Source organism: Amyelois transitella, chromosome 2, assembly GCF_032362555.1.
Source record: "Amyelois transitella isolate CPQ chromosome 2, ilAmyTran1.1, whole genome shotgun sequence".
NCBI lineage: Eukaryota > Metazoa > Arthropoda > Insecta > Lepidoptera > Pyralidae > Amyelois > Amyelois transitella.
The window spans coordinates 10,403,640-10,691,997 of NC_083505.1; the positions used below are offsets into that span (position 1 = coordinate 10,403,640).

A 288,358-nucleotide genomic window follows, 5' to 3' on the forward strand; every position below is an offset into this window, starting at 1 on the left:
TTGAGATTCAAATAGTGATATAGGTTGCTAGCCCATCGCCTAAAAGAAGAATCCCAAGTTTAAAAACCTATCCCTTAGTCGCCTATTACGACATCCATGGGAAAGAGATGGAGTGGTCCTATTCTTTTTTTCTATTGGTGCCGGGAACCACACGGCACTATTACGGCAAAATCTTCTAAGACGACCCACTTACATTCCATGTGCCCATCTGCGTTCTAAAATGAGCAAAAAATAAAACTTTTTACCTTTGAGCTTTTTGCCATATCCTACGTAAATTACGAGGGGGAGCGAGACGGCGCTAAAGCAGCAGTATAGCTCGCTCGCCCTCCACGAAAGCCTCCTGAAAATATCTATTGATTATCGTATACATGTTGGTTGGTAGTCTGCCACCTCGCCCTGTATTATGCCGGTTGCTGTGGAGTGCCAATTTATTTGAAGATCGTCGTGTTAGAAGAGCCACTACTCCCCTGTAGTGACTGCAAGCCGACCCCGCCCACTACCAAGCATTGCAAAACAAATATTACCAGTACTTTATGAATACGCGTCGCAATGTAAAAATAGTTGGGCCAGGACAAGTAGGTACCTTGCGTATTGAGAACGAATGGGTATTTTTATACGCTGAAAGATATGTTTATCTACTTTAAGAAAATGTGGGAGTCTCGAATAACTATATTTAAACCGGAAATTACTAAATTGTTGGACGATTATCTCCAACTCTATTCTTCGGTCAGTGGCCTTATTTAGTTTTGATTTAGATACGCAAGGCAATACCGATACTATGTGTAATGAGACATAATATAGATAAAACAGTATCAGAACTATGTATAGAACTGTGGGCTGTGACGTCGTCATACAGTTTATGTTGATCGAGACCAGCCGATTTGGCCCAAGAGCTAAAGGCTGTGGAGCGATGTTGCCTGCTGCAAATTTCCTGAACTTAGGGGTGAAATAACGCAAGTTTTGTGATATGATACGTAAATTACGAAACTCTGTGATCCATATAAGTCTGAATAATACTTATTTAGTACTTATTACTCCGCCCGCGTAAAATGTATATTTTTGTAATTCTGTTATGTATCTACAATAAAGTATTTACTTAATAAACGAAAATTTCCCTTCGTTCCCTTTAATTCCCTTGGAAATTTTGGTATACCCTCTAAGTTAAACCCTAGACTATAAGAAACCTCCATACCCAATTTCAAGTCTCAAGACCAAGCGCAGCGGTTTGGGCTGTGCGTTGTCTGTCAGACAGTCAATCACTAAGTAACGGAAAATTTTTATATGTATAATAAGTTAGTTTTCTACTACTGGCTAAATACCTAACAGACTGAACTAGACGAGTATAGAAGTTTTCTATAAGAATGATAGTGACTGGCAAAACAGAAAATATTTTTTTAAATATAAATGCAGTGCCATTTCAATAAAAATAATTTATAAAAGACGGGAATTCTGTTACCAGGCTGTGGTATTATTACATTCGCAAGAAAAGGAACGCGCTTGCGCGAATGCGGTGGGTGAGCGCGGAGAGGGGGAGCAAGGACGGGGCAGGGCGGTCGGGGGGAGGGCAACGTCACGTCGAACAACGCAGGCAAACCTGACTAAATTCAGTAGACCCTGCTCGGCATTCTAAAGTAACACATTTGATGACTATTACATTTAGTCAGATTAAAACTTGCCTGCGTCGCTCGAGTCGTCCAACGCGATTACTCGAGGTGAGAACTGCGAGATTCGTGTAGTAAAAGTGGCCTCTCAGAGCGAGTGTATTTATGTTAAATAATTACAAATATTGTGACCAACTTACAAAGTGACACTAAAGGAAATTACTGTTTTATCCATAAATAAATATAATGAAAAGGACATAAAGAATGACGCTGTCAAAATAAAGAGGAAAATAAATAAATAGGGCTAAAATACAACGGCATATTTAGGCCTGTCGTGCAAAAATGAACCTTTAATTGTGTGCAGTAAAAGTGACATTGTTTTATATATTTTGGGTTTGATGACCGAATTGTGGAATATTGAAATTATGATTATATTTCAATGTGTCTGATGATGAGAGCGCAAAAGTTGGTGTTCACCTGCTAATTCATTATGGACTGGAGAATTCGAAGAGAAGTTTGTAGTCAGCGGTGAAGACGTCGAGGCCACGGCCTTTTTGAATAGGTAGGTACCGGTTTTTGACTATCATTTTGTTTGATTTACAATGCTGGCGCTCGGGCGGTGCAGGTGCCTTGCACTCCTTCATGTAGGTAGGTCTCACTGCCCAACCCATATAATGATGCATTTAAAATTGTTCGTTGAGATGTGGCTATAAACATTTATCAGGTTCCAACATGTCATTATCAATGCTATGAATCGCATATAACAGCTGTTCGTTACAAAGATTACTATTGGTGGGTTTCTACATGCATTATAATTGTGTCGTTTTATACTGACGGTTAATAAAACAAAAGGAGCAGGTTCTTATTCAGGCTTTTAATAGATATGTCATTATCAAATATGTCGATTGATTGTTTTGGTGAAAGTTCAAGTTAAGAAAAGATTTGCATGTAAAGACTGATGAATGTGGATGGAAGGAAAATGTAGTCTCTCTTTATCTCTCCGTAAAAGATGAGTATGGAATGTGATTACAGTGCAAAACCTTTAGCTGATAGGTAAAGATCACCTTAGTCATAACTAATAAACTATAGGTTTTTGCTTTGTCACATACTATTTAATTATTACTAGACTTGAGTTAAAGAAGACCTATCTGACCAACTAAAGTAAGATGGATTTTGGGGATTATGAATAAATCATGAGATCATTTTATAAAATATTAAGGTAAAACTGATCATGTGAAATATTATCAACTTTGACCATAATGAGATGAGATAATATTAAAATAATTTGTTAATATTAAAATAATTGGTAACCTTATTTAATTTATCATTACAGATAAACATGGAAGGCCCGAGTAATGAATTGTCTGAGCGCATTCCAGAACTAGAACCAAATTGCAATAATGAAAATATTCCAGAAGCAGAAGAAGTGAAAAATGAACAAGAAACATTTTCTGTGAAAGAAGAAAAAGTTAGTGATAGTGACACTAATAGTGATGATCTAAATTCTAACGATGAACAAAGCAATGTAAATAGCAATAGCAACTCTCAGTTTTATGAGAGCAGTGATAGTAAACTAGATTATGCTGTTAAGATGGACGATAGTGATACTTTAAGTGATATAGAAGATATTAAAACAGATACTGCATCTGCGGATAGTGAAGACTCAGCACTAGGCAGTTTACCTCCGGATGGAAATCCAAACGATAGAGAAGAGGATGCTCAGGATCGGTTGGATGGCAGTGACTCAGGTCTTGGATCGGAAACAAATGATGATTCCAAATTACCTAGTTTCAATCTTGCTCTACCATGTGCAAGTACTAGTGAAGATAGCTCTTCTTACAGTATAGATCAGAATAAAGAAAGCCTAAATGAGATTAATTTAGATAACAATCCAGAATGTAGTAGCAAAGAATGTACGAACTCCGAACTTAAGAAACCCATTAGAAGTAGTCTTAAAAGAAAAAGAGAAGATGATAGTGCTGAAGAACCACAAGTTAAGAGAAAAAAGGGAAGTATAAAATTTGATAATGTAACTGTCTACTATTTTCCCCGAGCCCAAGGTTTTTCTTGCGTTCCATCTCAAGGTGGCTCTACTTTAGGAATGGAATGGGTACATACACATTCTCAGAATTTCACGCTATCAGAACATGCTTTAGAACAGAGAAGACTTCACAGACAGATTTTACAACAGCTTAAAAGTGAACGGCACTCCATCCAAGGAACGTCTCTTTCGTCAAGTGAAGATAGTGATTCTGAAGAAGAAGCTAGCGATATATCTGAATCAGAGCTAGATTTGGATAGCTACTACTTTTTACAACCTATTCCTACTCGACAGAGGAGAGCGCTTTTACGAGGGGCAGGGGTTCGTAAAATAGAAGCTTATGAGAAAGATGAATGTAGAGATATTAGAACTTCTCGAGAATTCTGCGGATGTGCCTGCAAAGGAGTATGCAATCCTGACAATTGCTCTTGTAGTTTGGGCGGTATAAAATGTCAAGTTGATAGATTAAACTTTCCTTGTGGATGCACAAGAGATGGATGTGGGAATACAACTGGACGAATAGAATTCAATCCTGTAAGAGTACGAACCCATTTCATTCATACGCTTATGAGAATTGGTCTTGAAAAGCAAAAAGAAGAAAGTGAAGCAGCTGCTAAAAAGCAATGGGCTGAATCGCAAAATGCTAGTACCAGTTCTTGCGGGGCAAATAATTCATATGAAAGGGAGCGTTGTATGAGTCATGAGGATGGAATGTTGCGAGATGTTAATCTCACGCCAAGAGTGGAAGTCGAATCCTGCGTTAATTCAGGGAGTTTTAATAATGTTCATTGTGATATGAATAATATAGCACCACGGGGTAACATGCAGGAAAATGTTGCGTATGGTTATTCTAATGATAATTTAAACCATAGGAATGTACATGATAATAATGTAATGCACTATGACAACGGCAACAATCATCACGGCCACGGTGTTCCTTACACGTCTAGCATGCTACAAGGGAAAGGACCACCCTATTCTAACACGATGGGCTTTAACACTTTATCAAACAATATGCAAAGATATCCCTGTGAAATGAATTACTCGTATGATCAACACACAGATAATCACCATTTCAAGGGGTCACAAAGTTATTCCGCTTCAAGTTTTGAGGAATTCGCTCACAATTCTCAAATGTCTATGTTCAGTCATTACGGCCATATGTATGTTCCGGATTATTTACACAAACCGAACTCGAGCGGGAACGAGCATAACTCACTACAACAATATCACACGATGCCGCAGAATCACTACGAATCCTACAAGAATCCTGAATGTGTGACTGCGGAAAACAAAGACGCTCAATATACTACGCTGATGACATTGCCATATCAAAATAGCAATAAGTTACAAACAGTGGAAAACGATCAGAACTGGTTCAGTCACAACACGTTGCTGAACCTGGACCATTCCGACCATGCGACGCAGGACGCCACTGAGCTGCCGGCTCAGCCCGCCGCCCCGGCAGAGCCCACGACCTCGGAACCTACCGAAAACTTCGGGGAGCTAATTAAAAAAACTATGGTAGAGTCTGTTACTGTGTAGATGAATTACTTGTTGTCTTTTAATTGTAATATTGAATTATCATGTTATTAAATTTTTAATTATAACAATAGGGAATTCGATGCATCAGTTTATTGCAACCCCAAATTCCCAAATTCATCAATTATTTGTAATGACATGTAGGTATTTTGTGTAATAGTCACATCGATTATCATCCAAAATCATTACCCTATCTAAAACATTTACTACAAAATCAACTGATTCTATGTTGTAATATGAGGAAATAAAATGAGACTGTTATGAAATATATCCGACGCGATAGCATAATCGCAGTCTTACTTTCGTTACGGAATCGAAGCTTTGAAATCGTTTGCTAAAAAGACGCTTTATTTTATAAATCTAATAAATTGTTATAGAAAACGTTGTATCTATTAAAATTTGACTAGAAACAAATTGATTTAATAGCTTAAGCACATGGAAAGCGCAGAAAATGAATGCAGGGAAATGCGGCATGAACTTTATTTAGGCATACTTAAATTATGTCTATGATCCTATCAGTATATACTATCCATCGGACTTATAACACAGATTGAACTTACCCCTAAAGAAACGTCGAGATATGTGTTATGGTTACTCAACGATACCATATTTTAAATTAGAGACATACATATATAATATAATAATAATAAATATATAGGTATAATAATCATAGACAATCACAAAACTCAGCTTTTCATAATGCTCTGAGCGTTACGGAGAACCCGGTCCGTGGGTCTCAGGTAAACAATACCACGACGCTTAACAGGCATGATAGAAAAAAAGATCATAAATTCAGTTTAGGTTCCCTCAGCTTAACCCTTTGTATTTTTTATTCTTTCAAACGATTTAAACGCGCTATTTCGATGCGTTACCACACACTATTGAATTGACATTGGACTACCAAAGTGCTCTGATACACAATTTACCTTCTTCATTCTAATAATTTTACTTATAATGCCAATTTTTATGAAAGAGCACACAAACATAAACAGCACCCAAAACAAAAGCAACACTTACTGCAGGAGTAACAACAAGCAAGGTTAAAAACTATCGCTGTTTCTTTTATTTCACGTCATGATAAAGAGCGAAACAGTGATAGTTTTTCGCGCGATATAAACGGCATTGCGGTCGCCATGCTATGGGGGCTGGCCGTTGACGTTATCTACTTAATAGTTCTCCAAATAGGTTTTGTTAAGTTCTAGAAATTTGCGCTTTCAAATAATAAAATTATCATGTAAGTTTATTTCTTTCGTGATGTTTGAGGAATTAAATCATTACTGATACCCACCTACTACTACCTACTGATATCTATTTACTTTATGCTGTTGGCATCACGAAATTAAATTCTATTTTGTGATTGTGACAGGCAGACCTCCGTTTCATAAATCATGAGGATAAAAGGCCTCAAAAACAGCAACAGTTCAGTCAAACGCCTGAAACATATATTATTTGATAATTTTACAGCAGTTACTAATAAAAAAATAAATTATACGGACAAATTACACAGATTGAGTTTACCTCGAAGTAATAGTACGAAACTATTTTATAATAAAAACTTATATAGATAAACATCCAACACTCAGACCAATCAGAAAAAAATCGTTTCTCATCATGACCACCTGACCGGAATTCAAACCCAGGATCTCTAGTCAAGCGTACTACCGCTGCGCCACAGAGGTCAATACATTAAAATCGGAATTCGTACGAAAAATAATAAGTATTCACATTCAAAAGCCTACACCCAACCTAAACCTAAACCTCTACCAAATTTAATCAAATCTACCTATTCAAGGGCACTTTCTTTACTTAGCCACATATAAAGAAATATCAATGTTATATGGAACACAGCATAGATCGAAAGTAATGAAGGGCGCGGTGGGCGGCGCCGCCCGCCTATGTATTTGTACGAGCAGAACGTAGAACCTACGTAAATATATGAAACCGCGTCGCGTACGATAACGTACTGTGTGTTGTGTGTGTGAGTACAAACCACTATATATGATTTACCGTAACGTTTTTTTTACTTGCTGCGACTGGTTATATTGAATTGAGTATCCAACTCTACAAAAACTTTGAAAGCATTAGTGAGTTAAAAAGTATAGAACAAAATAAAATATAGTTTAGTAAAAGTATGTGTAGATTACAAAAATTACGAGAAGCTTAAAATCAAGAATTGGTTTTGAAATTAATTACTAAAATTTGGGGATAAATCCCCAAGTTGGAAACATTCGGGTGGAGGGGTGGGGGCGGGGAAGAAGGTCGGAAGACACAAGACACTTTGTTACTGCATTTCATACAAACTACGTGTATATAATCTATTTACGTAAGGGTGACTGACTGATCATCCCATGCACAGCCCAGATTACGTATGTACTGTACCGATCGGGCTTAAATTGGGTATTAGTAAATGATCGAGGAATCCGCGAAGAAAAGATTTCCCGAACTTGTCTTGAGAACGGGATTTTTCATTTAACACTGACTAAGAAGTATAAATTCATACTCAACTTCCCATTCACTATATATACACTATGTATCTTCTTCGCTTGTTTAAGCTGTGCCACGAATTATATAAATCATGTGCGTGTTCGTTATCAATTTAATACGGGGAGTTATTAAAATGATAAAAGTCGTTCTTCCTGATAGCATATTGGGCAAAACAAAGGCTATATATACTTAACTAGCCGTGCCAGCGACTTCGACCGCGTGGAATAGTTATTTTAGGCATCATTGAAGCCCTCAAGGATGAATAATTTTCCCCGTTTTTTTCACATACTTATTCCATTATTTCATTGCTACTTACAGTTGCAGCGTGATGTTATATAGCCTAAAGTCTTCCTCGATAAATGGTCTATTCAACGCAAAAATATTTTTTCAATTCGAACCACTAGTTCTTGAGATTAACGCGTTCAAACAAACAAGCAAACAAATAAACAAACTTATACAGCTTAATAATATTTATTAAAATTTAATTTTTAAAATGTTAAAATTGAAATTAGGGGGTGAAGGAAAATTTTAAACCATAGGTTGAAGCAGTAAGATTTTACTTTCAACATCTAGTGTCTATTCCTTATTTTACTTTAACTAAAAAAAATATTTATTTAAGGCTCTATAAGTAAACATTATTTTTTACATACTATGGGACAAAACAAGGCCCCAACGTGCCATTTTAGTGTCTAGGAAAAGGGTGGTGGTACAAATTACACAAGAGCTAGTTATTTATACGTACTTACTTAAACGTACAACTACGTCTGTCTAGTAATAATTTTTCTGTATCATACATACATACCTTCTTGAGGTAGGTACCTAACTATTTAATATTAACTGGGAGACAGAAGCCAAAAATATTTTCATCTTGTATATTTCAATCTCTTATTTATATTGTGACCTCTAGACGTCAGTACGTCACCGTCCTCACCTTGATGATATGAACATTTCTTAGGAGGAAATTATATTGAATTCTCTACATATTTTCTTTTTGACAGCAATTTACATTTTGTGTAATATTTAAAGCATAAATCAAATTAGGTATATGATGTAAACCTTATATATAATCCCCCCAAGAGTGAGATGATGACCCTGATAGGGTCCTGTGACTAACTCTTGAGTCGGTACGTAGAAACCTGAATAACTGGTACTTTCTTTTTGGATTATTTCTAGTGCCGTGTGGTTCCCGACACCAACAGAAAAAAAATTAGACCTGTCCACAGGTAATTTTTTTTCAGAGGTCCTTTTTTATATATAACTATTCTCCCTTTCCCATTGTTGTCGTAAAAGAAGACTATGGGATATGCTTATAAACCTGGAATTCTGCTAGGCGACGAGCTAAAAATTTGCCACTATATGAATCTCAAGCCAAACAGCGAGTCAGTCTTTTCGAGACCTTTGACTCTGTCTTTCCCGTGGGGTATATAGATATGATTGTATGTGTGTATGTATTCGAATTTCTACAAGTGGGCAAGTCAGGTTTTTACATAAAGCGAATAGTTTTTACCTCCGGTGGTCCGCTACATTTCGGGGGCGCCTAACTTAGCTCGGATCATGGTTACACACACAACCAGTAGCATGAATGTACAATAAAACTGAAAACATAAACTTAGGAAAAGTCTTAGTCTCGAATAATGGCCACAGTAAAATTTGCACCTGCGCGCACCTTGTAACCTGGGTATGTAGGTTGTTACATATATATATATACATATGGTCAAGTCTATATCCCCTGCTGGGTAGACAGAGCCAACAGTCTTGAAAAGACTGAATCGCCACGTTCAGCTGTGTGGCTTAATGATAGAATTGAGATTCAAATAGTGACAGGTTGCTAGCCCAGCGCCTAAAAAAGAATCCCAAGTTTGTAAGCCTATTCCTTAGTCGCCTTTTACGACATCCATGGGAAAGAGATGTAGGTTGTTCTTTAGTGAAAATTGCATATTAAGAACCAAATAAGAACTTTCATCAGTATCCAACTACCTAGTATGATAAACGTGGCATTCGCTTGTGACTATTGGCTCTTTCTAACCCATAAAGAATAGACCTGCAATATAAAATGTGTGCGAGCATTAATATTAAACGTAAATCCCTTGATGAAAAGCAAAAACCATGATATTAAAGGCACCACAAATAAAAGAAAATGTATTATAAATAAACTATATTCCTTTAACAGATTTCATAATAAATTCTTTAAGGTGTGTAAAATATCACAAATTCGAAATGCTACATCGCCATCACGAAGACAACCGCATGCCCGATAAGCACAGAGCCCGGAACGCTTGTGTCTGCCTTCAGTGCTCTGCGCGGGTAATACTGATGGCGCCGTCATTGTTTTCGTCAGGACGGCCGCGACAACTGCCAAATCTTTATAGACTTGTCTTTGCTGGCTGTGATCAAAGTTTGTGAGATCTCGTCGAAGTAGATACTGTTGATGGTGTCTGTAACAATCATTTGATATTGGTGCCGAGAACCACACGGCACATTCATACAACATACATAAAATCACGCCTTTTCCCAGAGGAGTAGGCAGAGACTTCATTTTTCTACTTGCCACGATCTCTGCATACTTCCTTCGCTTCATCCACATTAATAACTCTCTTCATGCAAGCTCGGCGGTTTCGGGTACTCTTGACCTGACTCTTTGCTAGGACGTCCTTAATTTACAATACAATATCAAGAAAAGTTCGCCTAGGCCTGCCCACTCCGACCTTTCCCTCCACACTCTCCTTATATATCTGCTTAGTCAACCTGCTTTCATTCATCGTCTCCTCATGACCAAACCATTTTAACATACCCTTTTTTATTCCTGAAACTACATCTTCTTTCACATCACAACATTCCCTTATCACGCTGTTCCTTATCCGGTCACTCAATTTCACACTGATCATATTCCTTAACGCTCTCATTTCCACCGCATTTATTCTGCTTTCATGCTTCTTTTGCCACACCCAACTTTCACTCCTTACATACATTAATGTTGGGACCAACACGCCCTTATGAACAGCCAGACGAGCGATTTTATCATCAATTTCATTCCTGACTTTATTAATCAATACCTTAGCATACATTTTACACGGCACTTCCTTACATTTATGTTCTAAAATCTTCCAAATTACCTGTGTGCGCGACTGTATCGCCAGCGACGGCCACACACAGGAGGTGCCACTGCGTGAGGCCGCCCGCAGCGTCGCCCAGCCACAGAACATCGCCGCCGTCCCAACACAGAGACCGCACTGCTGATACCAAATGCTTTTGGTACACCTGTTAAATAATAAAAAAAAAATTAATGAATTAATAAACTGGACCATTTTTTTCAAAATAAAGTCACTTCTAAAGAGCAACACAAAATATATAAAATTATACAACACTGAAGCGGGCTGTTCTCTTCCACCTCTGCAACCCTTATACCCAGAGATGTTTTTCTTATTTATGTAAAAAATTTTATGGAACATAAAACAAAAAGCTCACCGAGGTCAGTGTCCCTCTTAACCCTCTCCTCTCCTACCGTGACCATTCGACCAGCAGAAAGTACTACACATGCGCAAATTGGTATGAAGTTTTCGAGAGGCGATTAGATTAGGTATTTAAAAAAAAAAAACAACTTACCGAGCACAAGACGCCCAGGTCAGTGACTCTCATATCTCCCTCCTCCCCCACCGTGACTATTCTATCAGCAGAAGGCACTACACACGCACAGATCACCGCTGATTGGTGGACGGAGATCTTGGTGAGGAGCTTCCGAGAGCCGAGGTCCCAGATGTACACGTCGCCATCGCTACAACCTGTTATGATGTCGATCTCGTGCCGGCGACGCCTGGAGGCAAAACATAACTAGTTGAACACAGCACTTTTAATTCGCATACTTGAAATTACTCTGCTTGAAAAAAAAATATTGTTTGACAGAATGTCTTAACTAAACTAATAGGTATACATTAATTTAACTAAACTGGCATAGTCTTTGAAAATCATCAATCACGTCGTTATATGTATTCAAAAATTATTGAAGAATAATAGGCATAATAGAACTTTATTAAATTTTAATTTATGCAAAAGACATTCAGAGCAAAGTTCGAGGTATCATGGATACGAGTATATTTAGGTCATAGCATAAGTTAAAGGCTGAGTAATGATGACAACTACGAAATGAACAATAGCTATTATGTTTAAAGATGTTTTTAACTGGCTGATTGGCATATCAAAGCAAAAACTGTTAGTTCAAAAAAAAATTGTTCATATAAGTACATAAAAAATGAACCCATTTTGTTTCAAATCTGTGTAATATAAAAGACAGAGGACCTATACTTTTTTTTCTCTGTACCTTGGGAACCACACTTTTATAGTGGATTGATTTAATTGAAACTTAAGTAATAAAATTGTAACCGTGTACCGAATTTTGATTTATATGATGATTACGACATATTATACCTATAGGCCAGTGCAGTGACCCCCACGTCGTGGTCCAGCTCGGCGCGCAGCCCGCGCAGCGCCCGGCCCGCGCGCCCCAGCTGCCCCCACACGCGGCCCACGCCGTCACTGCCGCCCGATATCAGCAGCCGTTCTACAATCATGCAACGTATAGTCATAAATAAATATATACGGGACAAATTACACAGATTGAGTTAGCCTCGAAGTAAGTTCGATACTTGTGTTACGAGATACTAACTCGACAATACTATATTTTATAATAAATACTTATATAGATAAACATCCAATACCCAGGCAAATCAGAAAAAGTTCTTTTCTCATCAAGCCCTGGCAGAGATGGGTCATGGCAATTAAGTCCATGTCATGTGTGTGTCATGGATAGTGGATTATGATTAACTTTGTATATAAGATTTCTCTTTCTACGTTCGATGTTTTATTCAATTGTGTTATTATAAATAGGTACAAGAAACCCTCATCCCAATGGATATTATAAATGCGAAATTAGGTTTATTAGTTTGTTATCTCTTCACGCGTTATCTAATGAACCTATCGTCTTGTAATTGCGTACATATAATTAAGTCAGGAGAAGGACATAGGGTACTTTTAATCCCGGTGAAAACTAAAGTTCACGTGAGTTTTGCGAAAAGCCTGTATTCTTTTGTAGGAAGCGCTAAATTCGCTCGAGCGAAGCTGCAGATAATAGCTAGTGTGTTTATAAATTTATTGATTTTATTTTAATGTATAATGGAAAAATAAATACTCACCCTTTTGTAACCACATCAAGCAACTGACAGAATCATCATGGGCCCGAAAACTATCAACTATCCTTCCATATTCTACATCATATAAGTAGCTGAAAAGAAACAGCATGAATTATTGAAATAAAATCGATTTTATGATCATAACTAACTCTATCCTGCGATTTCGCATATGATACCCATTAGATTTCTGGCGAAAAGCAGCCTTTTGTCGTTATTACCAAGTTTCATCATATTTATTTTTAACGTTAGATAAAGAGCAAAAATACTCACATTTCATTATCCCACGAACCCACAGCGACTACATTCTCATCCACCATGACACATGAGCTCAAGGGCGTCGAGCACATGATAACGCTTCGGATCTGCTTCCTACTTTGTGTGTCGTACACTTTGAGCGTCCCGTCTTTGCCCACAGATATAACCCTGTTCCCTCGTCTGACGACGCAAGTCACAGCTTCTTTGTGTAATCTTATGGTGTCTATACATTCCATTGTATATGGTGTTGGGCTGAGATCTTGATCGTTTCTGAAAACAGTGCTAGGCTAGATGAAGGGATTTCCGTTAATAAGTTCATAACCCAAGGAACATTTGATTGGCAAATTTTATATGCACTTTTAAAGACGCGGCAACAAGATTGCGCCTATTAAAATTAAGGTATTTTGTGTGTCTTTTCCGGCTAAATACCTCAGTCCTACCGCCATCTCAGACCTCTATGTTTGCATGAAAACGTGCACTGCGCTTCAGCGCAGAACTCTCAATAAAAACTGTAAATTTTTTCTTCCTCCTTATTTGAGAAATCAACTAATCAATTCTTCTATAAAACTGCATCGCAATTACTCTTACCTGGACAAAGCAGACTGTATTCGATGGCTGATTCTTCTGACGTGAGGTTTGGTGAACAACTGCTTTGGCACTTGTCCAAACTCCATGATTTGCACCTCCAGCGCGTGTCGGTCGTTCATGTCGCATATACGTTCTAAGTCTACAGAGCCTTCGTAGCAAACGTGATGGAAGACTGCAATATACCAAGAAAATTGTATAAAACTCTTCCGTTGCTGAGTGATAATGAATGTGTAGTCCTCTAACTATTGCCGTCCCGTTTCACGTTATAATAATATGCGAAACAGCAATACTTTTTCGCGCGATGAAAACGGCGTCGCTCGTACTACTCTACAGGGCCTAAAGCTGATATTTAACATGTGTGTTTTAGGGAGTGTAAGTGAGAGGATTTCCTGAATTTCCAAAACAAAAACAGTAATAAATTAGCATATAAGCGTACTATTATTAAAGCATAAGCTACTATTTAATCCATCAGTTCGCATTATTTTCAATTTTCAAGAACAAATCTAAGACTTTATTATTATTACTTATTATTATAGATCGTACTAACTGTACCTGTCATATTTTTTTTATATACCTACCATTATATGCCTTTACAGCCTCCTCGCCCCTTTGTTTATAGCCAAAAATGAGATCAATCCACATATTCAGATGTCTAGACACATAGTCAGATTCCAGGGCTTCCCTGAGCTTCACGACGAAGTCCTCAGGCGAAGAAGCCCAAGGTGGTAAAGCGACATTATTCACTTTAGAGCCGTCGTGACGCTCTCCAAAGTCAATCTCATACATGTTCAATAGGAAATCCCCTTTCGCGTCAATATCGTAGAATTCGGGTACCAGTTCCTGAAATTACATGTGTCATGTTATATATCCATTGCCTAGTACATTGAGCTAAAACAGCGAAATTCACGTTCTTGAAAATTTGCATACATAAATTGTATTTTATTTCTAATAGGTACATTTCCACTAAGTATAACACAGACTGCCAATTCTTCACTCCCAGGTGTCAGTTATGTTATTACTAAAGGTCGTCTTAAGGTAAATATTGCCTAGCTCAGCTTGACATGATAAAAAAATATTGTTAATAATTACTATGGTATAATTATAAATCGTATAGTAACATAACTTTAGTGTAAAAAATTGACTACGTTATAATACTTTTTATTTTACCTTGAAGTCCGACATATTCCTCAAACAATTATTATAAACATCTTTCACTGAATTGAACATCCTGTCGGGATGATCGAACCGCCCATTTTGGAGACACAGCATGTATTGTGGATATTTCCGAACCTAAAATAAAATAACTTACAGATAAAATGGTCGCATCTAACTATATCAAATACTTACAATGAGAGAGCGTTAGAATCAATTTGAGACAATCATGATAATTATCAGTAGGTACTTATTAATTATTAATAAATAAAATAAATAAATATATATGGGACAAATTACACAGATTGAGTTAGCCTCGAAGTAAGTTAGAAACTTGTGTTACGAGATACTTACCCAACGATACTATATTTTAAATAAATACTTATATAGATAAACATCCAAGAACCAAGCCAATTAGAAAAAGTTCTTTTCTCATCATGCCCTAGCCGGGATTTGAACCCGGGACCTCCGGTGTCACAGACAAGCGCACTACCGCTGCGCCACAGAGGCCGTCAAATAGAACAAGCAAAGTATATATAAATCGAAATATCCCCTTAATGTTCTGTTCCCGTCAGCCAGTCAATCGCTACACAGAGGGAACAGCTTGGGTAAAGTAGTTGCGAAACGACATGCTCTCTGTGCATGAACCGGCTATTAAGGTCATCCAACCACTTAATTATTAATAGTCTCTCAACAACTCCAACTGGTTTTCCTATGCCGCGCTCGCCATTAAATGGAATAACTTATCACATACTTACCAAATAAAACAAGACGAGCCCTGGAGCAGAATAGTGTGATCCATACATAAACTTTGGCTCGCACATCTCATCATATCTTTCTTTAAGCTTCTCAAAACGATCGGGATTCAGAGCTCCCATCGGTTTGGACAGATCTCTAAATGTGTCCGTTTTATTTAGGTCTAACACCTCGGACACATAGTCTGATATCACCCATGGGAAGACTGGGTATTGGGTGAGATCATTCTTACTTCTGTCTGCAAGACTGCCAAAAAATTTAAATCTTAAAAACAACGTCATACTTATTTCGAAATTAACCCAAAACTTGAATGGATTCATGGAAACTAGCAAATTATTATCTAGTTTTTTAATAAAATTTCTATGAACGATTTAAATAATTCTTGCATTAAAACCAGTACAGATGAGACATTTAAATGCAAAACTTTGCTCTAATACAATAAGGCCGCTTTTTGTACATTCACCTTATTACCTTATCATAAGTTTAGAAAAAGTTTGTCATAATATATTATGAACAATAAAGGGCATTGTATCTATCTATTACAACTCAAAATTTTTAAATTACTCACCAATTTAAATACATTAAATAATCATAGTTGGACACTATGCCATTTTGCCACTGCAAAGTCATTTCATCTGTTTGTACACTCTGTAGCTTGACATGTGGTGAGTCCTCTAATATTGTGTACACTCTGTCCCTGTCATTCTCAGACTGGAATGTCAGGTAGATGTGAGGAAGGGAACTCGCCTCCGCGCTGTATATCTCTAGACCCTAAAATTGTTTGGGATGGAAAATTATCACTTTTCAATTGGAATTTTCATGTACGTTATTAATTTGTAAAGTGCCACCTATGTGGTTTTCCGACACTTTAGAATAGAACTATTTCCGTGGATGTCGCAAAAGGCGACTGAGGGGCATGGCTTATAAACTAAGGATTTCTCTTGTAGGCGATGGGCTAGCATCCTAGCTGAACGTGCTTCAAGTCAAATCAGTCTTTTCAAGACTGTTGGCTCTGTCTGCCCCGCAACGGATATAGACGTGACTACATGTATGTACTAGTAAAGTATTATCTTATCAAGAGCCACTTTACACAATGAAATGTATTTAGGAACTTGTACAAAAGCATAATAAACATCAAATTGTCCAAAAATATCACTTAAGTATATTTATTTTACACAAGTTGAGTCTTCATTTGTCCCTACATGGACAATAGTTTTCTGGAATTAAAAAGACTGCTGTAAGGTACTCTCATCACTACTTGGATAAATGAGAAATTTTAAGAAGATTGGTAGATTTTATAATTTATGAAAGGTACACACACCATGCCGTGTGGTTCCCGGCACCAATACAAAAAAGAATAGGACCACTCCATCTCTTTCCCATGGATGTCGTAAAAGGCGACTAAGGGATAGGCTTACAAACTTGAGATTCTTTTTTTAGGCGATAGGCTAGCAACTTGTCACTATTCGAATCTCAATTCTATCTTAAAGCCAAATAGCTGAACGTGGCCTATCAGTCCGCTCAGGACTGTTGGCTCTGTCTACCCCGTAAGGGATATAGACGTGATTATATGTATGTATGTATGTATGTACACACACCAACATTTATCTTAACACAGCCTGCCATAGTAGATTTGCTAATACAAAGATTATATACCTGTCAGTCACTGGTGACTGACATGGCAGTCTATGTGTTAATAGTTGATGTTTATTAATAAGGTTGGGAATTAGTCTAGATTATATCTAAACAGTTCAAAAATTTATAAAATTTTTACCCTTACATAAATACAAACATATGTAATGTATATAAAACTATGAAAGGAAACAATATCAGTCATCTGTGTGTTGGGTGGGTTGTTATTAATGTTAGATGGGTGTTATTATTACGTTACTCACAATAAATTTGCTATGTTTTGCTAAATAATTATGAACCGTAAACGAGGTTAGTATGATAAGACTGCTTTATCAGTTAACTACAATCAGAATATGGCTAGTATGTTAGTTATGGTTAAATCTATGTATGGAAATGTTCTTAACAATGATACATACAACTTGCCTTAATAAAAATCTCCTTTTGTACAATCTCCGCAAATCACTGAGCTTCAGTTTTAAAATAGGACTCTGAAATAGATAATAAAATAATAAATTTATTTGATTAATTTCCTCTTTTATGATGAAATTAGTTTTATGATATTTATTTGTCCAACTTTATTTGAAATTATAAACATAATAAATGTCTGAAAATAGGAATATGATTATCAGCTGTAAAGTAAAGCAGCTGAGTGTGCAATTGTGAACATGCAAAGATGATTGTTGATAAAAGACTGCATTCTGATATTTATTACTAAAAATTTCAGATTTCACTTACACTTTCAACATTGCTGAAGGGTTGAAAATAAATAGTTGTAGGTGTGAGTGCCAGTTTACCCTGATGTCTAACAAGAGGTGATATTTTTTCGGCTTGTAACTCACAAACAATTTCCTCTGTGAAGTCATCCATCATTACCGGGTCAAATACCATTCTCATGTACCGAGAATGAAGAATTGTAGCAACCATACTATTGTGCTCTGGAGCGTGTAACGTCGACGCCCTTTGTAACTGCTCCATTTGATATAGGCACTCCTCAGCAGATGCAAAATCAAAGTAAATATAAAAATCCTTCTTCTCATAAACAAATTTGTATGGTGCCAAAATATTCTCCTCAAGCATTTCAGCATATTGCTTCATTGTCACTTTGATAACATTGTGTGATTCATGAGATCTCGGCTTAACAATAGACAATTTATCACAATCTTTGAATTGAAGTTTAACAAGGGGATAAGTCCAATCTCTTGGTTCAAATACCAACGATTTGGAACAAAGCTTCAGACGACCTTGTCGCGCATTTCCCTCGGTAACAGAATCTTTATCATTCAAAGTACATGAGAAGTCTTCAAAATATATTTCGCCAGGCTCTAAGAGAAGCATCGAAAACCTAAACAAAACACCAATGTTATAGTTACTTTAGAAACAGATTTAATAATACAAGTACATCAATCTGTGACTCATTTGTTGTAAATTATTTAAATATTTACCTCGACTTATCCATTGTGACGAAACTTTCACCGACAGACTGAATGTTTTCCTTAATTTATTATAAAAGGGGCACGGATCTAGATTCTGTTAACCATTCTCAAAGATATTATTTAACAGGTTTACTCATTAAACGAATCAGAATACAAATTCTAACAACTTATATCCGTATTTTCCTAATTTCACGGCTCACGGCAGGCAGACTAAAAGCTAAACAAACAAAATACTAGCAAAAACCAAAGACATAAAAACTGACTAAGTTACTGCAAGCAAGACTGAAGACATGACGTTGACATTAGAAGTATATTTTACCAATACTTGATCCATCGTTCCATAGAACAAAAACAAATCTTGCCTATATCACAAACCTTTGTCAAATTTGAAGTGAAAGTGAACCTCACAAAAATTTATCGTATAATTTCTTTAAAGCCAACAAGCTAAAATCAATTTGTTATCTTTTAGTCGCCTTGATTAAAGTGAGTGATTCACTTTTTTCAGATCAAAACTTGATCGAAAACAAAAACTCGCTCTTAGACGTTAGACGTCACTGACGAGCAGTCAGTTAACATCAGTAGTCAGTGTCAAGTGTCAAAATAGTTCAGCTGATTTATGTTTATTTTATTTATGTAAAAATTGTTTTATTGCAGTTTATTTAGCTAAAAAAGATACTTTGAAATGAACACCTTACTGAAAATACAAATGCTTCGTAATAGCATCTACAATGAGCGTATTACTCGCCGTATCCTTCGTGATACTTGTGATTGTAAAAATTTGTCTGATTCATACCTGCTGAGACATTGCCGAGTGAACAGAACGGTTTTTCATCAAATATTAAGAATACTAGAACCAGTCGTCCCTAAAACACAGCGTTCTACTGGAATACCATTCCCGTTAAAGGTATGTTTTTAAAGCTAGAAACAAATAATATACTTATGTTCATCTATATTTTATTCATTCTATCTTTCCCATTAAATTGAATCATATAATTATTGTAAAAGGTTTTGGTCACATTGTCATTCCTCGCCAGCGGATCCCATCAGAAGTCAGTCGGAAATGACTTCAATGTGAACATATCCCAGAAATCTGTCAGCAGAGTCATAAAAATTATCATAGAAGGACTCAATATTGTGCTGGATAACTGGGTTTTGTTTCCTAGCACTATGATTCAAAGAGAAAAGATTAAAGAAGGGTGAGTTTTAACTTGCACTACACATTAAATATGCTTTTTAATTTGTTACATTAGTATTGCAAAAATTAAAGTATGCTGTACTGACCTTACAATAACTGATCCTGAGGAGAAGATGCTGACCACTGAAAAAGGATATTTGTGTTGTATCAAAATTTTCCTATGTGTGATTTAAAGTATTAATATAATATTTTTATATAGGGATAAGCTTATAAACTTGGGATATGGGCTACTAACCTGTCATTATTTAAATCTCAATACTATCATTAAGCCAAACAGCTGAATGTAGCCTATCTGTCTCAAAACTGGTGGCTCTGTCTACGCTGCAAGGGATACAGACATGATTATATGTATATATTTTTCCTAGGTTTTATCAAAAATACAACTTTCCTGAAACTATTGGATGCCTTGATGGAACTTGTGTACAAATTGTATGTCCAAGAGATGATGAAGAAGCTTTCTATGACAGAAAAGGACAATATTCTATTCATGCACAAATTGTAAGTTCAAAAAAATACAGACACATTATTCTCTTATGTTTCCTCATACCTAAGACAAAGTGATAGTTGCTTTAGTTTTGGTTAAACACAGACAGAGTTGCGGTCAAAGTTAGTAAGCAATATATATTTTTTCATTAGTACTGTACTGTTGGTTGTAGGTTTGCAAGCAAGGCTTTATAAGGATACATCTAATTGAAACTTCATTTCAGATTTGTGATGCTGACACAAAGATCATAGCCATATGCTGCAGGTTTGGTGGAGCAGCGAGTAAAGCTTACATTTGGAATAAAATGAACATCAGGCCCTTCATTGAAAATATAAGTAGGCAAGGGGAACCAGGATGGCTTATAGGTCAGATATATTTTATACATACATACATAAAAACACACCTTTTTCCCGGAGGGGTAGGCAGAGACTACATCTTTCCACTAATCTATACAAATAATATAGAGCTGAAGAGTTTGTTTGTTTGAACGCGCTTATCTCGGGAACTACTGGTTCGAATTGAAAAAATATTTTTGCGTCGAATAGCCCATTTATCAAGGAAGGCTTTAGGCCATATAACATCACGCTTCAACTATAAAGAGCAAAGAAATAATGTAAAATGTGAAAAAAACGGGGAGAATTATTCATCCTAGAGGGCTTCAATGATGCTCATAATATATAATACTAATTAAATATCCATAGAACACAGTATTTCTCCTGAAAAAACTATGTTGTTACCATTAGATGAGACAGGACAAGAAACAGAGGAATAACTTAAAGATTTTTGATTAATAGGCAGATTTCATTCTAGTATAAAGACAAGTCTTATTTGAATGTTTTAATTTTGTCTTGTCATATTTCAGCGGATTCAAAATACCCGCAGCGTCCATGGTTAATGACGCCTATAGTGCACGCCCCTCAGGGTTCCCCAGAGGCGCAATACAATAACTTCCATGGCCGCACTAAGATATGCATAGACAGGTACATTTTCAGTTTTTTTGGCTACAACCTCTCTTTGTTATTGTTCTGAGGATCATTGTTATCGCCAGGGTTGGTTATATAAGTGGGAAGAATGAACACGGCTTGTGCGCTGTGAATGCAAAAAACGGTGAGTTTTGATTCGGAAGATACCGGTTGCGCTAAACCAATCAAGGCTGAAAGAACAACAACACAATTCTTTCTGACGAAATATCTTGTCTAAGAACCTGCTCTGAGACTGCTAAAATAAGCTAAAACCGTTTTAAGATAAATATATACATAACCATTTCTCTTTTGTTAAAGATGCATCGGCAAGCTAAAAGGCAGATGGAAATGCCTTCAGAAAAGACCCCTACACTATACTCCCCAAAGGGCCGCTAAAATCATAAACGCTTGCGCGGTCCTACACAACCTTTGCATAAAAGCCGGCTTACATGACCCAATACTTTATACAGATCCTGGACCAATGCAACCATTGGATGACATCATTGAAATGCCTAATGACAATGTCAATGACTTTTACATGGGATTGGAAGTAAGAAGACAGCTCGCCGAGCGAATCTATTTCAGTGTTTGAGGCCGTACTGCATGGTAAAGGAACCTTTTTATTAATGTGTGAAGTGAAAGGACCGCACGTCTGCCCGGCCTGCTACGGAAAATGACGGGGCTTGAAATCTGTAAGAATTCAGTGGTAAATTGTGCCATGCCACTCTAGCTCGTGGCCCGAGCGCTGTTGAAGAAAGGACCTACATATACGAATATGAACTAGTAAACATGTGTTCTTAAATCACAATGTAACTAATCAAAAGACTAATACGTAATAAAACAGAATTATTTCATAAACAATTTTTTCTCAAAACATTTATTGGGATTTGTGCCGATCTGCATTTTGTCCTACACGGTATCACCGCGAACGTGTAGTCACTGTGATACAAGTAATAAAATCCAGACTCATTTCATAACAATATTTTATTCTTAACTCATAATTTATTGGTATTTTAGTCTAGGATTTAGTGCATCAGTATCTGCATTTGCGCGAGTTGGCTGTAGGTGTCGCCGGGCATTCTGTACGCGATGTTACCGGCAAACGTGTTGAGGACCTCCGCTTGTTCCCGCAGCCATTCCACTTGCTGAAATGATTTATCTTGTTAAAAAACAAATTGTCACTAAAGATGCCTAAAGGTTTGGGTTATATACCGTTTTGCCTTTGCATATTAAAAGATAAGATCAATACAAGTGTTCAATGACATGGGGGCCTTTGGTAGAATTCATACTGCTATGTAGTTATTACGTAGGTATTTATACTTCATAGCACTGGACATGTTTGATAAAATAAGTAAATTCACCTTAAAATGTAAGGTACATTTCATACAAAAATTAATTGAAACAAAGAACAAAATATCTATGATAATAACTAAATAAGTTTGAAAAAAGAACAACAAAACTGACCTTATTGTTAGCGTGCGCCATCTGCGTATGATCTGCGGCGCGTAGCTTTTGCCTTTGCGCAAGGAGTATAGTGCATAGAGCGCGCAGCACGGCGGGCAGGCTGCGCAGGAGTTCGCCGCGGGCCGCGCGCGCTCCCGATACTCGCGCCTCTAACTCGCTGGCGCTAAGTGGCACGAGCGAACATTCGCGAAGCGTCTGTGGAGAAAGAGTATTGAAAATTTTAATTTATTTGTGTGGTATTCGTATTTTGGTCAAGACAATGCTGATGAGACCTGAAACGCCTTGAACTTGGAGTTTGTCCTGGCTGCATGCTTCATGGGGAGACCCGAGGGTTCACTTTAGCTAACCAATCGGCTGCCTTCACTTTTCATCAAATTTTACTTTTCTACATTTTGTCACTTAGTTTGGAACATAGAATTACTATGAATATCAGAAACACAGTATATGGTAATTTATAAAAAAAAAATATTATACCTCAAGCGCCGCGTCATAGTTCTCGCTATGGAACTGATCGAAGAAGGTCATCAGTTTGCAGAGTTTCGTGTAAGCGTCGACCAAATCCGCAGGCAGAGAGACATCCGCCGAGCGCAGCCGTCGGGACACGTGGTCGGCCAGCGCCGAGAGCCGCTCCCGAAGCCCGCCGACGCCGCCGCCGCTATTCACCACTTGGGCTAGCAGCACGCAGAATAGTTCTAGAACTTTCTCTAGTTTCTGGAAATCGGGGGTATATTTAAAGTCATTAGAAAAGTTAAAATCGTGATATAGAATCTTTAAAAAATAGGTACTTTATACAGCAATAGCGACCCGCCCCGGCTTCGCAATAAACCTTCCTTGTGAATCACTTCATCTTTTAAACCACCTGCATCAAAATCCATTGTGTAGTGTTTAAAGAAGATCTAATATACATACATACTAACGCGGGAGACGACTTTGCTTAATACATTTCGATAGTTCTGGCGTCCAATCCTATTCGCAATTATAATAAGTACGTCCGCGGCTCCAGTTTATATTACATTACGTTCATATTACAGGTTGTTATCTTTTTTCCATTTTTTACATCTGTATAGTTTTAAAGAAGTGTTTCATTAAATTAATGCAGAAAATACTAAATAGAACTTACCCCAGCAATGTCGTACATCGTTATGGCATCTTCAAATAGGCCCTTGTTTACTAATTGTTCCGCTACATTGAGAGCAATCACCTAAAAACAAAAAATATTTATAAAGAAAATATATATGGATCATCGACCAAATTAACCTTATTGTTAAGCATAAAAGCAAACATTCATTTTCAATGAAACTTCGAAGGGTCGGTGAACGGGCCGAGGTTTTGTTGTCTGTCTGTCTGTGTGTGTGTCTGAATAAAAAAGAATATTTCCCGTTCAAGATACGTCTTGTCGTCTTAGTCTCGATGTCGATTGTCCTTTTTTTCACAGTCTGTCAGTCGGTTTTAGTCATCTAATTTGTCAAGTCAAAGAGTGTTTGTCCATGGAGGCTGAACGGTACTACCAATAAATATTTACCTTGCTGTCAATCTGAGTGTTGTTGAACTCGTCTAACAACCCTGGACTGCGCAGTGCGGTGACGGGCTCCATCCGGCCGAACAACAAGTCGTAGTCGCGACTCTCAAGCGCAAGGTCGGTGCAACAGCACATGAATAAATTCTTGCCGCTGGGGTCTTTGAGGTTTCTGTAAAATATGTAAAGAACTCAAGACTGGATTAAAATAAGAGAAACTAACTGACATATTGAGACGTCGTGCAAAGGCGATCTCCCCTGCGCCCTCTTCACAGCGCGGGAGCCCTATACAAGCGCGTGCACGCCCCGGGCCTTCGCCTTTGGACTGCTACAGCGCTCTTCTAGTTATGTAGCTGGTTATCCTCTGACGGCTACTAGCTGAATGTAGTGCCTATAGCTAAACCCACACTCTCTTATATAAATGTTGTATAAGTAATCAATTAATTATCTAATAATAATATTGTAAAACTATCAATGCAAATTTGGCATACCTTGTGATCTAATGAGATTTCACGAAATTCCTACTAAAACGGAATAAACGGGATTTGAAAGCAAATGGAACGGCAAATGAAACAAAAGAAGTAAGCTTAGTTCATGATAAGTGGAAAAAATTATTGTTGTGCCTTTTTCTCCACTATAGCGGCTTATATATTAATAAGAGATTATAATAATAAGAGATTATATACATAATAAAATTTATACAAACCTCAAAAAGAAGTAATAATGTAACGCGTCAGAAGGGTCGGTGAGCTCGAACTTCCTCACGTACAACAGCAGCAGGCGCGCCAAATTGAGGCGCCGCAGAGGAGACGGGTCGTCGGTGTCCACCGACACTGTAAATAAATCCACACGAATAATAAAGAGAAAAGATTAGTATGTAGGTAACGAAGGTATTTGTTTGTATCGAATAACTCAAAAAATACTAAACCGATTTCGATTAAATTTTGTACTCACACAAATAGAATATATCTTTAGGAATAACATAAGCTTCTTTTTTTCTATAAATTCCCATAGGGGCGAAGCTAATTATTTATATAAATCGATAGATACGTAGATCAACTAGGTATTTTCTAAATTCACAAACAAAAACCAAAACGAACCTCCACCATAAAAATTAAAACAGACATGATAAAGCTATTTTACATTGTACTTCACAACCTTGACCAGTAATAAAAAGACTTACATAGAGGAGCTTGGACATTCCGCGGAGTGCCCAGCATGTAGACGTCGTGAAGCGCGAGGGCCATGTGGACGCCGTGCACTTGATACCTGCAAAATATGTGCGTCAGCATCTTCCATTTTTAAAACTATTCCTGCCCCATAATGGCACGCGCGACGCTGTTTTATCGCAAGTAAAGCTTTCGCTGTTTAGCTTTTTATTATGACGAGAAACGAGACGGCAACGCACGATAAAAAAGGCGTCGCGCGTACCATGCTACGGGGGCTGGCTTAAAGAAAACTGGGTATTGTAAATTATTTCGAAGTTTATTTTTTGTCAATTTATTGAAAATGCACTTAGATTTTGAAAATAAAAGTATTGTCTCAAAAGTAGAAACACCTGGAAATAGTGCAGTTTACCTTTTTAACACGCATTCATTAAGCGGTCACTAATTTCACTAGAGTTTTAATCTTATGACTTAGTTATGAAGATTTAAAAGCGGTTTACAAAGAAGCAATATACCTGGGTATTCTTGATAAGAATTCGATGGCGGGTTCAAATTGCCCAGTCAGGGTCAGCACTTGAAAGTAAACGAGGGGTTTCTCATACGCGTGATAGTGAGTCTCACCTGAAACAACAGGATCGTCATAGTATCTAAATCAAATGCAAAATTCAATCATTTGACTGCCCCACACTAAACAAAAAACTGGATTAAAAAGATTATTCATTGGCTGGCCCAATGTTAATGAACAGTTTGACAGAGCCATAAGAAGTGCCATTGGCCGGACAAAACTTTATGATCAATAGGAATGATGACAAGGTCTTAAAACAACATAAATTGTATAATAAAATGATAATATTGAATACACGTTATTTAATACAGTGCGGGAATTTTCATTATGATTTTAACGCCATAAATGTTTTATATTCATTCAAAATATCAATTTTAAAAATTCAACATTAAAAATATCTATGCTATGTGTTATACGATATAACTTATATTATATCTACACAGTCATACATCGTTATATCTCAATCAGTTTATTGATGCGATTATTTCAAAAATATATTTTTTTAATTTGTCGTCATGACTATTTGTGCCGTTGGATAGCTACAAAAGACACGTGAGGAGGTGAGTTCACAAACCATATTCCTCTAAGATCAATTTCTGCAGATCGGAATACGAGAAAGACTCCGTGTCGTTGGGCGGGCGAGTCTTGATGATGGAGAGTTTGAGCCACAGGTAGTCGTCGGCGGTGCGCGCCACCTCCGAATGCTCGTCGCTCACGTCGCAACAACCGATTACGCAGTATACCTGAAAGAGGACGAAGGTATAAATATCTATTTAATTAATTATTATAACGTTACTAGCTAATAACCGCGCAGTTTCGCCCGCGCAAATTTAGCGCCATCTACACGCGCGAATTTAGCGCACATACAAAATAAAACAGGTTTTTTGCACGGAATCTACAGTTTTTACAGGTATAAAAAGCACTATGTCCTTCTCCAGACTCCTAATTATACGCAAAATTTTACGAAAATTGATTCAGAACATAACATGTGAAGAGACATCAAACAAATAAATTTACTTTCGCATGTATACAATTAGTATGGATACCTAGAAAAGAGTTGGATTTTTAGGCACTGTGTTACTTGGGTCCCCAGACAAAGTGAAAAATAGAATTGACACCTCGCTTTTTTAATTGAATAGTTTAAAGATTCTAGTGCCTGTGTAATTGATAAAAAGTATTCAGCTCTTACCATAGCTCTCAAGCAGCAATATTAGGAATCATACTTACAGCCAAAAGAGGCTTAACGATATTTTAATAAAACAAATGACACTTACAGCTCTTTTGTACGGATCCGTGGAGTTTCGAACTTGTATGCGGTACTGGAAGTTGATAGCGGTCTGCAACTTGTCGCTCAGAGGCTTCTCGGGGGTTCTAATGTGTTCCTCTAAAGCTGATATGAATTCCTCGTGATCGCGTCTGAAAATCATCAAGCTAAATTACCTAAACTGAAATATAAAGAATTCACCCAGTATATATAATGCTGATTTTACTGAAAGTTTATCTTCGGAAATCCCCTTCCACCTAGAAGTTTCCCCTAGTACTGACAGCCTGAAAAGAATTGTAAATTCTATCATATTTTTCTGACAAAAAAAAACCACATACCCAGCTTTCCGCAAACAATGTAAGGCAGCGTTTGCGTCGCCGCTTCTCAGACAGTAGTACACCATCGGCCAGAGCGGACGGTCATCTATGACGCCGTCGGTCAGCCCCTGCATGCTCTGACCTTGTAACCGCAGGCCTACGAAGCCCCGCACCAAAGGGTAGGTACCGGGCTCGCCGCCGCGCATTGCCGCTGAAGGGTTCGAGCGTACAACGTCGCTCATGTATTGTTTGTATCTGAAAAGTTGTTGGGCATTACAATCCGGTATGAAGGTCAAATATGACTGCAATGACAGTGCTTTCCGTTCTATGCTAACATCGTACCATCCTTTTAAATGTATATCCTCCGTCCGTCCCGTCCGTCCGTTTAAGAGGTGTTCAGAATCATAATTTTACAAGTAAAATAGAAGTCACATTTATTACAGAAATAATTAAACAAATTGAGATTAAGATTAAAATAGTGACGGGTTGCTAGAAAATTTTTACAGAATCATATTCATTATATATGTAGATACTCAATATAGAACCTCATGAACCATACAGCTATCCATAAAAATAGTAATTTCAAACATCATAGTGTATGGTCATACCTCTTTTCCAAATACTTCTTCCCCTGTGCAATGAGACACTGCTGTATGGTTTGATTGCCTCTAGCTTTTAGTGGATCTTCATCTCTGACCAAAGCTGGTATATTTGCCATTGTCTTTATAATCTCCCACATTTCCTTTACTTTCTGAAATATAACACATAAATGAAAGAAATAAGATTTTAAACTTTAGCTTTGCATAATACTATTTATACATAATACAGGGTTGTTTGGAGACCACAGAGACGTCTGAGATAAAATATAAAGGTATGTTAGATGCACCTTTAACTCCTGATTTATTAAAAAAATAGTATAGTACAATACTTAAAAGCAAAATCAATTTTAAAAAGGTATTTAACCTTTTTTTTTGTATGAACAGACTGACAACGTAAACTTCTCTCTGGCAAAAATATTTTTCATAATTATTCAACCTTCGAATAGCCTGACGAAAGAGTTCCATGCACAAGCATTTGTATATGTATATAAAACGGAAATATTGTCTATTTGTTCCTTAGTTATTATTATTTTTGTGTTACTATAATGGTTCACAATGTGTTCCTAAATAAGTTCAAACTCATAAATTCAAACACTCAAAACAAGTTATACTTACTGGATCATTGAATTCCTCGGCCACTTGTGAAAACTTCTGATGCAATGCTGTCCTTGACTTAGACCCTTGAAACACCAGCTTATTGTACTGTCTCACTTGCCTTGCATATGCTGCTTCAATATTATCTAACATAGAGTGACCAAATTTCTTTGGTGCATCAGCAATGCTTGGGGGTTCAGGCGCCCGTTTTAGGTCCAACCAATTCTGGGATGGACCTATCATGGCATTCATTAGTTTTATCTTCTCTCTATTCCATTCGGAAAGCATGTGCTCCCATTTTTGGTCTTCAGTAGTTTGCAGAGACTAAAAACATTTTATTTGTTGCATAAATATTTATAATCTATAAGCTAGGGTGGGCTTTCCTTTTGGAAGTAAAAGTCCAAGATATGGAAGAGTTAATGTATTAGTTGTTTGATAGTGAATGCACTTACATGATTGCAAGTGGTACTATGGAATAGGATCATTCTATCTCTTTTTCATGGATGTCATAAAGTGCGACTTAGGGATAGACCAATAAACTTGTAATAGTTCTTTTAGGTCAGATTACCTAGCAACCTGTTACTATTTCAATCTCAATTCTATTAATCTTGCACGGACGGTAATGCATGCTCAAATATAAGCTTGGCAATTCATACTTTGCAAGACTGCTCTAGCTCATGATCATATGTATGTATGTACTTACATTTTTGTTAACTTCATCAATAAGGGACAAAATTGCATTTTCTCTTTCATTCCTCAAAAAGCTTTCAATATCTGAATCTGCTATAGGTTGTAGAGGTTCGAATGTACGTTTTGAACTTAGTGTTTCTAGTTTCTGTGAAATTTGCTGTAAATCTATGCCTTTAGATCCAAATAGAAGATGTCTGTAATGAAACAGGAAACAAATTGTATTCAATAGAGTAAAATTAAATATTTATAATATGTAAATTTATACGGTAATATTCATTTGATGCTTAATAATAAGGTTAAATTGATCAAATACATACGCTTGAATGTCGTTGGCGCCAGATTGTATCACTCTTGAGTAAAGTTCTTGGGATGCTTCCAACACTTGCCCCAACGATCTCTCGACTCTAGGTAGTTCCTCATTTCCTTCGATTTCAGTCGTCAGCTGCTCTGCTTGTTGTAATAACTTACTAAAATCCTCATCTGCCATGGCGTAAACGTATAGGTTAAGTTCAAGAAGTTTTATGAAAAACCTAATACTACTGCAAATCGAAGAACGGGTAAATACTGAAGATGAGTTTAACTTAAAATAAACTTCAATAATTGGATCAAAACTAATTTTTATAATTTTATAAACAAAAAACCGGTAGAAAAACGCGACGCCTGTTTACAAATTGACATTGACTGACCGACCTGAGTCCTGACTTTGACATCTTATCTTACTAGTATTGCCAGTGTAAAATAAAGTTAGAAGCCCTTTAAATTATAACCCAATCGATTTTGATATTCTATCAGTTTTGCAAAACCATTTAGTTTTTTTTTCAATATACTTATATCTTTTTGTTAAAATAAAAGAGAGCAAGGAGTCTTTCGATAGATCTTCGTGAATCTTTTCCATCCTGTCCCTGGATTGGGTAAATCTTGGGCAAAATTGGGAGACCCTACCAAAATTTGATCATGATAAAAAACGCTTTCTATAATACGACATAAATAATAGGAAAGAGTCTGGGTGGTATTCTATGTATAGAACTGAGAATAATAAAAAATAGAAATAAATTAATATTTTTTATTATGGAGGTGCCTGCTATGTGTAAAATAACCAAGGATCTTACATTCAATTCTTAGGAATAACAAAATGAACATTATGAAATATCAAACAGCTAAACAAATTCTATTCAGTGTGCAAAATTAATTAATCATATAATTATGAATCAACAACTTGTTAAAATATGGAAGACAAACATTTTTAACTATTACTCTCTTGACAATGAGTTCTACTTAGCAAATTCTGGTTCAAATTAGAGCTATTACTGCGTCTTTGCAACTAGGTGCAAATGTCAATTTATCAATATTTTTAATCAATGTAATAATAACTAACGAATACAATATAAATCTGATTATCCATATACCCCTCCCATTTTCCGGCGCCTTAAGTGTAAACGAATGATGTTAATAGGTATTTCAACTCTATTATCTTGTCGACTGACAGTCTTTCTGAAGTACCGCAGTCGCTATCAAAAAGCCGCCTTTTCCAAAAAAGTAGTTTATGCATTGTTCCGTTCCTCATTTAAATTTCTTAGGTCCAAAAATGAGGTCGGCGTCCGGAGCACCTTTCGGATGTTGATACTTCTGTCGCACGTGTAATCCCCTATTAGGGTTGCCGCTTCCACCCGACCCGCCGCCACTTTCAGCGCTGTATTCTTCCTCTTCTTGCCTCTCTGATATGTTCAGTGTCAATCTGCAATAAAATATACTTCATCAATAGTAAACATAATATATATGCACAAAATAGTGATTGTTTATAGAAGAAAAAACCTAAAATGAAATTTCCCCTCATAGTAAGAGCATCAAGGTTATTATTCAAATTAATGTACGTCAATCAAAAGTCATTAATGTAGAATTTGAACCAGAATACTTTGAATCAGGTATTTACGAGTCAAATGATTAAGGCAAAATAAATCCCAAAAAAATACCTTTTAACTCTCTCCATCTCTTGTTTATCAGCCAAGGCTTGTTGCTGCAGGTTGCTCGCCAATTCAGGCGGGGCGCTGAAAGACTTGTACTGCGGCTTAGTCCCTTTCCTGACCATCAGCACAAACTCCACGCCCTGCTCCCCTTGCTATGACAAAAGTTAATCATCTATTGAAACAAGAAATTATAATAAAAGGAAAGAAAGTATTTAAGTACAAATTTAAAACACGTAACACAAGTTTGTCATAGTGTATAGTGTTTACGCAAGCCCTTCATTGAAAAATTTACCAGCAACTGTTCGTAGGTCTTCTTAGTGGCCTGCCTGCATGTGACCGGCACGGCTATATCTCTCTGCTGGGGCCTGCTTTCACGTTGCCTCTCTGCTATGTTCTCCATCACCATTTTCTCGAAGGCAGTTTCAAATTCTGTATCTTCTACCTGAAAAGTAAAATATGTTTATATGTTGTTTTAATACAACAAGTGAATATTACTTTTTTATCTGGAACTAGCTTTACCAGTGAATGAGAAATATTTTTACTACTGACAACCCACTCTCTTATAAATACGGGGATGTATCAAAAGGAGTGCAATATACTAGATGCCTATGTTACTCTTAACGATTTATCTCTGTGTCAAATATCATTAAAATGTGTAGAGCAGTTACTTGTTTGTTCGTTACAAACAAAAGCACAATTTTATTTCTCGTAATAATATTAGTAACATAATTATACTTACAGGTTTAGGATTCGGTCTTCTAGGTTCAATAGCCAAATCCTCAGGTTGCAAATCATTATCGTCATTTGCCGTGTTCTCCGTTATGGGTTCATCTTCAGAGCTTTCTTCAGGCAGGTTAGGGTTGTCAGTTTCATCATCCGTCTCCATTATAGTGTCAAGTCCATCGTTAGCACTATCATCGCCCTGGTCTTCATCATATTGTTCTTCTTCACCCAACTCAGGGTACAAAGTCTGTCGCAGCTCCTCAATGGCATCTTTACATTGCTGCCAACTCGTAAATAGCACCAGCTTCGGCCTAAGCGTCGACAAACACTCTTGATAAATATATTTCACGTAAATAGGAAACTTATTTTCTTCAGTCCAATGGGGATCCGAATATTTGAACCAGTAATAGTTTTGGAAGAATACTAGGAAATAATCCAGTTTCTTCTTACTAGAGCCGCTATTAAAATACGCTCCGCAAGTCTCGAGCAACGCGCATACCAGTCTTATCCTAAACACATTGTCAGGCGGGTCTAATGGAGACACATTGCTATGGTCATTGGTCACTCCAAAAGTGATAAAGGAGTACAAGACTGTGAAAACGTCGCGGGAATCCAGTAATTTGTAATTGTACAGTTCTCCAAGGTATCTGACGGTGGCGATTCTTCTCTGGTTGTATTTGGGATGGGGATCTTCCATTGTTACTCGTATTTCCTCTATGATGGTGTCCACCACAGCAGGTGCCACTACTTCTTGCCAAACCGCTAGTTCAGCTGTGAGCCGAGCTAAGGCCCTTCTGGCACTAGCCCGAACCCTCCAACCACCGGCCAAGTGCTGAATAGCAACAGCTGATATTTCAGGGTCATCCCAATTCAACTTGCGCATTAATCTTAGAATCTTCTCCTCATTACTTTTCTGTAGGTCTTCGTGAAGTGTCTTTCTGATGAACTGGTGCATTGGTGGCTCTTCTTCTTTAGGCTGAGCAGGCGCTTCAGGTGGACAGACATAGTAAAACGCATTTTCTATCTGTGTCACGTAACGGGAATCTAGAGCTGACACGGTCTAAAAAAATCATATAACTGAAGTATAGATATATATATGGATAAGTTTCTTACTAAGAATAGTCATAAGATATAAAAAAACTTTCAAAATTGTTATACAGAATGTACATTGCAAAAAAAATCTGCTTGGTGAAGCAAAATGGACCATCCTCAAAAGGAGCAAATATAGATACATAGGATAGGAGTTAATAATTTTACCATACCTTTTTCCTCATCATTTGTTGTAAATAGATCATGGTCCGTTGATGTGTGTCAGGATTGCAGTACAGGAACCTCCCGCAGGTTTCCAGCAAATTGCAAGCCATCTCGATGTGGTGGTGCTTGAAGTCGTGTAGCAACACTTTTACACAGTATAACGCTTCCATCTTCGAGTACAACCCAAATTTCACTAGTTCTCCTATAAATCTGACTACTTTTATCTGTAAAAGAAATGTTCCAGTCTCTTATCTCAAGTGGTATAGAATATGTACATAAGAACGAACTTGGCTGATCCCGAGAACATTTTTAGGAATACCTTTCTTTCTTTTCTATGTTATGGCTTCCACCGGACTTTCGGGGATTCTGCCACTGTCATCATGGTTTGAAGAGATACAAAGTTACGAAATTGGGCGATGGATGGTTATAGCAGTAAAAACACACAAACCTTTGATTCAATGTTGATTTGATCCTTTTTCCTCACATGGTACTTGAAATCTTGTTTCAGCATTTGGCATAAATCTACACAGACATCTGGCAACACCGGATACAATATAGCTGCGAATCTTGAGTAAAATGGTAACAAATCAAGTCTAGTCCTGGCAACGCTGAACAAGACTCTTGTTAGCTTTTTACGATTGTTCTTAGTGTTGAGGTTTAGCACAAAATCTACGGCAGCGTTATCTATCAGTTCTCTATTTATACAATTTGGTAATTCATTTAGGAAAGCATCAAGGGCATACCTATAACAAGCAATTAAAAATTAAATTCATTAATCAATATTGACATTGTATTGTTTTTATTTATACCAACCAGCCACGGCTTCGCCCATGGTACAAACATAGCCTATACATACATCGTGGTTCATACACCCGCAGATAATGAATCTTTATAAAAAGTGAAGGTGAAATTTTTTTAATGATCTTCAGTATATCCGAAGTTTATCCATTACAAACAATAATCCAAGCTCTCGTTCTACCTCTTTATAATATTATAGAAAGAAGTTTATGTATAAGTATGGGTTGATGAATACATACTTATTAGAAATGTTAGATGGTTGGCTCTCCTCCTGTTCCACATCCGTCACAGTGGGAGGATCCTCGCTGTCACTGAGTTCGTCCTCTTTCAAGTCTTCATCCAACATCTCTTCTGTTACTTCCGTTTTATTCTTTACAGTCTAAAACATAATAACTGTAAGGTTAAACGATGTTTTCTTCCTCCTGGCTTTATTATATATTCTGGGTTGCATCCTCACCACTTTGAAGTGGAGCCCGGGGTATGCCTTTGTCCATGGATTGTGATTGAGTCAGGTTTTCACACATCAACTCCCATCTGACTTTAGCAACCATTGTAGGTAAACCTAACCCATATTGGATCAATCATGATTACATATCCTGTTGACAGATGTTGAATCCAGCCATCCCGTTTATGCAGGTGTTCTCATAATATAAGAGCATCAAATCGGTTACTATTGAAAAAAGTCATTGGTACACAGCCTAAAGTGAGATTGGAACCTATGTTGAATGTGGCCTATCCATCTTTTCAAGACTGTTGGCTCTATCTACCCTGCAAAGGATGATGTAGATGTGATTATTTGTATGAAAAATGAGTATGATGGTCTTACCTCCTTAGGTTGATAGTTAGGCATGAACACTTTCAAGTCAGGCAAGCACGTATAGAATGTTCTAGTATCTTCGTCTTGCCAAGGATCTGTGCCAGCTTGCATATTGAACTCCTCAGTCCCGCCAATGCTGACCGTGCCTTGGGTCTCTGTCACCACCAGAGACAGAGTGGGGGGTTCACCAGCCTCTCCCAATTCCTCCCCTAAGACTTCAGCAAAACTTTGGGCACCACCCAACAATTTGTCATAGGTTGCCTTAAAAAAATACATTAATCATTGTATGTAATCTCAAAGCTGTATCATTTTCAACCCTGACATATAAAGTACTACCTTTTGTAGGGCTTCAGTTTCATAGAAGTTTTCAGAAAAAGTAACCTTCTTGCTTTATATACCTATTTCTGAAGGTTCTACCTGTCTCTGTATGAAATATCATGCAGATTGGTGCAGTTGAATTTTATTTAATGCCCTACAAACAAACACAACCCTTTTTCTCTAAATAGGTGTTGTTAATGTTTATTTATTTATGGTGGGGTGGTAATAAATTATTTAAAACAAACATACAAATACAAAAAAGATAAACCTACAATATTAAACTATTATTGAGAATACCTGATGCAATTCTAATTGATCTTTCCTCTCTTGTGACAGCTCTCCCCTGGTATGTAACGTGCGCTGATTGGCTGCATGCAGAGCCTGTAGTTGTGCTTTCACGGCCAACAGGTGTTTGGTTAAAGACATAAAATAATCCTTCAATAATGTTCGCACAACAGTCTGTTTCTCTGCTGGCAAAAATGTGTTCCTTGGCACTGTTATACTGAGTTTCTGTAAGATTTTAAGACTTATTACAATCTTAAAAATTGTAACTAGAGCAATTAGAATTAAAAAGAAAAGTTAAGAAAGTAAAAGAACAATGAATAATTACCTCTGCAGTTTCTCTGATTTTCTTTGGCATAAGACCAGCATAATCTTCACCACAATGTTTGCAGAAAGACAGTAATATTGGGATATTGTTGTGCTCTTCCTTGTCCATATTAATAAGAACAGTGAGAACATTACCCAACAGTGGCAAACCAGTTTTGTTTGCAAATATTCCCACTGCAACAAGCTCTGCATAGAATCGTATGTCAACACGCAATTTTGAGGAATTTGTGATTTTATCTGTAGCTTTGAAAGTCAGTATCTTTTGCCAATTTTCAAAAAAGTTTGATGAGAAATCTGTGTAAGTGCGATGAAGAACAGAACATATATTTATAGCAGCCGGAATATCAGACATCTTTAATTTTGCTTCGGCAATTGCTGCTGCTACTTCAGATATATATTTTGTCAAATTTAATACACTAAAGTCTTTCAAAAGAGTATCCATTTGAGTTGCACTAAAAGATTTCAGTTTCTTTACAAATGTGGTATTTTTCTTCAGACCAGAATCCAACTTAGAGAAATGATTTTCAGGTGGCCGAACACAGGTTAAATTCAGATTTCGCATTTCAGTTTTTTGTTTGATTCGCGCCTCTAGATTACTAATATATTCCATGAGAACAGCTTTTTCATTATCTTCGGTGTTTGCGGTAGCATCTTCCTCAGTTTTTTCTGTACTAATACCTTGCTCTGTCGAAGTCATGTTTATTTTTGTTAAGTATAAATCTTTCTACAAAATTTGATGCATTAATTTATCTGTAAAAGGGTATGAACTGAAATTCGTTTGCATTAACTATAAGAAAAATAACACAGTCACAAACAAACCACGAGCACTTCAAAGTAAACTTAACACCTGACAGAGAATATACCACTGTGATGAGACGGTAGTATAGAAATGTCTCAGAATAGCATTACCCGTATTGACAATGACAGTGACCAATAATAAAAAAAAAATGACACTAGCAAATGACACTGACACAAAAAAATAGGCTAGTTCAGTCTTTTTGACTTTTAACTTATTTCATATTAAATGAGTATTTCCTACAATATTTGGCTTACTTATATAAAACACATCATTTTTAATAATTAATAGCGAAGGATTACATAATATTAAAGTCCAATTAATTTTTATTTCGAAATGTTGTCGGCGTTGATATGATATGATATGGCGGACACCGTTTTTTCTCGTTTATGAAAAGCAAATTTTAAATTACAGTTTTATGGTTTCGTAGGTGTCAAGAAAATATAGTAATAATTTCCTTAGTTTATTTGCTACAACTGACTCGAACTTATAAATGCGATGGTCATTTAGTCAATTTTATTGATTCCGATGTTTTTCATAATCGACTACTTGAATTACAAAATATTTATTTGTTCAATACGTCGGTACTTCACTCACTTGTCACTTCACAAACGAATTCACATAATTAATACCTACACATGATACACATGACATGTTTATGACATATGGCTTAGTTAATTTTGCTATCATGATCTAAATATATTTTATTATTTATTGCTGAAATAAGAAATCTAGGTTTAATCATGTGTGGAATCATCTGTGAAGTGTGTTATTCAGGCAAAAGGATAGTCCATGTACGTTACATAAATATAACCCTATAAGTATTAAATGTTTTGGAACACAAATTAATTTTAATTAATTTTTCAATACAGAATGATGTAAAATTATTAGAAAGAATCAAAAATAGAGGACCAGACTGGATAAACTCCACTGAATTCAAGTTAGGTGATGGAATAACCATATATTTTTATGGATCTGTTTTATGGATGCAAGGACATGAGCCAACAAAGCAACCTGTTGAAACAGAGTTAGGGATACTTTTGTATAATGGTGATGTTTTTGATGAAAGCTGGGTTAGTCAAGAAAGTGACACTAAGCTTATTATGGATAAACTCTATAATGCAACAGTAAGTTTATGCACATACCAGATTGCTAAATTCTTTTAAAATTATGTGTGCCCTCTAATAGAAGAAACATATTTTATAACATGTACTAAACTTTTCCAGAACATATCTTCAGAACAAATACTTAAGGAAATTAAATCAATTAAAGGACCTTTCAGTCTGATCTATTACAATAAGTTGACTCAAGATCTGTTTTTTGCCAGAGATAAACTGGGAAGAAACAGCATGCTACTTCATAAAAACAATGGTTCTTTAATAATAAGCAGTGTTTTGGGTATTTATTAAAATAACATTATTTTACCAATATTTATTATGATTTATAGTATTGTAATTGATACATAATAATTCCAGGTAGAAATTATGAATGCATAGAAGTTCCTGCTTCACATATCTGTATATTAAATATAAATAATAATATTATGAAGTTAGTTTCATGGAATTGTGGATTAAGTTATGAAAAGACTTGTGATGACTGGATTTTATCAGTAAAAGAACAACAGAATTTACCAGATGATGAATTTGTTATCTCATTTGATGAGATATTAGAACTGAATGATGAGGTAATGTTTATACTTTTAAAAAGTTACTTAGTTACATACATATAATCACATCTTTTTACCCTGCAGGGCAGACAGAGCCAACAGTCTTGCAAAGACATTGCTCACATTCAGCGGTATGGCTTTATGACATATTTAGATTAAAAAATTTAAAATGTCTTACAGTGAAAGTCCTTCAGAGTTGAGACTTTGGAGTCCATAAAGCCCTGATGCTCACACCTTCATTCTTGTGCTTATAAAATGCCTACCATAGCTTATGCACAACATTATTGCAATATACAGATACCTTAGATTATTTTTGTGTTTTTGAGTAATAGACTAATTAACAATGAAAAAAAGTTGTGAGTAAAATATTTTAAAATTTTTAGGAAAACCTAGTGAAATACATTGAAAATGTTGTTGAAAATGCTACTGGGAAATTAAATATTATGAAGAGACTAATTAATCATCAAACAATTAATGAAACAGTATCAAAAATAATAGATCTACTTCAAAAAAGTGTTGAGATACGATTGAGACAACAGCCTAATAAATGCAAGCAATGTTTGCATGATAATAATTTAATTTGTAGTCATTGTGCTGTAGGTATTTTATTTTCAGGGGGGTTAGATTGCTCTATACTAGCTTTAATGGCTGATAAATATCTGCCAGAAGATCAAGAAATTGACCTTATTAATGTAGCATTTAAAAAAGAAAATAGCTCCTCCTATGAAGTACCAGACCGTCAGACAGGCAAGCAATCTTTACAAGAATTACAAAAATTATGTCCTTCACGGTAAATAAGTTAATTTTAAGCATAAAAGAATAATGGTAATTAATTTATCATCATTGGTACTTATGAGATAATTGAATATTTACAGAAAATGGGTATTTAAAGAAGTAAACATATCTAGAGAAGAACTTGAAAAAATGCAAAAATCTGTTATAGCAGATTTAGTTTATCCTAGACTAACCATTTTAGATGAAAGTCTAGGGTCTGCATTATGGTTTGCTGCAAAAGGTGAAGATGAAAAGGGAAGGTCCCTGAGTAGGGTAAATATATTTTCAAAGCTTATAAACATAAAACAAATTTACCATAGTAATACATTTTTTTTGTTTATAGGTACTGCTTTTAGGATCTGGAGCAGATGAATTATTTGGAGGATACATTAGACATAGAAATGCGTATAAAAGAAAAGGCTGGTCTGGATTAAGTAAAGAATTATTATTAGACTGGTCAAGAATATCGTTAAGAAATTTGGCTCGTGATAACAGAGTGATTTGTGATCACGGTAGACAACCTAGGATGCCCTATTTAGATGAAGAATTCTCAAAGTTTGTTCTAGGTTTAAAACCGTGGTTAAGGTACAGATTTGCAGTTGTAACTACATTTACTGATGGAATTAGTTTACCTACTTCATACATATATACACTTTACCTTTCACAGATGTTTTCCTGCTGAAAATTTAGAAAATGGGATTGGTGACAAGCTTATCTTAAGACTAGTTGCTTACAAGTTGGGATTGATAGAAGCTGCTATTCTACCGAAACGTGCTCTACAATTTGGATCTCGAATCGCAAATAAAAAGGAGAAAGGAAGTGACTTTTCAAAAACTTTCTTCAATAAACCACTTCCTTAATAAATGGGTTGTTTCATTGTATGGACGCCGCTTTACGTTCTCGGACGTATTTCAGAAAACCGTCCCTTAGTGCAATCCTAGACCACGTCAGGAACTTCTTTGTCGAATTTCAAATCTCTAGATCTAGCGGTTTGGACTGAACGTTGTCATATGTAATTTATTTCTAATCCAAAATAAATGTCCTTAATAAACTTTGTTTTAAAACACATTTTATTGATAATTATATACCTAGTTGGTAATTTTTATCAAAAATGTCTTAATCAATTTCTCAGAACGTGCATTCTCGTTACTTAATTAAAACCATTTGCAGTCCTTGGAAATAGACATCTGTTAATAGAAATAAATGCAGGCAAGCAAGCCATAGGACAAGACAAGTGGCGTGTGGTTCATGATATGAGGCATCTTATATAATTTAATTTACTTATTCGTCCACTTTAGTAGGTATGTATGTTTACTTAACAGTTTTAGGACCAGGACTTAATTACCGTTAAAAAATTGGTATCGTTATTACTATCAAAAAGGGTACCCGACATAAATTAAGTACCGTTATGCTGGTAACCTTTACCCGTTATTAACGGCAAAAGAAATCGTTAAGAATTTTTTTGTATTTACCGGTAAATTCATATAACTTATATCATCACCAGTAACGACTGATGATGATATAAGTTAATAGTAAAAGGTATCGATTGTTACATAACCACTGTTTTCGTTGATTTAATGACGGATTCGCCATGAACACTTTCAATCGCGTCCCGTATCGTACAGTTGTGTTGCGATGGACAAACTTTAGGTACCTTTATTTTATAAGTCAGAAAAGATTTTCATTTGATATAACGGTAAGTATATTTATGACGCAAATTGGTACCTAATTTTATTTATTAAAATTGGTATCGCTATTCTAAACGTTAATTGGTAACGATATATAACGAAATTTAATATCGTTATAAAACTTTATAAGATCACATTACCGATATCACGCTTATGACGATTTCAGTCGTAACTTTTTGTATAATTTGGTAACGTTAACAACTCAACAGCCTAACACTAGACTTCTAGAAGTCTAGATCAGTTTTTGTTTACCATAGCGATCATCTAAAATAAAATTTGATTTACAACATGGTTAATTAATGTATACTTTATCAATCATTCTCATCAATATAAAAATAATGAATTATTAACTTCTAGAAGATCAGTTTTTCGCTTCATTGGCGAAAAATGACATAAAAATAAAATGTCGTACTATGGTCATAGTCTATGGTCATTACACTTTTGTTGTTATCATTCATTCAACATTCCAATCATTCTCCTCATTCATCAACAAACAAATAGAACAAATCAATCATTCTCAGGCAACAACCAATCCAAGCAGAACTGCACACAAACATTCAAAAATGGCTGCAAATCGTCGGAAGCAGGACGACAAAAATTTAGAAATTTTACGTGAACTCATTTCATTGAATGGTAACAAATATTGTTTGGACTGTAACCAAAGAGGGCCTACGTACGTTAACACGACAATCGGTTCTTTCGTTTGTTCAAAATGTTCAGGAATGTTGTAAGTGGTGTTTTTTTATTTCTCTACGATTATTATCATTACCTTTGAGTACGAAAAATTTAAATAATTATTTTATTTCAGACGTGGGCTCACGCCGCCTCATCGAGTAAAGTCAATATCCATGGCCACCTTTACTCCAGAGGAGATAGAATTCATAAAGGCGAGGGGTAACGATTATTGCAGGCGCGTGTGGTTAGGTCTATACCAGGGTGAAAGTGTAAACTTTAACGATGAACAAAGCGTAAAAGATTTTATGTCCGATAAGTATGAGAAGAAACGATACTACTTGGATTCCCAGGTTAACAACACTATTGTTAATGGCAATTCATCACTGAAGAATAAAACAAAAGTTAAAGTGAATAATACAGTAAGCCCCACTCCATTGATATCAATTTCAACAACTTTGCAACAACCGACGAAAGCTACAGTTAATAACAATACAATGAGTCAGGCGAAAGTAGGGAACAATATACATCCTGCAGTAAATGACACCAATCACAGAGTGGCTAGGCCTGTAAATAACTACCAACAGCCACTGCTAAACAACATTGCTATGCCCACATCCTCGTCCGTCACTGCTTCTGTACCTGAGTAAGTTATTATTTTAAATATTTGCTTTGAAAATATATGTTGTGTCTGCAACAACAGAAATGCACCATAAATTCTGTTTTGTTAACTGTGACAATTGTGTTTATTTCACTAATTAAAATAAAAATGATTTGACAATGTTTTTGGGAAATCTGAATCCTTTTAATGCCAACATAAATATACTTTCTTTTCAGTTTTCCTGTTGATTTTTCAACTGCCAACATTTATAACAGCAGCCAACATAATAACACAAACAACAATGTAACAACACAATCTTCTAATGCTATGTTCAATGCTTTCAATACTCCCACATCATCATCAAGTAAGTGTCAAGAAAATAAATTAATTTAATGTTCTTCGCATCATGTTATAGTTCATTTTTATTTATATTGATGAGAATGATTGGTCTAATAAGTATACATTAATTAATCATGTTTTAAATCAAATGTTCTTTTAGATGATCGCTATGCTGCCCTTGCAGATTTGGACATGGCATTGAGACAACAAAATTTAAAAATCTTGGGTAAGTTCAATATTAATGAATCTTTATAATTGTTGGGAAATCTGCACATGTTGTTTTTGATTTCACCTCATAGACATGTAGTTGAAAATTGAGAGAAGCTTTTGTTTCACTATAGATAGAAAGATTATTTAGTATGTATACAAATAAAGTAAATCAAACTTTTTGCAAATTTGTTCACAATTTAAAAGTAAATTTTCTTTCAGAGGAAGGCAGTAATATAAGCAATAAAAACCCATTCCAAAGCACGAGTACCAATGACCTGTTTGCTAACAGTAAGAATCCGTTCAATGGCGGATGGAGTGTGGCAACCCATACGGTCCCAGTGAATCCATTTATGGTGAGAATTCTTTCATCTTTTTAATTAGGGCAACTAGTAACTTTTTCATTTTCTTTTCATGTGGTGTTTGTCAAAATATAACAAATATGTTCCTCTGAATTTTGGATTATCCTAAGTGCTCTAAATTTTCGAAGTTCATTTTCTATGCCCAGTTTCAGTTGACATACAGTCAAAGTAATTAGAGGTTTGTAAAATTATTATGTGTCTATTTATTGGTTGAACTTATACTAAATAAAGAAGTCATTTTTGGTTGAGTTTGAAACATTGGTGGTACTAGGTCAATTCATTGTTACCCAATTAGTAACTTTAACAGGAAATTTTAGTGTGCAAATTAAAATGTTTATAAATAACTGCTAAATTGGGGTGATGCTATATGTATTTACTAACAAGCATTTTTGTAATGATGACTCATTTCATATCATATGTTGCTGTAGACTGAGTATATAAAATAAAAATACCAACTTTATCAGCCAGCATATAAACTATTATCTTTTGTAAGAATCTGCTTAGAAAAGCTTTATATATGTATATATGTTTACAATAACTTATCCATAGAAAAAACTACATGTGACTCTTATAATTTCTTGAGAATAGCATGTTTAAAAAAAAACTATATGTATGGCTTGACATTGTCAGGGTTGTCACCTTCACATTTCTATCTACAAATAAATAATTTTTCATAATTAACTTTGCGTTCTCGCCATTGATGAAATTAAGTTGTTTTGTAAACAATAAAGACCACCGAATTGAAAGAATTTATAGAATTCTTTGACGTAAACATTAAGATTTTTGGTTACGCTCCATAGAGCGAAGCTCAAGTTATATGCATACAGGCCTTGAATAACAATTTATTTAATCAATTAATTCTAAATTATTGGTAAATGGCGTGACGTTCATAATTATAATATGCGTATCGCATGTAATGACTCGAGATCGCGAAGCGCATGTCGATGAGACGTGATAATCGACTTGTTTCAATTAGCGATCGTTCGAGATGACATTTGGCACCATGTCAGCACCTACTAACCTTTTGATCTGCTCTAAATCTGCAGCCATTCGTGAACTGTAGTATAGACGACTACGTACAGCGATCTGTAGGAATTGAACGCAATTTAGCTACTATACACCTCGACATAAGGGTCCAAACAGGATAGTTAGATATAATGTTGACTGTATTTGTATTCTGGGATGTTGTGATATTCTTCCGAACGTGATAATTTGATCTCAGTTTCTTGTGGTGTTAATTTGAAGCGTGACGTCATGAGAAATCGCATATTTCAATCCCGATAATGCACCATTACGCCACGGCAAATGAATATTTCATAATGATAATGAGAATAATGCAATTAAATAAGTAGTTATTTAATGTTATTTTATTTTGTAATATTTTTTAATGACGTTATTAATAAGACATTAAAATTATTTACCCTTTCGTAGGATGTTTTGAGTTATACTTACACCCCAACCCGATTTTAAACAGCGAAAGTAAAAAAAAGTTATTTTATCTATTATTTAATTTTTCACACGTATAATGAGGATGTCTGCTGAGTTATCAATGGCAGTAATAAAAAAAAACAGCGCATTCTACATCAAAACGCGAATTTATACCACAGAACATCCCGGATGATATTATCTTCTGTGGTAAAACTCCATAATAAATTGCGTAGTTAAAGAACACGGCAGTTGAACAAAGCGTATAAGATAAGCTTGATAAGTCCTAAGGTCCTATATTATATCGCCTATGAAGCAGACATACAGATTATGCTTATGCTTCTTATCTAGTGGGTGTCATATTCACAGATACCGCTCGTGTCGTCCTAATCTGTACCTCCAGGCATATTGTCTTGATTACATCTGGCGAATCTTTTATAGACTTTCGTTTATAAAAGACTAGAGGCCGCCCGCGACTTCGTCCGCATGGAAACCCTATCAATCCCGCGGGAACTCTGGGATAAAAAGTAGCCTATGTGTTATTCTGGGTCTTCAGCTACCTACATACCAAATTTCATGATAATCGGTTCAGTAGTTTTTGCGTGAAAGAGTAACAAACATCCATACAAACTTTCGCCTTTATAATAGTAGTAGGATATTCTCCAGGCGGCGACTTCGACCTACGGTTTGATATACCGAAGCTCAGAATATTTTTATTAGAGGATTTCAAGCCTGAAGATTCCCACTCTCTTATTTGAACCCACGACCTCCGCGTAATTGGGCAAAAAGCATTTAACCGTTGGACCTCGACGGCAGATTATGCTTATCACTTGTAATTTTAACCAGACACTAAAATATTATTATATTAACAATATTTTAATAGTTCATACATATACCAGTGAATGAAGTATGCTTATCTTTTGCATAAGTCACAGGAAACGATAATTTTATTATTGCTTTTTGTTTCCCAACCGTTTTTGCAACAGTTCATAGAACTCCGTATCAGCTGTGTTTTAATACAACTCCTTCTTGTACAACTCAAGATGATTCATAGGTATTTCACGTATTTCCAAATTGATAAGTCTATCATTACGAATTAAATATTTGCAATTGTTACTAAAAGATCTGAATTTAAAGTTTAGATGAGAACATATGAGATATAGCAACATATGTATGAGATCACAGATGATGCACCAAGATTATCGCTTTTTGGCTGTCTTCTTATATGTATAGTATATACATATATGTGTCCATAGCAGATGTCTACTACGTCATTTTATCTATGTATTCGAAATTGATTTAATGGTTTTTTAAAATATCTTAAAATTTCATTAACAAGTGTGAATTTACAAATTCTTTTTCTCAAATTTCAGCCTTCTACAAATAGCGCGGGTTTTGTGAACTCCAAGAATCCATTCCTCTGATAGGCTCTCGAAAACATCGAGAGTGAACTCAGACCGAGAACAAATGAATGCAACAATAGCACAAACCAAGCTACAAAGTTTATTTAAAACGTATAATTACGATTAATTTATAAAATGTTTTGCTGTTGATGGTTAATCTTAGTGGAAAACTGACCCAATGTGCTTATTATGGTTGTAAACTTATGTGCCTCAATCTGCCTTAAATATTTACAAAGAAATTATTAATGTAGTAGAGTTGTCGATATTTGAAATTACTAAAGTATTTTGATCGATTTTTAAGAGATTATTGTATGGATGAATTATGAATGCGCTGGTCCTAGCTATATTCTAAATTATTTTAATTAGTAGTTAGTACGGAAACAAATGTAAAGAGTCAAAGCTAATATTTTAGTGATAAAATTGTGACTAAACTGTATACTTTCTATAGGTACCTATAATGCAAAGCACGATGACATAATGGCCAGCCTGTGCCTTGAAAGATGATTAGGGTATCTCTTATAAGTCCATTAGACGATACGAATTAGATTGGATGTTAACGTCATTGTATTGCAGTCTGTTTATATTCTGCACTATGTGTTATGACACTATAGAGATACATTATTTGTTGCTCTCGTCCACAGTCATAGGGAGAAAGCAACTTGCCATAGTTTGGCAACACAAAGTGTATACAAATAATCTTAATTTGTTACAAAGTTGGCAACAGCTTATCTAGTGAACATTGTCAATAAATATTTTTAGATTGAGTTTATAATGTACCTGGTAATTTTGCTTAAGAATATTTGACTAATAAATGGTTTGCGTATCAAATAATCGTAGTAGACATGAACAAATTGAAGCAGGTATTTTCTCTACTTGATCAACTGCCAAATGATATTTTTAAGTTTTTCCTTCCGAAGACTCCAGTAAAAGAGATTGTTAACAACCAATTGTAAAATAATTGTGATGCATTAATACACATTTTATGGAATTTTTCCGAAAAGACATTTAATTGCCTGAAAATTGAGGTAGGTATCCATCATTTAGTATAAACATAAATGATATTTTAATAAGCAAGATACTTCGATATTGCGGCTGTTGTGTGCACGACGATAAATAAGGTCAGCAAGGAACCTGACCTATATTATCTTATTATCTGTTATCAATCCCGTAGTTGTACTACGTTTGTAGCGGAAGTAGCGTAGTATATTATGGCATAAACCGCCCCCAACTTACAATTGGACAAGCGCGCGGTAGATTCATCTTTAAAAAGATCCCTTTTGGCAGTTGATCTTGGTTTTAATATGCTGCCTTTCGCTTGTCGACGCTTTCTAACGCGAATTATTTTTTATATTATAATTAAGTTATACAACACGTTTATTCCTTTTTTTACTGTAATGACATTTTCTTCATATTTTCAACGTTAGCTTTAATTCTTTTCGTTTTAAGCTTTTAATTTTTATACTTTCTAATTCGACAAGTAAATATTTTACTGTATTGAAATTCAACGAGTGTCTCACGAATTAAACATTTTGTAATGATGGCTCTCAAATGTATTTCATCTGTGATTGTAATCAGTAATTTTATATTTTTACTCACAATGAGCTCACTTGAACAATTTTATTTTCTAATCAATGCACATTGCTATTTATTTAGTTCTTAATATAATTGTTTTTTACTATTTGAGCACTAAGATCTGTTAATTTATAATAAAGTTGTAAAAAATTAATCACTATTAAATTTTTTATTAAAAATTATTAATTGTTATTTCTAAAGGTCATATTGATACGAATATGAAGTACCTTTGCATGACAATATCATAAGTGCCCAGCTATCCTGAGTTATATATACTTATAGGTATTATGAGTCATAGTTGCCCATTTAAAAATATTAAGTTTGAATTTCCCTCCTAGAACTGAAAAAATTATACAATAAACAACATTATGTATGTAATGCTTACACGGTTTATTGTAACTTACATATATTTACATTTTATTTTTGGTTTTTGGAATTACATTTTGAATTTGTTATTTTTCCTAGCGAATAAAGGTGTAGAATAGCTGTCGGGGGTGTCATTAGGGCTTGCCAGTGGAGTTTTGGGTGTCTCATGCGGCAATATCCCGGACACATTTTTGCCAGGCTCAGAAGGATCTTCAGGCATACTTATTTGCTGAGAAGAAGATGAAGACACAGCTAGTCGCTTCTCGGATATAGTTTTGAGAATATTTTTACCAGCTTCTTTGGTCTGTAACAAGAGAAAGGAAATTTTCAATACATGGACTTCTTTCTTTTTCTACTTTCTTCAAGATATATTTATACAAGACTAGAGGCCGCCCGCGACTTCGTCCGCATGGAAAGCCTATCAATCCCGCGGGAACTCTGGGATAAAAAGTAGCCTATGTGTTATTCTGGGTCTTCAGCTACCTACATACCAAATTTCATGGTAATCGGTTCAGTAGTTTTTGCGTGAAAGAGTAACAAACATCCATACATCCATACAAACTTTCGCCTTTATAATAGTAGTAGGATTAGCCCAAATTCAATCAATTTTTTTTTATAATAACGTAAGCTGAACGTGGCCTTCCAGTCTTTTCAATACTGTTGGCTCTGTTTACCCTGCAAGGGATATAGACGTGACTATATGTACGTAAGTATATGCTTCATTTAAAATTGAGGCACCCGAGTCCTCACAAAAAAGCAGCACTTACGTTCTCGTGTTCCAAGCACTTGTAAGCGTAGTGAGCCGCGTGGTCCAGCAGTGAGAACCGGAGGTAGTACTGCGCGAGGTACCGCTGCGCTGAAGGCAGTTCTTTGCTGCCGGAGTTCGCGGGGTCCTGGCACGCCGCCGTGTACGCCGCCGCAGCGCTGTTCGGCATGTTGGATTTCTCGTAGAGCCTGTTCGAATTGATATAAATTAAGCAAACTTGGACAAAAAATACACAGATTGAGTTAACCTCAAACTAAGTTCAAGACTTGTTTTATGGGATACTAACTCTAAAACAGAAAAAAATTCCAAGACTCAGGTCAATCAGAAAATAAACATTTTCCATTATGCCCCTGACCAAGGATGGAACCCGAAACCTTTTGGAAATCCTACAACTGAGTATTTTTGGCGCATTTGTTGGTTTACAGTGAATACTATAAGTCATTTAAACTGAGAAGAACATAAAATATATTTTTTTAAATATCTGTCCATCCAAATGTAGGATAGTATATCTAAGGTCATGCATAAACCATTCATCATTGGGAGTTAAACCAAAAAATTCTTATCACTACTTACTTAGCCAATTTGAATAAAGCCATGCCCTCTATATCGCCTGTGCTATGCGCCTTATAATAACATTTCAGTGCATTGGGTATCTTGTCCATCTTCTCGTAAGCTTCTCCAAGAGACACCAACATCCTTGAGTCGTCAGGCTTAAGTTGTGCGGCCCGCGAGTAATAGTATATGCAGTAGCCATTCAGACCAAGAATTTCATATGCCTGGCCTAGGCCGTTCCAAGCCCTGTAATCGTTCCTGTTCACATCTGTAAAATAAAATTGGATCATTGATATATATGTACAAAGAAGTTTGAGATGTTATACAAACTCCTTCTTGTTATTGTTTATCTGTTGTGAGGCTTCCCATACGCGCGCACCATTAAAATACATTGCATTTGTGTCCAAGTTATCCTGTGGTTTTATTGTATGAATTTTTGTAAATATCTATAAATACATCAATAATGTTTCAAGATTTTAAGTTGTAGGTATCAATATTTTTCGGTATTTTAGATATATTATTTACTAGCTTTTTCGTAGAGCTTCACTCCCATGGGAATTTTCAGAAAAAAGTATGTTAAACTATGTTATTCCTAAAGGTCTATTCTAGCTGTTTACGAAATTTCATCAAAATCGGTTCACTTATTTTTGAGTTTAGTCAAACATACAAATATTTTCTCTTTATTTTAGTGTGGAAATGTACGAATTCTATACTCTTATCAATAAAAAAACAACTTCTCCTTGTTGAACTGAACTCGTTTTTGTTAATTCATTTAAATTCATTTCGCGATAGGTAAACAATCACGTCGTGCGTCTTCGTAGCATCATCAACCTATAAAAATAAATTAGTTTGTGTAATAGCTTCAAGCAGCTATCAGAGACTTCAGTTTTGTATCTTTAATATTATATTATATATCTTTCCAAGGCAAGATGAATTTGTTTATAGTAAAAACATACAAATAATCACAGCTTTATCCCTTACGAGGTAGACAGAGCTAGCAGTCTCCAAAAGACTGAAAGGTCATGTTTAGTTGTATGGTTTAATGATGGAGTAGTAATTCCAACAGTGAGGGGTTGCTAGCCCATCGTTCAAAGCAGAATCTCAAATTTATTAAATTAGTTGTATTTAAAATTAGTTTGTAATGTATTAGTATGATTGTTGCACTTACCTATTGCATGTCTGTAACACTGAATGGCTGCATTAGAATTCTGTAATTCTATAAATTCGTGCCCCATGAGGATCCAAGCTGACAAATATTGAGGATCTAATGACAGAGCTCTTTGAAAGTAGATCACCGCCTTCTGATGTTCACTTCTCAAACTGTAGTAATTACCTAGAATAAAAAATTTAAGCAACAATTAGTACGAATTGTACCATAACTTTGGTTATAGATAAGTCCAATTTGACGTTAGCAGAAACAACAATAGTAAACATAGTATTAAAATTCAGTTTCATTAATTTTGCTATACTGAAGATTTTACAGGTTCCTAATATTATATATCCGATAGTAACTTTGTCTGCTTGTTCCGCTTTCATGCCTAAATCACTGAACCGATTTTGATGAAATTTGGTATAGAGACAGCATTCACCCTAAAACAGAACAGTTGTCAGTGAACTTTTACGTCGAAAGTCGTGGGAAAAATGCATGAGATTTTGTCTATCATGAGACTTGGGCAGGCTTAAGTTCTTGTAATTGTAACCATATGAGGCTGGCTGGCTGGCGAAGTGATAGTCCAAAAGTAATATTAATCTTCTTTCACTTGGCTTAAATTTCAGTTACATCTTCAGATCCAAGATTGAGTACATCAGGTTTCGAAGCGGCTTTTTTATCCTCTGCAACCTTTGCAGGGGAACCCGAACACCCGAACTTAACTAACTTACTTGTTAAAATGTCTAAACTAACCTATGACACAGCAAGTCTCAACTCTGTATTTGTCTATGGCCACAGCCTTCTGAGCGAGATCAGCCAGCTCCATTCTCTTTTCCTTAAGGTACAGGAGGTGGGAGTAAACATCCCAGTTGTCCAGTCTGTACGGGTCACTCTGGTACAGCTCGCGGAACAGCATTAGTGATGAATCCACATCTGAAATAAGTTTTGAAATATGTAGTGAAACTTTTTACAGATTGTGTTAGAGAGTGACGTGGAAAGTAGGTAGATGTAGTCTCTTGCTTGTCTCTCTGCCTTTGCTGGGAAACCTTATCCATATTGAAGCATGGTAAAAACTAGATGACTGTTCCTATTCCTGTAATGATATCCAATGGGAAAGAGCGGGAGTGGTCATATTCTAAAGTGCTAGGAATCACACAGCACAAAACATATGCACTTTTCTAATACAATGTCTCTTTTTCAAACAAAGATTCCTTTAGCTTACTGTAACCAGTTATTTGTCCCTCAATCAGAAGCATTATTTAGCTAAAAAACCTTTTAATACCTCTTCTGTCATGATGAGCAATAGCCATTTGTGCAGTTATGTATGTGCTTTTCTCAAATCCAGCTGCTGCCAGCATTGTGTATGCCTCCAAAGCTTGGTCTGATAACTTCAGCTCAATAAACGCATGTGCAGCAAAGAAGTATGTCATCCAATGCTTGGGCAATTGCAGAGAATCCAAAGCCTCATACTCATTGGCAAGGCCAGCCAGTTCAACCCAAGCAGCCCATAATGTAGGGGCTGCCGCTAAGGAAGCCTGCAGTACAGTTACAGCTTGACTGCGGAGATCTAGCTTCTTCAAAACAACTCCTTCTAAGTACAACAGGTACCCGTCCAAATTGTTACGGTTAGCCTAAAAATTTAAAAGGGCTTTTTGATAAAAACATTTTGCTGAGATAAAGGATACAACTGAACAATGTGTTGGAATAAAGTTAATAATTTTCATACCTTGAAGAAAGAAAGCAGATCTAACAATACTTGGGTTGATTCTGTGTTTTCAGTGACTGAATCCCATGTACCAACCAATCGTTTCTTTTCACTTGACATGTACTGAGAATACTTGTGAAGAAAGACGCATTTCGGACTTGTACAGCTTTCCAAGAAGTGAGCAGCTCTGTCAAACTCTTCACAGTCAAAGTAACTTTTCGCCAGTGTGTACGATTCTTTTTCTTCTGTAGCAATACCATCATCATAAACAATAGGTTCATCAGGAGTTTTATGTTCTCTTAAAGCGTAATTTAACTCGGCAAGCCATTTAGTAGTTTGCGTAAGACCTCTATCTACACACTCTCGTAATCCTCGTTGAATATCTTTTTTAACTTGTACTAAATCAATTTGAATATCTCCCTTTGAATTCATCATGGTGTCGTTTTGTGTATATAGTTTTTTTATTTATTGATATATATACTTTCCCTTAAATTTCAAACTAACAATTTATGGGATTATTCTATTCAATTAGATAACACATGAACCATTCATATTAAATTAAATTTACAACATGTATCACTGGACTGCTGGAATTTCATTTCAGTTGCTGCTGCAGGCTGCTGTTTGTTGCTGCTGTTGTACTTTACATTCCGCTTTCCGCCAACGTCAAAATAACACTGACATTTGGTTGGTTTGTCTTTTTTTCTTTATATAGAAGTCTAGAAAATATACCACTACATACAAAAGTATTTGCCCAATAAATGTTACATGTGATAGGCTAGGGCACGCAGTATGGCAAAGTTAAGACTCAGGAGTCTGGAACTGGATAAAGTAAACTTGCCCATAAATAGATACGTAATGTCTATTGGGCATGGGCGTCTAGGCTATCATTATTTTTAAATTATCCTTCGTCATACGTTCCATTTTTGTACACAAAGCTACAAAATGTTAAATTGTATGTTGGATTTGTCAACAGAATTTTTTAATTCGTGGGGCAACAACTCAGTTTATTACTTTTTGAGAGACTGTTTTGTAAAAAATAAAAGTGTTCGCGTGGTTCAAGTACGCGGAGAACGTTTTTGTAAGTGTATTGGCATACCCATTGTATTATTACTTTAATCCGTGGTTTTTCATCAGACATTCAACGTAGACTTGGTGTCTGTGACGTGGTGTTGCATAGACGCGTAGGTAGACAGACTGTTGTTACAATTGTCATTGTCAAACTAATATCAACTTTGAACTTGTGCGTCGTTGTGCGTTTTGTATATAACACAACGAAACGTTGCTAACGTTGTCACGAATTTGTCAGAATTATTTTTCAAAGCGATTTATTTTTCAACTAAGGCGACTAATGGATAGGCTTACAAACTTGGGATTATTTTTTAGGCAATGGGTTAGCAACCTGTCACTATTTGAATCTCAATTCGTCATTAAGTTAAATAACTGAACGTGTGGCCTTAAACTTAGAATTCCTCTTGTAGGCGATGGGCTAGCATCCTAGCTGAACGTAACCTATCAGTCTTTTCAAGACTGTTGGCTCTGTCTACCTCGCAAGGGATATAGACGTGACCATATGTATGTATGTATGTAATTGTCAACCAACGTCCATAACAAATAGGTTTTATCTCACAACGATTTCAATTTACAGTTGTAATGAGGTAGATATACTAGTTCGTTGATCGAACTCGGAACTCGGAAATAAAATACCGTGTAGTTTCTGGTACTTAAGAATAGGACCACTTTCTCTTTCCCAAGGACGTGTGTCATAAAAGGAGGTTAAGGGATAGGCTAATATACTTGAGATTCTTCTTTAAGACGTGGTCTTTCAGCATCTTAAAACTGTTGGCTCTGTCTACCCCATAAGGGATAAAGATTATCATATTTATGTATGAAAATAAAATAAACTTTCCTTTATACTTTACCCACGCTCGGCGAGCGGCAGAGAGAGAGAGGTATTTATCCGTTCCTTCCGTTGTCGTCGTTTATATTTTTACTTCTCCGTCAACAATGCCACGACACGACGGAAGACAACATTGAATATGACGTTGTAGAAATAGATTGTTGTCAAAGTCGGCTACAACGTTTGCGTTGTCGAATAGGCACAACGTTGTGTAAACGATATAATTGTAATAGAACGCCACTCTTATTGTATTGGTTTGGTGTATCCAAGAAAAATATGTACAGCAACCTAGCGACGAAATAAACGCCTCTTTTTAGTTTTCATTTATCGTTCATTGTCGGTCCTTGCGGTCTTGTATTACATAAGCTATTTTAAAAGTAGTAAAAAATTCAAGCAATGGCAGAACCAAAGATAGAACCACCAACGAGTGAAGTCGAAGGAACTTACTCGACCCCAGCTAATGATCCTAAAAACATGCAGGAGGTAACGCAGTATGTAAGTTTTAACCAAGATTTTAATTATTCTAGTTACATGCATGCATTACAACTTGATTAAATCTTTGTTTTTCAAGTAGTTTTTCTTTGCATATGGGTTCTATTTGTATTGTTTTGTTTACATATTACATACAAAAGAAATGCATAGGTAAGTACTTATTACTATAATCACGCCTATATCCCTTGCGGGTTAGACAGTGCCAACAGTCTGGCAAAGACTCGAAAGGTAATCTTATTATTTCTATTAATCAATTAATATATCTGTGTAACTACACTTTAAATTACAATAAGTATTAAATAAATTTCAATAATTTGGAATTATATGACAACATTTTTTCTCATCTTTATCCAGCTGAGTGTGGCTTTAGTCTTTTCAAGACTGTTGGCTTTGTCAACTCCATAAAAGATAAAGATATGTTTGTATGTTTTATGGTAAAAAAAGAAATAAAAATAATATATGGTATATTTCATGCATACATTATTATGTTGTAAGAATAAACATTTGCAAGTACTTCTCATTAGGTACTCTCCTTTTGTATCATTAGGGTATTTAAACACCTCCAAGAAGAAAGAAGTTAAATATTTGTTTATGTAATTTATTTCAGGTACAATCTCTTTTGCAAAATATGCAAGACAAGTTCCAGAGTATGTCAGATCAGATCATCAACAGAATAGACGAGATGGGAACACGAGTTGATGAACTTGAGAAAAATATTACAGATCTTATGACACAAGCTGGAGTTGAAAATGAAAAATAGAATAGAACCCTATAGTTTATTTAATTTAAAGAAATTTTTCCACTTTCATAGAGTATAAGAGCTGTCACATACCTGTTTAGGAAAACATTTGTATGCAATTTTGTATTAGACAATGAAAACAGGAAAAGCAGGAGGTTTGTTTTGAAATGTGCCTTTAATGTTTAAATGTTTTAATTTATCAATGGTAATTTTGGTTTTACAAAGCGCTAGCACATTAGTAAGCTTTATATGTAGAGGACAATGTTAGAAAATATCAATTTTTGATGTTTAGTAATGGTGACAAGAAGTATTGGAAGCTAAAGTTACTGGCACCAAACACATGTTTTAATGATTGCAAAAAAAGATGCAACCTGATCAATATCATGATTTGTCTTTACTGGGTTCAATAATTTTTAATTTATAAAAAAGTGACAATACAAAACATCATTTATTTTGTAAGTGCCACATTAAGTTTTGTAAATTTGTGAAGATACCCTTACATATATATGTAATATTTCATTTACTATAAGTTAACCTTCTTTCACTGATACAAATATATAAAAATATGTATATATTTTTATGTATAAAATATGTATATATTTTTATGTATAAAATATGTATATATTTTTATGGTATTACTAATTTAAACGATATTTTCAATCTTAGATTTTTCATCAATTGCACATAATGTAAAGGAAGATACTAAAGACAAGTTCACAGAAGTATTTATTCAAGGTTAAGTACTGTAATAAACGAATTCAGTTTTCTTTATAGATTGGATTGGTATATGATTTTATTTGTCAAAAACATACTAATTTATCCATTAAATAAATTAGAAAGGCTGAGGAAAGAACAAAATCTGGCACTGCCATTGGAATGTGATTTCTGCTTACATGCACTGGTATAGGTCAATTGAAATTAGGAAACCTACAAGTAAATTTGATCTAATCTACAAATAGTTGAAAAAGATACTGCATATAAATAAGCCAAATACATCCTCTCAATGACAATTTTATTGAAAGTCTCACCATGTTACATGTACATAAAAGGCCAAACTTATTTTAACCTTTGTTTTTAATTGTTTGTTATTTTATGAATAAAGGCTATCCTAATTATTTTTTTGATCTTATTTCCCAGTACCACATTGTACCAGGTAGTGCTTATTGATTTATTGCAGGTACCTGGTACTGTATGGCGCAAAAAGATAGGGTAACTCTGCATAGTAATGAAGTAAACTCTAGTTATATTCTAAATATGTTTAAATCAAATGGTTGATAAGGAAAAACATGGTTTTGTGTTTTGGCTAATCTGTATAAAATTAAAAAAATATTGAACATGATCAATCTGATTTAGACGATACAATTTTCTTGTACATTCAAGTGCAATTATTGAATGCAATAAATTACGTGCATTAATTGCCCTTCAAGAATTGTACGCAACTGTTTACATGTGGATACAAGTAAAAAAATTAACGCAATTATTGAATGCAAGTCTTGACAAAAAATAGTTGCAAATGTCTTTTGTTTAGACCAATACAATAATGTTTAGGAGATATTTGCTTTCAAGTTTTGACTTGTCTAAACAGAGAGTTGTATGTGCGTGTACCATTTATTGGCGGGTTGCTTCAAGTATTGCACGTATTGGCGTTGTCAAATTTTTCATTCAAGTGTTGGAAGGTTTTGTAAAGAATATTTATTAAAAAATAGAGTAGAAAAGTGTTTTTACGACGATTTCTCAATATTTCTTGTCTCAGAAGAGCAGCAACGATTAACACACCTTCACTTACTGCACTCATGTTGACAAATGAAAAGAAAACTAATTGAATGCAAGAATCGCCTAAGAAATTTTTATAAGTGCTGTTTACACAAAGAAAATTTTGGTAAGCAAAACTTGCGCAAAAGATCAAAATGTTACGTACTGTTTAGACCATGCAGGTAATTTATTGCTTCAATTTTATTGTATGCAACAGGCAAGAAACTTGCATCATGTAAATGGCGCTTTATTAATCAAAGATCGAATCGGAGGTAATGTTTATTGAAGTATGAATTTAGGTATTGTTATATATATTTTATTCATTCATTTATATTCATATAAGATGTTTATATCCGTTGCGGGGTAGACAGGGCTTCTTGGCCCTAGTCTTTCCTATATTGGTTCCGGTAACCACACGGCACATTTATGTAGGTATATTTCATTTCTCGTGGAAAACCATATTACCTAATATCATAAAAAAGTTAAGACTTCTAAACTGATTTGGATAAAATTTGTTATGGATATATTGTTTGAGACCGGAATGTGCAAAGGCTACTTTTTACCACGGGAAAACAACCCATTCCTATGGGAAAAAATACTTTTCGGGAAAAAAATAAACCTTATCAAAATGGTTCCAGCAGTTGAAAGCCTAACAGGTAAATAAGAACACGCATTCATTATATTAGTAAAAATCGTATGGGATTCCTTTTGTAGGCGATGGCCTAGCAACCTGTCACTATTTGAATCTCAACACCACCAGAACCGCTGAACGTGACCGAAAGGTCTTTGCAAGACTGTTGGCACTGTCTTCACCCTAATGGATATAGACGTGACTATTGTATGTATTGTATCTACAGATATGGTTGAAACAAGTTAGTATGGAGTGGTATGAAAAAATGATTTCAATTAGTTTTAATTCTTTATTAGATAATAATCTTACATCTAAATATTTCATCTACATCAGTCCAGTGCCTACAAATTGACACGGTTTGGTAGACTGCCAAGGGCTTCTAACGCGATTCGCTATCTTCCGTAGTATCGTCTTCGTCAGAATCTCCAGATTCCTAGAATAACAGGTTCTTTTTAAAACTTTGTGACATATTGGACTTGTAATTTTTGCCTGCCTTGTCCTTGCGACTCACTCCCTTCCCACAACCGGAATGTTTTTAAATTCAACAGGTTAGTCCCCGTTATATTGTGTTCGTGCACCTTGTGACTCAATAGGACCACCCCGGTCCTGGGTGGCAAGGGCGGCCAGCAACTAAGGGAGCCAGAAAGCATCATGATAGAATGCAGTGTCGATCCCATGATATGTTCAAAATGGCAGGAAGGCAGCGCCTGAGCAGTTTTAGTGCGGTAGGCTGGCACACTCGGTGCCGGGTGACCCACCCTCTTCCTGGTGAAAACCAGGGGCCGGCGGGTAGTCCGTAAAAAGGATTTCCCCTTCGTTTAAAAAAGGGTTTGTCCTCAATTTAGGAAACAAAAATTTCAAAAAGGACATCTGGATCCATTAAAAAAGTCGCCAGTATTTTTACTCGTAAGTACTATACGTATCTAAAATGGTAAAATTTGCTAGCATTCTTGTCTTTTAAAGGCACTGAAATAAACAATTCTTTTACCGTTGTCTCCTCCTCCTCTTTGGATGATGAATGATTCATGAGCGCCGCTAGGGAACTAGATCTCGTTATAGTTGATCCTTTTTCCGGCGATCTCATCTTCCTCATATTCTGCGCAAAAAAACATGAATTAAAACTACCTATCCTCGCTTTTTGGTCACTATCGCTATAGGAGGCTGAATCTGTTAGGTATATGGGTTTTGGGTGTTGTATTTGGATTCTCAATACGTAATCAGTTCTTCTTATAATTCTCATCTCTGAAGTTTAATAAGTACTTAGATATAACAGTCTTTGGAGTTAACAAGAAGTGGTCTCGCATTTGATTGTCGATATGGGTACGTAGACGCTCCCTGAGTTCTTCTTTGGCAGGACCCAACCGGCGGAATGAACGCGGGATTATGCTCTAGGCTAATTGGGACTAATGGGTTATCACCCATTAGTCCCAATTAGCGCGGTTGCGAGATATTATATGTATCTTATACCTAAGTAAGTTTGCATCTAAATACCTAGTTTTAGATATTTGTGTTGCTTGTTAAACAGGTAAATGATATCTACGATTAAACAGGTAAATGTTAAAACTCATCAATTATCTTTAGATATTTCTCTTTTATTTCATCACCGCGGAACGTATCGGTGTAGGTAGGTACATGTGCCGGCAACCTTCTCTATCTGATTAGTACTTCTCGGCACCCTCGCCCTCATCCTCGGCTCTTTGTGTTGTTTGTTAAGAAGTTACTACTTTTGCTACGATTTAACAGGTGACTTTTAACACTCATTAATTACCATATCTTCTTCATCTTTACTAGGCGACTGTAAATTCATGAGCGACGCCAACGACGAGGATCTCGCTGAAATGCCCGTGCTCACTTGTTTCTCAGGAGAGCGAAGTTTTCTTCTAAAGTTCTGCATAAAATTGAATAAGTCAAACTCTATGAAAGTCCTATTGTAATAGGTTGATTCTTTAATAACTGTGTTTGTATGCATGTCTTGTCTGTTTGTTTATAAGTAGATCATGAAAAGAGTAATAGCGCTACGTGAGCACCTACTAGGCATATAAATTTTAAAGGAGTCTGCAGATATTTTTTGTTTCATTTTTAGTGCTTTAAATAAGATTTATATTAAGTATTTACCGGTTGTTCCTCTCCTTCTGGAAGACCTAAACGCTTTGCAAAAAATATATAAATTTAGTTTAAGTTTATCTTAATCTTTGTACCTACCTACGTACATATAAGTATGTATTCATCTCAGTACGAAATATTATAATTAATGACCTAATTTAATTAAAGCTATTTAAATCCATGAAAACACTCATTAACGTCATAATACGCTAAGTCTACTAGGTAAACATAAAATCACGCCTTTTTCCTGGAGGGCTAGGAAGAGACTACTTCTTTCCACGTGCCACGATCTTTGCAAACATCTTTCGCTTTATCCACATTCATTCTTTTCATGCTAGCTCGGCGGTTTCGGGTATCGGTGCCTAACTAAGTAGGTATGTTTCGCTTTCTGTCACTTCGAAAAATCAAAAGATTAGAAAGAGAGAGTACACAAGCTTCATAAATGGACCCCAGGTAGACACACCTCGAGATCGGCTTTATCATTGATATCGTTGATTTGCTGATGGGCCACGGTCATCAGCTCCAAGGCCCTCGCGTGGAAGGTCAGCTCGACCATGACGAAGTCAGTCAGCAGCGTCTTCAGTTGCTGCAGTTTGCGCCGCTCGAAGAATTCCGTCTGCTCGCTTAGACTTTTCGCAGTACGGGACATTTCTGCAGAGGCCTTCAATAGTTCTGACTCTGCATACGTCTAGATATAATTAAGTTTATAAATGTAAAGTAAAATAATTATAATGCAAAACGTGACGTGTGTGGTTACCAGCACCAACAGAAAAAAGAATAGGACCACTTCATTTCTTTCCCATAGATGTCGGTAAATAACTTGCGTAACGTAAAATGGTTATAAGTCTATCCCTTTTACGACATCCATAGGAAAAAGATGGAGTGGTCCTGTTTTTTCTTATTGGTACCGGAAACACACGGCACAACATGAACATAATTTAAAAATATTTGAATACGTACAACTTGTTGCCGATTAAAAGGTTGCCTCTCCCGCGCCTTGTCTAGTACCTTTTTTCTTGCCAACTCCTTTTCCCTCACGTTCATTGTATGCTTTAACTCTTCTCTTGCGTGTTTACATATTTGCTCATATTGGCACAGCTCTCCGATCACCTGGTAAATTTAGTAATGACAAATTGCTAAAAAAAATACAGCATACATGTGGACAGTAAAGTTCAGGATGCCGATAATCGGTCAAAGTAGAGTGTGATCGATGACTGTTACACTGTAACTTTGTTACCTTTTTAATACTGATGAGTAGATGTAGGTACAAAAGGTGAAATAAATTAAGTACCTTTGCTTCTAACCGTTGAACTTCACAATTTCTATATTCTTCTATGGCAGTCAGTGTAACAGAGAGGTTTTCCAGCCCTGTGCTCAAAGATTTGTTAACAATTTCATTGTTAGCATAGTCTTTTAAGACTTTACTTAGTTCATCGCCCATATCACGCAACCTGCAGAACAATGGAGAAATATATATGAAGTAGGACATTCCATAAGTCTTGAAGAGCTAAGCCGAAAACCATGTCATTCAATCATGGGCATAGTGATGTAAGTACATGTTTACCTTGCAGTTTTCCTTGCATAGTCTCCAAAGGCGACACATAATTCTCCAAAGTTTTTTTCTACATTTGTAATACGATCTTGAATGAACTTTGCCTGTTGTTCATAACTTAACGAATGAGAATTATCGCCACGAAACATTTTGTAAATAATGGGGTAGGTTGATGTATGTGTTTGTTTTGTTCTCGTAACTATGGAAACTATGAATTTATGAAGGGTCTAAGAAGGCATTCGCAAAAGATATAAAATATTTATTAATAGTGCATTTAGTATTGGCATTTACTTGTTCCGACCACTGGCTTTCGTATCCCCTAGAAGGTAATACTCCTGTGGGTGATCCCCATATCCTAGTCCCAACAGGAAACTACGCACTTTCGATGGTGTGTAGCGGCTCGCTAAGGGGACCACGAGTTCCTCGAGAATTTCGGGGAATTAAAAATTCAGCCCTTTGCCGTACGTTAAGTCTCTGCGTACCCCTCCGGGAAAAAGGCGTGATTTTATGTATGTATGCATACGTAATATTGTAGCTTGTTGAAGGAATAAAAAAAATGGAATCTATCTGGTAACATTGGTGGTACAAATTGTTTGTAAATAATATACGCAAGATTAGATTTGTATTTGTCACTGTCAAAGTGATGCCGTCAAAGTCTTGTTGCGAGACCAGCTGTCTGTATATTTCTCTTGTTTAATTTAAGTAGGTAAATAAACATAAAAAAAAAGATGAACGAAGAAATAGACGAATATATTTACCACCAGGACTTTACTACAGTATCCGAGTGGGAAGTATTCATTGCACGGATAGAGGAGATTCTTAATGAGTGGAAGGTGTCTAAATCAAAAATTTCTAATCCTTCAGCAGAATACACAAAGAAGTGGGTGTGCAAAAGTGAAGATTTCAATTTTCAAGGCCTTAGTTTTGTGCTGTCTTATCATAGCTTGGACCCCGTTGATAAAAGTAAAGGCGAACAGTCCAATGACAAAACATTACGTGAAGACATACAAAAGGGACTGTGGGTAGCTACATCCCACTTTATGGACGATAGTGACGGTAGTCCATTCCCTGTGTCTAATTGGTTTGGTTTAAAAAGATATCTCATGCTTTGCCCGAACTCTCCTATGTTGGATGGCAGTTTAATTAAGCTGGTTATGAGTTCTGTAAATATTGCATTTGCAAATGTTGATTGCGGGCTGCCATTGTTTGTAAAAATCAGAGAGCATTGGCAACAGAGCTATTTAGGATTTTATGAGGATAGTGAATACAAAACAAGTTTTGATACTATCCATCTGAAACGCATATCAAATCAATGCTCCCATCTCAGTGGTCTTACAAGCTTATTTAAGTCTAAAATTGCTTCTCCTGTAGCACTGGATGCGGTGGTAGCATCTGCTAAGTATTCGTATGAATTAAAAGACTGTGATGCATTTGTTTGGAAAAGGACTAATCACACTAATGAGTTCCTGTCTGTGGACGGTTTTGATGTAAAAAAGTTAACTGAATTGCCTTTTGGTTCTGATAAGAATCCTATACATAGTGTTTTATTGAATGCAATTTGGCCAAAGTTCCGAGAATGCACTATAATTGAATCATCAAGTTATTCTGACATTGATCCTTTAATGGCTCCTTCTTGGACTCTGACACTTAAAATGAGGGATAAGATTGATTGTCAATTATCTGAGACTATATCTAAAATGATGGATTTACTTGGCAATGATAATCTTTTAATGGACACCCTAGGTCTGAGTAGAAGTTTAGGGTTGGTGAATCCACTGCACAAAATCACTGAAGCACCCATAACTATTTCAAAACTGGTGAAGGCTGCCATAGGCCAGGGGTCTAATATCTCTGAGTTCAAAGGCCCAATATCTGATGACTTGTTGATGCCACTATTGTATTATGTGTTTCCTGATGCTGTTGAGGACAGTACTTTCATTTACCCTCAAAAGTTGGAGGTTGAATTTAAGGTGAGAGAATTGGATTCTATTCCTCACTCACAGTAGTTATGGTAGTCTTGAATGTTCATTTAAAAATAATTACCTAATTGATGGATTGTGACTCTGCCCTCGGGGAGGACATGAAACATTAATGAATATGCAAATACCTTTGTAGCTAGTTTGCAAGAACTTCCATTTTTATTATCCATATGATGAAGTGTTTGCTAAATACTTTCAGTGATTATAACTACACATTGATATGTAATGTAGAACAAACAATTTTTTTTCTGGATTCCTGAAATTTGTAACACTGTATAAATAATGTACTTGAAATAAGTATATATTTAATTTTAATACCTTAATTTTCAGTCCGATGGAGGTGAACCAAAATTATGTGGCTATGTGAAAACAAGTCCAGAGGGTGGTCTGGTGTGGAGGCTGTCGGTGACGGCTGCCCGACTCCACGACGCGGGAGGATTGTCGTACTTGGCACACCTCTGGTATGAATTTACTCAGGAGTTGCAGTACAGATGGGAGCACCGGATATTTGTGCCAGGGTACGTAGCTATACTTAGCCATAGTATTTGCTTTTGCCTGCTGTTCCACCAATATTAAAACCTGTTTATTTCCATTCCCATAAGTGTTTCGAGAAAATTGAGATGGTTGTTTATCATATCAGCTGTAGGACATCTGCTGCTAAACATAGACCTCCTCCAATGATTTTCACCTTGCTCTTTTGTAGGCAACATTTACCTGCAGACTTCACCTGATTGTCAGTTATTAACGAAAGACTTTTATTTAATAAAACTTTTAATATGTAATATTTTTTATACAAATAATAAACACTTTTACAACAATATAACTGCATACTTATGTACATTTGATTGGATTGTTGCTCAACATTATGGAAAATAGCACCATTTGGATTGCTCCTCTTTTGCATTTGGTAATTTTCAAACTAATAACTATTAACATACTTTATGTCTAGTTTCTTATCTAATATGTACAATGTCTAAATTGTCTACTTAACAAAAATATATTTATTTTCATAAAAATCTTACTATTAATACATATTTCTGTTACCTAAATTATTGATAAAGTAATTCGATTCAATGTTCTTGATTGAGAAATGTGACTAGGCTTCAAGGGAAGTCAAAACATTCTCATATGTACAATCTTTTTAGTTAGTTCTATTTTCTTAATTCACATACCTAAAATAAGTAAAGCACTTCATTCCGGGTCAGGTTAAACTTGACTCAAATGGTGTGATCTATTACAGTGGCCCATATGTCATTGAAATAAAAGTGGTTACTGTCAACCAGAAATTACATCTTTTCATTCCTATTTCTTAAATTAATCTTTGCCTAAAGGCGATAAAGAGTAAACAGAATACACATTTACAATTAGTTTCATACAAAAAAGTTTGAGCAGTCTTCGTTAAGTACATACATCCGACAGTTAGCGGTAACGAAATTATTCTAATCTAAGGTTCCATTGTTGTCACTATCTGTCCAGCTGCCGTGAGCACCTGCGTCGCGATCGCTGAGATCGGCGGCTGTGCCGGTGGTAATGTTGGTGCCAGTGGCTCCTCGGGCGGGTTTTATGTACACACGACGAGATAAAGGTCGTGCTGACTGTCCGCGATGGCGAGCAATGCGCGCGCGACGTCTCGTCTTCCCGCTCCGTGCTGCTCGCACGCTATAACGGCACCAGCCCTCCCCGAGTCGTAGGGTTTCGCGCCATGTAAATATCCATATCGTGATCGGTCCAGTTATCTGAAGTATCGCAGTAACCCATCCCAATGGAGCCAACGCTGTAGCGGCTTGCGGGGCGCGACCTTGAGCGTGGACGCCTTCTCGATCCCGAAGTGCCGCCCGTCGCGCCTCCTGCCGCGCCGCTCAATGACAATCGCGATGCGCGTTCAGAAGCGGCCCCTAGGGACTGGCGCGATTGTCGAAGATCTGTAAATAAATATAAATAATCAAACACAAATACATAAAAAATCGTAAAACGAAGTTTGTATATGGAAGTTCGAGCCAAATGCAAGTGCAGTTCAGTTTTGCTTAAAGCTGGACTTACCAGTTCTCGATCCTAATAAGCTTCCTGGGTATCCAGGGGCTCCATATCGGCCAGACTGCGAGTAGCTGTGCTGTGACTGGCCATCTGCGAGTGAACGTGTTCGTCCAGGCCGCCCTGGCAGCGGGTCTGGATGAGCTGGTTCAGTATATGTGCGTGCACGCGGAATTGACCGTGCACTATAAGCCGACACTTGATCCCACTCACGCTGCTTTCCAAAAGCACCTAGTGTAGCTAATGAAGATAAGGGGCCATTGGGGCTCGGGGTTCCCGTGAGGCCGCCGCAACAGGAGTTGGGTAGTTTCTCTGGAGCTTGAGTGTGCAAACGATGTACAGTTCGAGATCGCCGTCGGGATGCGGCCGCGAAGATCAACACCGCGACGACTATTGTGCCGCAAATAGCAGCGCTGGCTGCTATCGTAATCTTGTCCATGTTTGAGGCGGCTGCTGACACAGTGCGCACTTCTCTGCATTGAGAGTACGGCACTGTCTCTGGGCTGACGTTAACCTCCTCTAAGGAGATCACGCAGACCACGATGCACTCCTATAAATAAAATGAGATTAATGATTAATAAAAATGTCAAGGGACTCGGAAAATTTAATGTCATTCACAGTTTGATTTTGAGCACTTCAATTATTTTATGTTTTATAAATGAAATACTCATAATGTTGTAATTATTACCTGAGATGGGACGCTCTTTATCTTGAATTCTCGCTCACTGGCTTCTAATGGAGGTCCTTGTTTGAAACTTTTGTCTCCAAAAAGGCGATATACAACTCGGAAGCCCAGAATATTTGCGACATCTGAATCCCAATGTATTACCACAGAGTTATCTTGTCTATAAGCGTTTTTTACTATGACCTCCTTTGAATCATCTATTTTGGACTTTTGTTGTGGAAAATTCATTATTAGAGGTGGACGTTGATTCGGTGCGTGACGCCAAATTGGTGAAGCTGGTCGTACTGAAGGAATACGTCCCGGTCGGACTGTGGTTGATGGAGAAGGTTGTGTGGTTATAGGTTTTGACGATGTTTGACTATTGGTAACAGATGTTGTACTATAAAATTCCGTCGAAGAGCTAATAACTGTTTCACGAGAAGTTGTGCTTGATACTGTTGTGCTGGGATTTGGTAGTAAATCTATTAATTTGTGTGTTGTTGATTGTTCGGCTGTTGTATTTTTGTCATTTTCGCATACTAATTCATTCGGTTCAAAACTGTAAAATCCTCGCTCACGAAAATTAGGAGGATGACCACAAAATTGAGGGTTTCTTTCCCTAGATGTAACTTGAAGCTCTCCATTATGTATCCATTCAATGATCCATCGTAACCTACAGTCGCAGTTCAAAAAGCGGCCCCCTAAACTTAATCCTCGCAAAGTTTGATTAAGGTGAATGAAGGCTTCTACAGGGACTGTTGGCAATGGATTTCCGTCTAAAGCCAAAAGGGTTATAGATGGATTATTCAAAAATGCATCAGTGGGTAGTCTATTTAATAGATTAAATCCAATATCGAGGACCCTCAAATCAGTAAGTGTACCGATTGCCGCAGTGGGAAATTCTGGCAGTAGATTATTTAATAGGCTTAAAGAAGTTAACGTTGATTTTATCCCCATAAACGCATCTTCTCTTAATGTAACGATAAGATTTCTCTCCAGATTTAAAGCTGTTAACGAATCTAGTCCTTCAAAAGTTCCTTTACCATCAGGACCTGGTAATTCTCTTATACTGTTCTGAGAAAGGTCTAAAAACGCCAAATTTCGTAGACCTCGAATACATTCAGGGACCACTTTTTGTTTCGTACCTTTAAGATTTAAATTTTTTAATGAATTTTCCAATCCCGACAATGCTAGCGATTCCAAAGTTACATTATTGTCTGATATTTTTAGTGTCGTCAGTTTTCTAAGTGTGATGAATGCGTGATTGTTTATGTGAGTGATACGATTTTTAGATATGTCTAATAGAGATAGATTTGTGAGCATCTTTAAAGCTTTGACCGGGACTTCTGTTAATTCATTATCTTGCAAATTTAAATTCTTGAGATATGCGCTTTGTCCTCTGAAGGCGTCGTCTTCGATCTTCTTCATTTTACAAGTTGATATCTGAAGATTATGTATCTTTAGATTTGCAAACATATCATTTGCGAGAACAGGAATCGTTGAATTATTTATGTAAAGGAGATCAATTGCCACATTTTTAGTGCTCGAATTTAAAGCCGCCAATAGTGCTGGAAAGTCCACCTTAAATAAACAAAAATAATTGATTAAATGATTGCATGCTGCCTGATTTAACCAAATATAATAATAATAGATACATAAAAATAAATAAATTATACCTCATCACATTGAACAGACAAGTCTGTTGCTAGATTTAAAGCACAGACGCAGGATGCGTGAAGGTCGGGGGATCCTTCCCACGGGCACTGGCCGTCGATTGCTCGAAGTGCACTAGTGAGTAGAACCGTAAGAAGCCAACGCCGGAGGCGAATACGAGCCAGGGGCATCTGAAAAGTAAACGATTTTCTTATAAGTGAATGGTCATGAAATTAAGGCAAAGGACTTGTTTTACAAGGATGAAATAAATGACGAAAAGAACATGCAATTAAAAAGTTCCTAAAAAGTAATACCTGAAAAGTCGCTTAGTGAAGATTTAAACAGTTTTAAACATTATTTGACAACAGCACCACCGCAAAACTCTACGTTACTTGCATAAAATCTTACAAAATATACAAAATGTTAAATACATAAAATGTAACAAAATATTTGTAAGTAAAATGTTTCCGACATTCACTCTCATCTACAAAATTCGAAAGTGAGATTTAATTGTATTAGATTTCTATTTTTGCGTTCCTAATTGTCTTCTAATTTGGAAAGAAAGGAAGTCTGTACTTTCATCCTCAATACGTGTCATATTTATTATTGTCTTGTTAAGTTATTAACATAAATTTGATTTTAAAATTTTGACGAAAATTATAAACGAGGTCTACAAAAGTAAGATTCATCAATGATCATGAGAGGCAGCCAGGCAAGATTAATTTTATTGCCATTAGTTTAAGTGATTCTTAGATTATGATGTGGTTTACTGTTGTTCATTGGGTATTTTACGATACTTTTCCATAGCAGTGGTAGGCGACAGTAATAACATGAGCAGTAATCAAGCGGTGTAAGAACCGTTGAAGAGAAGTGCAGCGTGGCGGCCACGGGCTACTAGCCCGGAAAACACTGGCTTTCCCTGAACCAATAATGGGGAATGCTGTGGAATAAATGTACATGTATTAACCACGAAATCACCTATGACATTGCACGCGAAAGTAGTTCTGGTAGTAATTGTTTGATTTATTTACTTGTGTCCGAAATATTTTTTTAAATTTCAGCCGTAAGAATTATTTGGAGAGTGAGAATAGAATTTCTATGTAAAAAGTTCAAATCTACATTGCTTAACAATTTGCACTAGTACAAAAGAGTATTTACTCAGCCCAAAACAGTGATTGCTGTAGATAAATACGTACAGATAAAAACAATAACAGACATCAGCTAAGCAGAAAAGCTTTTCGTATTATTGTTTAATGGTATTGATCGTAATGTTAGCTGACCAGTACGATTTATATCTATTAATTATGGAAACCTCATATCACGTTTAATAAATATTTGTGAATGGCAAACGTTTGTTGATGTCCAGAAATAATAGATGAGCCAAACAAAGTTATCGAGTTACAAGTACGGTTTGATCGGGAATAAAAGTAGAAAAATATTTGAGTTCTTTCCTTTAATCTTAGTTCACCTGTTTGTTATGACTAAAAGAAACCTCAAAAATTTCACTAAACGGCATAACTGTTTCTTAAAATTAGGTATCACCATTTTATAACCAACATTTCTTGTTAAGGTTAGTCCGGGGGACGCAAATAAAGAAAACATTAAAATAACAAATTATGAGATAATATTTGCCGATGATGACCTCACAGACGGCAATCAAATGGAAACTTTCGAAAAAGTTGTGCGAGTAATTTGTTACCTACTTAATGGTCGTCGCAATTGATCGACTGTCGAATTAACAATAACTCATCAAGTCTGCGCGTAAGAAATTCTCTATAACATCCATGTCATTCATTTAATCACGCCTGTATGTTTTTATCTGTTGTGTATTTGTGGTGTAGATCGTACTACTGGCCCATTTACATGAGTTAAGCAGTCATCGCATCGGATCTCGGATCTTGCCGCTAACGGTACCGCGGCACAGAACATGGCGAAGGCGGCGGCTCGGCCAGGGAATTTACTGCTGATTCACTTTCACGTGGCCTTTGCCTTACTGTCGATTTCCTGCGATCGAAATTTGAAGATCAACAATATTTTCTTAAAATAAAAAAAAAAAAAAAAATTAATCATATATCTCGAATATTGATGGGTGTTTACAGTGGGAGCAGAGCATGTTTATAAAAAGTTTTCCAAACTTACACAAAATAATTTCATTTGTGACAGAATAACATATCATGGTAATTGAAGTTGACTGGTTCAGTCTAATGCGTAATTTGTTTTCGGAGTAGTTACAGTTTATTGTCAACATATATGTACAAACGTGAGATGTGCTACTGATAGAAATTTGACAATAGCTGTCTCTGTGGAATTTCTCATTTTTGTGACTCATCGTACAACGGTCTATCGTGGGTTGTTTATACTATACTACTATACGTGTTACTCATAGATGGAAGATTGTTTATTTAAGAATTATACGATGATGATAATGATCTCAAAAAAATCACAATTGCCCTTCGTGATTAGACAAGACTGAAGAAATTTCAACTTTCCAATTTTTTCCGTAGTCAAATCGATTAAATTCACCAAAGTTATATTTTTTGCATCATATCGATAATGCGTTTTTAAATAAATTCATGTTAATTCTTATAGTACCATAACTATACGTATTTAATCTATTTTTGTTGATAAAAAAAATATTTTTTCTAATCTTTTAGAAAAACAGCGACACTTTTGGTTAGTTCACGTTCATGCCGCTAGATGGCGCTGGCGTCAATATGCATCGCGCTATGGTTTCCCCGAGCGCGTTTTACAAGGCTTTGTCGGGTTCTTGCCTACTTCGATCTTTCCAAAGGTTACACGGGGAATGATGATCGGAATTTTCACGCGACTGCGTGAAGTCCGCAGCCGATTGTTACGCTTGTGCGGGCGAAAATCTTTCTGACCCCTAATTTTTGAAAGATCCATTATACAAAATATTAAAAAATCTTTAACAAACTTCATAGTAGGTAGTTGTAGTGTTATTCATTTATGATGTGTTGATTTTAACTATTTGGTTTTACACTTTAAGTTCAACTTATCAAATCTTAAACTATGTACATTTAATATTCTCTGTAATGTAAGATGCTATTTATTTTTATATTCTTTAAATAAATAAATACATACTATGTACCTACGTACGTACGTTTAGGGACACGGTATCGAATAGAAAGTATCGATACTGTACTCATGAGTAATATCGAATGTAAAGTATCGTACTCATAAATGTATCGAAACAAAAGTATCGATACTTCAAAGTATCGAGTACTTTTCTTGGAGCCTTATGAAAATGATCAGAAACGCGTCAGAACATCAATATCAGCCAGTAAATAAAAATAAAAGGTTTTGGCACACTATTTTATTTGCAATAACTAGCTCCCCGCGCAAACTTCGTTTTGCGTCATTCGTTTGCGCATACAAAAACCTTTCTCAATAAGTGTTCTTTCTGTTGGTGAAAATCGCATGACAATCCGTTCAGTACTTTTTGAGTTCAGTGCTTACATACAGACAGAGAGACGCGGCGCGGGGGACTATACTTTATACTATTTAAGTGATAGTGATAAAGAGATTACAATAATAAGACGACTGTAACTTTATCAATTTTAAACTTTATGAAAAAAGAACTGTTCATTTAGGCACACATCAAAGTTCCCATTCCTCCTCCGTACAATCACTTAAAAATAACAGTTTATCGAGCCGTTTTGGCGATAGGCGGTTTCGGATTTTTGTTATAGTACTTCCTGCTTTAGAAAACAATGAAAATTGAAAAGACAAAAGGGACTAAATCCATACAGCCTTGTGTGTCGTGTTTATTAAATAAATCTTTGCGTGTGTCAAGTAGTCAAGGGCGGATTTTTTTGAAGTTTTTTCGTGAATTGGTTGACTGAGACGTCACTTTGACCAGATTTAACAAACGCAAAGATTTATTTTATAAACACGACACACATGGCTGTATGGATTTAGTCCCTTTTGTCTTCTTTTCTGGGGTGAATAGTAGAAAAAGTATAAGTTTCATGTTTGCTCTGTGAAAATCGTTTCGGCAAAAAATCGAAGGTGAGCGGTCACTCACGGAAGGAACGAATTTTAATGTTTTAGGTTAGAGGGTTCAGAACGATTGGACTAGATGGCGTTGCCATAAACATGCATGGCCGTAACCGTAAAGTCGCAAGTTTTAAGTGGGTAATTTCTGATATTTATTCGATACGATACTTGTTGAAAAGTACTCATTGAGTAAAAGTATCGAATGCAAAGTATCGAGTACAAAAGTATCTGTATTGAAAGGTAAGATACTCGATACCACAAAGTATCGATACTTTTTTCGTGTCCCTACGTACGTTGAGAAAAAGTATTGATAAATTCAAAGGTATTTGCAAGAGTTTGAAGTTTTACACTTATGTAAGTTATTTGATTCGAGTCAATGTTTACATGCCACCAATAGACCGCGACACTCATAGCATTACAAATCCTAGGAAATTAATTTGGCGAGTTGTCATTAAAAAATAATATATACCCGGCGAGTGGATGGCTCGTGTTATTGGTGTACGTGACGGCTTGTGCTTAGTTTGTAAGTTAAAGTCACTACAGATTATATTTAAGGAAAAGAGTCCTTCGATCATATATATCTGTGTGGTCGAAGCAAGATTCAATAATAAGCATTATTCGAGCTTGTGTATCAGACTGTCGCTTCCCTGGCATTGGGGTCAAAAGTTAAAAAAAAATTGTATTTAAGTAATAGCATGTGCTGTTATTTTAGTCAAGTTTATTACAATACTCGTATTTAGTTATTCATATTTGCACTTTTGATAAATATCGCTAGGAATCTAATACCGTAAGCAGGAGGTGTATATTCCTTCCGGTGGTGGATCTGCTTTAGATTATTGGAGTTTCCAATATTGCGTTTGCGGATTTGCCACTTAACTACATATATGAAGATACCCAAAATGCACCTGCGTCTTTTTTATTATTCGACTAAGGTTAAACTTTCGTGCCGTATATATTTTGTGTACTTACTGCTAGTACGATACGGCGATGCAATAGGGATGCCTTGCACGTACGATTACGTGAACCGAGTAACTCAGATGGAGCTGGGTGCAACGGCTTTCTGTTTATGCTTTTATCAGCAATCTCTTGTAAACTCGCTCCCATATCATAGCATAATACAAGTTTCATTCACAGCTGTTGATTTCTGTGATTCACTGCTTAAGACAATAGTGATACTTAACGTGCTTGAAATGATTCAGTAATAAGAGACAGAAATATAACATTTATGAACATAACAGCAAAAAGAGACCCCATGATTAAAAGTGATTTCTCCTAGGTAAGCTTTGAAGTATGGATAAAAATAAAAAATAAAACTCAATTGAATACTTAACTACTATATTTTCTTATTGGCTGTCACTTCAACTTGTGGTTTTCAATGTCATGACTTATTAAGCGCTCTTTTTCTCTTAATTTTATTCAAATCGCGTCGGGATCAGCCGGCTTTATGAATCGTCGCCAAGTTTCCACGAAAGTTACTTATTCAAATGCTAACAGCGAGTAGGAAAGTGTCGCGTCGTATCATACACGTGTTAAGGTATCTCATTTTCTGCTCCAGGTATCGTTGGTATGTTAAGAAAGCGTACAAGTAAAATCTTAACATTTCACACGTAGCTCTATGTTTGTACAAGTGTGCACTTATCCTGTGTTAGAAATTATTAGACATAACTTCCATAACAGGTGCTCCTAATTGTGTTTGTTTTTAAATTTCAAATTCAATCCTAGGCTTTTTTATCCTTAGGAACGTCCTTTACAACATCAATTTTTAATTGCACAATTATGGCAAAGTCCGCGGATTATGTGCCGTCTGAAAACAAACTCAAGTATCAGCTATAAAAGACAAACAATTTTAATTTATAATGCCTCCCGAGCCCGACATTTCTGAGAATTTTACGTTTCAGGGACACCGCGGCACAGCTCATGCCCTCAGAGAAAAATATAAGACGCCGTTACATTGTATTGCCGTTGATTTTCTTCTGTTCTAAAACCTTTGATGACTTAACGTTATGGCATTAAATTGATCTGTAATCGTATTTAATTATATAACTTCTACGCTGGTCAGGTAACGATAAAAATTATAATGTGTACCAGCTAATTCTATTCCCGTGCAGATTGTCGAAGTCAATCAAGGGAAAAGCTAGCGTCAAGCCTTTCAGCTGAACGTGGCATTTAGGTCTTTTCGAGACTGTTGGCTTTGTCTACCCTGTAAGGGTAATATATTATTATGTATATATATTCATTTATCAACATTGCTCTGTCTTATTTCTTTTTTCATGGTCTGAGTTCGTGCCAAATTTATCGCGAGGCTCTCGTGATATAGCTGGCCATTAAAGTTTCAGGCATCTCGGGAAAGTCTAACAAACTCGCTCTGCAATTGGATTCCCGGTAAAGTTTGATCCGAACTCGCGACTAAAGGAATGATTGATCCAATCGGTCTGCTCACCCACTTTGGCTTCATATAAAATGTATAAGCTGTTCAAACAAAGCTACAGACAAATCTTTCACCTGAGTGCGTAGAGTTATAAGTAATGTTATATTAATATTAAGAAGCTTCATCTTTATATGATTTTTGTTTTTCATGAATTGTATTGAGATGCCTTCGTTCTCAATTTTTTCATTCAACGTGGTCTCGCTTTTATTTCCAAAGTATAGAATAATCTCGAAGAAGGGAGATCGCATAGAGAATTGATAGTCTTATGTTACCCACGTAGACGACTCTTAAGTAATTGAACTATTGAGATTTAAAAGTACTTCAAATCATGAAAGTCTTCCTAACTAATATTTATTTTCTTGTCGAAAATGAATCCTACTACTATTATAAAGGCGAAAGTTTGTATGGATGTATGGATGTTTGTTACTCTTTCACGCAAAAACTACTGAACCGATTACCATGAAATTTGGTATGTAGGTAGCTGAAGACCAGAAGTCGCGGGCGGCCTCTAGTTTAATATAAAAATTAATACATGGTGGACAAGCCTTATTACCATGGGCCGACTAATCGGTGCGTAATGGACTTAATTGACTTGCCGCCTGAACCAAATCGCTCGGAAAACTAACCGATTGATCCACACTGATAATATCTAACATATACGTATGTAAATGGGTGCAATTCTATCATAATAGCATTAAGTTTATATATGTATAATTAAATAATTAACTAAAATTTTAAATAATTTTATATTGTGAGATCTTCAAAGCAAGAAATACATAATATAATAATACAATATATCTAACATGTTATGTCAATCTGTCTAATGTCAAAATAATTATTTTCCTAACTATTGCTATGGCCCTGTGTACAATAATACAGTATTCGTTACCGAATACTGTTTTATTGTACACAGGGCCATAAGTACCTCAAAAACTTTCTACTTGTTACCTTAACTACTAAGTGACATGTCTCTGAACATTACAAAATGCTACAAATGAGATGATAAGTCTCATTGTTAACACTTTCATAGCGATTCTATTTTTATTATTTGTAAAGATGAAATTTCAGATAAGTATCACGACTTCATTATTTTTGATGTTTTGTAATGGTGATGAATTGTTATGAGAACATGTAAGTGATAATGGTTAACGATAGTGGAGCAATTTGTCGTCAAATTGGTGTTGAAATGGTTATGTGTTGCGTTATATAGGCTCATTTATTATCAAGTTAATTTGTCACTCTTGTTCACTTAGCAAGCGAAAGTGTGCGAGTCAAATTTTCACATGAGTGCGATAGTCATGCTTTAACTTATCCTTTCTCTACTGAATCACTTTTGTTTTCTAATACGTATTATTCACACTTCAAGTTGTTTTACAATTTCATATTTTATTCTCGACTAGCGACCCGCCCCGGCTTCGCACGGGTACAACATTCTGAAAAAATCAATTATTTAATAGATGTTATTATACATAAAAACCTTCCGCTTGAATCACTCTACCTGTTACAAAAAACCGCATCAAAATCCGTTTCCTAATTTTAAAGATTTAAGCATACAGACAAACAAACTAAAATAGCGACTTTGTTTTATACTATGTAGTGATAAGCTTTTGCCAGTTGGCCGTAAAACGAAATCCGTGTGTTTAAGTAAAAAAAGCTGACCTGCCCTGTATTGCGCCCTTGGAAAGGCGGGAACTGGGGTGATAAATTTTTGTATTCATTCACTCATAATTCATTAATATAATCAGGTCTTTATCCCTCGCGAGGTGGACAGAGCCACTAATTTTGAAATTTGATAGGCCACTTTCAGCTGTTAGGCTTAATGATAGAATTTGCACAAGATGCAAATAGTGACAGGTTGTTAGCCCATCGCTTAAAAGAAGAATCCCAAGTTTGTAAGCTTATACCTACGTCGCCTTTTACAATATTCATGGGAAACAGATGGGGTCTATTTTTGATTTCTTTTCTGCCACAAGTAAGAAAATGACCATCGGTAGGTCCAGAGGTCAGCCGCGTAACAGTGCTCGTAAGTAGTAGAGCATGAGGTTTGACTGGCTTGGTATCTGGGACACAAGTTCCCGGGTCGTGCGGTATGTATGTGCCACTTGCTAGATCGCGTCCGCATAGCCCTCTCTCAAATTTATGTGTCAGATTTGCATTTTTATCATTATTTTTATGGTTTACGTTTTGGGCTCCACGAGTTTGGGCCTCATTATTTAAATAGTCTTTCAACGTAATTTACTGTTATTACACTTTACATTTTCCACTTCAGCGTTATTAGCAGTATTATATTTTAATGTTGTTGTTGTATGATGGTAATATGAAAATTACCGACGAACAGTGCGATTCTTAGTGGGTGTCTAGAAATGATCAATAGCTTTAATGCAAGCAAAGAGTCCCAACGTATGCATGGCTTGTTGGCGTCGGTAAACATGCACTGTAAACGAAGGTGGCGCTCTAGGTATGTTGGCTAATACGCGACTCGGAAAATAACGCAGTCGCAGTGTTTGGTTAGGATTTGATTGGACTGTCGCCCGCCGATCCGTATGCAAACTCTGCCCGCCGATCAAATAGGTACCTACAACAACACGCAATGTGTTCTGTGGCCGCACCGATAACGTTTGCTTATTTGTTTCTGATATTGCCTTCGGTATTGTCATTTTCTAGTTTACATTTTTGTGAAATAACAATACAAGCACAATACTACACAGAATTTTTCTCCTGTTTACCTAGAGTTTGGCACGTTAAGATAACGTTATTAACTATAGTATCTCCCAGCAAGTCTCATTGTGCTCGCTTGTGAAAATATGGCATTCTTACGTTCCATTTTAGGAAAATCACCTATTTAAATTCAAAGTAGTGTCAATTGTCTTGCAAAAAAATGTACTTGGAAAAAAATGTAGGAACATATCGGCACACGTCCACACTTTCTCACATTGTCGATTGTTTTCATTGTTGTCCTTACTTTGTGTGCCTAACAAGTAATTTCAAGCTTCAACAGATGCGTTTCCCAACTGTCTCTCTAAACTTTCTGTTTTCACAGTTCGGATTCTGATTCTCCACAAACAAGTTCCATGGCGAGTTTTTATTTAGAATATTATCTGCGTATAATTTTCTTTACGCTTCTTTAACGATAATTAAAGGAAAGCGCTCGGTTAATAAAATATGTGAGGTAGGTGTGCGCTGTGGTCCGCGGTTTTATGCGAATAGTCTGCGTTCAAGGGTATTATAGTATAGTCTATTAAGTGATTATGGTCAAACTGCTAATAAAATTTTATATTTAACTAGTTTAAAAATTCTTAAAATATACAAAGAAAGGATTAGGGATTATTAGGGAAAGAGGCGTGATTTTATGTATGTATGTATGTTAAAAATTCTTCAAATTCAAGAGAATAGGTCTAATTACATTTATATAATGCTTCAAAATATTATAGACTAGAGGCCGCCCGCAACTTCATCCGCATGAAAACCTTATCAATCCCGCGGCAACTACAGGATAAAAAGTACCCTTTATGTTATTCTGGGTCTTCAGCTACCTTCATACCAAATTTCATCGTTATCGGTTCAGTAGTTTTTGCATGAAAGACTAACAAACATTCATACTGACATCTTGATATACTCACAAACATTCGCATTTATAATATCGGTAGGAAAGGATTTCTTTTATTGGTTCGGCATTGAAATTTATGCTCAAAAACGATTCTGTTGTGTCATTAGGTTTACAGTATGTAAATATGCCATGGAAAATAACATGGCAGACTTAAGAAAGGCAAAAAACGATCAAAATTTATTCGTAAATAGGTATTAAAAAACGTAACATCAATACAATAAATGCAGATATTGATATTGAAGGTTTTGTAACTGCTGTAAATATCCATTTCTTTAGAAATAAGTAGTGCCCTTGTACTAAGTTTCGCCTAAGTATTAGTTCTAGTTGTATTTTATTTCCTTGATGTACAAAAATATATAAAAAAAAAACAAAATATTTGTGCCGCAAATCGGGGTACTTGACTGTTCATGGCGTGTTGTGGTCGTGATATACAGTTAATGATTAGGTCTCTCCACATTTGACTCGATCACCTATTAGTCTTTTTCTCTCCTGGCGTTATTCATACCAGTTACATCCATCATCACCTCTCTGGAAAGGAGACCAAGGTGCGCCTTTTGCCCAATGACGATTCGAACACATTTCAACTTTTAAAAAATTCGATACTTTGTCAGCTAATTTGGATTAATATATTTATAATCCACATTATAAGTATATTTGTGTAGAGTACTTAGTATTATTAAATACTAAAATTGTAAAGGCTGATCCTCTATATTCTTTTCGTCTTTCTTTTCTCAAATAATGCTTAAGCCTTTTTGCTGTAATTTTATCTTGGTGCAGTCAAGTTTGAGAAAAATATCCACTGTTCTAGTATTATAAAGACTTGGATGAACAGCATGATAGTAGGTTATTAATATTATGACTATTAAAATACGAGTACTTGTTCCTCATGCACTTATCTTTTCAATACCTACAAATAAAAAATGGCAAGGGCGTCACTTTTTCACGCCTGGTAGGCACACGATAAGCCTCTTCGACGTTGTTCAATAAAGGATAAATCAATTTTAGTGCCTTACTTATTTTAACACGATAGGAGAGATTTTAGCCGACCGTTTTATTGATTGATTTTTCAATAATTGCGGATATTACGATTTCCTTATAATAGACCGAAGTCTTTAACCTTTTTTATGGAAGGAAACAATTTATCTGTATGAATTATGGATTTTATTTTCAATTAATCCGCGCAAGTTCTTGAATTATTTATATATTAACACTTCAAAATCTTTGAAAATTAGGTATATTAACGCTATCTCAAAAATTGCCGAAGTTTATTTGCCGAATAAATTCAAAATTCCAACTTATAACTTACAAGCAGGGTTGAAACCCAAATAACCTAAACGACTTTATAGATTTTCATTAAAAGTGCCTTCTATATAATAAACCATTTTACTTAATGTCTGTCATAAGCATATAATATGTATACTCGTATTACACTAATATCAGAAGAGATTGTTTCAATCTATCCGCATTTTGTTGAGAAAATTACCAATAATGCTTGCTTTTTTTCTCGAGTTTTTGCTAGGTCTACAAAGCCCCAATAATTGGGATTGTGCTTGTTTTCTGATTATTTCTATAAACTGTACAAAGACTAACGATACGATTTCGTCATTCGGTAAAAAAGCAAATGTTTTTCGACTTAAATTTGCTTTGATATTTTATTGTGTTTTTGGACTCATTTTTTTTGTATTTTCTCTCACCAAAATGAGAAAACAGAAACACAGTAACAATGTAATGCAAGCTGCACAATTCACGGCCATCATTATCCTGTTCTACATCATTAACTCTAGTTACAATCAACGTTTCGTTTCACGTAAAATCATTTTATTAACGCCAATAACTGTAATTTTCGTCTGTCGCTATCTGTTGAATGAGCGTGGTGTGGTGACGTTGTAATTGTGAAAATAGCGTAATGTAATGTTATGTTGGAGAACATGAGTAAGAAATTAGAGCGAATGTTTGTTTTGTTATTTTACGACTTTTACACTATATCAAGTTGAATCCTGTTTTACCAAAGTTTGCTCCAGTGGGAATTTTAAATTTTTTTTAACTATCTGCATGTTAGACTTCACAAATTTCTTTTTAGTGGAACTTATAGTAGTTTCTGTACCTAGACAGAAGATAAGAAAAAGACAGAGTTTTAGGGCAAGCTATTCCTAGATATGATTAATTTAAATAGTGTATTAAACAGTTTAGACGAGCATCTCCGAATGAAAGCAGGTTGACTAAGCAGATATACAAGGAGAGTGTGGAGGGAAAGGTCGGAGTGGGAAGACCTAGAAGAACGTACCTTGATCAAATTAAGGACGTCTTGGTAAAGGGTTAGGTCAAAAGTACCCGAAACCGCCGAGCTTGTATGAAGAGAGTTATTAATGTGGATGAAGCGAAGGAAGTATGCAGAGATCGTGGCAAGTGGAAAGAGGTAGTCTCTGCCTACCCCTCCGGGAAAGAGGCGTGATTTTATGTATGTAGACGAGCAGCTTGACGAGTAGCTTGACTCCTATAAAAATACATAACCGGATCTTAATAAACCGCAAAATATACAATTACGAAGACATTAAATCCCCTAATGATTATTTCTTATAACCCAATATATTTCCGCGTCGAATGCAAATAGCTACGTTATTTTCATTTTATGAATTAATTTAAGAATACTGCTTCTATTTCCAACCATAATCCCAAGTTGTTGCAATCCATTCATTAATTTGGTCGCCTCCAATCGCAAGTTTCCGAGGGCATCCTGCATATTCCGTTGAATATTATGTGCACAGTTTGTGTTGCACAAGTTTGGCTTTAGGGAATTCGTCAAATTAAATTTATCAGTTTTGGAAACCAATCTCAACATATTTATTTAATTAACGTTTCTTCTTTTAAATAGAGAACTTTCCAGCAGGTAAATTTCGATTTGGAAAACATCTAACATCGCTACATCTATCGGCAGTAAATTCAATGGTCTTTCATGGCACAATTTTTTATAGTAAATATACCGTGTCAAGAAGCGGACATTGTGGCCCTCATGACATGAACGGTTCGGCATGAGTAGATCTCCTCATGCCGTTAGTCGCGTGCGCACCGCTACTTGCTTACGCGGTTAAGATTGATTGCATCTGGTGCATTATCTCACATACGAAAACTGTTTTCGTAAAAGAGGTTGTAACGCAGTACGTTACTTTCGTAAATGGTCATACCTAGCTGAAAAATTGGCCACTTTTCGAAGATGTCACTTTCTACAATTGTCATTTTGCACTATGTCACTTTCATGGTTTGTCAGTATAGCCGTTGTTTCGCGTTGTTTTTTAACTAGGACAATTTGTGAAACTGCGCCCCAGTCGTAAAAAGTTACAGAGGGAAACATCAAGTACGTAAGGTACTGGACAGCTTTACTATGTTGCGGCGCGTGCGCAGGGCTTTACCGCTATATAGCCAACACCAAGATTAATGTACTCGTGCGTGACGTAGTCCTAACTGCATCTGCAGTTTGGAATTCAATAAATTTATCACATTGTACGAGTATTTAGTAAAGCTATAATATATTTTTAAAACTTGGGAGGGACACAATATGAACCCATATCATATCATAGACAGATTATGGGCTTTATCTGGACTTTTGGCTGGACAAAAACCGAGAATATAAAGAAAAAAGATAACTAAATCCTAACAACTATTTTTTAACATAGAAATTTTAAATTGATAGCTATTCGAACAAATCTAATAATACTAGGCACTTTAATTGTACATACAATTTATTTTCGCCAGACGACAGCCGTCTTGTTTTTTATTAACGGACTGAGCATTCGTATTTCACTATTCGTGACTATTTCAATTATGTGTCGACAATTCAAGATATCACAATTGCCATGAGTACTGTTAATTAAAAATTTTGTCCTCAATCGCCGACATTTTTTTTATGATTATTTCATGTAAATTTATACCTCGTGTTTTCGTCTATTCGTGCTTTTGCAAGGTTTATGATAATACCCTTTTTAAGTCCAAACCAAGAGTAATCTGCCATCGAACATGATTGATAGTTTTTACGATTGCCATTTAGTTTCCCAATAAGTTTCTCTATTATTTTCAATAAGAATACGACCAATTAGCGTTCAGCCAATGTGAAACCTGGTAAAGTTATTAAATTTTTGTTGTTAGATGAAAATATACATTAGCTTCGTCATAATTGTCGGAATATTGAATATCAATAAATAGAGGCGACCATGCAGCACGACTGCTTTGATCATCGTGGCATGTGTGTAATTACATTGCCGTTCTTTGTGCCAACGTGGAATTTTATTTGCCATATTGCAAAGCATTTGGATTATTTTTACAAAATTGTATTTTAACATCGTCGACTGCTATTTAATTCTTAAAACCGGTGTAAACTAATGCAACTTTATAAGACACATTTACATAAAGCGGTTTACCCCCAACGCTTTGCACCAGCCTTTCCATGGCAATATCAATGGCTTTATCGGTAAACAATTGCTTTATCGGGTAAGTCGGTCGCAATTCAAAATTCTATGCCTTTGTGCAGTGACGTTAGAGCTGTAAACAAGCGGTTGTTCTTAATGGGTGCGCTTCTAGAGAGCGAAAGATAATCGCAGGGCGTTCTTATTCGTCGGCTCGCCACAGTTCGACGGGAAGCGAGGCGCCGGATCTCCTCTATTTTATTTATAGCCCACGTTAAGTAACTTCCATTACAAGTGTAATTAACCGCGACAAGGATTCCGCCCGCTATATTCCTTATTCTAACTTTAGAATATTCCATCTTACAACGATTGAATGGTGAAAACGACATATTTCTCGAGGATTATCATATTGAGCAGATTTGCAACGAGCGGGAAAATAGCCGTTTCCTCGGTTGAATTTTATATGTGTGAAACAGTTTTCATTCGCCGCGATATTAAAATGCGGTTGGGCGTAAAAACGCAACGGTATGCGGTGATGCGTTGACGGTTCGCGGAGACTCGGAAAGTCTGAATATACTGGCCTTGATGACAACCCACGCGCGACAGCACATCGCACACTTGACCACGCTTATGGTAATGCTGTAGCATCACCATGAAGCTCCGTCCCACTAACCGCTTTAATTAGCTTCTAGACTATAAAAAAAATAGACATGACATTAGTGTAAGTAGCATGGTGCCTTATAAAGTTCTCATAATTTTAACCAAAAGTAAAATCATCGGTGTTGCTTGTATGTCTGCTTAATTTCCTATTAATTTTTATCAAGCATAATTAACATTTCTAATTTATTTCCTTACCTACGAAACTGCTTGAAATCAAACTCGAAACAAACTCCATACCTATTTAAAATTGTTACTATTTCCCTTCCCGTTCTTGGCAACATTAATCACAATAATCTGCCGATCACAAGTGCATGCATTTTTTCCAGCCCGTCAATAACGCAATCTCGGCAGCGCAGGGCTGCTGACTTGGACACGGTAATCCATCACGTCACGCGTCTCCGAGATGAATCCGCCTCGCACCCGCCACCTGGGTTCAATAAACTTTGCTAATGCCCCTCTAAGTACTATTGACGTAAATTTTTTCACGATTCGTAAGGATAGAAAAGATGATTTAATTTTAAATATGGCTGCGATTTAACGTACATAATATATATAATGTTGGCTTTGTCTACCCCGAATGGGATAAAGTCGTGATAATATGTATGTATGTAGAAAAAACGCCTCATTTGAGGAGACTACATCTTTTCACTTGCCACGATCCCTGCATACTTGTATCACCCGATTCATTCATATCATAAGTCCCCGATTTTTAGATATATTTCCTCATTGGATAAGAAGGTGCCTTAATGTCATTAGTAATTTCATTAACAGCGTTGTCTGAAGTTCAGTGAAGTGAAAGAGCCATCGAATATTAAATATCCGTAAATTCTCGGTGTTTTTCGGGTTCCGCACCTAAAAGTAAAAACGAGTCCCTATTACTAGCTTCCGCTAGCATCTGTCCTGGCGTGTCATAAACCGAAATAGCTGGAAAGCTGACATTTTCACAAATTATGTATTTCCATTACCGCTATAACAACAAAAGCCAAAAATAAAAAAAATATACAAAAATTATTATTATTTTTTTTTTGCTCAACACTAGTAAATAACGCTTCAAATTTTCATATAATATTTACTTGTATATTACCCTTCAAAATAAATAATTTAATAACAGTAAAGTAATTATACCGTGTAGTGGTAGTTCTACCAATTTGTGCTAGACGGCGGTGTAAGTTGTACGTCAATATGCCAGTCAGTGCCCTTTTTTATACATTTAGAACTGTATATTTTTCTTTAAGTGGATTGAGTAATTTTAAAGGAAATTAATTCTTCAAACTTTATACTGTGATGCTGAACTAGTATGAATACGATTAATAATTTGGCTAGACAACTTACGTATGTTATCCCCATTACGGTGCCTCGAAATAATATCTAGATACCAGTTTAATCCAGTATCGGATATCCCTCCTGGACGATATTCGAATGCAAATTTGCCATAATCCTCTTAAATCCATCATGTTCTGGCTGCTACAAAATGGCGCGGCTGTTGGCTCGCATGCACTTGTAATTTCGGAACTTAATTCTTAATTCCACTAATCATGCGACTTGGATACCACTGCACCTTATTATTTATTTATTAGTTGCCATAATGATATAGTGAGAGTGTTGGTGGTTTCTACTACTTCTGCTATTACGGTTCTCCAGCAACCATTTGATGTTGACATCTCAGAATTTTTATCTTATGTCAAAAGATTAACTTTCATTAGATTTTTACTAAGTTCCTGGATAACCGATTTGTACATAATTTTCAAAACTACACTTAAGATAGTTTGGGTGGAGTAAAGTAAAACTATAATAAGTATATGAATTTTCCTAATTCATTGAATTAATGTATATTACTAATTTAGAAGTAGCCATAAACGCCAAAGAGGAAGGCTTTACTATACGTTTGAAATTGAAAGTTGTTGCTTGATAAATTGATCTGGTTTTAAATTAGCTGTACTAATTTATGTAACACTTGAAAAAAATGCTATTCATAGATACATTTATTATAAGATCAGACGTTTCGCTTATGTAATGTCCATGACCTTTATCAAATGATTATGTTACCAAAAATATTATTCACGCAGTGCTATATACATGTATTTTATTATTTAAAAATAATGTAAGTATTTATATTGCGAACAAGATTTTTTTTAAAACACAATAACAAACTAAATTAAAATTGGCACAGAACTGAAATGAATGGAAGAAGTCTCCATTTAACTTACAGTTTAGTTCTTGCAGTTCTTAATATAAGAAGAAGAAGAAATTAATTGTCTATTTTATTACATCAAAATAAATTGAGATATCAAGAGAAATCAAGCTAAGAATATTTCATTTTAAAAGTATAATTCGTTACAAAACAAAGGATACATTTTCAATACATTTCAACAAACCATGTAGTCCGATCGAGATGCCATATCCGGATATCCGGAATAAAGCATCCATTTTCAGTGTGTTTATTCAGTTATCGCATCGCAACCAACAGCGGAGTTCGACGGGGTTCTCGGCTGAACTTCCGTTTGGAATACGAGGTTAACGAGATTTCATTATTTGTGTTACATTTTAAACTAAGTAGTTTATGCCTGTGGCTTTGCACTCGTGGGAAATTCCGTCCTTAGCCGTTCCTACGTTAATGTAATTATCTGTATGCCAAATTTCAGCTATCCTTTCAATTTCGGGTTTACAGTGATAAATGGGTCGGCACCTTTTCCTATAAATGGATCCGATTAATCAGTGGATACGTCAAATTCACTGAGTTGGAAAACTACCATATTGACCTTTTAGGTTTACCACTCAGTAAATGGTAAATCTCCTAATCACAAAATCCGCCATATTTAAAAAATTTTAACTTTGTTCAGAATAGCCCACGTGAGAAATATGCCGCTATGACTTTTTCCGTATTGCACACTATATGTATGTATGTAAAATTTCATGGTTTAGTGTGATATTTAGGATTCGAACAGAATTGTGAACTATGTGCAAAAGACTCAAAGCTAGCAATTACCGTTTTACCAACTTCAACGAGGCTTACTGTTAGAGAACAACCCTTTGCTCTGGGCTTTCAGAAATAATATGCACATGTCATGTGCACAAGTGCCTCAAGAGTAGACAACACAGAAACTTCCAGAACAACGGCAGTAGAACAACTTGGAATTCAGTTCCGTCAAGTTGGTTGTCTCGTGGCCTGAAAAGGTCAGCTTAAATATTTATATCACCAATGTTTGGTATTTAATTAGAGTTCTGGTTAACGAAAGAAACACGGAAGTTTTTATACAGTATAAAAACCGGCCAAGTGCGAGCTGGACTCACGCACTAAGGATTCCGTAGCTGTTGTCGTTTTTAGTATTTGTTGTTATAGCGGCAACGGAAATACATAATTTGTGAAAATTTCAGTTTCTAGCGATCACGGTTTATGTGAGATAGCCTAGTGACAGACGGACGGACGGACATATAGACCGACAGCCTAAAAGAGGCCTGTGTTTACCTATAAGGTACGGAACCCATAAAAATAATTAAGTAGAATTAGTCTTCTTCTAATTTTAGGTGTATTCTTATCAATGGATAAGCTAAGTTACGTTGGTTGTTGGTTAAGGCTTTTATCAGTTTTTGGCGTCCTCAGCTGTAAGTTCATTATCATGTATGTATAGCATCCCTGGCCTATTAATTTCTACTTTTATTTTTCACCTATCTTTGATTCAATCAATTAATCAACACGAGGCAGTAGTAACTAGTTGGTTTATTACCTCTTACTTAGAAACTAAACGAACACCTGTTCCAACTCTCGACGGATCAGCCAAACTTGTAGCATACCAATCTGACGTACATCAAACTATTGGCAAAACCGTCAGAAAATTCAGTAATATTGCAGGCAAGTCGCCCTCGTACTATATTGGTTATATTTTTGAGAGTTACCTGGTAATCTGGGTCAATCAAATGAAGCTTTGGCTTTATAAAAGTACCTACTTACTCGTATGTAACCAAGTAGGTGCACGCGACGTAGTTCACGTGAACTTATATATTTTATTTAGGAGATCATTAAAGTTGCAAACAATTTTATATTTATATATACATACATATGGTCACGTCTATATCCCTTGCGGGGTAGACAGAGCCAACAGTCTTGAAAAGACTGAATGGCCACGTTCAGCTATTTGGCTTAATGATATAATTGAGATTCAAATAGTGACAGGTTGCTAGCCCATCGCCTAAAAAGAATCCCAAGTTTATATATAATAGGTATTTATTCATGATCACAAGGCATTAATTCCTACAAATAGTGACTCTCGAGTTATGTGTATTTAGTGAGTATTTAGTGTGGTTCAGTTCAGACATGGAAATACTTTGGTTCATATTAATGGTTTACCATATACCTCAGGTCGTCATAAAATACAACACCTGGTTAATGGTATAAATAAATATTTATGCGTTATTAACTTATTACATCAAAACTCAAAACGTGGAGAATTCATAATTGTTATGTGAATATTAATTGAGTAGACCTATGTTCGGGGTAAAGTTAGAAAGTAAATTAAGAAAGTTTGATTGACTTGCATATTTTCCCATCTATAATTTTGGAATTGGAAAAACAAAATATTATATCAACTACATTCGTAACTAAATGTTAATTTCAGAGTAGCCGTTCGGCATGTTATTGCACCAGGTGAATGGTCCTTATGATATTCACGGGAAACTGATGGAGTGGTCCTATTGTATACGTTTTACAACACGCTTACTAATTTGTCATATTAAATACAAATAATCACATCTTTATCCCTTATGGGGTGGAAAGAGCCAAGAAAGAACTGAAAGGCCACGTTTAATATCGGTATTTAGTTTTAAATAGTAACGATATTGTCATATCTGTTTTTATAGAAATGATTTGACAAATGCTTTCATGCTTGATCTGTTAGCGAAGGAAAACATGGCGTGTGCCAGTTGCTTCTTTTCCCGCACAAATTGTACTTAGAAAGTAAAGGTTCCATGAGGTTAAGCTCATAAATTTGAAATTCTTTTGGTAAATGTCCGGGAATCTGCCATTATGTCTAATCTCAATTTCATCATTAAGCAATCTCTCAGTTTTTAAAACACGGCTTTCAAGACTTGTGACTGTTGATTGTTACTACTCTGTAAAGGATTATTAGGTGATCACGTGTGTTTAAATGACTGACTTATGTGATTCAGGAAACAAAGCTCCAAGAGGTCATTATACTCGTAATAATCTTGTTTTGTTTGGTTTGTTAGCAATCATTAACATAAAATGCTGCTTTAACGTCTTTGCCAATAACCACAATAATGACTTTAGAAATATTAATGCCCCAGTATTTCTTACAAAGCTCTCCCTAGTTTGAGAGATTGTTTATACAAAACACTAGCTGCGCCTCGAGCGTCACTCCCGTGTGAATTTCGGGAATGGTACTTTATATATTAATTCAGGTAATGTTCTACCCGTGTACAAAATTTTATCAAAAGAGTAGCAAACGCAAAGTTTTGCATATATAATAGATACTAGCTGTTGCCTGCGAATTTGATCGCTTATTATGTTATTTCAATGTCTTAACTATATTACTGCGATGATTAAATAGTAGCATTATAACATTCGGTCAAGTATTTATTTCTGCTTAAAAAATCTGCACAGATTCTGATGTTATTTTTACATCTACATATGTTTTGGGAGATATTCATGTATTGGTCAGGTTTGATTGACCAAAAAATAAGCGTAAAACATTGGAAAGCGACCTTCATCCGCAAAGCCTGTTTTGATTACATTATGAATAATTCATTACTGGAATTCATATTGCTCACACGTCGTAGTGATATATAAAAGTGTGGCATAAATCAATTAAATTTATTGATGGGCACAGAATTTAGGATTAGAGTAAATTTTATGGATGAATAAATAAAATCAATATTATTTTTACTACGCTTTTTAATTGGGTATTTTGAATTCTTAAAATAGACCTCATTAAGAATGTAATTTTTTTGGTGTTTTTTTTTTTAAATTAATTTGATGGGTTTTAATTAGTATGCAAATCGTTTGATATGTAATTAGAATGTTTTTTACTTTAGCATAAGTTTTTATTTTATTTTAAGAGCCTCCTGTACCTGCATATTATTTAGTTACGGCAATACAAAAAAAAGTAAAGTAATATTAAGTTTATGATTACAGCACTCTGTGCCACGAGTTACGAAGTCAACATGATTACCGTTAATTATTTCTACAGTTGAGATAAGACAATTTAACCTTACATAGTTAACACAATTAAATTTAACAATAATAATTGGAAACGTATAGGGATATATTTACCGCTGATGTGAGATGCTCATAATGCACATAAATAGGATTTGAGAGAAAATGAATAAAATACACCTTCTGTTACCCACTTGTCTCAATTTTCTCTATGTTCGATTAACACTGAACTAAGTATGCAGTTATAATTGATGTTAACTCCATCTGGAACGCAAACAGGCAATTTCATAACGTACACGATATAGTATCAAGCGGGGAGCGCAGTCGCTAATCAAAGGACTAAGTAATAATTTCGCTTCGCTAAAGCAAACAAGTCAACTCTGTAACTGGCAGATTGCAGTTCCTTGTTAGTTACAGGAAAATTACACCAGTAAATAGTTTCATCTTATAAATAATTGTCTCTCTCTCAACTTTACGTTTCATTCTATCGATTCATCTATCGTCGAAAGCGAAAAACACTTATTCACTCTCTGATCAGTAAAAGAACTGAGCCAATAAAGATGAAATTTGGCAAGAAGTAAGATTGTAACAAGAAGACGTTCGCTTTTTGTAAATTTTAGTTATTACGCAGGCGTAGCCGCAGGCGCCCTCTAGTCATTTATATCTTTTTATACCTATTGTCTGTTACTTCTAAGTATAGTAATTAAATTTCATGTAAATGTTCTCTTACGTGTGGCGTGTTTCTGTATGCAAAGATCTTACCTATTCTGAGTGCAATACCAGGAGTATTGTCCAGTCCATGTCCTTGTGTTATTAATATTGTTGATTGGCAGTGCCTTTGATCGGCTAATGAAAATATGTGACATAGCCTTGAGACATTATAGCCGACTAATAGTACTATCTAGTCTTGCTCGTTCCCAATCCACAAGCCTTACCCATTCCTTTGGTTTACTTGCATAAAAGAAACAACAATATTCCGACTATCCGAGAGAATTATTTCTTTAATTTTACAATTACTAGAGCATGTCAAATACTAATAATTAAAGAGTTGAGAGTCAGCCATAGTCATAAATCATATATGTTCATTAATTTGTTAATAGGTCCAGTTTAACTCTTAACTAAGTTCATTCTGTTTCACTCGCTTGTTTTAATTGCCTTTCATGAATTCGAAACGTAAATTTCACAGCTATGAACCCTGAAATTATTAATTTATGAAGTTCGCACCGTTATCCGGCGCAGCGAGCGTAATGCAAACACTGTCAGGCCGAAGGCTTTTGTCGTACGCATTTAAAATTATTTCACCGTAGTGTTGTTTTATTTCAGCATAATTAAGTAAGGGCTGAAAGCTTCTATTTATATCGAACGTCGAGGCGGAGTGATCTGCGTCAGAATAGAGGCCGGCCTCACATCCTGTCTAGATGTCAGGCCACATCTTTCTTGCCGCCAGTTTTTACCCACCGTCCATATATTGCGGCACGTCTTCAATATTCTTTAAGATTTCATAAAAAGGATATTGCCTTTATACTGTTTCATAAAATATCGTAGTTCATTCAGAAAACGGCCGTAGAAAGTTCTTTTTATAGCTCGGTGCAGGTTAGCCGTATATCAATATTCGCAGTGAAATTCACAGCTTTTCTATTTACGGTTTTGAGATTAAGAGCTTGTGGATATGGATATATTTTTTCGAAATAAGTAGAAGAAAAGATTTACCGCTAAACCGAACTGTACCTAATTATCGCCACAATAGTTCCGTTTCTTATTGTATGGTTCATGTTTGGATTACTCTCACAATATTTTGAACTCAGCATGACATTGAACAAAAGAGAAAACAATCACGGGCACACAAAGGCGTGGTTAATTAGCTTCGGAACGCGTCGCGACGTCTGGATGGATGGTCATTTATTACGGCGAATGTCACTGCGTTTTTGCGAAATTTTCACCGGAGACGTTCGCGGGGACAAAAACCCTAAGGCAGCGAACCTTAACAATGAGGCGAGTAACAGTGGTGTCGGTTAAGAGGCGGCTGCCGGCTGATCGTGGGACCCATTGTCACCGCCTTTGTGTTGGGGCCCACAGTTTTCCTGGCTTGAGTAACGAAAGTCAGCCATTGGCGTGAAACGTCACTGGCCCCATATGTATAACTACAGCGTATCTGGGTTAATGACAGCTAGTTTGTTCAGACTACAATAAGCTTCATTAAATTTAAAAAGCAAACCAATTGCTGTCATCCCTCCAAAGACACATAGCGCTTACATCTACACACGCGACAAAATTACCATAGCCATTACAAGCACTTACTTATAATGGAGTAATTTACATATTTTATGCACTCATCTGAGGATGTCATTTCACATACATTGTGAGCTAACCGACAGTGTTACGGTTATCAAATTAAATTGTGTCTACGAAATTACTTAGGTATTCTCGCATCGGCCCCTCGCCCTATCGACCGTGCCCTTACAGGAGGTTGGATGGGAGTAAATAAAATTAAACTGTTTATACAGCAAACAATACTAAACTTGAACTTAGAGCAAGTAGGTGAGAGGGCGTGGGAGATTTTTAGTAACAATAAACAATTATCTAATAGCTATGCGTAAAAACTATCATATCTGGGACTGACACTTATAATGTATTTGAGTTCTGTACAGAACTTCTATTGGCTATGTGGGTGTTGTTTGGCCTGCTATCCTATCCTCTACTTTAGTCTTCTATCCTCTGTTGAGTTGTGGTTGTGGTGTAGAAGCTCACTTTCTATCAACCCAACTACATGAAGGTGCTATTAAAAATTATAATGAATTTGGACGGAAAGCACTTACTATCAACCCAACTACATGAAGGTGCTATTAAAAATTATAATGAATTTGGACGGAAAGTCATCGTCATCAAATTAGGCTAATAACTTTTATTAATTTACTGATAATGTTTATGGTTTTTAATAGTGATATCTATAACGAGTATTAATCCCTACATGAAACCACACTGAATGACAAAATGATTCGCCTGTTTTAACTTCTTAGTATAGGGTTTTCAAACACGCGAAATGGCAAGGCAGGGTAAATTAAACTTGGCTGGCAACACAGTGTATAAACGCTATTTATTACATTAGCTTTTCATGACATCTAACGTAATTTTCATAAAAGACCAGCCTCCGTAGCATGACACGCGCGACGCCGTTTTTATCGCGCAAAAAACTATCGCTGTTTCGCTTTAAATTATGACGTGCAACGGGAGGCAATCAATGTCGCTCCTTTGAATGCTGTCATTACGATGTTTGGAATTGGAATTAACTTTACAAGTGTGATTTACCGTTCTGTCAATACCTACTTCATATGTTAAGCCTGGGTGGAATCAATGTGGGATTTTATATTCACACAGGTGTTGTGTATTGAGCACTTTAGGTTCTGTGTCCGCCAGAAAAGCATTGTTTATCGTCTTTCTATATATATTTTTTCATCTTTATTTCATGTCAGTAACTGTAGCAAAAGTAAATTAGTAAAATATCGAGTTATTATTGTTAACATTTATAAAACGAATTTAAATCGTCAGCTGTTGAGCTAACGGCTGATGACTTTTTAATCATGATATTATACTTTTAAGGTTGCATTTCGCATACACAGGGTGTTCAGGCATCATAAGCTTTGCTTTATATCTGGCTTAGAGCTTACCGCACGTGCACTTAGGGAAGGCACGAGGCGGTTGCATACAAAATGTGGGAGTCTCGAGAATAGCTCTAATGTAACTTGGATTTGCCGTTCCGGGCGCCGGAGCAAACTTTGGAACCTAATACTCTTTGCGTCTGTTTTAATGTATTAGACTTGGAGACCACTTGTCTGGAATTATGTGATTTGCATTTCTCTTGGTTTAGTGTTTGTTTGGGTTTCAAATTTCCATATGTTTCCGACTGTAACGTTAATAAGTTAATGCTGGGTAAGTCTTTTGTGTCAATTTAAACATACTCGTTATAGTTACACGCGCTCGTCTTGAAATGTTATTTACAAAGGTACAATCAAAGGACTTATATTACTTATAAGTAAGTAAAACAGAGAGCTTAAATGGTTTTGAAGTTATTGTGGGTCTGGGTACACATAATATTATGTGCATTTATAAAATTTCGTTTATATACCGAATGTGCGTAGTGTGCGTGAAGTTTGGAAACCAACTTCCAACATATCAAAGTTTTGTAAAAGTTCTATTCGCATCCACAATAATTCTACAGTTCCTGATGGTTTTTAGAAACAAATCAAATTGCTTTTTGCAAACAACGATTTTTCTCGTGGAATTTAAATATTTTTAAGTCGTTTTAAAAAGACATGAGGCGAAAATCAACAAACTCACAAAAGACACCATTGAACGAGCTTCGATAAAACTTGCAATACTTACAAATATTTGTAGATTCATTTTGGATGATATTTAATTCTTAAGCAATCTCATAGGAAGGCCGGAACACAAGCTATGTATCGTTATGTAGAACTTGAATTACATAAATGTACTGGTTAAGCATTTTGCGAAAGGAAATAAATAAGGTAGTTCTCTTCCTTTGATTAACCTATTTCAGCACGAGCGCGACACGAGAGGAAAATGCATCGTAACAGCCACTACAGGCCCCGCCGGATTCCATTTCTCACCCTTGAGCAATATAAAGAGGTGTAGTACAAATCAACCAGTAGGATAGGATAACTCACTATTATAATTGATTTCAGAAATGATCCACTTATTGTGTTAGGTACACAATTGTGTATTATTGTTGTGATTTTGTTTGGGCAATTTCTTTAATTTAATGACATTTACACGGCGAACTTATAAAGGCTGAGGTTTTTCTATAAGTCATCTCAGCAGGTGATGCCGTGAGCGACATTATCCATATTTATCTAGGTATAAATGTTGTTTAAGTTTTATAAATCTATTGTAAGAAGGTTTTAATTTTTTTATTATTTTCTTCCCTTAAGATGATTTTTGTTATAGGTGTCTCGATATATTGACTGGTTTATTTGCTTGTTTGTATTCATTTAACGACTTAAAAATGCTATTCATTACTATTCTTAAAATACTTGCTTTCAGTTGTAAATCTACCCAAACTATTACTCTTCTAATGCAAAATGTACAGAAAGTCCAGAGGCCAAATAGATTACTCGCTTTAGCGCCGTAACGGACCGAGTATCGTTGACTGCTCCGGATATTCGCCAGCCGGGAGCTAGTTTCAGAAACTGTTTTAAATTTAATTTCACGATATCTGTAAATCTGACATTTTCTTTACCTAACTGTCGATAACAGTATTCGTATTTGTATAAAATGTTTACAAAGTGAATTAACTGTGCAAGAAACTGAATTCTTTTGAAAATGTATTTTTAAGACTAGAAGAAAAAAGTGCGGTCAGAAGAACGCAAACAGGAGGCCATTAACGAAGAGGCAGCCCGGAACTGGCTTAGATGGAGTGGCTTCGAGACGCCACCCTCGCTGCAGGGTGAACGCCCGCCTCTACAAATACACTATAAAGACGGCATGCAAGAAACCTTTGCAGAGTAAATAACTAGCAAAGAAAACTATTAAAGACAGCAAACGTCCAGTACCAGTGTTCGCGGTTTTCTTATTGAACGACGAAATCGATTCCAAATTCGAGATGAAGTTTCCTAATGATTTGCAAAAATCCACCCACGGAAGACGCCGCTCGCTGGCAACAGCTGGAGAAAGTGCGCGTTTGACATAGTCACACGTGAGATCGTTGTTTCGTCTTTGTAAAGCAACATTAGCGTGACCGTGGCATACATACCTAATAAATCGGGAGGCTGGTTTAATTATGTGTAAATGTTAGATGTGTAGGAAACTGTGATTTTGGGAAATATGAATATGTAGAACGTAACGAATTTTAAGTCAGATTTTTGAGTAATTTGCATCTCGTAGTCATACATTACTCATATTACTCCTTCAACGTTTGCTTAGCTTTTATTTTAAAGCTGCTAAGATTATACGACTGAGTTTTATACTTATTGAGTTATAGAAAAAAAGCTATCAGCTACTGCTCGTAACTGATAAAAACTGAGATTCCGCAGCGCGTGCCCGTGCCGGTGGCTGGAGACGCTGCGCTAGAAATAGGTCAACGTACGCTGAGATTTCCTTACGTTCTTAGTAAGCATTTAAAAAAATCTTTTCTTATAACTAACTTTTTCGTAACTTACCATATTTTCAAGGGAACTTCCCCAAGTTAACCGGAAAATCCTTTAAAACTAACCACTTTCTACTGACACTGTCACGTAATTTTTTTATAATTTCTGTTAATCACCGATAGCTTGTCATCATTGGGTCACAACAGTGGGAAAGAGGTCACTTTCGATTGGTTGAGAAACTGGTAATCTGGTTATGCCGGTAGAGGCAGGCCCATGTCTGCGCGATAGATGCGCACGCGTCTCTTGGCAGCGGCGGACTGTGCGCCGGCGGTTGGCCCCCACCAGCGGCATTGCTGCGTGACCTACACCCAGTTGCTGGTACCGGCGCCGGTAAACAAACGGTTCAGCGACCGATTACAAGCTTAACATCTTCGAGAGTATGGTGCCGGCTGTGTCTTGCCTTGGGCCGCATCATATTTGCAATTCATAGCTAACGGTTCCTAAGGCGTTGTCGGTGCGTACTGACTTAAGTACGTTTTGTCTCGAACTCCTTCGCCGCGTCTTTGTCTGGCTCTTAGGCTCTACAATGCATTTGTAATCAGGTTGACTCGTATTTACTCTTATCATACCTGACATATTTATCTCTTACACGATAGACTGAGCCAACAGTCGCAAAAAGGTACTAAAGTCCACCTTTTGCTTGATTAGAGATTCAGTGACAGGACTGACAGGTTAGGAATAAAAGATTCTTTAATTAGGCGATGGGATATAAGTTAAGGTTCACTTCAATTGCTAAATTGATTCACCCTGCGTTTTAAAGATTATATTGACTTATAATGATCCTAGTATAAAATAATTCCTTTAAGCGTCAATGACAAACATTACCTCACGCCTCTCCCATCGATCGCTTTTTTTTGTGGTTCGACTTTACGAAATTAGCATACGCGAAAGAGAAAATATTCACTGTACTACGCCAGTATTCTCTTGATTTATTTGCTTTCATTTCGGAGGTACCTAGTATTTGTCTACTTAAAAATGGTCGTTCCAAGTGAAAGTAACGACGAAGCACTTGTCATCACAGCTTGACTATTATTATTTAATGAATACTTATTTGCTACGTGTGTAATATCTTTTTAACAAACATTAAAACTGGTGAAATGCTCCACTGTCAGTCGAAAAATAGACGTAAATACCTCACGTTACAGCAATTTTAACTTTAACATGCTAAAAAAATTCTGTATTCGAATAGCATACCTATTTATACATCATAATTATCCCAGCCGTTTGTAGATGTAGCCTAATTTTAAGAATTAGGCCTACAGTCATTGATTTCTATCTGGACCGGCTCAAAGCAGCGTACATCTTTCATGTTACGTCTTTAAGTAACCTAAAAAGTCTTCGCACAACCTAATGTCTTGGCAAATGTAATAACGCTGTTATTTGTCAACAGAATCGCAAAAGGAACACCGAACGCTCGAACGTGCCTTCTTCACCAGAAACTCCAATTGTTGAACTGCTGTATCGCGCGGGCAAAGGAAAGCGCGGCGGGCGAGACCGCCAATTCGAAGAGCAACTCGTCCGAAGACGAGTTCTATGACTGCTCTGAAGGTGACGAGGCGAGTGACCAGCCTCTTTGGGATAGACCTGTCGGGAGACTACATAGACTTGGTGAAGCAACCCTTAAAAACGGATCTCCGCTCTATGTGCCTCTTACTCAGGTAATTGATAACATTATATTACAGCGTTACCTGTGAGTTTATTTTTTGACGATTTTGTATATTGAATAGTCTGTAAAATTACGGAATTGATCCATTTATCTGCGATTATCTAAATAATAAGTTTTATTTATAAACATATTGATGACAAACTTTTACTTTAATAAACAGTGAGATACGAATGAAGTTGGGTATATTATTAAACCTATATACAATACAGAAATCTAACAGACTCCAGCTTTAGAGCAAACATATCAAAGAATAGTAGGAAACACGATAGATGTAAGGTTAATATTTTTAGTTTAAAATATTTAACGAATAATTTTCATCAAGGATCCGGCCCCAAAGACCGAAGACCAACTGGAAGAAGACGCCGAGCTGATGGTTCGTCTTGGAGACGATGCTAGAGCTTCAGAGCTACGAGCGCGAATGATGAGCGCCTCCTTACTTTCTGACATGGAGGCCTTCAAGGCCGCAAACCCTGGTGCAGAGCTCTGTGACTTTGTTCAGTGGTACTCCCCACGAGACTGGAAACCGGACGATGGCGGTGCTTTAGGCGATCGAATGTTACTACCAGGGAATCCCTGGGTAGAAACTTGGAGTGTGGCTCGTCCCGTTCCCGCAGCAAGACAACGTAGACTATTCGACGAGACCCGAGAAGCAGAACAAGTCCTTCATTTCTTACGTTCTCGAAGTGTCAGTTCGGTATCAGAACTCTTACTACCAGCTATACTCAGAGCAGGCGCGTCGAAAGCGGTGGAAGAAGGGGTTCCGGGTGGTAGCACATGTGTCGGTGGAGTAGACAAGAGACGCACTTTTGAGATAGCTGCGCGGGAGATTTACGAAGCTGAGAAAGAGGCATGCAGGTCCCTGTGTGTTCGTGCTGTGTTTGGGGGAAGCGATGAAGGGAAGCCGCTAGATGTGGAAGGGAGATCGAGGATTCTGAAGGCGGCCGGCGGAGCCCTGCCCCCGCCGACTCGGCGTGAGTTTACCCTCAGGGTGGAAGATTCTATCGCCCCCCAAGTGATGCGAGCCGCTCTTGCCACAGATATGACCATTATAGGAGCCTTCACCGAGAAAATTGTGTGCTTGTAGCAGTTCTCGGGTCTGTAGAGACACGTCTTACTATGCATTTCGGACGTTTTAGTGTAGTTTCTTAATTAATATATTTTAATAAGTGGTGTTGAATTGTTGATAGTTTATCAGTTTTATAAATTGGGTCGTTAAATTTTAATGTACATATTCAATTATCGTGCATGTTAGACTAAGTAAAGTATGTCATGTTATTAGATATTTAGAAATAAATGTCTTTTGAACACGTAGGTTAATTTATGAGGTTCGCTAGCATTCTTAAGTTTTTTTTTTCAATATTTATACATATACTCTTAAATATGCAATGATTAGGTTTGCTTGGTGAAACTCTTTTGTCCTTGATTCGACCAATTATTCGAAGAAATTATACGGATCAATTTAGTCGTTTTATATAGGAAAGTTTATTCATTTCACAGTCCAGAACTCCAGAGTCATACATAAAAACAATCATAATTTTGGTGTAATTCCTTCCGGTCAAATATTGAAGACATGATTCAGTGAATGCTTGAAAAAGGGTCCTCATTGTCATTGTCATGTTTAATTTATAAACCGTAACCCGGCTACAGATGTTATGAGGGTTTTGAAATAATGCATACCAATAATATGTGATTGTTGAAGCGAACTAACCCACTGATACCTCAATTATTCAAACCGAAACTGAGTGTTACATTTACACCTTAGACATGTTCGGGACTTATTGTGACTACGAGTATCATTGAGTTAAGTGTGTAGAATCTCATGCGTTAAATAAAAGAACTTTTTCGTTTATCTCACGAACCACAAAGGATAAACAAAGGTCTATTTTACCGTCTAATTCAAAGTTACAGGGATCAGTTTTATTTGCGGGTTTATGCGTGTCTCATTGGCGTTAATGAAATAAGGCAGAATATACGAGCAGTCGCCTCATCTTTACGGAACTCGTGAGCGGACTCTTGACGTCATATTTGTGATCCTTGTGCTATCACTGGCCGCGTATCACTGTCTTCGCGGTAGAATCAAATCACCGGGGCGTATTTCAGTGCTAGCGGTATATTGCGGTGTCAATTTGATGAACGGGTGTGCGGTGTTCTTCCGAGCGCGTAATGTAGGAGTGGGCGCGAGGCGGTCGGTCAGCTCGTGGAAGTCGCGGCGCATGCGCGCGGCAGGCGCGGCCGGGAGCCTCGCGAGATCGCTCAGTGGCGCGGCGGGATGGCCGGTCGATTCCAGGGCGCGCGCAAATACTCCATCCTCTGCAAAACCGAATGAACCGTAAATACTATGTAAATCTGTTTTAATCTTTAATACCATATAAGGAATGTTAATAGTTGTAGTGACTTGTTGCAACTATTTGTTCGGAAATCAGCGATAGTTTCTCGGACCGTAGCCGGGGTATTTATGACAGAAACATGGGACATATCTGGACACCTGTCATTTGATAAGAAAGCTCTCATTGGAATGGATTTTGATAATCCCCGTGATTAGGTCATTATTAATTAGTGTACTCAGTTGTGACTCTGGTATGGAAATTGTTTAAAATTCCTTATATCTCTACTGTCTGTTATGTGCTGTTAAAAAACTGAAGCAAGCAATATGATGAATATACCATTGGATCCAGCAAAGGTGAGTGGGTATACCTACTTAGTATGTATATTTTTTCTTTTAAATTAATAAAAAAAATTAAAGCTAGGTAAGACATAAATATTACTTTCCATGTTTCAATATATATTAAAAATAATAATGTCAATTTGAGGTGGGCTTAGATTAATTTAGCATGTCGGTACTGAATAGCATTGTTGATTATACTGTACTTGTTATCGACTATTGTTCAGGTATTAGAAATAACATTTTGTGACTTAGGTACTACTAAATTTTACGGAAGATAGTCGGTTAATTATTTAAATCTAACTTATGAAAAATTGCCGCTTGTTTTATAAAATCTTAAGAAATGTTGCCGATGTAGTTATATTTGTAGATAACTTCTGTAAGAATCTTGTTACGCTTGTCGCCTTTGTAATTTTTTAAATTAAACTCGGAACATTCCATGGATATAATTTAGGTACCTAATCAATATGTCATCGGTTACTAAATGCAAAAGCACTACCAAAACTATAATATAAAAATGAAAAATGGCCTGTTGTTTTTTAAGATATCCAAATCCAGCAGAAGAAAATTAATATCTTTAATATTATTCTTTATTAATACCTATCTCAAAACTATTTTTCCTTGGAGGGAATCTCTCCTTGATGATGATGATGGATTTTTATAAGGAGAAGAAAAAAGAGTAATATTATGATTTTTGATGTATCAGTTTGCATTTGAATGCCTTTTTTGATCGAAAGCCTAACTGACATGATGGTTAATACTTAAGTTATATCTGATGGTAATCACTTCACCGCATTTAAGCCAAGTATTTAGGTAGGTACGTACGAATGAAAGCGCCCGCTTAAAAAAGTATTTTAGCTAAACATCATGTTACGTATCATTAGGGCGCATATCGACTTTTTTCAAAATGTAATAGACCTTCTTCATATTTGCAAGGCTTAACTACTGACTTTAAATTTTATTTGTCATGTAGTCGTTAGTTTTATATCTGTCAAGATTTCCGTAACTACTTTATATACTTATATTATCAGAATGAGCGTAAATGACACGAAATTTTGTTAAGATTACATTAAATTGAACATTTTGTTATTCAGAATTTTCATTTCATCCTTTTTGTCTTACAAAATTATTCTTTTACTGTTCAGGTCGAAAAATTGCTAAGACCTGATATATCTAAATAATAAGTCTATGGCTGGAATTTGCATTTACTTAAAATCACTATCCACTATTATATACTAGCTTTTACCCGCAGCTTCACCCGCGCGGTTTTTTTGCTAATTTCTCGGGAACTAAGTATATAGTTTTTACCGGAATTAAAAGTACCCTATGTCCTTCAGACTCTATAATATATACGCGAAATTTCAGTTAGTTAATTACGCGTGAAGAGACCACAAACAAACAAACTTACTTTCGCATTTATAATACTAATTTGTTGGAATGGCAAGTCTATTAACGGCCCCTGTGACAGATTCGAGAGATGGTCGTTGTCTGGTCGGATGATAATGAAAAATTTATTTTTTGTGATTGAACAAAAAATCGATGTGTAATTATTATCTATAAAGAATTATTCAGTTAGTACATAACTCAAGTTTCGGACTTTGTGTCTAGCTTGTTCTGTGTTAATTATCTGTGTATATTCATTTATTGAAATAAATACTTGCAAGTTGAAAAAACCAAACGAAATACTTTCAATATCTGAAAAGATAATATTTCATGAGTAGGCGTCCAAACATGCCATTTTCCCTGAAACACACTGGAACTGGGTCATTTCAGAAAATGGTCATAATTTATACAAAACTAAGGTTACAGTAAGAAAAGGGCTTCAATCTGAATTCAACTTACCATAAAAGGGTCATGTCAGACATGTTACAATATAAATGGCAAGGTATTATTTTACCCGTGGAAAATGTCAGGAGTCTTAAGTGTATGGAATTCAATTCAATATGTGATTATTTTCGACATAATAGTAAAAGAATATCGCATGAAAATGTTTTCCATCCTCGTGTGGTAGAAAAAAAGACAAGAAAGGTAAGCCTAACGTAGTGCGTACCAGCTACTTTCCCGTCCCGCGCAGATTGTTTTCTTGACTCCCTACAAAATTTAGTCTAATCTACTAGTATACCGAACCGAACCCCGAGGGGTTCGACGTTATTTGGATTTCTATGCGCTTCCCCATATATAAGTACCCGCTCCAACGAGCATGTTAGACAATGTACCAAAATTTTTCAGCGAGAAAGTCTCTAAATAAAACATATCTAATCCAAAAGCGTGTAATATAAATATTTATAGCGCCGTAAAAAAGAAAATATCGGAAAAGCCACCACTTTTCCCAAAATAAATTCGTAGGCGCGTACATAATGTCCACAAAACGGCAATATCCATAGAAGTTTCGCGTTCTCAGGACCCGCTGGGCCTATAAAATCGGCGGTAAGAGTTCTTCAGTTCAATGTTAGGGATTCTAGCAAAAGTAGGTGAGTATGAATGTAATTTATAGATAAAAGCCGGTTTATTATATTTCATTTCGTGCGTTAACTTTTTTGTTTGCATTTGGGTAAGGCCGCCGAAATTGTCAATTTTTTTGTGTGACTTTTGGTCGCTTTTTGTCGAACTAAGGTAAAAGCTCCTAATACGGCGGTAGTCAAAATCGCTTCCAATTACGGTGGTATTTATATTTCTTAGTTTTATTCCTGTTCTATTCAGTGTAAGTACATCATAACGCAAATGTGTTATTCTAAATTTATTACGTCACGACTTAACTGACATTTGCAACTACAACACATTGGCAACACAACAAAATCAATCAGTCTGTGTCACGGCATCGACGGGACAGGTGTTTTCATACAAACGCGGAACAACAAAATTAAGTACAATAATATTTACAAAGGCAATTTTTCGTATTAATAAGCCGTTCAAGTTTGTTTATGAATAACTTATGGCATTTCCCTACTTTTAAATTTTTAAATTAAATAGCTTGTTTCACGTTTGTAACTCAGTTTTTACCCAAAAAATAAGAAATAAAATACCGCCGTAATAGGATACGAATTTTATAGACTAATCCTAACTCGGTGGTATAACTCCGTAATAGGAAAAATACTGATAAAATTTAATTGTTTATAACTGTCAAATTATTAAGTTTTTGAATCAGTTACAAGTTCAATTGAAATAATTATTAATCTCATAAATTAATAACCATATTCTGAGGTATGTGTTCTCAATTAGAAATCTAGTTAAATAATAAAACTGTTGAGTACAAAATGTTAGTTTATTAGGAGGGGTAAAAATTGAGAGGTGTGTTTTAATTTATCACAAATAATATCCTGTGTATAACTGTTACTTCAGTTTTACACATCTTAGCCACAAAATAGTTGTCGTTTGATTAAAAATTTACACTCTTTTGTTAATCGGAATTTTGATGGGTCAGAATTAGGATTATTAAAAACACGAGTAGTTTTCCTAATACGGTGGTAGTTATTTCCAGGTAACTCTGTATTAGGTAATATGGTTTCCTATTATGGCTTTATTAATTAAACAGAAAATCACAAGATTTTAGGGTTTCGTAAATAAATAAAAAAATCGTCTGTTTTCGATTCTTATTTTTTATAAATGTATTTTTTTTTTGTAAAATCATAAACATTGAAATAATTAAATATTTTAATATCAATTAATGCAATCTACGTAATTGTTCTTTTCATTTTTTCATAGCTCAATTCAGGCAGCAGTGGCAGCGGGCAGCATTGACGCAAGTTTTAAAAGAGTTTTAAACTTTATTTTCATTATTTTATAGACCAGTAATCGCTCGAAAAAATAAAACTGTTGGTGACTGATGCGGCGTCGGTTGCTGACGACAGCCAGCAGTTTTGAAGCGAAGCTAGTCTAGTAGCGAACGTTTAAAATTCTTCCGAAGCTGTAAATGCTCTTCGGGCTGCTGTCGACCACTGTAACTGCAGCCTGAATTGACCCTAAACTTTACTTAGGTATCTTATATTAAGTTCACTTACCATTACTAAAGTGATTATTTTTTAATATGTAAAACTTTTAGTTACAGTTTACTATCCTCTGCGGAGTGTTAGTTTTTGAAAGACTGATGTTATAAATATTTCATTATTGTTACTTTTTGTTCCTCTACGAAGTGTTGATTTTTGAAAGATTTTAGATGATTGTTATTGTTCGTCATTATTTCTTAGCCAAAGTAACTAATTGTAATAAAAAATAAAACTTAATTCCTAAATGAACCTGCATTTTTAATATTGTTAAATCCGTGAAAGCTGTACACACGCGTGTAGAAAACACTAAATAATAATATATACATATATATACTTTAAATTCAAAGTCGTCTTTAATTTCATTAAAGTGAAATAATGTAATTAAATAGTCAATGAACGAAAAACTTACAATAAAGGTACTTACACATTTCTATTATTGTTATACATATTATTTGTACGGAACCTAAATAATGTACTTTCTGACCCTCCGTATTAGGAGCCGTCTACCGCAGTAATAGGCTCTGACCAAAATCATACCTCCGTATTAGGGAAAATCGACCTGCCTTTTTAAATATTTTTTTTAAATAAGAAATCGCATGAAAAGATACTTAGACTCAACAGCAATACAAAATTTAAATTCCATTTTAGATAATAATTTTGTTTGGAACCTTTAAAAATACTTACTTATGCTTATTTTTGCTTCTTACTTTCAAATGTTGCGAAATACCTCCGTAATAGGTGCTTTTACCTTACCATTATGAAGATATACTCCATAAATTGTAAAGTATACCTTAAATATATGTTTACCATCGAAGAATAATATGATAGCCCCTACTGTTACTGTAATACCGGTGCAAAAATTCCAGATATAACTTGTTTGACGACAGTTTAAAATAAAAAAAGCGTTTTACTTTTGTGTTACATTTTTTTTTGTGTGACGAATTTATACCCATTGTTTTGATTAAAACTACCAAATAGCAAAACAAAGTATTAATATGGCATCACTGTTACCGACATATAAATGTAAAAAAGGCAGACAATGTTGTTTTGTCACAGGAGGCATTTTGAAAGTCCGTTACATAATTTGCTCTGATTGAATAAAAAATTTAAAATTGTGATTTTGAAGGTAAGTAACAGAGATTTGTTTATTTTTGTACCGAATTTCTATGCAAAGTGTTTTAAAGTGTGCGTGGAATCGCTCATAAGCGTCTAATTGTAATAAATAACCAAGTTATAACCAAAAAATATTTTAAATATTTTACTTTTGTGTTGCTTTTGTATGACATATGTGTTACGCTTGTATTACTTCTGTGTTATTGTAACACAAATTTACGTGTTGCGTAACACAATAGATTTGTAAAGCCGCATTCACATTCTGTGAATTGAAAGTCGTTTAGTTTAAATGGTGCTACCTACAATCTCCCGTTGAAATAATAATTATTGATGTTTGATTCCTCTCCGTCGTGCTTCTTCCAGCCAGATAAATATACAGAAAAAATATAAGTCATTGTTTTGGTTGTAGGTATTGCGTTATTTGAGAGCCTTACTATCATTGAGAGAGTTAGTATCTCGTAACAAAAGTCTCGAACTTACTTCGAGGCTAACTCAATCTGTGTAATTTGTCGCGTATATATTTATTTATTTACTTTTTCATTACCTACTTCATTTTTACTACAGTTACTTACTTACATTCGTTAAGGTTATTTTAGTCACCAATCTGAAACGAACTTTACCCAAAATGTTCGTTGCTTTTGGGTTACATTTGTGTTATGGTAACTCAAAATGTCTTGTGTTACTTTTGTGATACAATTGACAATTTTCGCGGCCTGACCCATTTATTTAAATTTCACGTAAAGAAGTTTCAAAAAAGGTTTTCTGCAGTTCTAGCTTTTCTCTGTAGTAAATTTTGCAAAATGCATTTAGTGACATACATACATATATACATATGGTCACGTCTATATCCCTTAAGGGGTAGACAGAGCCAACAGTCTTGAAAAGACTGAATGGCCACGTTCAGCTATTTGGCTTAATGATAGAATTGAGATTCAAATAGTGACAGGTTGCTAGCCCATCGCCTAGAAAAGAATCCTAAGTTTGTAAGCCTATCCCTTAGTCGCCTTTTACGACATCCATGGGAAAGAGATGGAGTGGTCCTATTCTTTTTGTATTGGTGCCGGGAACCACACGGACATAATTATGACATTATTAGTGACATAATTATAAAACAAATACCAATCTATGCTCGAAGAGAAGAAAAAATCTTTTGCTTCTTACTTGATAGAAAAATTCCTACTTGATAAGTCTACATTCTATCAAGTAGGAATCCGCAAAAAAAATATTAATTATTTATATTTATTTTCAGCAAAATCAGTTTGGATGTTGTAACATTGACATGGACCACTCAGGCATATATTTTCCATTATTTGTATACATTAGCAGCAGGAACATTAAAATGTTTTGGCCCATCAATAATTCAATATTTCAAATCTATAATTTTAGATACAATAGGTATATCCTTGATTTTATCAGAATATAATAGAATAGATTTATTCTCAAAATTGGATACAAGGTATCACTTATTGACGTCACAACACTTAAATCTGGTTATAACTACTACCGCTTCCAAAGCGCATGTGTAGAAGAAGCGGCGGAACAAACTACACTGCAGTATCAATATCTATTTCTGCGAATTTTTAATTAGGTTTTGTCTACAGTCTTCCACTTTCTTTCAGCCAATAAAACACCAGGCTTGTGAAGCAGATAGTGTTAAATGGAGCGTCGCGGGCGTCCTCCATTGCCACTGAATGGTTCTTTGTACATAAATAGGTGTTTATAAGGCACGCTCGGCCGGACATGCTTGGACATCGATACGACAGATATATTTAAATTGACGTCGTAAAAATATTATAAAGTCTAAAGTTTTAAGCAATGGTCCTACGATTGCTTAATTGACTTTACCTATACAAACATCGAAAATTTACGGCATTAAGTACCTACCTATATTTACTTAAACTTTTTTTTATTATTTCTCAATAGTAAAAGTTATTCAATTGGTTTTTTCAGTTTACGTTATTTAAAAAACAACAAACCAGAAACCCCAAAAAAGTATTATTTTTAAGGGCTAAACTTATTTTTACTTATAGTAACACCCACACTACACACGATAAATTATTTTGCAGTATTTTCCCACTAAGTATTTGTTGCGGGGAGGCCAAAATAAAAGGCCTAAAATATGTATAATGAAGCGAGTTCCTCTTTATCTTAAAGATTATCCGGAGTAAGTTGCAAATGAAATTCCAACCCTAATTCCCTGTGGGGTGGATAGTTATAACACCGCGAACTTAGGGTAAATAAATATTTTTGTTCTTAAGCTTTAATATAATAGAAAAGTCTATAATAATATAATATGAGCCATGAATGTTTTAGAAAAAAGACGTTTAAAAAAACACACCCATTCAAAAAAAAATACATACCTAGAAACTTTTGAAAAATGCTGTGCATGCCTTTGTTTAATAGTTTCGCCAATATTTAACACTCACTGGTAAAACTGCTTTCATCGCTGTGCTTATAAAATGTGTATGTAAACACATAAATGCGTTTATGACGCACGGCCGAGTACCACTAAAGTGGACGGTGTTTTACTGGAAAATGCTTCCGTGTCGTTTCCTTTTTTTATTACTAGCTATTGCGCCCGATTTGAATTTAAAATATTTATAGATATTTTATAGCTGTTCCTCTTTCCCCATAGGAATTTTATTGATTGCAAAATTAATGTCTAGTTTGATAATATAACTTTGTGAATATGAAAAAGGTTAGGTAGGTACTTACTACTTTAATAAGTAATACTTAGGTCTTCGGAAATAATTATAATTGCCATGTTTCATCATAACATTTGAATTAAATAAAACCGAATAAGAGGATTAGGATGTTGAAGATCCGACGATGGCGAGAGAGAAAAGTCGGAACCCGGTCCCATAAAAGCGTAGTGTTCAACCGGGAAAACTCAAAGATGAGAGAGGGATTAGAATATTGTTCAAAATGCCAGTTGTATTTATAAAAAAATACCTACTCGCATAGTACCTAGTAAGATAAGTTTGTTGCAACACTAAGTAGGTAATATTGTGATATGAAGAAATATATCCTTCTTCATACAGCAGAGGACAGACGACCTCTCGAGTTGCCGAGTTGTAATCGAGACAGGCAACAAAGCGATGCTCCTTCGCGGGGATTTATCCCGTCCCTCACTTCAAAAGACGAAGGCGGATTTTCGATTCAATGGTCACGAATTTCACCACATACATATAAGTACCTATTTAATGTTGTTTTCTCTCGATTTTGCCAAAATCTATTAATAACTGATGTAAGGTATATCTCTGCGTAAATGCCCTTACAATCGAATGCACGATAATAAAAACTCCAAGATAATAATAATTAATGAAGAATTGCACATCGATGGTGATTTACATCACATTGTACTTCTAGCTGTGAGGACCTACAATTGCATGGTTTTTTATAAACTAACTTTATATTTGTCACATATTGTAGCCATCAAAGTCTAAATCCAACGTTTAACTTACTTAATTAACTAATTAATCGAATGCTAACAAACCGATCGATAGCACTTGATATGATTTCATAACCCATTATGTTTGTGTGCACAAGTTTACGCGCCTGTTATAACTGGAACTACTGGTTATAAAATGACACTGGCCGGGTTTATATTTATGTAAGAAATCAAGGGATTAATCCCATAGCCCATATCTCGAACTTTACTATAGGGTTAGCTCAGTCAGTGTGATTTGTTCGTATACTTATATTTTTTTAAAATTATCGGTACCTTTTTTTTCTAGAACTTCAGCTATACAAGGTGACATTTAAAACAACTGCATCCTTTTAAACATAGACTATACCCATGCTTCTGAGTTATTTGAGCCTTTTTTTTATTTAAATTAAATGTCATCATTTTCACATTTAAAAAACCCTCAAAAACTACGTCACGCTTTATTAAAGACCAATACTACAAAAAGAAATTAAAACTAAACATGTAAATAAATGTATGAAAAATTAATTATTTTTCTAGTATCAAGATTAAGTAAAGTACAGAGTTGTCGAGATCGCTCAGCTGAATGAATTGTGTCTCTGAATCTTACGCGTCGCCGCCGGCCGGGGTGTTATGACGTATTTAGGATCGTGGATTTCGATACTTTTATTTTTTTTCGTACTTTCAGAAATATGATCCGATATTTTTCTTTTAACGTTTATTAATATCCTTTAGATGAGTACACTTAACAGTTAAATTTATGCAGTTTAATTAAAAGTCACCCTGTATAGTGATTGTTATTTGTGTCACAAAAAAGAACTGAATCAAAAGATGATTCGGTATGTAGGGTCTCAGGAGTATGTAGAAGACTTTTGCGTCCGGTTGTCTGCCAATTATATACATATATATAATACCCCATCTGTCGTTTTGGACAAAGCGTAGCGGTTGTTTGTCCCTGCCTTTATTAAAATATTTACAAAGGTAATTCTTTTTGCATTAGAACTTCAGTGGAATTTAAATATATTGTGAAGTAGCAAACAAAGCTAAGTCGGGACTCAAGAGTCCCCATTGTAACAAAAGGCGTCTTGAGAGGCCCTGACTCCACGACAACCTCTTCATGTATTTTATCCAGATTTTACGTGCACGTTTTTTTTGCATATTTCGCTACTAAAAATTGCTTTTGTTTTATTTTAATATATTAAGTTTAAAATTCTGCGGCTTTAAAAAGCTGCTCTTCCTTCCGTCGTGATTGCTTGAATCTTTTTAAGCGCCTTCAAAAAACACGAAACGTGGTTCTCAGTTTGAAGTATGCATGTATGTTTGTTTGTCCACTTCTTATTCGCTATACCACGTTCGCTGAACCGATTCTGATGCGATTTTCAAGAAAGTGTTTGTTAAAAATTTCACCGACTTCAATAAAGGACGATATCGATTGGAGGTGGTGCTCTTTTTACAAAAGATTTTTAGGCTGTCAACATGTCACTGTGTCTGAATTACACTGCCATCATTAAATCATCGATATACACGTGGCCTTTGAGTGTTATGACTACATAGGGACAGCCTAATTAGTTTATTTAAGAGATGAGTTTAATATTACTGTTTCATAGGCACATTTAAAATCGTTTATCATTGAATTGATGAAAAGCAGTCCAAGGCAGTATACCTACAGTTAGTTTGGTTCATAGATTTCCTAATCAGCTCTCATATGTACACGTATTTCGGAGTTGGTATTCATAATATCAATTCTATTTTTTCATACGTAACGCGTATAGTTGTTACAATATTTATAGCCACTCGCCGAGCCCACACTATGCAAACCGACACCATGCAGCTGGCCGCCCTGACCGCGTTTAATTGGTTCGCCACAAGTTACTCTATTGGTGTACAATTAATACACATATTTTTTCACAACTTTTTCATTGGTATAATCCATACTTACATTAAAAAAGTATTTACAGTTGTGTACAGTTTGTCTGTCTGTAACGCTTAACGACTAAACAGCGAGACTTATTTAATCTGAGATTGTAAATAATAATTTGTTTTTGGATGTAATAAGTTATCAAGTGTAAAATAGACACACATATCAATTTGGTGGTGTTCGTGCGAATTCATATGGTTAAGGGATTGAAAGCTTAACCGCGATGGATGCAACCACAAGATGAGAAGACGTAATTATCTTCCAATCTATACTAATATTATAAAGCTGAAGAGTTTGTTTGTTTGAACGCGTTTCTTCTTTTGCGTTGAATAGATCATTTTTCGAGGAAGACTTTAGGTTATATAACATCACGCTGCAACTACAAGGAGCAAAGAAATAACGGAATATGTGAAAAAAAACGGGGAAAATTATTCATCCTTGAGGGCTTCAATAATGCCCAAAATAACTATTCCACGCGGACGAAGTCGCGGGCACAGCTAGTAGTTTATAAATTTTATGGAAAAACCCTAGCCCTACGGTAAAGTCCACGTAAAAGTACCTACGAGTATCTTCCTACTTATAAGTGATAAATAGCCGTTTCACAGTCTGTTTAGATAATGAAAATAGAAGATTGAGATTTAAAATTAAGACGAGCTGGTAGTTTAATTGGGTATTCTGTGCAGGCTTAACTAAATGAGGCGGCTTGATGCATCTCCATTACTTTGACAAAATGAGCTATTAAACTTGTAGATGCTTCATCGAATATTCAACAATTTTCTGTTGCTCTCTCTTTATTTTGTGGAAGGTAAGAAGAGGATGGAGCGAGACTTTGGTGTGAACAGATGAGTCACGGCGAAGATAGGTTAATGCGATTGTGATGCTGCTTCTTAAAGTGTACACTCTCGAAAAGACTAAAAGGCCACGTTCGACTGTATGGCTTTATGATGGTGTCGTGTGATGTTTACAAATATAATTTAGGTGTAAATTTATACAGCATTTCCCAGTTGAAACCTCCTTGGACAGAAGATAGACCTACTCCGTTATTAAAACCCGCCCTTGATTTGTTAATCGTACGCTCATAAGAAAATAAAGTTGTCATAAGAAAATAAAGCTTGGATAAGAAAATACAAGTTTTTCATTCTTGAAATCACATAGTCTAGATTTGAAATTTGACATGAAGTTTATTTATATGATCACTAAGAGCAGGTTTCCCTAAGCAAATTCCGGTGGGAACGGAAATAAATTTATTTCTCATATTAAGGAGTCACTTATTTTATCTTAATGTATTAAAATTAAAGCGTACTGGGGAGTCTTTAATCTCATTTACCGTGCTATAAATTTGTCGAGAAACAATTTTGATAATACGCTCCTGACCAAAGTATTGCGAATAATCAAATACAAGTTTATTAGTGTCCGACCGAAGGTCTATTTTTGGCCGAAGCCGAAGCCGAAGCCGATTAATCGGCTATCGCCACAACCTTCGGCCGAAGCCGAAGCCGAAGCCGAAGGTTTATATTCTCTCAGCACTCAGTAATTAATTTTGTTCAATATTGTCTACAAGCTACAATTAATATTAAAATCATTTCAAAACCTCAATATTGAAGGTTTATATATTGACTGTCTCATATAGAAGTTGATGATATATCATAGAGGTGGTTGGTTTAGAGATAAACTAGCTGTTGCCCGCGACTTCGTCCGCGTAAATTTCGAGTTGAATTTTAATCATACAGTCAGATACAGACAGACAAAAAATGTAAATAAAAAGTTCTCTATCCGTTTCAGTCAAAATATTAAATGATCAGAAAAAATATTTTTACCGTTTTATTATTATATGTAGTATTTTGATTTTCAGTTTTTTTACATAAAATACTCAAACAATACAAAAAAAAATATATTTTTAATAATAAAAAATATCTTGTAATTGTTGGGATTCGAACTTGGACCGCCAACTTCACAGTCTCACGGGCTAACCACTGGACCATGGAAGCCGTTGCGTTGGTGTCGAAATTAAAGTAGACTACATACATATGGTCACGTCTTTATCCCTTGCGGGGTAGACAGAGCCAACAGACTTGAAAAGACTGAATGGCCACGTTCAGCTATTTGACTTAATGATAGAATTAGGGTTAAAAAAGTGATAGGTTGCTCGCCCATCGCCTAAAAAAGAATCCCAAGTTTGTAAGCCCATCCCTTAGTCGCCTTTCACTTATATTTATATGTTATAGATATAATGCCGTCGTATAATGATAAATGACTTTGAATTTTTAATTTCGTAACTTATTTGCAGGCATACTGATGCCTTGAGTTCATTCAAATGTCGATAACTTTTTTTTTTGTGAACCGATTTTGATGAAACAACAAACTTTAAATGTTATTCTGAGTTAAAACAAAGCAATTGGTGAAAGTTTGAAGTAAATCGGTTTAGTACTTTCGGAGATAATCGTGATCATACATACAGACAGACAGACAAGAAATTAAAAAAAAATATTTTTGCTTTCTATTATTCATTCTAAGTGTCTCTCTATCCATTTCAGTCGAAAATACTAAATGTACAGACAAAATATTTTTACTGTTTTATTATATGTACCTACTGGTAAAAAATAATGATTTGATTTTTTACAAAAACACTCGTTTAAATACACGTACGGACTTGTTTTGATGCATGCAATCAGCAATGTGATATTTTGACAGTGACTCCCCGCCGCCTCATGACTTTCGTAACAGTTCGTTCAATCTCGACGGTCGCTCGGACCTTCGGCGAAACCTTCGGCTTCGGCCGGATTTTGGGCCGAAGCCGAATGTTTCGCCGAAGGTGGATTTTTTGGCCGAAGGTGGCCGAAGCCGAAGCCGAAGCCGAAGCTTCGGTCGGACACTAAAGTTTATCGATGTGATTTACCTACATTTGTGTTAGTTATCCGATGTTTACGCGTTTGTTCAGTAGCCCACTCGAGCCGCTTTACGTTGTGGGAACACACATTCGGCAACCCGCCAAATGTGTGTTCCCACAACGTAAATTATGCATTGACGATTTAATATGACGCGGAAAATTTACGAGCAAATGAAACTACCCTTGTACTGCGCTCAAATAACTTCACACGAGTAGCAATAGTCGGACTGTTTATCAAAACAAACGTTCACAAGAATTTGTTTGTTGATATAAATTACTCATAAAGTGGTCATACTCGTAGATTTACAGTATTTATCTAATAGTTATTCTTAGACCATTCTCAGGGATAACAGAGCTATATTGTAGCTAGAGACTTGGAGGTAGTAATTAACTCTTTACCTCTTAAATTTATTTAGCTCTTAAATAAATAGCGGTAAAATTATAGGGGTATCCTTGTATCTGTGTTTAGTTATAGCAATTTAAAGAGTAGGTATATTATCTATGAATAAATTTGGTTTCCAAAAAACATAAGTATTAATTAAAAACAGTTTTTACTAAAGAATATATACACACTAGCTGTGCCCGCGACTTCGTCCGCGTGGAATAGTTATTTTGGGCGGTCAGGCGGTCACGCGTATTAGAAAGAACGCTGGTTCGCCGTATTAAATGTTTCGCTGCAAATTGCTTATAACGACTATATCTCAAAACCTATTCGTCTGATTTATATACTGTAAATGGCAATTTTAGTCTACATGAAAAGCCGGAAGTAATAAACATATTTATTTGGATAAGGATTAATACTGAATTAAAGAAAATTGGTTTCAAAATAACTTATGTTTATAATGAAAAAATAATCTTAAAAAATGAACATAAAAGTGGTTATTGTAAGTAAACCTTAAGAGATAGATATATGTTCTCGCGGACTTTTTTGTGGCAAAAAATGAGTACTTCACATCTTTAGTACATTGTTTTACTATATCTTTGTTGGTTTGCGCAGCGTTCGCGTGGAAAGCTCGCAGATGGCCGACTCATTCAACTTTCACCTGCATTGTTGACGTTTCCCGTAGGAAATCCGGGATAAAATGTAGCCTATAGCCTTCCTCGATAAATAGACTATCTAACAGTGAAAGAATTATTCAAATCGGTTCAGTAGTTTCTGAGATTAGCGCGTTTAAACAAACAAACAAACAAACAAACAAACAAAACAAACTCTTCAGCTTTATAATATTAGTATAGATACCAACGATACCAACATTTACCTTAAATTGGAGTCAATAGAATAAATATTTACAAACCAAGGTATGAAGATTAAATAAGTATTCCTACTTAATTGATGTGTTAGTAATGAGTAATTAGGTGGCAAATAAACGAATATGAATAATAGGTACACTTTTAATTTTAGAAAACTAATGAACGTATTTTCCTCCAACCTGTTTTATAAATAAGTACCTACCTACTTCTCTTTTGTTGAATGATATTAAGGTATTTATTATCCCGGCCAGGGCATGACGAGAAAAGAACTTTTTCTGATTGGTCTAAGTCTTAGATGTTTAAGTATTTATTATACAATATAGTATCGTTGAATTAGTATCTCGTAACACAAGTCTCGAACTTACTTCGAGGCTAACTCAATCAGTGTAATTTGTCCCGTAAATATTTATTATTTATATCAAGGTACTTAACACGTTAAAAACAATGTAATCTCAATTATTGTAGATTTGCCATTCCTGTTGAAGACTTTTTGACATTATTCAAGATGATTTAGGTGCCTTCGATAAGATAAGTAGGTAGCCAATCAACAGCAAACAAGTATGTCTAAGCTTAGATATAACTCGCAAAAATGAAAAAATCTAATACTGTCGCCAATATATTATTGAATGACGTTAAATAATAATCTGTGACTGAATATGGCAAGAAGTCCGGTCAAGCGCGAATAAATATCGCGCACTTAACGAGCGAGAGTAAAACGAACGAGTGACTTGAATAAGCTCTTATGTATAAAAACTAAAGTTAAAAAAAAATTGGAAGAAGTAATCCCTTCCCTGATTCCCTTAAAATCGTGACTACTTATATGCAAACCTTCGATCGTAGAAATGCTTTTGATGACTTACGAGTTTGAATTTACATATATAAAAGCGACAGTTAGCCTACATAAAATAACTCATATCGCGGTATAAACGACTGCCTTAGGTAGGACCTGTCCTATCGGTTTGTAAACCTTAAAATAAACAAAATTCTTTATATTATTCCCATCAGTCATTAATCACCAAAGTGTCACACAATGAGCATACCGTGCTTTAATTAAAAATCGTCCATTTATACTCCAATTGAGAGTATAGGTATTAGTGAACAAGTGCGCCTAAACCGATTTCTCCGCAATTCATGACTGTCATTGTAAATTATAGGTTGATCGAGTAGAGGTTTGTGTGTTTTTACGAGTAATTGCAGCAAGCTTTTGTTACTTTTATCAATACCCTGGTTACAGCCAAACACAACTGGAAATCTGAATAATCTATACTAATATTATAAAGCTGAAGAGTTTGTTTGTTTGTTTGAACGCGCTTATCTCAGGAACTTACTGTTTCGAATTGAATAATTATTTTTGTGTTGAATAAAAGAAATATCGAGGAAGGCTTTAGGCTATATAACATCGCTGCAACTATTAGGAGCGAAGAAATCATGGAAAATGTGAAAATAAGGGGGAAATTATTCATCGTTAAGGGCTTCAATGATGGCCAATGTAACTATTCACCGCGGACGAAGTCGCGGGCACAGCTAGTGAATAATAGATCTCAATGGTAGGTTACTTATAGCACGAACATAAAGAGTGTTTCGGAAGATTCTTATTCCTTACCACTCTCCTATACATAACGGTTCAAATAAAATAACGTTTAAACATTTAGGTGTGTAACATAATGGCATATATTGTTTATAGTTGTTTGAGAACGGGACATATACATACATACATATGGTCACGTCTAAAATCCTTGCGGGGTAGACAGAACCAGCAGTCTTGAAAGGCTGACAGGCCACGTTCAGCTGTTTGGCTTAATGATAGAATTGAGATTCAAAAGTGACAGGTTGCTAGCCCATCGCCTATAAGAGAACGAGATTCAGAAATAAGTTTGCAGGTAAAATACTCCATCGCCATCACCACGTCTTCTTAAAATATGTCTATCATTGCTCTCTCTAGAATAGAATAATTATATAGGACAAGTTCCGGTTTTGCCGGTAAGTAAAGCTTTCCGCTTCGAAAAACACAACAAATTACAAGTGAATCTTTAACTAATATAATAAGTAAGTACCTACTTACTTATAAGTTTTTTAAAATAAGATATAATCGAAATTACATTTAATTTATATTCCGGATTTATAAATATTGTACTTTATATCATAGGTAAGTAACTAAAATAATTTATGATTAAGTATTTTATTTATAAAGATAAAATCTCTCAATGTCCGTCATCTATGATCATGACATCGGTGTCAGGCTGGTAGCTCCAGTCGAGCGCACGAGAGCGCACGATCTCCTTGTATACGAAGGCGGACTTCCGCGGAGTACGCGTGCGCGCGGCGTCCTCATAGTTAACCTCATATAGACCCAACCTCTCTCTGAAAAAAGAAATTACAATGAGTGCATTTCACAGATTTAAAAACATTACTTGAAAGTGCATATACCTTAATGCCTATTGCTTTAATGGAAAATCATATTTTAATCTTACGTATATCCATTTTTCCATTCAAAATTATCCATGAGGCTCCAAACTGTATAAGCTCTGATATCAGATCCTTCCTTGATCGCATCTAGTAAAGCCGAAAGGTAGCTTCGGTAGTAGTATATACGATCATCATCCGTCAAGCCTCCATGACTTGAAAATCCATTTTCTGTTATGTATATAGGCGGATTATTGTATTCTTCCCTTATTCTAGTCAACATTTCGTAGAATCCCCAAGGAACAACCTTAAATTAAACTTCATATTACTATGAAATATTATTCATTCAAAATGGCCAAGCTGCCAGCCTTCTGGGCACATTTTCGCAGGTTGATGCTATGCAGGGACTTTATAATTTGTAAATTTAATTTTATTTTGTAATCATTCAATTATTTAGATATTTTAATAATTTTAAAGGGTAGATTTAGACATACTTAAATAAGTTTACAGAATAAAATGATGAATATGAATACCTTATAGTTTCTTATAAAATATTTAATGCTGAGAAATACAACAGCAAAAATTGTACTTCATGGGTCGTCAGAAAAGTAAGAAATTACTTTTTAAATATCATTTTTAATTATTCACCTTTGTCATATCTGATTCTCCAATTTTCCATTCACTTAATTGATATATTGATATATTTGCATCATCTGCAAGAGATGGAACTTCGTAAAGGCTCTCTACTGTCTTGTTTCTAAACACAACATGAGTACTGTAATGATTCAGTCCAAAGAAGTCCGATGTTCCTTTTACAAATGATATTTCTTCTTCACTGAAATCTGGCAGTCTAGATCTACTGAACCCCTGTGCCTTACTTTTGTCTGCCACTCTCTGTTTCATAATTTTTGGAAAATCCCCACTTTGAGAGAATATAGGATGAGCATATTGCCCCAACTGAAACAAAATATTTTGTGTAGAAACTTGAATGTTAATTATTTTTAAATAGTATAACGAAATTGCGCGCTTACTGTAAATTGAATGTAATCCTCAGTGGCTTCTACGTGGTCTTCGCTCTCTGGTGTAAACCACTCTACGCTGAGTGAAATAGAAATATTTCCTCCTTGCTTTGGTCTGAACTCTTCATCGTAAATATGGTAAGCTTTCGCGTGGGCCATTAATACATTTTTAGCGCACATGTATTCAGCCACCCCCTTAATATCTATAGCAGGAGCAAGACTATCTAAACCGTAACCAAAATAACAAATTTGTACGGGCTCGTTAATGGTTATCCAGCATCTGACTCGGTCACCAAATAAATCAAATGCAATTCTGGCATAATCCGCATACCAATTGATAATTTCGGGGTTAGTCCATCCCCCCAAATCTTGCAGTTTTTTCGGTAGATCCCAATGGTAGATAGTCACTATAGGCTTTATATTATATCGCAATAACTCATCTATTAAATTATTGTAGTACAATACGCCATCCTCGTTAATTTTATCAGGGAAACTTGTAGGTAATATTCTGGTCCATGACAAGGAAAATCTGTAGTAATCAAGCCCAAGCTCTCGAACCATTTCAACGTCTCGTTTGTATTGGTGATACGAGTCATCTGCCATGTCTCCAGTGGTATTATCAAGAATGGGACTAGGTTTGAGATGGGTGAAGGCATCCCAGATATTTTCTGATTTTCCTAAAATCAAAACAAATTTTGTACTGATAAACAAACAATCATGGCAAGTGGAAATATATAGTCTCTGCCTACCCCTCCGGGAGAGAGGAATGTATGTATAATAAACAAACTAACTTAAATATAGAAAAATAATTAATTACCGTCCTCATTCCAACCCCCCTCTACTTGGTAGGAAGCTGTGGCGGCCCCGAACAGAAACCCATTGGGGAATTGTCTCACGTCTTGCTGGTCATTAGCAGCTTTTGTGTTTGCTGAAAATATTATGCTGAATGCTGTTGCATAGCTGCGGCAATATTAATATTTTATTGAAATTTTAATGCTATACCTAAAACGTGAGATTTTCCAGAGAGAATTTAAGGCCTGGCCTATTTTAAATTATACCTATCATTAAATTGATAAATATCAATAATAACACTCATTATTTTTAAGGTACAATTAGATTTCAGGAAACTTGCTCATTTCTATATGATAATAACTTGTAAGTGTAGTATATATGACTTAATATACTAAACAAACGTATTTTTTGCCTTTCTAAAGATAAATTGTTGTATGATTAAAAGCTAAACAGGTTAATATTATATTTGTGTTTTATTACCATCAAATCTAAATAAACAAACACAATCATTGATTAACAAGACAACCATCAATATAAAAAGACAGTTAAAATCGAGTGTACACACAAAAAGAAAATGATTTTTCTAAGCACTCACATTAGTCTCCTGGTAAAAACCATTTTACTTTTAATCGTTCAGCGTGTGGTTGTATAACTATAGCTTTATGTGGTAGTAGGATTTTATTATAATATACCTACTGAGAAATTATATTTATAGTTTACTGCAGATTATCTTATCAATTTCCCATCAATATTATAAAAAAGCTAGGGTGTCCCAAAATATATTCTTATTTATGCAAGGCTCAATACAATAATAACGATAAGTCTTTTCATAAATACTAACTTAGTTTCTGTTCAGCTTCTTTCTAGGAAGGAAGGTAGTATAGACTCCCGCTTTATTCCCTCTATAGGTACTTATATTATTTCAATTCACCAATGCCAATTTTACCGAAAACTTCGTCGTATGATTTGAATTTCAAAGGAGTTTTCAGATTTTTTTAACGTTCTATATTTGCCATGCATACAACATAAACAGCAATAAATATTTTTTTTTTTGGACATTCGTAGGTATACGAGTATCCTAAGTATTTCGCGGTCCCCACTTGCTTCATCAAGGTGTGCTAATATATATTGTATAAAAAAAGAAATTTTCTAAGTGTTGTTAAAGTAAAAAAAAATTGTAGGAAATATTGGGACCCATAACTACTACGCAAATTTCTGTGGTGCTTCTTAAGTAAGAAGTTCTCTAAGTATAATATTGATCATTTATTTCTCGTTAACTTGTTTTTGGTTAAATTTGTATCACAAATATAAAAATGTTATGATATGTCAATATAAAAAAATATAACCGGTACAAAGATTTGTTTTATGTAATACTAACATAACGATATTATACTTTATTATAAATAATTATTTAAATCCGATGTTCATTTATATAATTATTTAAAAATTATAAAAGTCCCAGACTAAGTGAAAAGAGTTCATTTCTCGTTATACTGCCCCGAACATGATATCTTTAAATCAAAAATTAAAGTATTAGATTTAAAACATCCTGTGTGTGAAATAAGATAACGCTATCAATTGCTCGGAAGATTTATCTATTCAATGTGCGTGAACGGGAACAAATAAATAACAATGCATACATACTTACCGAAAATTATAAAGGAAACTCTACAAATTGTGCATGAATAGAAATACTTAGAACAATGGTCTATATAGAAAGATGACAACAACCCTTTGATATATACAAGAGCCAACTTATGCCTTTGCAACCTCACCATAGTCGAATTTGATATTGACTATCAGAGTTGAAAGCATTGCATGTTTGTGCTGTCCACCGTTAAAGAATTCTTGTTCCATCATTAAACCAACTTATAACTAGCAAATCATAGTTGAACGTGGCTTTTTATTATTTTCGCGACGGTTGGCTCTGCCTACCCCGTAAGCGCAAAAGACGTGATTTATAGGTATTATGTAAGTATATAACGTTTTACTGGATATACTTTTAAAATAGGCCTGCGATCATACAGGCAATTGATATGGCTAGTTAACTAATAGAGAACGTCAAGGTCAAGGTGAGTGACGACGAAAAAGATCGTATGGGTGTGGTATCTATAGACAATCGTGAAGTTATTATTTTTTTGAGCCTTATCAATGCTGAACGAAAATCTAAAAGAGATGGTCTCACATTTTTTATTGTATAAAAGACACCATGAAATAAAAATTTAAAGCAATCTGTTTTCTATTTAATAAAAATTATTGACTGTGCGGCCGAAGCGAGTGAGGTTTGAGGATTGATCGACCTGGGGCGAAAATACATTTGTTATCTTTGATAACATTTCTCAATGTCCATCATCTATGGTCATGACATCGGTGTCAGGCTGGTAGCTCCAGTCGAGCGCACGAGAGCGCACGATCTCCTTGTACACGAAGGCGGACTTCCGCGGAGTACGCGTGCGCGCTGGGTCCTCGTAGTCCACTTCGTATAGTCCAAATTTCTCTCTATTAAAATACACACAGAATATAAGCTATACAATGAATCATCCTCCAAGAGTTTTTTCCATTTGCTTACACATACATAAAATCAGAGCCTACATCTTTCTAATGGCCACGATCCCTGCATACTGCTTTCGCTTCATCCACTTTCATAACTATCTTAAATCAAGATTATCCTCTTGATCTGACCTTTTGCCAGAACTTTTCAGATTTGAACAAGGTACCTACTTCGTCTGGCCTCACTTCAACGTTCCCATTCATACTAATCCATGTATAATATATCCGTTTGCATACACGCACAGAATACATACACAATATTCAAGGTAGAGTATGGATGTTGTATCTATTAAAATCTTGTAGTCGCTTATAAACACAATATTAAGCAAGCTGCTGCGACTTCAAGAATATAGTAAATTAACTGTAAAGGAACAAAGTTTTATATGTTTATTACGTATATCCCTGCATCCATTCGAAGTTATCCATGAGACTCCACGCAGAATACACTCTTACATCGCAGCCATTACCTCGCAACCATACAGAACATTTAACGTAGAGAAATAGACAAATGTTGTAATCGCTTATACACACTGTTAAGCAAGCAGGTGTGACTTTAACGACTAAGAAAATTAACTGCAAAAGAACTAAGATCTTTAGATGATTACTAACGTATATCCCTGCATCCATTCGAAGTTATCCATGAGACTCCACGCAGTATACACTCTTACATCGCAGCCTTCGTCTATCGCATCCAGCATTGCGTCCAGATACTTCCTGTAGTACGAAATACGGCCGTCATCCTCCAAGCCACCAAGAGTTGAAAACCCGTTCTCAGTTATAAATACAGGTGGATTATTGTAGTCATCTTTAATTTTAACCAAGAGTTTGTAGAAACCCCATGGCACCACCTGGAATTGAATGGGCCTAATTATTATGACACCCCATTGACGAATCTATACGCATCTCGCAGCTGTTACAATTCTAAAAATAACTTACACAAATTTTCAACAATAACCTTGTTCTAAATTTATACGTGAATTAAAATTTTATTTTTGTACATCCGCCAATATTCCAAAGAACATTTTTTACTCTCTTATCTGAGACTCAAAGCTAAGATGCGGACTATCGGGTGGAAATGCTAAACTGAAAATTATATTATATTGTAAGTACTAACCACCCGCCTCGGCTTCTTCTTATATAAACCTTCCTCAGCAAACTCTCTTTTCAATATTCTTATATACAGACAGAGAAAATAGATGGACCTTACTTTTTAATATAAAGTGATTATCAATTTACCTTTAGCCCAAATGATGCAGAACTTTCCCATTCTTCGAGAACATACGACCCAGCTCCCAGATCGTCATCAGACGACGGAGATTCAAATATACCTAGAACTGATTCGTTTCTGAACGTGTAATCAGACGTGTAATGATTTAGCCCGAAGAAATCTGATGTTCCTCGCACGTATTCCACTTCTTCTGGTGTGAACTCCGGTAGTCTAGATCGCAAGAATCCTTGTTCAGCGCTCTTTGCAGCTACCTTTTCTTTCAATATCGAAGGGAAATCTCCAGTTTCCGAGAAGATTGGTTGAGCATATATACCCCACTAAAATCAAAAATGTATAATAGTAAAAAATAACATATATTGAACCAAATAAAATATGAAATGAAAATTAACTTCTCTTAGGCCCTGGGTTGGCCAGGTTGCTAACCTGTCACTATTTGAATACAATACTTACTGCTGAAACTGGTATTTCGGAATTTTTGAGACAGTTCGCTTTGTCTGGTAAGGGATAAAGTCGTGATTATTGATAATACCTGTACTGGTGGTATCTTTATATTGTAAAGGGTGCGTTTGATCTCAATCTGCTTGATGGTAAGCAAGACGTGGTCTTAGGTGGTGCACGCATGCTACTTGCCTTGAAATCTGTAAGGCGTAGGAATCGGAAGATGGAATTCCGTCATTTAATTATAACGTAAACTAGGTACTAAAATGTGACGACATACCCTAAAAAGCGCGGCTTCCTCTGATGCAACTCTATCTTCCTCAGATTCTGACGCCGGTTCCGAAAAACCTGCACTTATTGTTATGCCGATTGTTCCATTCTGAGTTTCCCTGAATTCATCGTTATAAATATGGTAAGCCCGTGCATGCGCCAACAACAAGTTTTTGGCACACATATAGTCCGCCACCCCCTTGATGTTAAGTCTCGGCGCCATCGTAACATCGCCATAACCTTGGTAACAAATTTCACGCGGTTCATTCATAGTGATCCAATTTTTTACTCTGTCCCCGAATAGCTCAAATACAGTGCGTGCATAATCTCCATACCAATCTACGATGTGAGGGTTGTTCCACCCCCCTAGATCCTGTAACTTCTGCGGCATGTCCCAATGGTACAGCGTCACCATCGGCTGGATATTATAGTTAAGCATCTCGTCTATCAGATTGTTGTAGTAATTTACGCCTGCTTCGTTTATTTTGTCTACGAAACTGGTAGGTAAGATTCTGGTCCACGACAAAGAGAATCTGTAGAAATCTAATCCGAGCTCTCTCATCATCTCCACGTCTCTTTTGTACTGGTGGTAGGAATCGTTGGCAATGTCACCATTGGAACAGTCCTTTATATCGCATGGGTGCGTGTGGGTTAAGTGATCCCAAATATTTTCTGTCTTTCCTGAAAAGTATATTAAACAGAATAATATTGCTTAAGATGAAATTTCTGTTGATTTCATTCCGTAGTGCTAGATACCAACCATCAATATTCCAGGCGCCTTCCACCTGGTAGGCAGCAGTCGCCGTGCCAAACAAGAACCCTTCTGGGAATCTTCTCACGGTGTTTAGACGGACAGCGGCTGATTTACATTCATTGAACTTGATTGGGCTCAGGAATACCACTCTAGAATATAACATGTATTTTATTATAAATATACCATTCTATTATAAATAATATAATTTCTATCATATTCTTCTTCTCTCTTTCTCTCATTAAGATGTAACCGGACTTAGCTTATTAATTCCGGTTACATCTTAACGTCTCTAAAGAGAAGTGCGGTGTTTTTACACGAAGCGATCCCCGGTATTGGATTATAGTCATATAATTATGTAAGTATAAATCATGAATATAGGTACTTACAATATTATAAGATGGTATAACGTTTTCATTTTTGTCTGTGTTATGTCTCTTGTCCTGCCCACTTCAACTATGTTTGAGTTTGATAAATATGATGATCTTTTTATATCTTACGTATCGTCACTAAAGATTGAAGATATGAAATACCTATAAACTTATTTTACACTAGTATTTTGCTCCCGTGTGGCATTTTAAAGTACTGACAAATTTTGCCTTGTGGTTCCTGGCACTAATACCAAAAAGAATAGGACCACTCCATCTTTTTCCCATGGATGTCGTAAAAGGTAACTAAGGTATCTGCTTACAAACTTGGGATTATTTTTAGGCGATGGGCTAGCAATCTGTCACTATTTGAATCTCAATTCTATCATTAAGCCAAATAGCTGAACGTGGAAATTCAGTCTTTTCAAGACTGTTAGCTCTGTCTACCCCGCAAGGGATATAGTAGTGACCTATGTATGTATGTATGACAAATTCTGTAAATATTGTTGTTTCAATTGTTAATTCCCAGAAGCAAGGGATGTGCAAACCAGTAAGACTTGGGTGAAAAATAAATCGTGTAACAATTTTTCTTCAAATTCTCAAAAAATTTAAAGTTAATTTATTATATTTTGAATATACAAATAAATATATCTGAAATTTTCCATACGGCTACTATTGTAGTGACGTGAGAACCTATACACACTAAGAAAGTATCTTTAGAAATTCCTACGAGATAATTTGTTTATAGATACGGGTTTTCTTGTTTATGTACTTATTACACAGAGTACAGAATTATCTGATAAAATGTAATATGATAGAATTGAAATGAGATATGTAAATGTTTTTATCATCCTATCAGATAAATTATGAAAGTATATTTAATGTGATAAATACTTATCCTTATAATAATTCTTACCACCTGCAGCTTTGTTTTTTATGATAAGAACAAGAAGAAGGTTTCCAAGGCTAAATGCAATCTTCTATATAATTTTGTGATAAATTAAAATGCAGATGACTTTTTTTGGATTTGATATCAGATAGGAATAAACATATAATATTAGTGATAAGGTATTACTCAAACACCTCTTAAAAGATTCCTTTCTTTATCTGTAAACTCTTTGGTCACGTAGTCTATTATCATCAAGCCAAAAAAATTTTTTCCGTAACAACATACATACATACATACATATAGTCACGTCTATATCCCTTGCAGGTTAGACAGGGCCAACAGTCTTGAAAAAACTGAAAGCCATGACTCAGCTTATGGCTTTATGATGGAATCAATTAATTGAGAAGAATCCCAAGTTTATGAGCTCATCCATTAGTCGCCTTTTATGATATCCATGGCAAAGATATGAAGTGGTTCCATTTTAAAGTGTTGAAAACCACACGGGACAAACAAAAAAAAAAAAACAAAATAATTAATAATTTTCGTAACAATTAAAATATAAAATAATATTGTATATGGATAAAATAGACTGTTTATTGATAATATTACATTCTTTAATTATTTAATCATTTATTCATAGTCAATCTTCATCAGAAACCGCAAAAACCTATTTCTGTTAGTGGTCCTCTCAGTGATGTACCTATGTTTATACCTCACGCCAGCTGTCTGTCATGTTATCAACGTGTACCCGGTTTGGGGCCAAGATTCCTCTTTGTCGTAAGCATACATATTAGTAAGTGATTTTCCAAAGTTTTTATACAAACCCCCGAGTTTTGTCAACCTGACACTTTTCCAAGATGGAAGAGTAAAATCAAGAGTTGAATTGCACTGTTCCGAAAAACATTACTACCCATGTCATTGGAAATTGTAACAGTTGTTATTTTAAGTGATCATTATAACTTGTATTACAGATATCAGTCGTGTGGCGCGGGAGGTGAGCGATGCGGGTGGTGTGCGGGTGCGCAGCGCTGGTGCTGGCGCTCGCGCTGGGCCGCGCGGGGGCGGCGCCGGCCGAGCCGCGCGCGACCCCCGCCACCGCCTCCGCCGCGACCCTCTGCGACCTGCTCGTGCTGAGAAACAAGCCGCCCATGCCTGCCGTGAGTCTGATACTATGTATACTTAGGCTGCGCTCACTTTGGACACGAATTTTCCTCGTGCGTAAACGGACGAGCGTGGTCATACGAATTGACCGCTTACTTAGAGGGTTACTCGTAGTTATATGTAAAAGCATGGGATATATATGTGTGTTTCGAAATACAAATAAATTGGGAACTTCATTCTAATAAGTTAGAACTAAAGAATACACGTATCCAATCAAATGCACAACGTACATATGCAGAGTGACTCGGTGCAAGCGAGTACGTAATGTCGTGTGTCGTGCCTGCCGTGTGTTCCCGGCACCAGTAGAAAAAAGAAGAGTTCCCATGGATGTCGTAAAAGGCGACTAAGGGCTATGGGCTAGCAACCTGTCACTATTTGAATATATAATCTATCAGTTTTTTCAAGACTTGGCTCTATCGTCCCTGCAAGGGATGTAGACATGATAGTATGTATAAATGATTTTTTAAATTTTGATGCAAGAATACAATACATTGTATCCGTTAAAAGTGCGACGGCGCGGACAAAGGTTCCTGTGCTCATCCCCATTATTTATGTATTTACAAAGTTAATATGATCAAAATAAGGATATATACCATGTATACCAAAACACGACAAAAACTTTGTTATGTCCGTCATATATATTTAAATTAGCTGTCGAACAAATATGAGTTCACGCTGCGAACCAATAAAGAACTTATGGCGTCACAACTTCGTCTCACCAAGTTAAGGGCGTTTCGGTATAGCATAACCAATCATTTTGAAATATACTTTGCTAAATCTCGATCCTTATTTGTTAACACTTGTTTATTATATTAAAATACCTTATCATCAAGAATCGAGATTTAAAATAAGCTTCCCATGAAAATAATATCAGCTATTTTGAGTTAGACAGCTGTCACCAAAGTCCAAAGTTTTATTTTAAATTTGTGTCATCAAAAGTTTAATTCTTTGGGAATTAATATCATTCATCGCCCCGTTTTAGCGGAGGCGGATTACAAGGCGCCCGTTAAAATTAATTTCAATTCAACATTCAAATCATCGTAGCACTCGTAGCATTTTCGTAGCAACACTACGTCGTGCTACGTGCTACAATCCTCTACAAACTAAACAAAACGTCGCATTATTATTTTAAGTCTTGTTAATTCTTATATTTATGGCGGCTTTCATCATTTTAACCTGTTAGCCTATTAAATGAATGTATCTGGGGCGGATCAATGACTGAACATACGTCTTGGGCCTCGCCATTCCGATCTTATATCATCTTGGTTTTTTCGTGACTGATATGCAAAGTGCATCCCGTTTCAAATGTTCTTTGATGTTGATATTTTATGTAAGATATTTTATGTTAGAGATCTTCTTTTTTGTCAGAACCTACGTGAGCATGAAGCAACAGTGGTCCACACTGCACGCGCCCTCGCCGAGCTGGTGGAGCAGGGCGCTGCCAACGAAACCCGCGCCGCCGTGCTCGCCCGCGCCGCCTGCCGCACGCCCCTCTCCCCGCCCCCCGCCGCCGTCGCTCTCGGAGTCCCGCAGTTACACCTCGGCGTCCTTTACATCGCAGAACCGCCACGCCTTATTGTCTTCCAACAAAACAGCTCCGTCACATTAAGACAATTCTGGAGGACGTTAGCGTCAGCGTGGAATGCTAGTTCAGTGCTGTGGTCGAATGCGTGGTTTTCTTGTGATGCCGACGACTGGGGCTGGTGGGGGGGCGCGGCGGCGGCGCGGGGGGTGGGGGCGGCGCGGGCGGCGGCGGCCATCTTCCGCCGGTTGCCAGCGTTGCCCTGCGAGGACAGCATGCACGAGTGGCTGGGTGGGCCGCCGCTGTGCGACCATGCCACAACAGACTGCGAAGCTTTACCAACTCTTGAACCTGGAGAAAAAAGACTGGAGGTAAATTTTGTATTATGCTTAATTTAATTGTACTAAGAGTATGCTAACTTTTTAGTGTTTATCTATTATATTATTGAGTAGAAAGAGGTTCGGGTTACTATGAATCTAGGTATGTGTCACAATATCATCGCTAAACGTGGTTTTCTAGTGTTGTAACTAATTAACTACAGGTTCTATTACCTCGTAAAGGATAAACATATAAAAAGTGATATGAATTTGTAGGGAAATTAATACATAGAAAATAAGTTTAATAAAATTTAATCCAATATTCCCAGTACCGGTGCAAATGCCGAGCCGAGCACTGGCACGTGGGCGGGTCGGGCTGGCTGAGCGGCACCATCCTCTCCGCGGACGACTCGGGCGGGCTGGCGTGCACCCCTTGCGGGGTAGACAGCAACGCGGCCGCCTGCCTCGCCGACGTGTACCGCGCCGCGCTGCTGGCCGCCAATCTCGCGGGGATGCTCATCTGTGTCGTTATAGGACTCATCATTTTTAAGAAGAGGAAGTGTAAAGTAAGTCGTAAGAGTAGTAGTAATAATATCACTAACGTAAGGTATATATTTTACTTTGACCGTGTCTCAGTGAAAAGGGATGAAATAAATAAAGGTGGATGGGAAAAAGGCTTAATACAAACAATAACTACAAGTTAGCTGTCCAAGGATTTCAGTTAGAAAACATATTTTGTCACTGTAAGTGGATAGGAATTCATATTTTAATTTTAGTCATAAGCCTTTAATAGCGTCTCCTTGATATTTTGTTTATTTTTCTAGGCGGTGGCAATGGGCATGTGGACTGTATTGGAGGTGGTGTTACTCGGCGCCTTGTTGATGTACGCGTCGGTAAGTACACTTTATATCTTGCGGTCTTGTAAAAAATATCCAGACAGTTGGACTATCGAACTACCGTTAGGACTAGATGGAATAAACATTCAGTTCAGGATATTACAGACTAAACAAATTTATTCGAATTCCAGGCAGCATCGCAGTATATCTCAGTGGCTCAGTGGCGCTGCATAGCAGGGGCGTGGCTTCGAGAACTCGGATTCGTGGCGTGCTACGGCTCGGTGGTGCTGCGGTTGTGGGTTCTCCTGGCTGAATTCCGAACCAGGAAAGCTCATCGGTGGACGCCCAGGGACTCGGAGGTTATAATGATTTTAATTTCCTGAAAAAATCTTAAAAAAAATTAAATTTATTTGGATGGGACTCACTTTTAATTGTATCCTAAAATGTTTCAGGTCCTCAGAGTTGTGGGAGCTATGATATCCGGCGCGGCGTGCTACCTAGCTGCGTTTACGGCGACGGCAGCGTGCGACGAGGACGGCGGCGAGAGCTGCGCGCGCGCCGCCTGGCACCACGTCACCGCGGCAGCAGAGCTGCTGCTGCTGGCGGCTGGGGCTAGGATAGCGTATGCGGCGAGGAACGCTAATGTGCCATTCCAGGCAAGTTGCCTTGTTATATTTCTAGGAATCGCATGCTATTTAGCACTCTTAACACTAACGGTGGTGAAAGAATTTGGCAGAAAGCTTCTGTGTAGTTTGTTCCGCCACTTCTTCTACACATGCGCTTTGGAAGCGGTATATTTATAATTTAATAAATAACATAATTTAAGTGATGTGACGTCAGTAAGTGATACCTTGAATCCTATTCTATTCTAAATAAAAGACAGAAGTTATTTGCTACAGTTCCTATCTAGAAGAAATATTTCTTATTTAACAAGTCATGTGGTCTGTTTTTAGGAGCGTGGATGGCTGGCTACAGCGCTGGCGTGCGAGGCCGTGTGCGGCGTGGCGTGGCGCTGCGCGGCCCTTGCCGGCGCGGCGCCCGAGCGATCCCCGCTCGCGGCGGCGGCGCGTGCGCAACTCTCTGCGGGTGCGGCTCTAGCTTGTGTGTTAGCGCCGAGATTGTGGCACGGGTATAGAGCGAGATCGCTTGCACAAGAAGTAAGTCTTTCTGTATTACACGTTATACAAAGTATACGAGTATGTCATCATGATCAGATAGCCGCCGCAAATGTCGGCCGGTGCCGCGCTGGCTTACGCTTGGGCCCAGAGTCTGAGACGAGTATAGAGTGCGATTGCTGGTCCGACCGGTTTATTCTTTCAAGTCAGGATCGTAAAGATAACTTAGTTTTAGACATATACTTTTAAATATTCAAATTAGCTATTTCGAAAAAAAGTTAAATTATAACTCCTAAATATTTCCATGATTATAAAAGTAAAATTCCAAAATATTGGTTTGTTTATGTTATAATATCTATATTTCGCAGAGAAAAACATAAATATTCAAAAATTAAAAAAAAAATGTGATGGCGGACTTTTGCGAAAAGGTCAATTATCACGGTAGGTAGTTTTTGGACGCAAAGGATATAAGCCGTTTATAATCCTTCCAGGTATCGAGACGGGGTCCAGCTGAGGGCTTCGGCGTGGAGGGTGAAGAGGAGCCGACCTCAGAGGAAGTGAGAGCAGAATTGAAGAGGTTGTACGTCCAGCTGGAGATACTGAGAAACAAGACGCTACGACGCGACAACCCACACATTAGCAAGCGACGGGGCGGAAGGAAACCTCCGCACAGGCGGTTCTCCTTACAGGTATTTTTAGGGTGAAAAGAAATAATAAATTCGAAGATAACATTTCGCCCACATAAGCTTACTTACATCTTTTATGAATTTGCATACATTTTGAAAAATTTGCAATTTAATATCTAGGCTGACATTTTTGTACAGGTTTCGATCATTATCGTTTTTCAGATCAGAATAGATAAATATAGTCTGCTGCTAAAGTATTTTATTATTCAGATATAGGTAGTTTTGTAGGTTTATTATCCATTATTGTTCCAGATTTTTGTGATATTTATTTTAGATTTTCCTCTGTTTCCTTAATTGTATGTACCTTGGTTGTGTTTGTTTTGTGATAACTGTGTCCTCTTCTATCTTAGTTAATACTTTGTTGTAATTATCGTCCTACCTTTTCCATTCCCCATTTTTATGTAACTAATAAGTACTTTTCTTGAGTCATGTAGCGATATAACCAGTCGATATAGTGAAGTATGGCTAGACAGACTCCTTCAGTATCGTGGTACTATCTTCATTCTCATTAATTAATGTTTCATCTTCCATCCTACTCCAACTTTAGAAAAAGGGCAGCCGAGAGAAGGTAAGGAGGTGTGATATATACCGCATGCACTTGTGGAGCACCCGCATGACCCCGTGGTTGTCCACTTTGACCCCACCCCTCGCTGTCACCCTACAAACGAACAGTATAAATCTCACTAACTTACGTAACATGAAAGTTCCTTTATAAATACTTACGTTGCCATGTTCAACTGAAACTTTTTCCGAATGTTTTGTCAATTTAGGTTTGCATTATGATTATTGTTCTATTGATAAAGGTACTAGTGCCAAGAATATTCATTCATATTCACTAGACTAAGCAACACACTCACATTATCTTTCTGGTCTCAAACATCGGCGTAACTGATGCGTCAGTATTGAGATTTATATGCCTTCCCCCAATGTCCCTGATCGGAACCCTGCACTGACTCCGTTGTCAAAACACCGCAACAAAGACTAGAAATCTTTTATTAAGCAAAATATTTTAATTCTCTTAAAAAAAGCTGCTGTTGAAAGTAGATTCGGTGAAACCAAAGTAAATTTTTGAAATTTAGGTAAAGGTTTACTGGTAAAATAATCAATATTCGAAATAATTATAATAATGATGTCTGTTTTTCGAATGCACCCACTTGTTAAATTGCTTTATGGGTATTTACTTAATTCCTATGCTAATTGTCTGCAATGTCGAAATTATGTCGCTTTCATTGTACACTATACCTTTAGTATAAATCTAAAAATTATACTTAAATAATAAATAAAGCATATATTGGAAAGTCCCTTAATGTACGCTTTAATTTCTTTCATCGCTAGCAAAGAGCTATTTACTATATTGTGGCTGTTTCTCTGCGAAAATAATAAATATTATTGGTTCCGTATTCACCGACTGATTGCTTCGATTCCACCCAAACGTAGGTTTAGTTTAGATTTACGAAATGAATCTTGTTGGTCGTACTGATTTGGATAATGCTGTTAATGTTGGTTGACTGATTTATGCTTCAGGGCAATTCACTTTTCAATGGATCAATGCAACCAACAAGTTATAATTCTATCTACCACCACTAAACACATGAATACGTCGAGCATATATCCGTCGTTTCACCTATAAACCTTATAGTTACCTTACCCAATTAAATTATAAAATGGCCTATTTCAGTTCGCTAATTAGCTACATATCTCCAAACAATAAATCATCGAAATCAGCAAACTACTTTCGCGTTAAAACGCTTAAATTTTCCCAGGCACTGCAAGCGCGTCGTGGCGGGAAAGGTAAAAGTGGTGGCAGCGCTAGCGTGGTGGAAGCCAGCGAGGCGGGAGACGTGTCTCGGACTCCTGAAGACTCTGTCTGCTCCAACGAGGGCCCTTCCCACTACACCGATGGAGACACGCAGGCGTGATCCACCTCTTCTGGGGACATCCACGACGTCCATTTGTAGTTATGGTGTCATCGTCTCAACCTTTAAAAGGACAAAGAACCCCTTTGTAAAAGGAGTAAGTTAGACAATTCTGTTGAAATATAGGTGGTCCGACGACTTTGGTAAAGTTTCGGGAAATACAGTGTATGCAGGCGTTTTCCAACAGTTTAGATGAAAATCTTTGCGTATTGAAATTAGCCGTTAGAAGTCCTCGGAAGGACATAGGACACCTTTGGAAGAGCAGTTAATTTGAAAATGGATTTGATGGTTACGTGAAGACGGTGTTTATAGGTATCAACCTCCAACCGATCAAGATGGAAATCTTTACATAACCCAATGCTGTGAATTGCTTCGAAATTCTGTCTACTCCACTACAGCGATTAAATACGTAGACGTTATTCAATTCATTGGTTCACTTTTAGATGGCGATGAAAGCTCGAGCCATCTAAAGCTCTTCACATTGCATGATGTATGGCAAAGTTTCAAAGATTATCTAGAAGCCCAAGTACCAATTGCTCAGTTTTGAAGTTGTATCATATAAATAAAAGTACTCGTATTTACTCATACCTAATATCATATTGGTTCCCTGGTCCCTCCCTCGTGACTTATCTGATCAGTAATGGAATTTATAGAAGTTATGTAAAGTTTCGTAATGCTTGCCGTCATTTTGTAAAAATATGTTTAAGTGATTTAGAAATATGGTTTTTAGATATAATATAATAATACTTTTGGATACAATAGTAGACATACAGACAGTACCTGTTCAAATTTATCAACACTCAACGTGAATTATCATATACCCCATAAATATAACTGCGCACAAACATATGTTTAGCAATGGTAAAATATGTTGTTGTTATAATCCTTGATAATAATTAACCAACTAGTCAGTATATGTACAAAAGTTTCATAATATTTGAGACACACAAAAGTGTAAAGTAGGTGACTACGGTAAAATTAAATAAGTATAATTTGTCTTTTATATTTTTATCCAAAGTTTATAAACGTTGGTGGTGCTTTTTAGACGGCAGATTTATAATGTGAACGAATTTTGGATTGTTATCCCAAATTCGAGCAGTCGTGCAAATTTAAAATTAATACAGGAATTAGGTATCGGTTTTTCTTTTCACTTATATTTCTTTGTTATCAAAGCAGTCACTTCAGTACTTAGTTTATTTAAACATCTTAATATAATTTAAAACGAATCGTTTCAGTTTAGGACCTGTTTTAAAAAAAAATGTGTTGCTATTAGACTCGTATCCAAAAAATGTTATCCATTATAAACGTGCCCTAGTAGTCCTAATAATGTTAATAGATTGAATAGGTTTGTAATTTTTATAATAATATTTAGACATTATGGTTATATAACTATATCATGTGATTTGTGTTTACAATTTGTCGCTAGTCATCAATGTAAGTAATGTACAGTTGGTTTGGAATGAAAGTAAGTACAATAATTTTATTATTATCTGTTTAGACAATAGCGGTGATATTTTATACCCGTAGATTTTTGGTAGGTGAGTACTGTGAAAAATATGATGTTGGTGTTAAAATACTACCAGATATGTTATTTAATGTGTCTAGGGATTACTCTTTTATGCAGTTCACGAAATACATAGATATAGATTCCCGATTTTTATTTGATAGCCTTCAAAATTTTGGTTTGCAAATTTTTGCGGACCCTGAATAATCCCGGTTTTTTTGCTCGTCTGCTTTCCTTGAATATAATGATTTGATTACGCTTTGTGTATTCTAAGCAAAATAAGTGTATAGGTCTTTTTTGGTTAATTAATTGAACAATGTAATAGCATTTTAAATAATATTGACTGATACAGTTAAGAGCGATTGTCTTTTACGTACCTACGTAAAAAAGTTAATTCCGAAAATATTTGCTTTATTATTAATTTCAATGCATACGAATCAAATTTTATACAAGTTATACAAAAACTAGTTTTTTTTTATTACGATCACGTCTTGATTATATAATTAAATAACCCGAATTAAAAACCTCCTTTTGGGAATTCGGTTAACTAGCAGTCGTTTGCTTTTTCTAAGGATCTTTGTATAAAAAGTACGGAAAAACGGCTGTTGTTTTTGCATTAATATTATTAGTATGGATGTTGTTTTTGATGTTTTGATATATTTACCGAATAAAACGGGTATTAAAGAAAGACTTGTAAATATTAGAGCCGAAGGTTTTGCATGGTATTGGCGTTGTTTCGGTACTATACGTTGAGCTTTGTCGATGTTTGCAAGGGCGGCACTGTGATGCCTGGATTATTATTATAATTATATATATTTATTGAATAAATCAAATGTTCATAGTTTGGTGTGTTTCATTATATTAGTTATAGCGTTATGTTGCGTTCTCCTTTAGAAAAATCTTAAATCGTAACATCGGTTAGCATACAAACAATGTAGGGAGTACAGGAAAGAGTCATAAAAGAAAAACACTTACATACATTCTGTCTATAGCCAACCGAGCTATGAAGCTACGTAGAAACCACGATAAATACCCGGTCTCTTGTCATCATCCCGAGCTGGACCGTTTGTTGCTAAAACGGCTAAAACATGGACGGTGGCAAGAGCGCGGAGGATTATTTATTTAGGGCAGCATGATGCCCTAAACGGCCCGCGCTCTTAGGGTATGAGAGGCGGTGGTGTCGATTTATTTTATTTACTTTTACCGTTGACATAGATAAAAATAATTGAGTCAATAGCGTATTTCATAAGATTTTATTATCATCGACATACTGTACACTGCTACATCTGTAGACTGCTTTGACAAAATCTATCAATGTCCATCATCTATGGTCATGACATCGGTGTCAGGCTGGTAGCTCCAGTCGAGCGCACGAGAGCGCACGATCTCCTTGTACACGAAGGCGGACTTCCGCGGAGTACGCGTGCGCGCTGGGTCCTCGTAGTCCACCTCGTATAGTCCAAATCTCTCTCTGTTAAAATAATCACAAAATATAAGTTACACGACGAATCCCGTTTGTGTACACATACCTACGAAAAATCAAAGACAACTTCTTCAACTTGTTACGATTCCTGCATAATTCCCTGCTAATAACAAATTCATAACTTTCTTTAAATAAAGGTTTTGGGTACTCTTGACCTGACCTTTTGCCAGAACTTCTCAGTTTTTATCAAGATTCGTTCGTCTAGGTCTACCCACTCCAATGTTCCTATTTATATTAACTCCTGTAAGTCTATTATATCCTTGTTTGCATGCACGTACTGAATACAGATACAAAACTTTTAACGTAGAGAAATAAAGAAATATTGTAATCGCTTATACACATGGTTAATTTATTATCTGTAAAGGAACTGAGATCTTTAGACGATTACTAACGTATATCCTTGCATCCATTCGAAGTTATCCATGAGACTCCACGCAGTATACACTCTTACATCGCAGCCTTCGGCTATCGCATCCAGCATTGCGTCCAGATACTTCCTGTAGTACGAAATGCGGCCGTCATCCTCCAAGCCACCAAGAGTTGAAAACCCGTTCTCAGTTATAAATACAGGTGGATTATTGTAGTCATCTTTAATTTTAACCAAGAGTTTGTAGAAACCCCATGGCACCACCTGGAATTGAATGGGCCTAATTATTGGAACGCACCATTGACGAATCTATACGCATCTCGCAGCTGTTACAATTCTAAAAAATATCTCACACAAATTTTCAACAATACCTTGTCGCAAATGTATACGTGAATTGAAATTTTATTTTTGTACTTCCGCCAGTAATCATGTAGTTATCCATACGCTGCAGCCTTTATATTATTATTATCCTTCTCAAGATGTAAAGTAGATCATCTCCAGAAATATTCGTAACAGCACCTAGATGTAATAATTACCTAAACCTTGATCAAATTTCATGACCGAAGAACAATTTTTATTCCCTTATCTGAGATTCTAATACGCGAACTAATCGATGACAATGCTAAACTGTAACATGAAATTATATTCTACTAGCGACCCTCCCCGGCTTCGCACGGGTACCAGTTATATATATAAACCTTCCCTAGAACCCCCTGAAAATCCCTTTTTCCTGCATTTCAAACAGGAACAAAATCCGTCCACAAGATTAGCGCACACATACAGACAGAGAAAATAGGGGAATTTACTTTATAATATGATTATAAATTTTACCTTTAGCCAAGATGATGCAGAAGTTTCCCATTCTTCGAGGACATACGAGCCAGCGCCCAGATCATCATCAGATGACGGAGATTCAAATATACCTAGAACTGATTCGTTTCTGAACGTGTAACCCGAAGAATAATGATTTAGCCCGAAAAAATCTGATGTTCCTCGCACGTATTCCACTTCTTCTGGTGTGAACTCCGGTAGTCTAGATCGCAAGAATCCTTGTTCAGCGCTCTTTGCAGCTACCTTTTCTTTCAATATCGAAGGGAAATCTCCAGTTTCTGAGAAAATTGGCTGAGCATATATACCCCACTGGAAAATATAAGAATATTTTATCAGTATACGATAACGTAAATTGAATAAAAGGTACCTACAAGTAAATTACCATGCTGAGTTTTGATAGTACGTGCAAACTATTTAAATACTAGCTTTTGTCCGCGATTTTATGTCCATAGAAACATTCATCCCCTCTTTTAATCCCTTCTCCCCTCTTTTTTTGCGATTAAAAGTCCCTAGTTCATAGAAGCCTATGTTCTTCCTCAGGGTCAACTCTATCTTTCATCAAAATCGTTTCAGTGGTTTAGGCGTAAAATTATATTACTTAATAGGCACTGAGACGTACCCCAAAAAGCGCGGCTTCCTCTGCTGCAACTTTATCTTCCTCAGATTCTGACGCCGGTTCCGAAAAACCTGCACTTATTGTTATGCCGATTGTTCCATTCTGAGTTTCCCTGAATTCATCGTTATAAATATGGTAAGCTCGTGCATGCGCCAACAACAAGTTTTTGGCACACATATAGTCAGCCACCCCCTTGATATTAAGTCTCGGCGCCATCGTAACATCGCCATAACCTTGGTAACAAATTTCACGCGGTTCATTCATGGTGATCCAATTTTTTACTCTGTCCCCGAATAGCTCAAATACAGTGCGTGCATAATCTCCATACCAATCTACGATGTGAGGGTTGTTCCACCCCCCTAGATCCTGTAACTTCTGCGGCATGTCCCAATGGTACAGCGTCACCATCGGCTGGATATTATATTTAAGCATTTCGTCTATCAGATTGTTGTAGTAATTTACGCCTGCTTCGTTTATTTTGTCTACGAAACTGGTAGGTAATATTCTGGTCCACGACAAAGAGAATCTGTAGAAATCCAATCCGAGCTCTCTCATCATCTCCACGTCTCTTTTGTACTGGTTGTAGGAATCGTTGGCAATGTCACCATTGGAACAGTCCTTTATATCGCATGGGTGCGTGTGGGTTAAGTGATCCCAAATATTTTCTGCCTTTCCTGAAAAGTATAAAGAATTTTTTTTTGAAAACTAATTTTGTTTAAATGAACACAAGTTTTATAATAAAATCAAATTATTAAGTAGATTTGCAGGTTCTAGCTATTGCCCGTCAAAATTTAGCGCCATCTCTAAAAGAATGCTAGTCAGACCACGCGAGCTTAGCGCCACCTATAAAAGCCCAAAATGCCAGGGGAACCATAGTAGTTACCAGGATGAGAGATATCACTTTTGCGAAATTTCAAGAACATTGATTCAGCTGATAACGCGTGATGAGATAACAAATAAATTTACTTTCGTATTTATAATATTAGGTAGTACCTATTAGGAATAAAATTTTGTTGCTATTATCTAATACCTCTGTCAAAGTGCTGTTTCTGTTTATCGCGAGATTTTCGCTATAGCGAAATAAAAAAATACCATAGTATAAATAACATGCACGTTCTCATTTTCTTGATAACTTTTATCAAGAAGTGCAGATCAAAATAACATTACTTATATCAAAGAATTGTAATGGATTTCATACTGTAGTGCTAGATACCAACCATCAACATTCCAGGCGCCTTCCACCTGGTAGGAAGCAGTCGCCGTGCCAAACAAGAACCCTTCTGGGAATCTTCTCACGGTGTTTTGACGGGCATCGGTTGTTTTACATTCATTGAACTTGACTGGGCCCAGAAGTACCACTCTAGAAATAATAACATATAAATTATAATAATATAAATTATATAATTTGTATCATAATCTTCTTTCTCCAAGTGTTCATTCCGGTAACCTCTCTGAAAAGGAATCCGGGATTTTTACACGAACCGACCTCCGCAACCTTACCGGTATTAGATCGTGGTGAAGCTGAATCAGATAAATGTGCCTATTCCCTATCATTTAATTATGTCAGTATAAATTATGCATGCTTACAATATCATGAGATGGTATAACGATTTCATTTTTGATGTTACTTGTCCTGCCCACTTCAACTATGTTTGTGTTTGATAAATACGATGATCTTTTTATATCTTACGTATCACTTTCGTCACTGTAGATTGCGGATATGGAATACCTCTTATCTTATTTTACACTAGCTTTTGCCCTCGGGTGGAAAATATAAATCAGGTTGTATTACAATGATATAAATATAGTGTAGCGGGTGTTAGGTTAAGTTTAAAATTTGTATAATAATTAATATTGTAAAGATTTTTATTATTTGTGTCCCCTAGAATACGGTCCTGTCTCTTAATGGAATACCTAGCGCCCGGCAATTTGAAATCGCGGAGTCTTCTATGAATTTCGTTGCGTTTTTCTTTGACAGTTTTTTGTTTCTTTTCACAATTTTTCCATCGATTATATTTTAAGTGAGTGTATTGTATAAATAGCATCCAATATAATGTTTATTTTGTAAATCGTATTTTTGTATCTGAAGAATAGGAAAATAGTATAAATAGCCACAAAACAGAAAAGTTTAACGATTTTTTCGTTCCAGAAGACGTGTACGAGTAAATGAGACTATTTTTAGTCTCATCGTTACATAGTATAAAACAAAGTCGCTATTTTAGTCTGTTTGTCTGTATGCTTAAATCTTTAAAATTACGCAACGGATTTTGATGCGGTTTTTTGTAACAGGTAGAGTGATTCAAGAGGAAGGTTTTTATGTATAATAACATTTATAATTTTGCACCCGTGTGAAGCCGGGGCGGGTCGCTAGTTTTAAGATAAAATAAGAAAGCTTTGGTCTGAAATTTTGCCATTACGTCACGAATTTCTTAAAATTCCACAAAAGCTGGAATACAAACGAGCCATTAGCCGAAGCTCGTTATAAGACAAATCTATATATATCTCTAAGAAATCTATAGATATCTATTAAATTTCCATGCAGTTACTGTTGAAGTGACGTTAGGATAAACGCTAAGAAACGATGTTTCAAAATTCCTTCGGGATATAAGGTCCGGGTATAAACAAAAGACATATGTTGTTTTGTTTATATATTAAAAATACAGTATTATACATAGGTAACTACTTCATTATGAGTGACATGGCGTTTGTTGATCATTCTATCTGATAAAACCCGTCTAATGTGATAAATATTTATCGTTACAATAATATAATAACCACCTGCAGCTTTGTTTTATCTGATAAGAATGAAAAGAAGGTTTCAAGGCAAAATTCAGCCTCCTACGACCAATAATTTTTATATCACGTGTATCATCTTTACGAGCAAGGAGGGCTTGATATAGTAACTCGGCACATGCGTATTGTTTAGTTATAAACTATCAGAAGAATATTTTTGGCTCGCGATGCCAAATAATACTTTCGAAAGGCTTTGATCAATAAGGAATCGCGTGCTCTTTTTATTGCCGTAGATTCTTGAGTTTGGGTCCTTAAGATTAGTTTGAAAAGTTTGATTCAGGAGATAACCCGTGAAGAGGTACCTAACACACATACAAACACAAAACTTACTTTCGCATTTATAACATTAGTTAGGATTGGGATAGTTGGGATGGGATGGTTAAAAATAGTCCACGTACTTTTACGAGTATGTCGTATTGCATAGCTTACTACGCATATATTGAGTGAGCATAATACAAAGGGCTCCACGCGCCATTAATAAATATCGCGTTTGTTAACACGAGAATACCTAATGTCAAAATTAGTTGACATCCGCCGCGTTTTTTCGGTAAATATCGAGATGGATAATATATCTAAGACGCGAGAATTGCCTTTCTTTTCAAATAGGTACACTTTTACTTTCGAACAAAAATAGAAAATACGTAGTTAGGAAAATTATTTGGCCAATTAACAATAAAGTTCTACGAGATGTAGACCTTGCTACAAACGCTACGAAGTGCTACGAGGATTGCTACGACTGCCGGCCGCATGCGAATCACATTAATTTGGGCACTTTAATCATGTTATGTTCACCTACTGTTGTGGACTTATGATGTTGTGGATTATGGATACATTTATTACATATATTGATTATTATATTGTGGATACATTTATGGACACTAATCCATCCAACCCTTTCTACCCCGTTAGGGATAAAGACGTAATTATATGTATGTGTTATCCAACAAAACTATAGTGGAAGTATGGATTTTGTAAATCCATACGAATTCAATAATTGCAAAAGTCTGTCTACATAAATACATACATATGGTCACGTCTATATCTCTTGCGGGGTAGACAGAGCCAACAGTCTTGAAAAGACTGAATGGCTACGTTCAGCTATTTGGCTTAATGTTAGAATTGAGATTCAAATAGTGACAGGTTGCTAGCCCATCGCTTAAAAAAGAATCCCAAGTTTGTAAGCCCACCCCCTAGTCGCCTTTTACGACATCCATAGGAAAGAGATGGAGTGATCCTATTCTTTTTTGTACTGGTGCCGGGAACCACACGGCACGGCACGTCTGTCTATTACGCTGTAAAAGGTCAACAGCTAGAGCATTTTCAAATTTGGAATGAAGGTTGTTTAAGACTCAAAGGCAAAGATGCTACATTTTTCGTGGGCGAAGTTGAAGGCGGCAACATATGGTGCTTCTTCTAAATCTGTTTATGTTTCGTTTTTAAATACAGGCCGGTCGCTAGGAAACCGTAACTGTAACTACAGGCGTACAGAAACAAACAAAATAGTAATATTTTGTGTTTATTGTGCATTTATTTTGAAGAAAATGTCGCATTATGTCGTAACGTGGCAACGACTGGAGGCTTCTATGCAGGCAACTATGCGAGAGATGGAGTCTGATAGTTTAACTGTAATGATGTGTACTTTAATTAGTCTAAGATTTAAATGTGCACTTAATTAATGAAAGGCTGAAATGTCAGGTGAGTAGTATTATGTTAATTATAATTTAATAAGTCCTTAATCAAACTATCTGGAAAATGAAATAGAAATAAAATTGGCTGGAAGAAGAGATGCCTTACAGAATCCCCAATTTATTTTCTCAGTAGCTATATCTTGAAAACGACTTTCCATATAAATGGACTTAGACTACGTATCTAGGTTGTTGTCAATATCTTACAAAGAATACGAAAAGGTTAAACCTCTAAAATTGTCTATGTGGTGCCTTTCCCCAGACTACGACACATCAATGGTGTGCCTAACAAGCTCTACCAGTATTTGATGCCTCTGATAATGATAATAATGTTAATGGTAGCGAAACACTAGTACTCTCTCAATTGATCTGTCGGAGTTCATACGTTACCAAGAAAAAAGAATGGTAACAGTCTCCGATCTTGCTGATGATGCCATATTATTTTTTTTAAAACAAAAAATTTTTTTTGATCTCAACTTATTGTTCTGAGTGTATGTTTGTAAGTGGCGATCTAGCTAGCTTTTTCCCGTGGCTACACCATTGGTGGACGTCTCATCTTTTTCTTAATTTATAAAAGTAACAACTGGGTCTCGAGATTTGAAGTAGTGCCTTATGTGTTCGAAGCCGCGGGCGAAGTCTTATTTGACTATAAGTTGTTAAAACATAGGTATAGCCGCATATATATTCGCCGCCTGGCCCAGGATTCTACGAATAGGGCCAAACTGAAGAAATTCTGGTTTGACATCGCAAGAGACGATATTATGCGGGAAAATGGATTTCAAAATGAGGATGCCAAAGGCTCAGAATAGTAGAGAGAAAAATGTCGGAATAGGAATCGGATTTCCAGCGACGCGGAGGATGCAAGTGTGAGGAAAAAATCGTCCACATTTGGATTTTTAGAAATTGTCTTAAGCCACGGATGAAAGATACAAAAAAACTAATCGATACAAATAGACCTTTAATATCATTATTAAATTACAATTATAAAAATTGGAATAATATAGGCCCGATTATCTAATAGAAAATCGTTGTACCTTATCATAGAAATCAATCATTACACTAAATACAGTCGGCTATAGTTGGATAGAATACATGAATGGAAACACTTAGGAAATGAAATCAAACAGTCGCGTGCAAATGTTTGAGGGAATTGAAATTGTTTTCCTTTTTGAACCACTTTCAATACAGCTCTTTACAATCTACTCTACGAATTGGCAACTGGGTATTGAATTATTATCTCTGTCTGTCTCTTGTGGCTTATGACGGGCAGTTCCTGTACCTATATGCCGTGAAGAATGAAAACGTAAAAATTTGTTTTATCTAATTTATGGCACTTTATACTTAATTTGGTACGCTGCAAGAAGGCTATTTTTTTTTTATTTTTTTTTTATTTTTCACCTTTGTGGAGTAGCAACGAAATTATTGACAAAGTAATTTAAAAGTCATTGGCAGCTGCAAAAATTCAAATTTCAAAATTTTTATTCATTATAGGATACTTCATATCGCTTAATAATTGTCAAAACGTATGGTTTAACAACATTGGTTGACGTCAAATAAATTACTTAAAACTAAGTTTACTGCCGCTTCCAAGATGACATGAAGTTTACTGCTGATTTGGGATTTGGTAAAAGACATTTGTTTTCATTTAACTACGTATATGTTAGTTGCATGTAAACTATACCTATTCCCTAGGCGTTATCTACAAGTTTTGCCGGGTCAATTCCAAGTACTTTGAATTTCAATAGGTTTTACAAGACGATAGGCGTTAGCGTGTTAACTACAGGGCTGGATTTAGACATCTTTAGGCTCGGGATTGTAAGGTTTATATGGGGCCATAGGTGGAGGAGGAGGAATCAATCAAAAAATGGATGTAATCGACAAGTCTTTTTTGGTCTGTTACGCGTACAAAAGGGATTCAATGCAATGCGTAACAGTGATATGCAATACGTAAGTAAAATCAAGTCTTTAATTTAGTAATGATACAAACTTAAAGATTTTGACGAGGAATTGGTGGGGAATTGAAAAGTAAAGTATCGGTAGATACATGCAGTCCCTGTTCAGAGGACCTGATGTGGGTGAATAATGCGTGGGGTAAGTACGATACAACCCGAAGGATCGACGTGCTTTCGGAAATCGTACGCTTGTAAGATTCGGTACGTACATGTAAGTAAGTACATACAGCTAATGGTATGGTAGCTACGAGTATAACCCGCGGGGCCCCTCACCCTTAATCCATCCCTGTCGGACTAAACGGCTTCCTTACACTTATCGTGGTGTAGCCGGCAATCTTGCGGAGGCACGTCAGTCGAGCTCCTGCATGGCGGCGTACACCGATCAGCTGGAACACACCAGCATTTACCACGGCGGGAACGATGGTATTGACAGCTCATAATTGAACTGAAATTAGTCTTGCGTTTAAAGACTGAACAGAGAATATTGTTAATCTATAAATTATATACCCTATAATACTACCTCTGTACAAAAAAAAATATTTTTTTATAGATGAAATGAAATGCATTTTGGCATGGCAGGCACCTGTAAATTAATATTGATTTAAAACTTGTCACTATCTAAATTGCAATGTCTCGTTACACGTTATTTTTTCGTTAACCGACACATTTAGGTAATTGTGATGTAAAAAAGTCTTGCATAAAGTCCTATCAAAGAAAACAAAACACTTCTCTATGTGGCTAGTAATTTGATTTCTTTTTAACTGTAACGACTGTTAATATTTTTTAACAGACAGCGAAGAAAGCGACGGGGAAGGAGGTCTCGGTAACCTGAACAGGTTGATCGTGAGACCTCCCGGGCAAAGCGGCAAAGCCAAGCGCGGGCAGCTTTGCTTCGACGCGGCATTCGAGTGCGGCAACCTCGGCCGGGCCGACCACATCTCAGACTTAGAGTACGATCTGTTCATCCGGCCGGACACCTGTCGACCGAGGTGTCGGTTTTGGTTCAACTTCACTGTGGAGAATGTTAAGCAGGATCAGGTGTGTTGATATCTTCCAAGCAACTAAGAAGATGCGATTACAAGTCATCATTAAAAGATATAACAACTTACAAGTTGGTGTTGTTAGTCAAGTCTAGTACTTATTTATGGTTTTCCAAAGTGGATTCAAGCTAAACCTTAGCTTATAAGTTCGTTATTAAGTATTTATATACCTTATTTATTGAAAAAGATTCTCTTAACCGTTTTTCAGAGGGTGATTTTCAATATAGTGAATTTAGGTAAAGAGCATACGTTGTACAACACCGATATGACGCCGTTGGTGCGATCCACGTCACGACAAAAATGGTGAGTAAACAGAGTAGGTACCTATTACCTAAATTTTTTTCTTGTGTTATCATTGTGTATATTTCCTAATAAATGACTTCAATATCTTCCTGATAGATACTTCTTACTACACTAACCCCAGAATTCTTAATAATAATATTCAAAACAATTTCTTGCATTATCATCATGTAAATTTCTTGATAGATGAGTTCAATAGACTTCTTACTAAACTTACCCTAGAATTAATAGATTGTTACTTATCGTAATACAGGCAACGCTTACCACGTCGCCTGCTTTTTTACCACCGCTCCCTGCCCCATCGTGGTCGCAAAATACTAAGCATCGCATTTGCTTTTGATAAAGAAGAGGATATCTACCAATTTGCGACGGCAGCCCCGTACTCGTACTCCAGACTTCAGAGGTACCTCACTCTGTGGGAGAAAAGAGCTCAAGCGTTTGCCACCAGGGAGACGATAGCACAAACAACGGTAATCTTCAATAGTTTCTTACTTTTCTTTAGTAAACTGATGCAGCCCCATCGGACTACTTGGACACCGCCAGATGCACTACTTTAGTCTTCCTCCGGGCGTTCATCCTGAGTGCGCCATTTGACAATTATCCTGGATTGTATCAGTCAGGCTTTTACACTCGCTCACAACTTGAGAAATACCCTTTATGTAATGCCTCGTTCTAACCAGAGATTATATTTGCAGCAAAAGAGAAAAGTCGATTTGATAACGATCGGCGATTTCGGGGTCAAAGACAAAGAACACGTAGAGGATCATTTTCCCGCTAAAGGCAAAGTCGGTGCACCCAAGAAGAGAGTAGTGCTGATACTGTCCAGGGTGCACAGTGGCGAACAACCGGCCTCCTATATTTGCCAAGGTATGAAACTCGAAGGTACAAAACAAGATAGGAAGTTTATGCCGCCGTTTCTAAACTTGCGCTTTGGAAGCGGTTGTAGATTTAATTATAATTTGTGTTGATGGCATTATATACTATTTTGAAAATAAATAAGTATTTCTAAGGATACTGTATGTAGTTTCGGGCTGAATTGAAATAGGCTAAATTCAGAAAACACCACTAACAGTTGCAGTAGTGCATCAAAACTTCGACATGAATCGTAATAAATTCCAAAGAATCTGGCTTTATTTTAAAAACAATATGATATCCTGATGCTATTATTAAACAAAGAGTTATTACCCTTCTCTTTGTTAAGGATTCCTGGACTTCATGGTGAGCTCTTCTGAAAAAGCATCCGCATTACGGAACAATATCGTCATTCAGGTAAAAATTTCTAGGTCACTGTATAAGATTTTCTTTAATTAAATACTCGAAATTTAACTTCTCACTACCTAATATATAGTAAATTAACTTACAATAGCTACTCTGGTGGATTTAGATACTTGGAGTAAAAGGAAATATAATATATAATCCATGCAGGTGGTCCCAATGCTGAACCCTGACGGAGTGTTCCTCGGCAACCAGCGCTCCGACCTGCTAGGATCCGACCTCAACCGGTGTTGGGACCGCGCCACCACCTTCTCGCACCCCGCACTTATTGCCGTCAATGAGCTGGTCAAGAAGGTTACTACTGAGAAGGTTCGCTTTTGTTCGGTTAGCGACCACAGTTCCTAAAGAAATTTGTACATAACTTTATGATTAAATTTTAAGTTTTTACAGGGTGTGCAACTGGATTTCATCATCGACATTCACGCAGATATGAGCCACGAAGGTGTATTTGTGCGGGGAAACTCGTACGATGACGTTTATAGGTAACAAAAATATTTTAGATCTTGTATGGTGGCGTTTGTCTTTACGTTGCCGTTTACATCTTTATAGCAGATGTCAGGTAACTTTTTTCAACCATCCAGATAAAATACCTACTACATAAAATCCAGGTTCGAACGTCACGTGGTACTTCCGAAATTCCTGGCTGGGCGTGTAGAGGCATGGCGCCCCGAAGCTTGCCTGTATAATTCTGATGCACTAGTGACGGGCAGCGCGCGTCGTACGCTTCCCACGGGAGCTATGGATGCTTACACCTTGCTCGCTTCGATGGGAGGCCGTCGACTGACTCCTAGGGGACCCTATATACACTACACCGAAGAAGCTTGTATCCTTTCATTAGTCCGCATAATCAAATAAAATGAGTACAAAATTAAGGCTGCTGCTACATATGACTGTTTAGGAAGAATTTCTTGTTTCGTTATGCTCAGTTAGCTTGGCAATGTTTACGTTGGCTCATTTGGCTCGATTCTATATTTGAATACCTATACAGATACGGTCGATTTCCAGGCTTAGTTGATGCGATTCTTTATATTTTTCTTTAAATAACAAATCAGACACGAAAATAGGTAGATCAGTAGCACGAGCTCTGTGCGACTACTATCGTCACGTGAGCGTGGTGCCTCCTCGAGTGCCACGCGCCAGCAAGAAGGAGAGCCGAGGTAGACGGCGCAGGAGACGAAGACCAACCGCGACTCGAGAAAGGTTACCGTCGACTGATTTTTTTCTTATTTACACGTAGAAAATAGGTTGCTCTCTGTGCGACTACTGACACGTGCGCGTGGCACTAGGAAAGACGACGACGGAAGAAGCACGTGGTAGACGGCGGCACTAGAGACAAAATCCAGGTGGATCTCGAAACAGATCTTCCGCTCACTGCTGTTTCTTGACGTTTTATATTTTATTTTAACCTGGTGCCTCCTCGAGTGCGAAGATCGACGGCGCAGGAGACAAAGACCAACAGCGACATGAGTAAGATCCGCGTCCAGCTAAATTACTGTCATTCCGTAACTTAATTTGTTTATAGAGTAGTCGGAGATGAAGAGCATTTATTTGTAAATCTGGATCATTTCGGTAATTGACTGATCCAATAAGAAAAAACGCCAATCAACATTGGAATTAAACGACGAAATTATAACTTGCCATTAAAATTTTTATACAGTCAGTATTCTAGTTTACTCCAAACCTTATCTTGGGCTAGATGAGCCAAAACTGTCCAATTTAAAAAAAATAAATTAAAACTTGATAGGTCACCGAGTTCATCCCCAGAGCGGCGGGTGCTGCCTCCGCGCATCCTATCCCCTCCACTACCCCAAGCCTCACCGCCGGCCTTGCGCGCGCCGCCTCCATTGTCCAGACACACGGCCTTGAGGAATCGACCAAAGACTGGAGTCATGGATGTTGATAACATTCTGCCGATTATAACGGGTATGTCTTCATCTCACAGACTACTAATACTGGCATTTCCCACACTTTAGGCCTTTTACATGCCTTTTACATTATATTTAAGTGGTTCTGGTGGAATTGCTAGAATTACATGCATATTTCACGTCTATATCAGTTCCCTGTCATGTTCAGCTGGATGGCTTAATTATACCTATTGAGATTTAAAAAAAAAAATCAGTTTTAATCCGCACTGGAATAGAAGCAGCTGACATACACTGTTTTCTTCGTTACCAGACCAACATGAAAGCTAGAATTCAAGATGTACATGTCACAAAGTTCACTCGCAAATGTTAGGAACCCTACAAAATTCTACTTCCAACATATTTTCCACAGGCACCGCAGTGCGAACACCCCGCCTTGCCGTTGTGGACTTCAGTGCCTACATCCGCACTCCCACCGGAACCTCCTACGGCTACCTGAAGTCCAAGGCCAGGCTGGCCCGCCCTCCGAGACCCTCGCACACGCGGTACACCAGCGACGAATACGATACACATGAATCAGAGTCTTAAATTTTTTAATCGATTCCTAACGCGACATCCAATTTGAATTTATGATTTTTGAAAACGAGGTCTAAAACATATATGCAGATAACTATCTGCATATATGTTTCAGACTTTATCATGTTTTGGCAATTTTTTGGTTACTCGCTTATTACGGAGTTGGGGTCCATTGTCACTCCCATTTTTGTAACACTGATGACAAGGGAATTCCACTGAAGAAGCGTTTATGATTACTGGAAGTATATACGGCTAATGTGCCAAACTAATTTTGTACATACGATCCTTGGTATTTTGACCATTAAGAATAAAAACTCATTGTCTTTCCACTTCTTGAAATTTACTGTAGTTAAATTTACCCATTTACGAACTTTTAGCACATTCACTTTTTCCAAGTTCCCAATAAATTTTTTTAACTAATTAAAATCGTTTTTTATTGCCATTTTTAGTTTTGCCCATAAAAATTAAACACTTCTCTGTTGTGTACACACATTGTTCACGAGTTTCGATAACATAACTATAACTAGATCTTATAAGCACTACCAGCTTATGAAAAATATTGAAAGTGGCATTTCGAAATTATAAATAACTATAATAGCATATGTGATTACCTAATAAGGTTTGTCTTCACATGCATATTTAATTTTCCTTAATTTATTTCATTAAATCTTATGAACATAAAGAATATTCAAAATCAATTACCAATAAAGAAACCATCTATATAATATCAATATTTCACTTGTTCATAATTTTTTAACACACTTAATAAATCTTTTCAGGTAAATGCACAAAATATCAATAAAACAAAAGTGTTTTTATTGAAACGTATAATGTCCAAGCTTTTCATATTTACAATTACTAACATCTAACTAATCATTCAGTCATCTCTTAGAACAATCTTATTGAACACTATTATCACTACAAATTCCTCAATCATAACAGCAAATGAAAAACGAGACTGAGTATCGTTATTGAGATTTATTCTCAATGTAGTAGTTTCATGACAAATTTGGTTTACACGTAAACATCACCTACATACTTAAGAGGTCACAGGAGCATCACGAGAACAGATTCGTCGGCGAATCGAGATACCGAAACGAGCGCGAAGCACCTCCCTAATAAATATCTTTGGCATGAACCGAACAGCTCGTTGACACACGCGCGATTGCACAAGCAACCGATAGTTATTGCTATGTTCGTTTCGCGTCAAGAGAGTCACTGGGGTGGGGGGAAGCGGGGGTTCACTCCCAGGAGTCGTTGTCGTCGTCGGAGAGCGTGACCAGGTGCATGGGGTCCGCGCCGGGCGCCCGGGGCGGCGCGCGGGGCGCGGGCGGCGGCGCCGGAGCCCGGGCGGCGCGCTTCTGCCGCAGGAGCTCCTCGTCGGCCGCCGTGCGCGTTTTGCGGAACTCGTACACTAGTGGGAAAATGCGCTCCACGGCGGACTGCACGTCGCTCACGCTGCGAGCTGAAACGTTAATGTTTAGAGGTTAAAACCTCCTTTCGTCGTATTTCTTATTTCTGAGGCTTATTAGGGATGAGACCCGCCATCTGTTCTTGTAGTTGGCGTTATATGGGAGATACCTTCAATTGATTGGAAAAAGTCAATCAAATCATGAATTATAGACAGACCCTTGATACTATAATGAACACGATTAAAGTTAACAAAATTAATATTTTTTACTAATCGTCAATACATCTATTTCTGTTTTTCCTTAGAATCAGACAAACTTGCGTGGCTTGCAAGGCTGCGTTTTCATACAGACAGTCGCAGCTACAAAAGTCGAAGATATCTTCTAGCAGGCAACACGACAAATACCTTTCCATAACAATAAGATAATGTCAGACAGAAAACAAGACATTTACTTGAAAAAGGCCTCTACACTCAATGTCAATGAACCCGTCTGCCGGTCAGATGTCAGATTTGGGAAGGTCGCCGACAGGACAAAAGTCTATCTTGAGTGGGATTTTAATTCACCTGGGTTATTTCATACATAAACATAATACATAAACCTTGACTAGTATTTTTTTAATGAATTAGGACTTTTAAAAATGTTTCACTATTTTTATACATAAATATTTTATAAGCACATGGTGCTATAAGAAATTATGTGACCAACTACGTACCTACTTGCAGTTAAAGATGCACCTTAGATGTTTTTTAATTAAAACATAAAATATCTTCAAACAATTTTCAATCCTCAAGCTGATTAAAGAAAATTAATCACCTGTTATTGTAACGCCGCCAGTTGAAAATATCTTTAGTGTGGCTTTAGGATTATATAGTTTATATGTTACACCTGGATGTAACTCTGGTTCATAGCTGAAAAAACAAAAATAATAACAATGAAAAATTCACTTTATCAATACAAAACATTAGCCATTAATTAAACAAATATAAGATGGATAGATTAATCTCATCAATAGTGACTTACAACATAATGCTGATAAAACTCTGAATCACAAGTGTGATTTCGACGTTATTTGGCCAAATGCCAACAATGCATTTAAAAATTATCTGAGACCAACCCACATCCACATACAAAGTACCTTAGCATGATTTTTAATTACCAGTATTTTACTTTACAATAGAATTCAGTGAAATTATCTAACGATCTACAAATAAATATGTATACCTAATTTTGCATTTAATACAATGAATTTGTATACAATGCAATGGTTACGTAGATGCTGTGTGGTTCCCGGTACTATAAAATAGGACCACTCCATACCTATTCCATCAATGTCGTAAAAGGCTACTTCCGGACAGGCTATAAACTTAGGATTCTTCTTGTAGGCGATGGGTAGTAACTTGTCACTATTTGAATTTCAATTCCAACATTAAGCCATACAACTGAATGTGGCTTTATAGTTTTTTCAAGAATGTTGGCTCTGTCTACCCTAACGCCAATTTGGATGTCATTATATGCTAGGTACTTGGCAAAGTCTGATTAAAAACAAACATAACAGATGGATTGCAAATTCAAGTTTACATATTTTACAAAGCTGAAGCCTAGTAATTTAATTCATTTTCATGGTACCTATCTTCTAAAGCTTCTGATTTGGAAGAATACCTATAGCCACATGTTTGTTGCAATTCTTGATATGAAGAAATAAATATCCAACAGTAAAAATGATTATTTCATTGTACTCATTATAACATTAGTATCCATTAATGAGTAAAATATTTTGTGCCTGTAAATTGTAGCTACCTACATTACCCACATTACGCACATTCATCTTGCTTTTGCATATTATGGCAAAAAGTAAAGAAAACATAAGAATACTCACTCTGCTTCTTTATATTTATTGGAGAAGGCTATTATGCGAATACCAAAAGGCATTCGACATGTTCCTAGTACATTGACTACGCGGAAATTCTGGAAGCGGACTTGAAAGCCTAACTTCTGCAACGCGCGTGCATACCGCCTTGCAGCGATCTTGGCTTGGTCCTCGCTGGTAGCCCCCGTGCACGTGACGCGGCCCGAGGACCAGATCGACGCCGTAGTGTATGGCCGACGCAACTTCATAGTCACCATGCCATTCTCGCGCCGAAACTCCACGTTAACACCATTCAAAGCTATCTGTCTCAAGTTCAGGTGGCACTTAACACTAAAACTACACACGACATTGTTTATCATGATATCTATTTCCGGGGTTTCTTCCTCATCTTCGGGAGCGCCGGCCGTTGAAGTGGGCTCTGCGGTGTCCTGGCAGGGTTGCGATGCCGACCCTGTGGTGCTCGTTTCGCAGTACTCATGGTCGGGTACCATGTGACTTGGGACGCTGTGTGCGGATATGCCATGGATAGGCACCACCCCCTGGGTGCCCTTGCTCAACTCTTTAATACCATTTTCCTGGATGAGCGTAGCCATGACCGCCACGGCGTGCTGAAATGAATGAAGTGATCACTGTTTAGAATAAGCTTATGTTATCTGCATTGGTATCATTCGATTTTTAACATATTCGGGACTCCACTGAAAGTGCCTGGTCAAAGTGGCGCCTGTCAGTTCCAAATTGTTGTTACAAGCCAGAGAGTTATAAGGAAAATATAATAATTTATACAAAGAATACATATATTTCTTATACAGAGATATTCTTTTCATAAATAATCTACTGAATTCTAAAATTATTAATTCCAGCAATAGTTATCATGGATAATCAAATGACTGCAAAAATTCAGTCAAGATGCCACACTGTGTATGTCAGTTTCATATTTTTCAAATAGACTGTGACTTCATATGAGTATGAGCAATTGATCTAAACTTCAGTCTTTCTTTTTTGTGCAAATTAGGTTTAGACTGTTAAAATCAAAATGTGTTTCTGATAAGACTTGAGGGGAGGGCAAAGACATGTATAAAATTGTCTACTATTCAGTATTTAGTTGAAAGGTATTTTTTCAGCTCGTCTAAAAAATATTGATTAATGGATGATAGTTGAAATAAATTCACATAATCAAATCTGAGTTAACATATCCAGTGAACATGGAAACTTTAATAAAAAAAAAACAAAAACAGTGTGAATTGAAATTACTTGTTCAAGTAAATGAAATGCATAATTCGAAACTAAACACTGATTAAAAATTCAGCTATGTGTATAGGTATATGGCTGGTTATAATAATTTTCCAATGCAAGCTATAAAGAGAACTTTATTGAAAATTGCTGATTGCACAACAATGGTCAATGCCAAACATACACTCATGAAACAATGCAAATATGAATACACAGAACCTTACCGAGATTAAGTTCTGAACTAATTATGCAACAGTGCATTATGGTTACAATTCTTTTCATATCCTTTCATTGCATAATAAAATGAATAGTTGAAATAAAAAAAATGTTATTGATTTTATTGTTCATTGTAAAAGAGAATATTCAAATATTACAATAAATGAAATAGTGGTATTCTTACATAAATACCTACCTATTTTATTTTTACATATAAGTTTTGAAGTGTTAACAAATTTTGATTAGCAAAATGTAAAAAAAAACATTCATCACTAATTGAACATTCAATTTCCATGGATAAGATCCTCTCATTCTTTAGTCTTTGAAAGTAATCTCATCTCAGTCAGTGTTTGATGAATCAGCATCAAAGATTTCACTTGATAAGTACATAAACCACACATAAAATTTTGTGGGAGGATTTTAGCTCTACTTAGACAAAAAAGGACAATGCAATCAAAGATGTGTTCTATATACATTTGAATTACATACACACCTGATTAAATACTCTAATCACTACAGTTCAGATGTTTTTGTTCAAAATATTTTGAGCAATGGACATAAAAAGCGTCAAATTTCTTGGGGATTTAATGAGGACACGGTTTAGGCCATTTCCCACGGCGCGGCGCATCGCGACAACATGACACTCGCACAGCTGACTGCCGGACGAGCCCCGCCCGCACTACACCCCGCGTTACCCCTTCCAGTGCTCTTGCCCTGCGCCCTATGCCTGGTTTATTATGCAGTTGCACATGCGAATTGCACCTTTACAAAACTATGCAAAATATGCATAGGTATATTAACTATGTCCTTCGAATGTATCCCTTGTAAATCTGCATAGGTAAACGTCAAAAGCCATCAAAGATTTTATGTATTAACAGTCACTTTTCTCACTTGCTAATAATGTCCCAGTATCGAGGAATTCAGCAGTTATTGACCTCATAACGAGCCAAACTACACGTGATTATTAGGAGCACAAAGGAAATCTATTCGCGTAATTTAAATAGGTACTAAATACACCTTGATTTTTCGACTTAGAATATGTTGATAGCATAATACAGAGCGTAGCACCTAAAAATAAGTAAAATAACACGAAGAGTGAACTTGAACCAAAATGGGGCATAGTCATCTATGAGGTGGGATGCTGTCTGATATAGACACTCAAAACTAGGAACCTATTTGTCATACCAAATTTTTACATAGCAATAATTTTACCTGAGTTTCTGCCGTTTATTTTTCACAATTATTTTTACACCAGCAGAGAAGTGGTAATTTTCATGGCAAAATTTGAATTTCACAATTTTACTCCCTGCAAGGGAATATTGTTAAGACTGATTTTTGAAATTCACAGAACAATACAGAAAGTAAAAGTACGATAATCAATATAAAGTCGAGTTATTTGATAAATGCAAAAATCAAGAACTTGTGCACATCCTGTCTAGCACCGCCATGTTCCATTCAGAGGCAGACGGTGTACGAGAATGAAAAAATAATATGAATGAATGAATGAACTACTCATCTTAAATTTCATTGTCTATGATAGCGTAGCATCGTGTAGACGTGAAATAAATCGCTACACGAGTGAAATGGCTTGGTACCAAGTTAACTATATATCTGATATACCCAATCTATATCCCTTGCGGGTAGGATAGAAGCCAACAGTCTTGGAAATACTAAAAGGCTACGTTCAAAATTATGAAACAAAGGTTCATACTCACTTATGCGATATGGTACAGAAATACGTACCTTCATACATATAATAACGTGTACTACTACTTGCGTAGTAGACAGACCCAACAGTCTTGAAAATACTGATAGGCCAAATTCAGCTGTTGGGCTTAATGATAGAATTGAGGTTCAAATAGTGACAGGTTGCTAGCCCATCGCCTAAAAGAAGAATCCCAAGTTTAAAAGCCTATCCCTTAGTCGCCTTTTACGACATTCATGGGAAATAGATGGAGTGGTCTTATTCTTTTTTTTATTGATGCCGAGAACCACACGGCATAACCGTACAGCAATATGAGTAGCTAATTTTGCAATTTTCTTTTACGCTTTCAGCAGTTTTAGTAGAAATAGTATGCAATACATCATTTTATGCAACACACATTACACACAAAATACAAGAAAAATGCATGTATAATAAGTTCCGCAATATTGTTAGATATGCGTCCATGCAGGACAGACAAGTCACTAAAAAAAAAGGGCGCGCGATGCAATGGAATTTTGGAAATTGATTCTACGATGAAACCGGTGCGGCATGGAGCATCGACATCGTGATGACATATCGTGGGACAAGTCATGTCATGGATATGCTTAGCCTGGATATGAACCCTATTTCTATCACAGGCAAGTATACTACCCAAGTATACTGAATATACATCGATACTACCTATCGCTGCGCATAGGGGCTGTCAAGATAAAGACACGAAACTTCACGAACCCACAAATATAACTATACCCACGAATAACTAACTATACAATCTGTTTCTGTACGGCGAATCTTCATAACAAAGGTCGTGAATAAACAGTTGATTGTGTTATAACTTACGTCAGTGACCCATTACATTGATATCGATTGAATTCATTAGTCGATTAATAAAATACAGCACTATTTAGACCAAAGAGAATATAGTCACATATGTGTTGCTAGTATACAAAATCTTAAATTTTGTATTGCACAGTCGCCATTGCGAACTTACTTTGCAACTTAGGTCTAACTTCACTTTATAAATTGTTCGATCATCCATCGTTCATCAATCAAGCGGTTATTATTTCTCTATTTTACATCTATTTTTCAATATTGTGCCAATTATTGTTACGATTAAGTGTTCATCATTGATCAATAGTCAGTAGATAAGTTCTAAATGCAATTAATCAGACGTTTATGTTTGCAAACGTGCATATGCTTTGTTGTGAGAACCACCTTTATCTGCTGTCATTTCAAGCTGTAAGAGACATTTTTTTGATAATGAAACATAAGTTGTACAACAAATGATAATTTAATAAGCGGAAGACAGTACCGGGAGTCATCCAACAGTATCTTGCATTTGAGTGCCGTGATGCCAGTAGTGATTTCAACCGGGGCAGCATTCGGGAGAATGTGCGGTGGTGTTTAGCCCTTGTGGCAAAGGACGCAAGAAACGATTGAGAATGGAGACGGTGAAGGACGAGGAGCGGCTGCGGCGGCTGCGTTTGCTGGAGGAGCGGTTGTGTGACCCTCGCTCCGCCGGCAACGTAGATTGCCTGCTCGACACTGTGACTGCCCTGGTATCCGACTGCGACCACCCGGCAATACGTCGCATGAAGAATGTAGAGGCCTACACGAGCAGATGTAAGTTACTTCTTTATGTTTGACTGTCCATTCATATTATGTTCATGGGAATTGTTGTTTTCTATATGAACAGATGTTTTATCAACTGATACTGATATAGAAATATCAAAGAATTTGTTTCTGTATGATAGAAGCCATGCAATCAAAGAGTACTACAATATTATTATTATGTAGGAAATTATCAGTTAGGTAGTTAACTACTGTATTTGTATGTTATTGTGTATTATTCACCTACTGATGGATGTTGATATTTCTGATTTGTTATGCTATGAGTATATTCTGAATGTTTTATCTTTTGACTCTAGACTCTTTGTGACTTTGTCCAAGTGGTTCCTTTTTTACAATAAAATAGGAGCCTGTCTTCTTCCTTAGGGTCAACTATCTCTGTACCAAATTTCATCAAAAATTTGTTCAGTGGTTAAGGCGTGCAACCAGATGACAATTACTTTCGCATTTATAATATTAGTAAAGTAGGGATAGTAGTTGAATTTGACTTATTACTTACTAATGAAGTTCCTACCTAGTGATGTGTCACTGTAACTGATTTTTCATTCAAAATGCATGTGTTCTGTGTACTTTTGTTTCTTTTTATAAAATTTCAGGTGAAACTATTTTTTTTGCTGTGATTTCATTGCAGAACTATACTGTAATAAAAGTGGTAGAGAGAGATGATATAATTCATGCATTATAGAAGTTTGGATTCGGAATCACATCTGTGTACACACAAATGAGAGAGAGAAAGAACAATATATTGCTAATATGCAACGTGCATTCATATAATCACTCCTCTTACCCAGAAGGGTAATACAGACTACATCTTTTCGCTTGCCACATATTCTGCAAACTTTTATCACTTTATGCACATTCATAACTCTCTTCATGAAAACTTATTGGTTAAGGGTACATTTGACCTTACCTTTGGACAGGATGTCCCCAATTTGATTGAAATTCCTTCCCATTTACATTTTCCTTAGTCTATCAGTCATTCATCTTCTCCACATTAGCAAACCATCTAAACATTCCTTTTTCTATCGTCATTACTTTAAAGAAAAATTATAGAGCCAGTCATAAAATAATTATAGAATAGAACATTTTCAGCATGACAGTACAGTATAATCACAATGTTGTTATAAAATCAGGATTCTCTTTTATTTACTTTGTAAAAACAGAATATTAATGAGATAATCATAGTTCATATAAACTAAGTAGGTACTAGTTAACTGATTTGAAAACAAGTCTTACCCTTTAATAGGTTGTTGTCCTTAATTTGAAAGTTGGTTGCAGAGATATTGGAGACTCATTATATGATAAGTCATAATTGGCTGGAATGCTGGGCATCTTCTTTATTAGGACCAATTAAATTTAATAGTTTGATTTTAGCCTAATTAATTTTCTTATACCTCTAAATATGTGTATGAAATGAATCTATACCATGTTCAGCTGTATGGCTTTAAAATTGAGATTCAAATAGTGAAAGGTTGCTACCCTGTCACTAAAAAGAAGAATCCAAAGATAGCCTTTCCCTAGATTGACTTTCACAATCTTCATAGAAGGAACTGTCACACACTAAGTTTTTCCTTCGCTAGGTGCCAGATCAGAATGGAATATAATGAATATGATAAAAGGTTTCTCACAAGAATTTTGAAAGTGACACCATGTTTTTTTATTCTCAAATCACAAAAGATTTTCAATTTCTTATTTGACTTTACATATATTGTTTGTCAAGCCAAATTATAATGTTTTATTTGTTCTAGATGAACAGTTTGCTTCAGAAGTAGTTGATCTGCGTATGAAAGCTGCTGACTTTGATTTGATCAAAGTAATAGGTCGTGGTGCATTCGGTGAAGTTCAACTAGTCAGACATAAATCCACACATCATGTTTATGCCATGAAACTCCTCAGTAAAGTGGAGATGATCAAACGGTCTGATTCCACATTTTTTTGGGAAGAAAGACACATAATGGCTCATGCGAACTCAGAATGGATATTAAAGTTGCACTTTGCTTTCCAAGATCACAAATATCTATACATGGTGATGGACTACATGCCCGGTGGTGATCTTGTTAGTCTTATGTCCAATTATGATATACCAGAGAAGTGGGCCAAGTTCTATACTATGGAAATTGTGTTAGCGTTGGATGTTATACATGGAATGGGCTTTGTGCACAGGGATGTGAAGCCAGATAACATGTTAATTGATAAGTATGGCCATCTGAAACTAGCTGACTTTGGTACATGTATGCGTATGGGACCTGATGGCCTTGTGCGAGCCAGTAATGCTGTGGGGACACCAGATTACATCTCACCTGAGGTTCTACAGTCTCAGAATGGTGAAGGAGTCTATGGCCGTGAATGTGATTGGTGGGCTGTGGGAATTTTTTTATATGAAATGCTGATAGGTGATCCACCTTTTTATGCTGACAGTTTAGTTGGGACATATGGCAAAATTATGGATCACCGAAACTCCCTACAGTTTCCTGACGATGTAGAAATTTCAAAGGAAGCTAAATCACTCATTCGGGGTTTATTAACAGATAGGGTAAAAAGACTTGGCAAGAACAGTGTGGATGAGATAAAGCAACACCCATTCTTTATTAATGACCAATGGAGCTTTGATAACCTGAGGGATTCTGTTCCTCCTGTTGTGCCGGAATTATCTAGTGACGATGATACAAGGAATTTCGATGATATTGAAAAATCTGACGCATTGGACGAATCCTTTCCTGTACCTAAAGCCTTTGTGGGAAACCATTTACCATTTGTGGGTTTCACATATAATGGGGATTATCAGTTATGTGGAGGCAAGGCCAAGCAAGTTGATGTGGTAGACACAATCTCCAATAATCATTTTAATAATGTTGGATCTGAATCTATATTGCAGCTAGAAAAACTCTTAGAAAGAGAAAGAGATATCAGGCGAAAGTTGGAAGATAGGCAAGAGCATTTGTGTGCTCAAGTTGAAGAATTAGCAGAAAGAGAATCTAGAAACAAAAAAATAATTACTGAAACAGACAAAGAACTGGCACTATTAAGGCATAATATAAAAGAATTACAAAGAAAAACTGAAGTGGAAGCAGAATCAAAGAAGAAAGCCGAAGCCAACTACCATGAAGCGAAGCGGCGGTTGGAGGAGGAGCAAAGCAAAAGAGCTAAGGAATTTAGTAATTTACAAAGTTATAATGACAAAATTAATGCTCTCGAAAAACAGCTGACTGAAGTGCGTGAAAAGTTAAAACAGGAGTCTGATGCAGCAGCAAAGTCTAGAAAACAAGCTGCCGAACAATCAGCAGCTCAGGCCGCCGCGGCGGCGCTCAGCGACGGCACGGTCGCGAACCTGCGCGCTCAGAGAGATATCCTAGAGCGCGAGCGCAGCGCGCTCTCATACGAGCTGGAAGCTGCCAAGGTAGCTAAACAGCGCGCGCTCGCACAGTCTGCTGATGCCGTCAGCAGGTGGAACGCAGCTCAAGCTGAACTAGAGCGCGCGTCGACCAAGTTGACACAAACACTTGCAGATAACCAGCAGCTTTCAGAGCGCTTATCTTCACTGGAGAAAGAGTATGCCTCTCTGGCCCACGAGCTACGGGCCGCTCAGCACATGTACCAACAAGAAGTCCGCGCCCATCAGGACACGCAGCGGTCGCAGATGCTCTCGAAACAAGAAGCGAACCTCGAAATTGTGAAAGGTAAGTTTATTTGAATGGTTTCGGTTTCTGTGCCCCATAAATTAGCCTTAATGCTATTTTCCTTTGGTATCGATCAAGCTATGTTGTTAACACTACCCTGACATATTTATACATACAATTCACTTTTTGCATGCCTCAGGAACATTGGAAATAATATTTAAAGGTATTGTTGAGTTTGCTAATATAATTCCTAGTAATTAGTTGTATGCTAGAATATGGTTATTTCTTATAGTTTTCCCTGTTATCTGTAATTTGTCCCAGTTTTTATATTTTTAACTTATTTTAAACTATTAATTGATATTTAAATACTAATTTAGCTGAAGAGTTTGCCAGCACTAGGAAGTGCTTGCATGGCAGTCACTTAATATGCTGACAAAATATAATTAGCTCAATATTATTATTGACTGCCTTTGGCGATTAGCTTTTTGATAAAGCAATTTAAATATTTTTTTGTGAACACATCCATAAATGCGGCAAGTTTTTGGCATGAAAGTTTGGTGTCAGGTGATGTTTGTTCCCCGCCAGCGCTGCAAAGCAAGCTGAACGAAGAGAAGACGGCCCGGCAGCGCTCGGAGTCGCAGTGCCAGGAGAAAGACCGCCAGATGTCCATGTTGAGCGTGGACTACCGGCAGATGCAGCAGCGGCTACAGAAACTGGAGGGAGAACACCGGCAGGAGAGTGAAAAGGTAAGGTGATCTTTTGTAGATAGCAAAGGTGTCAAGCTTTTTTGGTGTTCGTTCATTGCGATTATGTTTTTTGTTTTAATTTTATTACCTCAAAAGCATGTTATAAATTTTTCATAATTAAGGTTTAGTAGCGCAGTTTTGGCTTCGATTCAGAGATTCATGTTTAACTAAATACATTTCAAGGTTTCAAAAAGAAAAGGATAAGAAGAAAGTTGATGATTTAATAAGTAGTCACAAAAAGTCCTATTAATATCAATCAATATGCATAAAATGTTTCCTTTTCCCAAAATTATTGGTAGTAAAACCTGAGATTTGTGGTTTGAGGAGGTCGCTGAAAAGCAAATCATAAAATACATGAGAAATGACATACTCGCTAATACGTCTTCTACCCTTCAGGTGATCGGCTTAGCGGCGGCGTTGGAACAAGAGCGCGCCGCCCGCTTGCAAGCCAGCGGCGAGGCGGCGGCGGCTGAGGCGTCAGCGCGGGCCGCCACCGCCGAGTGCGACGCGCGAGCCAGGGACTTACAAGACGTGCGCTCCGCCTTGCACGAGGTCGAGGAGAAATTGGCCGCAGCCAGCGCTGAGAGGGACATGCATTATGCCAGGGTGAGTTTATGTTTAAAATGTATTTATTTTATTTTGATATTTATTTGCTGACTCATTTATTAACAATGACGCAGTATGAATTAGCAGGTGTGAATTAAGAAGTTGTAACTGAGAAGCTAGATTTATAGGATCACTTCTTAGATACCCCAACTCGAAATCATTTTGGACAAGTACGACAAAGTTTTTAGCCATTCCCTTAGTCGCCTTTTATGGCATCCATGGGAAAGACTTATAACTTGCGTATCGCGGCATCATACATACATACATGTTATCACGTCTATATCCCTTGCGGGGTAGACAGAGCCTATTGGTGCCGGGAACCAACCACACGGCAGTTACATAATAACTTGTATGAATAAATTCAAAATAGTGTTAAACGGATACTTGCATTTTTTTATTGTCCTGTTTGATTCAAATGTAATGATTTGAATAAAAATATCTATATTCATCTCTCCTCAAAAAGTTTTGTTTGTACTTTTAGTCCGGGGCTATATTCCTCTGAGAATTTTCTAAAAAACCTAAATCTGTTCAGCGGTTTCGACTGCGTCAAAAGATATATCAGTCACATTTTCCATTGATGTAGGTATACATACAATAGTGAAGATGAAAGGTGATTTTAGCATGTAATATTTTAATGATTGAATTGAGCAGCTAGTCGTATCGATCGATCGAGACTTAGTGTATGATACCCATTATGAATAGTTAGAATTAATTTATTCAATTTGAGCTCTTTGCATTTACGAGTCTTTTATTGGACTAAGAAGATAGTTGATTGTGATATTTTATTGGCAATGTCGTGTATGACTTATGAAATATCAAAAGCATGCAAAACAAAGCTCTGAAGCGTAACAGCTGATCGTGTCCACCATGACGTGGCTAGGGATCGAATCAAGGACCGTGAACGTAGATGAGGCATATTTTATCTTACTTCTCTCCCAATTATTTCGGTTGCCTTCAAGAGACGTAGAGAGAGGGAAAGTCAGCGTTATAGGTACTTTTTTCACCGTGGATGTACTGAAATCATACTTAGGCAATTCAAACATATTCTGCACAGCACAAAATTCGCAGATTGAGTAAAAGAAATTCATAGGTACGGTTCTTGCTATAATGCTCTCTTGTTATTTCTAAACTAGATACGATTCTGAAAACTGCTAAGTACTATACGATTAAAGCGAGGTCTTAATCATTGCCATAGTATTGATGCGATTATTATAAAAATTAAAAACAGATAAGCCGCGAGATACATAATCCTTTTTATATTGTAATAATGGTGACGTCATATTTTGACGGCCAAGTCAGCTGTCGATGGTTTCTGTGGCCGAGTTCATTGTCATTGTAAAGTCTTGATGGTCTGACGTCGTGCTAAATAATAAATATTGCGTATGCGCACCAGCGGAACTGACCACGAGGATTATGTCATTCTATTTTAGTGAAAACGTACTGGGTTTTTCAACTGTTGTAGGAATTCTTAATAAGCATTAATTCTTAGTTTTAAATATCATCTCAAAAAATCGTATTTACTTTGCAAAAAGGGCGACCTTGTTCCTATTAAGAAAATTATTACATTTTAGTACTACCATACAAGCAGTTGATTGATTTGATAACTTTCACCACCACGAGTGAACAATATACATAGTTTGTATTTCAAACGTGTGAATTTTTGCATTACGCAATTCATCTTCACCATCATACTCTTTATCAGAAGAAGTTAAGTAGGTATCTGAATTGGGCTAGGAACGGTAAGAGTACTATTAATTATTAAGGTCTAGAGAAATGTCGGTTACATCATTATCTACTAGGCTTAAACGGTAAGGTTGATATGAGTCATATACTTGGTTTGCATTTTTTCGCTTGGTGATTTACGTCACTTGATAATTTTAGAAATATTCAAACTATGTTTGAGGTTTTAAAGGAAAAAAATACAAGGACTGCTCATAGAATGATTTTGTTTTCACTAGTTTCAGAGGCCGTGGAATATACTAAATCTTATACTATATAAATATTGGATTATATAATAATCTATATATATAAAAGCGAAAAACACTCACTTAGGAATCACGAAATCTCGAAATCTACTGAGCCAATAAAGATGAAATTTGGCAGGAAGGTAGATTTTAATTAGGAGGGATCCACTAAGAAAGGATTTTTGGAAATTCTATTCCTAAGGGGGTGAAATAGGGGTTGCAAGTTTGTATGAAACTTCGTAATTTTTAGGGTGGGATAATTACTTGAAATTTTAGATTTAAATTTACGGTTTGATTAAAATAATAATCCATTATTGGATTTTGAAAATTGCATTCCTAGGGGGGTGAAATAGGGGTTGCAAGTTTATATGAAACTTCTGCATTTTTATTGTTGGACACATGAAATTTTAGATTTTTTACGATTAGATTAAAATAATAATTCATTAATTAAATTTGAAAATTGCATTCCTAAGGGGGTGAAATAGGGGTTGCAACTTTGTATGAAACTTCGTCATTTTTAGTGTTGGATACATTAGATTTAAATTCACGGTTAGATTAAAAAAATAATTCATTTATTGGATTTTGAAAATTGTATTCCTATCGCGGTGAAATAGGGGTTGTAAATTTGTATGAAATTTCTTCAATTTTAACGTTGGGCACATGAAATTTTAGAATTAAATTTTGGTTAATATGAAATAATTATCATTAAAACATTGGATTTTGAAAACTGCATGTCAAGGGCGAAAAATAAGGGTTGGAAGTTTGTACGAAACTTCGTTTTTTGATGGGTGTCGATGCGCGCGAAGTCTTAAATTTTGGTTAGTAAAAAATACGTATCAGTTGCGGAAAGCAGGATGGCACTAAATAGGATGGGATGAAACAGGATAGGACTGGACGGGGCAGGACGAGACTCAACAGGTTGGGACGGGACGGAACAGAACGAGAAGAGACGGGACAAGACGGGAGAAACCATATGAATTTAAATCAAATATAAACTTAAAATAGTCCCACACGATACGGGATTAAAAAATGGGTGAAATTTTATGGCGTATCCGTATAATCTAAAATAAATTTGCGCGGGCGAAGCCGCGGGCAAAAGCTAGTAATTAAAATATATGTATATTAAAAACCACGACTGACGAATAAATACTTATTCCTTGGAATAAAATATAAACAGATAGACAGTTTTGAAAGGATTATTTCATCGTTAAAGTTGAATGGGAATAAGTATTTATTTATCAGTCGTGGTTTTTCGCAGGTTGGAATCTCATCGCGCCGAAATAGTGTCCTAGGATTACGACACAGTGAGTCATTGTCTTGACTTGAACAAACATACATGCACAACTTTTGCCATATATGTTGTACTTGTGCGTCGCGAAATAAATAAAAAACTGTCTCGACGCGGTTTTCCGAGCTTCTTACTCATGCATTGTGAATTCTGATGCTATTTGGTATATTATTAAAATTTTATTCATTAGATTTCTCGGAACCTTTGACAATATTAAGCTCATTGTCATATTAATACCTAGTTACGTTTATAAATAATTGTGCAATACCTGCGTCAGCTATATCTGCGTTCATTATCGTAACCTAGTCGTGTACAATAACAATTTCTAAGATAGGTTTATGATATTCTTGGACGACTTACGAATAATATTGTTAGACCGATCATAATAAAACTGTTAAATTAATTTGAACTCATATCTAGTTATATCAATAAGCGGCCGATTGCGAAAATTGTACTTAGGTATTATAAAATGCATTTAGAGAGTGCGTGTATTAATGTGTATTTTCCGATATTGTAAAGTTCAATTGTGGCCATTCAGTCTTTAAGACTGTTGGCTCTGTCTACCCCGCAAGGGATATAGACGTGACTATATGTATGTATGTAAAGTTCAAACATACTCCCTAACTAGGTTGCCTACAAAACTAAATAATCAGGACTCTTTATCTTTACGGACATGATAAATTATGCACATGAAATGGGACAAATATTTCCTAACAAAGTGCACGATACATAATTTAATTAACTAATCAATATAAGACAAAACATAAAACAATTGTTTAAATACATCTGTAATATATTATTTATCTTTTAATCAAAAAACAGTTACAAGTTTTATTAGTGATCTCTGGATTATAAACACAATGTAACCGGTAACCGCTAATAGATTAGATACATTAAGTTTGTACGATTTACAGCATCTTAAAGATAATGGCGCGGCGTTGACTTAGCACACTTTCGTAATATATGACTCACATGTGCTTATAATCCTGCTTACAAAAACGCTGATAATGCAAGGATTATAAGTAAGATCGTCTTAGAACACGCACGAATATGGAAATTATTTCGTTTTTTATAGATCATCTTGCTCCATCTTCATCTCAATTCCGATTCGACACACAAGCTCCGGCATACAGCTTTGATATAATTTGATAGATTTTTACAGTTGGCTTCTTATGGTAATATTTACACTAGGTATATTCTATTAGAAAATTTACAGCACGTAGTTCTTATGGAACCACCTACCCAAAATGATCTAACAAAAAGGTTCACCAGATCATTTGACACGTTGTTTTACCCTACGCGTTTCCGTACTTGGCTAAAAATAACATGTTTCTGCACATTGGTACCGCATGAATAGGTATCCATTGTTAACCTTGATATTTATGACACGAACTTTGAGATCGCTTCTCTTGATTATGCCTTAGTAAGGCGTCCGCATACAGTTATTCGTGCTTTAGTTTATTCTCCTTTCACCCCAACGTGCAGCTGTTTTCATTAAAATATTCAATCAGAAATATGGCAGAAGATATTTCGTAATATTGAATAAAATCATCTCTTTCCTCAGCCAATTAACGGACATTTTTTTTCTTTTAGTACTACTAATAAACATAGAACTGAACGATAGTACGGACAAAATGAAGATTTCAAGGATGAACATATGTATGTTTGTTAAAACTGTTAATTCTTGATTGACCACTGCAGTAATATATTGAAATACATATTATTAAAACAAACAAATATAGCGTTGATAGAGTTTCAAAAAGGGTATTATATGGATTGAATATACCTTGCTGCAAATATATGGATACATTAAATTGTTTTAAGCTAGCAATTCAATCGATTTTACAGAACATCATTTCACTGGAAGTCCGCTGCTAGTATTCAGAGTTTGATATCTATTCTAAGAACGCAGCGAATGTTAAGAGATACGTTAGACCTGCTTTAGTTAAATTATTATGCCGATTACATGTGTTCACATTGAATGGTAGTGAAATGTAAAATTATGCGTACTAGTTCGCTTTGGTGTCGCAGTTATATACCTATTTTTAATCATACGAAGCGCACTCTTATGAGTAAATATTGAATGTGTTGGAATATTTGATAATAAAATATGAAATTAAAACGAAGTCTTTTATAAGATCTGAATAAAAAGCAATGAATTCTGAATTGAATGCAAATAATAGTAATTATAATGAAGCTATCCGCTAAAAAGGTAGAATGTAATAAAACATGGTAGGAAGTTATAAAATATGGAGATAAACAAGCTGTTTGATAGGTTATAGATTCGAGTAAAGAATAATCTTTTTGCCATTGCTGCCAACAAGTGGATTGTAATGGCCCAGATTGACACCGATAAAACACTGTTATTTAGTAATGGTATGAAGTATGTCCCACGTATAGTCGATGATGACGATATTCTGTAAAGCCAACACAAAATTCGAAATTAAAGGGAATATTTTCGTAAAATCTCAATATTAATTTTATAATATGAAACAGCATTCCAATTTCATCATGGTGTACATAATACCTACAATATATAGAAATATGTATAATAATAATTATAATATGTTTATTATATGACAATTGTCGCGTCACATAGCGACTGTATGAATTAATACGAATGCTGAGCAAACAATGTTGACATTGGAGGCTGGCCTATAAAACACTTGCGTTAATGCACTTTTATGTGCTTGAATGTTATGTCGCACTATTTCCTGATCATCTTCTGTTAATTCTTGTTAATAATCTTGGAAGACTCGTATTAAGATGATTTTATGGCACTGTACAAGTAGTTATTTGTATTTCTCGGTTGTCATAACCGCAATGTCATATTACTTATAGAAAAAATGCGAACTTTAATTGTAGCAGGCTATGGGTTCGTTTTAGTTAAACGTCTTAAAAACCGCTACAATTAATTTTTTTTTTAATGCTATCCACTTCTTTGTTTTACGTAGTACCTACTAAAACTACTTTTCGCCATTAATCTAACATCTAGTATTTTAAGAAGTCAAAGTTATCTAAATGGCTGCAGTTTTATATATTTTGCATTTATAAAATATTTTTTTACGAAGACAGCTACAAGTTATCTTTCTTAATTTCTCATTCGTTATCTCACGATTCATTCACCCAGTGTATCCAACCAAAAAGTAAATATTTAGGAGTCCAATGTTCACTGTTACGTTAAAATGTCCATTAGTCACGTCACTATTTATTGATTCTACATGCTGTATCTTTGTTTAAATCTGTATACCTAAATAACCTACGCTTTTCATAATTTCTTTTCTCTATTTAGAATCGATCGAAATAAAAAAAGAAGTGTGCAATAAGTACAGCAGAGTTTAGGACCTCTTTGGATGATAAGATATGAACCACTTTTTAACCTTCTAACAAACGCAACTGTCTCAATACCTTCCTCACATTTTGCCTTTTGCATGTTAAATCTAATCGTAGTCTAATATGATTGTATTGTCAACAGTGTGAAGAGCTCCGCAAGCAGTTCGAGAACGAGCAGCACTTCTGCCTCATCTACCGCACTCAAGTGAACGAGCTTCAGCGCCAGGTCGATGAGAACTCGCGGTCTACGCGCGACCTGGAGCAGGAGCGCGCTGGCCTCATGCATCAACTGCAGCTGGCCATCGCCAGGGCTGACTCCGAGGCTATTGCTAGGTAACATGGCTTCTGTTTTAATCCAGTGAAAGAGTTTCAGCGGCAGGTCGATGGGAACTTGAGGACTAGTCGACAATTTGAACAAAAAGTAGCTAAGATATTAATTTGGTCTACAATTATGTAAAAACAGTTTCATAGATGATAGAATACATTTGTTCATAGACTCACAGATCACAAAAAAATGTCATTGATATTATAACATACAGTAAATAAGGCATTACACATTAAACTATACCACTCGAGTAGAAAAACCTACAGCTCATCTCTTTATTTCTAGGTCTATAGCTGAAGAGACGGTCGCGGAGCTGGAAAAGGAGAAGACGATGAAGGAGCTGGAGATGCGAGACGCGCTGGCGCAGCACCGCAGCGAGCTGGCGGCGCGGGACGCCGTCGTGCAGGGCCTGCGGGACCGCGACCACGAGAACAGGGCCACTATCGATCTGCAGAGGAAGGTAGGGCACTTCTTGTTAAACTAGGTTGTGACGTTTAGGTAAAACGTTGCAGGAAATGTAACTTTAAGATCAATAGAATAAAAACAACATTAATAATTACTAGTTTTACAATTTTAAAGCGGGCGTGGGTTTAGCTATAGACATGAGATCCAGCACGTAGCCGCCAAAGGATAGCGAGCTACTTAACTCGATGAGCGCTGTAGTAGTCCAAAGGCGAAAGCCCGGGGCGTGCACGCGCGTGTATGTGCGCCTGTGCTGTGAAGATGGCGCAGGGGAGACTGCAGCGGTACAACGTCATAAGGTCAATAAACAGATGGTCGTCGAGATGCAAAAAGAGAACACAATGAAGTAACTGCAGAGACGAGACGCGATGACGCTCTCTTTGATTCTCGTCACAAGAATTCCCTGTGATCAGACTTAATGGACTATATTTTCTGCTGTGTGGATTTTTGTTATGTCACTGATTCATCATGATACGATCATTCATGTCGGTTGTTGCGGTCGAAGAATTTATTAGAACAGTCGATTGCAATGGTCTTATTAAGATACAAATTTACGTAGAAACGTAAAAAAAATTACCCCGCTGACTGAAACACAAAGCAGAATAATTTTAAACGGATAATTTTATAATTAAAATAAAAGTTTTATAACAAGGTATTATTGGAATAAGTACCTACGAGAAAATTTACAAATTTACTTCACATAATGTTACAGGAAATTCAAAATTAGGTACAAACAGTAACGGTGTTAGAAATAGAAAATATTTGGAATACGGAATATTCTCCGGCATCCTTGTAATAATATTGTCAACAGATGTAGAATAGAGACGCGTTCTATTTTGGTGATTTTACCGGCGCTTGCGTCGCGTGGGCTCGCCGGTGGGTGTGAATTATTGAATCGCTCGCGTCTCTCTTTGATCCCAATGATCTATATAGTCGCCTTCGATTGATCGCCGCATTGAATCATTGATGTCTATGATTTTAATCACGAGCATACTTCCGATTAAGACCATAACAAACAAGGCGATTAAGGAAGTGTGTAATAATAATGGAGTACTACTTCTATGTTTTTCTTGCCATTTTGCGTGCCTTTCAAAAGAAAGACGTTATCTATTAAAAAATAGATAACGTCATGAATATTTCACTCATCAAACCAGGAGTATACCCGCTTGTTTTTTCAGCGGTTAGATTAAAAATTTGTGAAATTTTATATGCAGTGCAAAATATTATTAGTAGAAAATTTGTTTTGTTTTGCGGTTGGTTTGTCTCTAGGGCACCACTTATTTATGAAATCCCAGTATCACCTATACCAACCTACGGCTTATCGTCGCCGAATCATGGGAAGAGTAAGACCTTTTCTGGACTCTTTACAAAATATAATTTGTGTCTATTTAGTTCTTTATTTATGAAATGATAAAACAAACGTTTCTTTCTTAATCAGGAGGTAGACGAACTCCGCCGCAATGGAACAGCGCTGGCCGAGCGCGTGGCCACCCTGCAGCGTCTCCAGGAGGAGGTGGACCGCCTCAACAAGAAGCTCAATTCCGAGAACATGCTCAAGCAGCAGGCCGTCAACAAGCTGGCCGAGATCATGAACAGGCGAGTGGAATAAGCTATAAGATTTATTGGCAATTGTGGTCTTTTTTAGCTTTGCAGCGAGAACAATAGCTGCAGAAAAGAAAATTCTCAATGTAACTGACGCATAAATCGATTTAACAGTAATTATTTTTTAATACATTTAGAAACATAATTAAGTAAATATTTTAACCAATTATTTTTCTGCAGAATTTACTTATCCGACAACTTTTCCTAGAACTTCTTTTTCGATCATTCAGTGAATAGTGCCTAACATTTGTGCGTTTGTTATTCAGGAAAGACATGAACCCGACCAACGCCAAGGCGAAGAGCAAGATGTCGGTGCGCAAGGACAAAGATTACAGGAAACTGCAACAGGAGTTGACTCGGGAGAAGGAGAAGTTCGACCAACTTGTTGCCAAGCTCCAGCGGGACTTGCAGGACACGCAGCAACAGGTGGTGGAAGAGCAGCAGACCAGGCTGCGGCTGGCTATGGAGGTATGAATTGTGGTACAAACCAGGTTTAGGAGACGTTTGATATCCGCCGGAAGGGCATTGAATACTTTGATGCACATCACATAACAGCTTTTCAAATATAGAGCTGTTTGAGGAAGTTTCGGCTAACATCTGACTATACAAACTAAATGTAAAATTAGATCCAATATGAGTTAGGTTCCCCCTAAAAGTGATCAGACGGGAGTCGCTTCGTATAAAACCTGAATCACCCAATCCAGGATCCATGGTCAAATGCGAACCCCGGGCTCCTCTCCAAAGTGGTGAGTATGTAACCGGGACTAATGCTAGGAGGAAAAAAAATGTTGTTTGTAGTTGATGTCATACAAAGTACAGGTATATCTATCTTACATTTTTCATCTGTAGGCTTTCATTATCCCATTGTTTAAAAGCATCGTTACCTTCTTCAGCAAATGTCTTGCGGTGGGAAAATTTTGGTCGAACGCTTCATAGAAACCAAGTCGTTGGGACTATTTGGTAGATCACCGACTTAATAAAGGCTAAAGATGACGCGCCTGCACTCTGGTGTGAGGATTTAATGGGAGAACTTAACCCACATCCATACAAACATATTGTATCGCATACAGCGCATAAAGATTGTGTAGATATTTCCATTTACCATTGAGACTTTCAAAAGTTCTCAACAAGCGGCACGATTTTTTTGAAATATGGCCTTTGATTTTCGATAAAAAATTACACTACTAAGTAGTTATATTAATGATCATTGTAATCCTTTCCTCAGGTCGACAGCAAAGACGTAGAAATCGAGCAGCTCAAAGAGAAACTCGCGGCTCTTACCAGCGAGACGGCGTCCCAGTCCTCGGCCGACGCCGAGGACGGCGAAACCGAGCAAACCCTGGAGGGCTGGCTATCTGTGCCTTTCAAACAGAATATTCGTCGCCATGGATGGAAGAAGCAATATGTAGTCGTATCTTCAAAGAAGATTATATTCTACAATAGTGAAAGTGATAAGCAGAATACGACAGACCCTGTCATGATATTGGATTTGAGGTTAGTACTACAGTATAAAAGTCTTGGTAGAAGTGAACGAGCAAAGCCGGTAGGGTATGCTTTTCTGTGCCCTTCAAACAGAACATATACTGTTGCTGCTGGAAGAAGCAATATGCGGTGGTGTCTTCAAAAACATCATATTCTACAATGCAACATACTACCGAGCCTGTTATGATATTGGATTCGCGGTTGTATATTAGGTCTTAGGAATGGTTTACATAAATATGTTTTACCTTCGCTCTTTCTCTTAGTCTGCAACTAATCTTACTTGACAACATGGGGGCTGATCATATATGGAACTGGCTTTCTAAGTGCAATTGGAAAGGTTTATGACAAAAAGCCTTATATTTTGGCAAGTCATCCTATTAAGTGACTTATGCGGTGCTCTATTAGCTTTTAGATCATCTCCATCTTCCCTCGATACTAGAGAGACAGAGAGATAAAATCGTGCGTTTTGGGGTGATCCGAACTCGAGCCTTTGCCTATACCTAGCTGCGTTTATGGTTGGATCCGTACTCTATTACCTATATTTTTATGTTTTAATCAATTCTTTGTTGCCTATAATATGGCTTTTTTATTAACATAGTATTGTTTTGTTTGCCGTGTGGTTCCCGGCATTGCCGTGTGGTTCCCGGCACCAAAAGAATAGGACCACTCCATCTCTTTCCCATGGATGTCGTAAAAGGCGACTAAGGGATAGGCTTACAAACTTGGGATTCTTTTTTAGGCGACAGGCTAGCAACCTGTCACTATTTGAATCTCAATTCTATCATTAAGCCAAATAGCTGAACGTGGCCTTTCAGTCTTTTCAAGACTGTTGGCTCTGTCTACTAGACATGTGTCGTTCCGGACCGTAATAGTTCTCGGAACTATGTCCGGAGGTGGAACGATATCGGTCCAATCCAAACTGATTGGCTTAGTCGGTCCACAGTTCCTAACATATCCGCGACCAAATATGAGGGCGCCGCCGTGCCGCCACCGCGCTGCCGCAAAATAGTAATCACACACTTCATTAATTTCGTAATATTCTTAGATACTTATGTAACTATTCAATGTTATTTAAAGTAACAATTGACTCCAAACACTCATTTGTAGATTGTAAAATAATTTACTTTTGGTTGTCAGTCCTAAGCCTGCCAAGTATGAAGGTAAATCAATTGATGTGAAGTACATTACATAGGTGCTATGGCTATGGTAATATTATGTCGTGTCAAGCCATGTGTATTATCTATTCAAAACATATGGCAATACGACGACGACTGTCGTCGTCGTCGTCGTAGTTCCATATCCAGTTCGTGGGTAAGTAACGCGCCCTGCATTGAAAATTTTAGCGGAACTAGATAGTTCCGCGAACATGATAACGGAACTAGTTCCACAGTTCCGATGAACCGTTCCAGGTTCAATCCGATCCTGAACATGATTGGCACATGTCTACTGTCTACCCCGTAAGGGATATAGACGTGATGATATGTATGTATGTATGTAGTATTGTTTTTACCTATTACAGCAAAGTGTTTCACGTTCGATCGGTGACGCAAGGCGACGTGATCCGAGCGGACGCCAAAGACATTCCGCGGATCTTCCAACTTTTGTACGCCGGCGAAGGCGAGGCGCGACGCGATGGGTGCGAAGCCGCGCCAGACCAGGACCATCAGGGTGAGTTTATTCAGCAATATGTATTGTAGCAAGAACGAAATGTCGGGCTCAATTGTAACCAGAAGGAAGATTTTCAGTCATGGTGTAGTGGTAAACTTTGTGACAGATGCGAAATGCATACTTTTTATGTCTGTCCTTCTTGTACCTACGTCATAGTTTTTGTCTATAGTACGTCTATCTTGCTGTCGCGGAGATCAAGTTATATTTTAAGGACTAAGGTGTTATTGGGTACTCATGGCTCCGACGATGATTAGTCAAAGCTTATTTTTATGTTCCATCTGTAAAAATCGCTTGTAGTAAAATAAATTGAGACGTAACAAACGGGAATTGGAATATTTGTTATTCGGCACAATTTAATCATTTATTTTGGTTATGATGCGATATAATATAATAATTTTTAATGTCTTTTCCAGGCAACACAGTCCAGCACAAGGGGCACGACCTGGTGAGCATCACGTACCACATGCCCACCGCGTGCGAGGTGTGCCCGCGCCCGCTGTGGCACATGTTCCGCCCGCCGCAGGCCTACGAGTGTCGCAGTGAGTAGTCTTACATTACGTACTGACAATCAAGGGTGTAATCCTCGCTCCAACACTCGCATGAAATTTTTATTTGTGCATATTTATGAATACTATCTTGAATGCTTTGACTTACTTGTTTCAACACTATTTAGATCATTTTGAAATTTTTGTGTTCATGAAATTTTGCGGTCTAGTAACTCTTTCGAATACTCTTTGGTTTCTTCTGTATTTTGCGTTAATACAGATTGGAAGTTGATTCGATCTTGTTTCCAATTTTGGCGTAAATATGCGACTGGCAGCCTTATCGCATTATGCAATCTGTCGCAGGGTGCCGCATGAAGGTGCACGCGGAGCACGTGTCGGAGGAGGCGGGCGGGGGCGTGGGCGTGGCGGCGTGCAAGCTGCAGGCGGACCGCGCGCGCGAGCTGCTGCTGCTGGCGGGCGCGCCGCCCGAGCAGCGCCGCTGGGTGGCCCGCCTGGCGCGCCGCGTGCAGCGCTACGGGTACCGCGCCGCGCACACCAACCACGACCACACCAAGTTGTGCGGCAGGTACAACGAGCCTACGACAATCACTCCGTTTTATAGATTTGAGCACAAGTCGAACCATTGAAATACAAGTTGAGACCAACCAACCAACCATTGAGAGGAAAAGTTGTACGAAAGAAATCCACACTTTAATATTTATCATTCAAGAATAGATTATCGGGTATTGCAATAAAGCACATAATTTTCGCACAGTTCTAAATTTTTCTAATGTATGTATTGTTATGTGTTCCAGGGACTCCATGCGTTCAAACCTGAAAGCTGCGTACATGAACGCGTCGCAGAGAAGCTCCACGCTGCCCGCCAACGCGTCCATGCAGCGCCAGTGAGAACGCGCGCCTACCAACACTAGGAATTGAAACTACCACGTTTGTACTAACATTCCTTTCCTTGGAAATGGCCGATAATGTAGAATAAAGTGATCATGTTTTGATAAACATTTACCAATTGTGTCAATTAGGACGTACAGTTTAACATTCGGTCATTTTTAAATAGAGCTTTTTACCCCCATACTAAACATATCCGTCTCGAGTTCGCTCGTAGGTCCGTTGATTAGTTCTTGATATTGTCACTTATACAATCAAAACACCAACTGTTAATCGTATACCTAAATTTGATGTAACAATTAGCTAGTCTTCTAATAATATTTAGGAATTTTATCAAAATTATTTACACGATTTCAGCGTTACTGCTGTGATAGTTATTGAATAATATTTATGTTAATATTATGTACTTAGAGATACGGCTCAGTTTTGCATAGGTTTTGCGATACGCTGACGCAATAAGCTCTGGGAGACGTTTGGAATGCGTGATAGCGCAAGTGTGGCTACGACGTAACACTGCTGACAGCGTTCCGATAACGTAACATGCTCTGCTCATGTTTTGGGGCAAATATTTTTTGTGCCACTTATTATGTATTGAAAATTTATGCTCTCTTCTTGATTTGGATAATTTATTGGATTTGAATTTAAAATTTATTCAGTTGTTTGACGATAAGAATTGAATATAAGAAAGAATAATCGTCGCCATCAAAGAAAAAGTAGCGTCGTTTGAAGCATGTTACAATAAATAATGTTTCGAATACTTGGTTATGTAAATATTAGATATGATAATGTGTTGATATTATGATGTTTATTACGCCTATATCTACGCGCGTTGGCTTTTTCAAAGGTTTTATTTTAATCTCAGTTCGTTTAGTGCTTCGGTGGTTCTTAAAAGTAGTGAAGGGCCGTTAACAGAAAGGAAGGTGGTAACCGCTGCCGGCAACAGTTACATAAGACCAAGTTGATTGTATTAAGTTTGATTGTCGGGCGGCGCAGGCGTTGTGGTAGATTGTCGGAATTAGTCGACGACCTTCGGCGCTTGTTCATATAAATGTTTTCGCCGGTTACCTGCGTCGACACGTGCCTTTAAGCGCTGGTAGGCTGCCAGCTTTCTTTCTGTATACCTACGGCCTAGGATCGCATATCAAAGCGGTTGTAGAGTTGTTTGTGCCTTTTATTAACGTAAATTACATGACATTGTGTGTAGGATGAATTTGGATTTGACTGTAGTGGTCGGTTTAACGGAAAGAGAAAATATTTTTTCGGTCAGGACAAATTATTGCATTATGTTTTATTCCTTTTTATTTTTATACAAAGTCTAGTTTCTATTTTTTATATTTTGACAGGCGTTCCAAAGCATCGGACATACAGGTTGATATTTTTTTTACTTTCGCATTTAATTTTATTCGTAAACTCGTGTCTATGTTGATAAATAATTGAATAATGGGATAAATTACCTACATGCCAATAATTTTCCAAATATCAACTAATATTCAATTACCTACCTGTTAATCATCAACGTATAATTATATTAAACAATAGTTAAGAACACTTCCGCCACTTAATACTAAGTTCACCAATAATTAATTGGAAAGAGAACTTTTAATGTTAAAACGGATATAAGTCCACATGGAGTGATATATTGATCCTAGATTTACAAGTAGGACTAAAGTACACTACTGTAAAGTCCAAGCCGCAGGGAGTTAACCTAGAATAAGTACAGTCGCTTCGCATTTGCAAATTAACGAAAACCGTGCCATAACATGTTTAGTTGATTGTCCAGTATAGTTGCTCAACCTTCTTGACCTGCGGGACTTTGCACTAACATTGTCAAGCCCTATGTCCTATTTAACCTCTCTCTTTATCCTAAGGGTATTAGCAACCATTGAGTGAGAGGGAAAATAAGACATTTTTCTTGTCAACGGCAGTGAATAGACACGCAGCGCGGTACTTAATTACATAAGACTCACATGGGCTTCCTCGTGACACAGGAACAATTTATATTAGAATGTATTGAGCTTAACTAGACACCATGTAGTAAATTGTAACTTTTAACACCATTTATAAATGCCTAATTCTGTACAAATTAATATGCTGTTTTGTATCATTAGAAAATATCACTATTTGATATTCACAAACAATTTACCAATCATAGAAATAGTTTATATTAACTATATCGCAATGTATATTACTGTGTAGACTCACTGAAGCAATAAATAAAAACAGTGTCTTATTAAACTCAATAATGTGTGTTTGTAGAAAATTGGTGCCAAATATATTTTTATTTTGGAAAATGTACCATGTAAATGTGCATTAAAATCATGGTTGTGTAAGTTAACACCAGTGTTATTCGCCTTTCCTGCATGTAGCCATGTATAAAGTACCATTATGATCTGTTCGACGGTAACAATAATATTTAGTTGTGATCTGAAAGTACAAATCGAGTGGACTCGCATTATGGTCCCGGCGCTTCGTTCGGTGTTTACAAAAAAGTAATTTTATTAAAGGGATTTTCAGTTTTCTTCAAAATCAGTTTTATTTCGAATTAACACAATTATATTATCGTTTCTCTTGTCGGCCAGTGAGATTGAGAACAATTTTTGCGCGATTGATCTGATTTTTAAAATAAGTTTGTTTTCTTCACCAGTGTTTTCAAACTTATTCTGCAGGCAAAACCTGTCACAAAGTCGCTTAAAGTTCTATAGGGTTAAAACGTAAGATTTGTCTGAAAAAGCAGGGTTAATGATAAGTTGTGTGTAGCAGCGAGTTCTTCGCGCGGTCGCACGCAGGCGCTGTGGTGTACCTTTGGATTAGCGATTGTAGGAAGTTGACGCCCTGCGACCACCCGTGGTGCTAAATGGAAGCAGGCCTCCCGACGCAACGTTGTTATAGTGCTTCTTGTTAAAGGTTAATGAACTGTTTATTATTGCTCTACTTTACTACTTTACATTCCTGCAACGAATGCTCTGTTGAGTTTTGTTTGTCTTAGTTTATACTGACTCAGGTTCATCTCTGTCGCTTTGTCCAGTTATTGCTATTGTATGTTTTATTAGTTTTAAGTAACCAATCTCTTTCATCTGTGTATTGAAAAAAATGTTAAAATTACGTACTTAAGTTTCTGCAATCGATCTTTTAGTGTTACGCTTATTTTTGAAATGCATTTTAATTGTTATGAGGGCAGCTATCGTCGTCCGTGTTGTTTCATTCCATGCTGTATCATATTATACATTGTGTTAACTTTCAGAAATGGTTTTTGCCAAAGAAAATTTCTAAATCGCAAGTAATGATTTACGATAATCATTTCATTCAGATTTCTTAGTCGAGTTTTTTTGAAATGCTTATGATTCAGTGGACAACACTCCTGTTATCACGAAGGTACGCGACCCATCGTATTATACATGTTTCTAAAATTCACCCTCAAACAAAACACGTCAAACTATTTTTCGAAATAATAGCGATAATGACGTAGGTATCCTGTTTTAGCAAATGTACCTCCAGATAAATATAAAATAAAACCCTTTTATAACTGAGTTTAATGACGGGTCGTATACCTGGCAGCTAGAGTGTGATCCATTCAGCTTAATAATTAATTATACTGTTATTTACTATGCATAATGTGAATAAACCTGATTTTATCATATGACATTTTTCGGGAGTATTTTTCCTCCAACCTATATAAATGTTGGTTATTCAAGAAATACTCCCAAATTGTCTTATAAATAAATATAATCATATACATTTATATGGAATTGTCATGATTATGTAAATTATTTATTATTGCTATGTTTTACATTCTTTCTATTGTAATATTTTATTTATCATGCTAAAATTGCAAGTTCCTAACTTAGCTAGCTTCTGTGTATACATTACTTAGCCAAGCCGCTTCGCTGACGTAGGGATCATTGGTATAACTGTTTATAATTAGTGAGCAAACCATAAGCTATATTAATACTGATAAATCTATTTTTTCATGTGTAGTATAATCTCCGCGACCTAGCGCCATGACACGCTCGGCCGGTCCCATTATAAATAATGATCAAAACTTTTGTGTCATGCAATACTAAACCACGTGCCTTAGCTACGGCCCACTCCCATATCACCTGGGCAGTCTATTTTATATGTATCAATAGTTATTATAATGTAAATATGTTTTGAATAAACCGATATTTTATGGATTTTTTAAGGAAATTGTATATTGTAAAGATTTTAATTAATTTTATCATAAAATTAATGCCTAGCTAATAAGTGCTACATTCATGGAAAATAAATAACATTACAACAAAGATATTGTTTTATTTTTCCAAAGCTTTGCACACTTGGTTTCTATTACAACAATAAATAATTATGCACTAACCTAACGACCAATAGAATGACAACTATGTAAACAATCCTTATGTCTTAGAGACCATTCAAAATAACAATTAAAAATGTAACGATATTGATTATAATATAATGTGACAAAACAAACAAATAACAGTGAGTAAATAGGTGATCACATCTTATTAACAAATAGTTATTATTTCTTAAACGAATACTGGATTATAAATCATAATAACATAACAAACCTCGTAAGTAAAGATCAAAAATATACCTTATCTTTAATATTAACGTATTAAAGTCGACGAGTATTAGAACCGTAATAAAATTGAATCTGATTTAGTTGGCTAAATTAATACTGATTGCGAATGCTCTTTGCATAGAGATTAAATCTGCACAGATACCTGCATAGAATCCCGCACCTTAAAACAATACACTATTGAGTATGGAAAATATTTGTTTTACGCATTATCTTCGAGCGTTATTGTTTAATGTCTGAAATTGTTCAGCACCTTTCGATTTCCACTACCAAATATTTGTGGCATCTGTAATTTCCTCAATTCCCTCATACAGCTAGTGCCTTCAGCATAGGTGTGTTTAATTATATATTAAAAAAACCGGCGGAGAAGAAATCTGAATAGTCAAAAGAGCCCTACAGATTTCTTCAAGTCCTTTTGTTTCCAGGCTGGGAGCGTGCGAAATTCGCTGTATGTGATGTGGAATGTTGACACAAAATCGTCGTGAGTCAGGTACAGCTGAAACGACCAATACATTATAATGAAATATTAAAATATGATTTTGGTGGTGTTAGCAGGTCGCTTTACACTGTAAATGATTGGCGTGAGCTATTAATATGAAATGCCACTAGCTTTTCCTCTGCGCTCTGACTGCGTGTTGCGTTTAGAGTGCTTTGGTTTTCAGATATACATATGTAGCCCCTGATCATACTGGGAGGATATGTTTAAAGGAGATAAGTATTTTAAAGTTAATATGCTCTTTAATTCAAGCAGCGGTTATAGAAAAAAAAACACAAAATCTTATCACCAAAATGTGACATGTTATGTCTTTTAATATCACGAATGTGCAGGGTCGTCGCAAGTGAAAAACGAAGTCTCCGCTTACCGCTCCGAGAGAGAGAGTGAGGGATAATAGAGTATACATGCATAAAAGAAATATCAGATTACCTCTTTAGAAAGAGGATCGACATCCGGTGGCAGGTGTTCCTTGGGCCCTCGCAGGACCGTTAGCGGGTATTTTTCGTACTGGTCAAAGCGGGTCGCGCTGTTGCCGCTCTGGATCGCGTTGTTGCCACACTTCACTATAGCCTTGCCTTCTAGAGCGCTGACTATTGCGGCGAAGGTTTTGTGACCCTACGAAAAGAAGAAATATATAGATATATATCGAAGGCATGGCAGCTTGTCGTTGGTCGTTTTAAAAACAAAATATATTAAATAAATCCCGGCAGTGTTATTGTTAGTGAGCTATTATACTATATTATGTTATGAATTGTGAATGTTTCAATATTCGAGAAGAAATAGAGTGCTTCTGGTTCAATCTAGATATGACGACCAATGCGAAAGAGATGATTTTTTTGTTACCTTCCACAAAGACTGCTTCCAATGCGGGAAGAAACCCGTGAAGTGTGGTGGCTCACGACCCTGACTGATGACAAGAATTGGTGTTTCGGGGTCTCTGGCGGCTGGGTCTGTAAGAGAGAATTGTTATCTATAAACTAATCAAATTTAAAATTGGTAAGAAAACCATTCCGTGAGGTTCCCGGCACCAATAGAAAAAATAATAGGACCATTTTATCTCTTTCTCATGAATGTAGTAAAAGGAGACTAAGGCTTTTATACTTGGGATTCCTTTTTTAGGCGATGGGTTTGCATTACGCATTTTAACGGGGCACCTTACCGATTCGACCACCGACGATCGCTTTGACGTGACTATTAGGTATGTATGTGTGTAAAAAGAAAAAATCAAATAACAACCCTCCATGGACTAATGGTACTTATAATAGAATAACGTAGAATATTTCTTGTAGTCTATGCCTGCTCCTTGGGGAAAAAGGTGTGATACTAATATAGGTATGTAATGTAACTTAAATATAAATAAATACCTATATACGGGACAAATTACACAGATTGAGTTAGCCTCGAAGTAAGTTCGGAACTTGTGTTACGAGAACTCAACGATACTATATTTTATAATAAATACGTATATAGATAAACATCCAAGACCCAGGCCAATCAGAGAAAGTTCGTTTCTCATCATGCCCTGGCCGGGATTCGAACCCGGGACCTCCGGTGACACAGACAAGCGCACTACCGCTGCGCCACAGAGGCCGTGTATAATATTAACTACTTAATATTAACATCTAGATAGAAAACTCCACAGATTTAACATTACCATGAGCAAGGTAAGCGTTGGCCAATGAGCGCGCGTCTTCCTTAGCGCGCGGGCAGCAGTGCGCGCCGAGCCATACGAACACCGCGATGTGCGCGTCCAGCACGCACGCCATCTCCGGAGACAATTCGTACTGGCTGAATGACACGATTTCTTCGACTGTGCATAAAAAAAAATTGTTGTTTTTTTTTCTATAACCATATAAGTATTTATTTCAACATACAACTTTCATTGAAATTTGTGTATGTACCTACTTCATAATTTGTGCGATATTTTATTTTTGAAAAGATGCTAAAGCAGTTCGTGTTATGTTCATAATTTTTTAATTTCATGTTTTCAAATATTGATATCCAATTATATCTGTATCACGAAACAATTTCAATTGTTCTCACATGAGTATTGTCCAGGGACTCCGAGTGACACGTAGAATAGGCGCGGGGGCAGCGGTCGCTCCACCTCCTTCAATGGAGACGCCACCAACAGAGGCCGGCGGTCGCCCAGGGCTGTCCAAAAATCTGGCTTCTCCTTGCCTGTAAATTAAAGAATAATGATATCAGGAAATACATAAAAATAAATTGTACCTAAAGGTTCTACAACAACGGTACTGCCTGGAATAATTACGTGATGACTATTTTGGAAGCAGCAACCAATAACCATGAATGTCAGTACATGCCATACTTGCGTGACGAGTATATGATCAGCAGTTTTTTTGGCAGTCTCTTGTTCGTCCCTCACACTACACACGCAGTACGAAGCGCAAAGATCTTTAGTTAGCAGTATCTAGTAATGTATAATGTCTTCAACTACCTTGCATAACAAGTATATGATCAGCAGCGGCCATGTTTTTGGCGACTTCTCTTTCGTCTCCAGTAGCGGTAGCCGCACACCACACCCACACCCGTGCCGCCTCTCGCAGTATGAAGCACGCGCCCGGCGTGACTTCGTCATAGCGAACTTCCACGCCTCGCGCTTCGCGAGCATATTGCCCCGATACTCGGATCAAGGCGCGCAATGGAGCTGTCACACGGCGTCCGCTAGCTGTAATGTGGTTTTTAAGGTTATCCGGCTTGGAGGACCAAAAATTTAATACAATAAAATGTCCCTCATTTTACATGAAAACTGGCAAGAGCCAGAGCCAACATTTTGAATAGATTGAAAGGCTGCATTCAGGAAATTTCTGAAATATATAATTTGTAGAATCTCAACATTGTCTTAAAGGTTACTTTAGATATTTGATTTACTCGTATTATAAGGTGAAAGAGAGTTTCTGTTCACACGCAAAAGATTTGATACATTTTGTTTAAAAATATGGTTTCAAAATTAAAATACTCGTACTAACGATCGTAATCCGCGGCGCTTCCCACGTATGTGATCATCCGACCTTTGAAGATCTGCAGGAAATGTGCTGGCTCCTTTCCTTGGTACACCCATGCCTGCTTAACGTTAATAAGTTTTTTTTTAAATATGTTTAATTCTGTTGTAAATAAATATTTTAATAGCAAACTGTATAGTCTCACCTGGACAGGAAGACGCCCCAATTTCGTGTAGAGGTCTTTGGCTTCTTTTGCACCCAAATTCCTCAAATCATTTGGCGAAGAGCCACCCTGGAACAATAAAGATACTTGTTATTTATGAGTTTTGTTTTTACAGACTGACAGAGCTGCATCTTACGACGCTACTAGGATTAACTCCAGAAGTTCAACAACATCAGAACTCCAAAACTTATAACCACTATGATTATAAGTTTTTATTTCATTACTTCGCCTTAACCTAACAACTTAATGAATATCTGGGGATTCACCAAAGGTGTAAACCCAGTAAGGGTTCAATAATATGGAGTCTTCAAATATTATTGATCGTTTTTTTTTAACAATGGGGAAGAAAACTGTCAAATAATTCTATGTAGAGGGCACCAAAAGTTTGTTACAATGAAGCTGTCAAACTCCATACAAATACTGGGGCGGTGAGTGGCTCTTGTATGTAAATAAATAGGTTCACAAAAATTCTGTAAGAAGTGCTTTACCATCCAGTAGTACAGCACGGACTGGTCGCCAGTAGGCGCGTGGTAGGTGTATAGCGCGATGTAGCAGTCTTGATCGTAGAACACGGCGGCTTGTGGACGTTCAACTTCGATTAGAGTGCTCTCGTCTTCGGAGATGTAGTGCACGCGCCACACCCGCAGCGCGCCAGACCCGTCGTCCGGGAGTTGAGCCTGGATTGTGATTGGTGGGTGAAAATTAAATATTTTGCAGCAACTATATTAGCATAATTGATATTATCATTATAATAACAGAAACAACAACAACGTTTTATAATATATATTTTTTTATCAAATTAAATCATATATGATAGATATTCTAACCAAAAACTTAATATAAATGCTGTTTGGTAGCCAACAAAAAAATTCTTTCTTATTTAATGTCATGTATAAACTTAGGTACTCAAATTACAGTCTCACCTCAGCAGCAAGCCACGAATTGGCGGCCAAACTAACTGCATCCAACTTCGTGGTGGCCGACCGAGCGGCGCGGAGCCTCGAGTCGCGGCGTTTGTCACACCAGCGCCACCCACGGAACAACGCCGCAAACTCCAGCGGCTCCCGGCCCGCCTCTACTACCGACACCGGAACTACTAGGCGTTTGGCCCGCGCGAGACCTCTGGCCGCTGCTAGAGCGCCCCTGGAGGCGGAGTTGGAAGCGTTAGGACCGACCCAGGCCCAGACACCGCGGTTACCACTGTCTATAATGAAGACGCCCTGTTGGATAATTAATGTTTATCAAACTCTTTCATAAATCACTGACAAAGAACCCATGGTTGAATTTTTAAAAGTAACCTGGGCGGCTCCGTGCCACTGTACATCCTCGCCGGTTAAGTGCTGAAGCTATGTACGATAAGAGGAGTGTGTATCACTTACGTCTTCACTTAAATCGTCCCTATGCAGTGGCGCTCTTTTGACTTCCTCCAGCCTAGCTGCTGGTCTTTGCGAAGGCACGGTGACTGCGACCCTAGGTGGTTGGGTGGCTCTATACAGTCTAGCCGGTCTGGGAGGGTCTGCGGGCGGCGCGGCCGGGCGGACGGACCGTGCGCGGAGTTCCAGCAAAGTGTCCAGCAGACCGCGGTCGTAAGCCGGCAAGGTCTGCTCATACCCATCGTGGGCGATTGCGATTCGGCGTGCGGTCATGCCTTTTTCGGCTCCTCGGGCCATGCGGTATGCAATCTGAAATAATATGAAAATAGCTTTTTGATCTTTTTTAACCTCTTCAATTTCTAACATACCTCCCCTTACAGTGTAAATAAAAATGTGTGCCTAAACCAATATCTGCAGAAATTTATACATTTTTAAATATTCATGTTTGCGTTTAATGTTATTTCAAGCACTCTTTTTTATCATGTGGGAAGTATAGGGAGCGAACCATAGCTATGGGAAGCACAATTTAAGCAAAGGCCTCAGCGTGGGAGTTATTTTATTTACCTTAGCACCGAAGATCTTTTCTACCAAATTGGCAGCCCGTCCCAGCCACAACAGAAGCAAGGACGAGGTGTCGAGCACGAACACTCCATCGGCAGAGAGGTGCGACCACGACACCGGTTCTAGTTGTAAGAGGACGGGGCGGCGTCCTTTCACTCGGTATAGCCTAGCGCCGCCGTTGAGTGTCCCAGAGCCGCTACGGAGAATCCTGTGAAAATGATTGTTTCGATACTTTATCACTAGCATAGATAGTAAAATGAAATAAAATTGGTTGGCACCGCGTTGCGCAGCGTAGCGAGCCCGTCACTGCACTCGCCGGCCCACGGGTGGATGTGACTAAGCGAACTGGCCTCTGCCATTCTCTTTTCTATTATCTTTTACTGACCTGATACCATCTCTAAAGTAGGACAGCAAACGGGGCGTCTCCTTAGTCACTGCCTCGCGATGGATGACCACGGGCACCGCTAAGTGGGCTGCCAGCTGAGTGCCGCGCCGCAGCGCCAGCGCAGCGAGCCCGCCGCTGTGCTCACCGGCCCACGCGTGAATATGACGTTCGGCGAACTCACCGCTGCCGTTCTCTTTTATTTCTCGACGCTGATGATTAGAGAGATAAATAAAATAATAATAATAAAAAAAACAAGTTTATACTTTATTACACTGAATTTTATTTGGACCGATATTATTTAACAGTCCGAATGTGCCAGAAATAACCGACGGATACGTAGAAGTATATACATATGTTTTATTGAATAGAAAAATGAGATGGACAGACCTCCTATCCGCCTAACTATCGGTGTAACACGTGTATCGACGGCCAACCTAGAATATTATAGTTCAACTAAAAGGATACTAAACATATTTTGTAGGGAGCCAAGAACTTTGCAAAGCAAACAAGAAAGCAAACGCGAGAGCAGCGCACTTCTCCCATGGTTCGGCAACGAGAACCGGAAGGTTTATAGAGCCATGGATGTTGGTGGAATAGACATAACGGAATGTAAACTTACGATGACGTCGGGTCCCGCCGGCTGGCCTGTGATAGAACAGGAGTACACCAAGTAGGCCTCCGCGTCGTAGAACGTGCCATAGTGCGTGCGTGGCAGCAACTCCGTTCCGGATTCCTTCAAAATAGACAAGTTAATTTATATCCTCATATTGACACAGAAATGTCACCATTGGGTGTACTCGATTCGGGGTTCCGTTCTCCCTGAGCTCGAGTTCCGATATCCATGGGAGAGTCGGTAAATCAAGCGATGATGCAGAAACTCCCATTTGACCTTCGCGACCCTGTTAACGGGGAACTAAGCCAGATAGGTTGGCTATTGCACTAGATCAAAGTGTTTATTTCATTGGTCACTGTTGACAAAACAAACAAGATTTATAGAATGGAGACTACAGGGACACACTACTGTTCATAAATCAAAACAGAATATGCGACGTCTTCTAGTTCAGTTTCGCAAACGCGTTTTATTTATATTGCAATTATTTTATTTAACGACAGTATAAAGATGAGCGTACTGTACTTAGTTGCTTGTTTTTCATAGTTGTCCATGACAGGTCAATTGCCTCACGAATCTATGTGTAAGAGAATGTAATGTAAATAGAAACTCTGGTAAGACAGTTGCTTCTTGTTCTTTTGGTTGATGAACGAAACATAATTAATAAATAACATACCACACTACATAATCAGATCTCCAGACCAATCATTTGATCACAATTAGTAGTTAAATATTTATTGAAAATGAAACTCAACTACACGCATGTGCGCATGACTTGATTCGTGAATAGTTTCATTAAAAACATTCATGAGAATAAATTGAGGAATACTCAGTATGATATCACATAGTTGTGAGGTAAGAGTATTTATTACATAATCATTATTAGTATAATGTGAGCAAAGTTAAAGTTCGCAAAATTTGCAAAAGACTTCTCAAGCATATTAATAGTATGCAGTGAAAGTGATCTGAGTTGACACGAGCAAGATTGAGGGCTTTATCTAAAGCTTTCGTCATACTGCTGTCATTATTATATACACATACCCACAACACAGTATTCTTGTTGTGAACACATATAAAAAACTATTCTTAGTCCTCGTAGTATCTAGAGTGAAAGGTGGGAGATAGTTATCTATCTCCCACCTTCTTGCGTAAGTCCCGGGTAGGTACACTACACCTCTGGAGAGGAGTCCGGGGAACGCCTTTTCACCATGAACCTGTATTGGGTGGATCAGGTTCTTATACGAAGTATCCCATCCCATCGGACCTACGCAACCTTTGCCCCTGCAAACCGAACCGTATTGAATCATGGTTACCTATATTGGATGTATAGGTAACTATTGCCAGAATGTGTAGACTTCTCACACGATGTATTATCACCGTAATCGCATTGGTAGAACTGAAACGAACGTACTAGTTACTATGTCTTGTTATAAATTGTAGATGACAATATTTACGACGCTATTGGTGGTCGATTGAGCGACTGTTGGTCTGGTTGAGATACCCGAATAAAAAAGCGTGATGCGAAGGTTCTAATCTTACCGGAGTCATGTATCAATAACTAGGTATTATTTGAGTTGTTAGATTAGTTTGATGACTAACCAAGGCTCGTGATGATCTTATAGATAGTTTGAAATAACACATTACGAAATTACAATTCCTTACACACTTCTTTTATTAATAAGCTTTCGAGCGTCAATTAAAGCAGCTTTTCTTCCAGTATTGTACTTAAATCATTATAAGATTTCCTCGGGGTTAAGTGCATATAAAGTAGATTTCCAATTTGAGAGAAAGTAAGTTTTGCAATTACGGTTGGTAATCTGAAGAGATATCGACGTTAAATACCTATTTATAGCACGTAGTAAATGCAATCTTGGGGTAGACAGCAAATACTCAGATCAGAGCTCTTACATTGACTAATTTAAACGAAAGTAAAATTTACTTTTTCTTTTTCATTTTTTTATTAGGTATCTTTTGTAATACCTATACATTTTTTCTAGCGTGCAAAGGATAAAGATGTGACGAAGGATAAGAGGAAAGGATAGGCTTATAAATGTGAAATTCTTCGTTTAGGCGATGGACTAGCAACCTGTCACTATTTGAATCTCAATTCTATCGTTAAGCCTAACTGCTGAACGGGGCCTATCAGACTTTTCAAAACTGTTGGCTCTGTCTACCCCGCAAAGCATATAGACGTGATGTATGTATGCAATTTAGCTGAACCGATTTTCGTAACCGATAACGAAGCAATCGTTGATGTCTATTACTCTGGAAAAGTAAGGTAGATATATATACACTTTTCATAAGTATAATGTAAAGGAAATACCGTGATAATTTAGTTGCTTGTACAATGAACAGATCTACATACATACATACATATGGTCACGTCTATATCCCTTGCGGGGTAGACAGAGCCAACAGTCTTGAAAAGACTGAATGGCCACGTTCAGCTCTTTGGCTTAATAACAGGATTGAGATTCAAATAGTGACAGTTTGTTAACCCATCGCCTAAAAAAAGAATTCCAAGTTTGTAAGCCTATTCCCTTAGTCGCCTTTTACGACATCCATGGGAAAGTGATGGAGTGGTCTTATTCTTTTTTGTGTTGTTGCCGGGAACCCCACGGCAGATTGGTGAACAGACCTAACTACATCTATAACGGTTTCCAGCACAATTGAATAGAATTAGTGAAAATCTATTCGTTGGCGCCCTATGAAGAAACTTAACAGGAGCAAAAAAATAACTAAAACCTAGGTACTCTTTCTACATAGGCAGCGTATTATTGGTCTAAAACTACACAAACTATGGCTGGCAGAGGTCAGACTACAAGAAGGGGTGAAGATGTGGAATTTGAGGAAATTGAAAATTTTTTTGTTGAATTGAGGTGGCATCACCTGGGGGATCAAAGTGGAATAAACCGAAATTCGGTCTCCGAAGCGACAAGGGATGCTACCGGGAACATCGGACAATGATAACTATAATTAAGTTTTTTTTTGTTATCTTTATTGATCTAGAGTTAAAAATCGTTCAGTCGCGGTCCGGCGCCCGCGCAGTCGCCTAGCGGTTCTACAGTATGAATCACGGCCGCCATCCGTTACAATTAGTGTTGCCGCTTGATTATCTACTGTCGATAGTTTGATGAAAACATGTTTTTTCATTAAACTATCGACAGTAGAACTAGGCTATGGAGCCTTGATAGTTTTTGGTTTTTTTAATTCAATCAATATTATATTATATAATATTACATTACAAATATTTAATATTGAAAATTGATGCTAGCGGATATTCGGATACTTTCAATTTTTATGTAATAATAACTTGGTGGACGTTAGAAAGACCATAATAAATATTAAAAACAAAAGATATACGCTGCTGGGGATTGAACCTGCGGTACTATAAAAAAACGGCGGTGAAAACCGATCGCTCTGACTTTACTACTTATTTTAAAACGGCTCTAACGAAAAATAGGAGTCTTTAGTGTTGTCTGGGAAAATTCGATTTTGCAGTCACTGACGTGAAAAATGAAAAAGTAGATAGGTAGGTACTTCAATAAATATATTTATTGAAGTTATTATATTTATTGAATAACATATATATACATATACAGACAGATACAGAGTAAATACATACTTACTCTGCGATCCTGTACTATTAGACGAACAATATTTCATTTAACAGGATCGCAGAGTAAATACTACCGATAATATTGAAATAATTGCATAACCGATAAAAAGTTTCATGGTGTCGATAGTATCGGTACCATCGATAGATATTATAAATGTTTGCAGGGGGTCATCTATCGATATTCAATCTATCGATATTTCGGCAACACGAGTAAAATACAATGGTCTTGTTCGCGATCGCCCACTGCCATTTGTTCGTTTCATGGTGCACAAATATTTAGCTCATCGACAGACCGAGATGTATATTCAGTCAGAAAAGTATCGGGAATGGATTATTTATTTATGGTTCCAAATTCAAATTTTTGTTTTTTTTGTTGTTGTTAGATTGGCACAACTGTTTTCCATTTTGGCGCGGAGTTTGAGTTGCATCTGTTGTTTACATTAAATACAGTGCTATTTTTAGTTATATCATATCTAGTGTGTATTGCTAATTTCATAATGGATAAAAACATCGAACAAAGAGTTTGTCTTAAATTTTGCATTGCCAATGGAATATCGTGTTCGGAGTCACTGAAAATGTTACAGAAGGCTTACGGTGAATCGACTTTATCAAAAACTCGTGCTTATGAGTGGTACAAAGCGTTCAAAAGCGGTCGAGATGTGATGGAAGATTTGCCTCGCTCTGGTAGGCCATCAACGTCCGCAACTGAAGTTAACATCGCAAAAGTGAAGGAAATAGTGACTGAAAATCCTCATTCAACTTTGAGAGAGATAGCCACCGAACTTTCTGTATCTCACGAGTCGATCCGTACCATTTTAACTAATAATTTGGGTATGAAACATGTTGCCGCTCGGCTAGTCCCAAAAGACCTGAATTTTTTTCAAAAACTCAATCGCATGAGAGTCGCTGAGGACATGCTAGAACGAGTCAATTCCGACCCAACATTCATGAAACGCATTGTTACTGGTGACGAGACGTGGGTTTACGAGTTTGACATGCAAACTAGTCAACAAGCTTCGGAGTGGCGCCTTCCAACTGAACCGAAACCAAAAAAACCACGCCAAAGTCGTTCAAAAGTCAAAGTCATGTTGACTGTTTTCTTTGACTATCGCGGTGTTGTGCACTCGGAATTCTTGCCGGAAGGTCAAACGGTAAATAAGGAATATTATTTGAGTGTTATGCGGCGTTTAAGAGAGCAAATCCGACGAAAAAGGCCAGATTTGTGGAAAGAAAATTCTTGGATTTTGCACCATGATAATGCACCTTCGCACAAGGCCATCATTGTGAACGAATTTTTAACCAAACACTCAACAAATACCATCGAGCAACCACCATATTCACCAGATATGGCTCCAGCCGACTTTTTTCTTTTTCCTAAACTCAAATTACCACTTCGTGGCACCCGTTTTCAATCGGTAGAAGACATAAAAGAGAATTCGCGGCGAGAACTGACCTCAATTCCGGAAACAGCGTTTAAAAAATGTTTTGATGATTGAATTATTCGTTGGCGTAAGTGTATCGTTTCTAAAGGAGCATATTTTGAAGGTGATAAAATAAATTTGGATGAATAACAAACAGTTTGTGTATTATTGATCTTTTCCTGCTACTTTCTTGACAGAGTAGTATATCGTCTGTCGGCAATGTTTTTATTAGTTTTTTTGATCTTTGAATAAAATTTTTCTTGTTCACTTATTTCTAAGAAAATACTTATCGTAACTTAAATTCGTACCTAAGTGTTTCGGTTTAAATATGTGTTTTTGCGAAAAGTTTATTTAGTTCCCATAATTGAGAATTAAATTCAGTTAACCAGGTACTTCAGAGTATAATAATCAACAAAAGACAACACCACATAATACTTAATGATTCTTAGTATTCACAATTGCACATAAGTATTAGGTACCTACTCATATATACCACAAGGCATGTGTGTGGTCCGTGTAACTACGTATTAGAAGTATTAGAGTAGTATTTATGAATTTAAACACGATACATCGTGAAGTTTCATTTTTTATATAATTCGCTCATATAATATTGTTTATATTGCGTGATATTCGGTCATGCCGTCTTGTTTTGTTTATTTTGGGTGCGCGTGAGTTGGTACCTTGTATGCACAGGAAAAAATTCAAATAGGTATTTAATTTAATTATTTTTCCGGCACATGATCTCTACTTATAACTAAGTAACTGCTAAACAGAAGATTTGCTTCAGTATCTGAAAGTTGGTCCAACTTTTATCTTCACGGTAGTTAGCCACGCTCGTTTGAAATGCTGATTTGGTTTCCCAAAATAGTAATACTTATAAACACATAATTAATTTGGAGTTATTTTCGGTAATTTGCGAATTTATTTGTTAGCTTAGCAAGTGTTTACTTTTTTATATCAAATGTAACCTGTGTTGCGTGGGCTTTAAATGCCACTGCTGTCCTTATTCATGATTTATACATGAAAGCGCTGTCTCATAACTCATTCTATAGTTTATGATTATCATCGCTAGTTTGCAAATCATGGGCAAACCCCACTGCTGCATAGCAGACGAGCAGCGAGCCACGCCGGCTTGCATCTTGGATGCAATTTAGTGCTAGCAATGTTAGTATGGCGGTCTAACTGTACACTTTCTCTCATATTGTGTTTGCAACTATAGAAATGTAATGTCGGTTCACAACTGGTTTATTATAATTCATACTATTATGTTCGTTTGTGGTTAACTTTCAAAAGGGTCGTGTACATAGGAATATTATACCTCTTTCTAGGATACGATGAGAGACAAATAAAGGACAAAATAATTAACAATCTATAACTCAGATTGTTAGTAACACCTAAACCTTAAAAAAGATCATAACCAACTAGGATTATGTCAGACATATCATTAAAAAATAAGGCCCATTGAGAACCACTTCCGTTTTTGAAGTCGGTTAAAATATGTCAGTTACATTCTGCGCTTAAACGACATTGAGCTTTGAAGGCACTTTTATTTTTTATAAAAACTAATAAAACGGAAGCACATATTTCCAACACTATGTTTTAAAATAAATTACAAGTGCGAGCGAAAAATGAATTGAAAGTACCTAAATAAACGTGAAATTTACTTAAATTGTGGTTTCCGCAATTTCCAAGTAAGTAACTTCATAATGTATGGAAGCTTACAAAGGTGAGAAAATTACGATTTAGCACTTGAACTTTCACATGACCCCTCAAATGACCAAACGATGTTTTTGTTTTATCCCAACTTACACATTCCCATACTTTGCAGTGATCCGAAATAAGTTTGGGACTATAAATTAAGTTATGCGCAGAGCTTTATGTTAGCTTTTATTAATGGCTTCATATCCGTGGGAATTTAGTTTTAATTCCGATAAAATAAGGCGCACCTCTTCAACATGTACCTAATTGAATAGACAGGTAAAAGTACTTGATAATTACCGTAAAATAATTGAAACTGGAATCGGATGATAAAATTAATTTCACCTACAAATCGGAATGCGTGAAAATAGATTAAATCTATCGGCCACATTTGCTGATAAAATTGATAGACCTGATAGATTCTGAGCGAGACAGTTGAGTACATAATTTCGAAACCGAATCTGTTAATAAGCTAGAGTAATAATCGATCATCATGCGAAAGCGAGATTGCCTTTAAAAATTACAGACGACGGTCTGTAATGATAATGTGTCGTCTTGCGTGATAGGTCATTGCGATTTGTTGACGCGCCGTGTGCGTGCGCACGATCGAGATCATTTCATTTGATTTAATGTTCTATGGTGGTTGGTGTATAATCTGTGACATGAATATTTGCAATGCCGATATTAGTCGAACAAATAAGGTTTGCATGTTGTCATAAAAAATAATCAAATAACGGAATGAGATGTGATGTGAGAGGTAGTTGCGGAGAGGAACACTGTCACGACAGTGAATAAGAAAAAATTTAATAAAAGCTTTAAAAAAATAACAGCAGTTAATAATTATCACATTGATTGTAGATCTACTTACACTAATTAACATTACTTATGTTTTTAAAAAAGTATATTTTAATTATTTTTGCTATTTATATCATACGTAAGTATGCCTTGGGCAATGAAATATTACATGTAAGTAACCGTAAGACATTTTCTAATTTTCACTTCATCGGATGAGTGATATCCGATTAAAACTATTTTTGCAGTTATCATGTATCGTAAACAATTTTAAGACTAAAATCTTGCAACAAAACTTACAGAAGAGAAAATGTGCTCTACAGATTTAAAACATAGGCATATTATTACTGGGCAAGTAAGAATACATTTATGTGAAGGGTTTAGCTTTTATTAAAATAAAAATATAATTGGTATGTTCTTATTTACTTTGGTATGATATCAGCAATATTATTAAATAGATTTGATTATACATGAGTATTTTAATTTTCTATAAGATACTCACCGCTACTCTCCACACAAGAAAAGCAGTATGGTCCTTCGGCACGGTGCGGAAGACAGCGTCCGCGGCGCGTGCGCACCCGCCATCTTCTTCCTATTAACAGTAAAAGAACATCTCAAAGAAGATACTAGTAGTTTGTTGAAATGAATACCTCATCGTTTAGCTAGATGAAGATAATATCTTCGAAAAAATGAGGAGATAGGTAAACCTTAGTACAGTCAGTACCTATTATTTTAACACTTGGATGAATCGTAAAAGGCAGTGAAGTGTTCTGTGTGGCCCACAGCACTATGTGAGTCTAATGAATGTGTATCTATTCTATATGACTAGTAGCTAGTAAGTAGCTAAACAAATGGACCGATTACATTGTCGTTTTGTCGAGAAAATGGCCTTTCGGGATAACTTAAACAGATTGATCAACTAAGAAAATGTTCTTATTTATTTCGGGTCAGAATATCTGTCAAATATTATTTGTACCTAGTTGTTCATATTACGGTCATATAGGTACTACAGTTTGTGGGTGATAAAAAGGCTCATTAAAAAACAACCTTATTTTGGCCAAACCCTTCATTTGTAGGGCAGACTTGGGCGCGTCTCAAGGTTGGGACCTGAACCAGTTAATCGAATGACTAGCATAATAAACGGAGTGGTCGTGATTGTGGAGTCTCCACAATGGGCTGGGAGCGGCTAGCGGGTGGTGTGTGGAGATTATGACAACATTATATTTTGAAGAATAGAATAGATTTATTTTCAATATTGGATACAGGGTATCACTTATTGATGTCACGAATTGACTTCGAATCCACTACGATCGTCTTTAAAATCTTAGGGCGAATCAATTAGATTTAATAAAATAATATTATTGCAGTAGATGAAGTTCTTTAGGGTCTATGGGTAAGATTCAATTTCGCCCCTCATTGTTTTTCCTGCATTACGTTATTTTGAATCAGGAAATGTTGAAGTAATACGAGTATTTTAACTTAGGTAGGTACTTTTGACGATTTAATATTTATTAGGGTTTAAGGTCTGAATATGTTTAAGATGACGTTTGAGATATTCAATAATAACTTTATTTATTTCGAATTAAAGATTATTCGTAACTGTAAAACCGAGAGATAGCTTAATATACATATATCTCATTTTTATCAAAAACCAACTGAGAATGCTAACTTTGGCTTTAAAGCTTAGCTTTCTTTAAAGCAAGACAGCTTAATACTGGTAAGTGTACTTTTACCTACATACTATAAAAAGATTTACAGCTGGCTGGTACCTATATAAGTAAATACCAATTTGCCTTGGGTGGGAAATCTGATTATATAATTTATATTTAAACAAATCTTGAGGTAGTTAACAAAGATTAATTAGAAAGATTAGGACTCGAGTCTTTTTATGACAGGCATACCTAACACCACAAAAGTTTACTTTCACTAATTACAATAGATACAAATCGTTTGAAAGAACATGAGGGTACATGATACGAATCGCAAATAAACAAAAACATAAACAACAGCAATTAACTTAACGAATGTGACCACATATTATCCGAACACTTTCAATCACTGTTTGTATACAAAAGCACGTTACTTGGTCAGCTCCTAACTCGAGGATGTGCATATCTGTGGTCGCAGGGGCTGTGGCCGCCTGTGGTGCGTCGGTATCTTGGCGCGACTGCAAGAAATAACCAACGTCTTGGGACGACCGCGACGCCCATATACTTCGCACTGACTGAATCGGTAACTTTGTAGTGTACGTATGAGGTATGGTCTGACAGTCGGCCGGCGGCGGCGGAACGTTGAGAAAAAAGAAAATTGTTTCACGGTTCTTGCGCTTACAAATTTTAATAAGACGGAGACGAATAAATTATTTCTCGCGAAAGTCTAGGCGGTGTCCGATCTACTCCGATTGATAGTTGGCGACGGGTATCGCATTTTCATCTCGCACCAGATCGATTGCGACTGCTTAATTGGAACTTAATAAATAATTAGTTGTTCCAATAAGCTTTAATTAATAAGTCTGTCTCATACGTCTTTTGGGCAAATGAAGTACCTATATTAGACGCCTTTCGTTACAAAAGTTGGATCGACTAAGTAATTTATAATATCTTTGTACTCTGTAAAATTTGTAATGATCATCTTCGTATCAACATAAACCAAAAAAAGCACAACACATGAATTAAAATTTAAATAACGTTCAGAATGTAAGATGCACCTGATATTCGTCCATCGACTTTCACAAGCGGAGCCGCCAGCTAGTTTGGACCGAAGCGCAGGACTGTGGGACCATCCACTATTTCGCTAGGTCTCCTACGCAGGATGCACGGTCGAACGATCTCTTTGTTACATTTGGCATTATTGCCACGTTCACTTTCGTTTGTCATTTGGACACGCGTATGTTATGTCCGTAAACATGAGCGTGGCCGTGAGCCTCATTCGATACAGGGTGCAAAGCCTGTATGTTCTATAGTACTGAAGACTTGGCACTCAGTTACGATAAGGTATGTGATAATTTGATTTTTAGCTAGAAAAAGTTGTATGTAACGTATCATTAAGAAATTTGGTAATTTTTAAATTTTATTTATAAATATTTATAAAGATTTAAATAAAAACGTAAGGTTTAATACAATACATATCATAAAACTGTCAAATATTTTCTCTGTAGGAACATTCAGTACCTATATAAAAAAAAATATTACGTTTACCTAACCGAACACGAATTTAAAAAATAAAGGTTTTCTGTTTGTTTGTACAAGCTAATCTCCGGAACTACTAAACGGATTTAAATGAACCTACTTTTGTTGTAAAGCTCTTGCTTGGCTTGGCCAACATATAGGTATGTTTAACTCTATAGAGTATAATTTATTTTAGAAATTGGAACAGCTGAAGTCGAACCTAAACAGCTCAGCTAAATTAAAGGAAATATCGAAAAGACGTCTAATCAAAAGTGGTCCACCCTGATGAGCATTATCTGTTAGCGTATAAAATCGAAGATCTGGAACACCTGATGCAGAGAATCATTAAAGACAAGCTAAACTATCCGAAATATGGAAAAGACGTCTTAACAAAAATCGTTCAACCTGATGAGCATTTTCTGTTGGCGTGTGATTCCCGGCATCAATAGAAAAAAGAATAGGACCACTCCATCTCTTTCCCATGGATGTCGTAAAAGGCGACTAAGGGAAAGGCCTATAAACTGCTATCTCTTTATATGAATCTCAATTCTATCAGTAAGCCTATTTGGCTAAACGTGGCCTTTCAGTAGGTAAGACTATATACCCTATGTTATACCAAGTTTCGTTGAAATTTATTTTGGTGAATTTGAATAAACCTTAACCTTCGTATTTCCAATAACACGCAAACGGAGTTGCGGGCAACAGCTAGTAATATGTAACCCTCCTTATAATCCCCATCTATTTATTAAGTAAGGAATTCTAAATATGCATGTTGTATTCAATGCAAACTAAGTTTAGCTTTCACTACAGGTTAGCGAGTGACAGAGGTTAAATATTATAAAAATATTACTACGTTATAAATTATTGCGTATTTATATTTTGCTATATGGATCCCAGCTTTAAGAGGATCACCCCATTTATTATGTCGTAAGAGGTACCTAACTCACCACTTAACACTCTCTCCAGGAAGATGCAACCGAGCTAATGTCAAAAGTTTTCCAAATCTAGAGTTTTGAACAGGTTTAGATACCTAAAATCGTTTAATATCTCACAATTGGCGCCTCACTTTTTGTTGTCAAACTCAGTAATTTTAGACAGTTTTTAGTGCGACCTAGATCAAATACCGTTAAAGTCTCTTGGCCTAGCCACGATAATGAGAACTTATGCGCAATCTGCTTCATTCGACACGGTCAAGTGTAACAGTCCTTATAAGTTTGTTTTCACTTTAGAGGCGTATTTATAAGCTAAGTAAGATTACCTAGAGTTAAATATTCTAGGATTGTGGGAACAGGCGTACCAGGTTTCTCTCCAAACGTTGACGACGAAAGTTTGGACGAAATTTAGGCGTTTTATTTTAGGCAACATTTCTACGCCACAAGTCACAACAATAAAAAATAAATCACACGACGCTATCAACCAAAAAACCTTAATAGCGCAACGCAAGCAAAAATTTCACGGATTGGAGCATATATACAACCTCCGACACAACATCGTAGGAGCCGCGGTTCCCCAGGCATAACACCTAGCCCGGCGGAAGATCTTCCCTTTGGTGGCGGTCGAGCCCGAATCATCGCTCCCGTTACATTATTTATAATTAAATGGATACTCGAAGTATTTCACAAACATTCAGCTTGCGTGCTTAGAGAAACTATATCGAAGCACTTAAAGCTTACATAAAGAAGCACACTGACAAATCAGTGCTAAACGTTTGATCATACATAGAATCACGTCTTTATCCCTTATGGGGTAGACAGAGCCAACAATCTCGAAAAGACTCAAAGTTCACGTTCAGCCGTATGGCGATGATAGAATTGAGAATAAAACAGGTTGCTAGCCCATCGCATCCCAAGTTTATTAGCCTGGCGTCTATTCCATAGATACATGTTTAATCCAGATTTTTTGATCTTTTCCATTTGTTTTCTCGATAAATACATCGATTTTAAACGCGCAATTCACTTTTGCCGTTATATATTAATAGAGATTTTTCATTAAGAGTATCGATATCCTGTTTTTAAAACCAGATTTCGTATAAAACCTTTTTAATTAAACAATAAAAAATATGTACTAAGAAAGATGTTGTCCTTTGACAGGTTAGACTTTCCGCAAAACATTGGTTGAAATGACGATGTCAACATTATTTTAAAATTCACGTTTTGTTTATTTGATTGATAAGGAAATTATATTTTAAAGGCAATAATGTACACAGACGATAATTCCGACAAAGAGAGCGAATTCGAGGAGAGGAGTCCGGATGATAGTCCAAATATTACAAAAAAATCATTATCCACGGTTGGTTTTAGAAACAATACAGAGAACTTGATGGCTAGACCATTGGCGCTGCGGGCGACGCAATCGTTCACCGGCGCGGTGGAAGAGCTGCGGACATGCGGCAATTTCCAGAGGATGAATCTTTGTAACAGAATGAACGTGATATCGACGCCGAAGATAAGTGCGATATGCCCGTGCGGCTGCCTGCTGCGGCCGGCGCCGGCGGGCCCGTTCCGCACGCGCGAGCAGCGCACGCTGGCGCTGCACGTGGTGCCGCCCGAGGTGCTCGCCCACCACGGCTACTGCTTCGAGCCCAGCCAGATAGCCATGTTCTGGAAGAAAGACTGCAGGATGTTCCTTTGGAAAGGGAAAGCCAAAATGAAGAACGTAGTGGTCGCCGATCCCCGTAAAACCTAATTTTAAGCGGTGTTTATCATGTTATACATTATTTATATATAAAAACAACTAACGATTATAAAGCATTTTATTGCTTAAATGCAAAATAAATTACTAATACAATTTTAACACAACAATTCATAATTGTTTGATAAATCTTTCTTACTCTCACTGCAATGTTTGAACTGTGTCCAAGGGTTGCTTCTCTACACCTGGCATATTATTCTCTACGGCTTCACCACACGAGAATCTGATATAATCTAAGATTTCGACTTTATTTTGTTCGCATACTTCCTCGACAGTAAAATTAGGATCTAGTAAATACTCTTGATATATGAGACAGGTTTCATCGTCAGAGTTTTTGGCTGGTTTGTCTGTTTCTTTGTTTCCGATTTTCCTGGGTCCGCAGCCGACGATGTGTTGGCAGAGCTGCCGGCCGATGTCTTCGTGATCCCCGGCCTGTCTGTACGCCAACAAGGCGCCATACTTTCCCGCTGAGTATTCCGATGGCTGTGAGGGCGCGGGATGCGTGTAACCAGCAATTTTTATATCGTTCGCGTTCGCTTTCCAGCATTCAGCTCGTCTAAGTACCGCGTTTTCGCCAACAGAACCAATAAACAATGCCAGCACTTCTGAAAGTTTCTTGCCACCTTCGACTGATAAGTTTCCTAGCTGCTCACTGTCCAATTCCATCTAAAATTACAAAAGTTCCTCTTAATCTGGATAAAATCTGTTGTTAAGTAAAAAACGATTGGATGAATTTTGATGATATTTGGCACAGATAAATTATATTCTGGTTGTTAAGAAAAAATGTGGAGTTTAAAGTTCTAAATAATAGTAATAAAAGTTCTAATAAATGTGGAGTTTTAAAGATTCTTCTAATAAACTTGCTTTTAACTGCAGATTAGCCTGTGTAAAATTATTTCTTTTTCCATTTCCGTGAAAATTTGCTAGCCTACCTAGGAGGCAACCTACATAGACTACTATGTAGGTTGCCTCCTGAAGGTTTTGTATGTCTGTGCCTAGTATTATTAAAATCAGTTTCGAAGGTTGAGTTAACTTGTTGCAGATAAAATAAAAATTTGTATGTATAACCCAGCAACCAGTCACTATCTCTGAATCTTAATTTCATCAAATAGGTTTTCATAACCTATGCGACTTTCAGCTGTTTACACCCTATGAGGGATAAAGCCCTGATTATACAATAATGTTCCAGAAGCTTTCATAAAATAAGTGCTAGATGTTGCCTTGTTGAATGATTTACAGATTTGTCTAAAATCAATCTATACTTACATATAATAAAATAGTAACTAACTGATGTATATAAAGATATTGGTAAAAAAATCGATATTGGTTATTTATAATAAGTAATAATAAGATATTATATCAAAATTGACGTACTATTTACTTCATATTAAACAATATTTGGATGGCCTTCAAGTAGGCCCAGTTTTCCAGACATATGGGATAAATTTAATTCCAAAAATCACCTTTGTTATTGGTCCTTTGGCTTGCAAGCTAGTGTGAGAGAACTTGAAACAAGCGGCTGTAGCATCTTCCATCATCTTGTGGAATTTCTCATTCTTGGCCACAAAGTCTGTCTCGCAGTTGAGTTCTACCAATGCTCCGTGGCTGGCATCAAACTTGACTGCCACCAGGCCTTGCAGAGCTGTCCGACCGGCCAGTTTGGTGGCCTTGGCCCAACCCATGGCTTGGGCTTGTTCATTCAACCATGCCTCAGCCTGAAATAATAAATAGTATAAAAATTATAACATAATATTAGCAGATCTTTGTTACTGATGAATTAAAGTATTTTCGTGCAGGTACTGTTCCGTTAAGTTCCACCATTGTGTTTCTATTATTATTAAGTTGCTGAATTAGCTTTTGGTTTTAACTCCAGCTTCACCAAAAGGTGGGATGCAAATTTTTGTTCAAATCTAAAAATGGGATTTATTCTTCACATGAAATAAATAATCTGGCAAAAGCAGCCATAGTTTTGTCAGATGACACTAACCTTCCTTGGAAAATGTGATAAGACTAGTTGTTAGTGCTTTCATTCATCATGAATAAACAAAATCCAAAAATATTACCTTGTCAGTATCATTATTATGCATCTGTAATGCTTTCTTGCAATTAGCTATAGTATATCCTGTCTTTTTTCTCAGCTTTGCAAGCAGTGAGGACTCAGCGGCTTGGCATACAGGAGTAATGTGTAGCCTTCGCACTAACTGGAATATCATCTGAAATTGTTTATGCTTATAAACACTTGCTTAAGAAAACCATTTGCTATTTACAATGCAACAAAACTCACAAATTGTAAATTTAATACAAGATTTTAAAAACAGTAAACACTGGTTATAAGGTTGTGTACTGTTGAATCAATGGTATCTAGTAGACTGACCATAAGCCATGACATCATTCACTAGCACTGTGAGCTTTGTATAGTAAAGCCAAGGTCAGACCAAACTATTTTTATAGCACTCAGATTAGTACAACTACAGCAGTCGCTGAAGAGGCCACAACTATTGCAACTCTTATTACTTTACTTGGTGTTTATTAGTTATTTACCTCGGTGTAATATTCTACTGTTTGCTTCATTTGAGATTTTCTAACCTACAAATAGTATGCCAAAATTAAATCCTACAATTTTATTTTAATTTGTAAAGTAAGCAAGCTTTGGTATGAAAAAAAAAACTTTTTAAAACTCCTTAGGTTTAAAAAAAAAATACTGGCCACTAGTTAAAAAATATTGTCTCCCATGGTTACTGAAAACAACTGCCTGCAGCTGCCATGGAATTAATCAGTAACAATTTTTTATCTCTTAGTACACTTTAACTAGTAATTTGTTATTTTTAAAAGTAAGTTAGTTAAAAATAGTATTAGGACTAAGAAATCGTGTTAAAGCAAATTTAATTTTTACCTTTAGACACCTATTACGCCACAACTATTTGTGACTATTAGAGCAGGTAAGAGAACTTCAAGCGGAAATTTTATTTTTCAAAATTTCAATTAGCTTAGTTTCATGAAATTGTTATAAGTTATAATTCACTGGAAAAACACATAACCTGTATAAAGTTCCAATTCGAATCAAAAAGAAATGCAATCAAATTAATCAACTTGTCAAAGTTATTGCTAAAATGTCAAAACGTTTCGTTTCAGGCAACAACAATGCGCTACATAGTTTCTTAGTGTATTTTTAGATCAATGTTAAGGTAGGTAGGTACGATCGCGTTCATATCTGCAGTCATAGTTTTAAAATTCTTACGGGTTAAAATAGCGTGCACTGTGGTTCCACTAGACACACACACACATGCATATTTAAAAAGAATAAATACTCCTTCAAATGAATACGGTCTTTAATACCAATGATTACTAAGTAAAACAGTTTATTATTCTATGACATATAACATAACAAAACAGAAAGAGACGGTAATCAACAATGGCCGAACTGGGCCCGATAATTGTCGATCGAGATATCGTCGTCTCTCATTATTTGCATAAGATTTGCCTATAGAGGGAAGCCTGCGACTGCCAGACTTATGACATTTCAATAAGGTTGAAAGTTTATCTGCACACGACCCTAACATAGGTAGTGGTTCCTTTGAAAGTTATTGGGTAGCAATTTTATTACTTGTGTGAGCAAGTGAGATCTAAGATATATTAGATAATCTCGCTTGCTCACACTCGCTTGTTCTAGTTACTAGCGTTACTTGGATTCCAAAGTTATTCAAGGATATTTTTGGCCTATTAAAAAAAAATAGTGTTACTGACAATTTTTAATGTTTCAAGGTGCCATTTGAACTAAGTAACTGACTGACTAACTAACTGATATCTAAGAATTACAAACACGGAAAGTTGTCTTCAAACATGGAAATCAGCAAGAAATATTAAACAAGAGGGAGAAAATAAAACATTCAATAATAAAAATAAGTAAATTTTATTGAAACAGTTAACCTATAACCTATAGTTTTGTTTACATATTGATGATTATATAAAGTTATACATACAGCATATTACACTAATTGTATCATCTACATATCTCCTGTTATTAAGGTTACAGCTTAATTATTCGTTTTCATAAAGAAAAGATATTGAAGCTGTCCTTAAATACTATCTAAGTAATTAGTAGTTTTAATATAAACTGGCAGAACCTTTCACGCACTACTTATATGGACTCGATGCACAGGTCACAAATGATATTGTTGGCATATCATCAATCGGATAAATATACCGCACAGTTGGTAACATGGTTTCTTCCAGCACTTGCACATAATGAGCAGCTGTAGCGCGTCCTGCTATCCACACCTGTTCCCCAGGTCCAGCAGCACTCATCCAGCCCCACATATTTACAGATATGTGTCCAGACTCCATATTTGGCACAATATTTTTTTCTTCATACCGAGTTGCATTTCTTCGCTATAAATGAAGCCGTGTTGTGATCAAAATCCAAATACTGCCAAACAAATTCTAAACGTCTTTGCTTATTTATTTCGGATAAATACGGCTTTCTTGCTGGCTGTCTGTGGTGTAGTCCCTCACAATGCAAACTCGACGAACAGTAACCTTTGTGTCGAACTGTTCCGCAAATATTCTGGTCGGTATGAAGCCATTATTTTCGTACTGTTCCACCATGGATCTCCGCTGTGTGGCGTGTCGCTGTGTTGATTAGCGGACGACGGTCGCTGCGCGGTCGACTTTTTACACTACCCTCTTCTTGATGGCGCGTTACCCAACGTTTCACCGCTTGTTGTTTATTGTGTTATTTGTGTGAATGTGTGAGTGATAGCAGCGGTGCAAGCTATAAAGTTTTGCGAACTATGACTGCAATTATGAACGCGACCGTACAATGAGCTATACCAATGCTCTTTGGTACGGTGAGGGGAAACATTGGAGGAACATAAGAAAGCCTGTCGTTTGAACTGCTGGGCCATTTCATGGAATTTTGTTCTAAACAATGTTTTAGGGTGACAAACAGTTATTTTTTCCAATTTAGCCCAACAACTAAACCCTTCTTAGGCATGCACCATTACACTTTTACCTACTTATATATTTAGTATAGTACGTAAGTATTAATTCTTTTCTAGATAATCATAATGAAGAGACATAAACCAAGTACCAGAGGAAAAGTTCAACCTGGCACATCATCCTCTGACGGAAGAGGGCCAAAGTTGCCAAAAATCCAAATGCCAGAAGATTTCAAAATACGGACCCGGCCATTATTCTCATTGCCTGAGGAAGTCCTCAAGTTACCACCGCCCACTTCGAAAGCAGCTAAAATACAGGCTGCGAAAGCTGGTGGTCCCAGTGGGCCTAGGAGGAGATCAAGTGGTAAAGAGTATTTATAAATAAATTGAGTTTTGACTCTCTTTCAACAGCTGATCCGATTTCTTTGTGTACAAACCCTTAGATTTGATACTACACGAATAAATTAGCATCTTTTGAGTTGTTAAAATACGTCTTCATGATTCTCTGCCGGTGACTGTATTGTGTCTTTTTCATCAAGGTCCTTATTTCATTCGTTTTGTAAAATGAAACTGCATAAGTACCTATATTTACTTATGAGTACCTAGCTAACCATTTAAATCCACCTGCTGACGTAAGGATTAAATAAGTACTTGTAAGCTGTCGGGGACTTAGTGGTGTAATCTCAAGACTAGAAAAAATATAAAAAGTGTAGTAAGATACATACATACATACATAAAATCACGCCTCTTTCCCGGAGGGGTAGGCAGAGACTACCTCTTTCCACTTGCCACGATCTCTGCATATTTCCTTGGCTTCATCCACATTCATAACTTTCTTCATGCAAGCTCGGCGGTTTCGGGTACTTTTGACCTGACCCTTTACCAGGACGTCCTTAATTTGATCAAGATACGTTCGTCTAGGTCTTCCCACTCCGACAAAATTAATAATTAAATTAATAATTGGTAGTAAGATCAGTCCGTATGTTCTAGTAATGCAAAGCTTTACGGCGATGAGGAAAGCCCGTGAAGAGTTCCGTGCTAAATTGATGAATCTGATCTGCCAGTCACCTCCCGGGGAAGATGGCGACACGATTCCGACTGGCGAGGAGAAGAATATGCTGCGATATTACTATTATTTGCGCTATGGCATTGACACCATACACGTTGCGCCTTTGGATAATAAAATAATATTGCGGTAAGTGTCGTATGCGGGGCGGATAGGTTTAATACGATATATAATAATCGTTTTAAAATTGCGGATCCCAAGCCTGAAGCAGCGAAGGCCGCAGCCAGGGTGCTACTGCAAATATGCAAATACGTCAGAGAGTAAGTTCTAAATAATTTGAAAAAATCGAAAAATTATGTTCATGTTCCGCATCATACAACCTCCTTAAGATAAAGAATCAGATAACCTTCTGAACACCCATTGTGGTTACAGTTTTTTGTATGGTGGTTTGGTGGGCATTTTAATAGTACTGTCCAGATCCTAATCTGTCCAGCCGAGAATCTGTCCACTTGCTATTTAAAGCAATACCCTATGGGATCTTATTATAAATAGCGACCTTCTGCTGGTCATCAGATTTTAATGATGTAAGTAATCTTTGTTTTGGTTATTGAGTTTATTTACTTTCAGAGTACACAATTTGATATCGATGAAGCTGAAGAAGTGGAAGGATACTCTTTTTACGTGCACGGATGAAATGCGCGAAGATTTTATGATGAGTATGAAGAAAGCTATCGTGGACTTCGTGCTGAAAGATCCCAACACGGTAGAACTTTAATTTAGTTATTTGTTCATTACCGTATATTTAAAAAAAACAAAGTTGTAGACTGAAATGTTTAATTCTGCATTTCTTTCCAATGTCTGTTTTTTATAGCTATTACGCGTAATATTAGCTTACATGGTCGCACTCGTACATAAGTACCTATGTTTTTAATTTTCTTACTATTTTATTCGTAATATGAAGGAAGGAAGGAATACGAAGTGGCTTTGATCCTATTGCTATAATTTATTGCGATACTACTTTGACATCATAGGGATCTACATAGCTTCTGAATGTATTTTTACTTACAGATAAAACAAATGTAATTTATGACTTTGAGTTACTTTATCGGTAAGTTTTTTACCGGTAAAGTAACTTAAAGTTATTAAAGTCTAAGGCTTTTTTTGTAATCATTAAAAAATTATAGGAGGAATCATTAGAAGAAGAAGACGGGTTAAATAACTTTGAGTTACTTTATCGGTAAGTTTTTTACCGGTAAAGTAACTTAAAGTTATTAAACCCTAAGGGTTTTTTTTGCAATCGTCAAAAAATTATAGGAGGAATCATTAGAAGAAGAAGACACGCCGCTCAAACAAGAGCTCGCGAAGAAAGACGATGCTTGGAGAAATAGATACGCATTGGCGAGAAAATTCCTCACCAAGAACCTGCACAGCGTCAACCCTTGCATCGCGCAGGTGTTGCAGGTCTGGTTCAAGCAGTTCAAGTAAGCAACATTTTACTTGGTAATTTTTTAAGCGTTCTTTTTTCTAAAGATGGTTGTCTTTTTCTTAACTTGGATATTTTGTGTTACCCAACCTGAACAATGGTTGGGGAATAGTTACCAAATAGTTAACAAGGTTACGGCACACAAAAGATTTTTCTTCTTCCTCCTGGCTGAAGTTTCCGTTATGATGATTTTTCTCGCAGTAAGAGATTTGAGAAATAGTTTAAAATTGATAGAATAAAAACAATCTTTATTTAGACTAGTGTTACAAGTTGTAAGGGGGCGTCGGTTTAGCTATAGACACGAGATCCAGCAAGTAGCCATCAGAGGATAGCGAGCTTCTTAACTTGGTGAACGCTGTAGTAGTCTAAAGGAGAAGACCCGGAGAACGCGCGCGCGCTTTATAGGGCTATAGGGCTCCCGGGCTGTAAAGAGGGGCGCCGGGGAGATCGAAGGAGCACGACGTCACATCCTTTAGAAGTGAACTACAAGGTCAAGGTTTGCCTCAAAGCCGTTAAGAACAATCGTTTTTTTTTCAAGAATAAAAAAATGCATTCAAAAACGCGATGTTCTTTATAAATACTAATGATAAATACCGACCTATTTGTAATTTTTTTTCAGTGATCTGAGATTGATCAGCATGAAAGATATAATGCAAAGCAATGAAGCTTACGAGTTGCAGGACTTCTGTTTCGTCTGCAAACGACACATCGACGCGGCCGGCAACGTGCTCTCTATGCAGTGGATACCTACCCTACAAGCTATATTTCTTCAGGTTCGCATCTTACGTTTATAAATTTAAAGAATTATTTGCCAGATAAGCCAAACTTATATGAGCTGATTTCAGATTTTCTGCCTTACCTCTATCTAAACTGCACCTGAATTTCTTTGCTTACGTAATGACCACTACAAAATGATCTTTCTTATCGGACGATACGACCTGTGACAATTTTGATAAGCCTGATCTGACTTCTCACAATTAGACTCTTTCGAAAGTACACCTCAACAAAATTTGTCTTCATCAAGCTGATTTATAATTACACACTTAAGAGTTCGTTACATAATCAGAATGACCAGAACGGTGAAGACGTGATATACTTAACAATTACTTTGATTGATTTCCAGGGAAGCAAAAAGCGACAAATACCAGAATCGAAGCAAGTGTCCAAGATGAAGCATTTCTACAACTGCCTAGCATGTATAATGACTTACAATCTTCAAACTTTGTGTTTGAAATCTATGAAAGAATTTACAGAGTATATTATGGATGTAGGTGTACGTATCGCTCTCGTGTATTTTATAAATCATGTTTTTTTAAATAATTGTACCGCCAGCTATGAGCTTAGGGTGCGCTAAAGACAAAAGGAAGTTAATATTCTACATGCTGATAAATCAAATTAAATCAAACCATTCCATTCTATTCGATTGTCATATCAGGATTTATTGGATATAGATTTTTGACGTTACCAACTAAATGCGATAGGTATCACCCAAATTGGGATTTTAATACACTTTCGCGCTTTAGTCACATCCTCATATATCCAGTTGATTACCAGAACCAGATTTTTAAACTCAAAGTAAAACTTGGGGTAATATGTATGTCTTGTTTGACTTCTTCGATTTATAAAATATCTAATTATAAAAATTTTCATTTGGCTCATAACTTTATTTACAGGCAACAAACCAAGGTTTTGTGGTGAACTTGACCTTTGCGAACGACGCTATAGAATTTGAACCCTCATTCAAGCAGTTCAAAGACCAGATATGCCTGTTGTATGATTTCTTGATCGACTCTTGTCGACAATGCCCACGCTTGGAGATCATGCTGTATCAGGATTATGTCATTACTACTAAGTCTAGATTGAAGGTAATTCCGGGAAATTCTTAATTTTTTTGTAGGTATGACAAATTTATTGTATCTTTTTTGATCAGGTTAAATCTTTTTTTTTTAAGATAGAATACCTAAACTGGAATTTGTATTGGTGTCTGCCTGCCTTACCTGAAATAATTCTTTATACACATTTGTTAAGAAAGGATTACCAAAAATTTTCAAACTGTAAAGCAACAGCTAGGCATCACATTTCAAAGTAAAAGGGACATGAATTTATTTACAGCCAATAATAGACAATGAACTCGTGGACAACTACAAGAAAATGGTGTCTGATTTAATAAGCGAACAAAGGATTGGGCCTGAACTGCGGGTCCAAGATTTTGATGATTTCGTTTGTTTGCTCAATGGAGAAGTAAGTTGTCGTACACGGTTTATATGAATCATTTAGACTAAGACGTCAAATAAAGATTCGGTTAAAGTTACCTCTAGCATATTCTGAAGTTTGTAAAGATTTTAATTTTTGGTAGTATTCAAATATGCTGTCAAAATTATTATATGTATTTTTGGTACTACTTAAAACTAATAAACAGTATGCATAATTTTTACAATTATCGTAATTTCAGTCGCAAGCGAAAGTAGAGAAATTCCTGAACGCCGAGCCAGAGAAAACTTTCGAGGAATACTGCGCGGAAGCCGTCAAATATGTGGAGCTCGCCAGGGACATACCGTCCAAGCTGGAGGGGACCATCGTCATCGGAATGTTTCGGATGCAAAGAGGAGACCTGATAGTGTCTCTCAGGGGGGCCGCCACGCGAATGGCCAATACTCTGCTGAGGAGAATGACGGAGGATTACCAGAATCAGATAAAAGCGTTTGTCTTAATTTGGTTTTAATTAAAGATCGCAGACAAAAAAATAAAAGAAATGTAGGTATTCTAAAAAGAAAAATGAACTTTGAAAAACATCATATTGGTATTTTAGTAATTTACTTACCACGGTCACAAAAGTATTCGAAAATACATCGACATTGAACAAATAGTTTTAATTTTTAATCCCAATCCTCTGACTCTTGCAATGATTGATCTGAGCTAATATTTGTCGTGCACAAATAAATGGAATGTGTACCTGTGTAACATGGCAGTCCTTTGAGCCGACATGTACCATATTTCATGCCTGGTCAGTCAAACGATAGCTATTTGTATTTGCATACACAGAAATGTAATAAAATACATTCTGCTAGCTATTTCGTTTTGGCTGTGGTTTCAATTGCACTAATTATTTAAAAATGTGTGATATGTATGAGATACTTATTGATTTAGATAATCATTGATTTTAATTGGATAATGAATGAATTTTATTCATTCAAAATTTTGTCAAAAATTTTTGTATACAATCCTCTAATTAAATGTTGGCTGAAATAGATACCAGAAATAAGTCTGCTTTTGTACCGTGTTTTTACTTTTATGTTGTTCCTATTTCTCACTTATTCTGACGTGTTCCCTCTGCCACTGCCTTTGCCCCGAAGCTTTGGTCTGGGGTTCGCTTTCCTACTTTTCTCTTTCACGGTCTACAGCGTCTTCTGTTCTAAGATCTTTCCAGGATTTCTTTGAAGTCCCTTCTTCTACCAGGACCCGGCGGAGGCGGCATTTGTTCCCCAGCTAGTTTGCAGGCTTCCTCAAACAAGTACAGGCGGCGGTTTTGCATTTTATCTTTTATGTCATGAACATGCAGGCCGACGCATATACGGGAGTTTCTCACGCGATATGTTGCTCCAACAATTAAATATTTACTTACATTTACAATAGAATATATTGTTAATTTAAATAGGTCAGCCATTTGATAATGATCATTAATTTTTCTTTAGGATCTTCGACGAGTACACCCACATAGCGACCACACTGCTGACTCCGCCGCCTGACACGGCCGCACTGATGGAGCTGATCGACTACTGCAAGAAGGCCGAGGATGTGTTGATCACAGATATGGAAGACAAGCTGAGGAACGTCATGAAATACATCATGTTCCTGGGAGACTACACCACTTTCACACCGCTCGAGATGAAGGCCAACAATCAGACATTCCATTGGTTCGCTGTCTTATTATTTTTTACCAAACAAGATTGAAATTAGCTTTATCTTACTGTTAAACTTAACATTTTAAAACAATTTGTAGACGAATAAAAATTTGGGTATGATGGATATTTAATTATTTATAAATGCCTTGTTCCTAGGTATGCACGTCTTCCAGGAGTAATAGAAGAAAGTAAAGTAATATGTGATCAAAAGAAGATCGAATATCAAGAGCTTCTCAAGGTACTCCTCAAGGACATATACTAGGAGAATCCCAACTGATTAGTGTGAATATGTTGAACTGTTTGCTTTATCTAATCCCCACTGAACCTTTGTTTTAGGTTCGCATTGCTAAGTTTATCGACGACTTGGATGTTTATGAGACACAATGCAATGAAGTCCAATATTGGGGAGAGATCAATGAGCTACCTAAGTACGTGACACGGGCGCGGCATTTGGATGAGAAGTAAGACACATGAAAACTTTAAACACTTGTATAATAACCGTAAAGAAATGATTTTGAAAATGACCGTATTTAATGATACTATAGTCCTTTCTTATCTCTAGTATTGAATCTGAAATATTGCATAATATTTTTCTGAAAAGACTAAGAATTACAGTTTAGTGTGGTCGCTAATTTCAATAAATTGTATGATGTTAAAGAATCACTTCGGCCTTAGTGGAATAAATATTTTAATGTGAATATCTTGTGTGTGCATCTCTGTGTTGAAACAACTATATTTTATTTCAGACTAGCGAATGCTTTAGCAAGAATAGATCAGTTTAACGAAGAGGAGACTTCTTTTGGCTGGGAATTGTCACAGTATCCGAAACGAAAGGCCGTATATGATCGTCTAGTGCCATTCAAGAAACTGTTTGACGCTGGATATGATTTCTTAGAGAAACATCATACTTGGATGACATCTAAGGTAAATTAGGAATGACATCTCGAGTACTGGTGTTCCGCAATTAAGTCACTATTTCTCTTGTTTTTGTATGGAGGGGACTAGATCCCCTTCAATCGAACCATTGACCCTTTTTGCATAGAGGAGGCTGGAGCCTCTTTACTTGATCCATCCCAGTTCCTTCAGAAAGTGAAGCACCGCCAATGGTGAGGAGCCGGAGACCTCTCGTAAGGTTCTTAGATTTCCCAAGGACGCCTACCTGTAAGGAATGACTTGATATATTGCATGTAACTAGACAATGAATATAATGTTATTAGGTTGGCAGTTTTGACCCTGAAGACATTGAAGGAGATGTTGGCTATTACTACAAAATCGTTTACAAACTTGAGAAGCAGTTTCAAGAGGTGCCTGATACGTATCGTCTTGCATGTTCTGTCAGGTAAATTATTAATAGGTACTACCAGAATTAACAAATGTGATAAGTATTTCATTATTTGCCTAAAATCAATTATACTTTTACGGTTACAGAGAAAAAATGGACGACTTTAAGACACACATGCCAATTATACAGACTTTGGGCAATCCTGGTATGAAGCCTCGTCATTGGGAGAAAATATCAGAAATTGTTGGGTTCCCTATTGTAGTAGACGAAGAACTTTCATTGGAAAAGGTCATTGACTTCAATTTGGTGGATTATATCGAGAAGTTCGAGAGCATATCAGAGGCCGCTACTAAAGAAAATAATCTAGAGAAATCGTTGGACAAGATGATGAAAGAATGGGCCGACCTCAGATTCGATATTTTACCTTACAAGTTCGTTTCTTGAAAATATCGTAGTGAATGATATGTAGGTAGTTCTTATTGATGGGAATCACATGACAATTCGTATGTTTTCAGGGACACTGGCACCTACATTCTTTCGAGTGTGGATGAAATTCAACTACTGCTAGATGATCATATTGTCAAAACGCAAACAATGAAGAACTCTCCTTACATAAAGCCATTTGAAGAAATCATCATGTGAGCACTTACACTTCTCCTTGCCTTGACAAATAAAAAAAATATTATGGCCTGGTTGATGGCATGCAAATGTTACGGTAGATTGTCGAATTGAGAGATTGGAAGCATTCATTTAAACATCAGTTACAAGGAAAATATGTCGATAATACCATCTTTGATAATTTTTAGTGACTGGGAAGGCAAGTTGATACTGCTTCAGGAGATTCTAGACGAATGGCTGAAGGTCCAAGCCACTTGGATGTATCTGGAACCGATCTTCTCGTCTCCAGATATTCAACAACAGATACCTGAAGAAGGTCGCCGGTTTAGCGCGGTAGACAAGGTATGGTTATATGGTAATATACTTAACGGAACATAATAGACTATTTAATCAAAGTTTATTCCTTCCGACGTTCCTTTTAATTTCCAAAACGACAGACTAAAGTGAACAGACAGATGAAGCAAATATTTTAAAATGTGTATATAATTAATTACTTATTATACTTATTATGTCATACCCTCATAGATATTAGGGTTTTATATAGCCTCAAGCTGGTGAACAGAACACTGATTCTGTAGTCTAGACAGACAGACATATATAACTGAGTAGGTAACTGATACGAACCGACAGGATCGTAACTCATCATTTCGTTTCCTAGCTACACCCTCCGTTGCCGTGTACTTATTATTGAATACGTTGCCTATGTAAATATGTAGATGTGGCGGGAAATCATGAAAGCAGCTTTCACGGAGCCGCGTGTCCTCGACGTGATAATGATAGAGAAGATGCTGGATCGTTTGAAGAAATCCAATAATCTGCTGGAGATGGTACAGCGCGGGCTCAATGCCTACCTGGAGAAGAAGCGGCTGTACTTCCCGAGGTTCTTCTTCTTGTCCAACGACGAGCTGCTCGAGATCCTGTCCGAAACCAAAGACCCCATGCGGTAATATTGATCTATTCATTGTAATTTGGCTCATAAGTGCTATTTTGTTTACGTACTTAAATTTTCTGAGCTTGATTTCACTCCGAACGATATTTAATTTTATCCTATTAATTTATGCATTCGAGGAATAAAATCGTTATTTTTGCGATTCTTCTAATATGAATCATTGCTTATTCTGAATTACTTATCTACCATATCTATTTTTAATGTATATTTATTTATTCTCTATTGAAACAATTACAATTTGTAAAGTACAACAGGCGCATTATATAGCCATTGGATTAAGAAGATGGTTGTTATTATTGGAACAATAAAACAATATTTTTTTTTTATAGCGTACAGCCACATCTCAAGAAGTGCTTCGAAGGCATCGCGAAGTTGACCTTCACTGGTGAAATGGTGGTCACCCACATGAGGTCGTCGGAAGGAGAGGTCGTGCTGCTCACTATGACCATCAATACTGTTGCTGCGAGGGGACAGGTGAAGTATAACCTTAGTATTTCTTAGTTATATACAAGATAGATTAAATAATAATTTTTACTTTTAAAATTTGTGATGAACATTGCGTTCTTTAATCTATAATTTTTCCTTTATTTTAGGTCGAAAAATGGCTTTTAGAGTTGGAAAAGTCAATGAAATCATCGGTGCACCATGAGGTAGCTCTGTCATACGATGATTACACACAAATACCGAGAGAAAAGTGGGTGTTGGTGTGGCCCGGACAAGCGGTAAGATACAGTTGAACTTTCAGAACAAGAATAATATTAGGTAAATTCATTTATATCATCAATCATTCTTCTCGCGTTTGTCTTCGTTTCGTCCTCCCTAGAGACAGGGGTTTGCTAATACCCACGATCCAGGAATAGTAAGTTATTCATAGCTTTGAAACTCAAATAATATGGAATCAAGTAAGAGCAAAGAGTCTTTGGTAAATTTTGAAAACATTTAATATTTTTCTTTTTGAGAATATTCTTACAAAATATTCTCTATTTTTTTCATTTTAGGTGCAATGTATAGCAATGACTTTCTGGACTTCGGAAGTAACCGAGGCTATCCACATCAGTTTAGTTGCGATGAGAGCCTACTGGGACAAATGTAACTTCCAGATTTCCAAGATTGTCGACTTAGTGAGAGGAGAACTTAGTTTGCAAAACAGAATAACATTAGGTAAGGCTATTGTACGCTTTATCATTTGCCATAGTAATGTAAAAACGGTTGCAGATGATACACTCTATGTCCTTTTCGGACATTAATTTTTAATTTGCATTCTCTACCATAAGTATAAACAAAAGACGAATGAATATCACGAGATCAATTTAGAGGTGCTCTTGGGATTAAAACTAATAAAAGGCTCCACTTATAAAACCTTATCTTACCTTTAAAATAATTTCTTCGTCGTATACCAATTAACAATCAATAAAATTATAGACATTTTTTTCTTTATCGTCTTACAGGTGCCTTAGTGGTGTTAGATGTACACGCGAGAGATGTTCTCATGTTGTTGATAGAGTGTGGCGTTCAGCATGACAATGATTTCAATTGGTTGTCACAGATACGATATTATTGGGAGGTATTGATTTTTACTGCTGATACTATAACTAACACAAACGTTTAAAAATTATCTAGTTCCATCATTGTTTGCCGGTTGACGGGAAGAGTTCCATTCATGGGATAAGTTCGCCATTGCACGTGATTTATTTATTTTAAACTATTTCTTGAAATTGTGTAAATTTCTGTCCAATAAAGATTTTACAAACAAACCAAAAGCTTGGGTTAGTTTGGCAGACTGTCATTAAAATTAAATCTCGGTATTCGACACAAGTTTTCTAATAAAAAATCAATACGCGTTAATTGTTACAGTTACAAGAAGAAGACAACAGCATGCAGATAGCCACACGCATGATCAACTCTCAGCTCATGTACGGCTATGAATACCTCGGGAACACAGGGCGATTGGTAGTCACGCCGCTTACTGATCGCTGCTTCAGGACGCTCTTCGGCGCGTTGCATCTCAATTTGGGCATGTATTTGAAATGATCGCCGCTTGGTATCGTTTAAGTATTATCAAATGGCCTAGAGACCTAAAATATGACCACAAATTCATCACATCACATTTGATCAGGCAATGTTCTGAGAAAGCTATTAGGGTCGTTATAAGATACAGTAAATTATTTTACTGTATTATACTGATTTAGTAAATAATTATCAAATTGTTGTCTTTAGCAATAACTATTGTTTAATGGTAACTTAGTCACTTCACTGGAGACTGTGAAGCACAATTGGAGACGATACTTATTTGCGACCTCTACTCAGTGATATAAATTTTCAGGAGGTGCCCCAGAAGGGCCGGCCGGCACGGGCAAGACAGAGACCACCAAGGACTTGGCCAAGGCTGTTGCCAAGCAGTGTGTTGTGTTCAACTGCTCCGACGGTCTCGATTATATTGCTCTTGGAAAGTTCTTCAAGGTTCACCTTTGATTTTGTATCTTTAACAACTTTTCATGCTTTATTTACTGGGAACAGGTTTGAATTCCCATCTTCCGAACACACAAATGTAAACATTACTAATTCGGGTCTTAAATAAAATTAAAGCATAAATATCAAGTCCTATAAGCCCATTAATCGTATACTAGTATTTTTATAAGTTCGAATCATAAAAGCTTCCCTTTTTTATTCACTGCTCAGGGTCTAGCTTCCTGCGGAGCGTGGTCTTGCTTTGACGAGTTTAACCGTATCGACCTTGAAGTGCTGTCTGTAGTGGCCCAGCAGATCCTCTCCATCCAGCGAGGAATCAACTCCGGCTCCACGGAGCTGTTGTTCGAAGGCACTCTCCTGCAGCTGGACAAGTCTTGTGCCGTTTTCATCACTATGAACCCGGGTTACGCTGGACGGTCGGAGCTGCCCGACAATCTGAAGGTGAAAGTTATCTGTTTTTGTTTATTTGCTAGGTTTGCTACTTGATGCTTCTTTAACTTATGTTATAGGCGAGCTTTGTATAATATGCTTAGTACAAATCTTATTGACTAAATGTGCACTAAACCTTTATTAAATCGCACACTACACAATGGCTGCTTGTCTCATTACAAACCAGTTTACTAGCTTTCATTTCATTATTTCAAGGCTTTATAGATCTAGGTTTACAAACTACCTGCTTTTGTAATGACATAATGCTTTGTTTACCAGTTTCGTGTTGATTTTCTCGTTCGACATTCCGCATCCTTCTAGCTTCTATTCTTATAAATTTCTAGCTTTATTTTCTTATGTAACTTACAGGCACTCTTCCGTTCCGTGGCCATGATGGTACCGGATTACGTGTTGATCTCCGAGATAGAACTGTACGCCTTTGGTTACCTGAATGCGAAGCCATTGGCTGTGAAGATCGTCGCCACGTACAGGCTTTGTTCGGAACAGCTGTCATCGCAGAGTCATTACGATTATGGTAATTTTAATAACTGAATCTAAATAAACTGATTTTACCACTCCTGATCGATCTTTATCGAAAATTGCTCGAGTTTGGCTCCAGCACGAAAAGTAAAATTTATGAAAATGGTAAACTTTTATTTACTAACACTTTTATTTACTATTGTACTTTAAGAATTGTAAATGTTACAATTCTGAATCAAAAAATAAACATGTCTTATCGTTTTGGATATAAATAGAAATTTCGAAATCTGTTAGTGGCTAAGAGTATGTCTGAGTATGATATTCTAATTGCAAGTACCTATTTAGGTATGCGAGCGGTAAAGTCCGTACTCCGTGCGGCCGGAGCGCTCAAGTTGCGCTACCCTGACGAAGATGAAGACGTCATACTGCTGCGGTCCATCAAGGATGTTAACTTGCCCAAGTTCTTGGAGCATGACGTGCCGTTGTTCATGGTTAGTTAAGAAAATATGCAAGGTTTTCTTAAGACTGATAAAAATTAATGATAAAAAAAAGAAGTTTTAGCTATGGCTGTTCTGATTTTGATAAAAAATGTTCTTAGTTCAATAATGGTTCACCGTCAAAAAGAAAAAGAATATAACGCTCTATATAACTCACATAATGTTAAGTATTTATTTGTTTTGTTCTGGGTTAACTGGAAGTCAGTCTTTGTTAAAATGCAGTCTATCTAAATTAAAGTAGGGTGTTCAGTGTTCCAAAAGAAATGATTATAATTGGTATCCAGGGTATCATCGGCGACTTGTTCCCTGGTCTGCCCTTGCCTGAAGCTGGCTTGCCGCACTTGGTGGCGTGTCTGATTGAAGTATGCGTTCCGTTGAATTTGCAACCCAATGACTTCTTTATTGAAAAGGTGAGGATTTACACTCTACTCCAAAATACAGCTATACATTTATTATCGGTGTGTGTTATAATTTTATAAATTATAAAACGACAGGTTCTTCAGCTATACGAGATGATCCTCGTACGACACGGCCTCATGTTGGTAGGATTTCCGTTCTCTGGGAAAACAAAATGCTACCATGCTCTTGGCCATGCTTTGGGGCTTGTGTCTGAAAAGGCAAGTTATTTTAATAAGTATTATTTATTATATGGGTAGACATAACAAAACATTTTTTATTCTATAATTTTTTTATATATATTCAATATATGCGGGACAAATTACACAGATTAAATTAGCCTCGAAGTAAGTTCGAGACTTGTGTTACGAGACACTAACTCAACGATACTATATTTTATACTAAATACTTATATAGATAAACATCCAAAACACAGGCCAATCAGAAAAAGGTCTTTTCTCATCATGCTCTGCCTGGGATTCGAACCCGGAACCTCTGGTGTCACAGACAAGCGCACTACCGCTGCGCCACAGGGGCCGTCAAAATTCTTTCATAATTGTAAAAATCGCATGTTTTTAAATGCAAGTAAGAAACAAATATACTAGGTACTAACCACTAACGTAGGTATCGACGGTAGGTAGCGTAGATATTGACCTCATTCATTCATTTCAGGAGCGTTGGTTGTCGAATCGGTAAGGGTCTAAAAGCCAGGAGGAAGAACTTACGTGGGTACGCTACCTACGTAAGTTCTGCCTCGTGGCTTTAAGTCTCAGCTAGCCTGGCTAAAATGACTAGTCCATCTGGAGAAGTTTCTTTAATTCCACACAGATCTACTTAAATAACATAAACATTTATCATAATCATATATAATTTACATAAGCCAACAATAATTTGTAGGGTCTCATGGACGAGAACGCAGTAGAGTGGACGGTTATAAATCCAAAGTCAATCACCATGGGCCAGCTGTACGGGCAGTTCGACCCGGTGTCGCACGAGTGGTCTGACGGTATCCTCGCTGTAAGCTATCGAGCCTTCGCCGTCTCTACCAATGATAACAGGTGATTCTACATCTTCATAGAACATTCCCTAAATCAGGTGGGGTGGACCCTTCAAGTATATAATTTGTATAAAGCCGATCTTTGTACTGACGACACTAATATAATAAACTCGACGCCGTTAGCTACCAAGCCAACACTGTCTCTACCAATTATAAAATGTGCTTATTTATCTTACACTTCAGGAGCACATTTTTTTCAAGTTTTGTTATATTTAAGCTATTTAGATTTATCCTAAACTTTAACTTAATATCTTAATTCGTAAAAATGGCACAGATTGGCCATTTTTGAGTAACCCAAAGAAACTGTTAAACTTGAAAACTGCCTGATTACTTACTTAAAACCATCATAAGTCCAACGATGGTTCCAAATCATGGCCACACTTTCATCAATAATACGCCTTTCAATATATAATGCCTTATATACTTCGAAGCAAATGAGCTAGGGACTTCAAAAAAAGAATTAGTTTTCTCTTTTGACAACATATCCCTTCCAGAAAATGGTTAGTATTCGACGGGCCTGTGGACGCCATATGGATCGAGAATCTGAACACAGTGCTGGATGACAACAAGAAACTGTGCCTCATGAGTGGCGAGATCATCCAGCTGGCACCCACTACTAATTTGGTGTTCGAGCCTATGGATTTAGAGGCTGCCTCACCGGCTACTGTAGGCACCTTTATTTAGTTTTTCAATTTCATGTGTTTTTAGGCATTTAATTTCACAGCAATTTTTTTTTGTTAAATATGACCTCATTTATATTTTAATACTTGACCACTAATATTGGTTACGTACGGAATCTTTATACTTAGAATCATTTAATTTATTGTAGCGTTTTACATTGCTAATATAGTCTATGAATTGTCATAATATTGTAGGTGTCGCGCTGCGGCATGATTTACATGGAGCCCAAGGGTCTGGGCTGGAAATGCCTGTTGGAATCATGGTTGAACACGTTGCCTCCGACCTTCCACAATGTGAACAAGAACCTCATACGGACGCTATTCAACAGGTTCATGCCACCTCTGCTGTGGCTCATTGAACTGTCTGGGAAGGCAAAGGTTCGATAAAATTATTTCAATTAGTAGTTTATTTATTACATGCATAATTATTATTATTCGACTGTCACGTACGCACGAGGAAATTCTGCTAAAAGGTTTATTTGGAAACTATTAGTTTTTTACTTGTTGGTCAGATTAACAATTAAAGAACATTATATAATTGAAATGAATTAAATAATTAAATGTTTAGAATCTTGCTTGATCGTCGTCACTATGATAAATTTGTATCAAAAACTGTACATTGTTTGAATTATCGAACGTGTTGAAATCATTTATTAATCGATTAATTACTATTCAATGGAATACTCTTCATGATTGTTTGAATTCAATAGAAAATATTCTTTATGATTTCATATTATTTTCAGCAAATGTATGTAACATCACGTAGTAACCTGGTGGTTGCTTGTATGAATTTGTATGACACCTTTATGGATGATTTCTACGACGAAAAGTACGTCGAGGCGATATCGGATCTCGATATGAGAGCACAGTTAGAGGTTAATAACTTTTAAGTCGATATATATTTAATCTTTTACTATTCTTTTATTAATTTACATAAATAAATTCTAATTTTAAAAATTTTAGGGCGTATTTTTCTTTTCATGCATTTGGTCCATCGGAGCAACATTGGAAGCGGATAGTCGGCCAAAATTCGATATGTTGTTCAGAGGATTATTAGAAAAAGAGTTCCCGGAAAAGGTTCGTAACAACGTAAATAGTTAATATTATTTCCTATTCGTTCGTGTTCTCATGAAGTAACGTACAATATACTTTCCTTTAGTTTCTTGGAAACTAGTAATTACTTATACTTGTTGAGTCTGCTTATAACTACTTCCATTTATTGAATCGGTATTACCACTTCTGTTTACTTTACCTGGAATAGTGATTACTTGCAGGTCATTGAAGCTTTGGGATATCCAAAAGAAATTGGGAAGCCCGAAAAACAGTACATATTTGCTATACCCAAGGATGGGATGGTTTACGACTACCGATTCATAAAAGAGGTACTTACCGATTCTTAATATTGTGCCTACGTAATAATTATGTTCATTATTACTTTATCTCTGATGGATGTTAGACAAAATACTTTATATTTTGCTATCTTAACTACTTTGTGGTTGTATGCGGAGCCTGAACTTCTTACGGAGAAGACGCAACTACAACAAATGCCAGGTAGATGATTAGATTCTGTCTTTAAAATAACTTATTTCTTAGGGCAAAGGCAAGTGGAAACAATGGAATGATGATGTGGTATCAGCACCGCCAATCAGTCGAGATACTCCCCCTAACCAGATTCTGGTAACAACCTTGGACAGTGTGCGATACCTGGCGTTGTTCAAGCTGCTGGTCACCCATCACAAGGCGGTCATGATGGTCGGACCCACCGGGACTGGGAAATCTTCGTATATTATCGTAAGTTTGATCAAAAGTGTCAATTTGTCAGAATCTGAATTTATTAATGCAACTTTATCCAAGAATAAATGAGGTAACGAGAGCGCTGGCTAGTGGAAGTGATTCCGCCAGATATCTCTTGAGATTGAAATAATCTAACCAGGCTTTTGAAGTGCAACGATTGATATCTAGTACGTGATGCAATTTATATTTTGAGCTCTTAATTGTAACTCTAATGCACAAATTTTACTTCAATAAAACGCAGGCTTTGAATAAACATCGACAATTGTTTTTTTCATTATTACATTTTTCAGGATTACTTAGTGAAGCGAGTCGACACAAAAGTATACAAAGCTTTAATAATGGCATTCTCCGCACAAACAAATTGCAACCAAACTCAAGATATCATTATGGGAAAGCTTGACAAGAGAAGGAAAGGTACAGTAATAGTTTAACAAAGAATGTTTTGCCATTTCCGTCGTAATAAACTAAAATATTTTTCATGACTCGGCCCGGAATAAACGATATTTCCTTTGTTAGGGAATTTAATTTTCGAATTCTCAACAAAATGAAGCTTTATTTTTCTGTGTAAGTATATATTTTCATCGTTATAACAAGGATTTATAACGAACACTACCTATCTACCTAAGTTATTTTAATCATAACCACGGTAAAAAGAATCCACATACATGTATGTTTGAGAGTCTTAGAGATTTCTCCTCATATTTAATTGTTTTAATTTAGTTGTTTTTTATAGGATGAATTAATGTCTTGTGAATCTATTTACAAATTGATGTGTTTGGTCGTCTATCAATCAGAACCTACATCTATTTTATTGAGTACACAAGCTGTTTTTAGCCCGCTGATGGTTTTTTATTAAGTAAATAATGCTTCAATTTTCATATTGCGTTTGGCTCGTCAATCTGATGCAATAAAGCAATTTTCCGATAGTTTTACTTGCATTTGGGTGTATTTAGTCCTCCAAACAGATATAAAGTAAACAATGTTACATACATACATATCATCACGTGTATAATATATAACTTCTTGCGGTGTAGACAGAGCCAACAGTCTTAAAAAGACAGTTTTAAACAATGTTTCAACTTTCATATACAGGCGTGTTCGGCCCGCCAATCGGCTGCTACAGCGTAGTCTTCGTAGACGACGTGAGCATGCCTCAGGCGGAGACGTACGGCGCGCAGCCTCCCATCGAGGTGCTGAGGCAAGGCATCGACCTCGGACTGTGGTACGACCGCAAGACCAACGTCGCTATGCATCTCATTGATGTTCAGGTACTGTATCATAAGTTGACATACTTAGCTGTGACGCTTCGTAGTCTACGAGAACATGTCTCTCATTGAGGTGTAGCGGCAAAACTTCGATCTGGGACAGTTGTTGCAAAACCAACGTTGCTATGCCTCGCTCATTGATCTTTAGGTAGGTTTATCATCATTTTATAGTATTTCGGGTAGCTGTGTTCCTGCAGAAACCTGTGCATTAAACTATTTTAGGTGAGGCGCGACACGGAACAAGAAGAAGACGATTTATTCGCACTATTTTTCATTTGTTACTGCCAAATTGTGATCTGTGAATATCTCTCATAAAATGTAAACGTGAGCTTAAAAAAATAAAAAATATCCGTAAGATTATATTTTAATTATTATGTTCACAAGCCATTGCCTTTTTTATACTTTCCTATCGTAGGCCTGCTTGAAGAAATTTCTCTAGAAATAATTAGAGCCCTTGTACTTTTATCTTTATTTTAAGTTTTATTCTTTTTTTCTTGATGCACATAAATTTATAAAATAAATTAAACTTAAAGTCATTTCAACTTTTGTTACTGTTAAATCTAAGAAAATTACTAAAATTATCTTTCAGTTCATGTGTGCCATGGGCAAACCGACTCCGGGTGCAAAATTGGTGACTCCGAGGTTCTCACGGCATTTCTCTTTCTTTTGCATTGACGAGTTTGATGATGATACTTTGCGGACTATCTTTGGAAGAATTATGTTGTGGCATCTTGATACCAGGTATTCTATGTTGAACACCGAGATTTTTATTTAAATTGCTTTGTATTGAGCTGGTTTCTAAAACAGTATTTTATAAGATTAGATTAAAGCAATTCACTTTACTAAGAATCATCGACAAATGTATTTAATGTCACACGTGTCTTCAAAATAAACAATCTATTTGCAGAGGATTTTCCAAGGATTTTGATCCGTGCATCGAGGAAATCGTGGCAGGTACACTGGAAGTGTACAAACAATGCAGACTAAATTTACTGCCAACACCCTCCAAGTCGCACTATACCTTCAATTTACGAGATTTTTCAAGAGTAATTTTGGTAAGTTAGGTTTCGCATTTCACACAAAAGAAGATTGATTTTATTCAAATGTTCATACAAATAGCATTTGTGGCTTTAAGGCTTAATTAAAATTTCAATAAATAGAAGGCAGATTTAAAAACCACTTGACCTATGAAAACTGATCTTTTTAGAAATGCTATATTTAACTTCTGATGGCAGAACAAATGAAGCAGAACTAATCTGATCTTTTTAGGAAGGTTATATTTGACTTCTGATGGCGGAAGTAGAACTAATCTGGTCTTTTTAGGAAGGTTATATTTGACTTCTGATGGTGGAAGCAGAACTAATTAGTACACCAATTTCTGAAAGGCGAAGCCGAAAAACATTTCTTGCTTTTTTCTAGGGCGTGCTTTTGTCAGTACCAGAGGTGACGCCCGATCTCCAATCGATTAAAAGATTGTGGGTCCACGAATGCTTGCGAGTATTTTCTGATCGCCTGGTGGAGGAGGCCGATAGACAGTGGCTAGTCCAGTGTATCAGGGAAGCAACGGCTCAGTATGTCAATGACGACTTTGATAAGATGCTTTCACGTCTTCTCACCGGGCCGAAGGATAAGGTAATATTTTCCTAAATAAGAAAAAAAAACATGAAATCAAATAAGTGGAAATCATATAATAATATCGTGACAGCTAATATAACCTCTATTCTCACAAAAAAATGACAATGGTTTATTCATACCATTTTCAGATAACAGATTTGCATTTACGTAATCTGATTTACTGTGACTTTGCAAATCCTAAAGTGGACACCCGCTTTTACATGGAGACTGTGAATATGGAACATTTGAATGCTACAGTTGACGCATTCCTCGTAGAGTTCAACAACATGTCCAAGAAACCCATGAACCTTGTACTCTTTAGGTAAGCAATTCTATTTCTTATTTCTACCTTGGCGTCCGCGTTTGTCCGCCGTAAAACGAAATCTTTGTGACTAATATTTCACTGACAATCTCAATAAAAATATAACCTATGTGTACTACGAGTTAAGTTTTTGCGTAATGCGAGTACAAACATCCCGACATACACAAAAACTAAAAATCATTGGCTTAGTTCGTTATAATAAGGATCCCACAGATCGAATTTTGGCAGACATCGGACATACAACATTCATCTACTTCATGACTATTAGGGATTAAATTTTAAAGTACATATGTTTCAATATTCTGTCTGATTGACTCATATCTTAACTGACAAGATTGATCGACATCCAATTGAATTGGAACTAAATATATCACGTAACGGAAATTACGAGTAATTCAACCCATCGGTGTGTAAAGTTGGCGAGGAACGTACTGACAGCACGGTAATTAATGCAATTTGAGCCAAGCTAATAGGAATAATTTATGTGAATCGGACTACTGAAAATGTTGTGTGAGTGAATACATAAGTTCTAAAAACAATTTATTCAAAAGGTTTGTAGTTGTATTCACGTGAAAGTAAAATAAAAGCTTAAATATTCTTCGAAGGTTGACTGTCGAACATCTATATCGCATCTGTAATTTTTAACAATTACATTGTGCAAAACATTTTTCTTCCTAGATTTGCAATCGAGCATGTGTCCCGTATCTGTCGCGTGCTGACGCAGCCCCGCTCGCACGCTTTGCTTGTGGGGCTCGGAGGTTCGGGAAGGCAGTCGCTGACACGACTCGCCGCCCACATCAACGAGTACGACCTTTTCCAGGTGCGGCGCTTTTGAAGATATAAGTTTGAAAATAAAACAAGTCCAGCTGGGGACAACTTTTTAAATATTGTGCCAAAACAGGGCTTAAATTAATAATCTTATCAAGTATCACATTCCAAACTGTTACACTAACAAAATATTTAACTTGGATCTTTCAATTCCCTGGGGTCTACGTATGAAATTTTATCGCTATTGATAATACCAGCCTTATCAAGTATATCATCTATCTTACTGATGTCCACACTAATGGCCGTCGCTTAATTTCAGGTAGAAATGTCGCGAACTTACGGCAAAAATGAATGGCGTGAAGATTTAAAGACTCTTCTTAGGAAATCCAGCACACCTGATTTGCATATGGTGTTCTTGTTTATTGAATCACAGGTATTTTGATCATAGTTTATGTACACAGATTTAATGCATGTTAGTAATTATTAACATATTTTTTTATGTTTAATAAATGCTTATTTCCTCAAACTAGATAAAAGAAGAAGGATTCTTAGAAGATGTAAATAACATGTTGAATTCCGGTGAAGTACCAAATATATTCGGTGCTGATGAAAAGGCTGAACTGTGCGAGAAAATGAGAGTTGTAAGTACCTACGTTACTGTAAATGAATAAAGGTAGAATTCACATCGAACGGCGACAAAAGCATCAGAGTGTATTTATTAAAACGCAGAGTAGGTTATTTTCTTTGCGATGCTACCTAAATCGTATGAAATGTACGATCGTTATTGTTCTACTTCTTCTTATAACATATATTTACTACAAATTCTCAAATCTAGGTTACACATCTAACAAAAATTGTATTCTTAGATAGACAGACAACGCGACAAGTCGCTTCAAACAGATGGCAGTCCTACGGCGCTGTATGCGTATTTCGTCTCCATAGTGCGTGATCAGCTTCACATCGTGCTGGCCATGTCGCCAGCCGGCACCTCGCTCAGGACACGTATCCGCAAGTTTCCGTCTTTGGTCAACTGTTGCACCATTGATTGGTTCCAGGTTATTCTCGTTTTTTTATGTTTATTTTATTATTAGTAACTAAACAACATCTTTATGATTTAAATATCATTTATTGCATAAGAGGTTTTGTTTCCTGGGGTAGAATTTTCAGATATTATTTTGTATTCATAATAGATGGATAAAAAAACTTGATAGTGAACCTTTTAAAACTATAGAATTTTTCTTTTGTTTTAGAAATTAAACAAGTCAATAATTGTTGTATTAATTAATGATATTAAATGTCTTAAATTTTTATTAACAGGAATGGCCTCCAGACGCCCTTCTAGCTGTAGCAACACGTTTCTTGAAAGACGTGGAGCTGACAGAGCTAGAACGGGAGACGGCTATCAAACTGTGTCAGGTCTTCCACACGGACACGCAGGAGTTGACCAGAGCATTCCTCTTGAGGTTAAAGAGATACAACTACGTGACGCCAACAGCTTACCTAGAGCTGATCAATATGTTCAAGGCATTGCTTGGAAAGAAACGCACGTAAGTAAATAACAGTAAACTCACTGACCTGATTTAGGTCTTGTGGAAATGAATTCGTGATTCAGTCTCGAAAGTCAAATTTTTAATTAATCTATTAGTTTATAGTCATTAAAAAAATCACAACAGCTGCCAGAAATTGTGTTACATTTTCCTGATATTCCCAGTAACAGCAGAAACAGTTTATAATCCCGAAACCCCATCAATAAATTTAAGTTCTTATAATACACATATATATAATAAAATAAATGCAAACAGGGAATTGCTGACTGGCGAAAAACGCTACATTACCGGCTTGGATCAACTCGCCATTGCCGCTAAATCAGTGGCCGCTCTCCAAATAGCACTCGAGATCTTACAGCCGAAGCTGGCGGCCGGCGCTGCAGCCGTGGCAGTGACTACGGCCAAAGTGGAGAAAGAAAAAGAAGGAGTCGCCTTGGTCGAGGCTGAAGTGCTTGCGGATCAGGCTGCGGCTGAAGAGCAAGTTAGTCTTCTTTGTTTTGAAATATTCTTAAAAATCCAGTGTAAGTGTCCAGTAAAATTCGTACTAGTATTGCTTTAAAGGATTTAAGACACATTTGTCAGATTCTGTTTTTGTTAGAATAAAAAGCCCGGTATCCATGACCCAACCTAGGATTTCAACAAGATTTTAACACAGCAACTATCACCTTCAACTTAAAGCCTAGACCGTAACCAAGTTGATTATATTGTTGTTTCCTTTTTGGCTTTGTTTTTCGCGGCTAGCCTTTAACAATCTCTTAAAAATAAGAACTGTATGTAGTCAATTTACATTGTAACGTATTTTAAGAATTGGCATTGTGTTAATTTCTTCAAATGCAACAAATGAACAAGCTAAAACGTAATACAAGATAATTTTGGATTACCATATTTACTTTTACTTCTTCAACAGTTCTCATAATAACTATATTGTCATGTAAATATTTAGGCAGCAGCAGCCCAAGCCATCAAAGACGAGTGCGACGCGGACTTGGCTGAAGCCATGCCAATCCTCAATTCTGCTTTGGCAGCTCTCGACACCCTCACTCCGCAGGATATCACCTTCATCAAGACTATGAAGAGTCCACCAAGAGGCATCAAGCTGGTCATGGAGGCTATCTGTATATTGAAGGTATTAGGTGAATTATTACGAGCAGTAAACTAGTAAGACAGATTTGATTTGTCAAGTAAAGCGCCATCGCGCCATTCTTTAGTCAATTTGCTCTGCCATTCTTATAATTATAAACCTAATTATTAATTTATAATAAAAAAATATAAATAAAATAAAAAAATGATATTATATCATGAATTAAGTCTTGCTTTGTCTATAAGTATTTTTTATATTTTTTTTATATAGCAGCATAGAAGAATTATAGTAGTAACGTCATATTTGCTCATAAATAAAGTTTAGACATTTCTTTTGCTATAATAATATTAATTATGGACATTTCAATTATTTGCAATAATAATTATTGACGTCGCATACAGATTGAACTGACTCAATCTGGCAACAACAGATGGCTTTATAGATCAAAATACCTAACTAACGGTAGTTTCTTAGAATATAATTATATGTGGGTATGGTAGATAGTTACTCATTTTTTAAAATACTATGTTATTTTTTTGTTATGCTTTACAAAGGATGACCCGGTAAGTACTGCTGGCTGTTTTTCATAAATTTCATTTGATCTAATTTCCCTTTTATAAATGTCTTTTTTTTTAGAATATATTTTTATTTCTTTGTGTGCTTAGACAGTTTACCAAATACACTTTGGTTGCAATAAATTTTAGACCGGTATCATGGGAAAAATGCTCTTTTTTAACACATTATACCTATCATCTTTAAAAAATAATACAGGAAATGAAACCAGACAAGATTCCTAACCCATCCGGAGTGGGTACAATCGAAGACTATTGGGGTCCGTCGAAGAAATTGCTGAACGACATCAAATTCCTGGAGGGGTTGCAGAATTATGACAAGGATAACATTCCTCCGGCCGTGATGAAGAAGCTACAAGCAACCGTGATGCAAGATGAAGGATTTGTGCCGGAGAAGATTCGGGCGGTGTCAGTCGCCGCAGAGGGTAAGAACTATGGAAATTCATGACACATGATTTCCAATGAATATCTTATACTTATGTTTCTTTAAATCGGCATATTTGCATGTATGCTTTAACTGATTATATATATTTATTTAATCTTTATACTCGTATTTTCGCAACATCGTTTCGGCAGGTATGTGCAAATGGGTGATTGCGATGACAAAATACGACAAAGTGGCCAAAGTTGTAGCTCCCAAGAAGGAGCGTCTCGCCGCTGCGCAAGCTGTCTACGATAAAGCCATGTCTGCATTAGCCGTGAAGCAAGCACAGCTCAGAGAAGTATGAGATTATTTAAAGAGAAAAATCTGAATTTAAGAGACAACAAACCGTTTTCAAGCTGCAGTTACTTAATTTTTTAGGTACAATTGAAACTGAAAGGTTTAGAAGATGCGTTGGCAGAGCAGAGTCGTCAACAAAAGATGTTGGATGATGAAGTACTGGACTGCAGCAACAAACTCAAGAGAGCAGAGATGTTGATTTCAGGACTTGGCGGAGAAAAGACAAGGTGGACACAGATTGCGAAAGATTTACGGGAAACTTACAATTCATTAACAGGTACAAGGATGAATAACCATAAAACTATTCCAGAAATATACAAAATTACAATGTAAATTAATAAATGCTTACATTTTAGGTGATATTTTGATTGCGGCCGGTGTCATCGCGTACCTTGGACCCTTTACGGCTATATTTAGGTTTGATCAAGTAAGTTTTCGGGTTATACTGTAAAGAAATATAAATCCATTCACCGTTAATTAAGCACCTATTTTATTTTTCTTGATTCAGACGTTTCGAATAATTCTGTATTTAATTAAGATTGTGTGTGAAGCACCATTTAGGGAGTTGATAAGTGCTTTATTACTTGTGTGAATTCAGTGGAATAGGCAAATGGAATATGCGTTTTAGAAAGTAAATTGTGTATTGTAAATTACTTTCAATTCTATTGTCATCAGTAGTAATAGTCAAGGTTTTTGTAAACATTAAGTATTGTTTAAAAGTGAGTTAACATTAAATGTAGATAAAAAAGTGGGCCCGAGCTTGCCACGACTGCGGCATCGTGTGCACGCTGAATTTCAGCATCATCACGGTGCTGGGCGAGCCCGTCACCATTCAGGATTGGAACATCAACGGACTGCCCGCGGATGACTTTAGTGTTGAGAGCGCAATTATCATCAAGTGAGTAAAATCATCATTATTGCCTGTATACCAAAGTGAAATAAACCTAATATTTCACTGTGGGTATCTTAACTTTGTTTTGATCTCAGTCTTATTAGCTCTATGAATTATAAACTATATTTATCTTTGCTCTGGTGCATTGAAATCGTAATAATATAAGACACTAAAATGCTTGATTGTACTTGAAACTATAGAAATTATGGGGTTTTGTAACTGACAGGTTTCTACACTATTGTTAAAATTTTAACCATCAGTTGCAACATCACCTGCATCTACATACTTCTATAGCCTTATATTATTACAAATTTTATGCTGTCAATCAAAACTATTTATTAAATATTTATTTTATTTCCTAGGACTGCTCGTCGATGGCCACTGATGATAGATCCCCAAGGTCAGGCCAATCGCTGGATAAAGAACATGGAGAAACCAAACAACCTGTGTATTGTGCGCATGACCCAGGCCGACCTGGGCAGAGTGCTGGAGAACGCTGTGCAGTTTGGCCAGCCGGTAATTTCAATTAATTTTATGTGTCGCATCATATCAATCTGAAAAGTTAAAATGCTGTAAAAGTTTAAAACCATTTTTATTGTACTTTGAATGCGTGTTTAAATGAATGATATTTGGATACCGCGCATGCTATATAATTGAAATTGAAAATTTGAAAGTGGCACATTCTGAAATGTAATGTAACCTTCTTTTTGTGTAATTTTTTGTTGTATATGAATTGTTTCTATTTGAAACAACAGTGTTTATAACAAAAAACGCTTATTGTAGGTATTATTGGAAAACGTTCTCGAAGAATTGGATCCCATGTTGGAGCCGTTACTTCAGCAACAGACTTTCCGTCAAGGCGGTGCTCTTTGTATCAAGATTGGTGACACCATTGTTGAGTACAACAAAGAGTTCAAGTAAGATAAGGATTTTACATTATATTATTTGGAGGTTCCCGAAATGAACCGTAGCATTATACGCCAAAGTTATACCTAAAATTATGTGCAGATTTATAAGACCAATTTAGATTCCTAGAGAATGAATGAGAGGAAACTCATTTTTCAAAGAAAAATTATTCAGGTTAACTTTTTTAGAAACTGTCGAAAATAAAAGTTATGCAATATTTTAAATAATTTGAATACCTATATATTATTTTTAACTAACAATTTGTGCAGATTGTACATCAGCACGAAGTTGGCAAATCCTCACTATCTGCCCGAAGTTGGCGTTCGTGTGACGCTGGTGAATTTCATGCTAGCTAAAGATGGTCTAGAAGCACAACTGTTAGCCCGTGTTGTGGCTCGCGAAAGACCAGACTTGCAGCAGGCTAAGGCTGACTTGACCACGCAAGGAGCTGAACACAGGCGGCTTCTACAGGATATAGAGAAGAAGATTCTTAATGTATTGTCTACTTCAGAACATCTGTTAGAAGATGAAGAGGCAGTGCAGGTAAAGTTTCGAGAAAGGGTGAATGTAACAAGGAATAAAGTGAATGAATATGTAGATAGTATATTGGGGTATAATTCCACATCATTTAATTTATGTTTTAAAAATGAATGGTTATAAGTATTTATAAAGAATCGAAATCCGTACCTTAATATCTTGATATTATACTAGATGAATACTTTTATTTAATGTTGATTACCTATCGCGTCATATGTAAACTTTTGTAGATTCTGAACTCTGCCAAAGATACGGCAAATGAAATCAAGGAAAAGCAAGTAGTGGCTTTAGTTACTGAGAAAGCGATCGACACGGCGCGAGATGATTACGTCCCAATCGCTGTACATTCTACAAACCTGTTCTTCTTAATTGGTGAGTTCCTTAAGAATATTCTGAAGGATTTTCTATTTGACACAATATGCTTGTAATGCGTAATATCTAGATCGTGGGTTACAGAGTTTATGATTCATAAGATTTCATAATTGGTGCCTTTGTCTTGATCGCCAATATTTCCTTTTATAAAGTTTCGTGAAAGTTTGTCATAGTTCTTAAAACTTTGCTTATAGAAAATCATTACATCGAAATATTGTTTCTCCATCACAGCGTCATTGGCTAACATCGATCCTATGTACCAGTATTCCCTAGGCTGGTTTGAAGGCCTATTCACGGCTGCTATAGACAACACGGAAAAGGTGGAGGAAATTCCAGAGCGACTCGCCATACTGCGGGCTTACTTTACATACTCGCTGTATGCAAACATTTGCAGGAGTTTGTTTGAGAAGGTAGGAGGGTCTACAAATTATCTAGACTTGTTTAATAAAGAAATAGATGCTAAGTTATGGAAATCAAGATCTTCGGTTCGTTTGAATAATTTTGACATTTTAATATTTATTAAAACCGTCCGTACAAACACAATTTATTGACCGTCTTACACGCAAAATTCACATAAAACGACGTCTGTCAAAGAATTGTTTAAAATTTCCATCGTAATTTTGTTTTCAGGATAAAATGGTGTTTTCTTTGCTACTAACGATCACAATAATGGTTGCGGAAGGTCGTCTGAACCAAAGTGACGTACTGTTTCTCCTGGGAGGAGCGCGGCCGCACCATGTGCCGCCCAATCCTGTCGCATTCCTCAGTCCCCAGGCCTGGTCGGAGTTCAATGGGTATGATTTTTAATTTTTTTCTAGGTTTTTTTTTCGTTGGTTTCATTTTATGGATAAGATGAATCGATGATCTTCATTAGATCTACAACTATATGTAATAATTCATAGATCAACTATTTTTAGTACATGATTATTGCAATCACGATTTAAGTCACATAGGTACACTACATAGGATTTCCCTTTTTTAATGTAAGATTAGTACCTGTATTTTTGAAATCAGCAACTTGTTCAAATTATGCTGAAACTCTTTTCTTTCCCTATACCTAACAAAAATCTAAGACAGGAAGGTGTTACAAATTTCTACCTTCCTCACAGGTTGAATGAATACGAAAAGTTCCAGGGCATAGTTGAGCACTTCACTCAAAACTTGCCCCTGTGGGAGGCATACTGCGACACTGTCGATCCCCACAATCAGCCACTTCCAGATCCATATCATGCCAAGTTAAATTCTTTCGAGGTAAGCAGAACATTTGTCCCTAACGTTATCTTTATAACGAGGTAAGCAGAACATTTGTCCCTAACGTTATCTTTATAAAGTCGTGTATGTTGACACAAAATAAAAAGAAATGTCTTTAATAAATAATTTTATTTTGCTTGTAGAAAATGATGGTGCTTCGCTGTCTTCGACTGGATATGATGGTGCCAGCAGTACAAAACTTCGTAGAAGGTTTTTATTTATATAAATCCCTTATTTGGAATATTGTTTATATTTACATGAGTTTCTCACATATACGCAATATTATATATTTATATTAACCAATTACATACAGAACAAATGGGCCGTCCGTTTGTGGAGCCGCCCCTGTTCGACTTGGCATCTTCGTATGCGGACTCGCACTGCTGTGTCCCGCTGCTCTTCGTGCTAACTCCCGGTTCAGATCCTATGGGCACACTGCTAAAATTTGCCGATGATCAGGTATACAAAAATCTTACTCAACAAACATTAATTAAAAGGTTGATGTGATGGACTTTTGTGGTTTAAAACCCATTAGTTAAGCAGGCGAGTAAAAACTTTCGGTTAATAAGTTTTTGGAATATTTTGTAGTGTATTTCACTTGTGTATCCACCACTTCCTAGTTATACCGGTCAAACAAACCTTGCAATAATTATTTACTTCAACTTGTACCTTATACCCTCTAGGGTTTCGGCGCATCTCGGCTGTTCTCTCTATCCCTGGGTCAAGGTCAGGGTCCAATAGCGGTGAAGTTGATAGACGAGGGTGTGCGCAGCGGTACGTGGGTGGTGCTTCAAAATTGCCATCTGGCCAAGAGTTGGATGCCGATGCTTGAAAAGGTGAGATACATCGTAGAAGTTTACATTTGGTACATACAAGGTATGACAATACAGAAAAAATTGCGCACATATATTACTAACTACACTGTTATAATGATATGTTAGAAATTAAACTAATTAGCACTAGGTAGGCTATGCTGCTATACACATTTTTCTTTCCATCATAATCTATATTAAAATTCCATAGATTTGCGAAGGCTTGACGCCAGACTCGACGCATCCAGATTTCCGTCTTTGGCTAACGTCGTACCCGGCGGATCACTTCCCCGTATATGTTTTGCAAAATGGCGTTAAGATGACCAATGAACCGCCACAGGGTAAGAACGTGTTTGATTTTAAAACAAATGCATACATTATAAGAGTTTTTTATAATATAATCTGCAAGCAGGGCGTGGTTTAAGAAACCTTTGGCTTTTTGATATGATCTTTTGCCAGGTGGACCAGATAATCAGGAAATCATTTCTCCATATCAGCATTAAGATATATCTCAGCCTATAATGATTTTATGGATCATGATGGGCATTATTTCCGTTACTCTGATTAAATTTAACCCACTTGACCTTAGGAGCAAATCACAAATTGGATTTAACTTTATAGGTCTGCGCGCAAACATAGCGCGTTCTTACCAAAGTGATCCGATCAACGACGCCGAGTGGTTTGAAGGCAACAAGCAGCCGGAGATTTTCAAGAAGCTATTATTTGCACTTTGTTTCTTCCACGCCGTTGTGCAGGAGCGAAGACAGTTTGGTCCCCTGGGGTGGAACATCAGATATGAGTTCAATGAGACGGATCTGAGGATATCTGTGACGCAGCTGTACATGTTCCTTAATGAATATGACGTGAGTGACTAATTTTACTTTTGTTGCAAAATCAATCCAGAGGCTTATAAACTACGGTTTCTACCTTTGGACAAGCAACTTGTTACTATCTGGAACTTAAATTGTCAACAACAACATGCAGGCTGACCTTAGCCTTAGTAGACTGTTGCCTCTGTCTAGCTTGTCAGAGATAAAGACTTGATGATATGTATTTTTGGGTTGTGTAATGCGATAGCGAGTTCCATAAAAATATGTTTCTAAAAATTGCCTTGTTTCGTAAATCAATATGTATATTATCAGGACGTACAATTTGTGGCCCTGCGGTATCTGACTGGAGAATGTAACTACGGCGGACGAGTCACCGACGACTGGGACCGGCGCTGTCTCAATACTATCCTCTTCAAGTTTTACAACCCCAAAGCCATTTACGATGAGAAGTACACGTTAGATCCTACAGGTAAATATCAGAGGGCATTTTTAAAAGACATTCAGGGAATGGACGTTTAAAGAAATGAACTTTAGAAACCGACTGGACATTCCGGTAAATAAGTCCTTACGTTTGTTAAGAATCTAATAGCCTTGAAATATCATCATCATCATCATATATTTATACATATCATTCTATTGCACATGACAAAATATAGATAAACTTACTCGCATCTCAATTCTGGATACTTAAAACTTATAAAAATATATTAGATATTTCAATAAATAAAATTTATTCAAATGTAAAATGACGTGAATAAAATATATATTTTCTAAATAAAATATTTATTTTGATTTTGCCTCAGAACATTTTCTTAAATTAAGTTCCATATTTATAGCATAGCAACTTTTTAGGCGTGTACTACATTCCAACCCTGCGCGAGCATGGCGACTTCATAGCGTTCGCGAGGTCCCTGCCCGTGGCCACGCCACCCGGGGTGTTCGGGTTCCACCCCAACGCGGACATCACCAAGCATTTCAGGGAATCAGAGGAACTGCTCAATACTGCTATACTTACCCAGGTATATTGATGAGATTGAACTAGGAAATTATTAATTAGGTAATTAAGATATAATCATCTGTACAATTAGTGTTAAAAATTGGATTAGACGTAATTAGATATCGTTGAAGTTGTTGTTTATGCAGCCATGTATGACTATTTTACACATAGGCGTAATTACGAAGGTAGATAATAGGAAATCTTAGAACTTAAGATTTTACTTTTATAAACGTTGTTACATTAATTTGTTAATTTTTTTTTCATCTCCGCATGGATACTTATCAACTTCTAGGATCGTATGGTAAGAATTTGAATATGCATAATTATCAATTAAATATTATGAACTTGAGACTCAGTTTGTTAAACAGAGTAATTGTTGCTTTCATGCTTCAAGGATCTTTTGAGGGAACATTTGGTAAGTAGGAAAAGTTTGGAGTGAAGTTGAAGGTGTTGGCTGTTATTAAATGTCCTTTGTTTTTGCTTTGTTATTTGGAACAATGGAATGGAAATTTTGCGGATCTTGTTTGCGAACAAGTACTTATTAAACTAAATAAGTATACTTATTCTGCATTAGCTGTAAGCATTTGTGTGACGTACTCGTAACAGTTATATGGCTTTATCAAACATCAGTATGATTGTGCTGTGCGTGTTTTGTCACTGGTTTATAAAGAGTGTTTGATTCTCTATGTCAATTTATGTCAACTAATTTTTCAGTATCTTAATTTATATGCTTTATTGCTGATCGGGTATCAAAAATAAACTCGTGTGAGCTGACTGGTTTCCTGCGCATGCATTTTTTAACTAAATTAAAGCTTCTCAACTTTACACTTTAGGTACTTAGGTACTTGATATGATCAATAATAATAAAGAGTTTCGATTCATACACTTATCGTTAATTTATCCTGTTTTATAGCATATATTTTAATCTATTACGTATTATATCTTTGACGTGAATATCAAATCAAATATCTCTTTCATGGTCGTAGGATACAATGTCCGCCGGCGGCGCGGGCGCCACTCCCGAGCAACAAGCCATGGAGATCGCCGAAGACATTCTGCGACGGCTTCCGAACAAGATCCTCTCCGGGCCTTCACACGAGGGCGATATAAAGCCGGCTGATATGACGCCAATGTCCATAGTTGTCATACAGGAGGCAGCCAGATACGATCGACTCGTCAACATAGTGAGGAGCAGCTCTAGGGCTGTCATTGGTGCTGTACAGGGTAAGAATTGGCGAATGCTAATGCTTTTGTACTTAACGAATTTGTGAGGAGAAGTTCTTATCTCATTGGTACTTAAAACTTTGATGTAATTCTACGAAATCCACAGAGGCCTCAAAGTGCTGAGAGTGCTCCTAGGTATTTATGAAGATGAGAAGAAGAACAAGATCAGAATGTTTAATCCAAAATACTAATAAACTATATTTAGTTGCCTATTACTGTTAACTTTCGTGCGTGTATATACTTAAAATTGTTACAACAGGCGTGAGCGTGTTGAACGACATCACGGAGGAGGTGCTGACGAGCATGGTGCGCGGGCGCATCCCCGCGCTGTGGGCCGGCAAGAGCTACCCGTCGCTCAAACCGCTCGCTGCTTACTTCAATGATTTGCTAGCACGATTACAATTCTTGCAGGTATTTTAACATGCAGCATCTTCTAATCTCTCTGATGATTATAACCTGAGTCTCATCTGATACAGTTTGAATTATAGCTTGAATCATAGTTAACCATCCATTTACTGAAGTTTGGAGGACCTCTACATCCAAGAGAAATGCAATTTTAGTAAATGGTAACCTTGTGATGGGGACCTTTCGCCTTTTGATTTGTGGACCTCCTTACTAGTTCACAATACTTTTGTGTATTAATTTATTGAATTAAAAATAATATTTGTATGAACAGCATTGGCATCAGCACGGCCCTCCCATAGTGTTCTGGCTGTCGGGCTTCTACTTCCCGCAGGCGTTCCTCACGGCCGCGCAGCAGAGCTACGCCAGAAAGTACAAGATTCCCATCGATCAGCTTGCCTTTCACTACGAGGTTAGACTTCATATTATGGTAGATGTAGGACCTTATTTCCTCGAAATTCCTTCCTTTACCAGGCATTTTCTTCACTACCTTGCGGTAAATAGCGTTGATTAGTTTGCCGCCGCAATGAAAACGACCACTCTTTCGCCAGCCTTTTGCTGTAGGCAGCGCTGATGAAAATCATTGGAAAGGGCCAAAATACTGACCAGTTGCTCTGATGCCCTTTGGGTGTGTGAGAAGGCCACTTCTTTGTCGGTGTGTTTTTGGTGATCGCACCTTACGGAAGTTATCTTGATCATGAAATATCAATGTGCGTGGTCATCTGTGTTTAACAAATTTTCTCATAGGTGCAACGCGAGTGGGACTTCACAGAGGTGCCACCGGAAGGAGTATACATTAGGGGTCTGTTCATGGAAGGTGCCCGCTGGAACAACGAGATTTACTGCATTGATGAGTCTTACCCCAAGATATTGTATGATGAGTTCCCGCCGGTAAGTACCCAAATCCTTGTTCGTTTTGTTTGTTACGTAGTTATTAGTATATGTATAGTATCAGAGAAATATGAAGCAATCAGATACTTTTAGTTCAAATTTATTGTTTAACCTCGTGATTGTTATCTAGTTTTTAACGAAACGTCTGCAACTTTTTACAACCTATTTTGCGTAAATTTGCTTAAACTAATTTGCATAAATTGATTTATAAAATTATCGTAGTATTTGTATGATCATCATAACATTGTAATAGAAGCGACTAGCGAACTGTGTATAGTTTAATCATTATTTTTAGTCTCTCCTGCCGAATCGGGACCCTTTTTATACCTAACCATATTTGACCAAAACCGCCGGAGGGCTTGCTCTCCCCTCGCAGCCAGACAGGTTGGGGAGGTCTGACTGATGTTTAATAAGCGAATATCAATTCGCAGTTATATCTAGTTGTCTATGTTGAACGAAACATTAAAATTGTTTATTTAAACTGAAAATATGGTAGGCTTTGTTAGATGTTGTTTGTTAGATTGTTAATTTATTTTGATGCATAAATATTATAGGTAGATCTTTGATCATTTGATGAGCTGACTTCGTAGTTAGGCATATTATTAGGTACTTAACGGCTTCAATAATTTGAAGAATAAAATATATGTATTTATTTTCAAAGGATACAAGGTATCACTTACTGACGTCACATCGCTTAAATCTAATTATAAGAGATCCCTAGTAAGCGAAGCATTCGAGTCCCACTCTAAGCTAATTTATTTTATCCACATTGGAATGTGTCTAAGGTGCATGGTGGTTTACCGCATTATTATTACCAATAGAGAATCTGCTTTAGAATGAAGACGCGATTTTGCAATCTCTATGTAGATTTACGATTATATATGTATTTCTAAACAGGTGTGGTTGATCCCACTGAAGCGAGAAGACATACCACAGGACGTGTTTTACAATTGCCCGCTATACAAGACAGGCGACCGTCGCGGCGTGCTATCCACCACTGGCCACTCCACTAACTACATTCTGTTCATGCGTCTACCCACCAAAGAGGAGCCGGACCATTGGATCATGAGAGGAGTAGCGTTGCTAACGCAGCTTCCGTTCTAACCGACAGTATTAAAAATTCCCTGCCCGCGTTTGTGTTCCAAGAAATGCAACTTAGGATTTTTATGGAATTAGTGGATAGGCATTGTTTGAGCCTGTGTGTGCCACCTTACATCTTTTTGTTACAAGACGGAAAACCGCCGCGGCTCCCGCACTCAACCGCTAACCACTCTGTTTATGCGACTATCTACCAATGAGGAGCAAGACAATAAGAGCTTAGAGCTTTTTTTCCAATAAGAGCTTTCTATTGATTTAGATATTTAAATAATTAATAAATTTTATAATATGAGCCGCTGTGGCTCATCGGCTGTGCGCTCTGTGATACAGTCACGGGTTTGTATCCTGGCCAGGGCATGATAAGAAAAGAACTCTTTCTGATTGATTGTCTTACTTCTACTTACAAAAAAGAACTTTATCCTTTTATTTAAAATAATTTATTTTAACCTTAAATCTAGTCAAATGTTAACTTTATAATTTATTTGTAATAAATATCTCTTTGTCAATTTTATTTATATTTTTAATAAACTATTGCTGAAGTGATTGAAATTGTTTTATTTGTCTTAATTACAGGATATTGGTTGTATACTCTTCTTATACAGACAGTAATTACACAGAATTTTGATATATAGCAAATGTTTATCAAAATTTCGTTTAAAATAGTAATCGAAATGTAAAATGATGCATTATCAGAATTTTTTATTTGAGATTTATTATTTTTAAATATTACTAAAAATATCTTGACAAAATTATTTGTATGAGAATATTAATTTATATTGGAGACGGAATCGAAATTAATATTCATATTTGTCCTAATTAGCATTCTTGATTTTAAAAGGCGACTATATTGAGATAACCATCAACTTTTCAAAATTCTACTTTACTTTTTACGAAGGGTTGTCACTTTCATTGTGGAGAAATAATTTATCGGTTATTTTATATTTATTTTGAAAAAAAATAAAAAATGGCGAATTCGGTTCTGTCATGCCCTTACATTAAATTACCCCGCCAAGAGTAGAGTTCTTGTCATAAATTTATCAAAACTTATCCCGCAGTTCTTACCTCTGCTTTGAAGCTAGCTGAAAATACGCTTCGAAGAGTTTTAAAATAATTTTTCACCATTAACGATGAAGCAGAGCCAAGTTATGATTTTAGTAATAAACAAAGAGCTACACACATTAGCTACGTTTAATATTTCATCCCACTCATTTTTCTATTCTACTGCGCAATTTGAAGGAAGGTAATCGTGTTTATCAGCCTGCAAATAATATTATAGGTATTGCTGGTTACTTTATAAAACAAGTCAGCTGATTTTGATAAATCTAGCAAAAGTAATGAAAAGTACCTTTAAGTGCTTTTAAGCTTTAAATTAAGTAGTACTTTATAGTTAAGTACCTAGGAAGTAATCAGGAAATAAAAACTATGTGTAAGATATCGACGCATAGTCTTACCGCTGGGTGTAGATTTTATTATTTTGGCATGTATGTTTATCTGTAGCTTGAAGGTTTCGCATTATAAGAGGATTTCCAGAAAATTCTCGCGGGAAGGAATATTAACGAGATTAATTATACGAGAGCGGAGCCGTGAGCTTCCTCTAGTTTTTAATAAGATCATAGCGGCAAATATATTATACTGAGCAAATGCTCTAGCAATTTCCGTTCATGCCTTAAGGCGATGGGAGGCTGTAGGGATACAGTCTGTTATTTTTCCATTGTTGTTACTATAGAAAATTCGGAATAGCATTATCTTACACAAAAATTTATAATGGGCAAGTTGGAAGAAGCCTTTATAGTGAACGGTCAGGTGTGAAAATCAAAGTCGTACTATAAATAACGTGGAAATAATAGAAATAAGGTAAACTATTAATTTAAAATTTCATCCTTCCACACTTGCCAATATTAAGAATGACGACGAAATTGAAACAAATTTTATTTTGTGCAGGTTATTTATTTGAATAAGTCATGTTAGATGCTGAACAAAGTCATAAACGAAAATATATAACTAAGTAATTACGTTATCTTTAGGTGAAAATTTAAATCTCTACCCCTCTTATTAATAGGTATATGGATGGACTTTCTGAAAGCAAAAAGTGAAATGAAAAGAAAACGGCAGTTTATCCCGGATCGAGGTCAATGTCATGCCGGCGTCCGCAGCTTTATGTTTGTTGTAGGGTCCACAGCCGTCATTACTCGTCAAAACGTTACGAGTGCGGTGACTCCGCTTTTCGGCGCATTAAGTTGCCCTGTCATTTAGCACGAAAAAGCTCGCATCCCAGATACGGCATGTATTAAATAAGCGAGTAGTGGGTCGGTACCCGGCGGGCGAAGGAGGGCGTAGTACGGGAGGCACTCGGTCTGGCGCGGCGTCGCCCCGGCAACGCGGGATATTGATCTGCGCGCGGGCCGCGCAGCATCCCCCCCGCACGCCGCCCCCGCCGCACGCGCGCCCTTGATTCTGCCGCTCGACCGCTGCCACCACCGACCCACCGCTACCCCCTCGCAAATACTTATTACATTTCGCACTACATACTACATAATCCAATGAAAAAAAAATCACTCATCTGAAGCCCGACGCAAATCTGCTCGGTTTGCTTGATTGAAATATTGCACTCTGTGTGTTTTTACTTAATTTTCTCTAGAGTTTTGAAAAAATATTTTAATACACGTTTGTATGTGCAATTTGCATACACAAATGATTTACTTGGAACTTCGGATCCAGACTTCTAATTATTGCGTTCACTGGCATGAATGTTACAAAATAGCTTTATGCATGAGTAGCACGTTAATTGAATCTGTCGGGAGAGCATTATAGCATGTGTAGAATGCAGGGTGCTTGTAATATAATTAATGCCGGGGTGGAAAGCGCGTTCGAAATTTGAAGAGCTGCTATCATCCAGCCCAGGATGGTGCGTTTGCGTTGCACATTCCTACAAGAGAGTTTTTGTAATTCCATCATGAAGTTATTTAATTCGTTTTATACAAACATTTATTAAGGCATACATACCTATACGTGAAAATATTTTGCTATTCAGATCAATTTGTTGTTTATGCAGAATTACCATTGTCATAAATAACCATATGCCAGATTATTTATTACTATGATAATGTTATTGATCTCTTAAGATGTAGAGACGATTAATAGATTGAAGCTAAATTAAACACTTGTTGATATTGTAAGAGGCGATTAAGCAATAAGTACACCCGCAAGAAGTCACAGCAGCATATAAATCCCAAGGGTTATAAACTATATCAATTGTTACACTGTGAACTTTTAAACGAACATAAGTAAAAATTACAAGAAGACTTGTGGAAATCAATTATCGACTTTCTCCTTTGTGTTAGTTGAGATGATGAGAAATTAGTTAAGTGTCTTCTTTGTGACACATAGCCCATCGCAATAGCTTTGTTCGATACTTAAAAACATCGCACCTCTCTATATAAATCACCGCAGAGATTGTACAGTTGATTGAAGAATTAATCACGTTTTACAAAACATAATACAGTTTTTGTGTTCAGGTTTAATTTATTGGGTGCCACCCTCTCTGGTCCCGGCACCTACTGTTAACGCTCTCACAGGTCCATTCTCTAATTTCCATGTTGCCATGGTGAGAGACGATCCTTTCAAATGAGATCCACCGGCACGCTACAACAACCCTATTGTGTCGGAGTTTGCAAGCGTCGCCTACACTCGCGCCGGTATCAATTAAATTGTGTATCCTTCCATATCCTTCCCATTATGAACGATGTTTCATTTACAAATAAATTTTCAATTATTACAATCGTTAAATACACATCCGGCGAATATGTTTTAACCAGCGCGAGTAATAAGTTGTGTCAACAGCACACTGATACGAGTGGTCGGCGCCCACGTTTGTTAACCCTCCAGTATTTAAATTTACTTTACAGGTATAACATAAAAAAAAATCCTGGATGCAAAAAAAAACCTTGCAAAAGAAAAACATAGCTTGTGCTACCTGCTTCTCTTACCGTGCAGATTGTAATTAAGTCAGTCGAGTGTAAGGCTTATAAACTTAGAACTCTTCTTTTAAGCGATGGGCTAACATCCTGTCACTATTTGAATTTCAATTCCATCATTTAGCTATACAGCTGAAAATAGCCTTTCTGTCTTCAAGACCCTTGAAGTTGGAGTAGGTATCTGTGAAGGCCTGTTAAATTAAAATGCGAGCGTTATCATCAGGGAGCCGCATCGTCGGAGCATTATCTCTCCTTGTATTTTTCAGGGCAGGAAAATGTCAGTCCCAAGCCGTATTTTCTCCCGGTAGTGAGAATTTAATTAAATCACAGCACTTAGGTGCTTGGCCCGGCCTGCCTACGCATCCTTCTCTAACGTAAAATACTTAGTATAACCATATTCCCTGGGGTGATATAACGGTAGTAGATACGTTGTACTTACCTGAAAGTTACCCAGTCTGATTAATCGTTAACATAGGTACTTAAAACCGTTATAAAAACCGTGATTAAGTGCAGATTTTACTTAGGTCTTTTTTTACGGAATGCCATACAAAAATATCTTAATGTAAAGAAATGATTACATTAGGCGCTGCGCTGGTTACGCCGTCCACTGTGTGTACTTCGTTAAATACCCTACCTGTTTTGATAACGTTTCTTTGATGTCCGCCCGTAGATATGAAAATTAAAAGCCACCGTGCAAAATTGCATAGCCCCATGTAATTTGGCGGGGATATTACGAAGGGAGCTGGCTGGTCAAAGTTTAGTCTGTCTGATCCGATAAAAGCTCTGTATTTAAACGAGCTATTTTGGGTGGCTTGTAGCCGGGGCTTCGTCGGCGGAGAGCACTGCCGGCGGCCGATCGGTTATTGGGATTGGAAGCAAAGCCTTTGGCGGCTTCCAATTTTAATGTTATGGAAGTGAACCGAATTAATTTCCACTCTGCCCTGCAGCGCATCGTATTGCTGCCTAGTGCAAATATTCGCTCAGCATCCAATTCCGAATAAATATTGCTTTTTAACCGTGTAATGAGAGATGCGGTCCACCCGCTGTAATTAAAAGCTCTTTGAACCGGCTAATGTGGTTAGGATTCGAATTTTAAATATTAATGTATGTTCCGATGCACGAATATGTTTTATCATCGTTTATTTATTTACAGTAGGTTTTATGTACCTAGTAAAATAGATGATCAGTTTCTAGTTGGTTGGTTCCGTTGATCAGAATGGAAAAGGTGAAATTCTTGTAAATCTAAGAAATACTAATAAACGAAAAATGTGAACGAAAAAATGGAAGAAGTTTATTATTCACATAAATGATTTTGAATTGCCAAATGTTGCTCCAACATTCTTCTCTTAATGAAAAAAGGAATTTTTCAAACGAAACAATGTTTCAAAGAGAAAAAAAGATACGTTTTGTTCGCTCAATGAGCAGTACATTATTGCATTAAATTTTCCCCTTGAGATATCGTAAAGATAAAATTGAGAAGAAACATAAAAGTATCATAAGAGCTCTGACGAAAAAATAAATTCCTTTGCGAGACTCACTGAGCCACAAACGACGAAATGTAATGAACAAATACGCTTCAAATGAGCTTATTGCTTTTGTATGCAGAAAGTGACGGGATATAATATGTTCTTAAAGGGAAATATTTCAAGTGTATGCCTTTGAAAACACTTTATTTCATTCATTTTTATTAGCCGATACTTTACTACATAGACCTGATTTCTTATGATTCTTGCATCATAAGAAATCAGGTCTATGTATATAGGTATTATGCAAAATATATCATAACAAATTTTTGATTCATCAAACTATACAGCCTATAAAGCCAGTGTGGCTATAAGGCCTATATAGGGCCCTTTAAAAAAGGAAATAAGACACGCCCAACAAGCCATGAAAGTATTACTTTAAAAATCAATCATTTATGTATTTGTAAACATGGGTGGTTTATTTTTTAATTTTTGTAAGTTGACAATGGGAATTGATACTATGTAGAAGAAATGAATTATTTACACGGAAAACTACCTACAGTCCAAAAGGCTAATTTAACACATATATTAAAAAATAAAATAAAACGTCGCACCCCTCTTGAAGAGGGTGCTCTGTGCTCTGTGCGATGCAAAGACAAACTATAGTGCAAACGACGTGCCAACTCATTACGAAGGAGTCTCGATTCAATCCCGCGGTGTCCGCTCCAGCTTCTAATTAGTACGAGTCGTTAGTAACGTAAAAATAAAGTTATCTCTGTAAAATTATAAGATCAATCTGCTAATGATCTCTGGAAGCGTTAAAAATTTCTAATATCTTTTAATGTATCTTAACTGCTATATAAGTAGGTGTAGTTTTTACGTTTGATTAATGGTCATTTGCCACGCCGCCGTTTCGTTTTCAAACCTTTTTTTCGGGTTTGTGACTTAAAAAGCGCGCATTACAATTGGTCATAGCAAGACTTTTTTCTCGAAACTTTTCTTCATATTTCGGTACAACTCATAGTTACTGGGAGCTGAGTGTACACTGAAGTGAATCCGTTTTTCCAGGATATTCTGTTTCGAATTATTCAAACATAAATAATAATTAATAGAACAGAATAAACGCAGTAACAATCCAATAGGGCCACATCCTCTACAGATCACCTTATGAAGTTGAATACTAATCAAGATCGATCAAAATTACGATCCGCGATTCTGTTTTGCATAATACGTTCCTATAATATTCTAGAGACGAACGTACTACTCCACCTTCAAAATCGGTAAAAATCACGATCCGTTCTGCATACTAGTTCATCATCGTTAATGTGTGAATCATTGTTTAATTGAAGGGTGCGGGGTGCGCGGGCGGCGCATCGATCGTCTCGGGTCGCCATGGCAACGCCCCCCACCCCCCGCCCGATTCATTTGTAATCATTTGTTTCGCGGTCGTCGGGTAATGGTAGTCAAAGCGCGAGTTTGATGGATCACCGAAGTACATATTATTGTGATACAAAGTCTCGATGGATTTATACTGCATTAAAATTATGTTGTTTACTTTTTATGAAGCGGGGATTGATGGGTGGTTTAAGACTTTCGATTTTTTAAACAAACGGTATGAGGGTTCGAATCCTACTGCAGTTTGTACAATACCTTTTTGATGAGTAAGGTATAACGTGACTGTTCCTCAGACGAGGATAATGATGATGCCATACTAACCAACCTAATCGCGTAGCAATTGGTAGAATTGCCATCTTTATGTAAAAATACTGAGCAATGTCATATTAATCTCAACAAAATATATTAAAGAGCATATTGATCTCATTGATTTACTTTACATATCATATGTATATATAGCCCAAACACAAGGGTCTAGAAAGCATTTCTTACCAAGTTTACCGTATCAATGTACCAAGTCTTATGTGGTTGAGAAATGCACTAACAGAGTATTTCTCGAAATTCCCCCGACAGTGGAATTACGGGATTTACTGTTAATGTTACACTGGAGTATTCTAGTCAATCATAATTACGGAAAATAATTATAACCGTCCCTGTAATTTACCTGTGTCTACCACCTGGATCACCCGGCTTCATAAAATATATCGAAAGCTGTTCATAAACCATACATCGGACACGTAAACTGTTAATGTTACACGGGAGTATTCTAGTTAATCATAATTAAGGAAAATAATTTTAACCGTCCCTGTAATTTACCTGTCTTTACCACCTGGATCACCTGGATTAGTCACAGGCAGACCTAGGGAAGTCTCAACGGCTACAAATTCTAGATAGCAATGAAGTCTGCAAGTGCCCGTGTTAGTTTTATACTGCATTAAAATTCAGTTAGCCGGGAATTTTGTTTACTTTGTATGCGAATGTTCCGACTCCCTCGTTTCCGAGATTTATCGCTGATGCAACAAAAATATTCTATCCAACATTGAAGTTTCTTATGAATATATGAAAGCTCTTTGTTGTTTGAAATAATATTGGGTATAAAACATTTTGATAACAGTATAAGGTACGCCAACTTTAGGATTTCACAGGGTTCTTTTATTTTTTCCATAATACTATTCTGAATTACACATTTTCGTTTATTTTATTTCTTACACTATAATTCTATTTAGAACCTTCAAATTAACGAGCAGCCAACATTTCACAAACATTCATAATAATAATTTCAAACTACGAGTAACAAGATACATCTACAATGTGCTACGACTTGCTACGAGGCTACGGCGTAGCTCCGTTTATTTCCATCGGATAGGTTGCCGAGCGAGCTTTTTAATTAAGTGCTCTCGCAGTAATATCTAGTACATTACCGACAGGAGATTGCAGCTCTAAAGCTCGCTTACTATGTATCTTTAATTCCTTTGGTACTTAGACGTGGTTCGTTTTATTTTTATGAAGCATTTTTCTAGTTTTTAATATTTTCGTTTGATTTGAAATAAAAAAAAATATATTTTGTTAACTGAAAGAGTGACATGGAATAAATATGCCTTTGCTATTTATTGTTTCCATTGGTTATGTACTATTTCTTTTAAAAAAAAATTTGTCCCTTATGGTTATAAAAAACTAAAATAAAATGTCAATATTTTTTTTTTATTTAAGTGTCTTAAAGTGTTTATTCTCATATGTTTTTTTATACATACAAATTTATTTCCAAGACAAGTTGATTTCATTCATAGCCAACTGTGAAATCTTTTTAAAATGAAGAACACTTTATATGTAGTATCCTTTCTACTTTCTACAAAAGTAATAAAAAAATTATAAATATCTAAAAGCCACACCAGTTACAAATAGTTATTTTTTCATTAGTTGTCAATAGTTGTTTAGAAAGAATAGGACCACTCCATCTCTTTCCCATGGATGTCGTAAAAGGCGCCTAAGGGATAGGCTTACAAACTTGGGATTCTTTTTTAGGCGATGGGCTAGCAACCTCAATTCGCAATTCTATTATTAACCCAAATAGCTGAACGTGGCCATTCAGTTTTTTCAAGACTCTTGGCTCTGTCTACCCCGCAAGGGTATAGACGTGACCATATATATGTATTTTTTCATAAACTCGGGATCGATGCTTGTGGTTCAGAGGCAGAACCTTTGTGCCAAAGAATAAAAGGCTACCTAATAATAAAAAGAAAGCATGATAAAGCTTTCTAAAGCCATTGAAAGCTTTCCCGTTCTAGAAGATCTATACATATAATAAAACAGTTAAAATATTTTTGTCTGTACATTTAGTATTTTTGACTTTAATGAGTAGAGAGGACTAGTGTCATCCAGACAAATATTAATTTTTAAAAATATGGGTGGTCTGTTTGTCTGTACGTATGATCACGCTTATCTCTGAAAGTTCTAAACCAATTTTGTTAAACTTTCACCAATGTGTTTTCTGACTCACCACTTTCACCAATTGCTTTAAATTCAGCAAAATATTACAGGACTTCGGTCTTTAAAAAATATTTTACCATTTGAATTACTCAACATATCAACAGATCCATACTAAAATTATACATGTGAAAGTTTGTTTGATTGTTTGTCCGCCTTTCGCAGAAGAACCTAGTAAAAAAAAAGAAAATAGCAGTTATAATTAGATTTAAGTGATGTGACGTCAATAAGTGATACCTTGTATCCAATTTTGAAAATAAATCTATTATATTCTATTCTAACCACAAAACCGATTATTTTCGTGACGTGAAAATTTTCACAGTTATAATGTGGAGTACGAAGAAGGACATAGGGTACATCCACACGAGTGGAGCCGCAGGAAAATGCTAGTTTATTATAAAATGTTAGCAGCAATGTCGAACCGAAAGTCAAAGCGTCGCAGGTACCGGGACAATCTTTTTGCCGTCCTCCTCAAAGCTTTCCGAAGCTGCAAAAGTTCGCTCTCGAGGAAAACGAAATAAAAACCTAAGCGTAATTAATCACAGCGCTGCCGTTCGATACTGAACTACAAAGGAGCTTTTTTAAGCCCCTTTCGTAGAAAGCTATGTTGTCGTCATTGTGTTTATTATATATTTTAAAGGTTTATGGTTAATGTTAACTTTTTGTTTTTTTTTTTAAGTCCGTCTGCCCAGGTTGAACATCTTTCATAGATTTATAAATACAATTCTATAAAAAATAATTTTTTAACGCAGAATTTAAATGGAGAAGTAAATATTAGTGCACATCAGAGTATATAGTTTTGTGATAATTTTTGATTTGCATCAAATATGTTAATGCCTTATTTCATGAATCATAATAATTCTAGCTACACCTCAGTAATTTCGTAAAAAAATGATATTCCAGGTTATATTTTGCCATGTACTAAATTTTAACAAAATCGGTTACGCACGGAAAACTACTAGTTTTGCGTGTGAAAGGGTAAAAAACACACATTGGTACAAACTTTCACGCTAATAATATTACTAGAATAGTAGGATTTCATGAGCTAATTCCATCTATGCTATTAAAATAACATAAAATCCGCTTGAAGGGCGCTCGGTCGAGTGTCGGGTATTCTCAAATAATTTTAATAGATGTCCGGTGGTGGGGGCGGGAAGCGGAGTGGGGGGAGGGGGTTCGCGAAATGAGATTTCCTCTCCTTTGAGTCGCGGCGCGCAGGCCGCTCTGTGACCGCGACACCGTTCTGAATCATAACCAAGGAGCTAAATGATAAATGGAGTTATAACGATGTTTTTTTTTCTGATATTGTGAAGAAAAAAATTAGCTTAAAAGCAACGCTCTTCTTATGCAGATAACAGGGAATAACTTATTAAGGATTAGGATTTCAAAATCACTAAACCGATCTGAATGTAATTTCGCATACATATAGCGTGGAGTACGGAGAAGGACATACATACAGTACTTTCCACGTGGGCGGAGCTGCGAGCGAAAGCTAATTAGTCATAAATTAAGCTCATTGACTTACGAGTATATAGCGGATACTTATATACTCGTTTATAGTCATTCGCAACATTAGCGTTAAAACCGGATTTAATTTTAGTGTTGCGAACTCTAGTCGGTAATACATTCTGGTCACAACCCTCATATATCAACGTTTCAGGCGCTACTACAACGCGAACGTGCTTTATATCGTCGCTTGCTTGTATTCAGATGTGCAGACTTTTTGTGGAGCGGAAAAATATTGGGACGCAGGAAAAACGGAAATTTATTTATTGCTTTTTTTGTAACAGTAAACTATGTTTTAGTTTTATATTATATCGATAGTTCATATAAGCCTTGTGGTTTATTGTTAAAAAGTAAATAAGTTTTAACTTATCGTATTATTGTCATATAAAAGTCATCCATTTTTTTTACGCGTATTATCTACATCCTAATTATAACACTAGTTTACGAGGCACACATTGGTTGCTCACAAGAGACAAAATGATATTTAAAGCCGCATTTTTTGTCTACATTTTGTACGTATATATTTTGTATATATGTATGTTTATAAAAAATGCTGGCCTGTATATTCATTAGAAAAATAAAAACAAATTCTCTTTGATAACAAGACCATGTTCTAACTAGACAAGAAAATTCTAAACAAATACAAAAAGAAGGAGGACAAAGGATTCAAGCGGGCGTTTCTGTGAAATTGGAGAGCGCCAACAATTCCCTTGATTTTAATTTCATCGGCGGGAACCGTTCGGGTGACAGCCGCAATACATTGAAAATTCAAAAGATTTATAAAACAAAAGCTCCTTTTTAAAACGAAACAAAAACATAGGTAATATGCTTGCCTGGTAATATTTGCGATGTATTTATATCGGCTTAAATATATTTCTGCTTCTCTCCCTCGCCTTCTCTTTAATCTACTTTTTTCTTATACAAGGATTTTAAAGCAAACGCAATATAATATGATTCTTGGTTACAAAGTATATGCATAATCGGAACCGTAAATACTTATGTTTCCATTAATTTCTAAACTATAAAACAACATATTGTAAGACAATAAAATAAGACAAATGCCTCTAGGTCTTTCTCTTATTTGCCACAAATCTTAGCAGACGTAGATTGAAAACTTTCCACGAAAGGAGTTCCAAGACAAACCAGCTCATTAAGGAGTTGAACTGGAAATAGTTCGAAAACCATCTGCAAAGCGGATTGTTAGCGGAGTTAGCGCTGACTCGTTCTGGATTGTCGACTTCTGCAGACACCGCCAAATGTGAACAACAAGTTTCGAAGCCTTGTGAATACCTTGACATTATATTTAAATGTGTATTAACTCACCTTCTTACTCGTACATAAGCACACGAAATATTACTTCATTTTTTGTATGATACCATTAATATCTAAACCGCCTTTATGGTATAATCTGTTCTTTTTAAGATTAAATAAATCTAAAATCTCGCAAATACATGATCATCATATGATTGTCAAGAAGAGAGCACACACATTTATTGATAAGTGAATCGGTCTATACACGTTGTGCTCAAGTGTCAATAAATACCCAAAAACAGACAAGCGCATTGATATAATAAATTATAAAATTATAATTATAAAATTGATCGGAAACATCTGCGACATTACTCTTAACGTTTCATTGCGTTATTTCCTCACATAAAAATGTCGTTTAAAAATTTGCGCGCACATCAGCAATCAGGCTTTCCCCAGGCGGTATTTACAGACAAGTCTCAGTGCGGGCCTTACACAAACCTCATTGATCCCTCCCTAACCTCCCCCTGCCCCCTCATCGGAGCCATTAGAGGCTGTATCGAGGGTCTCCCACTCAATCACGGCGGATGTCCGTCAACTTTTGTGCGCCGCCGCCCTTTTGATATCACTCGTGTCAGCCGCATCGCTCCCGGATAGGCTTTTGACTAATTTTGAATGTAACTATTTTATATACATGGCATGACTCGAGGGGACAAAGGTAACTTATATTTTGGGTATCTGAATAAAAAAATTGTAAGGATATTTTTGTTATTTTTACTTCGGTCTTTGATGGTAAGAAATATAAAATCTTTGTCTGCTCTTTATGCTTTATACCCTGCAATAACGCAATTCACACATACATAGTTGATGGCACTGAAAAAATATGTACCTTTCGTCCTGGAAAAAAAACAACAAATCCTGTGGAATTTACGTCAAACAAAACGACGTGGGTGAAAATATTTAATTTTGTCCATATTCTTGATAAATATTTTGTCAGATCAAATTCGACGAACACTGTTCGTTATTATGATGTTACCACAATTCGCACTGAAGTTCAGTGCACCATAAAATGCAGCAAGTTGGCATATTTGTCACAAGTTAGCACCGCGCCGGCGAACTTCAACAAAAGCTCTGTTTGTTCGCTCGCAGCTTCACTCAAATTACCGCAAGTTTTATTATGTAACATGTAGTGCAGCGCAAACATGCACTTAATGGAGAATTTGTTGCATGCAGCTTGCGTATTTAGTAGCAAACTTTGAACAGAATCCTTTAGTTTGTATGGAATTTCTCTTAGTTATTCTAACCCTGAGTGACAAATAAGCTATCATAGTGTTGATGTATGAGTTAGTGTGCATACTATATGAGAAAGGTCCGAAAATACCTAGTAAAAAATTAAGAATATTTAACGCAGCAAGATCATTATACCCACGCTATTACTAACAGAATTTCCAAATGGAATCATTATGCAATATGCCGTATTTAAAAAAATTCTGTTTATTTTTAAAGTACTGAGAGAATTACAAATTCAATACTTCGTTTTCTGATTTAAAAAGATAAACCTTTTTTTCCAAACAAAACCGTACAAAGAGCATTACAGATTTAATATTTCACTCCCTGTTATTTCGAGTAGTGGTAAATATATGTAACATGGACGCAATAGTACATAATAGTGGTGAGGGCCCAGACAGGTTGTATCGCTATCGATATTTAATTTCGGCGATGCGCAGGGAGGGGAATTAAAACCCAGCAGAGCGAAATGCAAATAGACTTACCTACAACATCCAAATTAATCCTTTGGGGCAGCTTTCGGCCTTTGTGGCACCCGATACGGAGCTAGGAAATATTGCTGCCTGCACTCGACTTTCATTACGGTTAATATTGGCGGAGGCCCGATATTTTCCAATCACTTCACTATAATATTCATGAAGGCGTTCGAAATGCAGTTCCGTATACATTAAACATCAGTTTGACTTCAATCCGAAAAGGTTAATAATGTAGGCGGCTAAAGTTATCACGATTGGTGTTTTTTTTTATCTTAATACGCGAAGAAGGCGTCATGACAGTCTGTGAACAGAAACGAAGCACAGGGGCAATTGATTTGTAGAGATGAATAATATAGGTAGATATAAGAGTACTCGTATTACTCACTTATCCGAGAAAATTTACCTGTAGAAAATTTTGCAGCTTTCAGACTCTAGCACCTTAAGTTTGCTACCATTGCTGCAACTTACACACGTATTCAGAAAACTGAAAAACTAAAATTACGAATCCTAATAACAAGAACCTATTTTTCATCCGGTTCCTATTCCGCTCATTCCAATGGAAAAACCATGTTCTTCGTTTTATTTTCGCGTCCAAAGCCGGTGGAAGCCTCACCGGTCATTTATTTGAGTGACGCCTCTATTTCCCGCGGCTCCGGCGGTTCAGATCGATGTAGCCAGCGTCCGCTCTGCTCTGTATACGCCCGCGGTCAAACGGTTTTAAAGCATAATCTGAATACACGAAACAGACTACGCAAATGAGATTATTTTCTTCTATTTCATCATTATCATTTTTTTAAGTTTTTAGTGAGCTGAGGTTAAACAATTCTATGTCTTGCCGTGTGGTTTCTGGCACTTAAGAATAGATTCCCCTTCATACCTCTCCAATGGATATCGCAAAAAGCAACTTAGAGATAGGCTTATAGACTTGGGATCTCACTTACAAATTACTTTTAAATGACAAATCTCTCTTGTAGACTTAGAACCTGTCACTATTTGAATCTCAATACCATCATATAGCTGAACGTGGCAACAGTATTTTCAAGACTGTTGGCTCTATCTACCCCGTTAGGGATATAGACTAGAGCATATATGTACGTATGTAATTCTATTTATATAATTTGAAACTTAAGCAATAAACATTGCAGTTCAACAGAAACATTTTTTTTTATATAATTTCTTATACATTTTATAATTTCTTTAAATTCTTTTTTTAATGGGTTATATTTTAAACTAACTACGCCCGCGGCTTCTCTTGCGTGAAGTTTTAAATGCTAAGAACATCACCTCTCTCACATCTGATGAGGTACGAGATGTCTGATGAGACACATGAAGAAGTAGACAGATACATTCATTTTAACTGTACTATAGCTGTTTCTAAGCGCATATACGTTTCAATCCTACACGGAGACATCGCTCTCCAATGTTCACGTATGGGTGCACCTTCACAGGAGCCCTTAAGGATCTTCCTGACTTACGTTCCGCCCCATTGAATCGCTGCCTTAGAATCGAAGAAGTATTCTTTGAGGAGCACTCTGAAAGAGATTTCCATCAATATTGTGCACAGGCACTGGATAAGGATAAAATATGTACTGAAAAATGTTAGTATAACTGTCTCTACTACGCTTTAAAAGAGTTGATTTTTATGTTGTTTTATATTTACATACATTTACATACATACATATAATCACGTCTAAATCCCTTGCGGGTTAGACAGAGCCAACAGTCTTGCAAAGACTGATAGGTCACATTCAGCTATTTGGCTTTAAGATAGAATTGAGATTCAAATAGTGACAGGTTGCTAGCCCATCGCCTAAAAGAAGAATCCCAAGTTTATAAGCCTATCCCTTAGTCGCTTTTTACGACATCCATGGGAAAGAGATGGAGTGGTCCTATTATTTTTTCTATTGGTGCCGGGAACCACACGGCACCAATATTTAATTTAAAAGAACATAATAATAATACATACCTCGTACTATGTGAGGTTTATACTTGACATTTAACTGGGTTTTCGCTGAAGTGGAAATTTTGATAAATAAAAATGACATATTCTGAGTACTTAGCTTAACACCAAATTTCATCCAAACCATTTTCCTGGCTTTAGTCCCGGTTGCATCCTCACCTCTTTGGAGAGGAGCCCGGGGTTGACTTTGACCATGGATACTTTTAAATTTCATCCAAACCATTTAGGATGTGTATTTAACCAAATATGCCTACCCCTCCGGGAAAGAGGCGTGATTTTATGTATGTATGTATGTATTAACCAAATATGGATGGATCTTCAAGTAAGCACTGGCATGTACTATTTTTTCATCATTACAATTTTCATCTTCCTACTTCAGCTCCGCTTATTAATCACATCAAATAAGTAGTTATCTAAAATTAATTGTTGTTGTACTTGTAATAAAATATTACTTATTTACAGTAGCCCACAATATTGACAAACACACCCAGACATGTCTTTCAAAGGGTGGGGAAAGCGACATGAAATTTTTCCATGAAATCAGTCAGTGCGTTTCAATTAATATTTCTGGACACGATCAAATAAAGCAATATTTTTCATTAACCAGTACGAGGGCCAGTATTTATAAAAAGCTCCCCGGGCGGCAAATGAAATGGGCTTCAAACGAATCCAATTCAATTCAGTCGATTTGTACACAATTTGTTATTACGAATCTTGTTGGTTAATTGCTTAATCGGATTAAACGCAATTTTGAGTGTTTTGATAAAATTAAACCGTACTTTTCCACGCGTATAGGCCCCACATAAATAAGTTACATAAAAAAAAATTAGTTGTCATTTAAAAGTAATTTGTAAGCTTGATTTTAATTGTACATCTAAAATTTGTAACTTAACAATCATTGACAATATATGATTATTGCCTTAATTTTTGTTAAATGTGTTTGAATGCTAATGTAGCTCTTTAAGAAGTTTATTAATAAAAAAAGAATGCGTACGAAAATCAATGACCTTTAAAGATGGTCAAAAATCAAAAACTAATTGTTTTTAACGCCCTAAGAGTCGATTTTCAGAGCTTGAAAATATCCCTAATTTGTGGAACATCTTTAAATAATATTTTACGTATAATTATTAATGTAATTATCTTTTGAGACATTCCCAATTTTTTTAACCATTGGTATTTTTTTTATTAATTTCTTTCCTTTTTGCTGGTGCGTCTTTCCTTAGTTATACTCGTATAACTAATATAATACTGACGAATCACTTATGCCAAATATCAGCAAAATCCGTTCACTGAGTGTTCCTATATATTCACAGGTAGATGAATCCAGATTTTAATTTTTTTATATTATACTAGCTTCGATATCGTATCGTTAGGCCACACTGCCTTTCGTCACGCATACGCGTCCAGCTTTTGTCGTCCGGCTCAGCCTTTCACGAGCCACTGCTTGTTGCACGATACCGCAGGAAAATATATTGTTTTGCTTACATTTTTTAAAATCTTTCCTTAGCTACGTCCACCTTTTCAAATTTCAACAAAAGTAATTCTGAGATTGTCGCTTGTGTTCTTTCCTTGGTCTGTTCGTTTCGCATATTTAAAAAAAGAACTTTTCACAAACGAATATTTTACCAGCCCCGTATCGTAAGGCCACACTGTCGTTCGTCACACAGACACGTCCGGCTTTTGACGTTTGTCGTCCGGCTCAGCGCACGCGTTTCACGAGCCACTGCTTGTTGCACGCTGCCACGGGAAAATAGATTGCTTTCCATTACTGGTTGTTGGCACAAAAGGTTAGAATGCGAATCAATATGAAATTTGCTTGGCTATTGATTGATTGCCAGCCCAAAAGAAGTATTTAAATCTGTCATTTATTAACAGTTTTGACGTAATTCCGAATATAGGATTCCGCGAAACGCGAATAAGATCATATTTACAATGTAAGACTAAAATATAAAAAAAAAAACGCAAGCAAAATACGCTTTAATAGTGAGAGATAGAAGCGACTTCCATGATCTCCATGTACCAAGTATCAGAATAGAGCCCTTTGTTCAATATGAAAAAATCAAGTCTAAGATTGAAAAATTCTTTACATACATATACGTCTTTTATTTCAATAACGTAAGTAAATAAATCGGCTTACATCCAGATCTCTTGACTCATTATTCAGGTACGCGTGCAGCGCTGAGTGCTTTTAATTTCGCGGGAAATAATCTGGTTTATACATCTGTACGAAAGCAGGGAGGGTGGGGGCGAACTGTGGCCAGATATATCTGCAGCTGGGAGATACAGCACGTTCACAATCTATGATTTATTATTTTCCTACTATTTACGTTTTTAGAGCACTTATATTAAACCTTACATTATATTTCTTGTATGCCCAAGTGGCATCTAAACTGGGGAGACGCCAGGGTCCGTCGTTGACCGCATAACTATGACCCCGTCTCAACTATGTGACCCGGTTATCAGAGTAATTTACTCTTAGTCAGTCGCCTTTTAAAATGTCCAAGGAAAAAAGATACTAGTGGTTCTACCTATTCTAAACTACTGAGATCCAAACTTATATTATTATTTTACAACCAGTTCTACTGTCTAGAATCTTTATTTAAGATACAATACTACTTAAATAATGTAAGTATTGGTTTACTAAACATGCTTTTACTAAGTTACAACCACAAAGAAAAATGAAATCATTTGAAAAACAAAAGGAAACGAGTTAAGGTTCAACAAGTAGAATGTCTCAACTGATGTTAAAAATTTCTACAACGAGAATGCATTTAGTACCCTTGGCTCGATTCGATACACAACATAAATTTTAAATGCGACGTTTATCAGAAACATTCTGTGTATCATTTTTGCTTTTATTTGTTCGTATCTGTATTAAATTCCGGCTGTCACCATGACGACGAGCCCCGGCGAGCTGAGCTGCGCCCGGGAAGCCGGGCCGCCGCTAATTCACCTGTCTCTCACGCACACAGCCCACCTGCCAACACTCATACACCGACGGAATTATACGCTTGTATGCACTTACATGACAGCCTGCATCTGCCCCCCTCGCGCAACTTCCACCTCTATTGTTTAGCAGACAAAGTTGCAATTACCCTGGATGCCGCATTCGATATCAACACATCTAGATGTAGCGACAGGAAGGCTGGCGGCCCGGGCACTAGCTCGGGAAACACTCGTTAAGCCCGGCTGCAGCCGACTGTAACTGCATCGGAAGCGAACCACTCACCTTGGTATTGCTCGCACCCGCGGACTGAAATTTCTGCCAGTTTTAGGCATTTCATTCGCCGCTAGTTTCCGACTTCCCTCAAAGCTTTCGAACGTGGAAATTCGATTCGAATGGGTTTACGAGTCGTCGCGTCCCGTAGTGCGCTCCTTGTGCACAGGCGTGGAAAGTTCCTTTAGACGCTCCGCTGACTATAAATGTAGTTATCGGGAAATGTTAAGACGATCGTTTCAAAACATTGGCTCGGAGCCAGCGACGCGACCTGCTGTGCTCGAGCCGATTTAAGAGGACTCGCAAGGTAAGTATACATACGGTAAGTTGAAATTTATATTGATACCTTTTGGCTTAAACATATAAATTTCCGTCGCGTCAATATGTAAATTAAACGTCTCATTTCCATAATCAAACAATATGCTAATGCCTGATGTTGATAAGAGAAGTTGAATTCTAATATCGCGCATGTGGAAATGTTTTAAATGTCAAGTTGCTGATGGGTATTAAGATTTAACGTAAGGAGGAGGTCTCCCGGGATATTGAACGGGAGCGACCGCGGGAGATTTACAGCTGGTTTACCAGGAACCATTAATCCTGATCGCGTCGTAACATTTTGGGCTTTGCTGGAAAATATCAGATTATTCTTATGGAACATTTTATGGGAATAATTCAATGTTTAATCATTTCACGATTAGCTTTCAGATTGTAATGTTTGCGTCTACATATTTTATTGGCTAATTTGCGCAAATATAAACTTAAGAAAACGGAAATTTCCTTTGTTAAACGGTTACAAACCAAGCATTTAATTTGGAAGTCGTGAGTTCGACTCCCGCGGAAAGCACACTTTCTCCACTTTTTAGTCTGCGTACGGTAATTTACCAGAATAAAAGGATAGGTGATCAATCCTGAAAAACCTAATTATCCAAAAAGCAATAAATACAGAGTTTTGGAACACCGTCAAGCGTTCAAGAGATCAAAAGATACTAATATTCGTGTAATAGGACTCCAACTAATGGCCTACCGCTAAGGATGTAACTGAAAGTTCCACCGCAAAAAGCGCGTCACAAAGCGAACCTCGGTGCATAGCTATAGCCTATTTGCAAAGCGAATGTAAATATATATTTTTTTCAGGTTTTTTGTATTTATAGATGATATTTTTTACATACATAAAATCACGTATATATCCCTTGCGGGGTAGACAGAGCTAATAATCTCGAAAGACGACGAGACAAGACCAATAAACCATTTGCAGCTGTTTGGCTTAGGTTTAGAGAACTTTATTTCTCATAAGAATTGGCTTAGTTTTGAGATTCAAATAGTGACAGGTTGCTAGCACATCGCCTAAAAGAAGAATCCCAAGTTTATAAGCCTATCACTTAGTCACCTTTTACGACATCCAGGAAAGAGATGGAGTGGTCCTATTCTTTTTTCTATTGGTGCCGGGAACAACACGTTGCGTTATTAGATAGATATTATATTATCCAATAATTTGAGACATTTTGCTGGTGTTAAAATGCTTCGGATGTCCGATGAATCATGTAGGCACAAATTAATTATTTAAACTATTGTTATATTTTATGCTTAGGGAATCGGATAAAAATATCATTATCTATTTCTATCTGAAGAAGACACTGACTGATTGTTTGGTTGACTGACTTGATGTGTATCCACATGTGAACCCACATCCCAAACTGCTGAGTCTTAAGATTCAAATTAACGAAATAAATTAACACGTTTAGATAAAAATCGACTTTAAAGGAAAAGAGAATAAAAAAAGATCGCGATGATTTTTGTTCATTTTCCTGTCATTATATAATTAATCTTCGAACTCATTCCAATCATTTTACGCAGAGACAAAGGACACTTACATACTTTTCTTCCCAACTCCGTCCGAATTCCGAAACTGGAAGCCAGCCAAACCAAAGACAAAAGCAAGTCCTATATTTGCACCTGTTACCGCTTTGGATAAGACTTAATTATTGATTTAATAAATCACGAGGCAGGTTGATGTCAAGCGGGCAGAAGTTCATAAAGATTTTCTTTTCCAAATGTTATGAACGATGGCTACTTTAAAAAACTTTTTCAATAATATCTCTTTGATTACATATATCACGTCCTTCTCTGTTAAGGGGCAGAGGGGTCCAACAGACTCAAAAGGTTATAATTTGATTTAAGTAATTTATTGACAAAATATAATTCGAAACGTTAGAACTTTCATACATGATTTACCTATCATAGTTTTAAAAGACAAATGAACATACTTACATATATAGTTCTGAGTGCATTCAAATAAAGAAAAAAAATATACAGTCTTATTTAGAACCTCCTTTTTTTTAAAAGGTTTTCGCGCCAATGCTTACCGTTGCGAGCGTTGCCAGCTTTTCGATTATAGCATAATGAGCAGTTAGTGTCGGACATAGGTCGTTGTAGCTCCCGCCGGGACAAATACATTTCTCAATCCAAATATCTATTTAAATTCTCAGTCAAAAGTGTGACCACTTATTTAATTTATTAGGAAATCTGTAACTGACCAAGTTATAAGTTGTTAAATTGCTCTGTAGATATAAAATTGTTATGATATTTTGTGGAACATATAATTAGAGAAAAATCAAACATTTTTATTCAGCACGTCATCCCTTCTCTAAAGTAGGTTAAGAAGGGTTTTTCGCAACTAACCGTCGCGAGTGTTGCCAGCTTGATGCGTTTGAGTGTAGTATGATGAGCTGTTAGCGTCGGTAACAGCTCGTTTTAGCTCTCGCCGGGACAAACACAATCCTCGGGTCCTAAGATGTATATACTTATTTTTTAAGTAAATAGTTAATAATAATTGCTTAGGTTAAGTCATTGTACACACAAAGAAGAAAAAATACAGCAACAGCAATAACAGAAATAGTAAAGGTTTTTATTCGGCTATCGGAGTCCACAGTTCGCATTATAATTGATGCGCTGATTGCAAAAGAATCAAATGTCGGGTTGCTTGTTCTGCATCCTCTGAACTTAGAAGAATTTTTAATGATAACTACTATGACATTTACATCAAGTTAGGAAATAATTTATAATCTAATTTAACACCTCTTAGATAAAGTCGGTTAGAAAGGGTTTATCGCAACAATGTTTTCCTACCGTTGCGAGCGTTGCCAGCATGTCGAGTGTAGCATAATGAGCTGTTAGCGTCGGTCGTAGCTCGTTGTAACTCCCGCCGGGATAAACACGATTCTCAAAGGCGAGTACAAAGATGTGTAACTGCTTATTTTTTATGGATAAATAACACAAAAAATAAGCCTTAAAAACAAATTCAATGAATAGGAATTATAATTCAAAGTCTATAAATTGGCTTATTATATAAATATTTATCGGCAAAACTGGATTCATTACAAATCCATTTATACCATAAAATTTTCTTACGATAAACCTTTAAATCAGTGCAAGTGCGCATTTCCTAAAATATATATGTATATCGAAATTCACACAATATTTCACCATAATCGGTTCAGCAGTTTTATTAAAAGCATAACATACAAATCCGTATAACTGTAACATACAAAATATAGATTTCAAATTTATAATCCTAATTAATAACTAGATTGTTAATTATTTATAATTAATTAGTGTGGAGCGGTGGTGTATTATATTATCGACCTAGAAATACATAACGAAATGATGTTTGGTTTTTAATTTATGCGGTGGCAAAATAAAAAATCGAATAAACTTTAGAAAAAGAAACCAACAATGAATGACTTCCCGAAGGACATTAAGCCGTTGATCCCAGCTGTTCCGTTATCTCCCTGTGGCAGGCGTGCAGTGTGTCAGGCCTGCAGTAAGTTGGGTTTTAGGAAACTTTGCCTTTGAAAAAGTGCCTTATCACACATTAGGGTTCTTACGCCAAGCCAAGTTTGGCTTATTATATGACATATCCATGAGACGATATCCTTGAGAAAGAGATATATTGGTCTTCCATTTATTCTCGTGAATATCGTAAGTGGCGACTAAGGGAATAAGCACAATGACCTAATGCAAATTCCCATGATGCTGTAGTAGCGAAGTAAATAGAATAAAGATAAAACAACTAGCCGCTTCACCTGAAGCACAGATTGTAAAATTAAATAAAGGGAAAGACTCAAGTCTTTTTTTGAGCGTGGATTCTTCTTTTGAGGCGATAGGCTAGAAACCAGTCACTGTATGACCATCGAATACATATAAGCTTTTTTTTATTATATGTACGACATCCACGAGATGATATGAAGTGGTACTGCATTTCAGCTTTTCCCCATGTTGTTCTCGTAAAAGACGACTTACGAAAAAGATACATTCATCGAGTGCCGCTTTTACCATGATTTTATTTGGGTGAGATTACTCTGCAAAGGTTGCAGAGGTCAGAAGAGAGTCGCTTAGTGAGAAAACTTAATCCAAGATCGTGGTCAAAGTACACCCCGGGGTCTTCTCCAAAAAAGTGATGAATTAACCGGGACTAACGTAAAAAGAAAAGGAGATAAAATAAATTTATAAACCCCTATTCATTAGTAATCAATAAGAACTTTGTGCCATGAGACCTTATTACATCTAACTATGAAGTTTTTATTAAAATCTTAATTTACTTCTTTTTCGATTTTCATAAAAGTCATGAGTTATTAAATCATCCCACGTTTCGTTCGACTTATATCTTTATTGGTGTCATTTATGTACACATGTCATTCCCTCGTGAGCTCAGTATCAATATAACTCCGGCGTAGGCGGGGCCTACGTGCTACGAATTCAGTGCTACGAGGCTACGACCGCTACGAGGCTACGAAGCTACGACTGAATGCTTTGATGATACATTGTTGGGGACATAATTAATAGCTATTGTATGAGGATGTATTGTGTTTATGAAGTCATGTATGATAGGTTGATGGATTTGGTAGATATAACAACGGTACATTATTTGATAACTAATGGTTAATTAAAAAATAACCCAATAGACCCCGACCAATCAAATAACGTTCGTTTTTCATCATGCCTTGGCGAGGATTCGAGCCTTGTATCTCCATTATACTACCGGTGAACCACAGAAACAAATGAAATTAAGATTCCCGTCTCAACTTTATATAAATTTGTAATTGGATTCCTCTACTCTAGCAGTATAAACACCTCCTCATCTTAAATCCTCCTTTGCGAAATAGACGGCACGTAACATCTCAAATTCAATCCGAGATTTCCTTCATCACACAATCCAATTACTGAAGACTATGGAATTAAACGATAATGTCGTTGTCGGGGCTCAAAGGACGACGTAACGACCCCGCTTCGCCCCGCCGCGTTCCCGCGCCCCGCCGTGGACCCGGCATGCCACATTGTTGCTTAATTTTCAATTCAAATGAGATGTACTGTGTTACTCAAACCTAGTAATAGTCTGCTGCATAAGATATATGACATGTGCGTTATAAATAGACTAATCGTTATTCTGCCGTTTCGATTTGATAACTTAGGTTTATCATGTGCGAAAAAGAAAAAATATTTGTTTTCAAGGAGTGTAAAAAATTATATGGAGAAAATAATAGAAAATATAAATGTACCATGACGCCTCGTAACAAGGAATAACTAGATATAAATGTCGACAGTATATATGTATAAATTCCTACGTAGTTTGTCACAAGCAATCAAAAGCTCGTTACAGGGAAATTGAATTTCTTTTTGTTTGATAAAGCTGCTTTTACTTCCGTTTTCATTTAAAAAATCTCAAGCAATATTCAGCTCTTTGTCGGCGAGTCAACTAATATTTACTCGCTCCGATTCATCACTGTGAAATTGAAATTTAATTTAGTGTTTCGAAGCCCGAGAGCTCAATAAAAATGACGGGATCGCCGATAGCGAGTTCATAATGAAGAGCACTCAAAGGCAGGTCGGCGCTGCCCGGGCAGCCCGGGCTCGCATCGCCGATGCACCGAGCAACCCTTAATTGAATAGCCCGGCCGGGGCTAATCAGGGCTCAGCTGAGCGGTGCAGGCGCGGGCGGGGCGCGGTGGCGCGGGGGGCGGGTGGCCGTCGGAGCCACGCGGGCTGGCCGCGCCCCCTGCGCGCGCCGCTACGCCCCGGGAGCTCATTCAAGTAGCGAGCGCGCCCCGTGCCAGCCGCCACCCTCAGGTATGTCCATTTTGCTTTTGGTGTTTGCACGTACCGCCGGTCGCGCGCTCCGCGAGTGTCAGTCGTGCTGTGAGTGAGTGCGGTGCCGCCGTCGCCCGCGCCGCCGCCGAGCCGCCGCTGGAGCCGGTACGTACGCATGCACGCACCGCCACGCAACAACGCTGTGTCACACAATTTTGTAATGCGATTAATTTTATGTGTCCGCTGCAAACGCACCACGAAGTTTTCGTGATATAAATTAATAAAGTGTGCCCTCGTGTGGACTATCGCGGTAATTTTTTAAAACAATATTCATTCTCGTGTTCTGAATTCGGACTTTTGAAATTCTGTGAGTGATAAGTAAAAGGTTTGTATTTTAAATGAGTTTCAAGGAATTTTAAAATACAAATTTAGTTCAGCATATCAAAAAAATCATCATCATCGGCATAAGCAAACTTAACCAGTTTTGAACGAAATTAGGAGACTCTGAATAACATTAATAAACGGAGCTCTTCTAAAATATTTTATCATTATTAAAAGAAAGTTATAACGCCTCAAAAATTCACAAGCAATTAATTATTTGCATTGCTTTTGATGTTTTTCTTTTATCTTTATTGGTTTTAGAAATTATTGTCATTACGCACCTTCCTATTGAACAAAAAAAATTAGTAATATAAAGACAACTTCGTCTTCTTAAATTTCTCCAAAGATGATTCGAAAACGTAGCAACTCGCGTATTTGATATAGTCCGAGATATAAAACAGTATAAATGACACCTTCAGAATATACTTAGAGATAATCGTATGTGTGAAGTATACGTACAGACATAGTAGCTATATGATAAGGCGGCGAAGGGCGGGCGGCATCTCAACGATCTCCGCTGCCGAGCTTTCATTGGCCGAAAGCTCGGCTAAAACGAGAGAGCTTATATCAAAGATAATCGTTGTACCGCGTTGAGAGCAAATCGTAACCGTTAGGTAAAATATGTCAGATGTTTAGATGGGTTTTAAATGATACTCTGCGAATTTTATATCTAGTTATCTATATATTGCTTTGCGTTATATATTACAGTAATTTATGAAAGTTATGTTCGCTCGTTTAAAAATTTTGCAATAAGAATATTAATGTAAAAATCTAAAATATCATTAAATAAAAAAACAAGGATGTCGTTTTGAGTACCTATACCATACGACTTTTGAGTCAAATTGACTAAAACTGAAATTTATTTCCAAGAAATGCACTCATTTAGATAAAACAAATATATTAAGACTAAAAATAAATCAAAAGATATACACATGATATGCGACCTTAGATCTGATAAAAATCAGTCGAAAAAATAACGACCTAAATTTTTTTTCGTAAGAAACTCACTTTTCATTCAGCAAGTCCCACAATTAAAAGTCTTTTTAAACTTAATAAATAAAAAACAAAAAAAAAAAGAATCAAAATCTTTGCGCAACTACTTCGTGAGCGCGTCTGAGTTTCATCTTCTCTATGTAAATCATAGACTATAGAGTATTAAGAGCGGGTAGGTTCCACTCCGACTTTCACTGGCGCCGCCACTTCACCTTGCGCCTGGCAGCGCGCCAGGGCGACAGCAGCACCCCACGCGAATTACGACTGTCTGGAGTTTCTCTCCCGCTTGGCGGCGCTGTTAGATATGGAAATCAACCAATCGTAATCACTAAATTAGGTAATGGTAATCTTTTGGCTCCGTACGCCAATACGATCCAATATGTACAAAAGACAAACTAATCACGAGTTGGTAAAATGATGCCGGAATTAGAGGAAAGTGCAAGAACAGCGGAGCATAAAAAGTAACATCGTTTACGTAGTAAACTAATACTGTTTAAAATCACAATTATGATTCTAAACGAAATTAAATAAGTCAAAGAATATGTATAAAGATTCTAAATATTATTCATGATCTATTCATGATCTTATTCTGTTTGTTTTAACATAATTTTTATACCAAAAATTAAGGACGGAATCATTTTGGCGTTTTAATCGTCACCACTAAATGCACAACTCCCTCGTAATTTTGAAAACTCTTAATAATACATATAGTCACGTCTATTTTCCTTGCGGGGTAGACAGAGCAACAGTCTTGTGTTAAAACAGTTATAAATCTGACTTTCCCTGTTTTGCCGACGGAAATATGAATTTGTAGGAAAAGAAACAAGATTTGTTTATTCGTTTTTCTTTATTATTAGGTGTAGTTTTAGTGTTGTTATTATGTAGTATTAATAAGTCCTCCCAATTAAAAAAGAAAGGAAAGATGCCTATACCCTACATGTCACTATGCGCTCAGCTTTATGTTGCTTATTCGATGTGCTGTAATATATTTTATGTGTCGCCATATCATCGCATATTTAAATAAAGTTTTATTCATACTGTGCCTATTTTATTGTTACATATCTTTTTCCTACCTAATCAATATCTTCACGTGAAAAAACTATCACAAATATGAAATTTTAGAATATAATTAATTTTATTTCATTAATTTTTATTTCAACCATATTATATCAAAAAAAACTGATTTGCAAATCTTATATATAATAACAAATATTGCATAGTTAAAAAGTTAAAAATATGTTAAATAAAAAATATTTTGTTAAAAACTAAAAACAAAACAAACTAGCTCAAAAGTAGTTTTCATTCTTATAATTTTTTTTTAAACCCTAAAAATTTTAAAAATAGCCAAAATTATATTTTTAAGTTTAATTAAACCCTAATCAAAAGCCCGATTAATTAACAATTAATTATTGAGACAATTTATCATATCGATATACATACATATATGTGCCTGATATCACTACAGTGTACCTATACGGGTACCTACATATATATAGGTTATATGGAAGTTCAGATTATACCGTAGCTTCGTAGCGCGTAGCAGTCGCTACGAACGCGCCGCCGTAGACGCCCGCGCCGCTCGTCCGCGCACCCGTGTGGCTTTCAGTGAAACTGTTCATATATTATAAAAAATAATTACTTAATTATTTTTTTTATTTTAAACAGTGCAATGTTTTTAAAGATAATTTAAACAAATCTTATTGAAGTGATGTGCGCCAAGGATATTAACTGTTCGGCTTGTTCTTCATAGGTAATATGAACATTCATTTAGAAAATTGACTTTAATTTGAATTAAAAAGAAAAATGTTTTACAAAAAAAACGTTATTATTGAATTAAATTAAAATAACTTGCTTTCGGAATAGAATAAATAAAAATAATTGGACTTTTCTAAATAATTATTTTATTTTTGTAGGTGATTTATAGATGAATTTGATAGAAGACTGTCAATAAAGTACGTACTAAATATACCTATACCTTTTTCCATATAATTCGAAACATGAAACGAATTTACTTATCAATGGAAATTATTTTGAAACAAGCGTAATCTATTTACATTAAAATCAATTGTTATTAATTATATAAAACATACTTTTTCTAATACTTAAAATATCACGAGTTCTTATGAAGAATTTTTTAATGCAATCACTTTAAATACAATATATATTTATTTATACAATATATATTATAAATGTATTAAAAATTCCAAAAACACTTTTTTATTTTACCAAACTTTTATTAGAATTCTTAAAAAATACTTAAAACAAAAAGATGAGATAAAGCGCGAAAACCTTTCTTTTACAGTCGGATAAGAAAAGAACGAGAGTTACTTTTACTAATGAAATGAAAATGTGACCATAGAAAACTAAATATTCAATGCTGCCGAAGCTCTATTTTATCAAAATGTACTGAAAAGCAGTAACGCAAAATTTCAGAACTACTAGACGGATTCGAGTGAAACTTTTTTGTTATATAGCTATAGGGCAACATATAAGCTATAAATACATTTAAAACTGGAACACTTGATACTGGACATATAAACTACAGAAAACAGTTTGAAGTGGATGATTCAAATTAAGACAAAATCTTGGAAATACAAAGTCTTCTCATCCAATCCCAAATATCAAAAAACAATCATTAAAAAATCTATGCAAGCAGTACCAATACCTAATTACTAGGGAAATCATAGTAACGGTCACACACGCCCGCGAGCGCCACCATATTGCAAGCGGCGCACGCGCAGCGCCATGTGCGACACGCGGACCTATCAATTTGATCCGCCCGCTGCAGCTGCGAGCGTCGACCCCAACTCAAAAAACTCCCCATATTTTGGGCGATTAATGCAATCCTCTTTGTCTAGCTGAATCCTTCATACATTATTTGCACGCGTTACCTATCTGCATAAGTAATATTGGTGCATTAAATGCATCTATTGTAGCATCGTAGACATATGCAGCATTGAATTAATGAGAACCGGTTGGGTTGATTTTGAATAATTAATTTTGTTGCACCATCGGTCACTCTCCATGATAGTGAGCGTGAAGCATCTTTTGTTCTTCTTTTTATTTCAATATTTAAAAAGAAAATATGGTCACAATATCTAATGCTAGAAACACATTAATTATTAGTAACATTATAAAATTATTATTCAAGTTAATGTTCGAGTTATTGAAAACCCACCTTACTCTTCTTCTTTAATATAAGGATCTAAATAATCATCAGAGTACATAATTTTACTACCAATCGTTCTGGTGTATATGTTTTAACATCTGCCAAGCAATCTTCGAGTAGATTTCACGCTTCTTATTTTATAACTTTATAAATGTAAAACCTTACACTAATCTCTTTTCAAGTAAATTATATTTCTAACAATCTAAGTCCAGAGAATAAAATTGAAACCACTTTAAATTAACGTCAAAGAAACAACTAAGTCAGTTTAGTTTTTCGGCATAAGTAAATAATAGGTATCTCGTAATATTAAAAAAAACAGTATTATTATACGATAACTATAATAAAATCCCAACTCCGTCTACAAACGCCAAAATAATAATAATTGATACAGCGCTAGATTCACATATTCCGCGGGAACAAAGTCGATTGGGAACAATCGAATAGGAACAATGGGAATCGGGAATCATAATCGATCGTAATATATTACGCGACAGCTGCGCCGGGGCCGCTGGAACCCTTGATAAGGCTCGTCTCCCACGGTACTGGATGTTGTCGCGAGGAAAATACCAGTTTAGTAATGTACCTTCCGGTTTCTTGAGAAAAAAGAAAATATATTAACAATGCAACTCGGATGAACATTACAAAGTAGGCAGTAACAAAACACATATTGTTCAAAAACAACAATTGGATAATTTAAGGATTACACAGTACACATCGATTTTCCAACAAATCGCCTATAAATAGAGTATTCTTAGTATGACACAATTTCTTAAGTCTTTAGTGAATACTTTAAATTTACTTCAATAGTTTCTTGAAACCACTGACCCATTACGCTATTAAAGTACTTATATCAAATAATGTAACTCGGTTCAACGTCCTGTAGGCGCCACGCGACCGGGTCGGGCTACCCCTTCGATTCCACATATTATTATTACCTTTTTTATAAATAAAAAAAAGTCTAAAGTGTGCTAAGGTCGTCCGGTATTCAACAATAGGAAGGGTGCTTAGTTGTATTGAAATACTTTGGTTGTACGATTTTATTGGGTGGCAATTTGATAGGGTCTGTTGGGATAGGGGGTGGAATGTGTCGTCGATGTAACATGCTCTGTAATTTATTCTTTAAAACGATTTATTTAATATTAGTTGTTTACGTGTCCTATATTATTAACTAAGCTTTTACTAAACAGTACAATAGCGAAAGTTTTGTGAGATATTAAACGAAACATAACCTCCCGATTGATATTTATTTTATTTTTTGAACGTAGTAAGTACTTAAACAAAATAACATTCTATTATTAATTTAGTATAAAAATATTTAACAAACAAACCTAGAAATCGATTTATTAATTTGAATGATAACATGAACTAACTTAAAAATATTGTTTTTTTTTGTCAATCTTCACAATCGTAACCAATACAGAACAAATACATAATTTATATCAACAATTGACAAAAAACGTTGCTCTCACATACTCGCTAACCAGTATTCTTAATTTAAAATAATATCCCCGATCGATAGGTAGTAGTATAAATAGTGATTCTGTGACATCCAGTTAGGACAATGATCGGGGGAGAGCCCTCGTGACGTCGGCGGATGCAGGGCTTCCCTCTCTCGACCCTCTCGCTTCAATGACAGCTTCGGGATAAAAAAACCCCCTCTCACTGACGGATACACAATGAACGCTTTAAAAGCTATTTTTATACGTACTCTTTTATTTTCTTTGGGAAAATATTGAAAATGCAGTGACTGGTCATCTTTCAGTGATGTGAATAGAAAATGTTTGCGTTATTGGTAGTACGCATAGCTAACTAATTAACGTACACACATACGTATAATCACGTCTATTTCCCTTGAGCGGCAGACAGAGCCAACAGTCTTGAAAATACTGATAGGCCACGTTCAGCTGTTAACTAATGAACGTGTTTTTCTGAACTTTATCTTTGAACAGATAGTCAAAATGACATCAGTAGGAATATATATAATCACTTTGTACGAATTTCATCCAATATATTTCAGTTATTTTAAACTATAAATTGCACTGTGTTTCGTGTGTTGCATTAAGTCGTTTCCAAGGTGATACTGTCACGCAACAAAATTAATCCCTAGCGTTTGTAAGACGGACGAAAACATTGAAATCACGTGGACTGTCCTATATTTTGCATTATTGAAAACAAATTTAATACAAATTGACATATAAATTAAACCATAAGGGATATTCTGGTTGTTTTCGTATGATTCAGATTATTTTATAAATATTAAAACCAGCCGTTGTCAAAGTCTTCGTCCACCATCTCTAAATTTTAACTTAGATATTATGTAGTGTATTCTAAAGTTTTATCAAAATCAATTCATTAGTTTTTGCGTGAAAGAGTAATAATCACATACATTCACATATGCACATATCTTCACAAACTTTCGAATTTTTAATATTGGAAGGAAAAAATAAATAGGAAGTTGGATTATTCAGGATTAGCAAGCAGGTTATTATGAAATAGACGGAAATCTTGAAGCCATGATAAAGTCTTACTGGCTTTTTCACCTAAGCTTTTCAAATCCCAAATTGTATCTTCTCCATTTTTACCTCATTTAAAAAGATTTAAAAAACAAATACATGTCAATAACATTAAATGCCACCAAACTGTCGGTCAGCTGAGGTGGGGTTCAACCCCTGCAAGTTAATCACCTGCTTTGTTTACATTCCTTCACCATGGAGAATGCACTGCCCACTGCTTGCGCGATCAATCACGTGTCGTGTTTGAGGGAAGCCGATTCGAATCCGAATTTGGCACTAGGTGTACGCATATGAATGTGGTATTAAAGAAAATACAATACTCAATAACATGTTTAATTTCTAGTCATAAAACAACTTAAAGACCACGCTCAGCTGTATGGCATAAATAGAAATGAGATATTTGCAATGCATCATAGTTAAGTAAGAGACCTACTTCAAGCACCTGTCAATATAGTAAAATAAAGTTTATGTAATTATAAATATCCTGCAAAAACTATTTAATCTTGATCGTAAAATTTTATAATATCAACTTTTTTGACTTGTGTACCTAATTTAATAAACACATAATATCAAATTAAAAAATATTACTGCCAGTATTTGTAAACATCAAATGATATTTTGAGTCAGAATTATCGTTTATTATTCAATCGAAATCGGATTAGAATCGGCGGCCGTCAAGCATGCTACCTACTTGATTGATCACACAAGCAATGAACGCATTCTCCATAAAGAAGGAATGAAAACAACTTATGTTACTACTGCTTTCTTAGCAAACAAAGAGTGAAGAAACATCGTTAATATTATTATTCACAGTTTTGTCATTTATTTATGTTGAAATTATTTTTTTTACAAAAACGTGCATGTTTGAAGTACAAGAAAACTTAGTTATACGATCGCGTTTGAGTTAATAAGTGAAGATAGGTTATTTTGATTTCCGATTTGATACTGGAATAGTAAAATGAAAGCAACGTGTGTTATTTGAGGACCGCCGATTCTAATCCAATTATTTGAGACACAATTATCGTTTATTTTTTGATTAAATAAAAAACCAACAAGAGATTTGAAAGATGTAACTTAAGTAATTAAATTTTATTTTTAATTTAGTCGCGGGTATTTATATTAAGAAGAACAGACTTTAACACGTTATATGTTGCCAACATATGAAAGATAATTTTTTTATACGAGACTGACAAAAATCAGATGATCGCGATCAATACCGTGCCGGGTGATACCTGTCTATTTCAGTGAAACAAATCATTTTGCTTAGGTATTCTTAGAGTTATAACTTTGTTCGCTTGGATACTAAAATAGAAAGCAATTGAACTTACATTAGAGTTACGTTCACTCCTTAATGTTGTACAAAAATTTAATAACCACACAAATAATAAATAAAATAAAACACTAACATAAGATAAGTATATTGAGTAAAAGAAGTTGTTTGTCTATTAATGGTTATGGTATAAGCCTTTTGGATTATTCACTCATATTTCGGATTTTTTTTTTTTCCTTACTGCCTTACACCCGCGTGAAAAGTTTTTGTTCTTACTCTACACTAAATGAATGCAAAATTACATGGAATGTCCATTCAATCATCAATGTTCAGTAGTTTTGACGTGAAACAAACACACTTTCGCACAAATAATATTAGTATGTATATCAATAGTATGTACATTGTACAATCGTACGAAATAGGTAAGTGGCGAGACCGTACCATCCGCGTAAGAAGCACGGCACGAATATAGCAACCTATGAGTACCGTTTATGTATCGTTTGCCCTTGAATTCATTCTTAGGGCTTTATTTTACAGCATTTTATACGAGAAAACCGTAAGCAATAACTGTCCAAAAAATTGTTACATGTGTAATAGAACCTTCGTATTACACCTATGTATAATAAATACACATCTTTAATGAAAATTAAATATATTATAAAAAATGTGTTAGCGGCATAATAAAAGCTGTATTGATCTTAAAGCGGTATATCTTCAGGTTAATTCTTAAATTTCAGTTAAAATCAATGTCTAATAAACTTCTGGCTATTTTTTATAGCGATAAGCAAACAACCTGTCACTATATGACTCACAATTCCATTATTAGCTATCTGAACGTGACCTTTCAGTTTTTTCGTGACGATTGGCTCTGGCTACCCCGTTAGGAATAAATACATGATTACATGTATGTATTTTTGTGTCAATGTCTTAATTATTAGAACCGATTACTTATCTACGTTCTCTTCACAGTCACATAAAGTTTCATTCTGCAGTAAAAATACTAATATATAATAAAAACAAATCATCATGTTACAGCTTACTGAATGAAAAAGCCTTTTCTCTTATCTTATTAAATATATATTTATTTTTGCGATGACAGTTGTTAGGTTCAAAGTTCTATTCAAACTACCAATTTTAAAGAGACAAATTTAAAATTCAGGAATCTAATAAGCTTGTAAAAAGGAATCAGCGAAAAAAATATCCTAGTTTATAAAGCCTTCCCATACAGCTCATTATTAAATACGTATGAAATGTGATACCGGTACAATTTACAACGCAATTGGCTACTTTACCAGTAATTACCCCAACACCATGCCTCACTAATAAGGCTTCCGTTTTGCATTGCACCCCTCGAGGTGGCCAAACAAAGTCATTAATGCCTTTTATAGAGCTTTTATTGCTTCAACAATAAAGTTGATAATTCTTTAAATTGCCGCTCTAAGCAACTTCTAAATGACCTCAAAATTTTAATACGTTGGTGTCAATTTGTTTTTGGAATTTGCACAATGCATTTTATTAAACTGTTGTTAAAAAAATAGTATCCAAATTACATTTAATAACACTTTTTTGCAAGTCACAACGCAATATTTAAGACAAGCTTTGTTAAATATAAGTTTTATTTTTATATATTAAATATAATTCGCGAAATACTAGTTTTTTCCAAATTTCTTAAAAATCAGTTATTCTTCATCTTAAAGTTAAGAGTTAAGTATTTAAAGAAAGTATTTGTTATCTTACAAATACGAGTACTTTAAAACTTTTTAAGAAATAATAAATTCAAAGATAGTGTTAGCACAGTTTAAATCAAGGAATATACATTTTTTAACCAAATTAGTCCTTCTAAAGGGTTACGATATAATATATAATTAGTGTTGTTATTTCTATTGAAGTGCAATAGAACACAAGTGAACGACCTGCGGCCGATGTTATCGTGTGACGATCGATAAAGTGATTCACGAAGGATACGCAACTACCGCCTATCCATCTGTTTACATCGGCTGTTACTAATTATTACTTAAAGTTGTCAATTTTTATTGTTTTACAAAGTAAGACTTTGCTTAGCTAACTTTTTTTTATATATTTTTAGTCTTTATTTTGACAATTACAATTTGTAAAGTACAAATAATGTTAATAGCATTATCTAACAGTCTACCATTGGGTTTAGCAGAGAACCTTTGTGTGGATGATAATAAATAATGGATGATAATAAATAAACATCTACTACATTCTGTACAAAAAAAATAACAGCAAGAACTTTGACTAAAGATAAACTTTGTACAAGAGCACTTCTTATTTCTAAAGAAATTTCTTCCAGTAGACCCACGACCAGAGAATAGTATTAAAGAAATTGTAAAGTCAAAAACCAAACCTCTTAAGCCTTAAATGTGCAAACAGTTCGACTATAGAACTACTGGTGGAACCAGATGGAATAAACGTAAAATTCTACTACTTTGTTTGTACTATTACAAATGTTCTAAAGGATGAATGCCACGAGTGCACAGAGCAATGAGAAGGTCACAGGCATGTCATGCATTGCTCTGTGCAAAGTGTGACATGTGCGACGGTATCGGCTATCAATCGATAAGGATTCATGAACGATACGCAATGTCCACATAGACACCCTTTACGAGTAAGCATAACCCTTTATTAACTAGGGAGACTATAGTAGTCCTAATGACAACTATTGAGTATGCCTATCTACATATTTTACTTTTTAGTTTACTATGTAGAGTTTTAGAATTAAATAATTTTGAGCTTTGATCATACCGATTTAGACTTTGTTTTTGTATAGGTCTGTTGTCTATTTTTTGTTGTACTGTACTTCTGCTTAATTGAGATCGGATCGCTTTTAAAGGTTCAAATTTACATCGCTAATTTTGTTGGCTTTATTTATCCAAACTCTGAATGACGTCCTACGTGATAATCCTTTTGCGTCAGTAAGAACGTTACGCCTACGAAACTGAATTTTGAATGGCTCCATCTATAATGATAGGTGCTTTGCTGAATAAGCCATCCCACCATGTCCATAAATACTTTAATAATCTGTTGACTGAGGCCATTCGCGAAATTTTATATCAAATTTATATCACCTAATCCTATTCATATTGTCGAATGTCTTACCTCATCATTATTGTAAACATATGTGTTAAAGATTTTTGCGAAACGTTTGACAGCTTAATTATATCCTGGTACATTTTAATTAACTTATTTAAAATTTAAAAAAAAAACTACAGATAATATAATCATGCCGCTATCACTACCAGGCCAGGCTTAGGATCAAACTGAGAACATATCGATGTATATAATTTCTATCCCAGCAACTCACGTTATAACAGCAAAGCATCTAACTTCTAATGGCGACCCCTCGAGTGCAGTGGCAGCTGCACCCTACTTCTATTGTGTTTTGGACAATGCCCCCTGATCTATGCTAGTTCACGTCAAAGACAGCCCTCGGCTTAGACCCACCGGTTGTGATCCTCACCACTCCAGAGTTTGAATGTTGGTTGTCGGCGTGTCCCGTGAGATATTAGGAGAATAAACCCATACAACTAATATTTTTTTTAATGTTGATAGCATTCTCTGGAAATAAGTAGTGCCCTTGTTGCCTTATTTTTCCTTGATGTACATAAATATATATATAATAAATAAATGTATTTTTTTTATTTGTATAAACTGATATCGCGTCGGGGTTTGCTTTCCCAAACTATATGTCCACGATATGCAGACATGGATGTTCTTAGAGTTAAATTTCCCTAAAAATATACATAATTATGCTCACATACTTATAAATGACAGATTATTTTGGAATCATCCGTCTGCCTGGTTATAGGTTCAATTTCCGTTCCAAATAGCTTACGGCCCTGTAACTAATACTATCTAATTAATTCAGAATCTAGTTATATTGTTCTAAGAACCACTGGTATTTTCACGTGATACTTAAAAATATTATCTACTAGGAAAAAGTTTTATTTAGTAAATTAATCAAGAACAAAGTTTAGCGTGGCGTTTTACATATTCCTTTTTCCACTTTACGTTTCTATACTCTCATTCATAGCGTAATGGACATAACTCAGAGATTTACGAGGTCGTTTCAATGGAGCCATAACGGTTGGCTGTTTATGTAAAAATGGGGTCATTAGGTAGGGTCAAGGACAAAGCCTACATCTGTTTACTACGTTAATTATATTCTGAAACTTTATGAATAGTAATGCGAATAAATCTTTGTGCGATTGTAAAACGAATTTTTATTTCGAATCCTCAATTAATTATGAGCTTCTATACTATCTGTTACGTAGGGTTTCACTTGTGTAGGTATATATATATTTTGGAAAACCGTTTTTAATAATTGACATACAATTTCAACGAAGAATCTTTGTAACGCCTGCGATACCAGTACGGGCAATGTCAATTTTAAGCGCTTTGCATTTAGACTGACGGACGTTATACTTGCAGATAAAAGAAAATTTATTTATTCCCATATTAAAAAATGCACTAGCCTGTTCCGTCTTATAAAATAGTAATGCTAATAATTTCTATGTAATTTATGAATTAACTTTAATTATTAAATTTAATCATAACAGTAGGTTTAAGAAAGTACCTGATCACACGACTGTTACTGTATTGTGATAAGGTTAGTGTAGTGAACAACATAAGCGAAGACAGAAAATGGATGAAGTGACGAAAAAGAAAAGTCAAGAAAGAAATAAAGCAAGAAAGAAGAAACAGCCCGCCTCCTCGCGTTCACTGCCGGCGCCATTATGTGTACAGATATATCATAAGGCACGCGGTGAATGCCAAGAGCGGGCTTAAACACCACTAGAAAATCAGCAAGAAGATAAGAAACTAATTATGTTGAAGAAGACTAGAGAGCGCCCGCAGCTCCGACTGCGTAAAACATAAAATTCCGTTTTATCCCGTTATCGAGTATCAGAAAATTTTTGTTTAGCAGGCGTGTCCTAGTTACAATCTATCTTCCTGCCAAATTCATCAGTGATCAGTCAGTCAGATCAGTGAGTGAATGAGAGACTACGTCGCGTTTTGAAACGAACTAACCCACAAACTTTCCAAATCTACTACGGTGAACTTTCGCAATAGGTAGTATTTGGATGACAATATTTATTATTCCCAGTTTTTTGCCAATTCGCACTGGCTTTCAATTTATTTAGTTTCAGCTTTATGGCGCCACTAGAACGAACGTTAAATCAATTTGAGTCCCCAATCAAGTGGTCTATTGTGAAACTGCACGACATATCCGAAGCGAAAAATAAAAGGAAATTCATTTACTTAGGTACATATCGTCGCCCGTCGTCGTCATATGCCCAGGCACATCGAGATATGCTGCCACTTCATTATACGGTGACCAACGAAAAAAATATGGCCTCAGGTACATACTTAGCTTGAATGGTGCTTTCTAGTTTATGATAAGAATAGTACAATTTCGCCTCTTCCTTTAAATACCATGGGAAAAAAGCCTTTTCTGGCGAATCAAGTGTGTTTGGGTTCTTGGAATTTTTACTTCTACTCTTGCATTCTTTTGTTAAATTTAGTATTTATATATAGTTGGATAGGTAAAGATTTAAACTGTAAGTATATGTTGAAGTTAGATTATGCGAAAACTACGGAAAAAGTTTTTTTTAAATGTTTATGAAAAGATGGATCTTCCAAAAACTCTTCTTATGGAAATGATCATGGGAGAAAACAAAACAAAACAAAACTGCTATTCATTTGTACTCTCTTTATTTCGACGTTAGGTATAGATAGCCCGGTGAAAATTCTATTTGCATCATGTGCACTTTTGTTGCAACAAAACGCGGCGATGCACCGCCAGGCACGAACGGAACGTGATTCAAACGAGATGGGTTTATCTTTGAGAACCAAGTGAGTTGATAAACGAAAACGAGTGTTTTTTAAATTGATACATAAGTCATTGTTCAACCTCTACTACTGGAACTACTGGAAGACATTTATAAAACTGGTTTTAAGTTAATGAAATTTTTTTTTTCTAATTTATACCTATATAGTACCTACGTTAATAAATAGTTAAGAGTAACTACCTATATGAAAATTAAATTGTGTTTGCCTCATACAATCGCTAATAAGTTATATGTAGTTACTACACCTAGATTTGCATGTAAGTACAATTAGTAAAAGGTAACTATTACATACTTACATAAAATCACGCCAGAAATAATAAGTAAGTACTTACTAGATTTTTGGCAGAAATTTCGCTCCAGTGGACATTTTCAGGAGCAAAAGTAGTTTCTGAGTTATTACTTATATAGCCGAATACGCAAATCTTTACTCTTTATAATATAACAAGCTTCCGCCTGCGACTCCGCTCGTATGTAAATTGTAGTTTAATAAAATTTAAAATTTCATCCTTATCCATAAGAAGATTATACATACGTAAAAGAATTGGTTACAAACATACATAAATACTTTCGCATTTATGAAAGTAGCATAGGTATTATGGATGTAAAACATGGTTTTTACGTTTAGAGAAATATTTCAAAGTACTAACAGGTATTTGCTACGATAACTTTATCTGGCGCGATACTTTCCTGAGCAAAGCCGGCGGCACCGACTTACTATCGACAAGTTACTTACCCTGGAATATATCTTTATTTATTTTATATACATACTTTAAAAATGTGTTATTTTTTCCTACTTTTCATGTATTATTTGCAGATGACCGAAATCTAACGTGTCTTCGAGACTATTCACTCGTTCCACCTCGGAAGGGACTATTATATGTATCATTTGGATCTCATTCAAAACTGTTGGGTCTGTTTACCCCGCAATGGATGTGTATGTGTAAGATATGTACCTACCTATCTATTGACTTGTTTGACGGCCTCAGTGGCGCAGTAGTAGTGCGCTTGTCTGTGACACGAGAAGTCCTGGATTCGAATCCCTGCCAAGGCATGAGAAACGAACTTTCTCTGGTCTGGGTCTTGGATGTTTATTTATATATGTAGGTATTAATTAAAAAATATAGTATCGTTAAGTTAGTATATCGTAACACAAGTCTCGAACTTACTTCGAGGCTAACTCAATCTGTGTAATATATCTTGTTATGTATGTTTAAGTACGTATTAAAATAATAAAAATCTGACTTTTAAATTATGTAGATATATTCGATTTTGATCATATTTTTTTTTATTTTAATCCTACTCATACTCTCGATAAGGTCCCATATTCATCATTCAACAGAGTCAACAATCTTCAAAAGACTGAAAGGCCTCATCCAGCCAAATGATCGTTTCAGCAATGAGATTCAAATAGTAAGAGATTGCTAGCCCAATATACTACTTGTTCTATGTAATAAAATGCAATATCAGTTTAAGTATTTATTTAACATCAATGGATACAACTCACTAATAGGTACCTACTTCAAGTTACAACCGTTACCAAAACGCAAGGGTAGAAGAAGCGGCGGAACAAACTACACTGCAGCGTTTTCATCGACGAAGTCAATTTACACTTCAATAAAGGCTTTTTGATAAAAATGTGTTTTATTATTTATTCTTCAATTGAATTTATCCAATCCCGTGTCCTATAATGTATTCCTGAAAAAAGTCTGGACACCCATGAATCCGTATGAAAAAGGAGGAAATAAAATTTAAAAAGATATAAAATTAAAAAAGTTTTAGACCAATTTTTGTTAAGTTCGACGTTAGACCTGGAGTAACATAGGGTAGGTACTTTAATTCCTGAAAATTCCCTAGTAAGTGACGACCCGTGCAAAAGTCTAGTTATCAATATTTCCAATCGGATCGGACGAAAGGGCATACATGGGTTAATTGGAATTGCTCATCTTTGAGACAGTTGTTACGGATAAGGGCAAACCCGACCGCATCGGTGAGTCATCGACTGGCCTATAAACCTCTTTATTATGTGCACAGGATAAATAACATGGCATGCAAGATGGAAACATGTTTGCAGTTGGGGATTACGTTTTCGACCACTTTGGAATTAAAATATATATTCAGGAAAAATTTTGACTTAAAGATGTTAACTGTTTGATATAAAAGAAAGAGGTTATTAGACTTGTCAACATTGGTAAATAAGGGAACTGATCATTGGAGCCATTCAAGAATGTTGATGAGCCATTAGCTAACTCATCAAAGATTTCTATCATTACCTTATTAGGACTAAAAAAATAGATAGATAAAAAAGAGAGAGAAAACATAAGACATTTATTTTAATAAAACCGCTATTCTGTTACGCATGGTCATTCATACCTCAAACTTATAACAATGAATTCAATAGAGAATCCGCCAGGAGGAAAAATAAAAAGAAATAGTTAGAAAACTAATGAGAAAGAGAAAGTTTAAGTGATACATTAAAAAAATTATACTAACTACGATAAATTCCATGCAGAAGAGTACCAGATTTAAAGTAAAAATCAAATACATATATCTACGTATCACGGCTTCTTCGCTTACGCGTTAGACAGAGCCACTCGAAGGCATTTAGTGATGGTTTAATTATTAAATTTAATTCACCCTTGACTCAATTTTGTATGTGATCCTCTTACTGTCAGGTTGGCTGGATGAGATTCCACTTAGGGATAAGCCCGTCTTTGTACTGTACTGTTTTATACATATTTTTAATGTACTCCTTTTGTGAACAATAAAGCTTTTACTTACTTTAATTCAGCGAAAGTAAGAGGTTGCTACCCATCGCCTAAATCATGCGTTCTGGCGACTTTATCTAGAAATATTATGAATAGTGGCCGAGGGTGCAACTCAGAACACGCCGACAAGATGAGAATAAAAAATGAACTTGCGTACAATTGTAAAGAGTACAACACGCTGCCGAGAGTTATGAATGTGGATGAGACGAAAGAAGTATGAGATCGTGGCAGTCAGTTGAAGGTAGTCTCCGGGAAAGAAAGTAAGAGGCGCAGTTTTATTTAAGTGTACCTAAAAACCAGACTTACCCGTGTAATAACTTACCCACTCTTAATCGTGGTCCCTGATCCCGGACTTCTTCGAAGTGAGGTCATAACCGGAACAAACCCCAGACTGAATGAAGATGATGAAATAAAATTGCATACAAATCAGGTGTGGTTCAATGTTCGATGGACTGTCGCCAAATCGCTTTGTCAGTTTTTGTACTAATTACTTAACGATTTTCATGATGTTGCACAAGCAAACGTCATTGCATGGAAATTGCAGCCTCTATTTTGTTCTTGTGCAGGTATATAGTGGACTACACCGAAATGTATGCAATCTTAAAAGTTACCTACGATAACAATGTGGTATTGTATACCATATGTAATGTAATATTGTTATCAACGTGATGTTTCATGTCCGTAAAACAGTATCTGCACATATTTTTCGCATTAGATAAGTTTTTCAAGAGTAAGTACCTACCACGAGATGAAGTCGTCTACCAATAGTTATGTTGATTCAGCAGTAGTTATATGATGAATTGCATTCATCCTTAGATATATAGGTAGCATTTATTTAAAATTGTTAATTTAACAAGTTCTGTCTCTATTATGTAAATACAATAATAGGTAAATTGTAGGTTTTGATTTGAACTTGATAATTAATATATAAAAAAAGGGATACTTGGTCGATTTGAGTAAATATGCGTTAAATATCTGATTGATTTATTTGCAACATTGATTATTTATGTTAGTGCGTGGGAACAGGCTTTATTTTGGAAAAGCTTTGGCTTTATTATGCTGTCAAAAAATAGTAAAAAAAATCACTTAAAATATCATGATTCATGCTATCACAATTCGCAGTTGGCAATCGCTTGCAAATAAATAGGTCTGCATAGGTATGTAGCGTGGTGACGTGCGATTGTGCTGACGCGTTAGTGGATAAAGATAACCAGATTTCCTTTTCAGTCATATTTGCTCGAGTTGAACAAAGGATCTAGATAATTAGTTGTGGACAAAAATAGACGTCGCGGGCCCTGGGCCAGGTGACGTCACGCGCCAGGGCCGGCGGCGGGGCAAGACGGGCCCCGCGCCAGTGCCGCGCGCGCCGTCCGCCTGGCCGCACGCTGTCGTCTCCGCACCAGCCAGCCACCAGACCTACCTGTCTGCGCCTCCACACCCCCGCCCGCCGCCGCACACCCGTCTCCGCATCTAACACATGCCCGTACTGTAAGTAACACTCACCTCCAACTACACTTATGCACTATTCTCTAATTGCAACCATGCACCGCGACAACGACCGATGCAGATTTCACCTCCAGCCGCTGCACCGCGAGGAAACTTCTACTGCATATGTTACACGTATGTTTAAGCATTTTTATTTGGATTCTATTTTTACATAATAGCCCTTAAGGTTTCTATGTCGAATCAACCTTGGCGCATCGTGCAATGCAGCGGAGACCTTGCAAGTCACGCGTCGGAGTAACCTCGGCTCATGCCGTACTCGCGCCGCTACCGCGGTCTCACTCGTTTCGTCTCGCTCTCGATTCCCTTTCCATTGCTTGCTAAGGTCTCGTAGTCTTAGATTTATGATAGTCATCACCCAGCAATGAATGCGACGCGTCTGTGTTGGGTCGTGTAGTAAAAAGTAAAATAGTGAAGAGATGTGTTGATAGACTCGACGGAACAAACACAAACAGCTGACCGCAGTCGATGTTCTTCTTTTTGACAGATAAAAAATATGACGAGGTCACTCAAGGACGACGTGTAATGTCTATGTGAGTAGAGAATTCCCGGTTTTGAAACGAATAATTGGCATTGACACACGATGACGTCCGCGCAAACGACAGGGGCTATTATCAAATGGAATGTTGAACATTAATTACAAACTCATTTGTTTTAAGTTATAGTTTAAAATTTATAACTTCTTATTTTTCTTTACTTTCTGCTAATTAATACAAAAGCAACAGACATGATAGATCGTGCTCTCACTAACTTTGTTAGGTGCCAAGCATAAAGGTTGCACTGCCTTTATTTGCATGTTATTAAAAGAATATTGCAGAAATGTCAGACGATAGACATCAGTGCAGCAGATAGGGTCATTGTTTAAATTGTCCTGATATGTTAGTAAGTTATCAGAATACTAGACACTGTAAATTGTAAACAACAAAGTTAACGTACAGTTGGAAATAGTTCGTGCGAAGGCGTAAACACATCTTGTTGGCTTCTTATTTCTAAGACGATAAAGACCAAAATTAAACGTACTCGCACATGATTCACATTAGAAGTCGACATTGCGTCAACAGTGGGATTGAGATACGAACGCGTGTAACAAAGAGTCGTGTCGTGTCCCGAGTTATCACGAAAACCTATGCTTTATCGCAATGCTATCAGTCCGCGACGTTGCCAGCCACACACCAAGGGCCTCTCACGCTTATCAACAATAAAAATCGAAAGTACTTACGAAGTGGACCAGTTTTATTATCGTGCGAAACTTGTCTTTCCGCGATTTCTGATGCCAAACTTGTCAACTTTAACTTTCGGCTTTGTCCGATTCGGAGTAAGGACAAGTGGTTTCCTTTTCGTCAATGACACAAGTATTGATAATTAAGATTTAGAAAATTATATTGAATCTATTATATATTTATAGTTATACGCCCATAAACGAATTTACAAAATCGACATTGCCCCTTATAAAATTTTATGTAATTCTCTATAGATGAAACGATAATGGCAAAGGCGACAGAATAACCTCTAGAGCGTCTTGCGACGTGTTTTTTTATTCACCTCGGTTCGGCATTGGTCGTGGTCCACAAACCGGTAGACTGCGGTTACCCTTCGCCGCACAGTCATACTGTACACACCACTGATACAGTCAAACATCAAAAATACAAACACGCTTCTCAATATTTGCCCTTAGCTCAAGACTGTTAGGTAACACGTACAAAGGTTAATGAATTTTGTAACTGACTGTTCACAAATTCTTACGTTGTATCTTTAACAATTTCAGGACACAATGGTTAGAAAGTATGAAAGAATGAGTGGACGACAATCTTGGAATGAAGAGGACATGGCGAGGGCCGTGGCTGCCGTCGTGTCAGGTAAGATGGGCTACAAACTGGCCGCCAGGACTTACCACATCCCGAGGTCGACTCTTCAGAGGCGAGCCAGCAAAATAAGGTACACACAACCTGACGAACCTAAGCCCTTAATGGGGCATTACAGAAGAGTCTTCACTGAGAGTCAGGAAAAAGATTTAGTTGGTTATATAAAAAGCATGGAGAAATATTTTATGGGAGTCTCCCGTCGGGATATAAGAGAACTAGCCTTCCAATATGCTGAAGATAACAATTTAAATCATCCATTTGACATGAACAGCAGAATGGCTGGTGAGGATTGGGTGAGGAACTTCTTGAAGAGAAATCCGGAACTATTAGAGAAGTCAGAGAAGGAAAGAGATATGGAACCGGTAAACTTTGATCAGTTCTATCACTTCATGTTTCAACTGTCGTGACTGCGAGACCGTTAGTCTAGTTCCACTTGGGAAAATTATACCGAGGAACTTGATGAAAGGATCCAAACTGAGAATTTTTCGTCATAATTATTTTAAATCTCAACAAAATTATTTTAATAGATATTGCATAACACAATCGTAATTATAATTGGTTCGGATAAAAACAAATAAATAGATTTTTTAAAATTTTGAAATGTATTGGATAGTGTAAGGGATAAGCTCAAATATGAATAATGAATAGATATTTATAACAATTTTTAATTTTATTGATCATAAGTATAAACATTTGAAGATATTGCTGCTGCGGAACTATTAAGTACTTATTTACTTAACAACGTCACAAATAAAAATGTTTGTTAATTGCTATTTATAGTTTAAATCCTGTTGTATAATGAACGTATAAACGACTTGCTAAAATTAAGGGCTGTGATAGTAGAAAAAGGGAGTATTTTTATCGTATCTGTTCTTAGCACAAATTAGTACCGAATGTAAAAATTTGAACCCTTAGATTTTGGATATGTATTAATATAAAATAAAAAGACAGGTGAACTGTTAATGATATAACAAAGATAAGATAAAAAAATCGCGTAATCAATAAGTAGGCGGAAAGACAAAGATAGATAGAAAATGATTATTTTAATATTTGTTGAAATATTTTGTATCCGTATTATAAGCCTACAAATAATTGTAATTGATTTATAATCACTAAACACTTAATCTTAACAAAATATTGCAGTATTGCAAAAGGTAACATGTTACACATTAAATCAATCATTAACATACCTAGGTATTAAATCAAGGATATTAAAATTAAAAAACTGTACTAACAAGATGCCTTCATGCTAACCGACAATTCAATTGTATGTTTATTTTTCATAATTTTTGATATTTAACGTTTAGTTTCATATTTATTTATCATTTTTTAAAGTATCGTAGCAAAGAAATCTGTTAACGATTGATTTGGCAATGTCGAATCAAGGTTGCATCTCCAGCGTGTCGGAATAATACCTACTAGTAAAATTTATGTGTATATTAAAATAAAATATCGCTATCACAATATATGTATTTGTATGAGGCTAAACGTAATAATTGTAAAATTAGTTTTTCTGTACCAACAATAACATATTTTATACGATCGAAGTAGTAATAGCCAAAGATAGCCCGAATAAACAATGTATTTTGAACATAGTTTCCGGTAGTAATTTCAGGACAAAAGTATTTTTCGTGAGAATTGCAAGATATGCAACGTTTGTGGAGGTCTGAAGGATTCGCTTCGTGAAAAAGCCTGTCTTACCTAATTCAGTGTCGTGGTCACAGGCGTACCTCGGGCTCTTCTCCGAGGTCAAAACGCAACTGCAACTAACGCCATGTGGACACGGCAGATTTAAAAATACAATTTAGGTAATAAAAATGAGAGTATCATTTCGGAATATTGTAATTGAGATCATTAAAAGAGGCGTCAGCTACATGACATTGACTCGTCCGATTGTACCTCAGGTTTGTACCGACAGTGACACACTTAGGTATACACTCGTTTGCATAGTGCCTTGCTCTGTGTTTGCGTAGTTTTGCGGTGTCCGCTCTGTGTTTGCGTCAGTATGACAGGTTCACGACATCTGTACAATCTCAGTAGATACTATTGTTACGTATAGTCTAGTACTATTAATAATTCTCTACTTTTAAAGATTGATGCTATTACCAGATAGTATTTTTATAGTACTAAAAGATATTACTTTTGTTATATTACAGCGCAACCCAGATTTCAATTATCCCTATTGTTACGTATAGTCTAGTACTATTAATAATTCTCTACTTTTAAAGATTGATGCTATTACCAGATAGTATTTTTATAGTACTAAAAGATATTACTTTTGTTATATTACAGCGCAACCCAGATTTCAATTATCCTGCAATATTTTTAAATTATTGTTTGATTCAGTCCAATGTTGTAAGTATCTAGTAAATTTAAATTATAAAATGCACAAAATTTTATCATCGGTATATAGTTTCGTTTTTATATATATTTTTTTTAAAGATGGTATGGGAATATATGTGATACGGTGAAAGGTGATATTAGATGGAAAGGGTTGGACCGTTATTATAAATTAAGTAAGTCGTTTAGATTTGTAGAAAAAAGAAACTTAGAAAATATAGTCACAGGACTATTTGTTAGGGTCGCACTGATGTGGGTCCTAATATTTTTAGCAATCAGATTTTTTAAAAGAATTTTATACAAAATATGTAAAAGTTTGTCACATAGATAACAATTTATATATTGAATAGTCGTTTTCAATATTAAGACCCCATTTAGTTTGACCTTGTATTTATAAATAAAACTTATCCAAAATGATTTTGTTACCTGATTAAAGTTTTGATCTCTTAAGTTAGTATAGAGAAATATTGTAACTATTATTTATTTAGATCTTCAACTCGTTGAATTTTAAAATGTTATTAACAGATTGCTATTTAGGATATATTTAGATATGCCAAACTATGTTAATACTTTGAGATTTAATAACCTCCTCCCTAAGCTTCGCGTTTTGAATCAGGGTATATTTTAAACTGAAGTGTTATTAAGCTTAACTCTGATTTATTTTATGAACCTAATTTACTGTTAAAATCTCTAAATATATGATACTCTACTATGATAGTCTGTAAACCCTTGCTTTGAAATCTGTCTCACAATCAAAGTCTCTTACAATCTCGATAGTATAAATTTTTACCGATGTTACTTGTGTCAACTTTGATACAATATATTTTTACTAGCCTCGTTCTAGTTCAAGAGACTTTTTTCTTGTCGTCTTTTCATATGGCATCTTAATTTGAAACTATATTATCTAATATTTAAAATAAGAGTTTGATTATATTGGTTAGTGTTCACATAGTAATCTCGGTTCAGTTTAATTCGCATATTAATTAACTTGGGAGGTCATTG

At 36.4% G+C, this 288,358-nt stretch overlaps 23 protein-coding genes across 31 annotated transcripts; 12 read left to right on the forward strand and 11 right to left on the reverse strand.

Moving 5' to 3' along the window:
• Positions 1-1,662: 1,662 nt before the first annotated feature.
• Positions 1,663-5,267, forward strand: LOC106143636 (uncharacterized). The gene is made up of 2 exons (XM_013345766.2): positions 1,663-2,163; positions 2,935-5,267. Exon 2 carries the CDS (start codon positions 2,941-2,943, stop codon positions 5,185-5,187), a length of 2,247 nt encoding a protein of 748 aa, XP_013201220.2. The 5' UTR covers positions 1,663-2,163; positions 2,935-2,940; the 3' UTR covers positions 5,188-5,267.
• A 4,541-nt stretch (positions 5,268-9,808) lies between these two features.
• On the reverse strand, positions 9,809-19,049 carry LOC106128986 (protein FAN). The gene is made up of 14 exons (XM_013327395.2): positions 18,677-19,049; positions 17,970-18,576; positions 17,651-17,722; positions 16,171-16,373; positions 15,605-15,848; positions 14,862-14,984; positions 14,273-14,534; positions 13,695-13,866; positions 13,122-13,376; positions 12,855-12,943; positions 12,091-12,223; positions 11,272-11,479; positions 10,782-10,926; positions 9,809-10,103 (listed from the first exon to the last, which is right to left on the reverse strand). The coding sequence occupies exons 1-14, from the start codon at positions 18,688-18,690 to the stop codon at positions 10,003-10,005; spliced, it is 2,628 nt and encodes an 875-aa protein (XP_013182849.2). The 5' UTR covers positions 18,691-19,049; the 3' UTR covers positions 9,809-10,002.
• Positions 19,050-19,208: 159 nt separating this feature from the next.
• On the forward strand, positions 19,209-22,296 carry LOC106128987 (putative nuclease HARBI1). The gene is made up of 6 exons (XM_013327396.2): positions 19,209-19,571; positions 19,673-19,863; positions 20,228-20,360; positions 20,570-20,711; positions 21,209-21,326; positions 21,627-22,296. Exons 1-6 carry the CDS (start codon positions 19,350-19,352, stop codon positions 21,898-21,900), a joined length of 1,080 nt encoding a protein of 359 aa, XP_013182850.1. The 5' UTR covers positions 19,209-19,349; the 3' UTR covers positions 21,901-22,296.
• On the reverse strand, positions 22,275-30,159 carry LOC106128988 (nuclear pore complex protein Nup93). The gene is made up of 15 exons (XM_060944504.1): positions 29,801-30,159; positions 29,497-29,677; positions 28,815-29,117; positions 28,209-28,351; positions 27,622-27,855; positions 27,294-27,435; positions 26,594-26,762; positions 25,970-26,075; positions 25,472-25,557; positions 24,995-25,121; positions 24,295-24,460; positions 23,893-23,973; positions 23,247-23,483; positions 22,773-22,967; positions 22,275-22,453 (listed from the first exon to the last, which is right to left on the reverse strand). Exons 1-15 carry the CDS (start codon positions 29,968-29,970, stop codon positions 22,334-22,336), a joined length of 2,460 nt encoding a protein of 819 aa, XP_060800487.1. The 5' UTR covers positions 29,971-30,159; the 3' UTR covers positions 22,275-22,333.
• A 392-nt stretch (positions 30,160-30,551) lies between these two features.
• On the reverse strand, positions 30,552-36,838 carry LOC106129054 (regulator of nonsense transcripts 2). The gene is made up of 10 exons (XM_013327491.2): positions 35,968-36,838; positions 35,655-35,867; positions 35,049-35,300; positions 34,462-34,601; positions 33,873-34,167; positions 33,433-33,648; positions 32,187-33,230; positions 31,740-31,889; positions 31,454-31,599; positions 30,552-31,218 (listed from the first exon to the last, which is right to left on the reverse strand). The coding sequence occupies exons 1-10, from the start codon at positions 36,661-36,663 to the stop codon at positions 31,044-31,046; spliced, it is 3,327 nt and encodes a 1,108-aa protein (XP_013182945.2). The 5' UTR covers positions 36,664-36,838; the 3' UTR covers positions 30,552-31,043.
• Positions 36,839-37,380: 542 nt separating this feature from the next.
• On the forward strand, positions 37,381-40,097 carry LOC106143627 (asparagine synthetase domain-containing protein CG17486). Its single transcript, XM_013345756.2, has 8 exons — positions 37,381-37,556; positions 37,635-37,889; positions 37,989-38,160; positions 38,238-38,446; positions 38,812-39,218; positions 39,304-39,475; positions 39,546-39,787; positions 39,870-40,097. The coding sequence occupies exons 1-8, from the start codon at positions 37,506-37,508 to the stop codon at positions 40,060-40,062; spliced, it is 1,701 nt and encodes a 566-aa protein (XP_013201210.2). The 5' UTR covers positions 37,381-37,505; the 3' UTR covers positions 40,063-40,097.
• Positions 40,098-41,366: 1,269 nt separating this feature from the next.
• On the forward strand, positions 41,367-47,653 carry LOC106129056 (arf-GAP domain and FG repeat-containing protein 1). The gene is made up of 6 exons (XM_013327495.2): positions 41,367-41,617; positions 41,699-42,208; positions 42,400-42,527; positions 42,663-42,728; positions 42,932-43,065; positions 45,870-47,653. Exons 1-6 carry the CDS (start codon positions 41,454-41,456, stop codon positions 45,918-45,920), a joined length of 1,053 nt encoding a protein of 350 aa, XP_013182949.1. The 5' UTR covers positions 41,367-41,453; the 3' UTR covers positions 45,921-47,653.
• A 193-nt stretch (positions 47,654-47,846) lies between these two features.
• Positions 47,847-52,756, reverse strand: LOC106143642 (cell division cycle protein 23 homolog). Its single transcript, XM_013345771.2, has 7 exons — positions 52,032-52,756; positions 51,588-51,936; positions 51,059-51,238; positions 50,324-50,488; positions 49,177-49,423; positions 48,605-48,791; positions 47,847-48,141 (listed from the first exon to the last, which is right to left on the reverse strand). Exons 1-7 carry the CDS (start codon positions 52,443-52,445, stop codon positions 47,908-47,910), a joined length of 1,776 nt encoding a protein of 591 aa, XP_013201225.1. The 5' UTR covers positions 52,446-52,756; the 3' UTR covers positions 47,847-47,907.
• A 1,356-nt stretch (positions 52,757-54,112) lies between these two features.
• LOC106143643 (heat shock factor-binding protein 1) lies at positions 54,113-55,717 on the forward strand. The gene is made up of 2 exons (XM_013345772.2): positions 54,113-54,405; positions 55,010-55,717. Exons 1-2 carry the CDS (start codon positions 54,307-54,309, stop codon positions 55,160-55,162), a joined length of 252 nt encoding a protein of 83 aa, XP_013201226.1. The 5' UTR covers positions 54,113-54,306; the 3' UTR covers positions 55,163-55,717.
• Positions 55,718-57,856: 2,139 nt separating this feature from the next.
• On the reverse strand, positions 57,857-61,681 carry LOC106143674 (CBY1-interacting BAR domain-containing protein 1). Its single transcript, XM_013345809.2, has 7 exons — positions 61,192-61,681; positions 60,919-61,078; positions 60,588-60,737; positions 60,091-60,315; positions 59,293-59,412; positions 58,513-58,620; positions 57,857-57,957 (listed from the first exon to the last, which is right to left on the reverse strand). Exons 1-7 carry the CDS (start codon positions 61,326-61,328, stop codon positions 57,904-57,906), a joined length of 954 nt encoding a protein of 317 aa, XP_013201263.2. The 5' UTR covers positions 61,329-61,681; the 3' UTR covers positions 57,857-57,903.
• A 146-nt stretch (positions 61,682-61,827) lies between these two features.
• Positions 61,828-100,366, forward strand: LOC106129026 (rab3 GTPase-activating protein catalytic subunit). Its single transcript, XM_013327459.2, has 4 exons — positions 61,828-63,149; positions 63,489-63,676; positions 96,336-96,603; positions 96,934-100,366. Exons 1-4 carry the CDS (start codon positions 61,908-61,910, stop codon positions 97,693-97,695), a joined length of 2,460 nt encoding a protein of 819 aa, XP_013182913.2. The 5' UTR covers positions 61,828-61,907; the 3' UTR covers positions 97,696-100,366.
• LOC106129025 (leucine-rich repeat and immunoglobulin-like domain-containing nogo receptor-interacting protein 1) lies at positions 63,937-67,697 on the reverse strand. The gene is made up of 4 exons (XM_013327458.2): positions 67,530-67,697; positions 65,878-67,434; positions 65,199-65,739; positions 63,937-65,080 (listed from the first exon to the last, which is right to left on the reverse strand). Exons 1-4 carry the CDS (start codon positions 67,695-67,697, stop codon positions 64,818-64,820), a joined length of 2,529 nt encoding a protein of 842 aa, XP_013182912.2. The 3' UTR covers positions 63,937-64,817.
• A 15,649-nt stretch (positions 100,367-116,015) lies between the features above and the next one.
• LOC106143596 (lactase/phlorizin hydrolase) lies at positions 116,016-123,832 on the reverse strand. The gene is made up of 11 exons (XM_060954403.1): positions 123,693-123,832; positions 123,313-123,455; positions 122,563-123,233; positions 121,853-122,161; positions 121,226-121,464; positions 120,407-120,565; positions 118,092-118,234; positions 117,287-117,951; positions 116,904-117,212; positions 116,324-116,562; positions 116,016-116,213 (listed from the first exon to the last, which is right to left on the reverse strand). Exons 1-11 carry the CDS (start codon positions 123,719-123,721, stop codon positions 116,054-116,056), a joined length of 3,066 nt encoding a protein of 1,021 aa, XP_060810386.1. The 5' UTR covers positions 123,722-123,832; the 3' UTR covers positions 116,016-116,053.
• Positions 123,833-125,486: 1,654 nt separating this feature from the next.
• LOC106143599 (G-protein coupled receptor 179) lies at positions 125,487-134,405 on the forward strand. Its single transcript, XM_013345728.2, has 10 exons — positions 125,487-125,717; positions 127,090-127,614; positions 127,890-128,126; positions 128,385-128,453; positions 128,588-128,755; positions 128,849-129,052; positions 129,350-129,553; positions 130,003-130,200; positions 130,745-130,765; positions 131,961-134,405. Exons 1-10 carry the CDS (start codon positions 125,562-125,564, stop codon positions 132,114-132,116), a joined length of 1,938 nt encoding a protein of 645 aa, XP_013201182.2. The 5' UTR covers positions 125,487-125,561; the 3' UTR covers positions 132,117-134,405.
• A 442-nt stretch (positions 134,406-134,847) lies between these two features.
• LOC106128979 (myrosinase 1) lies at positions 134,848-138,622 on the reverse strand. 2 transcript variants are annotated; one of them, XM_060946175.1, is made up of 6 exons: positions 138,502-138,622; positions 138,132-138,274; positions 136,918-137,588; positions 136,299-136,607; positions 135,493-135,731; positions 134,848-135,088 (listed from the first exon to the last, which is right to left on the reverse strand). In XM_060946175.1, exons 1-6 carry the CDS (start codon positions 138,528-138,530, stop codon positions 134,929-134,931), a joined length of 1,551 nt encoding a protein of 516 aa, XP_060802158.1. In that variant the 5' UTR covers positions 138,531-138,622; the 3' UTR covers positions 134,848-134,928. The 2 variants fall into 2 exon arrangements, with proteins under 2 accessions (XP_060802158.1, XP_060802160.1); XM_060946177.1 differs by having other exon boundaries at positions 138,415-138,532.
• Positions 138,623-143,709: 5,087 nt separating this feature from the next.
• On the forward strand, positions 143,710-148,771 carry LOC106143600 (cytosolic carboxypeptidase 6). The gene is made up of 12 exons (XM_060954408.1): positions 143,710-143,767; positions 144,135-144,382; positions 144,593-144,687; positions 144,938-145,154; positions 145,380-145,551; positions 145,886-145,953; positions 146,110-146,268; positions 146,350-146,441; positions 146,568-146,782; positions 147,012-147,159; positions 147,704-147,882; positions 148,234-148,771. The coding sequence occupies exons 1-12, from the start codon at positions 143,710-143,712 to the stop codon at positions 148,407-148,409; spliced, it is 1,827 nt and encodes a 608-aa protein (XP_060810391.1). The 3' UTR covers positions 148,410-148,771.
• A 425-nt stretch (positions 148,772-149,196) lies between these two features.
• LOC106129049 (TATA box-binding protein-like 1) lies at positions 149,197-154,601 on the reverse strand. 2 transcript variants are annotated; one of them, XM_013327485.2, is made up of 4 exons: positions 153,616-154,279; positions 151,686-152,284; positions 150,623-150,717; positions 149,197-149,862 (listed from the first exon to the last, which is right to left on the reverse strand). In XM_013327485.2, the coding sequence occupies exons 2-4, from the start codon at positions 152,267-152,269 to the stop codon at positions 149,639-149,641; spliced, it is 903 nt and encodes a 300-aa protein (XP_013182939.1). In that variant the 5' UTR covers positions 152,270-152,284; positions 153,616-154,279; the 3' UTR covers positions 149,197-149,638. The 2 variants fall into 2 exon arrangements, with proteins under 2 accessions (XP_013182939.1, XP_060802371.1); XM_060946388.1 differs by lacking the exon at positions 153,616-154,279 and adding an exon at positions 154,335-154,601 and having other exon boundaries at positions 149,201-149,862.
• A 1,198-nt stretch (positions 154,602-155,799) lies between these two features.
• LOC106128980 (rho-associated protein kinase 1) lies at positions 155,800-179,229 on the forward strand. Of its 2 annotated transcripts, none has more exons than XM_013327383.2 (13): positions 155,800-156,450; positions 158,205-160,133; positions 160,638-160,819; positions 161,216-161,425; positions 168,153-168,343; positions 168,621-168,795; positions 170,236-170,393; positions 170,666-170,867; positions 171,625-171,893; positions 173,401-173,549; positions 173,963-174,088; positions 174,398-174,620; positions 174,850-179,229. In XM_013327383.2, exons 1-13 carry the CDS (start codon positions 156,270-156,272, stop codon positions 174,941-174,943), a joined length of 4,089 nt encoding a protein of 1,362 aa, XP_013182837.2. In that variant the 5' UTR covers positions 155,800-156,269; the 3' UTR covers positions 174,944-179,229. The 2 variants fall into 2 exon arrangements, with proteins under 2 accessions (XP_013182837.2, XP_013182838.2); XM_013327384.2 differs by having other exon boundaries at positions 160,659-160,819.
• Positions 179,230-179,253: 24 nt separating this feature from the next.
• Positions 179,254-195,867, reverse strand: LOC106143646 (villin-like protein quail). Its single transcript, XM_060946468.1, has 16 exons — positions 195,738-195,867; positions 194,157-194,246; positions 186,134-186,247; positions 185,515-185,723; positions 185,133-185,337; positions 184,575-184,877; positions 184,119-184,415; positions 183,684-183,872; positions 183,178-183,264; positions 183,000-183,093; positions 182,468-182,698; positions 182,053-182,190; positions 181,664-181,819; positions 180,853-180,959; positions 180,439-180,624; positions 179,254-180,009 (listed from the first exon to the last, which is right to left on the reverse strand). The coding sequence occupies exons 1-16, from the start codon at positions 195,765-195,767 to the stop codon at positions 179,896-179,898; spliced, it is 2,550 nt and encodes an 849-aa protein (XP_060802451.1). The 5' UTR covers positions 195,768-195,867; the 3' UTR covers positions 179,254-179,895.
• A 3,093-nt stretch (positions 195,868-198,960) lies between these two features.
• LOC106143601 (uncharacterized) lies at positions 198,961-199,506 on the forward strand. Its single transcript, XM_013345730.2, has one exon. The coding sequence runs from the start codon at positions 199,018-199,020 to the stop codon at positions 199,504-199,506; it is 489 nt and encodes a 162-aa protein (XP_013201184.1). The 5' UTR covers positions 198,961-199,017.
• A 49-nt stretch (positions 199,507-199,555) lies between these two features.
• Positions 199,556-202,598, reverse strand: LOC106143661 (elongation factor Ts, mitochondrial). Of its 3 annotated transcripts, none has more exons than XM_013345794.2 (4): positions 202,406-202,598; positions 201,576-201,713; positions 200,976-201,227; positions 199,556-200,178 (listed from the first exon to the last, which is right to left on the reverse strand). In XM_013345794.2, exons 2-4 carry the CDS (start codon positions 201,597-201,599, stop codon positions 199,654-199,656), a joined length of 801 nt encoding a protein of 266 aa, XP_013201248.1. In that variant the 5' UTR covers positions 201,600-201,713; positions 202,406-202,598; the 3' UTR covers positions 199,556-199,653. The 3 variants fall into 3 exon arrangements, with proteins under 3 accessions (XP_013201248.1, XP_013201247.2, XP_060800954.1); XM_013345793.2 differs by having other exon boundaries at positions 201,576-201,725; XM_060944971.1 differs by lacking the exon at positions 202,406-202,598 and adding an exon at positions 201,797-201,898 and having other exon boundaries at positions 201,576-201,725.
• Positions 202,599-204,578: 1,980 nt separating this feature from the next.
• Positions 204,579-240,077, forward strand: LOC106143602 (dynein axonemal heavy chain 7). Its single transcript, XM_060954421.1, has 73 exons — positions 204,579-204,813; positions 205,440-205,644; positions 206,083-206,218; positions 206,770-206,936; positions 207,558-207,711; positions 208,062-208,211; positions 208,612-208,803; positions 209,051-209,179; positions 209,391-209,638; positions 210,631-210,852; positions 210,997-211,078; positions 211,177-211,301; positions 211,587-211,764; positions 212,058-212,179; positions 212,269-212,553; positions 212,638-212,760; positions 212,929-213,082; positions 213,457-213,683; positions 214,019-214,163; positions 214,283-214,411; positions 214,688-214,850; positions 215,138-215,253; positions 215,544-215,703; positions 216,013-216,149; positions 216,369-216,599; positions 216,957-217,122; positions 217,413-217,558; positions 217,849-217,974; positions 218,059-218,181; positions 218,858-219,018; positions 219,512-219,683; positions 219,893-220,075; positions 220,441-220,572; positions 220,661-220,774; positions 220,972-221,079; positions 221,291-221,488; positions 221,782-221,905; positions 222,584-222,759; positions 223,346-223,497; positions 223,664-223,811; positions 224,176-224,388; positions 224,520-224,692; positions 225,371-225,512; positions 225,780-225,893; positions 225,991-226,101; positions 226,327-226,515; positions 226,778-227,007; positions 227,263-227,488; positions 227,951-228,133; positions 228,860-229,085; positions 229,237-229,382; positions 229,463-229,658; positions 229,738-229,808; positions 230,122-230,279; positions 230,636-230,789; positions 231,057-231,190; positions 231,449-231,722; positions 231,947-232,088; positions 232,320-232,498; positions 232,719-232,882; positions 233,198-233,339; positions 233,483-233,549; positions 233,653-233,798; positions 234,023-234,175; positions 234,363-234,492; positions 234,773-235,014; positions 235,294-235,450; positions 235,834-236,000; positions 236,965-237,202; positions 237,462-237,613; positions 237,879-238,016; positions 238,352-238,495; positions 239,393-240,077. Exons 1-73 carry the CDS (start codon positions 204,579-204,581, stop codon positions 239,597-239,599), a joined length of 11,952 nt encoding a protein of 3,983 aa, XP_060810404.1. The 3' UTR covers positions 239,600-240,077.
• Positions 240,078-282,814: 42,737 nt separating this feature from the next.
• Positions 282,815-286,625, forward strand: LOC106129053 (uncharacterized). 4 transcript variants are annotated; one of them, XM_013327490.2, is made up of 2 exons: positions 282,815-283,139; positions 284,920-286,625. In XM_013327490.2, the coding sequence occupies exon 2, from the start codon at positions 284,926-284,928 to the stop codon at positions 285,421-285,423; it is 498 nt and encodes a 165-aa protein (XP_013182944.2). In that variant the 5' UTR covers positions 282,815-283,139; positions 284,920-284,925; the 3' UTR covers positions 285,424-286,625. The 4 variants fall into 4 exon arrangements, with proteins under 4 accessions (XP_013182944.2, XP_060800644.1, XP_013182943.2 ...); XM_060944661.1 differs by lacking the exon at positions 282,815-283,139 and adding an exon at positions 283,142-283,271; XM_013327489.2 differs by lacking the exon at positions 282,815-283,139 and adding an exon at positions 283,494-283,687.
• Positions 286,626-288,358: the final 1,733 nt, after the last annotated feature.

Coding starts and splice junctions, on each gene's coding strand:
- LOC106143599 (XM_013345728.2), top strand. CDS start 125,562: ATGCGGGTGGTGTGCGGGTGCGCAGCGCTGGTGCTGGCGCTCGCGCTG. Junction 127,615..127,889: donor CTGGAGAAAAAAGACTGGAG/GTAAATTTTGTA, acceptor CAATATTCCCAG/TACCGGTGCAAATGCCGAGC. Junction 128,756..128,848: donor GGACGCCCAGGGACTCGGAG/GTTATAATGATT, acceptor AAAATGTTTCAG/GTCCTCAGAGTTGTGGGAGC.
- LOC106143600 (XM_060954408.1), top strand. CDS start 143,710: ATGGCGGCGTACACCGATCAGCTGGAACACACCAGCATTTACCACGGC. Junction 146,442..146,567: donor TCGTACGATGACGTTTATAG/GTAACAAAAATA, acceptor CATAAAATCCAG/GTTCGAACGTCACGTGGTAC. Junction 146,783..147,011: donor ACACTACACCGAAGAAGCTT/GTATCCTTTCAT, acceptor ATAACAAATCAG/ACACGAAAATAGGTAGATCA.
- LOC106143627 (XM_013345756.2), top strand. CDS start 37,506: ATGTGTGGAATCATCTGTGAAGTGTGTTATTCAGGCAAAAGGATAGTC. Junction 37,890..37,988: donor ATAAACTCTATAATGCAACA/GTAAGTTTATGC, acceptor AAACTTTTCCAG/AACATATCTTCAGAACAAAT. Junction 39,219..39,303: donor CAAAAATTATGTCCTTCACG/GTAAATAAGTTA, acceptor GAATATTTACAG/AAAATGGGTATTTAAAGAAG.
- LOC106129049 (XM_013327485.2), bottom strand. CDS start 152,269: ATGGCTACGCTCATCCAGGAAAATGGTATTAAAGAGTTGAGCAAGGGC. Junction 150,718..151,685: donor AATAAATATAAAGAAGCAGA/GTGAGTATTCTT, acceptor TTGTTTTTTCAG/CTATGAACCAGAGTTACATC. Junction 149,863..150,622: donor TGGCGGCGTTACAATAACAG/GTGATTAATTTT, acceptor TTAACGTTTCAG/CTCGCAGCGTGAGCGACGTG.
- LOC106129056 (XM_013327495.2), top strand. CDS start 41,454: ATGGCTGCAAATCGTCGGAAGCAGGACGACAAAAATTTAGAAATTTTA. Junction 42,209..42,399: donor GTCACTGCTTCTGTACCTGA/GTAAGTTATTAT, acceptor CTTTCTTTTCAG/TTTTCCTGTTGATTTTTCAA. Junction 42,528..42,662: donor TACTCCCACATCATCATCAA/GTAAGTGTCAAG, acceptor ATGTTCTTTTAG/ATGATCGCTATGCTGCCCTT.
- LOC106143602 (XM_060954421.1), top strand. CDS start 204,579: ATGAAGAGACATAAACCAAGTACCAGAGGAAAAGTTCAACCTGGCACA. Junction 228,134..228,859: donor AGGCTATCTGTATATTGAAG/GTATTAGGTGAA, acceptor AAAATAATACAG/GAAATGAAACCAGACAAGAT. Junction 233,550..233,652: donor AGTACAAAACTTCGTAGAAG/GTTTTTATTTAT, acceptor AATTACATACAG/AACAAATGGGCCGTCCGTTT.
- LOC106143674 (XM_013345809.2), bottom strand. CDS start 61,328: ATGTTTCGTGGCGATAATTCTCATTCGTTAAGTTATGAACAACAGGCA. Junction 61,079..61,191: donor TATGCAAGGAAAACTGCAAG/GTAAACATGTAC, acceptor ATTGTTCTGCAG/GTTGCGTGATATGGGCGATG. Junction 57,958..58,512: donor AAGAGGAGGAGGAGACAACG/GTAAAAGAATTG, acceptor CTGTTATTCTAG/GAATCTGGAGATTCTGACGA.
- LOC106143596 (XM_060954403.1), bottom strand. CDS start 123,721: ATGAAAACGTTATACCATCTTATAATATT. Junction 122,162..122,562: donor AGGAAGCCGCGCTTTTTAGG/GTATGTCGTCAC, acceptor TTTTGATTTTAG/TGGGGTATATATGCTCAACC. Junction 120,566..121,225: donor GAATGGATGCAGGGATATAC/GTTAGTAATCAT, acceptor GTATTTTAATAG/AGAGAAATTTGGACTATACG.
- LOC106128986 (XM_013327395.2), bottom strand. Junction 12,944..13,121: donor GGTTCGTGGGATAATGAAAT/GTGAGTATTTTT, acceptor GTTTCTTTTCAG/CTACTTATATGATGTAGAAT. Junction 11,480..12,090: donor GTCACTGCACTGGCCTATAG/GTATAATATGTC, acceptor TTTTGCCTCCAG/GCGTCGCCGGCACGAGATCG.
- LOC106129025 (XM_013327458.2), bottom strand. CDS start 67,697: ATGCCCCTGGCTCGTATTCGCCTCCGGCGTTGGCTTCTTACGGTTCTA. Junction 67,435..67,529: donor TGTCTGTTCAATGTGATGAG/GTATAATTTATT, acceptor TGTTTATTTAAG/GTGGACTTTCCAGCACTATT. Junction 65,740..65,877: donor TAAAGAGCGTCCCATCTCAG/GTAATAATTACA, acceptor TTTTATTTATAG/GAGTGCATCGTGGTCTGCGT.
- LOC106128988 (XM_060944504.1), bottom strand. CDS start 29,970: ATGGCAGATGAGGATTTTAGTAAGTTATTACAACAAGCAGAGCAGCTG. Junction 24,461..24,994: donor CATTATTACTTCTTTTTGAG/GTTTGTATAAAT, acceptor CATATTTTACAG/AAACCTCAAAGACCCCAGCG. Junction 22,454..22,772: donor TGGCGCACGCTAACAATAAG/GTCAGTTTTGTT, acceptor AAATCATTTCAG/CAAGTGGAATGGCTGCGGGA.
- LOC106129026 (XM_013327459.2), top strand. CDS start 61,908: ATGAACGAAGAAATAGACGAATATATTTACCACCAGGACTTTACTACA. Junction 63,150..63,488: donor AGTTGGAGGTTGAATTTAAG/GTGAGAGAATTG, acceptor CTTAATTTTCAG/TCCGATGGAGGTGAACCAAA. Junction 63,677..96,335: donor CACCGGATATTTGTGCCAGG/GTACGTAGCTAT, acceptor ATTTGTCAACAG/AATCGCAAAAGGAACACCGA.
- LOC106143642 (XM_013345771.2), bottom strand. CDS start 52,445: ATGATGAATTCAAAGGGAGATATTCAAATTGATTTAGTACAAGTTAAA. Junction 50,489..51,058: donor TGAGACTTGCTGTGTCATAG/GTTAGTTTAGAC, acceptor TTTTTATTCTAG/GTAATTACTACAGTTTGAGA. Junction 49,424..50,323: donor GTGTTACAGACATGCAATAG/GTAAGTGCAACA, acceptor TTTATTTTACAG/ATGTGAACAGGAACGATTAC.
- LOC106128980 (XM_013327383.2), top strand. CDS start 156,270: ATGGAGACGGTGAAGGACGAGGAGCGGCTGCGGCGGCTGCGTTTGCTG. Junction 156,451..158,204: donor AGAGGCCTACACGAGCAGAT/GTAAGTTACTTC, acceptor TATTTGTTCTAG/ATGAACAGTTTGCTTCAGAA. Junction 174,621..174,849: donor CACACCAAGTTGTGCGGCAG/GTACAACGAGCC, acceptor TATGTGTTCCAG/GGACTCCATGCGTTCAAACC.
- LOC106128987 (XM_013327396.2), top strand. CDS start 19,350: ATGAACACCTTACTGAAAATACAAATGCTTCGTAATAGCATCTACAAT. Junction 19,864..20,227: donor AGAGAAAAGATTAAAGAAGG/GTGAGTTTTAAC, acceptor TATTTTTCCTAG/GTTTTATCAAAAATACAACT. Junction 21,327..21,626: donor ACTAAGATATGCATAGACAG/GTACATTTTCAG, acceptor CTTTTGTTAAAG/ATGCATCGGCAAGCTAAAAG.
- LOC106129053 (XM_060944658.1), top strand. CDS start 284,281: ATGCTTTATCGCAATGCTATCAGTCCGCGACGTTGCCAGCCACACACC. Junction 284,470..284,919: donor TCGGCTTTGTCCGATTCGGA/GTAAGGACAAGT, acceptor TAACAATTTCAG/GACACAATGGTTAGAAAGTA.
- LOC106143636 (XM_013345766.2), top strand. CDS start 2,941: ATGGAAGGCCCGAGTAATGAATTGTCTGAGCGCATTCCAGAACTAGAA.
- LOC106143643 (XM_013345772.2), top strand. CDS start 54,307: ATGGCAGAACCAAAGATAGAACCACCAACGAGTGAAGTCGAAGGAACT. Junction 54,406..55,009: donor TGCAGGAGGTAACGCAGTAT/GTAAGTTTTAAC, acceptor AATTTATTTCAG/GTACAATCTCTTTTGCAAAA.
- LOC106143646 (XM_060946468.1), bottom strand. CDS start 195,767: ATGCACATCCTCGAGTTAGGAGCTGACCAA. Junction 180,960..181,663: donor CAACGCTTACCTTGCTCATG/GTAATGTTAAAT, acceptor TCTCTCTTACAG/ACCCAGCCGCCAGAGACCCC. Junction 180,625..180,852: donor GGAAGCAGTCTTTGTGGAAG/GTAACAAAAAAA, acceptor TTCTTTTCGTAG/GGTCACAAAACCTTCGCCGC.
- LOC106143661 (XM_013345793.2), bottom strand. CDS start 201,725: ATGATATTCCAGTTAGTGCGAAGGCTACACATTACTCCTGTATGCCAA. Junction 201,228..201,575: donor ATAATAATGATACTGACAAG/GTAATATTTTTG, acceptor TTATTATTTCAG/GCTGAGGCATGGTTGAATGA. Junction 200,179..200,975: donor CCAAAGGACCAATAACAAAG/GTGATTTTTGGA, acceptor TTGTAATTTTAG/ATGGAATTGGACAGTGAGCA.
- LOC106143601 (XM_013345730.2), top strand. CDS start 199,018: ATGTACACAGACGATAATTCCGACAAAGAGAGCGAATTCGAGGAGAGG.
- LOC106128979 (XM_060946175.1), bottom strand. CDS start 138,530: ATGAAATCGTTATACCATCTCATGATATT. Junction 136,608..136,917: donor AGGAAGCCGCGCTTTTTGGG/GTACGTCTCAGT, acceptor TATATTTTCCAG/TGGGGTATATATGCTCAGCC. Junction 135,732..136,298: donor CTGCATCATCTTGGCTAAAG/GTAAAATTTATA, acceptor ATTCAATTCCAG/GTGGTGCCATGGGGTTTCTA.
- LOC106129054 (XM_013327491.2), bottom strand. CDS start 36,663: ATGACTTCGACAGAGCAAGGTATTAGTACAGAAAAAACTGAGGAAGAT. Junction 34,168..34,461: donor CCATCTAACATTTCTAATAA/GTATGTATTCAT, acceptor TGCTTGTTATAG/GTATGCCCTTGATGCTTTCC. Junction 31,219..31,453: donor GAGATGGAGAGAGTTAAAAG/GTATTTTTTTGG, acceptor ATTTTATTGCAG/ATTGACACTGAACATATCAG.